Raw genomic sequence first — 288,358 nt, 5'->3', positions numbered from 1 at the left:
AGGCTGAACTCTTCGCAGCACTATCTACACTCACCAGAAACACCAGCCCAGGCAAGGATCGCATTATCAACAAGCATCTTCGGAACCTTCCGCAGCAGGCCAGCGAAGCCCTACTCCAGTATTTCAACAAATGCTGGGAAAGCGGAGAAATACCGGCTACGTGGAAACACTCGGAGATCACCATGATCCCCAAACCCAACAAGCCCTTCAGCATCGAGAACCTGCGACCAATTTCCCTTACCTCGTGCGTAGGGAAACTATTCGAGCACATGGTACACAACCGGCTAACTCCGTACCTCGAAGACAAGGGATATTTTCCGAACACAATGTTCGGATTCAGGCAACACCTATCAACGCAAGACATCTTCCTTCTGCTCAAGGAAGACCTTATCGATCATCTGAGCACCAAAAGCAAATCTTCAATTGTAGCCATCGATATAAAGGGAGCTTTTGACAACGTCAGTCACGACGCTATTCTCTGCAATCTCGAACACCTGGACTGCGGGTCACGGATATACAACTACGTGAGGAATTTTCTCACGCATCGCACGGCCACAGTGGGCATATACAACCTCCGCAGTGACACTTTCCGACTACCGAGCAGAGGTACTCCGCAGGGTTCGGTCATTTCGCCGTTGCTCTTCAACGTTGCCTTGATCAAACTACCCAGCCTCCTCGACGCTATACCAGACCTACGACATGCTTTTTATGCAGACGACATCACGTTATGGACAAGGGCCTCAAATACCGGAACGCAAGAAATGCGCCTACAAGAAGCCATAGATACCGTCGAGAGGTATTTACAAAAAAGCGGCCTCCGATGCGCTCCCGAAAAGTCGGAACATCTCATCCTGAAGTCTAGAACGAGAGGACGGCCAGCCGCCTACAATGAACCCGATCCCAGCGTCACCCTAAACGGACAGCCCATCCCAAAAGTGGAAACTTTACGCGTGCTGGGGCTCCACATCCACAAAGATGGGTCCGGGGCGGCCACACTCCCTCGACTACAGCGCACGCTATCGCAGCTAACGCATCTAGTCAGGAGAATTGCGAACCATAGACGCGGCCTTAAAGAACAAGACACGCTACGTGTGATGCAAGCTCTCCTCAGCAGTCGAATAACCTATGGCACTCCCTATCTCGCGCTGAAGAATGCAGAGGTGGAGAAGCTCAACATCCTAATACGTAAGGCCACCAAAATCGCTTTGGGGCTCCCATTCACGGCTTCCACTACGAAACTTCTCAAGATGGGCGTGCACAACACCTGGCAGGAACTAGCCGAAGCGCACAAGGCTAGTCAACTAGAACGGCTAAAGCTATCGCCTACTGGAAGATCAGTGCTTCAACGGCTGAACTACGGCGAAACTTTTGTAGCCGACACAGCCACGGACCGAAAAGAAAGAATTCCGCCAAACATGCGCGAATCTCTCTGCATTGCACGAATCCCGCGCAACATGCACCCTACGCATCACAAGCAAAGAAGACAGGCCCGAGTGAATGTTCTACGGCGAAATCACAGCCATGATCCGGACGCCAGATATACAGACGCGGCCAAATATCACGACAGAAACGCCTACGCTTTGAGCGTCGTAGATTCTCGGGGCGTAGAGCTCGCATCTGCCACAATTCACGCCCGAAACCCAGAAACTGCAGAAGAGGCGGCAATCGCATTGGCAACCACCACGTGCTTGGATGCAGCTGTCGTCTTCACAGATTCGCAAGCAGCAATACGAAACTACACCAAAGGTCGTGTGTCTGTACAAGCACTGAAGATATTGAAGCGCCGAAGCACTCCGATGCCGTACACCTGTGTGACATGGGTTCCTGGGCACGAGGGGCTGGAGGGGAACGAGGCGGCACACGCCGCAGCCCGCGATCACGTCTACCGGGCTATCCCCTCCCACTCTCCAGACGCCGGGACTGCGTCCGCGGAGGCTGAGCCCGTACCCATCACATACTCTGCAATACTGCAACATCAAAGGCTAGAACGCAGAGAGTACCCCCCACCACATTCAAAGCTCAACAAAGAGGACAGCACCATACTCAGAAGACTGCAGAGCAACACTTACACCCACGGTATACTGATGCACAGAGTGTACCCAACGTTGCATGACTACCTCTGCCCAATTTGCGGCGTACCTGACACCTTGGCCCACATGATCCTCGCGTGCCCGTGCAGCATACAGACAGATGCAACGCCTTCGCCGAATGCCAGTAACGCCGCTCAAGAAAACGAGGACCTTCTCGAAACGTGGGAGGCCAAGCTCGCCTCAGAGGACCTGGACCAACAACAACGTCTCGTCGCCAGGGCCAAAGAGGCAGCGAAGGCCAGAGGGTTCCTGGAATGAGGAGACCTCCCACCTAGGGTAGACGCGGGACTAGCACCGCGACACCGTTTCGTACAATAAACGTTTATTCCTCCTCCTCCTCTTTCCTTCATTCATAGCGAGGGCCTCGTTATGGCAGACTTGATGCCTTGAGGTAGTATGCAAGACATTATTGGTCAGCGGCCAGCTGGTAAAAAGATCACGTCCTTCGTGACGTCCAAAGGCAGAAAAGGAGTTGTGGTGAACTCTAAGTGCGCCGCGGTGCAGCCGTGGCGCTGCCAGCGTAAGGGAGAACGAGATTCTCTTTCCTCCCTCTGCGCCGTAACAAAGGCACGAAGGAGGCGCGGAGAGGGAGAGAAGAAAAACCAGTTCGCTGACAAATAAAGCCAGTTGGTACTGAGACTCTCAACAACACGCCTCGTCTCTGCGTCGCTCACGCGTACCAACAATTGGTGACCCGCAGTCCCGAACATGGAACACCACAACGCCGTCGCCAGCCCGACAGTAGCTGTGTTAGACGTGAGGCTTCCTCCCTTTTGGACCAGCGACCCGGCACTTTGGTTCGCCCAAGTAGAATCGCAGTTCGCCGCCCGCCGCATCACCGCCGACCACACCAGGTACCACCACGTGGTCGCCAACATTCCACCTGCCACAGCGAGCGAGGTGCGCGACATTCTGCTCGCCCCACCAGCCGAAGATGCCTATCGAGTGCTCAAAGAGACGCTGATACGCCGTCTAACCCCTTCAGAGCCGGAGCGCCTGCAGCAGCTGCTACGCGAGACCGAACTGGGCGACCGCCGACCCAGCCAACTGTTGCGCCACATGCATCAACTAGCGGGCTGCACAGCAGGTCTCGACAGTCGCCTGGTGCAGGAGCTTTTCCTTCAAAGACTGCCCGCAACCGTGCGGATAGGCGTCACGGCCTCCGGAGAGACGGACGTGTCCAAGATCGCCGAAATGGCTGACCGACTCATGGCCGTCAACACGGTGCTCGCCGAAGCCTCGCCCTCTCCCACCTTGTTGGAGATTCGTGCGGAAATTTCTCGCCTCGCCGACACCGTCGCGGCACTACAGTCAAGCGGAAGCCAAAGCACACGGCGGAGTGCTACACAACAACAGCGGCAGCTGTGCTGGTACCACCGTAAGTTCGGTGATGCTGCACGGAAATGCGTGCCGCCGTGCGAGAAATCGGGAAACGCGCCGAGCCAGCACTGACGGCGACAAGTGCCACCGGCTCAATGGATAGTCGCCCGTCGGTCTTCTTCCTGACTGATCGCGAGAAAGGCACCCGTTTCCTGGTCGACACTGGGGCAGAAGTGAGCGTTGTGCCGGCGTCGCCAGCCGATCGCAAAGGCCAGTGTTCGTCACCGTTGCAAGCGGTAAATAACACGACGATACCGACGTACGGGCACCGCTCACTCTCGCTAGACATGGGCTTCAAGAGGACATTTCGGTGGATATTCGTGGTAGCTGACGTAAAATTTGCTATCCTGGGAGCGGACTTCTTGCGTCACTTTGGACTGCTTGTTGATGTACGCAACCGGCGTATACAGGATCCCCTCTCACAAGCAGAAGTGTGCGGAAAGCCGTCTAAGCATCCGCCCCTCAACCCTACGCTCGTGATACCACCGGGCACCGCCCGTTTTACGGCTATCCTACGCGAGTTCCCCGAGCTGACGCGGCCGCCACAGACCGGCGGGGTCGTCACACACAATGTATTTCACCACATTTCCACCACAGGGCCCCCGGTTTACGCACGCCCACGCCGCCTCTCCCCCCAGAAGCTTCAAGTAGCGCGACAGGAGTTCGACCACGTGCTCGAGCTCGGCATAATCCGCCCATCCGCTAGCCCTTGGGCATCTCCACTACACATGGTGCCAAAGTCTACACCAGGAGACTGGCGGCCCTGCGGGGATTATCGAGCCCTCAACCGAGCAACCGTGCGCGACCGTTATCCGCTACCTCATATTCACGACGTCACGGCCAACCTGCATGGTGCGACACTTTTTTCCAAGATCGACCTCGTATGTGCCTACCACCAAATTCCCATGGCCCCAGAAGACATCCCGAAGACGGCGATAACAACGCCATTCGGCCTGTTCGAGTTCCTCGAACAGGCCGAATGCCTTTCGGCTTGAGAAACTCCGGACAGACATTCCAGCGCTTAATTAACGGCGTTTTGCACGGCCTCGACTTCTGTCATGCGTGCCTCGACGATCTACTCATCGCAAGCAGCTCACCAGATGAACATGAGGTGCATCTGCGATCCGTGTTTCAGCGCCTGGCAGAGCATGGAATACTGGTGAACACGGACAAGTCTGAGTTTGGTGTGCACAAGCTGACGTTTCTTGGTCACGTCATCTCAAACTCCGGAATTAAACCTCATCCAGACAAGGTTAAAGCTGTCGAGCAGTTCCCACTACCCAACACTAAACGTCAGCTCCGTGAGTTCCTTGGTCTCGTGAACTACTACCGCCGTTTCATCCCCCAGTGTGCCACTATTCTACAGCCTCTCCACCTCCTGCTGTCGACACACGAAGGTGCCGCTAAGGATACCAAGGATGCCGCTAAGGAGCTCTACTGGACGGAGGGCGCCCAAGCGGCCTTCCAAGAGATCAAGAGACGTCTTGCCGACGCCGCGCTTCTCACTTATCCGCAACCGGGAGTTCCGCAGTGCGTCATGGTCGACGCATCGAACGTAGCTGTGGGTGCCGCACTTCAACAACTCATCAAAGGAGTGTGGCGAGCAATCGCTTTCTTTTCCCGGAAACTGACATCCACCGAACAGCGGTACAGCACCTACGGGCGCGAACTGCTGGCCGTCTACGCAACAATCCGGCACTTCCGGCATTACCTAGAAGGTACCGAATTCTTTGTCTTGACGGACCACAAGCCTCTCATGTATGCCTTGCGTTCACTGAATGCTGAGGGGGGCGCCCATACAGCCCGCGAGCTGCGGCAGATGTCATACATATCTGAATTTACCACGAACATCCGCCACATCAAAGGAGTCGACAACGCTGTCGCCGATGCCCTTTCGCGCAGCCCGGTCAGCGCCATAACCTGTCCCACAGGAATAGATCTCAACAAAATGGCGGCTGCTCAACGGGATGACGACGAATTGCGCCGCCTACAAGAAACGTCGACGTCACTAAACCTGCAGTGGTCAGGTACAGAAGGGCTTTGCTGCGACACGTCTACTAGCAAGCCACGACCAATTGTGCCCGTGCACTTCCGTCGCGAGGTATTCGTATCGCTACACGAGATGTCACACCCGGGAATCCGAGCTACGCAAAAGCTCCTAACGGAACGTTTCGTATGGCTCGGCATCAACCGCGATTCCCGACAATGGACTCGTGAGTGTCTCGCATGCCAGCGCTCCAAGGTACAGCGTCACACCGTGACACCGTTGGAGACGTTTCCCGGGCCAGATGCTCGATTCGACCACATACACGTGGACATCGTCGGGCCGTTGCCGCCCTGTCAGGGCCAAATGTACCTGCTAACTTGTGTTGACCGTTTCACGCGTTGGGCAGAGGCTGTTCCCATGCCAGACATCACAGACGAAACTGTTGCCCGTGCTTTCGTCAGTCACTGGCTCTGTCGCTTTTGCGTGCCATCATCCGTTACAACCGACAGAGGCAGCCAATTCGAGTCCGCATTATTCGCCAGTCTAACAAAGCTCATCGGTGCTTCGCGCATAAGAACGACTGCCTACCATCCGATGAGTAATGGAATGGTTGAGCGATTCCACCGACAGTTGAAAGCCGCACTCATGGCAAGCGAAGAACACTCCTGGGTCGAAGCACTGCCCATTGTACTCTGGGGCATACGCACTGCGTTCAAGGCGGACGTCGGCTGCAGCGCTGCAGAACTTGTCTACGGCACAACCCCGCGTCTGCCTGGCGAGTTCTTTGTGCCTGACCAACAACAAAACCACATTCCTGCTGGCGACTACGCATCTCGCCTACGTCACATCATGACAAAACTTCGACCGACACCTCCACGACAGCCCACAGAAAGAAGCATATATGTGAGCAGCGAACTCGAGTCGTGTAGCCACATCTTTCTGCGCAACGATGTAGTACGAAGATCACTACAAGCACCGTACGACGGACCCTTCAGAGTTCTCCGCCACGGGAGAAAAACGATTACCATCGAAAGGCATGGCCGCCAGGAAGTGGTGTCATTGGACAGAGTTAAGCCGGCACACATGGAGACCAATCAGTCCACGACAGCAACATCCGCCCTTCCACCTGAAACCTGCCGAACAGCGCCACATCCCACACCAGCGACGTACACCCAAGTGACTGAAAAATATCACACACGCAGTGGAAGACGGACAGGTGCGCCAAATCGCCTCAACCTGTAGCCGCGTTTCATTTCGCTCGTGCTCTCACTGGGGGGGGGGAGTACTGTGGTGAACTCTAAATGCGCCGCGGTGCAGCCGTGGCGCTGCCAGCGTAAGGGAGAACGAGATTCTCTTTCCTCCCTCTGCGCCGGTAACAAAGGCACGAAGGAGGCGCGGAGAGGGAGAGAAGAAAAACCAGTTCGCTGACAAATAAAGCCAGTTGGTACTGAGACTCTCAACAACACGCCTCGTCTCTGCGTCGCTCACGCGTACCAACAGAGCGTTCCACACTTGTCGCCATGGCTGCCATCGGCGCTGACTAACAATCCTAGGTTTAAATGCACATATACGCCATATAAAGTGGACGGGGTCATGACCGCCGCCGTAGCTCAGTGGTAGAGCAGCGTACGCGTTATTCGAAGGTCGTAGGTTCGGTCCCTGCCGGCGGCAAGTTATTTTTCGTCCACTTAACTTTCTTCAGATTTATATTCCAATTATAACAAATAACATCTCCTATACTTTCCTTGGTAATATTGTCTGTTAGTTCTCATTAATATTGCGTCTAACAAAGAAAAACGAGCCCTTAAAAGTAATCTTCTTTCCTTCATTCGAAGCTCACTTCGCTAGCTGCATTGGCTGCGTTTGCGAAAGGAGCGCCCTGTTCAAACAGATAGAAGTAGCATCTGTGACAGGTGTTAGTTCGCGCTCGTCTTGTGCATACCGGTGCGTTCATTTCGTGCGTTCTTCTTTATCTTTGAGCAGCGCGCTTTAAGTGTCGAGCTGTGACACTTGACTATTCGCGCGTATCGTGTGTGTGTTCTGTTTGTGCTTTCTTCGCGCTTGAGCGACGCGCTGGAAATTTCGAGCTGCTTTCCGTTCTTCGCGTTACATGCCAAATTGTTGCTATGTCATTCATTGCTTCGCCGTTGCCGCGAAACTGTGACTTTTTTGTTTTTTGCATTCGAAGTTGCAGAGAAGGAAGGAACGACGAGTTGTTTTGATTACGAACTTCCTGTGGCGGTTGTTAGTGCAATCGAGACATCTGCAACGTATGTACAGCCAAGTCACTTTTCTGGTCCCTCAAAAGGTACCGGTGGTCCTGTGCAGATGGTGTCAGACGACGACAGCGGTGACGAACACATCGATGTGTTTTTAGGTGTCCTGTGAGTTCTTCTTTTTCATTAGTGTGAACATTTATAACCTTTAACACCATCTGTGATGAGGTTGACGACAACCGCAGCACTGAAGCCTGCAGTATTCTAATTACACTGTTTGGAGGACTATTTTATATGTTTTTTCAGCTCTCATAGTTTTGGGGAGCTTTTAAGAATGACAAAGGTTTATATCGTACGAAATTTCACTGTTTTTTCAAACAAAATAGGCATTAGCGGGAAATTTAACGGATATGTTTTAGAATATAGCGGAATCTGCGGATTTATTATTTATTTTTAGCGGATGTCTGACGCCCAGCGATGACACCACTGATACACACTGGAAGGACACAAATCACGCATACTTTTGATCGGTAGGGTGTGTGTGTGTGTGTGTGTGTGTGTGTGTGTGTGTGTGTGTGTGTGTGTGTGTGTGTGTGTGTGTGTGTGTGTGTGTGCGCGCGCGCTATGGTACGCCAGAGATACTTCTCGAAAATTTGCATCAATAATGCTGTTTGCTTTTACAACGGGAGTGCCACAGAATGCTTGGAATGGGCATGATAGTAGCAGGCTGGTCACAGATCACCTTTCCTGAAACGAAAAATCCGAAGGGGCCTCGCGATGTTACTTTTCGGAGTCAGCAAAAGCGATTACGCGTGGTGCTAAAAAAGAAAAAGGATACGCCAAGAATGGAAGTCCAGGCAAGTCCCTGGCACATTACATACGCTGAGAGCAGTGAGAATGGGTAAAGGCCGCCTGCGGCGAACGGAGAAAATGGGATCTTGGTGGAGACGCTGGCGCTATAAATTCCCGGTGGTCGGCCACTCCAGCCGAGAGCTGGAAGCATTCGCGCTGCCATACAACCGGCCACGTATATCCACTGCCTCGAGTGATCACCTCCAGGCAGTAAAGAACTCTCAGGTTATTCATCTTCCTGTCCCGGAAGTGTAGATTGCTCACTTCTTTGATTCCTTTTTTTTTTTTGCGAGCGTCTACTGACTTCGATCACGGAGACTCTCTGAAACCTATTAGTGTGTAGAAAAAAGAGCGCGAGAAAGCCAGGGGCCCTTTCCTGTATTCGTCATTTACAAAAAACGTTTGAGGACTGGCCGAGCCGTTTGCGTTGCCTTTTCACTTGGTTAGCTTACCAAACGTTTCGTGAAAGGGTTCGAAGCTATGGTCACTACCCTGGGGCTGATTATTGCCCGCAAATATCCCTGTGAAATACAGGAGCGCATTTTGGCGACGTTCAACTGGCGCCATGCGAAACATGAAGGTAGTACCAACGTTCTGGGATCGATTCAGTTCCTTACTTAGGGGAACACTGAAGTGCTCGAGGGAATGGTGTCTTTTGCACGTTGCTGCGTCTTCCTCCTCTCCATCATATCCCGTAGGAGAAACACCGCTTTAAGCTTTCACTGGCGCCAGTTCAGCCTCGATGATCTTGTACACTGCAAGACAGATTTCTGTCGGAGTCTACAGTTGATTTTCTTTATTGACAATAGTCTTGCAGACCTAGTTCCTCTCTCTCCTCTACCGCCGCCCTTCCCTTACGAAAGGTTTTTATAATTGTGATGTTCCTAACACAAAACTTGTGGGTCCGTTTCAAGTGCTGAAATTGACTACAAAGGAAGGAGTACTTAAGACCATCGGCTACACAACGGAAAATGTCATTGAAAAAGTTACACCAACCAACGAATTATAAAAGTAAAAAAACTTCTTTTACTTTAAAAAACCAGACGTTTCGGGTCCAACTCGGACCCTTCATCAGGGGTGACTGTGGGGCGCCAGAGAGCAACAGAGTTTAAAAAGGAAGGAAAGAACCTTCCTCTCTTTAGGTCGGGGGGTCACACTTGGTTTGATTGACGTGCCGTAGTCCATTGAAATACACACTCGGCAGTGCACCTGCAGACCGGTTCACATTGCCGGGTGTCGCCTGAATGTGCCAGAATTCCACGAAAAGTCGTTTGAGGTAATTTGCCTCGAAGTCGACGACGCGGGAGTTGTCGAAGGCGATGCGGTGGTCGTTCACCTCGCTATGCTCAGCTAGTGCACTCCTTTGTCTAATCAGAATAAATCACTCCTTGCGCTTTTTCCTTGGGCGGTCTGTCTTTTGGGCGCGAGAAGAAGCGGCCGAGTGTGGAAGTTGGCTTGTGCGCAACTTTTATGCCCTGCTCCGACAGAACGCGTGTGAGCGCTTCGCGGGTGCCCTTAACGTAGGGAATCCAGACGCGGACAGGCCTGGGAAGCGACGAGTCAGTGTCCTCTTGAAGGGGTCTGCGGGGGCGGGCGTGGCGGCGTGCAATAAACCCTCTCAATGAAAGCTTTGGAGTAGCCGTTCTTTAGAAGAACGGAAGATCAGAATCTTCCGCTCTTCATCCGTCCGCTTATCATCCGACGAACAAACCCTCCGTGCACGTGTGAGTAGTGATGATACCACCGTTGATTTATGGTCGAAAGGGTGGTTGGAGCCAGCGTCGAGGTAGCGACCGGTGTGGGTTGGCTTTCGGTACACCGAGAATTGCAGCAAACCACCCATCTTTTTCACGAGGACATCGAGGAATGGCAAGCAGTTGTTTTTTTCCCGTTCCACGGTGAACTAGATGGCCGGCTCAATAGAGTTCAGATGGGCTGTGAAGGCGTCTACGGCAGAAGTTTTTAGGATACAGAAACAGTCGTCGACATACCGCAAAAATATTTTTGGGGTGATGCCGGCCGTCTGAAATGCTCTTTCCTCCATTGCCTCCATCACGAGGTTTGCTGCCGTTACAGAAACAGATGCTCCCATTGCAGTACCAGTTAGCTGTTTGTAGTATTCTCCGTTGACGGAGAAGTACGTGCTGCTGAGACAAAAGTTCAAAAGGCGGCTCAGCTCGTCGACGCTCAGGCCTGTTCTTGCCTCGAGGTTTTCGTCACACTCCAGCACTTCATGCGCTGTGGTCACTGCTAATTGGACAGGTATGCTTGTGAAGAGGGAGACCACGTCGAATGAGACGAGGCATTTATCTTCGCAAATCGGTATCGGGGAAAGAAGCTCAGCAAAATGGCTGCTGTTTTTTACGTGCGTCGGCGTGTTTCCCGCGAGAGGTGCCAGAATCATGTGTAAGAAGCTCGACAGGGCTCGAAGTGGCGAAGATGTGAAATCCACAATCGGCCTCAAGGAAACACCGGGCTTGTGGGTCTTGGGAAGCCCGTAGAATCTAGCACTACCGTTTCTGGACATCAAACGAAGGTGCAGAGCTCTGGCATCCGGGTGTTTCACGAATATGTCTCCTAGGAGCTTGTTGAGGTCTCTCTGTACCTGTGCTGTAGGGTTCTTCTTAAGTTTGCTGTAAGTGCCACTTACAGGGTGGCCTTGGACCTTGCGGTCCTAGTCTCGCCGGTCAAGGACGACAGTAGCGTTCCCTTTGTCCGCAGGCAAGTTGACAATTGTGGGGTCCTCGCGCAGCTCTCGTAGGGATCGGTTTTCCTCCGGGGACAGATTGGACGGCAGTTTCTTCATTAGGCCATGTGCCAGGATACCAATCGCTTTCAGCCTCACTGATTCCCGGACGTTGGGGTCCCGGCGATGGAAATAGCAGCCATTTCCAGCGTTACCCCTTATTTGCAGCCGAGGGATGAAACAAAGCCCGGGAGAGTGTATTAAGCCGTGATGACGAAGGACCGATCTAGTGGGAACAGGGCGAACACGAAGAAGAAGAATATACAGATCGTGCTTTCGGTCTATGAATGCATGTCATGGAATGTTACAATAATTCTTTTGACGTTTTTTTAGTTGACTCTTTTTTTTTTCAGTAGACTTTCTGCCGACATGCACCTGCATAGCATTCGCGATTTTTCGTGACGGAATTACCTCGCAGCAAATATATCTATTTTTTATCCCGGACGTGAAGCTTGAAAATTTGTAGCGTGCATTACATGTAGTAATTTGCCAGTCTTTCTTTGTTCTGTTTCTTTTTAGAGAATGAGAACTTTTCTAGTTTGACAACTGCAGAAAAAAAAACTTTCTTTCACAGCTACCTGCTTAAACTACCTTGATGGCTCAGATAATACAGGGTGCGCCAGATAAATTTTGCCATAGTTTAAAAATTTACCGACGCACTCTTCGACGACGCGACCAAATGCATGTTGATGACAATTGTATGGAATAAGTCACACTATATTTGTGTTTTGGGGAATTGCTTAATTAGGCAAAACTACTTGACCAAATAATGAAGCATCTAATCTGGGAAAATATTGTAATTAAGAAGTCGTAGGCCATTTTGCTAAACATTGAAACCTTGAAACCTAGTTGCCCAATAAGTTCGGCTCAATTCAGTACAATTCCTTTGTATCTCCCCCACCTTTCTTAAGCTGATCTATCTATCTATCTATCTATCTATCTATCTATCTATCTATCTATCTATCTATCTATCTATCTATCTATCTATCTATCTATCTATCTATCTATCTATCTATCTATCTATCTATCTATCTATCTATCTATCTATCTATCTATCTATCTATCTATCTATCTATCTATCTATCTATCTATCTATCTATCTATCTATCTATCTATCTATCTATCTATAGACGCCGACGAAAGCCCTTCCTCCACGGCGGCCTCAGTGTCACTGCAGCATTCTTGAAGTTTGGTTTCACACATGTTTATGAAATTTTCAGCCTCTTTGCCAGTACTGTAGGCTCCTTTGAGCAAATGTAGCTCCTTCCGTTTTAAGTAGGGCTGTTCGAATAGTGAAATTTCACCTCGAATCGAATTCGAATCGAATAGTGCCGAATAGTGGCCAGAAAAATCGAATATAGAATCGAATATCGAATAGTACGTATACTTACACGAAACTTGTACCGCCATTTACAACAAGACAAAGGAAAAATCAGGGACGCTGCGGCTTGGTGGCAGCATTATTACGCGCTTCTTCGGAAGGGTATTTTTCTTCTGCTTTTATGAGCGCGTAGGCACGCATGTTCATAGAAGTGCCGTCACCCCTTACAAAAATGCTTATAGAGGTTTAATTAAGGCTAAATTGACTGTTCTCTATAGGATGTATTTTGTTTAAATTGAGGGCCAATTGACTTTTTCTATTGAGTTACACAAGGATATTGGCCACCGTATTTCTATTGAAAATCATATTTTGCGTGTCAATTTAGCGTCTTTTGTGCGAGTCAAAAGGAGCTACTGTGCGTATAGAGGTTTAATTAAGGCTGAATTGACTTTTCTCTATAGGATGTATTGTGTTTAAATTGAGCGCCCATTGACTTTTTCTATTGAGTTACACGAGGATATTGGCCACCGTGTTTCTATTGAAAATCATATTTTGCGTGTCAATTTAGAGTCTTTTGTGCGAGTCAAAAGGAGCTGTTGACCAGCTATTGACTGTGTGTACTCAGTTTCAATTGAAACAGTTTAGGAGAGTGTATATTCAACCCTTATTGTGTTCAGTAAAAAGCATCTGGTATGCAAGCGCGTTACGCAATTGTCAAAATGGTGGCTGAGTTCCTCCGCGTTTAGGAACGTAGGCTATTTGCGACATTTCTTGAAAACTAGCCACTTAAATGTTGTGTTTTAGAAGTGGTACCCAATTATATACATTAAATGCTATCAGTGTATTTTTTAAGCATTTGCTAGCCATGAGGCTGATCATTCGAATTTACTGTGCCGAACATGAAAGAAATTCTGCATGCCGCCTTCAATGCTTTGCCCTAGCGAGAGTTTTTCCTGGCGTGCGCTGATGTTTCAATGGTTCAATCCTACGAACAAGGTAAAAACTGGGAGAGAAGTCGGAAATCAGTACACGGGCCCACTATTCACATGAACGACACCATACACGCACATGTGCAGTGATGCCGATGTTGTGATTTCTTCATTGTGTAAGCTGCAGCTGACCTTCGGTGTTCTGTAAAGTGTTCAAGCCAAAATGGAAAACACAGGTCTGTTAACATCTATATTTATTTTTATGAAAACTCCAATAGAGACGAATGCCATCATTTAGTTGGCGTTGCGCCTGTTTCCGAATAACCAGGGCGAAGCCTGCCTGTAAGAAATACAAAAAAGAAAGAGAGAAAATCTTGTCATAAAAAATAAAATAGGTAGAAGAGGACGGTTTAATAACGTAAACCACGATAGTTACGTAGAAGCATACTGATAAAACATCTAACGCGCAATACTTTTTTTCAGTTTTCATAACTTTCGAATAGAACGTACGAAGGCAGTGAAAATGATAAGCTTACCTTCAAAGATAATCAACAGAGGCACGTGGTTTGGAGATCCAGCAAATACAGAAAATGTTGATCGCACATCAAGGTGACGGTGTGTTTCTGCAGCTTTGTAGAAAGGACGCTGCGATGGTGCCTTGCATGTAGGCTGAGGTGTCCATTTTGCCGCAGGAAAGTTGCAATGCTGGGTCTGATGAACAACCGTTTCGCCGAAACAAACTTCCATGTACGGCCACAATTGCAGCACATGAGCGAAGTAGCTTCTTCACACTTTCGCTGATAGCCTGTGTATATCGCGGTACTCGCTGTCCACGAAATCAGAGCAAGAGAGATCGCAAGTGACGAACACGAACCGCATTCGTGACGCCGGTGAGCAATTCTGAAGAAGAAAGTGCGGCGCGGAGGGATACACAAGAGCTAAAGAGACCTTCAAAAATTTACACGTGTGTAACTCCCAATAAATTCTGCGAAGCTTATTTGTGAACTAAATTTCAAGTATTCATGGCGCAATATTAGCACCGTATAAAATACAGATTGATCTTTTCCCGCGCTATTTTCTTGATCGCAACAGTAGACGGGCCTCCTTGCACATGTGCAGTGAAAGCTTGCGACACGTGTTCCCCGAATTCTTCACCCCTCATGGTCCCCGCCACGTGCAAAGAATACCGCCCGCGACTTACCAGACAGGCGAGTTTCGGAGCAATAGGGCGCGCCTTTTCCCACCACGGGGGCGAGCAGCTTAAAAATGCACGACCATTGAAGGATGCGTTCATCCCTAGATTTTTCCCTGCTCTTTTAAGTCTAGGGACTTTATTTTCGCGTAAAAGCCGGCTACCACGACGTGTACGATCCGCATTTTTATCGTACTTCTCATGAATAAATAGTAATAAAATATTAATAATAAAGACACTGCTTGTCAAAGCATTGAATACACATTCCGATAAACATTGAATCAACCGTATTTTTTCTAATCTCGGAAGGCAAAATTTTAGCGCATAATTGAAGCAAATGCAAGTGTCGCACTTGACCGCGACACGATCCGTCACAGCGGGTCATATGGCTATGCATGTTTTTTGACATTTCATGGTGAGAAAAACCTTTGATCTTGCATTCAAAGAACTGTCAACTTCCCCTTTACCCCGTCGACAGCCGCGGGGTCGATGCTGCTGCACCAGCATCGATCTTGCGACCTTCGATCAAAGCACCTAGCTCGCTTAATTTTCGTTTTTCCGTTGCTTTTTTTTAGTACTCAACAACGAAAGAGAAAGGGGGGCGGCCGGGAGGTAGGCCCTGCGGTGAAGCATGGCACTATACCTAAGGAGGTACCCTGCACATGCGTGCTTCCTGGTGCTTCTTTAGCTATATAGAACATTATTATATATAAACAAGAAAACTAATTCCAGGTACATTATGACATTACACTTCTGTGATGCAAAAAAAAAAGTGAAATGTCATATCGCAAGCTAGAGAAGCATCAAACATAAAAGACTTAAGGTAGCACTGCATGCTATATTGAGAGGGCTCAGTAGCCGGTCAATAATGCATACGTTGAGTTCGAGTCAATTGGCACTTAGTTTTTTGAAAGACAATTTAATGCGTATAGAGTGTGAGTAAATTGGCGCTTAGATTTTTTAAAGTCAATTAAATGCGTTAAGAGTGTGAGCCAATTGGCACTTAGTTTTTTGAAAGTCAATTGAATGCATATACAGTGCGGGTCAATTGACACTTAGTTCATTGAAAGTCAATTTAACGCGTATACAGTGTGGCTCAATTGACACTTAGTTTTTTGAAAGTCAATTTAATGCGTATAGAGTGTGAGTAAATTGGCGCTTTTTTACCTCTAGTAAATTAAATCTGTACCGAGCTGACCCAATAGACAATGCGGTTGAATTGACCTGCAATTGACTCAATACATGCTCGGTTCCAGGTCAATTAAAACTCAATCTGCATTTTTGTAAGGGACTCCAGTTGGCAGGGGCCCTCCTAACCTCCTAACGGCTAAAAGAAAGGGGTATGGTAGCTAGATTTTTTTCCCCCTATGGTCGCGGAATACGGCTTCAATTGTGCTCCATCTATGGTCACGCAATTGTGATTTACCTCCATGGATACTCGGGGCATAACAATCTTCGGGCGCCCGCTCACAGCAGCGTTTTAACTGCGCGCCGGAACGATGGGCGTTTTTGAACGTGTGGTGCGGTGCGGCACTGACGACTGCACAGCGTGAACAAATTTTCATATGTGAATCCAATCACCGAGGCTTCCGCGGGCAGAAGTCGGGTTCTATTACGGCGCACCTGCGGCGTACGCGACAGAACTAGGCAAGAAAAGTCCGTGCTTTTGTTTCAGGAGCGAAGCTGTGAAGATCTTGACAGCTTTCTCATGTTTTTCTTTTTACGTGTGGCAATTACATAATCGCCTTCAAAATAAACATGCGCTCCCATTTGTAGCAAGATATCGGTGAAAGTTTTAAAGAAAGGCCTACTATACCGATGTTAGCGTTAGTTCTAGCCACCCCACCCTAGCCAAGTGGCATCATTGGACTTTGTCGCTTTTTAGATATTTGTCCAGTCGAATTATTCGAAACTTCGAATACTAGCTACTCGAAATTCGAATCAAATTATTCGGTCAGGTATTATTCGATTCGAATTCGCAACTCGAATATTCGCACACCGCTAGTTTTACGTTCTTCGATTAAAATTACCTGAACTTAAGGCCGAGCCATAAAAACGATTCTAACTTTTGCAAGGCCCGTAAGTCCTCTTGTTATTATGGTGCCCACGGTTAACTAAAATCTGCAGAGCGTGAAAACAGTACAAGCATGAGTACAAACAACAACACATTGTCAACCATACAAATGGAGGAAGAATACGTGGTTTCAGTATGCCGATAGCACGACGTCGTTATCAGAAATACATCGCAGTAGGGGCCACAGATTAGGTTGGAAACACTCATAGTAGGCGACTGGTCCTGTATATAGATAGATCGATCAGACAATATAAGCACATAGGCAAAAAATAATAAAAAAATTCGGCAGATCCCACATAACGTGGGAGTCGACGTTATGCGAAGCATGCGGTGGGTAGGTGACTGTGGCGTAACATTTTTTACTTGGCGACACGTTACAAAATGACGCTAAAGATTTGTATAAATTTTATACGCACAGATATATATGTGGAAGAGACGCATATGTGTTATATAAGCAGTTGTTTACAGTTGGGTAACGCTGCCAATGGCAACGTGGGTATTACCAACACCAGAAGCGGTAAGCTGTTATGTAGTGCTTATACGTGTCCCGAGAACGCACGCACGTTTCACGAACCCGTGTGCATGTGTGCAAGATGTTCTTGAACAAGGGCATCATCACCGTGATCAGTGAGCACCAGCAGCTGGTCATGACTTGTTATAGGATTCGGTCGTGATCGTGGTGACGAGGGGTCCATGGGTAGTGAAGTAGGTGGTATAGTAGAGCTGCTGGAATTCGTGGATGCCTCGGGTATTTCGTCGACAAATTGTCTGTCGACAGAGCCGGCGACATGTCGGAACCTGAAGCCACCCTTCGCGTTGGTGAGGTATAGGCGTCGAGGCTGGTAGGCCTGGATAGTGCAACGTAGACCAACATCAGTGGATGGTGTTTGTCGTATTCGTAGACTACCTGGGCGTCTGTGGCCTACGTAGCCTAGTCTACAAAGCGGCTGTCAATCAATCTCGCATCATCCTCGGTCAGCATGAGGCCATCGCGCAGCCTCGTAAGAAATGAAGAGGACACTGCGTCGTTCTGGTGGACGAAGTGCACTTTACGGTGCGTGATGTGGATATCATATGTAAGTTTCGTTAATGTATTTCTCCGGGGTCGAGCAATGCTTCAATATAGCTTGCTGAATCATAGGAATACAAACGTCATGTTTATTAGACTGCTATAAAAGCGGAGCCAACACTGAAACTACAGACGTTTTTCTGATATGACGGCTGTATCGTAGGAGTACACATCGTAGGAGTATCATCTAGTGTTTATTGCTTTCTTGTAAAATTAGATAGCCAGCACCACAACCACAATTGACGTTGCACCGATAATACGCCTGCGTAGGCTGTTTTTCCAAACCAGTTTATAGACCTGGCGTGGCTCGGCGGTAGAATACCCGATTGCCACGCAGAATGCTTGGGTTCGATTCCTGCTGGGATCCTAATTTTCATTCTTTCCATTCGTTGAGTCAACGCTGCCGATGTTGGTTTTCCTTAACGCTCTAGCATTTAAGTTACCAGTGTCTGTTCTTGCCGCTCCTGGGTAGATATAAACTGTCAATCACCTGTGGCGCATACCCGTACACCGCGGCCCGTGGTAAACGGGTATGTGCCACACGTGTCTAGTGGAAAGGGTTTGACAACGTACGCGACAGGATTTTAACGTTATTCATGTCATGACCCAGCAATCATATTCGTCAAATCCTCTTACCCTCCCATGCAAATTTTGGTGTACACCAAGTTAAGGAGGCGATCATGAAAGCATCCAGACGTAGGCGGCTAGATAGATAGATAGATAGATAGATAGATAGATACGTAGATAGAAACGCTCAAAGTGCCAGAGGTTCGCTAAGAAATGCTTCGCATTTAATAATAGAATAATAATAACAATATTTATTGAATAAATACAATACATAAATATTAAAGAATATTAAGTGACACACACACACACACACACACACACACACATATATATATATATATATATATATATATAGAGAGAGAGAGAGAGAGAGAGAGAGAGAGAAAGGGGGGGGCTGCAACACACCAAATTATTGGGCTGGTTAAATGAAACAGAAGGGGCCAACATAGGTCCAATTCTTCTTTATTCTAAGAATATCTTTCTTGCTGTATTTCATTCAAGAATGGAATGCCCACGCGCTTATATGTATATAGGGAACAGCGCTTGCATCGACGCTTGTCGAGAAATCCAGCAGATATATAGAAGGCACTTGTTTACGCTCCAGCCCATTAGTGCGGGGCTTCTGTGAAGAGATAGAAGCGGTCAGAATGGCCTACCACTTAGGCTTCTCACCAGTTTTCTTCCCACACCCGGTAAAAGAGTCCACGTATTTATCCAAGAAGGTCACGTCCACATTTTCCGACCCTTTCAACCTCCCTTATTTTCGAACATCCGCTGCGGTCCCTCTGCATTATTCCAACGACAGCCTTTTGCGACGACAATTTTTCGCTTTGTAAACACCTTAGTTCCGATCATTGCGGAGAGGAAAAACACTTGTACCAACATGGACGCTTGGAGAGGGCAAGCGCTTTTTTTTTTGGCACGCTAAATCGTCTAGAGTCTCCTTGTTTTTAGCAACACGGCGTTTCAAAAGGTTCTATTGAGTGAAGGGATAACTCCAAAGGAAATCAAAACGAACTGCTCGAAATGCTCTCGTAGAACCTGAAGGCAGCAACACCAAGCGGTTCTTATTTTTTTTATCAATCATTGAGACATTTTTCTGCAGCGGCAACATATAAGGAGACGGACTTGTACATTATTTGTCGCCGGAACGGGAGCGGAGCTTCCATGTAACGGTAGAATGCAACTTCTTCATTTGTAGCATCTTGTAATGTAAGGCTAAGTGCGCCCAATTTGACCCGCGAAATACCCAGAATATGGTAGCAGAAGCTGCAAGAAAAAGAAAAGGCAGTGCCGCTTCTTGTACCATATTCGTAATGTTTACGCGTTGCTAGAAGTGGTACGAGAGGCAAGACGGCGGAGAGGTCGGCCTCATCTAGTAAACTCTGGCTTGCTACCCTGGGCAAGAAAAAAAAAAGGAAAGTGGGAAGTATGCAATGGAGGAAGTAAGCAAACTCCTTTCGGTCTTGAGAGACTTCGTCGTGCTCAGCTTTTTGTCGCACACAGGTGATATGGGAACGCGACGTGATTGAGTATTCCACGTAATCGGGTGGCAGATGGCTTGGCGGCAGACGCCCTGCGTCTGCCACGCAGGGCAAGCAATTTCACGTTACGAAAGCCCGACAGGCAGATAGAGGTGTCAGGCACCATGTTCACTAGCAAGACCTACCTACCCGCCTGTCTCCTCGGGCCATGCGCTTGGTTCCGGTGACACTGCCGGATTTTGCAAGAGAAAGGCACGTCTATTGCGCCGAGTCAGGGCCGATTCCGGTTTCCATCAATCCAGCCTGCAGCTCATAAACAGAGCCGTGGCCCCCCTGCTCCTTTCACTGCTATTATGACAGAGGGGCAAGAAAGTACAGCAATGCGCGTCATCTCCTTGAGCACTTTCTCTTGTTTTATCTTTTTTTCTTTGAACGTGCAGGCTGGCTGTCGGCAACTACAGAGCGCGCCACATGTACGTGGCAGCACACCATAGCGGCGCCACATAAATAACTAAAATAATTTAGTTATTTACGGCTAGGGCTCCGTGTTTTCAGAGTTTATTTTCCTTGAAGTTCGGAGGGTGTTTTGCGGAGTTCATTTTTCCGGCGGAAATTCGGCGTTTATCGGAGTTTACTTTTCCTGAATACCAAGTTCTCCGAAATTCGGAGTTTAATTTCGCATTATTTGCAATACTCGAATATCTTACGTGAAATGATATCTGAACACAAAAATATTAGAACACACTTCTCTGGAAGGTTCGAACGTAATAACGCATATACACGTATCCACAAAAGCACAAATACCGCACTACCAAAACATACGTCTGTGCGTATTAGAACCTTAAAGCTCGTTGTAATGATGCAAGCGTACATTACGAGGGCCGCTAATTGGATGTCGTCTGCCGCGACCCGTTGCCGCCAGGGTACCGTATATCAAGTTGTCATTGACGTCTGTCGCTGAGTGCTCGATAAGCCGTTTGTCCGTTTGTTAAATGTGCGATGGGCCTGGTCTACGAGACTGTTGACGTGAGGTAATGTTTATATCCGCCAAACTGGCCAATGCATCGATGACCGCTTAAAACGTGCCCTTTCGATAAAGAACGGAACAGGGCCATATTGGCTTCTAATATCGGAGTTTATCGGATAAGTACGAATTGTCAAACATTTTACCGGCGCGTGTTTAACGGATTTTTTCGGATTTACCCGAAAACACGGAGCCCTATTTATGGTACTCTAGAAGAAGTTGCTACAGGGTGAGTTGGTGCCTAAGTTTTCTAAAGATTCCCTGAGTTGCTAAACTTCCCCTGTGTTTAGTAACCTTCCCCTGAGTTGGGGCAAGTCCTGCATAGGACAAACGGGACGGTGTATTAACGACCGCCTGAGCGAGCAACAGCATTGGAAAAAAAAATGCTCCCACCTCCCCGAAGGGAATCATGAGGAAATGCGAATGCATTTCTTGCGCCGAGAGTACACGGCGCAGTAATTTTAATGGCATAAATTAATGACGAGACGAGGATTTGTACCGTAACCATTTAATTACACATTCATCAGCACCTGCTTGTGTGGTTATTGTACCTGACGGCCATAATCTCAGCCTTGTGGTCGCTAAAGTGCAGAGTCAAAGGGTCTTTGAGAGGCGAACACTGCCGTTGCTGTCGCAGTTCTTCGCTGAAGGGCAGGTATCGCTTGAGGAACACGTCCACACCGCCCGCTAGGCGAGTGGCAACGGCGCGCGCGCACGCAGCAGCTTCGTACCTCCGAGCTCCCGCGATGCGAGCGCCCTCACACGCCAGAGCGCGCTCCTCCACTCCACTCACTCTCCGCTACTCCGCCCGCACCACCTGCTCCGGTTGCTAGGGGCGAGGATAAGCGCGCGCGCCCGCAGCTGTTGCTATGTGAGAGGGAGTGAGAGCGGAGAGATAACACCTGCCGGCGCGCGGACACCGACAGACGCCGGACATGCCCCGACTAAGAAATGCATTCGCCTTTAAAAGTGACTATGCGCATCTTCTGGTGCACGTTAAATCATGCTCATGTGTGCCACGTTTCGCGCAAGCTAAGATTATTTGCGAGAGCAAGGTCGAAACGGCGAGGGAACTATTAGATGCGTTTAACATTAGGAGGAAGGTGTTCCGCCGGTGTCATTGACACATCAATTGTGCTATATGCACCTGAGCTATCCTTTTTTAATAGACAGCTTTTGTGAGGACATGTCTGACGTAACTCTTTCATGCATCTGCGCATGCTCGGAAGCTTTCTTGGTTTGCGGCCTTTTGCTGTCAATAAACAGTTGGTAGTTTTGCGTTCGTCTGTCTCTTTCTCTGTGCCATCTTCATGTTTGAAGCATCGCGCCAGAAATAACACGTTTAGCAAACCTATTTATGGCCTTCCGCTGCTCCCAGCTCGGCAGCACAAAGCTCTGTGGCCGCTTCCCGAATTACGTCACCTATGGGCTATATATCGCTTATTATTTCAGCGCAAACTAAGGCACGGAAAAGAAGGGGGTTGGACACCAGCGTTTACTACAAACTGAAAGCTTTGTTGAGTCAGAAAGGACATATACCCGAAGAGGGCACGTCTATCGGCCACACCATGCGCCTCGCACTTAAGTGCTAGCACTGGCCAATACCATAGAGAAGTCAGCACGGTCCTCTAAAATGTCGGAGCGTCACGCTCCGTGCTTCGTGGGTGACATCTACAGATAACAGATGGTTTGAGACCGGCAACAGGTGAGCATGTGCAACCCCAATGACGCGTCGGTCATGCATTTTCTTTCCTTGCTTATCGCTGCCGCTACAACGACAGTTTTGGCCTTCACAACAGCTTTGACGAAGGGCCGCCTAAAATAATAAATAGATAAAAAATAAAAATAAATAAATAAATAAATCAACAGAAAACGCACAATATATGTGCGACGGAGGACCGAAATGATGACACCGCTAACTGAAAATAAACTTGCCGCACCTCTCGCCGCGGGCGCCGAGCCGGGCGACTACAAACGTTTTATTAGATTTTTTTTTAAAGGCGCAGGCGTTAGATGCTTCAACAAACGCGAAAATTGACGGTTAGCGTCAGCAGGTTTGATGCAAAAAATCGTCAAGTAATGACGTCACGATATGAGGCCATCATGACATCACAAATCGACTGAAATCTGCCACGTCACTGTGACATTCATGATGACGTCATCGCATGAGTTCGCCACTCGGTCAGACGTGGGCCGATCACGGAGGTAATGCGAAACCAGGTAATGCAAAGGTGAGGTGCAGGAAGCTTGCAATGCCTCCCATCCTGCAGGAAGTGCAATACCACCACTTTGGGTGTAGAAAGCTTTCGGAAGGAAGTGAATGGAGGATCAATACATCGATTGAGAAGAGAAAGAACAAAGACGATGGCTTTCGCCTTCGAGTCGTCTTAGGCGAATGCGTAGGAAACCCTGTGAGGGTTTCTCTTTCTCTTTTTTTCTTTCTTTTTTTTGCGCTACACCACGACAGCGCTTCTGACGGCCAAAAATAGTTGTATCCACGGCGATAAACAAAGAAACAAAATAGAAGGCAGGCGCGTCGTTGGCTACCGCGCATGCTCAGATGTGACCTATCTCAAAGCACGTGCCATCTGTAGATGTCGCCCGTGCAGTCCCGAGCGCGACACGCCGCCGTTCTAGACAAGCGTATTCACATCTGTACAAGGCATATTTTAGATGCGAAGTATCTTACGGCGGAGTTCAATCTGGTGGTGGTGGTGGTGGTGGTGGTGGTGTGCGGCGTGACCTCCCTTACTGCGCATGAGCATACCCTCCCCACTCTCCCCTACCCCCTCTCCACTTCCCCTCTCCCCGCCCCCTCTTCACTTTACCCATTTCCACTTTCCCTCTCTCCTTTCCCCCTCTCCGCTTTCCCTATCCCCTCCCCATTTCCACTCTTCCTCTGAAACGCTGGCTAGACATGCCGAAATTCTCTCCTGCGCAACGTCGCGATGAGCACCAGCGCATGCGCGTCCCCTCCCCCTCTCTCTCCTCTCCTACGCTGCCCCCCTCTCGCATGCCTGCCGACTGCGTTCCCCGCTCGCCCTGTGACAATTAACGGCCAGGCTAGAGGGAAGACAAGACGCGCGTAGCGTTCCTCTTCGCGTTCCACGACGCGAGGCCGGTAGCATGCCGAAAGAACGCCAACGGAACGCGACCGTGCGAGTGCTCCGCCTTCGCATCGCCTCATAATCCCCTTTAGCGGGAAATGGTGTAACTTTTTACCTAGCCCCTTTTTAAGGAGTGGCGCTTCTTTGCCGGAAATGTTTAATGACGGGCGACCGATGCAGTTGGGTTGCCTCATCTGTATATGAAATGCTTTGGCAGGTTCACGTGTGATGCGATCGAGAGAAGAGAACCACCGGGTCTGAAAAGCACGCTTCACAACTGCACTCGGCACAGTGCAGACCCAAATGAGGAAGTAGCCTTCCTTTCAAGGATGACTGGCGCCTCCTTGCGCGTATATTAGTAGAGCGACCTGTCTGCCCTCCATATATTCGCCCACATGACAATGTTCGACCTGTCTGCCCTCCATATATTCGCCCACATGACAACGTTCGTCTTTCAAGGAACCAACTTAACCCTTCAGCGAACGGTACAACCACGCGCGGCAAGTGCGCCAGCAGCGTCGAACCGACGATCGAACATAAACATCCCACGCCAATGCCTTGGCACTAAAATTAAGGCAGCCATCTCGAAAAGAGGATAACTTAATTCAAATTATGTTAAATAACCTGCGCAAAACCACTTGCAGCAAAAGGGAGAGTTGGGCTAGTTGGTTTGCGTTCATATTGAAACAGCGCAAAAGACGTAGGACACAGATAGACTAGACAAAACAAGCGCTGAACTGACAACTGAATGCTTTATTCAAGCGAACATAGAAAGGGAGAAGAAGAAAGAACAAAAAATGCGCACGCAACCTATGCACATGACAAAGGACTACTCTAGTACCATCATTATGTCTTCTCCAAGTACGTTAACTCGCAATCAAGTAAAGAAATCGACGGTGCGCTGACACACGTGTCACCGTTTTTGCAGATAGCGAAAACTTCAGCTGCCCACTGTGCCGCGTGTGGTTGCACCCCAGAATTCTGCCGCACGACCACCATTTTTAGACACACGGATTCTCGCATAAGAGAGATAGCTGAAGCCTTCGCTATCTGCAAAAACGGTGACACGTGTGTCAACGCACCGTCGATTTCTTTACTTGATTGCGAGTTAACGTACTTGGAGAAGACATAATAATGGTACTAGAGTAGTCCTTTGTCATGTGCATAGGTTGCGTGCGCATTTTTTGTTCTTTCTTCTTCTCCCTTTCTATGTTCGCTTGAATAAAGCATTCAGTTGTCAGTTCAGCGCTTGTTTTGTCTAGTCTATCTGTGTCCTACGTCTTTTGCGCTGTTTCAATATGAACGCAAAACCACTTGCAACATTGATAGTTGTGTGTTTTTTGGCAAATCTTCAATAGCATTATTACTTATACGTCGAAGTATAAATTTACACATCCCCCAAGTTCTGCACTTTTTCTTGTACAGCCTTGGTTATAATGGTCACAGCTTTTTGGAGGAGAATGTCAAATATTACAGACTATATGCTGGGCGTTCGAAGTTGTTACTTCAGCAAGAACCAGGTAGCGTTCATGCGACAAGTATTACTATATCGTCATATGCTTTAGAATGAATAAGCATGCGTTTCCATACAACCAGCAGTGTCATACGCACGGTAATCATTTTTCCTCGTCAAGTATTTGAAACATCAATTGTTCTTACTGCCATAGCGGTAGCGAAAAGACACATATGAGCATAGCACCTAACAGTTTTCAGACGAGTATACTCTAAACTTCAATTGCACCAGGTAAACCAATTAAAGCTAAAATATTGACTTCGAGTCTGGGTTATGCCACGAACGTGGCCTTTATACCTTAGCAAAGTGCCTTTCGTGAGCAAGGTTGTTTTCGCGTCATTACAGATGTCGATGGCGTGCGAAGCAGATACAGATATAAAGAGATTCACCGTTGTTGCAGTATACATATATAGAATAGTGGCTCGTACGACGCTGGCCAGACTTGCCAGCAAACTGACGCTTTCATGACGGGGTTGAAAGCTCCCTTCTCTTCAACCTTCCTTAGGTTTGCAGCATTATTGCCGTACACGTGTACCATAATTTCGTGTCATTCCCTTACGAATAAAAAAACGCACCCATAAAAGTGCCATCTACATTGTAATAATCTGGTAAAATAATTCAATCTTCTTTCGAGAGTAAGAAACCATGAGTGTGTCGCGATTCTCGCACGTGCTATAGTGGTTTCGATTCTCTCAGTCTTTCGGCGGATAAGTCTATTTCAATATAGCAGTATTTGTCAGTTCTAGACATGGCAAACAAAGCCTTATTTAGATGTGAAATTCTAATGCGAATTTGACGGATCTGGTCCGTTCTCTGCGGCAGTGGGCTCAGGAACTCAATATTTAAATAGACTGCGACGCATAAGGCTTATGGTATTACCATCGAACGCACGATGGAGCCACGTTAAATTAGTGCACAAGCTGAAGTGCTGTGTTCTTTGACTCGGACGCTAAATTACTGTTCCTCAATCCAAACATTCTTTCATGTTTTTCAATGAAAGAAAGAGTGCAGAAAACATTTCACTCTTTCCACGAATAAAAATTGAACGCGTCACTAATGAGCTTTCTCGTCTAGGAAACATTGTTATGGCCATTCGTCGTTTATTTTTTGCTCTAAATTTGATTCCTCGACGAGGCACGTGTGCGAAGTGTGAGGGTTTGAAGTGCTGACATAGGGCTTTAAATATTTTCACACGCCTAATGAACGTAGAGTTAGTGCTCGGCTACAGACCGGTAAACATAGTGAAGGGTTCTACATATTCCCCATATATTCCAGTGGCCGAAATTGCAAATTTTGCTATTTCGCAAACGCCCTTTGACACTGGTTGGCAGCCTTCGCTAATAATACTTCCAGTATCAGGATTGGTCAAATTTTGTCTTACGGAACGATTCCGGCGCAACAGTCATGTTTTTCTCAACACAGACCTGTATCTCCGACCTCCTCTATTTGAAAAATAAGTCACGATGGAAGCTGTCAAGTTTTGCTCTTGTCCACAGTTGCTTCTCTGGCGTATATAGTAACGGGTGATAGTGTTGGTACTGTGTACGCCAGTAAAAATACAAACTGTTTCGCTCTTCAAGATTTTATATATATATATATATGCCTATGTGTAGCGTTCAACGGCGAGGCATACAATTGTGCCAATCAGCTTTATTAGCTTGTCACAGCACCGCGTGTTACTTCAGTCGGTTTGAAACATGATGCACACATCTGTACACGCTTCCTGAGTGGGTTACTAGAGCTGATTTAACTTTTTACTGCACTGCGTATTGTTGTAGAGGTTTATTTTGGTGAAGACACTGACGTGCTCGACGAGTCACTCAACCTTCCTCGTCCCTGCGGCCACGCCAAAACTATAATTTTATTGCGTTATCATTTATACGGACCCTTTCGACGGGTTTGTGCCGTCGCCGTCATGTTCCTTACAATGTCAGTCCAAATCCATGGCATTGTCGCGCGCATCGTGCATTCTACCCGCGAGCAAAAACGCGCGAGCGCTGACGCCGAACGCGGCTGAAGCAGATGAAACAAGCTGGCCATCTCCGTTGCACGGAGGTTGCACGGGATCACATTAGCCCGCGTGCGAGGCCTGCCGTAAATTGCTCCTCAAGCGAAAGGAAATGCCCCACCCGACATGAAGGGACGCTTGGGGAGGGGAAAGGAAGTGTTGCTTGAGCAGCAACTGCGCACTTTGATCATACGGGCGCGGTCGCGAGTGCTATCTCGGCAGACGTCAGCAAACAGCTCGTACATTCTTGTACGTGCTGTGCTCTCAGCGTTTCGCAATGAGACAACAGACTACACGAAAACAGCTTCTCTCACTGCAGCGGCCGTATTGTCTTTCAGCATCGTTTAACAGCGAAGCCGTTAAGCCGAACTCAAAAGGGCGAAGTATCGTCCACAGCCTAACGAAGGAGGGTGAGGAGGAAGTGGAAAGGGAAGTGAGGGTGAGAAGAGAACGCAAGTGAGATGAGGGTAAATCATATCATGACCATGTATAGCATAATACATTATTGGAAGGGCTGGGAAAGGGACGTGAGTGTGAGGAGAGCGAAAAGAGGCAGGAGGGTATGGCATAGTATAGCGGAGAAGAGTGGAGGAGGGTGAAGGTGGTCATGGGAAAGGAGGTTCCTTCAGTGCTAAACCGTGCCCATGTTTGCCTAGCTTTGCATCACAACTCGCTGTGGCTTCCCCTCAGCTCATCTGTACATTGGCCTTTACGACGAGAGATCGGGTCCAAAAGAGTTCGTTGCTGGCCTTACTTCGTATAAAATTCAATTTGTAGCTGTCGCTTTCACCGCTTCACCCTTGCGGTGAAATTCCGATTAGTTCTTTTTTTATGCTTATCCGGAATGGGTATAACCGATAACAAGTTGCCTGTGTATTTCGATCCTGTGAGTTGAATATTTTTGTCCATACTAGAACGTGACTGACTTCACAGTGAAATAGCTATTGAATAGCACATTAAGTAAGCATAATTACACTAAATGCCAGATGGTTATTCATTACCGTCACTCCACATTCGGCATCCGAGACGTACCACCCGAGGCGGTATAAACGTTGTTGGCGGAGACATGGTATTGCCACTACACGTAGTGGCTACGGGATCGCCAACGTCCACTCTTGGTTGACGAGAGAGAACAGCAGGTTAACAGGTTAACAACCACAGGTTAACATACCACAAAGCAATGTACATTTACACTGTTTTAAACAGAAAGGTTACAGAGTTGCATACAAAACGAAACACATGGAACAGAACCATCTATAGGGTAACCCTATGGGATTCGGTGGAGCCGAAGGTGCCTAACACCTTAAGCTCAGTTCACAACTCCAGACGGAACACCGGGGCCGCTTCTTATTACCCTTGATGCTCGGCCTTAACACCACTGCCCGAGAAGCGTCGCTTGTCTGCCCTGTAATTGGACAGTGCATAGAGCAAATCATAGAACTCATGGGTCTCGCCCCAAACAACACACTAACATGACGCAAAACAATGTCAACGATGGACGTAGTGGCGAGGGCAAGCTCACCTGGCGCAACAAGTATCTAGTGCTAAATGTACGCGTGTTGTGAAATATTGGCATGCTATGAGAAAAACGCCCCTGGTGACTAGTCAAGCCGATTGCCGAAGGGAGAGGAGACCGCCTGTCTTTTGGGCGCTCCGATCATCTCTGGGCTTCCGCTACTCCCCCAATGCGCAAAACATTACACATGGCGGTACTTACAACTCACGCTGCAGCGGTTCTTTCGAAACAAACCGGAAAGAATAGCGCGGTAATAGTTGCCACACTGAAAGAAAGCTAGCGCGTAAGCAATCATCAAAGGCGCCGCCCAGGCGCCTGCGGGTCCGCGACATGGGCCCGCTTCTAGCCATCTACGCATTCGGGTGTCGAGGACTCGCCCGCTGTCGAGAGCTACGACATATATGTCACACAGTGACGAACGCCTCGGGCAACTGCGCGGCACAAAAAGCCGGTCGCTTTGCCTTATTTTTTCCTGCGTGGCGAGTGCAAAGCGCGCATACAGAAAATGGCAGGGCCGGAACCGATGCGAAACCTCGCCACAGCCTCTGCGGGGCCTGCAAAAGGCCTATTCATGCGCGGCTGGAGGGCGCCGGGTGGCAATCAGGGGGTCCATCACTTCCTGCGGTTGTGGCGGGTTCCTCTGTCCTGTGCGCGACAAGACACCAGATGTGCTCCGCCACCTCCGGCGCGCAAGGACATCGTGGGACCACGCGCAGGCGCCTCAGGGCCTGCAGTAAGGGCCCATCCGGCAGCATTCGCATTGCCAAATGCCGCAAAAACCGCGCCGCGCGCCGGAGAGAACAGAGCGCAACAACCGGAATGGCCTCCAGATTTACCGCGCAGAGTTACAAATTAGCGCAGCTTGCACTAATTCGCACAAGGCCGGGTCACAGCAGTTAGCTGGTGGGCACGTTTCAGCTTCTTTTGCTAACCATCTGTACTGAATGCTTGGGCAGTCTCTGAGCGCATGCCGGTTCATGATGATGACAATTTTCTATCTACGACACACGGCAAACCTCGACCTTAACTGCTGTGCTATAAAAAACAACAGTGCGCCCGGTTCTGACGGCGGTCCGACTATTACTCAAAACGCATACATCAGCAGGTTACCACCTCCTTCTTCATGCAATAGAACAGTGGTTCTCACATGACGTTTTTGGGAAGCCATTTTCGAGGGCCCGCGAAATCCATCCTCAAAAAAAAAGTCACAGTTTCGCCGCAACGGCGAAGCAATGAATGCGATAGCAATAAACTGGAATGTAACACGAAGAACGGAAAGGAGCTCGGAATTGCCAGCGCGTCGCTCGAGCCCGAAGGACGCACGTAAAGAAAGCTCACAGGACGAGCGCCAACTATCATGCGTCACAGCTCGACACTTGAAGCGCACTGCTCAAACAGGACGCTCGAAACGAACGAACAGGTACACATAAGACGAGCGCTAACTGTCACAGTGGTTATTATTTCTGTTTGAACAGCGCGCTCCTTTCGCAAACGCGGCCGCTGCAGCGAGAGATGTGGCCTTCGTACGCTCTGTGACTTCAGCGCGGACATCGCGGGGAAAGCACAAGACATACAACCCCTCGCTCTACCCCCCCGGCCGCCCCCATTTTTCCTCGAGATAAGCGCACGAAGGCGACCGCGCCCTGTAGGGCGAAGAGCAACGGCGTTCCCAGGAGCGGGGCGACGATTTTTAAAGCGCGCCACGCGTGCATATCGCGCCATCTATGTGGTGACTAAGAAAGCATGCTGAATTAAATGGTGTACATAAATAGCTCACCGCTAGCAGGCTGAAAGACGGTACTGTTGGTGGCCTAACCGTCTAACGCCGCGCGCTGCAAAGCGAGAGGTCGCGCGTTCGATTCCGCGCGTCGGAAAGCTTTTCTGAATTATTTTTCTTTGTGACTTTTATATATATGTATATATATATATATATATACGGTGCATGACGGCGGCGATGGCAAACATCAGCCGATACTGTCCATATAATTGCTATCGCAATAACAAAAAGAAAACTTCCCGTTTTTGGATGTCCCGTCACAAAGCCCCTTTCGATTTTTGGTATGCTTCGCCGCGCAACACTTCTGCATTGCCACGGAGCTTGCTTATGTTTCTCCTTGTTCATGAGATGGCTGTAAAGCTTTTGTTGCAGTTTTCCACGACATAGGCACGCCAGCATACTTCTCGTAGGCGTGCATATTTGAAGAGCAAGCATAACAGGAAACACATTGAATGTGGCTGCACACCGTACAACTTATTGCCAAGCTGTTGAGATCGAATTGACGTGACACGTTAGTTTGATCATTATTTGGCACGGACAACAAATGGCACTATATTGACGCTGCGTGTTGTGTTAATTTACGCCTAACCCCCTCTCCCCCCATTTCTCTTAATCAAGGGGGTCGCTCATCATTTCCACCGGTCTACAAGCGATCTCCGAAGTATCCATGGATCAGAACCACTGCAATAGAATATGGAGTGCTTTCGAATACAGTTGTGTAAATGTAGCACAACTGCGAACAGTTCACCACACTTTGTGGCCGAAGGGGTTATGTTCGCAACCCCGTGAAACTACGAACAAACTGATTTCGATCTCTACTGGTTCAGCAGAACCATTAACGAGTTGATATAGGTAACGAGCGTCGGAATTGCGAATAAGGACTCCTAAACGATTCTTGTTCACTTCTGTATTTGACATTGTAGAAGTCGTAGTAAAGCTTACACGTATGCAACGTGCGTTCCTAGGAAAAAAATGGATGGCGATTACGATACAACGTGATGCTTAAAAAGTCGGCACATCTGCGAGCTCGGTTTCAATTGGTGATGTCTTGAGACAAAGACTTTGAGAGATATGTATATACCGCTACAGATTGCACTATATTTATGAATTTTAGTTTTTAATCTTTATTTTAAGTTTAGTTATTTATTTAAATTTGAAATTTCATTTTTTCCCTTTTATTTCCTTTTTGGGTTGCACAAACGGCAGTTACAGACGAGCCTTAATATTTATTGTTGTCGGCTTATTCATCGTGTTTCTCGTTTCATATTTTGCACCATTATTCATTGTTTATTTATTGATACTTTTTCTTTGCTGTTCATTTTCTTTCTTATTTTCCGAGTAATCCGGTCGGCCTCGGCAAAAGAAGGGCGTGGCGTGGCTCGAGGGACCGAGCCAGCGCCCGTATTGACAAGAACGTCTTACGCAAGATATTTGCGCAAGCGAATATTTCAGCGAACCACGATGCGGGACAAATGATTGGTGAAGCCGGCTGACCAGTGGGAAGGCGCCCTTATGAAAGAGAAGTTGTGTGAATTCGGCCCCAGATCTTTCGCTGTGCTCGCTCTCTCGGTCCCAGGGACGGCCGCGTAAGAGCAGCGCTCCAAAAACAATGCTTCAATTTTCTGAAATAGATCAGATCACTGCATTTTCAGAACGCATCAATGTGTTGCGGAGCTTCACACAAGAGCCTGACTGTCGTGGTGCCTCTATGTCTTTATTTATTTCATTTTTTACTGTGAAGCTGTCTAGTCCTATAGGATCAAGGAGTGCATTTAGCTTGGTAGCAACTCCGACAGAGCCGGTGAAGCAGGGCGTTCAAGGGGCGCTGCAGATGCACAAGCATTGGTTTTCTTGGAGGCACGTCGGCGCCGATTTCATCGCTTTCTGACTGTTTCGGCAGCCTCGCGATGCGATGTATGGTTCCTTGCCATTTGTTTCAATACAGGAATTTCTCTTTTCATTTTCGGGCACTGTTTTGAGGAAGCTTCGTGAGGTTCATTACAATTTGAACACTTGAGGACATTGACTGCACAAGTGTCCGCAGAATGTCCCTTGTCACCCGGACCCTTCGCGGCCGGCACGAAACGAACTGCAGCAGAACGCACAGTTTCTGGAGATTCCACTTGACCTCCATTGCCGAAGCCACAGTCACAGAGATCGTCGACGGCCGGTGCAAAGCAGAACAACCACGAAGGCATGGACACAACTAATGCAGCTTGGCCTACGTTGCCGAAGTCGCAGCAACAGTGCGCACTGAATCTCCGACTGACCAGTTGCCTGAAGAAGACAAACCAACCATCATAGTGCTTCAGTCACTGTTGGACACACTTCGCGTGTTCGTCGGCAAGCTGAAATCGCCCTACGCTCAATCCGTACAACAAGTACTGGATGTTCTATGTCCAGTACTTGGAAGCCTTTAGTAGGCACCATGGCACGACTCTCTACAGCGGAACGTATGTTCCTGAGATCCTGAGTGCAGTGCTATGGAACGCAGCTGTGTTCTTTAAGCTCGCGTGTATTGTTTCTTTTTTAAATGCGAATGCATTTCTTAGTCGGGCTATGTCAGGCGTCCGGCGTTGTCTGCGCGCCTCTCCGCTCTCACTCCCTCTCCCATAGCAACAGCTGCGGTCGCGCGCGCTTATCCTCGCCCCTAGCAACCGGAGCAGGTGGTGCGGGTGGAGTAGCGGAGAGTGAGTGGAAAGGAGGAGCGCGCTCTGGCGTGTGAGGGCGCTCGCATCCGAGCTCCCGCGTGTGTGGAGAGTGTGTAGGACAGGGCAGGTGCAGTGCTTCGCCGTTCGCTCTCTCTCCTCCCTGCGCCACCGCCTCAATGCAGTGCGTTTGAAACGTGTTTGTAGCGTTTGTGCTGCCTTGGCACAGCCTGAAAACAACGCGTTCTAAACGCGTTTGTGCTGCATTGAAGGCGGTGGCAACATCCCTGAGGTGATTACGAACGTGCGCAGGAAGCGTTCGTTGAAAGAGGCGCCCAAAAGGGAGACACTTGAGCGCGTCGATGTGTCGAGCTTTACGCCATTAAAATTACTACGCCGTGTACTCTCGGCGCAAGAAATGCATTCGCATTTACTCACGATTCCCTTCGGGAAGGTGGGGGCATTTTTCTATGCTCCCTTCTTTCTATCTCCCTTCTTTCTCTCCCTTAATCCCCTTCCCCCAGCGTAGGATAGCAAACCGGACGTGCGTCTGGTTAATCTTCCTGCCTCTCCTTCTTTTTCTCCTCCTTCTCCTCCGACAGAGCCGCGATGTTATTCCGGAGCATGCAGACGCGCGCTGTGGCAGATGTTGAATATAATGTCCGAATTCGTTTTATTTCTACAGTTTCACGCACGTGCCTGTCATTATGTTTGCACGTCACCTTAAGAAGAGGCGGCGTCCGCGTCAACGACTTCGGCTCAATATGGCGCTCACATCGACAAAGGGTGTCACCACCCTGCTGCTGGTGGAGGCGGCACTGATTTCGACGCAGCCTCATTCATAGAGTTTCCTAAAATGACCTAGAGGGAACTCTGGCGCTGCGATCGTTCAGCCACCATGGGAATGATGGGTAGTACACGGATTTGCCTAGTCTTCGTGCTTGTGGGCTTCGAACGCACTTGTGGCTTTGTTTATTGCTATGTTTTGGCTTTCTTTCGGATAAAAGAATGGATCGTTGTGAACTTCGTGACCAGTGTTGAATCGGTGAGCCTAAAGAAGTTAAAGTGGTGAAGTGAAACTGCTGACTTTTGCTCAACTTCGTTTTGTGACAAAGCGGATGCAGACCACGCGGAGCCAAACGGAGCCCAAAGAACGAAGTTTAGACAAATCCGTGTACTACCCATGATTCCCATGCTGGCTGAAGCGCGATGCATTGCAGCTCCCATAGACACTAGCGCCAGAGTTCCCTCTAGTAAGTATTGTAGGAAACTCTATGGCCTCATTGAGACAAACACGTCTCTCCATGACGTGGCGCACTATGAAACGCCGGGCTGGCGGCGTTTTCAAACTGAGGATTGAATGTACGGTGCTTTACACTGCACTTTTCGCAGGACCCTGGGTTTTGCTTCGTCATTACGTAAGCTAGCTCACACTGGCAGCCACGGGAGCACGTCCGCTCCAGTACGCGCGCTGCGATTGGCGTAAAGACATCACAGCCTTTCCCCGGTACGTTTTGTCAACCAACCACGTTTGTCCGTTGTGCCGTGATGCACGAGATGGGCTAGCGAAGTGTTCACTTGCTCTTTGGACTGAGACGTGTCGTACGTTCTAAAAAGGAGCAGTGACAGTACCAGGAACGTCGGTGAGCGAAGAAGCGCGAGTGTGTGCGTCTCCGTCGAGTCAGTGCCACCGACGACGATCGGGCAAATGAAGCCAAACGCATGCGCGACGCCACGCTGTAGGAGCGCTCGTCTTTCCTCTTTACAGATGGTTGGAAGGCCTGTAAACTTTTTTTTTCACCTGCATACATCTTCACAGTTTCCGAGACCTTTTATAAAGCAGTTAAAGCCGCTTTCTTTGCTTCTATGTCCTTCTTCTCGGCACCAAAATGGTTAGGTATTAGGAATTTACGTCTGCAAGGAGATTCTTAGTTTATCGCAGTCTAAAAGCGTACATATTAAGGGTTTCTTTTTTCGAGGCTGTGAAACTGTCTGACGCACTATTGATGTCTTGATGATCTTTTTTCGCTATCAGGCTTTCTGAACGTAGGCTGCGTAAGCTGGGAGACTCATTAGCAATCATCGGCGAACAGAGGCCCAAACACGATGAACGCTCGTCGTAAACACAATTGCTGAATTTAAGTCTCCAAAAACTGTGCCGGACGAAAAGTGCTCGCATTATCTTCGTTGATTTATGAGACGAGAGGGCCTGGTAAATTTTCTTGTATGACGCATCCGTGTTTACCGTTATGTGCGCGTAGCTTAACTTACGCATAGCTGACAGAGAAACAACATCCTATAGCGCTGACATAATGAAAGAACTCTCATCGACATGCTCTTAAAACGTGTAGCTTTCTTAACTGAAACCCGAATTCAGAAAAACTTCTCACACTGAAGTTATTCGAAAGGTAAATTTTCAGATAATCGTAGATACTGGGAATATCGTTAGTGAAGCCTGTTGGCCAATAACACGGAACAGAAATTCGAAAAGCAAAGCTTTGCGAATTCAGGCCCATGCACTTGGCTCACGCTAAGTCCTTCAAGCACATTAGTTACCTACTACGACTTATTCAAAAATCTTTTTGCGGTTTGTTTTTAAATGATAAGTGTGCGTCAATCGAGTTCGAAGTCTGTTGTATCGATGCTACCATTTGAAATTTGTGCATTGATGCGAAGCCACGAAGAAGCCAAGCGCAGCATCCGAAACGTGTATACCGCTAAGAAACACGAAACATGAAATGTATTAACAGAACACGTGATCGCTTCATCAACATCGATTGCTCTACAGTGAATATCTATATGGATAGGCGACCTACAGATAGTCAGACAAGGAACTTCATAATTTGTTCGTCCTATGTGCGCAAAAACTCCTAGCGCGTACGTGCCACGGGAATTCGGTCTATCCCTATAACTCACCACTGGTCTACTAAAAATGAATAGTAAGTGCCAGAGAAATGAAGCAAAAACCGTAAGCGCCACAGAAATGGAGCGAATCCCGCTACTCACCACTGATCCACTAATATAAAGAAGGAAACACACGAGCGGCGAGCGTCAACTGAATTTTCATGACAGACGTCATGAAACGACCACTGCAAGGCAAAGGCCTCTGTGGTAAAGGGGACGTCGCCGAGACGTGCATTTCGACGAGACGCTTGTCTTCGTCAGGGCAGCAGCCGCCTTTCTTGCAGTCCGCTGCCCTGACGAAGACAAGTCGTCCCGCCGAAGCGTTGGCTCCAGCGACATTGCCTGTTCAACAGTTTCTCGCTGGTGTGTATGCCTGTGGCCTGCAATATATATTGAAGCTAACGCTCACTACACAATAGAGAATGAAAACATTTACCGCTAAAGCATTCTGTACAGATGCCAGTGTACAGCTGTACAGCGCAGAGCGAAGCTTAAACGTTCGGCCCCGGTGTGTCCGGCTGAGGATGCTGATAGTGATATCGAGAGCGACCTTGCCTGAGCAGCATAGGGCTTTGGGCGATTGTTAAGCCACTTGTGGAAAATGTCACCTTTTCATACAGTACACAGATCTGCACTGCACCCGCGTGCGATATTCACCCGCTTTTCGAAATGTGAACAAAGGAATGCTTTCGGCTACGTAAAATTGACAAATTAATCTTTCTGCAACTGCCCGTGAGTTCAGTTAAAGCTTAATTAACGTGAGCAATAAACCAACAGCGGGACGACGTAAATATGTAGGAGAGGCATGGAGCAGTATGGCAAAAAAAAGGAAGTGGGATCGTGCCGACAAAAACGTCAGGCTGTGATAAAAGACGTCTCGACGAGGCCAATAACAAGTGTGAGGGGTCGACGAGCGGTGACGTAAATGAAGACGAATCACCTTTGCGCCAGAGCAGGCTCCCTCTGAGTTCGGGCTTTGGCTATTACTGAACATGTGGCCATACGCTGAGGCCGAACGGGATCTCACAGCCAACGAAAAACTAATGTGCGGTTGTGCCCACAAGCAGCCCTTTTTAATTGGCAGGGGCTGAAATTAATACGATCCTAATTACGTTGTCAGTGTCTCGTGGGTGTAGCGAGCAATTTTTAGCAGCATGATACTACGTCGTGTCGATTCCACCGATGTAGACGGCAATCTAGATGAAGCGCTTTTAAAAGTGCTCGGTTTCTTTCTGTCTGACCGTATAACCCAAAGGAAAAGATGTACGGGGCCCGAAACGTCGATGCTTTTTTTTTCAGTTTTCTTCATTCTTCACCTTGGGGAGTGTATCTTTCCTTGTATCAGTATGTTCCCTCGCCAGGTGAGTGTTCGTCAAACACGTGATGCAATTTATATTACTCTGCATAAAAGGAACTGACATACAAAAGATTTGCAATCATTAAATAGCGTGTCGTATGTATTCCTGCGTTTCTTCAGTCTTGTAGCCTTTCCTGGCCACAAAATATTACTCCTGTCAGTTTCCTTATGCGTGAAACTCATGTATTCTGCTTTCCTTCGATTCTACAGTGGAGCGATTATAAGTTAGTTCAATTCATTGAAGCTTATTCACCACCCTCTTCATCATTATAATTAACACGCTCTGTGTATGTTTCTTTTTGGTCTCCGTACATGTAGTACCGTCTTTAACGATGAGTAAACGCAACGTTTATTCATATCGAGCTGATAGCCTATAGTTTTGCTACCACAAGATATATATATATATATATATATATATATATATATATATATATATATATATATATATTGTAGTGGGAATAATGGGTAGTGGGGATCTGGCTTGGAAGGAGAAGACGACGACGAGATTATTCATAAAAGCTACGTTTCGGTGTTGACCCGATTGTCATCCAGCTCAATTTGAAGAAGTGTCGCTTTGCAGCTCGGCAGCTAGTCATTCTCGGCCATGTCGTGTCAAAAGATGGGGTGCTCCCTGATCCGTCCAAACTTCAAGCTGTCGCTGAGTTCCCGCGGCCAAAGACCTTGAAAGAACTTCGCAGCTTCATCGGGTTAAGCTCGTACTTTCGCCGCTTCATCCGCAACTTCGCGACCATCATAGACCCTTTGACAAAGCTTCTTCGTGCGGACCACAACCTTTGAACCTGGTCACCAAGTTGCGAGGCCGCGTTTAATACGCTGCGTCATCTCCTGACCTCTCCTCCGATCCTACGGGATTTCGACCCCAGCGCTCCGACAGAAGTTCACACGGACGCCAGCGGTGTCGGCCTTGGCGCCGTTCTTGCCCAACGAAAGGCTGGCTTCGATGAGTATGTCGTTGCTTTCGCCAGTCGCGCACTCACGAAGGCTGAATCCAACTATTCTGTAACAGAAAAAGAATGCTTGGCTATAATTTGGGCCATAACTAAATTCCGACCTTATGTCTACGGCCGCCCATTTGACGTGATAACCGACCACCATTCCCTGTGCTGGCTTTCTTCTTTAAAGGAACCTTCCGGTCGTCTAGCTCGATGGGCGCTTCGACTCCAAGAGTACAACATTCGAGTACTCTACCGTTCCGGCCGAAAACACTCCGACGCAGATGCCTTGTCTCGCTCTCCTCTACATAGCGAGACTAATTCCCCTAACGTGCCGTTATCGGCGTCGTCCATATCTGCAACGAACATGCCTTTGGAGCAGAAGAAGGACCCATGGATTGTTTCTCTGCTAAACTTCCTGCAACACCAATCGGCACCCCCCGTCAGCCGTGCATTACGTCGCCAAGCACACCACTTTTCCGTTCGCGATGGGCTGTTATACCGCCGTAACTACCTCCAGGACGGTCGCAAATGGTTACTTGTGGCCCCTCGGCATCTCCGTTCGGATCTCTGTGCGGCGTTTCACGATGATCCACAGTGCGCGCATGCAGGGGTACTCAAAACTTACACACGCCTCCGCCTTCGTTATTATTGGCGCGGGATGTACAGATTCGTCCGTCATTATGTACACTCATGCCTCGCGTGCCAACGCCGCAAGGATCCTCCTCGTCGTTCAGCTGCCCCGCTGCAACCTCTGCCTTGCCCAGGACGTGCATTTGATCGCGTAGGCGTCGATCTCTATGGCCCTCTACCAAGCACTTCAGACGGCAACCGCTGGGTTATCGTGGCCATCGACCATCTTACGCGTTACGCGGAAACTTCACCTTTGCCCAGCGCCTCTGCGCGTGATGTTGCCTCGTTTCTTCTGCGCCACATCATACTTCGCCATGGAGACCCAAGAGAATTACTCAGTGATAGAGGGCGTGTATTTCTATCCGACGTCATAGAAGCTCTTCTGAAAGAATGCCGTATCATTCACCGTACAACAACTGCGTATCACCCGCAGACTAATGGGATGGCTGAGCGCTTCAATCGCACTCTTGGTGACATGATGGCCATGTACGTCGCATCTGACCATAGTAATTGGGACCATGTTCTCCCATTTGTCACATATGCTTATAATACCGCCACGCAGGCCACCACAGGATTTTCCCCCTTCTTCCTGCTTTATGGGCACGAACCATCCTCCACCATGGATACAATTCTTCCGTATCGCACTGATGCCTCGGAATCTACCACCCTGTCCCAGGCTGCTGCACACGCAGAAGAGTGTCGAAAGCTCTCCCGTATGTTGACGTCAGAGGACCAGCAGCGCCAGAAGCACCACCGTGATGCCGCGGTCGCGCCTGCATCCTATTCTCCTGGCTCGCTTGTGTGGCTTTGGGTGCCTGCCTCGACCCCTGGGTTGTCCCCGAAACTCATGTCAAACTACCAGGGTCCCTACCGTGTAGTGAACCAAACATCTCCCGTGAACTATATCGTGGAACCTCTTGAACCACCTTCGGATAAGCGTCGTCGCAACCGCGAAATTGTGCATGTAGAACGTTTAAAGCGTTACTATGATCCCCCTGTGCTATCGTACCCCTAGGTAGCCGGGACGGCTTCTTTTCCCCGGGGGAGATAACTGTACTGGGAATAATGGGTAGTGGGGATCTGGCTTGGAAGGAGAAGACGACGACGAGATTATTCATAAAAGCTACGTTTCGGTGTTGTCCCGATTGTCATCTCTCGCTGCTCGGCTCTACCATCTGAGGGCTTGGTCACCCAGAACGCCTCGTGACAATATATATACTTAGTGGCATCGGACGCATAAAATTCAGCCAATACACAAACGTTGTCTCTGTAGTACAATATTATGTCCATAGAGTCTTCAAATGGAGGAATTCCTCCCTTTTCACTGGAGAAACCGTTCCTCTTCCGTCAAAATCAAGATGGCTGACGCCAAGCCAGTGAAGCGAGCAATAGATTTAGGCCTAACGAGTGCATCGATTCTCGACTGATAAAGAGTATGCGGCACTGGCAATCACAAAAGACGGTCCCGCTGAGCTTAATGCCGAACAATATGACAATAAAATCAAGCAGACAAACCTGTAATTATGAAAACCTGGCGAAACGGAACGACGGAACTCGTACGTCTCGCTCGGCCAGCGAGACGGCGTTCACTTTACAAAAGACGGATACTGCAAAGCGGCTCTCACCTGGAGACTGTACGTTAGGCTTGCTCTCTTTATTTGTCGAAGCATCACACGGTGTAGCGACGTTATCCACGCGTTTGTGCCTCCAAAATGTACATTCTGTAGCATCAAAACAATCCCGGCGCAGCAGAGCATACTTTCGATAGATAGATGTTGAACTTCATATAAGTAGGTGGAGCTGTGAGAGCGCCACAGCCGTGAAGTAGGTGGTAGATGGCGCCATCTAGAGGGATTAAACAATACTAAAAAAAGTTGCTTCTGTCTGAGGCGGCGTACGTCGATACTACGCTATGGCAATTAGGCAAGGTAGCCCCATTCATAGATTACTCAAGAACACCGGAAAGTTGACCCAGATTTTAGTAATACGCACACGTTAATTAGGCAGACACATAGTGCACACAATGAATTCTATACATACACAATTCATTCGCATGTATAAAACCTATGACATCAACAATTCACTACAGACGCATACGTACAGACGTTTACACATACCGCTCTATGAAACGCTGGCCCTTATATAGTCACTGAATTACAGTGAACCATGGTGGCACAAGCGATGCGTCATTTTTCTTGAACTCTTTACCATTTCATGGCTGCATCACAATATACGCAGACGTTATTATATTGTGGCTATGGCTTAGCCAAGCGCACCAGTTAATCTAAAGCCGCATAATAGTGGACGATATAATTACAGAGTTGATTGAGTTAGTGCGAAAATGACCATTACGAGAACCGTTCATACCATTTCGATGACATTTTGAACTGCCGCCATCTTTCGACAGCGGCCACAGATAAAATTCCTCTCTCTGATTTCTTTATTTTCCATAGTTACTGTGGGAGGGCGCCACATCGGTAACATGAAATTCAGATAGTTCAGATTCTGTCACCTTCGTCGCGTCGACTTCGTTGAGTGGTTTGGCGTTGACATCTGTTCACATTCTATTTAAGCTGAACACAAGTATGACGATGAGCCCTGGGTTCGCTCAACCGCTAGCCCTTCAATGACAATGCTTCTGATGCGGTACGGCCCTCTTATTTGTGCATACGTACGTTACAACGCGGGTCGTGCGAAGAAACAAGACAAGATGGCCTCGCACTGGACCATGGTCTTTCGAGAGCGATGTCAGGGGCTCTTGGCGTCGCGGCAGCTCGATTACTTAAGTAGAGAAACTAGCGCTACACCGCGCGAATTATGGAAAAGAACGCTACCCACACTATGTGCTCTGTAATATTTAAGTACGCTGTACCTGCATGCTACTCTGCTACTGTTACGTCACGGTATTCGCCTCGCGTGTGAAATTGCGGTCATTGTGCGACAACTGTGTAGTTGTCGTTGTGGCGGTGGTTAGTCTTGCGTTGGATTTGGAATACTCTTTTAGGTGAGTGAGAGTGTTAGTGATTACCTACTATGCACAGCTGTCATTAGAAGCGCGTTTTGGTTTGAGTTTCGCACGCCAAAGCAAAATCCTGAGAACGAGAGATACATACTGCACGCGTGCATAAGTCCGTCCTAATTCTCAGTGATGGCATTCGTAATGCAAAACAGGTGATTGAGAATTTTGGCTTAATTGACAGAAGTCTTTGACTTATTTTTCAGATATGTGCAATTATGATGCAGGTTAACGTTAAAATGCCGCCACGGCGGCCGCATTTAGACGGGGGCGAAAGGCAAAGAACACCCATGTGCTTATGTTCGGGTGCACGTTAAAGAACCCCAGTTGATCGAAATTAATCCGTAGTCCCGCACTACGGCATGCCCAATTATCATACGGTGGTTTCGACACGTAAAACTCCAGCAATTTTATGTTATCGTACTTTGACGCATGCACTGTCCAGTGGTATCACGTTTGCTAAAATGTTGAGAAAATTAACTTTCATGCTTCTTTATATTGCTTGCTGTATTGATAAGTGCTATAAGTGCTGTGTAAAACTAAAAACGCGTGCTCTTCCCAAGTGTGTTAACGGCGAAAAAAAATTAAATTATTGGTGTACAGTCTAAGGTGTTCATTAAAATAACACTGTTTTGTGAAGCGGGACTTAATGTATTTACGACAAGCAGATCGTGCGCAAACGTATACAAACAACACGAGACACACGAAAGTATGCGGAGCATCGCACACACGCCGAGCGATTAAAAAAAGAAACAAAAAAAAAAAACGCTACACACGTTACTCAACACATAGAACAAAAACAATGGACGTCACTCGTGTATTGCTCGCATCAATGCTAGGTACAAGTGATTGCACGCGGCTGGCCGAGATCGGTAGCACTGGATAGTCTGGTCTGAGGCTGTCGAGTGAGCGCGAAAGGGCGGCCGCTCTCCGCAGCACGGAATCACGATGCAACTCGGCGTGCGCATGCGCGTGCGCGCAAGTCACGTGGTTGGACAGAAAAGTTTCTCTATTGGCACTTGCCGCAAGAGAGCGCGACGAGTAAGTCATCCGCAAAGGAGAAAGTCGCTGCTCCGAGGGAGGAACGGAGCCTGTTGCTCCATTCTCGCTCCCTTTTTTTTTAGAGTGTGCAATCACAATTGCTACGACGAGATTGTCACACACGTCTTCCTCAAAGTTTAGTCATCCGGAATCCCTACAGTTTCTAATTTTGGAGGCACCAATGTACTGACGATCAGTTTACATATACCCCGGGCCAGCTTGCCGCAGTCTTATAATGTCATCGGCATAGCATCGAGAAAAAAAATTAAAGAAACTAAAGCTCCCTGTGACGCAGACATATTTATTTCGGGTGTCGTGTACTATGGGAGATGAAATAACACAAGTACACTCTCTTCAAATGACTTACCGACATTCATGCTCTGTAAAACTCAGGCGTTCAAAGACTGAACCCGCATTCTCGGCGAGTAGAGCCTCGTAAAGCATTACAATTGTGCTTTCTGAAGAACAAGAAAGTAAAGAAAAGAAGAAGCGAAGGCGACAACCTTCTCTCCCTTTGCTCTTCATTACAACTCTTACGCTTCTGCGAGGCGACCTTGAGTCGACTTCACTTTGATGGACAAACGTTGTGCTTTTCTAAGACAGCGCGTCATCGTGTATAAATATATCTTCTTTCAAGAGAAAACAAACTTCGGGTCGTTTACGCAATGAAATCTTCCACCACCCACTTTGCGAAGATGACTCTATCTGCGCGTGGCCTTCGCTCGGCCGATCTCGTATGAGCCGAGCGTTGTCGCTGGCAAAGATTTATGCCCGCTATATAGGCTACGGAAAATGAAGCCCTTCAAGGGTCTTTGCCGGTGCTTAAGCCTGAGACGACGTCTTTGTCGGGTCTACGAAGCGCGGGATGCGTGTTTACGGCTGATGCTCGCGGCGTGCCTGCCTGCTTTATTAGCCGTCGTTTCGTGGCTTACTTGTATATTTACGTGCAACGACGAGCTGAATCAACAATCAGAATTATACAGCGGTAAACACAAACTGCTGTGCAGAGCACAATATTTAAATAATATATGGCGGACGTGTATCGTTTGCCTTAAACAAGAAAAAGTTGCAACGGGGCGGGGGGGGGGGGGGGGAGAGCTGGGAGATTGCGTTGTATTTTAACGCGTTGTAGTATCATCAGTTTCATTTTAAGCAACGTCTATTCTAGAAGCGCCATTCAAGCAAGATCAAATTACCCAAGCGCATAACAAAAGTGATCAGGCAGGACAAACAACAGGAAACGCGGTGGCCATACTAATATATTAATAATTGCTCTGGTTTCGCGTCCCAAAACCACGATATAATTACGAGAGACGCCGTATAGTGGAGGGCTCCGGAGAATTTTCGACCGCCTGGGGTTCCTTAACGGACGCCTAAATCGAAGTACACGGCTTCTACCTTATCGCCTCTAGCGAAATGCGGTCACCGCGGCCGGGATTCAATCCCGCGACCTTCGGGTCAGCAGTATAGCACCACAGCACCATAACGACTTGACCACTGTGGCGGGTACGGCAGCCATACGTGTCGTGTCACTGCGTCCTTCTTTTGCAAGGGAACTGAAGCACAATGGGATATATCTCCTCCGGTTAACAACCCTGCCTTCCTCACAACATTGATCTTTCTCTCTTTTTCTTTCTCTTTGAGAGTATATTGCAGTAACGGTGGGTGAACTGGCTCTGACAAAACGATTGCTGTAAAAATAAGGCTTTTTTTTTTACGGTGTAAAGTTGTCGATGGAAAAGTTATTATAGTGCTGATATTATCCTGACGCCAATCTCCTTTTCATCTATAAGACAGACTGAAATCAGCTTTAGGGCAATATAAATGTAAATATTTTTGCACGAATCAGTATTGCCCACTCGGGTCACCTTAGGTATATCACGGGCATTGTGGATGCCCACGGTTGCCGCAATGTTGACGGTATCGATAAGTTTTTGAGAAGAAATAAATAATATTAAACGAAGTTTTCTGAATATCTTACACACTCAAATTGAAATAGTCTGCACGTTCAGGTACCTGGCAAAAGTTGTAGTAATTCACAGAATGGCCGTGCTGTAAAAAAACAAACTCGTCCGCCTATAAAAGGGTTCATGGCTTCTATTGCCTGAAAAAGGGTCCAGGGGTCCTGAAATTGCTCACGAGGTAATTCAATCGTAGTACACTTTGCTGTCATTTGAGCATACAAACGAGCTTGGTCGCAATTTTTTTATTGTTCTTGATACCTTCACATCGGATGGTTATTCAGTATGCTCTATCACCGTGCACTGTCATGCATGACCATTCCAATTAGTAATAAGTAGTCATCAATAAGATCCAAATGATACATGACGCACGAAAGTTTCGCAAGGCCATTGGAAGCAGTGTCCTGTAGTTCGAAATCAAGACAACAAAATAGTATGTTTGTGAAATTTGCCAGTGATAGTGTGCTAGTAACCAGCGGCTACAGCATCGTGGTTTCGAATAACGCAGGTAGAAGTACACGAATTTCATTCGTAGTTTCCAAAACACAGTCATTCGTAGTTTCCAAAACACTGTCATGCATGACCATTCCAATTAGTAATAAGTAGGCATCAATAAGACCCAAATGATACATGATGCACGAAAGTTTCGCAAGGCCATTGGAAGAGGTGTCCTGTAGTTCGAAATCAAGAGAACAAAATAGTATGTTTGTGAAATTTGCCAGTGATAGTGTGCTAGTAACCAGCGGCTACAGCATCGTGGTTTCGAATAACGCAGGTAGAAGTACACGAATTTCATTCGTAGTTTCCAAAACACATAGCCCGACGAAAAACGTAAGACCAAGCCGTATGAGGCTTTACCAATCATATCGAACTATACGGCTACCTTTTTCGTGCTCGCCGTATTTTATGTAACTTACGGATACAGCTACCGCATCTGTGTCATCCTTATACGTGGTTCACTGCATTGGTGAGGACAAAGTTCAATCACTGACAAATCCTCATTAATATGGGTATAGCGTCTTCTATTATGTCGTCTTCACAATGAGAAAGTTCTCCTTCCGTCTTTCTCTTCCTCCTCCTTATAACAATAGTGTGGATGTAACGGCCCGCTCCCTTAGGGTGGACACCATAGGCGTGCGCAGGGAGTCAGGGGGAGCGTCCGCCCCCTACTCACCAGAAGGGGGCGCCATATCTGCCCTATAACTTTACATAGTCGGACCGTTCCCGTTATTCCTAAGTGCGTAGCACTTTAGGAGCCCGCGCTGCCGTCTGAAGTCGCCGTTTGGCGTCACGCTGAAAGTACCAAAATAGGTCAAAAGAGGGCGATACAGGTGAAGTAAATGCCAAAATAGGTCAAGAGAGGGAGCTACTGCATCACAAATTAAGGTTCCCTTTCCCGCCATGGGGGCCAAGCAGTCATCACGTTTGTAACGCCAGCGCTTGCTTTCCCGTGAACGCCAGCGACGCCGAAGTGATAATTCGTATGTCCGAACCGGCGAAGCTATAGCGAAACGCCAGCGCCGGGAGTTATACGCGGATCTACGCAAATGAGAAGCGGAAGTGAAACGCCAGCGGATGTCAGGTAACCTTTAGCTATGCCTCTAGCCACCATACGTCAGCTACGGGAGACTCAGACGCAAGGCGGGCGCGAACAAAGACGGGCGAACCCAACAAACACAACCCAAGCGTCAGCAGAGGCAGGCGAATCCACAGCTCTGCTCGGCAGTTTGTAGTTTTCAAGGTGTGGAATCGGCGCGATTTCTTTAGTGGGCATGGTTATGTTCATGCAGGTTTTTGACAACAATGGCGACCGAGGACAACTATGTTGCATTCCTATACTCGCGGACAACTTTTCTTGGCTACGGGGGTGGAGGGTCTGCGCATGTACTGCTACGCGAAGTAGTCCGGTTTGGCGCGCGTCTTGTAACGCCGTGGAAAGTGATGGCTAGCGTTGCATTTCGACGCAAACGCTGCTTAGCGTCTAAGGTACGGGTAAAAGGCGCGACTCTTTCACGCACGTAAAAACGCAAAGTCACAACGTATAAAGTAAAAGAAGTACAAATATTTCGCTTGTGTGCGCTGCGTTCCGTCTCAAAAGCTACATGTAAAAAACAAAGGAGTATTTTATATATCTCACGCAGAAAAAAACGGACGCAATTGTAGGACTACCTTCATAAGCGGTAGGATACGTGCAATGTGCCTCTGTAGCCTTGGCTTCATTGCCAAGAAAAGTTGTCCGCGAGTATAGAACTGTTTACATCAAGGAGGTTAAAGAAAAAATCACAGCATATCCACGGAGTGAATGATGATGAGTGGGCGAAGCTGCGGAGGTTCATCGGTAAACCGTGAATCTTCCGTGAATTCTGCCCAGTACATCATCACCGACGTGAGATCGGGCGCGTTTATACTAATGGTTCGATGAGTTATGACGACTTGCAGCTCACTTTAATTTTACATGTACGCTGTGAATTTTCATTGTTTAGAAAACCATTGCTTTAGAAAAATCTGGCGTCTTTCGTTAAGCAGCTGGCGTCTTTTCGTTTTGCTTTAGAAACATCTGGCGTTCTTTCGTTTTGCTTTTACAAAACATCTGGCGTCTTTCGTTGGTTTATTTCATCAATCAACGGCGTTTTGAACAAAATTTTTATTGTTTAATCACGCACAGGAGAAATCTCACCAGGCACTACCTTGGAGGTAAACAATCCCTTATGAAAATGACTGTTGATTTTCCATTGCCGGAGTATGATCGAATTATTGATTTTATTGATTATCAATGATTCGGCAATACTCATTGACTTGCTTCAATACTTCGTCAACAACATTTCTGTTGAGCAGTTCGCAATAAAAATATCATTGACTCATTTCTATTGAAATACCGTTGAGGGAATATTTCGTCGACAATAATTCTGTTGAGCACTTGGCAATAAATATTTCATTGACTCATTTCAATCGAAATACCATTGAGGGAATATTTCCTCAACAATAATTTTGTTGACCATTTTGCAATAAAAATTTCATTGACTCATTTTTATCGAAATACCATTGAGGACATGATTCGTAAACAATATTTCTGTTGACCATTTTGCAATAAAAATTTTATTGACTCATTTCTATCGAAATACTATTGAGGACATAATTCGTAAACAATATTTCTGTTGAACACTTTGCAATAAAAATTTCATTGACGCAATTATTTTGAAATACAATTGAGGAAATATTTCACCAACAGTATTTCTGTTGAGTATAGTTTGGAATAAAAATGTCATTGACGCAATTATGTTGAAATACCATCGAGGCATTATTCACTGCCAGTGGAACTTGGTGCAATCAATACCTCATAAATTTTGATACTGTAGGTCAGTCCAAAACGCACACACACACACACACACACACACGCGCACACACACACACACACACACACACACACACACACACACACACACACACACACACACACACACACACACACACACACACACACACACACACACACACACGCGCGCGCGCGCGCGCGCGCGCAAATACACACACGGACGCGCAACACATGCGCGTGCGCACTGGTCAAAGTTCTGACTCACGAAGCCTGTGCCACGGCCAAAACGTTCACAAACCAGTAAAACGCACGCAATTTTCGTAAGTACGCCCTTTCATTTCTCTAACCATATGTGTACCGGACCTACAGAACTTCCTCGTACCCTTATAACGGACCTACAGGACTTCCTCGTACCCTTACCATTGAAACTCCACGTTTCTTTTGTGAACACTCTTCGCAGTGCACTCTCTTCTCGACCGATCCTTTTTTGTAAAACCACGGCCGGTCTGGAGGCGCGCGCTCTCTCCGCCCCGCCCGCCCCCCTCAATCCGCCCCCCACATGGTTACACCTGTGATGTGCGTGTCGTTCATTCTCATCGTTATTTACCACTAATGTCCTATTTACCCACCCGAGAAGGTTTTTTTTTTTTTTTTTTTTTTTGCACGGGTTCTTTGACTCTAACCCTCCTGGGATCAAGGATGCTATAAAAACGCATCAGAAACTTGTAAATTCTGTCTTGTATACATATATATACGCACGCACGCGCACACACACACACACACACACACACGCACACGCACACACACACACACACACACACACACACACACACACACACAAACGCGCGTGCGCGCTGGTCGAAGTCTTCACGAAGGCTGTGCCACGGCCAAAACGTTCACAAACCAGTATAATGCACGCAGTTTTCGTAAGTTTACGCCCTTTCATTTCTCCAACCATATGTGCACCGGACCTACAGAACTTCCTCGCAACCTTACCTTTGAAACTCCACGTTTCTTTTGTGAATATTCGTCGCAGTCCGCTCTTCTCGACCGATCCTTTATTGTAAAACCACGGCCGGTCTGGAGGCGCGCGCTCGCTCCGCCCCCCCCCCCCCCGCCCCGCCCCTCCCTCCTGGTTTCGCCGGTCGTTCTCATCGTTATTTACCACTAATGTCTTATTTAACCATCTGAGAACAGTTTTTGTGTATGCACGGGTTCTTTGACTCTAACCCTCCTGGGATCAATGATGCCATAAAAACGCATCGAAACTTGTAAATTTTGTCTTGTATTTATAGATCGCACTTTTAACGAACACAGTAACTCACAAAAGAAACTAATATAACTGCAAGGACCGTATGGTCTTTCCGCCTTCGTTAGTCCATTGCTAAGGACAACGTATTTCATGGAATACTCCAAAGCGCAATGTCGAAGCGGTATAACGGTCACGCTGAACACAGGAAAACAGCCTCTTTAAAGACATAAATAGCAGAATTCAGTGCAGTATTGCTGTTTCTGTTACTATTCAGTATACACAGTACGTTGGCTTTCTTTTCGAATATAAACGAACTTGCCCAGAAACGAAGTTTGTTAAACTACTATTTTGTCGATTAGCTGTCGCCTTTCAACAAATAAGTATTTTCTCCTGCTTTTATTACGACGACGTGCAACGTACTTTTGAATAGTGTTTAAATGGGCAATTTCAAATTGATAGTAACTTGCTTACATGCCCAACTTAGAATATATCAATTAAGGCTAACAAAGTACATCAATAAGAAAGAAGCTGCAGCTGAATCACACTAAGGGCGAGGCATTGATGGTGCCATTGGTTCGTTGCTCAATACGAAGAGGCAGGCTTGCCTACGTGCCTGCGAAGAGGTATTAAGGAGCACAGTGAACACTTGTTGTCAAAAGGCCCCGGTTTTCGACGTGCTTTTGTTTTGCACACGCACGGACGTGCACACTTAGCCAGCCGTAAAGACAGCAGCTGTTACTCTTAGCAGTAATTAAGACGTACCACTCGTGTACAGATGCTGTATATTTTTAAACAGCAAAAGCGCAGTAGTAGTAGTAGTATTAACAACCGATCAGACGCGGTTGACGCGTTGCGGCCGCCCGATTGTACACTGAAGTACAGGCGCGCGTCCGAGAAAGAAGTGGTGAACAAGCTATGGCCTCCAAGATTGCGCGCCGGCGTATCAGAGGCCATGAACAGGGAGATGCAGTCGACGGAAGTGGAAGGGAGAGAGAGTTGCCGCAACTCAGTTCAAGGATTCAAATCGCCCGCTGAGCGAGAGAGCCAATCAGTTCAAACCGAAGAACGCGCACGCGCAGAGACGTCAGTGAACACGTGACGTTTTCAAACGGGTTCCGTTGAAAGGCTCCCTGCGCTCGCTGCGAACGAAGTGATGTTTCGCGCATCTATTTTTACCGTGTTTATCAATATTACGTGCGGTTATCGTTGTTGAATGAACACGTACTACTTACATCGCGTGTCGGGACGTTCGGGTCGTTGTTTGACATGGAATCGACGGTGGCGATGCGTCGTCGTGGCACCAACCAACGGACGCGAGCTTTGAACAAGAGCGCAAGCGCGGACCGTTTGACGAGACAGTCGCCGCAGCGGATACAACACCTCGGTGAGTTCAAGAATGTTACCAAATTGCGTTACTGAGTTACCTTAGTGTATGAAAACTTTTATACAGGTAAGAGTGCCTGGGCGGGCGGCCAGTTACCACAGAAGGGATGCTGCGCAAGAGCAAGGGCCTGCTAAAAAAGTATGCATTGTGCTAGTATCGCTGCTTTCTGTGCTCTTCGTTATACCTTTCTATGGAGCGGTTGCCGTGTGCGTTGATTACAGTTGAAAACAAGCTGAAGAATGCGCGTTCCATTACGGGATTCTGTGCTCCTGCCACGCACGCCTTGTGTTGTTGAGCCGTTATAACTTGGCTGCACGAGATCGTCGCTTGGAGCGACTTGCACATTGCCTTGTCGCCGTAAAAGTGGGTCCGCTTTTAAACATACTGGTCGTTCCACACCCTTTCTGTGGTGTAAATGCAATTGAAGTTATAGTTCCATAAGCATAGGTATAATGAATTAACTTGCAAAGGTAGACGGGGACGCAGGTAGGAAGACACAATGCTGTCATGCACACGCTATACTGCTCAGAGCATATGTCTCTGGTTGCGTCGGCGTCTATCGTGCTGCGTCGTTTTTGCAAGTAATTAGCGCAGTTGCCTTCTGGCTACGCAAGGTCGCGGCTCGTAGCACCTAGATGTGTGCTGGATGCCCATTGAAGCAATGCATTTGTCTGAATCACGCTATGGATACTGGTAGTAACAGGAAGTACACACATCAAGTCGCACAGCATGCATGTAGTGTGTGTGTTTTCTTTTTGGACATTACATATTTTTTATAAACGTTGTGTGACAGTCACGCTCCTGTCATTTTCGCTCATGAACTTGAAGTCGAGGCGGAAATACTTTGCCGCAAGCAAAATTACATTTACGCTATTAATTAACAACTCGTTCATCCACTTTTTAATTATTGAGGGAGGTATTTTATATTAAAAAGATATAGTGTGTGCCAAGTTGTGGCATGCCGTTTTTTTTTTTTTTGAAATCGCGTGAGTTGTACGTTATCCGAGATATTCAACTTCCAATTTTAAGGTTGATATCGAAACTGGGCGCGGGACACGCGGCGTGTCTGAACTGCACGTGACAAGGAAGGGACGACATTTCAAGCAAAACTTGGTATGCGCTAAATTGTCATGCACCACAACTTTCTAATATAAACAACTGCACTCAAGTCAGCAATTAAAAAGTAGGTAATGAGTGCTTGATATTTAGTGTCAGTTCAATTAAGCTTATTAAGCAAGTACATGCTCTTTTTGTTGCTGTGTTTGTGTGATAAAAATTGGGTCAGATATCTGACATGCCATTTCATATTTTCTTTGATGAACCATACACGTTCTACTACAAATTCTTGTAACAGGGAATGGCACCATTGCAAAAGCTTCTTATCCCAAATGGTAAATGGTTTAGGCTGTGCTGGTGCATTGAAACACTACTTGATTGTGTTGTACTGTATAGTCCTTGTTTTCCTTGGTGCTTTGCTAAAGAAAGAGGAAATTGAAAGGGGGTTCTTATTTGCAGGATGTACAACTAAGATCTAGCATTCAGTGAAACTGGTGACAATGCTGCTTTAGTTTATGAAGTAGTTAATTAGAGAATGCAATTTCTGATATCTGTATATGTGTTTGCAGATCACAGTGAGGTTACTGGTTCTCAGGCGTGATTACAGCACTGAGAAATTGAACAAACTAAAAAAGAATGGAATAGATCAAGGGGCTCAGTTTTTTTGTTCGACAAAACCTGATGAAGCCAAGGGAGTTATAGGGGAGATTATTCGTAGTTTTTAAAAGTAGTGTAGTAATTATGACATAAAGAGGAATAAATGTAGACAAAAATACAAACATTCTGCTGCCAGGGCCTGAACCTACAACAAAGTGTTGCATCTCATACTCCACCACTCTAGCTACGACATAGTCGTTCTCTCATCCACCCCACTGGGCACTTCTGTGTGTGTAATCCCGGCAGTGCCACACCAGCATTCGTAGTCATGCTGGTGTCGCATAGCCCGTGAAATCTACGAGCTGGTAGCTGATCAATAAACTGTCATGAGCTACCTGAGGGCATAAAGTTTGCTGGCACGAGGCCCTCGCTATTAAAGAACAAAAGAACGGGAGTGGATCAAGGGCTCATTAAATTGAACAGGCACTTCTAGTGTAAAGGACCAGGTCTGCACATGAATGAACTTTAGTACAGCAAGGATAGTTGTTTCAGAGAGAGGAAAATTGGGCATGTTGCTAAAGCACTGCCCAAGATTTAATGAAAGTAAGAACAGCAGAGGACAGAAAAACTGACACAGTGCTCAATCTTTTCTGTCCCGTCTGGCATTCTTGCTCTTTTACTGAATCTTAAGCTTTTTTGAAATCTCCACATTCATGATGTCATACAATAAATGGGCTCATTGTCATCCATTCTGCAAATTGAGCACACGTATATTTATTTAATATTTTGATGGGAGTGCTCCTCGAGTTTTCTTGTGTTCAAATTACCTATATGGCAAGCTGTATATCTCACCCTTTTGTAATACACAATTGTAGCAAAATTTGACAACTAATGCAAATTACAATTATTTGCAGTGACCCACTGCTACTCTAATACTTGTTCTTAATGCATCCTGGGCCTATTTTCGAGGACAATTTTGGTATATAATGATATGCCTGTGTTAAGCCATCATGCTTAATATTACTACTTGTGTACTGTAAGGACTCTTTGTGCACAAGTTGACGGAACTTTTTGCGGTATCTGTTATGCATGTATCCAGCAGCTCAAGAGACTGAAGTGGTGGACAGCTTGCTGTGAAAGATGGAAGCGTTCTTCCTGCAAGTCTGGACAAGGCCATATTAAATGGTATTTATTTGTTTCCATCAATACAAATTGACCGTTTAGACCCTTTCAATTGAGAGACCTATTGCTCCTATATTGTGAGCAACTCCAAGACAGGAAACAATATGTAATAGCAAGTGCATGTCATATACATGTTCCACTTGGCCATTCATGCTTGTGGCCACCTGCTTCTGGTAGGATGTGCTGAAAAAATATGTTGTCAGCTACCTGCACAGCGCCATAGCAGGATATCTCACTGTTTGAGGAAACTTGGGACATCTATGCGAGGCAGAATTAACAAATTGATTTTCAGAGTTTCATGATAAAGTAAAACTTGGTAAAACAAGTTGTAAGGTATGCATGCTTGTGTGTTAGAGTGCCGTCTTTGGCATTGTATTTGCCCTAACAAAGTTGTGCCAATGAACTGGCAGCGGACTATGGCATTCAAGTATTATTCTTTACGTTTATGTGCAAAACAGCAACAACGAAGAGCAAGACTGGTAGAGCACAGCCAGAGTGCTGACTACGAACTGAATGTTATTAGTAAAATCCAGCCATATATTGCAGTTTCAAAAAGTAATTTTCACAGAGGAAAGGAAGAAAGGGACACATCAGGTGTCTTATCATTGAGTGATGTTAATTCCGCTGCCATATCTATTAATGGCGTGCTGACTATCTTGTCACCAGATGAAGCAAATTTTTGCATGCACGCTCCTTGTACTGTAATGCTCAGTGACTTCCATATTCTTTTTTACATTGTTTGGCCCCTGCCACGGTGGTCTAGTGGTTATGGCGCCCGAAGTTTGCGGGATCGAATCCCGGTCGCGGCGGCTGCATTTTTGATGGAGGCGAAAATGTTTGAGGCCCGTGTACTTAGATTTAGGTGCACGTTAAAGAACCCCAGGTGTTCGAAATTTCCGGAGTCCTCCACTATGGCATCTCTCATAATCATATCGTGGTTTTGGGTCATAAAACCCCTGATATTATTACATTGTTTGCGCATTCCATAGCTTGGTCGTTAACATTGTCCCGTCTGCTGTTTAAGACTTCACTACAAGCTAATAGGATATTGTATTCCAGATGAGTTATTCGATGTCTTGTGTGATTGGTGGTCCCCTTATATTTGCATGTGATGTTTGGTGCTTGTTTGCCGGTAAGCACCTAGCCCATTTATAACACGCCGTCAATCAACTTCGCCGCTAAGTTAGGGAAAACGTGTTTAACTTTTTTCTTCATGCTGACTAAATCAAACAGCTCTGAACAGGCGTTTGATGTCTGCTATTTTTCGGTTCTTACAAACTGTGACATGTACCTTGGAATACCACTGTGAAACTGTTCAACTCTTTCGTGATTTCTTACTTCAAAAGGAGCATTTGGTTGTCGCAGACTGCTTGTCAGTAAGTGTGGGTTTATAGTTATAAAAAAATATTCTTACAAGTATATCCCACAGTGAGTATGCCACTTTTGAAACAGAACATTTCTTATAGCTGTTGTGTTCTGCAGGCTTTAGTCTAACCAGCTTGCATAACTGCAGTAAAGCCAAAGTAAAATGGTGTTCTGAAGTTTGAAAACACACTTCATTGTCAGCCGTGTTATTAGGTTTGTTTGTAGAGAAGCCTATGAAGAGTAATTATGACATACAAAATGCACTTAACAGCATATCAGCTTGTACGATGCAAATTAAATTGAAGCTACTCTTAATTCTTGTGGCGTGGTGGAATTTTGTTTAGGAGCAATGAAAATATGCTACACGATACGAACTTCCAAAAGCTGTTTGCATCTCACTTGGGTAAACAGACAAAATTACTTCAAAATGTCTCGTAGTTTTTGTAAGTTTTCTTAGTAAACATATTGTTACTCAGTAGGCAAAGTTAAATAAGAGAGTTGGGCTAGTTTGTGTGATTGCTTTAGCTGTGACATATCTCCTAACGCCTATGCGGAACAGGAAAATGAAGAGTGAAGGGGCAGAGGCAGCTCAATCTTTTTGGCAGCTCAACTGCCAGAGAGCACTAGGCTTCAGCTGACGAAATTGAAACAATCAGACATGCAAGGAAGTCACTTTACGTGTAAGCAAATCCACTGAGCAATGCACTCTATTTATTTGACTGTTAAAACTAAAAACGTAACTCGTGTTTTTAACTAGATAAGTGGGCTCTGACTGCTCTCTAGACAGACAGGCAGTAAGACTGCTGCATTTTCATGGCTGGTGATAAATATGTAAGCGTGCCATTTTTGAACTCGCTGGGCAAGAAGTGGCATATCTTAAGAAGCTTAGCAACAGTGACTTCTGTCGCCAGTGAAACTTTTTTTGCTGGCCTGCTTAAATGATATTCTGGCACACTTGTTGGATCATTTGTTTGTCCATTGGGGATACTCTGGGTTTGCGAATGAATTTAAGCAGTTGAAGGCAAGAGCTCTGCCCTGTCTCTCCTCTTATGTTTGTTATATGTCTAGCTGAAAATTATGTTGCAGCCAAAGTGGTAAAGTATGGCTCACACCTTTGACATAGAAGGTATTCATAAAGCTCTGGCACAGCGTGCTTTTCGTTCTTGCCCTCTTTTGCATTTTTACTGGGGAACGCAATGTGCTGGTCATGCACTGCAGTCATACCCATACAGAACTAATCAAATAATTTCATCGTGACGTGTGCAAAGATTGTTATATTTTTCTAGTGGAACTTTTAGTTATAAGTGCCCTGTCCTTCTGTCGCAGGCTTCATCTGTCACAAATCGCTGGCCACGAATGTAAAGAATACCTTGGCCCCACTTCTGTCGAGGGAACCGAAGTTGCCTGAACAGATGAAGAGGGGTGGTGCTACCAATAGTGAACGACTGTGATTTTATAATGTGCAAGTGTATGAAAAATCTCGTTACACTAATTTAACGTTAATTGCATTCACTAGTCAAGTGTCAATATTGTAATGTGTAAGTTTATGCACAGTTGCATTAAGTGAGCGCTCATTCAAGCTTCAAGTTCGCAATCATATATTTTGGTGGTATTCATAGGGCACACATTCCACTTTAAATTGTGATCTGCTCCTTTACTGAGGGTGCATGCAGGTCCTTGAAACGATTGAAAACCCTTGAAAAAGTAAAAGTACATTTTTAAAGCCCTGAAACCCTTGGAATTTCTTAGCATATAGTGTCCAATATTGACAATACTAATTTCTTTCGGTGTTCTGTAAACATTTGTCTAGCAAACTGAGGGAACATGTCATGCTCAGTGATGATTCGGCTACTGTGTTTACCTTGCTTGCATCACTGCTTTACCGATCATTCATTTCGTTTCCGCAACTGTCGGTCCGCCTTCTCCCCCTTTCTCTTGATTTGGCTTCTTGGGACTCGACTTCACTGGAAACTTCCAGCGCTTATGCTAGTTTCTCTTCTTCTATAGCCAGCTCACTACTTGTGATAGATCTTCTAGCTCAACAAACATCCACTGTCCTATAATGCAGGCAAAATGTGAAAAAAAAGTTGATGCTTTGTGCTAGAAACCAAGTACTTCTGACTAAAGCTGATGGCACTGCTGCTCAGGCTTAGTGATTGACTCCCATGTAGTGATTGTTATTGATCTTTTTTGTAGGCAAGAACCTTGACTTTGTATGTAGAGGATATTTGCTAAGTTGATTGCTCTGCTGGCATACATCCAATTCGCACTTGACTCAATTGTTATCAAAGCCCAAAAACAGGAGAAGCATGATGACTGCATGGAGTCAAAAATGTATTCAACGATCGAATTGTAAAAATTGGGGATAAAATTTTGAAGCGGTCATTACTATTTTGTTGTTTAGCAGGTCAGTACTCGGAAAAAGTAGAAGTGTCGTACATCACCGTCATAAAACCAAACAGTTTCTCAATGCCTGAAAAAGTGAGACGGGGGAACTGAACAAGATTATTTATCTAATATAAAAGATGTCCCAGCAGCTTCATTAATGCTGTGAATTTTGTGCACAGTAGGAAGCTAATATGATCAGGTAGAGTATCGGACGCATTATCTCAAGGTTGTAGATTTGGTCCCTATCAGCAGCAAGTTGATTTTTCATCCTGTTTCATTCCTTGCCATTTATGTCATAATTACTACTCTACAGTTAAAACCTACAAATTATGTCCTTTATACTTTCCTTGGCTTCATTGTCTCTCGGTTCTGACTTGGCTAAATCCCATTTTTTACTTCAAATGCATAAAGCTCCCCGTATTGTTTTGGAAACTTTGTTAGAGCAGAAAATTGATACTTGTGATGCTGCCTTCCATCCTCCAAGAACCTTCTATAGGAATCCTTGAAGATCCTTGAATTTGGGCTTTGAAACCAGTGTGAGCCCTGTTCACTCCTTCTGCACATTTCTTCCCGTAGTGTGTGTGCCTTGTCAGCAGTGTTTATGCGCTTTTTTACCTTCTGATACTTGTAGTTGTCTAAAATTTATTTATTAAAGTGGTGCTTTACATAGTGTTTAACTTATTTTGTCAACTTGGATGCGGTTTGCACATTACAGTGGGAAGTTCTTGCTATGTCAAACCACAAATACTTAGAAACTTGAACAAAAGTTGTTGCTTAAAAATAAATATTTTACTTAGAAAACTGTTCTCTTCTTTTTTCCCAAGTTACACAGAAACTCGGCTAGTGTCCATTAAAACAAGCTAATAGAGAAGAATAGAAGTTCATGGCAGTGTTAATGTGTTGCTGCTTGGCATGTGCCTTGGTGTTGCCAATCTCGGGTGCAAGTATAAGTGTCGTTTACTCACAGGTGTTTGCACCCTGCAAACACTACCTGAATGGACAAAGGGAGCCATGTACACTGCTAAAATATGACCTGTGTGAATATCTGTTGGTAGAGGAAATACAGATTTGAGTAAGTTTTAAACATTACCTCCTTTGCTGCACCTTACAGCGTGTGAAAAACAAGCAGTGTATTCATAAACGATGATGCTAAAGGTTTTATTCCAGCTGGCAGCAATCTGAATGTATGTTGCGTAATTGAGATTATTGTTGTTTTGAAAGAATGGGCAAATGAAAATGTAGGTACTTATGTACTGCAGGCCAAAGGTGACCTAGCTAGGCCTGCAGTACACATGTACTTACATATACATTTGGCAGTTTTCCCAAATCAAGAATGATCTCAGTCAGGCTATGAGCGTCACCCATGTTTCATTGACCTTTCAGTGTTGAATGTGAAAACCCTATCAACAATGCTTCAATTTGACGTTCACCGTTCTTTCAACGATAAATCAATATTGATTTCCTTAATGGTCGTTCAATTGAAAGTCATGGGCCAAATTTCAATACTGGTCAACAGCTAGCGCAGCGAAATTTCACTTGAACCACAACGTATTTTCAGTTGACATTTCTTTTCCTCTCAATGATAAATCAATGTTGATTTGCATAATGGTCTTTCAATTGAAAGTCGCGGGCCAATTTTCAATACTGGTCAACAGCTACCGCAACGAAATTTCACTTGAACCACAACGTATTTTCAATTGACGTTTCTTTTCCTCTCAATGATAAATCAATGTTGATTTGCGTAATGGTCTTTCAATTGAAAGTCGCGGGCCAATTTTCAATACTGGTCAATAGCTTGCTCAACGGTTTTTCTATTGATCCACAATGCATTTTCAATTGACGTTTCTTTTCCTCTCAACGATATATCGATGTTGATTTACAACATGGTCTTTCAATTGAAAGTCGCGGGCCAATTTTCAATACTGGTCAACAGTTTTCTCAACAGTTTTTCTATTGAACCACAATGTATTTTCAGTGCCATCTGTTGACATTGCTCAATAACTTCTCAATGGTTTTTCAATGAGAATTTTTGTAAGGGATGGCTGCTAATGGGAATGAGAGACAGAAGAAGTCGGCTTTTAGCTAACACTTCTACTTCTACTAACGTTTCCTACTGGATCATGCCAATGGCTGCTAATGGGAAATGAGAGACAGAAGAATTCGGCTTTTAGTTAACGCGCACGCTGCGAATTTTTTATTGTTCAACAACGCACAGGAAAAATCTCCCACCGGCACCACCTTGGAGGTCAAAGCGTAAGACTTGTTACGGACTACGACTACTACCACTACGACTACTACGACGACGACGACTACGAGGGACGAACGGGTGCCGCCTTAAGGAGCTTCGCCCCTAAAAAATTGCTGGAGTGGCCATTATTGCGCAAGAGTGAAGCCGTGCCCACCAAAAGATGGCGGCTGCACCCGCCATCTTAGTAGGGGCACGATACACCATCGCCGTTTGGCGAAGGAAAGCGAGCGTTTTCCCCGCTCGCCAGACGAGTTTATTATGGCAACTTTCACGGGTAAGATACTGCTCCAAGTGTGTCTTTGTGTTACTAGTTTTCGTAAATAAGCCCCAAAGTCATGGCAAATTTTATTGGAGATCAATCGCCAATACTCCTCTCGACGGGTTGCTTTTGTCGGCAACAACGATCTTTTATTTTGCAATTAACGCAGTAATTACACTAACAGATAAAAGCCAATTGTTCTCTAAGTAGGCACCACCAGAAAAGAGCATGTTTACGAGCCCTTTGGTGGGCAAAAGCTGGCTTCACTTTCGCTGGCAAGGCATTGCGAGACCTTCCACTCCAGAATTCTTTTTTAAACCTCCTTGGTTTACATCCCACATTGCGCCCCGGAAAGCCGGGGACCACGGTGTAAGAAAAATAATTTAGGTGTGGACACTCCGCCCGACGGCGCGTCCACATAATGTTCGCCTCTTTCCTCCTCTCGGCCCCCATGTCGCAGCGCCTCCCACGCAACCGCGGCCGGCGCATGTACTATAGAAGACGCTGCGTGCGTAGCGTCCGTAACGGCGTTGCGCACGTGAGAAGTCAGCGAGCAGAAAGACTGCTCACGCGCTCTGAGGAAGACGCCGCGCTTTTACGTACTCAACGCTCTTAGGGACGCGTTCGCCGCACGTCGCATTTTTCGGTCGCGAGCACGGTCGCGAGAAACGCGGTATGCGTTCCTTGCTCTAGTTGCTAGCGTGCACGGTTGAAAAAGAATGCAATGAGGTGAAAAAAAAATGAAGAAAAACGCGCGTTCGCCTGGTCGCAATAGGTTTCTTAAGCCCCCATGTCGCAGCGCCCCCCACGAAACTGCGGCCGGCGCATGTATTAAAGGCGAACATTATCTGGACGCGCTCTCCTTCGCAGCGGGCGGAGAGTGTCCACACCTAAATTATTTTTCTTACACCGTGCCGGGGACTAAACGCAGGTCGCTGTGAGAAGCACGTCATTGCTTCATTTTCACTTTTGCGTCCTGTGTGAAGCCTGTTTTCTTTCCGCTCCGCTTTAAGAGTTAAAGGTTCGTCGTTACTGACCAAAATCTTATAATTATCTTAGCAGCGGTGTCACAATCCCCGGTGAAATTTGCCTAGGCGCTCAAGTTTCTTGTCTAAAACCAGCGAGAGAAACAGTTTAATGAAAAGCTGGAGATGTTTGCCTGGATATTCGGCTGGCATGCTACTCTAGGTGCTTGGTGGCGATTATGATATGTACACATACATTATGATATAACACATACCGCCAAACACACGTGGAATACACCGTTTACAAAGTTTCGTCAGGCTCATGGCCCGCAAGAAAGTCAACAGCGCTTTTGTGGTGCGTAGCACACAGGCTTTGCCATGGGCCCAGAATATATAGCAACTCTAAGCACAAGCCCCGTTGAAAATGTAAGGCCGCCTTCCGAGTCTGTCTCTCTAATGCCTCGAGAGAAATCGTCGAGATACCTTTCTCGGGAAAAGATGCGGCGACACTCGTATCGGTACACACTTGGCGCCTCCAGCGATCCCTGTGGACAGATGCTAGTCACCATTATGGACTACTTTACGAGATCGATACATCGTGTGACTTCGATATGCCGCGAGACCTAAACACGCAATAGGAAACATGCATGCACCGCATCAGACTAAACATCGCATACAGCAGCTACTTTAGGAGCAAGATTAAGCTGTCGGACTCACCAATGTGCGTCCAATGTAACGTCCCAGAAGATCTGAATCATGTTCTTTGTGAATGTAACACCACAGACGCAAACGTGCATCTCTACGGTAAAGTTCTTTATAGGAAACACCACTTCTTGAAACATATCTGCAAAGTCATGGTGCGTTAGTGGACCGGTGGCGAGTAAAGCAGCAAGGAGTAAAAAAAAAATTGCTGTGGGAGACACCGGCGAACACTGCATGCTCCGCCCCTCCTCAGGTTTCACGTTAGTGGAGCTGAAACACCCTTCCCTACATGTCCCTTCGCCACATTTTCTTTTTCTTCTCAATCATGTGTAAAAGCGTGTCGATGCTAGGCATTTCACGTTCTTCTGGATTCAAAAGATAGTTCAACCCAACTCTCTTTCTTTTATTTACTCCCAGTAGATGGCAAGAATATGGCGGTTTCTATCTCTCTCTTTCTCTTTTTTTTTTTTTTTTCGTTGTGTGGACTCTTTGCCCAGGCATCTCTGAAGAGCACGTGGCCAGAAAGTATTCTTGGGGGTCACATAAGAAGATAAAATACCGTGAACAGGAAGTGCAACCATTTCTTGCGGTGCTGCTTCCGCCTGTGTGGCCAAAAAGACAGATTGTACCGGAAAGCGTTTCCCATCGCGCTACTTCTTGTGATACCTTTTTTTCCGGAAGAGGCTACGAGTCTGCTTCACGGCAGCATTGATTTTTCTCGCCGACGGGCAATGAAGTGTAAATGTCCTTTTTTTACTGCTACGGCTTCCCATGGGATACCTAAATTGGCATTTCCTGTTAAAGTAGAAAATAAGTGCTGCAGTGAACAAAAGAGACCAGAATGATAAAAGTACAATGCACCAAGGTAACCGAAAGATGACAAGAGGGCGTGAAATGTTCACATGTGGCTGAAAAGATTGACAACACATGCTGTCATTTTTTACTTAGGGCGGACCACGGCACTTTTCGATGCTGCAGTAAGTCATCTATACGCAGGCCAAGAGACGGTTGTAAATTTCGTTTTTATCGCCCCGAAGGAAGGAAACTGAAAGGCAGAAGGCAGGGAGGTTAACCAGGAAAGCACCTGCTTGTCTACCCTACTTTAGAGGATTGAAAAAAGGGAGTAGAAAAAGGGGAAAGGGAGGAGTGAAGGAAAGAAGGAAATTAGCAATAAATGCGCATACGCGTGCGGGTTTGGACCACTAGTCAAAGGCGTGCGCACAAGCCTGCCATCCAAAGCTTCACTGACTTGTAGGCCGACGATCGATGGTGCCGTTGTGCCAGCAGCGCCTTCCCGGAAAGTGGCCAGCTGTGCAGTCGTTACAGAGCGTTGGAAAGAGTTCTGTCCTCGGCAAATGGCAGAGAGTGTCAGCAATTGTTCAGTGTGTTTTTCGGTGTCGCAGACATCGCACGCCGTACTGTCGGTCATTGCAATTAATTTAGCGTATGCATTCGTGAAGGTAAGTCCCAAGGAAATGCCACAGAGAAGTGAAGCTTTGAGGAAATGAAGAATCGTTTGAGGTCGAAGTTTCGGTGAATGGTTCATTTGATGCTCTGAGCTCAGAAAAATACTACAAAAGCGGAGGCAGCGGCTAATATTTGTGCGCACGGTACAGTCATCAGCAAGTTTAACACTAACGCTCCGCAGCGTGGCTTGGACTGGTTTGGCTGATGTCAGCCGCGGAGCGCTGGGCGCTATTGCCGAGGTAATACCTTGCTTGGATAGTATGTCGGCATGTATTGGGAAAGTATCAGCAACAGAACCCAAAGCTACGCGGCGCAGGCGTCAAGAAACCATTCCAGGACACGCTGCGGAGCGTTCGAGTTAAGCTTGCTGACGACTGTATATCTAAGTTCTTTGAACACAGATGTCTTTAAATTGAAGGACCCCTGACACCAAAACTGAAACCTCGAGATGGTTGAGTTGTTTGATTAGTCTGTATACTGGGGCGCTTCTGACCGATTATTAGCGGCGAACGTCGCGTTTAACATATTTTAATTTTGTTTTAACGTGAGCGTGAGTGCTCATCTGAGTTGGCAGCACTTAGCGACATCGCCGCTGGTATGACGTAGGTAGGGGCCTTTTGTGACGTTTCACGAGTAAAGCGAATGCTGTGAACGTCACAGAAGATTCGCAGTGGGCACACAATACCACGAAAGGCACCCGGCGAGGGCTATTGTCCCTCACTCCTCTCACTCTGTTGTCGGGGTGCTCTCAAAGTAGGCTTCTTAGGCCCGGAATGGTATTCTTTTTTCGTGAGGGTATCCTCGCTTAACAGGCTCAACTCATACCGAAGCACCCACATCGCTTTAATCTTTACCGCGCATGGGGCCCCGATTTGAAAATTGCACTTACAACGTCACCACATCTTGAGTGCACGTGATCTTAGGCGAACCCCTCCCCCCCCCCCCCCACTCCCCAGTGGGGAGCTAGTTTCTTAAAATTTTATAGGCGGGCGTTTCGAAGTGACGATGAAATGGTCACAATTAAATGCGGTAGCAATTATTATACTATACGTTACAGCATTTACGATTCCATTTCGAGATTACCGGACACGAAGTTACAAATACAGTACAAATTCACAAACAAAACTTTCGGTGTTAGGGTTCTCTAAGCAAACAGTGAATTATAGTCAAGCAAGATGACAACTAGTATCCTCTGTAGTGACTTTCTCCCCAAGCACCCGACAGTACAGCATAACATTTCACTCAACATCGCACTCATAGTCATATTGCAATAATCAGGCAAACAGTATGATTTATGGTTATTTAGTACGCCACACAAATGTGTTTAAAAGAAATACTAAACGTATTATTCAAAATGATTTTGAGTTACCATGTACAATGTACAAACAGCATGACTTAGATGTACAGGCTGTTTCACACTTAGCGGAAAACTCGGAGCGCTTTGTAACGTGCTCTGACTTTTCCCCTAAGTGTGAAACGACCTGTACGTATACACTAAAACCCACAAAAGAAGTACACTACTGAGACAAAGACATTTTGTAGTTTAGGTACAGAGTCGCAGATATCTGCGGTATAGCTGATGACGGTGGCAGCTTAACATAAGGCAGTGGACTAGTGTGAATGCTGAGCGGCGTTACCACGTGCCAGATACCGCACAGGATCTTTTGCACTGTTGATTCAGGTTAGTTGAAACCAGCATCGCGCGCTACAAAATATGATCCTTCACGGCTAAAAAATATCATTTATGTTCATTTCTGCATAAACAGGCTGTTTTTTGTTCTTAGAACGCTGTTTTACACGAGTGAGTTGGCATGTTCCGCTCAAATTTCAATGTGTATCATCGATGCTTTATTGTGTGTGTTATTTTTGCTATAACGAATGACTTTTCAATGAGTTGGGACGTCCAGCCCCAGATATTATTAGACTTTTCAACGAGTGGTTACTTTAAATTTTAATATTTTGCTGTCTGTAGGTGTTTGTTCCTCTCATCTTATCTCATCTATAAACTATAAACTACCGTTTCATTTACATACTTACAGCGCCCAGCGTAGGATGCGAATGCTTTTACTGGCTAAATATCGTGTTTAGTTGGCCTTAGTAAAAAGCGGAAAGGTTTGTGGGATTGACCACTACACACACTAAGGTATCGCTACGAAACCCTTCGGGTAATGAACAAGCCAGCTATGCCTGTTCTTCGGATGTCACAACGAAAACCCTGCCCCAAGAAGTTCGTCGAAACTTTTACGGTTCACAGAATGTTCGGGCCAGTCGTTAGCGTACAAGCTGTCTGTGCACCCTTGAAACGAAACGAAGCGCCCTCTCCAACACGTTGCCGAAAGCCTCGCGCTTACCCCTCTACATTCCCCTATTTATGGAAAAGCCGTTCAATCATTCCTCTTTCAAATCGGGAAGGACAGGCACTCTTCTTCTCATTGTGGTGTCTCTTGGACTCTTGTCAAGAGACACCACAATGGACTCTTGGACTCTTGTCAAGAGACACCGATCCATCTGTGGCCACTGTCTGACTTCGTGAAAGGCGCGAAGGCGGCAAATGTGTCAGCTAAAAAAGACAGTGATGGACAACCATCGAAAGTCGTGCGCGACATTAGGTAAAGTGGCTAACATGTGCGCAACGTTTCGGAAAACGTCGCGGCGGTACTCAGAGCGCAATCACATCGCTTATGGAATAGTGCGTAACGTACACAGATATCGAATCACAAATGAAAGAACGCTGTCTTTATTCTGAACGCACATTCAATGAAGACCATAAACGCTTGCTGTGTCGTATGGCTTGAGGCCTTTTAGAGTTGTAGTAGTAAAAATGACTTAACGGTATTGTATTGTGGTTTAATGGCAGGTTTGCAAAATAATATCCCTAGCCAACAATGCGTCTCAAAAAGGATCTTATTATACGGCAGCCGGAACACGTCTCGTGTCGCAATGCGTCATGATCTTTGTTTTGCTCGCCCATGTAGGGCCCGAAGAAGACTTCACGACGTGTGCCACGAATGTAGCTCTCTTTGAGACAGATATTATAGTGCAGGGAATCTAGCGCTCTTCCGCAATTTGCCCCCAGTCCTTAGTCGGAAAAATCCATGCGATTGCGAAGGCTTCTACTTTTGAAGCTGGCGCCTATAGATGCCACGACACATAGCACCTTCTGCTGGATTTGTTTCTGCCTTTTGCTGAAATGTACCCAAATCATTTGAATGTTTGTAAACTGCTGTAGATTTCCTTTATCGACATATTTTTCTTACTCAGTCCAGTACCCTCTACCTTTAGCACCTTGTTGACCTGCTGAGCAAGAGCCCGTGGGTTCGCGGCCCATGGCAGCCGCATTTTAATGAGGAAGAAGGGCGGAAACACCCGCACACATAAATTCCGGTGCACGTGAAGGAAGCTTATTGCAATGGGAATTTCTCTATTTGGTTTAGCTCGCCATATGATTCTTTACTTACGTATTTAGTTATGTGTTTGTGTATGCTGCCATGATGCTGGTATTACTTGCTACCACTCTGTATGTTTTGAATGTTCCCCCCCCTCCTAATGCCATGAGGCGCTGTGGGTGTGGCATAAATAAATAAATAAATTTATGTGCGTGTAAGCTTCTTTTTTTTCTGCACAACATAGCTGGAGTAGCCGCGGTGCTACACCAATCAGTTTTTAAGAGAAGAAGGCACAACCCCAGAAAGTCAAACTGAATCCTCAGTCCACAACAACATAATTCTTCATCATCATGTCCTGTTTTTGGCATTTTCGAATGCAGAACCACAAAACTTCGTTTTCGCCTTTTCCTGTAGTTGTTTTTCCTGGCTTTTCTTTTCTTTTTTTTTTTTGACGTCGGAGAGAAATGTACAATCGACATGAAATCCAGCACGAAGACTATGATATTTTAACGTGATAGCGTTAAAGTGCTCGTTTCGCAGAAATGCCGGTGTCGGCGTCAATGTTGGTGTCGGCGTCGTTGGTTGTCTGCAAAAAATCAGCGTTGTCAGTGAGCGAAAACTTGAGAAAGTTGCAAATGAAATAAAATTCTTAGGTTCGAGTGAGAATGGAACGCAGGACTTCTGCGTGGCAGGCAGGAGTTCTGCTACTTAGCTACGTCACTGCTTGAAACTGCTTAGGAAAAAAACACTACATGAATGTCATGTAGTGGGAGCAGTCTCCCTTCCACATGTAATATTGCGTGACAGAAGCGGAGAATCACGCCAGGCGTCAAAACATACGAAGTGCACAACGAGTGGGTGTTTCAAGGGCTCACTCATTACAAAGCGCTCACACATATGTAATTATCAGCATCAGCAAAAGCATCAACAAAACTAGCAGCTTTGTAGGTTCACGTGTTGCCTTACGGACGCGTAGTGGGCCTTTCGTTGCTTCGCAAAACGAAGAATTATGGCGTTGTGGGCATTTCGCAATTCTACTTGCAGTGGGCATTATGGCATAGTTTGGAACAGCCATTGTTACGCGCACAAATGGACCTTTCCTCACGGCACGGTTGAGGAATCCACCGAGAACCGAAGCCTAGCAATTGACTAGCAATTGAGAACGTGATGCGCACGGGCCCCGAACACGCTAGCGTGTTCTACTCTTGAAGGCGAAGCTCAAGCGTGCTCCAAGTTTTTCTCATTCCTTTCTGTCAAAAAATCTATGAGCTGTTAGCCACACAGTATGGGCCAAATCACCCTCATCCGAAGTTGATGCTTCTCGTGTTGTATGCAGACGTTGCGATGGGCTACATCGTTAGCCTGGTCCGTGGTAACTGGGCGCCCAGACATATTTTTTAATAACCGCATTGTTCACTGAAAGATCGAAGTCCGCCATAGAGTAACGCATCATCATTTATTTATTTTGTTGCGTAGATGCGTTCGGCGTTGGTAATGATGCCAAAACACACACTGAATGTGGTTGAAAACAAACAAGGAAATTTTATTGGGACGACGCCCCAAACAGCGCATATATAATCTCTCGAACAGTGATACACTTCAGTACATAGATTTTATACTCGCCTTTCCTTGAAACAGCCGTATTGTGAGCAAGTTTCAGACATAAATATATATGTGTACTCTCTCATGCAGCAACATGGTATTTACAGGAGTATGCAAATGTCGAACAGGAATGGTAAATATTTCACTTTTTATTTCCGCGTCACTCGTTTTTGGGTACATATTTAGGTTATTGTGCGTTGACAGAGAGATAGAGAGCTGTTAAATAAACTAGACTACAAGAGGAACGGGTAATGCTAAGTAGACACAGTTCATATACTTTACAATATAGAAATTGCCAAGTGCATTGCTCTTTAAAACCCCACATAATATCGGCATCGTGAATTCTTACACAACAATACACGAAATAGTGAGATAGTGTCATACAAGAGGAAATATGGTTCAATATGTTCCCGTTTACTGAACAGAACTCAGATCTGGGAAATGTTGTTACAAAAATTTTCTTTGAGTTACCTTGCAGAAAAGATGTTTACAGCATTAAACTTGTAAGCAGAGGAAAGGAAAAGCTCCACTTCAAATGCAAAGTTGTTAAAGGTGCTCTATTTCCTACAGCATTATATCCGGCTGCTAAAAACGCGTATCACATCACCATGCACTTTACAACGCACCCGTTTACTTCTGTAGAGACTGAATACTTTGCAAAACAATAGCAATAGTGAATAATGTGGTTTAATTTCATCGAACACGCGATTTCGCACCCTGCATGGCAACTGTAGCCGTAATGCGCCGCTTCATTTTTGAGCCCTTAATCTATTTAGTGTCACATGAAACGTCACAACATACAAGCAGTAATTCGGATGTAATAGTACAAAGCAAGCTTTGCGCATCCATCTGAAGTCAGTGCCAATATGCTATGCGACTTGCGCTCTCGGAAATGAGTTTGTTTTTACTGTGTTTTGCAGTATAAACATGGAAATAAAATCTCCTGAAACCAACATAACAAATGGTTAGCGGCGATAGAATACATTCAAGACAGCTTTCAGCTGGTCACAAAATGCTGAGCATTGTAACCTCTAAACACAAACGCGAAACCACTATACTAATCACTATAGTAATCGTTCATGTTAGAAAGGGAAGGTGACAGAATATGTACATCACAGTAGGCGTACTCAAAGAACGTTTTTTTTAGTAAGTGCTCTCTAATATCGACTGGTCACCATCGCTAATTTTATGTCCATGATCCATTTGGAACGAAATATGCTATCCGAGTGGTTCTAGAGTATGAGAGGTGCTTGTTGAAAAATACGGGGGCCTTCTTTCTGGCCAGATTCAATATTCACACGTACACATGAATAAATACTAATCAACGCTTCTGTATCACACGAGGGTGTCTATCTTTGTGCGTCCGCCTTAACTGCCGATGCTTGAAGAACACACGCACGACCAGAGAGCACCGGGGATAGGAGCACCATTCACTCCGTTGTACATTATATGAGCGCTCTTCATTTATACTACGAAACTACAGGCTGCGATTCAGCAGCGTCACACAACTTAATGTGCAATGTAGAGAAACGACACTTTACAACACTGAAATACATCAACACCGACTCAGAACAACGTCACGCTTCTGGTGGCAAAGGTGATATTCTGGACGTCGAGCAGACAAATTTCCCTTTGCCACGTTAAACCGTTCCTGCATGCCTTTTTACAGTCCGTGCTCATGAGAATGAGAAAAGTTCTGTCAGTTGACAATGCGTGCCTACACTACCTAGAATACCCTGTTTCTATAAATAGTCGTCGCTCTCAGAAATATTGACGCGCTCTGCTATTACAACAAAACTAAATTCGTGCACCAGCGACACCACATCTTATAAATATGCAATGCGTATTTATCTAATCATTGCATTCGCTGTCATGTACAATCGCTGCGGTGATGACTTTCGGGACGCTAACTATGTTCATCACTGCTCGAAACGAGCACCGACGCCATTATATCAACACTGAAACTCGCAATAAATAAGTGCCTCATCTCCATGCCACACTCCAATTGGAAGATTGTTTATATCTTAACGTTCCAACACTCGGAACTGTTGGTCAAATATTACGCACTTCTATACATGTGGATATCAAAAGAACATAAGCCTTCTCCTTTTCATTACGCAATGAAAAGTTGTCGCTTGTTACTTCATTAGGAGAGGAGCTTTACACTAACGCGCTTCACAGCAACGGTTGTGGAAGCGCAACAGACCATTGTAGATAACTTCCGTGATTCGTGATATGTCTCTTAATCCTAGCGTGTTCCTGCATTCCTTTTTGGAGCGTAAGTACACAAGCATATCAACGCACAAAAAATAAGCAGCCTTGTCATGAAGGGGGAGGAAGGTTGGAGGAGGAGGCGGCTTGAGAGCAAGACAACCACTCGAGGTTGGCCACGTCTAATAACTTTCTCGCGCATTTTCCTCTCAAAATTGTACATATGACAATACTGTATACTTCAAGGGCTCCCGTCTTCGCCAAGGTTGATGCCAAAAGTTTGACGGTGTTTCCGAGCGGATTACCCATACGAGTGTGCAGCTCTGCTAGTCATGCATGCACTGAAAAAATCGCGCTATCGACAAACGCTTAGCTAATGCTTACGCTACAAAAGTTACGCCACGTAATTTGGCAATGCCTGGGCGATCCCACCTCCACAGGACTTGACGGTATAGCTGGTCGCGGGGACTTGGGAAGCACTGCTGCTTGTCTCTGACCCGGAGATACAACTCTGCGCACTCAGGCGGGCCTAGGCGGTCGGCGTGAGAAGCGAGCTCGCGACCACGTGGATTGGTCGGCGCAACCTGAAGGCTTGTAGACCTCTGCTGACCATGATAAAGCTCTGCCCCTCTCGCCTAAAGTGAGCGAACAAAACTTGCCATCGGAGCCTCTTATCGACCAACTCATCATACCTTCAACCGCTTTTCATTTGGCGAATTTCACGCGTACCTTATGTCAAGAGAGGGCAAAATATTACCAAACCAGCAGCTTGTTGTGGCTGCTTCTTCAGGGAACGCTCAGGCTTCAATAGATTTTAAACGTAAACTTGAATTTTAGATAAGGGCTCCTTCATTGCTTTTCTTTTCCATTTTTCTCATCATTCCCTCTAAGCACTCACGTAAACACAATAAAGCTGATCGTAAGAACTGATCCAAGCCCTCATCTCTCTCAAATACTTACAAAATGAAAAGTTAATCAGACAGCGGCATCGCCTTGTCTGTTTCACCGGCCCTGTGGTTCGCATCATTTTGTCACAACGAATACAAACCAACTAGCGCAGATAAGCTCCTCCGAGAATTTGGCAACAGCAGCGAGTCAGAATCCTCCATGCCGCTTAAACAGGGTTATCGGTGAAGGGTAGCTGCGCGTAAGAGCCGTTGCTGGGTCGCTTGTTCTGCTGCGACGGGAAGCGGCTGCCCGTCGACGGCAGGCACGATGTGGTCGTGCTGGTGGTGAAACTGACGCAGCTTCCCCGCTGCGTGGCCAGCGGCTTGTGCGCGCGGCCGTAGCCCAGTGCCTGGCGGCAGCGGTCGCTCCCGCGACGAAGGGCCCGCATCGTTTTCCACCGCTCCAGGTGGTGACGCACAGAGTTGCGGACCTGCGGGCGAGGTGATTGGTGCCTTGCTGCTTAAAGGGGTCCTGCAACACTTTTTCAACATGGTCAGAAAAACGCTGCCGATCGGTAGTCGAGGCTACTGAGAACACGCGAGCCAAACAATATAGCGCGGTCCCACATTATAGCGCGACCCCAAACATTATAGCGCAGTTCACAAAGTCAGCTAGAAATCGTTCCCTCTTCTATCCACAAATGATGCCATATACACAAATGACCGCGCCATATACCTAATTTCCTCGCCATTGGCTGATTTGACCATCGCGAGCTGCATAGGTAACGCGACCACCGCGGGAGGCCGCCACTTGTATGCACGCGCGCTCGCGATCACACTGAAAGTGAGCCGCGCGTTCTAAAAAATATGAATTGCGCTAAGGTCCTGTTGCGCGCGTGATGTAACTTCTTTCTCCCGTGCCATACCTCCCTGTTTAGCCTTCAGCGCGCTCGTCGGGGAGAGCGAAAGGAGAAAGCAATTACATCGTGCGAGAAATCTTTGTAACTCCGCTCGTACTGGACGGATTCTAAACATTTTTGTGGAGGTCGGTTCGTGAGGCAATAAACTCCGTTCATAAAGCCATTCGATGGTTACTTGGAAAATTGTTGCAGGGCCCCTTTGTGACGCACAGTGCGCTCTACGTTCGTGGACAGTTCATATTCGTAACCCCTGGACGCTGCGTACTTTTAAGCCAGATCCAGGATTGTGTGGTGCTGGTACATACATTTTTTCATCATATTCTGTCTTTATCGTAGACAGCGAATATGCTATAGTGGCGAATGTTTTAACAGACCTATGAACAGCCTTATGCACAACTTCAATCGCAACTACAACCGCACCTTCAATCGCACGTATGAGCAATGTATTTCAGAGTACTTCAGTATTTCGAGCCGCATCGCAGAGTACCTACATAATATGCACATCTCGAAGGAATCGAGATGGGCACATTATGTAGGTACATCGCAGGAATAAAATCATTGAGTGGAAGAATATCGTAGTATAATAAGCAGGCAGAAACCACCATTTACAACAGAGTAGACTCCCTCTCATTCGACTTCAGGTAAGGCCACCATGTTCGTTCAGCTGAATTAAATGTCCGGGCGGCAAACTATAGTGCTCTGGGAGCAACACTCAATCTGTTCGAAAATGAAGGCATGCGAAATATGTCGCTCAAGGCACAAAAACAACTCGCAGACGGTGCACCTGCTTTTTGTAAGTCAGTTCTGCGGAATCCCGCAAGGTGGCGGAATGGTTAAGAAAGGGAAATTAGACAACCACCCGTTTGTAGCACGAAGCCACAAGGAATTCTCAGAAATCCGTATGGATTTTTTTGTGGCTTCGTGCTACACACGGGTGGTTGTCTAATTTCCCGCACCTGCTTTTTGCTTTATTGGCCAGTACTCATTGCAACCTTGACGCCAACAATATCCACATCTTGATTCTCGTTTCACGCTGTCGACGCGCCTTAACCATGCCGCTGAGCTGTGCTACGTTTGGGGCCGCTATAATAAAGAACTATCATATTTTCTTTCTATTTCGCATCCGCCACTAGCTCTCAAGGAGTGCTCAAACTTTTCTTGGGCATGGCCACCGCGGTTTTGCGTCACGCAGAGCAAAACACGAACCGCCATCCCATGATGACTGCTAATGTACGATTGCGTAGTGCTTAATTAAGAAAATGAAGTATTTTTGATGCTGTGCCTTATTCACCATGTAGTCCCTGACTAATGTTCAGAAATATTGGTCTTTGATGAAACCGCCTGGGCGTCCCGCGACGTCACAAAACCGCGAAAATATTGGCGTGCATGCGGTAAACATTGCATTCTTACGCCGCACCGAAACTACCTTTAAGGAATAGACAGAAAGCGCAGCGCTCGTTTCCAACGAAATAGAAGATGGCTGCCCGCCAAACATTTTAGCCGCGGCTGTTCGTAGCTGCTGGCGGAAAATGATTTATTCGAGTATATAGCTAATACTTTGATTGTTGGCACAAGGCTGCGGAGCCTTCTCGGCGATTTAACGACATCGCCCTCCATTGTCTTCTTTCGTGAGGGTGTGTTTTTATAGTCTTATGACAAGCTGCTGCGATGTTTGCAAGCCACCGCATGATGAGTGTGACTCCGTGTTTTGGCAGTTTATTTTTCTTGAAATTCGGAGGGTGTTTTCCGGAGTTCATTTTTTTTTGGCGGAATTTCGGCGCTTGTCTGTGTTTATTTCTCGTAAATACCCAATTCTCCAAAATTCGAAGTTTAATTTTGCATTATTTTCTATATTCCTGACTAAAATCATAAATCTGTACACGACACGTATGTTAGTGGTCTCGAAGGTTTGAACGCACACACACATATACACACAAGCACAAACACTTGAATACAAAACACCTACACTTCTCCCTATTATAACCTTCAAGCTTGTTGTAATAGACGCAAGCACACTTTAGTAGCTTAGAGGAAACCCTAGACGCCTAAGCACCACCACCGGCCGAAACAAGCACAAGAAAAAAGTGGGGTGCTTAGACGTCCTCGTTTTTCTCGGTTATGTGCCAACTAGCCCAGCAACAAAGTCTGCTAAGATATTTTACGAGGTTGCTGTCACTGATTGAAGCGCGCTCCTTTCGAGTGATCATTCTCAGCTTTGAGTCTTAGCAGAACACGGCTAACGCCTTTCCAACCTTTTGGAAAGCGGTTTGTACCAACAAGCCAGCTGATACTGTATTACACTGCATTGCAGACTTGCAAGTCTATCATGACGGTCCTCATGAAGCTCGTATTCGTACAAGGTTACAGGCGCCACAAGTGCTGGACGTCCGCGTCGTTCTGGCGAATCGTCGGTGGCGATGGAAATGGGGCGTCTTTCATGGAAGACCTTACTGTCGCAATGTCTATCGCACTGAGCTCGTGTAGCTATTTCCGAAATAGTTTATCACTACCTGGCATCGTGCGTGCCACCGGACATTTGCTTCGAAAGAGCCCATACCAAGAGGTCCACAGCCTCGTGCAGTGGAACCCCAGCATGAAGCAGTGCACGCCAAAACTGGTGCGTGAGGTAAATTTATATCGGCCAAACCGGCCGATGCATCAATAATCGCTTAGAACATGTCCTTTAAATAAAGAACCGAGAAGGCCGTTAAAGTCGGCCGTTAAAGTCGAAGTTTATCGAATAAATCCGAATTGTTAAAAATTTTACCGGCAAGTGTTCATCGCATTTTTTGGGATTTATCAGAAAACACAGAGCCCTAATGATAAGCAAGATGAAGCGGACAAACCTGAGACGAAGGAGGTACCCTTATCCCCCGGTGTTGCTTTTTATCTCTGCATGCTGAGTTCGGCCGATCTAAGCTTTCTCCGCCTGCCCGCGCTCATCGACCCGTCTCAACTAGGGAGATAAAGAAATCGTGTCGGAGGAAGAAGCTCTTTTTTAAAATAATTTTTGTGAATAGAAAGTGGGTTTGATTCGGCTCTCCAGAAAGGTTTGCCGGTTCCCGCCTGTGCTTGCATCAGTGGTGACGTAACCTTGACGTCGTGCAGAAAAATATTCAAACAACACAGAACAACTGTACGTAATACGTTAGTTAAGTTCCGCGTCAAGAAAAGAACGCAAACGAGCCTTAAGAAGCATCCTAGGCAACGAAAAATTGCATTTTTCTATTTCCCACGGTTTTTTTTGTTCCTTGGCATAACTCAGCCAAATATAGTGGTACCTAGAAGATGTCATAGTGGAAGTTTAAAGCATACAAATATATTCAGTCTCATCTAGTAGCTTTAAGATGACCCGAATAGGAAAGAAATATATGGTAAATACACGAAGGGCGAAGCGTATTTGGCAGGCACTGTGAACTGACGATCTACAAATATTTAATATTATGAATACGAAAGATTGCAATCCCCTCATTTTGTCTGTACTGTGGAATATACGGAATGTAAGCTGCCTTGGGCAAATGCGCAAAAAAATTCATTAAAGTAGAACGGTGAAGCAAGGAGTTCACCGAGAGACCTGGGTTAAGGAGATAGTTTGTCTTAGATCTAGTGCATATTATTAAGGCGAAAAACTCAGATGCACCATCGAACACTAAAATTGACTATTGGCATCGGCGTCCCGTGTTGGCGGCGTCAACCCGAGTGATGCAAAAAATGAGCACGTGGTAAGGTCACCATGATATCACAGATTGCCAGAATTTCTGACGTCATCGCATGACAATGTAGCTTGGTCATAGGTCGACTGACCACGGAGGCACTGTAAAAGCAGGTGACGTGCACAAAGCTTGCAATGCCTCCAATCCGGGAGGCAGCGCAAAACCACGTTAGGGGCAGGAAGCTTTCGGAGGGGCACGGAGGAGGACCAATACTTGTTAGCGTGTGAATGCGTGTGAATGCAATCCATTGGGACTGCGAAGATGAAGAAGACGGCTTTCGCCTTCGAGACGTCTTAGGCGAGTGCATAAGGGACCCTGCTTTTTTATGCATTTTATAAAGCTTCACTGCACCAAAACACCTAACAAGCCCCTACTTAACGCATAGTGCTAGTAAACGAGAATAATTTCAGTCTTCAGAACAGTATACTCACCTCGCCATTCAGGAAGCAGTACAGCACGGCGACTGTGAAACCCTGTAGAATATAAAGGAATTTTTTTTTAGATGAGAATAGTTAAGTATATTAACAAGAAAGCTGCCTAAGGCCTAAGAACGAAAGGCCGGAAACGCAGCCTAAGGCCGCAAACGCAACAAAATCTGAATATCGTAAGGACTTCTTTCACATCGTATTCTGCTATATTTATTATCTCTGCACTCCTGTGCTTCAATATCGAAATGCCTGCCATACCCTCGCCTTATATTTCATATCATTTAACAGAGAAAAATGTACCAATGCTCTTTTTTCAGTAAAAGTTTCCTCCTTCAGATGAAAGGTGCAAGACGAACATCTATGCCAAATCTCCGAGGAGTCCGATCGACCCTGTATGGATTGCTCTTGCTCAAATGCATCTGCTAAGCGAAAATCAATGCTCGGCTGCAATAACACGCTCACCGTTCAACAGACACTTATTTTTCTTCCAGGCCCAACAAACGCTTCCCCGCGACTTTGCCAAGTGTCTGCAATCTCAAACACGGCTACACCATTTTCGCATCTCGTTCACGTCGTCACGTTTTCGGGTGATAAATGGAATTCCATCGTATCAGCACTTTTTGACTGCATTATCTCTTTCTTTTCAGTATTTTGACTGCTTCTTCTCTGTGAATACTTGAGCATGGGAACTTGCACGTCCTTATTACCGGGCCGGCAGAACAACTGCCTTGAGTGGGAGACGCAATGTGCGCGCGAATATATTATTTTTGCCATATTAATGTCATGTAGTTATGCCTCAGACGTATTATCAAATAGCTAATGCACTCGTAGTGCAAGTTTTTGCGACGCGGTAACTACACGTGCAGGATTACCAGACATGACTAACATTGTCGGTTGGTCTTCCTTGAACAATGGATATATTGTTAACGGATCTTCATTCTCGTGGAGAAAGCATATCTCAGCGCATGATAATGACTCGTGCCTTATTTAGGACTCTTAGGTACGCGTTGCACTTGAGTTGCAAGAATGAGCAGTCGTTTCACTGAAAGTTAACACCATCCGAAAGTCACAATGTAATCTGGCCACCTTGCTATTTTTCAACACAGTACGCTTGCGTAGCGTGACTAAAAAATACAAGTCTAACAATCGAAAAATTGAAGTTCAGTGTTCAAATAATATATGCATTAATAATTTCCCTCATAGTTTTTGTGACTTGCAGCCTTTCTTATCCAGTCTAAGTTACACATTACAGCGTTAGCTGGGATATCTGTCTTCTCGATGGCATTGTTCGCTGGTCATTTTAGAAAATATTATACTTTGTCCTAACTTTTATTGATATTTCGATTTTTCCTTTGCTTAATAGTGGTTTTTAAACGAAGAGTTTTTTTAGCGAATGCTGACCTATGCACTTTGAATTTTAGATGAATTTTTGTTCACTAAAAGAGGCTCCCCGTTGATCATTATTGTTTAGTAGGTTGCTAGATTGGAGAAAGTTATATGCAGTTTTTTAGATTTCTCATTTGAAATATAACAGGCTTCCGTGTGATTACAGCACCATGCAGTAATAGTGTCTACATTGATGTAAAAAAAGCACGTTACGAGCAATTTGCTTTGCCAGCTTAGAAATTATTTTATATTGTGGAAGTATCTACTCTACCTCCACAATGTACAAAAAAAACCGCATTTCCCCGAAGGGGAGTATGAGGAAGTGCGAAGCAAGGGGTGATGCTATGAGGGGGCGCGCGCGACTAAACTGCAGAGCCGAGCGAAGGAGACGGCAGCGAGAGAGCACGCGCCAGCCGACACACGGAGGTCTGGCCGTTTTTAAGTGCAAAGCACTTTTACTGATGATGATGATTAAGTGTAATTAATGATTTAAAGTGTTGTTGTCATGATGCATTTGTACACACACACACACATTTATATATGAAGTATTATTTATTTATTTTACACTTCACGCTTTTCGTATGATGCATTAATGCAGCTCGCGAGTGCGTCACACACACACACACACACACATACACACACTACACACGTCACTACAGATCAGCACCTATTCGTGTTATCGTTGTAGCTCACGGTTAGTACCATCGCTTTGTGATCCGAGAAATGGACGGTGAGCGGATCCGGCAAGACGGCGCGGACCGTACAGTTCCTACTGAACGCCAAGTCTATGAAGCCACCGTTGATCGTGGTCGGAAACTCGAGAGACAGACACGTCATCGAGAAGCCGGCGCGGCGCGCGCAGCCACGGCGCGGAGGCGCCAGCTGCACAACGCGCCGTGACGTCACGGCGCGGAGAGCGGTGCGGAGCCGGTGCGGAGCCGGCGCGGGGCGCGCGCAGCCACGGAGCGGAGGGCGGAGCGCGCGCAGTCACGTGGGGCGTGACGTCGCTGCGCCGTTGCTACAGACGCTCCTCTCCGCTCCTCGCGCCGTTGCTAGGGGAGAGGAGGAGGAGCACGGATGCCGGCGGAGTTTTCGGGGTCGCTTAAGAAGTGCATTCGCACTTAAAACTGCTAAAGCTGGTCTTTTTTTTCACATCTCTGGCTTGCAAGGAACAGGAGTTTTACATAAAAATGACATATTCAGACTAGAAGAAATAAATTTTAGCCCTCCGTTTTTTTGACATATCACTTGCAGTACACCTGACAAACGATATATAGACATACTACATATGCCCGACGTATTTTACGCAATTGTTGGCGCGTGGTAGGTTTACTTGTTTTTACGCCGTTAAACCCTACACAATTAACCTACTGCACAGAAACAGAGAATAAATCATGCACTTCAATTCGTTACCATTGATGACAGCACTTACCTGCGTGGAGAGCAGTGTTATTTGGAGGTAGGTGAAGATGACCCTGGCAGTCTTGTGCTGGGGCGTCCACATCACCAGAATGTAGCTGACGCCCAGCAGGGGGATCAACACAAGCAGTGCCTTAGCCGCTTTCCTGCAGACACAAAGTTCGAGCCGCAGGCTGTGTCAACTACTTCATCCCGCAGAAGGAACATGTGCAATGCCGGAGGCTCACGCATTTAACGCTTAACGGCCGGTAGAGAGTGCACTTACGGGAAGAGTAGCGTGCATTATATCTGAACGTCCCCCTAATATTAATTATTTCCGTGGAAATATGCAGCATAGAAGAGAATGATGAAACAAGAAAACTGTCATCCATTGTACAACTGCACTGAGACGAGAGGAAGTATAGAGGTTCTGCAAGGAAGCTCCACACTTGTAGGAATGTCTATGCTCCTCCGAAGTCCAGCAGGAAATGACAAGCGCTGGCTAAAGTGTTTGTTCGTTTGTTTTTTGTTTGTTCGTAATTATACGTTGTTTAGATGATGTTGGCGTTTTACCGAGAGCCGGGTTCTCCTTTTCACAGATAAACTGATTTTGTGAAAATTACAACCATTAGGTCACTCCTCAAGTCCAATTACTCATATTTTGGCGCCTCTTCTTTGTTTTTGCTTTTTTCTTGCTTTAACTACGTTGTTTCCTATCCGAGAACTGTGCACGCAGAATGGTCTCACCGGTACTGCTGTGATTCGACCGATGTTGCAGCGCGGAGCTTGGTGATCAGCACCCACATGATGTGGCTCAGGAAGAATATATTTGTCTGGAAGTAGAAAATACAAAACAAAAACAAAGAAGGCTGTTTCATTCTATTGGCGCCGTCACTTTCATCGACTTAACCGCTTATACGTAGTAAAACGCTAATTAATAAGTAAAATACATAATATCATTGGGCATAAAAAAACGCTAATATTAAGGCAGCAAAATGGGCGAGTTGGTATATGCTCATCATGGCCAGTGCAAACAAGACACACGACTAGATGAATGATGACGACAGATTTTATTGCGATAGCAATTATATGGACTGTCTCGGCTGGATTTTGCCGTCGCCGTCGCCGCCGTCATGCACCGTATATGTATAAATATGTATATATATATATAAAAGCCCCAAAGAAAAATAATTCAGAAAAATGGTTCCGAAGCGCGGAATCGAACCAGGGGCCTCTTACTCCGCAGCGAGTGGCGCTAACCACTACGCCACGAAACGCAGATCCTCCTCGTAGCTAACGGCGAGCGTTATATACACACCCTTTACCGGTGGACGGACTCGGAGACGGCTGCGCTTATAAGCGTTTCTTCATTACCAGCGAGATGGCGATAGGAGCGCAACGGGCGCATTTAAAAGTCGTCGGCGAGCTCGCTCGCTTCTTCTTATACTTGCGCAGGCAGAACCTTGCCCTTCCGCTGTCTGCTCGCGCGGTTTTATCGTGTTGAGGGGAAGAGGGATGTTTCACGCATTCACCGTAATGATGTTACGGAGCGTACGAAAGCCACTCGAGCTCAACGGACGCCGCTAAACGAACAAACAGAAGATGAGTGCGAACTATCAAGTGTCTCAGCTCGACACTTGAAGTACGCTAGTTTCGTTCGCTGCTTCGGCCGCCATTGCAACAGGAGCGCTGTTCAAACTGAAAGTATGCATTGGCAAACCTCACTTCATATAGCATTAGTTTCTTGCTATCGCATTCATTGCTTCGGCCTTGCGGCGAAACTGTGACTTTTTTGTTTTAATACTAGCGCCATTCCTGACCCCATACAGTTAAGGCGGTCACAGAAACCGCCATACAAACCGCCGACTTTAATACATACAGACTCTGCCCAAAGGAAACAGCCTTCTAGCACAAATAAAACCATAACATTTCTAGGAACCTCTCAACCAGAATACCAACACTGTCTCTGAAAGCGCCTTCATCATTTTCTTCAACGATAGTACCTTTCACGCAATTCATCAGCTATTAATGTAGAAATGAATAGAACAAGTCCTGTATGTCGACGCTGAACCGGGATTACTCTGTAGGGTTGCTCTCAGCAATGAGTTGCAAAACGTAACTCATGGTAGCACGTTGCGTCAGGCTTTTTCAGATGTATCTGGGAATCTTTGCGAGTGGTTGATCCTAGCACGTAACTCTGAGAAGGTGGTGACGGTGTTGGCTGAGCGCAACCCTACAAGGTGTTACGCGTTCAGCGTCGACACAGAGGAACTGATCAATTAATTGTGGCACGATTACCTCCCGAGTTGCGTGATTGGGATTGTGGTTGAGGACGGTGACGAAGTTTCGTTCAGAAACAATGTCGGTTACGGTTGAAAGCTTCCTTGAGTTTTTATGGATTTATTCATGCTCGACGGTTGTCTCTTTCGGGCAGAGTCAGTATGTGCAGAAGACGGGGTTAGTATCGGTTCAAGGGTGGCGCCAGTACTGAAAAAAATATGTATTAAAAATTGGGGCAAGCCTTTCTCTTTCATCAGGTTGATTGATCGAAATAACTTTAATGAGGTTTAACCAGAAACCATAATGAATTATATAGGTGTCATTAATGCTCAACAGTGGCGCAATAAACCTCCAGGTGCCATGCGGGATGACTATCACGTTCCATTAGCTGGGCTATGTACGCCGAAGCGCCACCATTTTATTTGGTAATGGTGTAAAAAGCTGCCAGTTGTACATTAACAGCATCAAGCGAGGTTGAGCTTACGAGTAGGACCAGGATCACGGGTCCGATGAATATGAGGTCGTAGATGTCCTTGAGCTGCCATATGCACCTGCGCCAAGGATGTGTTGTGTCGTGGTTTTCCAGCCGCAGATATTTCACTTCATCTTCAATAGTAACACCTTGTTAGCGCGCACTAACACACTGAGCCTTTCCTAATTTAACAATATTCTCTAAATATGTACTAGTTCAAATCATCGACCTATGATCATACACTAAGGGCGTTGGTAAACATGGAACTGAAAATCCAGGAATCTGTCAGTGCAACAGTATGTGCAGAAATAAGATTGACCGAAAGTCTCCAGGTTGTCTTTTTTTTTTTCAATCAATGAGAACACACCACTGTGTTCAAGCTCCGCTTCAAAGATAAGAAAGTGCTACGTATATGTAAACGCAAGTTCGTGGGTAAATGTATCCGATTTTCCCTACAGGGATTCTGATTAGTCATAAAGATTAGTACTTTCATTGAAAACAGTCGTTTGGGAAAAAAAATTGCTCATCGCGGCGTAGAGATGATCGTGGCGTATATGCCAAGTGTGATTTAGCTTGAGATAACAATTGCTTTTACAGTTTTGTCATAACACAGTTCGCTTGCACTTAAATCGCAATCGATGCAAAATATTATGAGTTGCCTCACCGTCGCCTCAACGAGTACTCGGTCATTAGAAAGTCTCGATTACATGCTCTTTTATACAGTAAGGCGTGTAGCTTTATAAATATAGATTGTTCCAAACTTCCGATTAAGCGAGCCAGACGTGAACTACCACTTATTATGGTTTTTCTTGTCACTTCACCGTTCATGAAATTTCGTCTCGCTTCTCCTATCTAAATAAGAAAACTGCTGATACATGTTGAGCTCTGCCTCTTTCTCAAAATACTAATACGCGATAAAGAGACGAGGCACACGAACAACATTACATAATTTTGAAAAAAATACGGTACCCAATTTTTCAAGTTCATGTAATTAATCACATAACATCTGTACTGGCTCTTTGTGGTATATGCAGTGGCTAACAGTTTGCTACGTTTGGCTAGTATTGCTTAAAGCCAGTGCCGTTGGCAAACGTTAGATTATGTTAATCATCTACTCGTTTAAAATTATATTGCAATAATCCGCCTTACTCAATTGAATGCGTCGCTCGCTACGACAGCTGTCTTCGAAAAAATTCACCACAATTTTCCCATTTTTAAATGTTGCCACTGCTTTTTATGGATAGTATGTTTGTGTAGCACGCTGACTCTCTGAACAGTGTCCAATGGTCCTGCACGGGCCTCAAAATCAGTACTTACATCCCTCCAGACAAGTTTGGATCATTGTGGTTGGGGCTGAGGTATGCCTTGGTGATCGCCCACACTGACACGACGACTAGAGGTATTCCTGCGAAAGAAAATCATTTGCCGAAACGTAAGAACATGGTGGTAAAACAATCCGCCAATAAAACAACAACACTTGAAAGCGATAGCCTGTGGCACACTTGGTAATGAATCACGTTGTATAATAGGGCACGACACCTCTTGAAAGACATAACGAGCCGCAGCATGATATTCACATACCCGTTAAGTTACCTTGGCGATCGCAGTCGATTGCATTGTTTTTTAGGGGCGAAGCTTCTTAGGGTCAAGGCTTAATTGTCCGTTGTTGCGCCGTTGTAGCCACGCTAGTACTAGAAGCGCTTGCCCTCGCGCTCGCGCCAAAGAGAAGTCTTCTTCCTCTTGTTCTTCGAGCGCCTTGATGATGATCATAGCCACATATAAAACCACGTATAAAAATTGACAAAGAGGAAGCAACTGAGAAATAGAGAGAAAGAAATAAAAAAATAGGAACAAAAATAGAAGTAAAGATAAATAAAGAGCAAACAAACGAAAAGAGAAAAACAGAGGAGGAAAGAAAGAGAAAACGGAAGAGAAACAAAGAAGGCTACCCAGCTCCGCACTTCCTTCAGGCTCGATCAGAGGGACATGCATTGTCTTCGTCTTCTCAAATTTTAGGTTGGATCCCAAAGAAGAACCTTTGGCTTTACAATTCACCGATCATGAGGCGGTCATAATGAAAAGAAAACGCCGCCCACATCTCAACACCCTATACGCAGTGTGATTAAGAAACGACTTTGTGTATACTGTACACACGTGTTGTCACGTCTTTGCATGATGAAGTGGGCAATGTACGGGGGATTCACGGTTAATGATCTCCCGGAGCTTCGCTCTCTATTCATCATTCACTTCGTGGATATGTTGTGATTTTTTTTCCACCTCTGAAGCTTTCTGGCCCTCACGAGCTGCGCGATCGGCCTACAATCGACCTATGGACGATGAAAGAGGCCACGTCTGTGACGTCACAGCATAACGTTATGAGTGATGTAGCTCACGTGGATTTTTGCACCACTTCATTCGCCTGCCCAGCTTCGCTCAAGGGTCCATTTAACGAGACATTGGAGGCTTTTGTCTCAAAATATGTACATTTGCGTCGTGGCATTGATTGTCATAGCAATATTTTTCTCGTTATGCGGAATTCGATTGAGCAGTAACGTGAAAGATAAACCTTTTCCAAATTGTCAGCTGTGTTGTTAGATGAATGGTAGACCAGTTCTATGAGTGGGACAAATGCTCACTTAGTGGAAAATAGTCACGTGACCTACTTCATTTGCGCACTTCGAAGTCTCTCGTAGAGCGGTCGGACTACACATAATGTATTACCTGGGTAAATCTATTTTTTATATTTATCATTATAATTTATCATCACGTAATCCTCCAACGTCTTGTGCACTGTATTAACATCCTTACCTAAGAAATTTTTCAAGTATATGAGTCAAGATTGCAGTACAACATGAATGCTAAAGGAAATAGAAAAGACACAATACGCCAATCATGAGGCGCATTCAATTACTGCGCGTTCTTTCTTTAGTTACATTTGTGTTTTTGCGAGCTTTAGCTTTCACAGTTAAGTGGGACGTGGCGTTATTCGTTCTTCAGAACGCATAGATACAGAGCAAGATTCAGGAAGCAAGACGATAAATGTAGTTGCTATGGGAAAGCCGAGGAAAACGCATAGTGTGTTCAATGTTTTATTTGGTTGTGAACACATCCACCAAGGTCAGGCCCGTAGCCAGGAATTTTTTTTCTTTTTTTTTTTGGGGGGGGGGGGGGGGCATTTGCTCAAAACCTTGACTATTGAGAAAAACACCGATTTTGATTTTTTTATTTTTGGTAAAAACGCCTACTTCAAAATTTCGGGGAGGGGGGCTAGGGGCCTGGCCCCCCTCCCCGAAATTTTGAAATAGCCCCCCCCCCTCCTCGCTACGGGCCTTACCCAGGTGTATCTGTCGGCACCAGCCTAAATGAACCCCTGGGTTCTACTAAGGACAGCGCTGGAGAGGTAAGCATATCCAGGATCATCATCAGTCTGACTGCGCCCACTGCAGGGCAAGGGAATCTCCCACGTTCCGCCAACCAACCCCGACCGGTGCTTGCTGCTGCCACGTTATACCAGCAAACTTCCTAATCGCATCTGCCCACCTAACTCTCTGTCTCCCCCTCGCGCGTCTGCGTTCTCTTCGAATCCATTAAGTTACTCTTAATTACCAGCGGTTTTCTTGCCTACACGTTATATGCCCTGCCAATGTCAATTCCTTCTTTATTTTGACTAAGATGTCCCTAACACCCGTTTGTTCCCTGACCCATTCTGCTCTCTTCTTGTCCCTTAAGGTTACACCTATCATTTTCCTTTCCATTTCCATATCCAGGATAGTGCTGAGTAAAAGACGGATGTATGATATGTTGCGGAAGAGGAGGCAGGAAGGATAAAAAATAAAAAGTACGAACACCTTGGTTACTCTTCTGTAAAGTGCAGAGCAGGCAATTAAGCTAGGAATCCAGAAACTTTTTCTATGGGTAGAAAAATGTGGGTCAGCTAGATGGGGCATTAGGCCGAAAAATACGTTCGTTTCGTACTGGTAGTTACAGCTCACGGCTTCGCTATGGGAGAGACGCTCACAGAATCCATCGTTCCATTTAAAAAAAAAGAAAGGCTTTTCTGTGTACATATATCTGTCGCAAAACAGCCGGATACTATCGACTTGCCGAAAGGTTTCCAATAGCCTGTTTAGCATACCTTGCTATCAAAAGTCCCGGAAATCACTGCTAAAGGACAAAACGGCAGATAATAACCAGTAGTTTCGGCAAATTATACCTTCATTTTTGCTTGCTTTTGTCGAAGCAGCATTGAAAATTTTGAGGCAACCACACCGTAGTATCCTTTGCTTTTTTTACTTTGCAAGCCTTAGTCGGAGAAGCAGCTGTCGTTTCTCACACTGTCGGATACCATGAGTTTATGGTGGGACTATTATACGTGAATTATTTGCATTATCTCGTACAGGAGATCCATCGGTGCTTCCATAAAACCAGATAAAATGTGCTACCGAGGGTAGTATTTCCCATTTTGTTATCAGTGACTAAAATATATACTGTCAGGGGGTTCTTCAGAACTGTTTCAACAAGCGCGAAAACAGTGGGTTTGGTTCGTGAAGTATAGGTGCAGAGTAATATGCTCGACATATCCTAATTGGTAAGCGTAAGCACGTATCTACTATGAAGAGACCGGTATTACGATCGTTTGTTCGCTGAATTCAATGTTGGTTTATTTATGGGGTTTAACTTCCGAAAAGCGACTCAGGCCTTCCGAGACGCCGTAGTGGTAATGTCCCCGTAGTTTAGACCATCTGGGGTTCTTTAACGTGCACGGTTATCGCACATTCCACGGCCTTCTTGCATTTCGCCTCCATCGAAATCCCACCGGCATGGCCGGGATGGAACCTGCGCCTTTAGGGCCAGCAGCCGAGCACTGCAACCACTCAGCCGTGGCGGTTGTTCCACATTCAACGTCATAGGCTATCTTTTGCACACCTAACTCGATATTGCAATTGTAAAGCCGCACAGTGTTTATTATGGCGCTAACACCTAACGACATAATGTTTTTCATCACTTCACCCAGTGTAGGGTACCGAACCGGACGCGCATCAGGTTGACCTCCTTGCTTTTCCTCTTCCTCCTACTCCTCAAGTACGACGCCGGAATTTGGTCCAGCCAAACGAAAGTTGAGTGTTGGCTTGACTGTTACGAAACTCCAATAAAAAATAATAAAGCTCATATAAAAAGGAGGTATTGGTTCAAGTCGGGAGTTGTACTGGATACATTGCCCCTTATTTACCTAACCATAAAGTTACTTCAAATAAGGGGCGATTACCTGTTAGTGTAAATAATTAAAATTAGTTGACTGAATTCATTGACTGAGCAGACTGGTTTATTGAAACGCAGTTAGACTGCAAAGTGAGAGTGGGAATCGGGGAGCCCTAGATCCCAGTCTACTCCTCTTTCCAGCAGGCAGTATTTTTTTGCGAACAGCTGTGATCGCCGCGACACCTGTCGGAGTATGTGTGAGCCATACGCTTCTTTCTACGTGGCCTCTGTGATCTGCTTCGACAGCGCGACTGTGCGCGGCCGGTGTTGATTGCGGAGGCCACGCAGATGAACGCGGAGCACAACTAGTCGAGTGCGCTTAAATTAATCGAATGAGTCCTTTGAAAGAACATACTGTCTACTTGTGGGTACGGGCCGTCAAGACGGCCCATGCCCATTACAGAACAGTCTTCCGTCACTATAAAAACTACCCAAGTGAACCAAAAATTCAACAAACCCTACGGGTAGCCCCATTAAAGACACCTAAATTGAACATTAGGGTCGCCTAAGGTTTATTCATTTTTTATGCATTTAGTTAGCCAGTTTTATAGGATTCCCTGTTTTAAGCAGGGATGTCTGAAAAACAGACAAATATCTACCACGAAAAAACTTACACCAGCTCCCGCTAAAGAGGACCATCAGGCGACGCGAAGACGGAGCACTTGCACGATCGCGTGTCCGTTGGCATTCGCTGGGCATGCTACCGACCTCGTGCCGTGGAACGCGAAGAGGAACACTACGCGCGTCGTGTCTTCCCTCTAGCCTGGCCGTTCATTCCCACAAGGCGTGCGGGGAACGCGGTCGAGAGGCGCGCGAGAGAGAGGCAGCGTATGAGAGGAGAGAGAGGGGGAGGGGACGCGCATGCGCTGGCCCTCATCGCGGCGCTGCTCAGGAGAGAATTTCGGCATGTCAAGCCCGCATTTCAGAGGAGCCAACCGAGGCAAGCGCTGGACTGAACGCGCGCAGCGCTCTACCACTTGAAGGAGAGGAGACTAGAGGAGGAGAGTAGCGCATGCGCCGCGAGAGCAGAAGCGAGAACGCAGGAGAAGCGCAAGCAGGTGCTGGTAGAGAAGTGAAGAGAGTAAGGCGCAGCTGTTGGAGAGAGGGAAGGAGGTGAGTCGCGCATGCGTATGTGAGTGCGGACTACTACGCCGCGTGCGGATTACCACGCCGCGTTACATACCCCCGAGCAAGAGATACTTCGCATCTAAAAAACGAACGGCAGCGTGCACTTTGTACTCACCCCAACCAATTGCTGCGTAGACGTGAGCACGAACCATCTCCACGGAGAAAGTCTTGACGACCAAGATAAACAGGTAGAGGCCCTCAACGAACATCCAGAAGAAGTTGGTTCCCATGAGGTATGTGAGCACCACGTACATGAAACAGGCACTCTGCATGTACAAGAATAAATACCTCAATGGTATTCTATATCAAAAACGGCAGCGCCCTGTTCTTGACGTGCGCGGAATCAAACTAAATTACTGATTCAAACCTTAAAAGGAGTGACGATGCATAATCGGTTGGTTAATAGTTGTAGTAATTAATATATCCTCTCACTTTATTATCGCGTCATCATATTGCGTAACTGTCGTAAAAATTTGAACCACTCTTTATAGATTTTGTAACAGAGAAGCTGTTTAAGCTAGCCGTAATCTGTTCAACCCTATCTCCAAAAATAAACGGGTATGTGCCACAGAAATTTGTGCCCCGCCGAAGCGCCAGTACGCCCAATGCTAATGCACTCCAGTTTAACGAAATATAGTGCAGAGCGCATTTGAGTTCTATGAACACATTTTGTGACTTCATCCACTGCTTCCCACGTAGTACTGATCACAAGTACAACTGCACTTCTTGTAGCATAGCTTTAGTGTGGCCTCCGCGATAAGCTCCGCCAACGGCGCGCCACCAGCGCCCCTCGCGGAGGCCATTATTTTACGCTGATAACGGCGCTTCATACGACGTGACGAGCAGTCTGCCCCCTTCGGCTTTGAACTGGAATGGTTGGCTACGTATTTGGCTACGCTGAGACATGCGTCCTACCTCAAGGAGAAGAGGAGTACGGGGAATAAGTAACCCTTGCAGAGGAAGCACCAAGAATTGTATCTACAGAAGCACTGATGTACTTGGAGAAAGTGAAATATTTCGCTGCCCAGCAAAGTGTTGTGCCGGAGAAGGTTTAAGAGCTTCGACACGGTGACTCAATTCATGACCACTGCTGTCTTAAGTGCACAAGTTCAGGAAATAATTACTGTATTCTTCAAACCATGCTAAGTAAGCAGATATTCACATTCAAATAAGCATCATTGCAAACAAAAGGGTTCCATTTTCATACCAACTCCTGTTTTCTTTAGCTCTTGATTAAAAGTTGCAACATAGGTTCTTCCGTTCAGCGAACTTTCACCTTAACGAACTTTTTCCTACGGTCCCTTGAAGCTCGTTCAAGTGAAGTTTCACTGTATTAACCACAAAAAATTCTGATACACTTCCCTTTCAGCCACGAAAGGGAAATGACACTCCAAGTAATGGCAGCTAGTCAATGTTTGGTGAACTTTAAAAAAAAATATTGCTTGAAAGCCACGTGGAGCTGTAATATCATTTGGCATTTGGACGGTGTTTGAAACATTATCCCTAGCTCTAGCAGCCAAGGCTCGAAACATAGGAAAAGGTTTTCTGGTGAAAGACGTTATGCAGGCACTGTACACATTTCTAAAGACGCATAAGGCTGAAGTGCACCTCGAGCCTGATACCTGCATACAGACATTCCTTTCTATATTACTTAAAGCAGCCTGGACGAGTTCTTCAGGTAGAGAGAGAGAGAGTAATCTTTATTTTACAACCAGGCCGCTTATATTACTGCGAGATCGTTCGTCAGCAATGAACGTAAAAGGCATCCCGTTTCCAAAAATTAGGCTAGCTTGGTTTTTTGAAATATTGATATGCAAACTGACGCTTTCAAAATATTGAGACCAATTATGAGCCCGACTTCTGAGCAGGAACAGCCGCAATACTACGAGGGCGCGTTAGAAGGCAGTCAACCTTCGTTGCTCAGTTATATCTTTTGACAAGAAAAAGAAGCTAGCAGTTAAAATGCAGAAAGTAGAGTAAGTTCGTAAGGGTTCATCATGAGAGAAATTGAGGCCTGGAAACACGCACACAAGAAAAGGAAACAAGTTGGCGTTTGTGTTGTTTCGCTAATGGAGATTATGGCAGAACAACACGAAATACGGAACGGTGAAACACACAGGACACATCGCTGTTCATGAATGTTCATGAACCAACTAGCCCAGGTAAGAACCCTTGTATAATAATAAAATATTTGCGAGTAGCATAAGAGATCATCATGGTGTCAATGTTTTTTTTTCCTGACTATAATATCTTTCACCACTGCATTTTTCGTATTATGTCAGGAGTGTCAACATTCGATTTGCACAAAATAAGAACGTGCTTGGCGGACAACAACTCGTCTAGATTTATTTAGTGCCTCACAATAAAAGCGTCGAAGTGGGATGAATTCATTACTGAATCCTGACATGCAAATACTTTTGTGAGAAAAGGAACCGCGGCGCGCATATTGGTATGTTTACGCTGCCTGTCTCCTGCACGTTTGCATCCAGTGGGGAAGCAGAAAGTAATACGGTCTTTCTGGAGCCTTGAAGTCAGCGACACTTTGTTCGCGCCTGTCTCAGCGCTTCTTCTGTTTGTGCTGTTCCTTAAGCACTTCTTCCGTCTGCCTCACAAGTCGGCTGCGACTTTGCCTGAGGGGTTGGACAAGCCGGTCAGGGAGTTGGGTTTCAGAGCCACCGACGTTATTAAACTGAGCATCATAGTATATGCTCAAGAGAAAACTTGCCGAGAACAGTCGACCGTCTGACAAGAAGAAAGAAACCTCATTTTGCCTTGCCACGAGTTCTTTTACTTTTACCCGCGTCTTCCGCGAGACACTGACTATTTGTTCACCACGCAAGCACGCGGCATACCTCGGGTGCTTCCGGGCTTGTTCGGACAGTGGGATTGCGGTGAAGCTTAGCTTATTCTCGACGACACTGGGACAACAAGAGACGTGCCACGTACAACACTGTCGTTTAAGTTGACCGTAACAATTTGATTTTGTTCTCCGTATTCTTTACATTCTTCTTGCCAGGAAATACATTCAGAGCTGCGGGACTCGGGACAAATAAGGGAAGGCAATGTTCCCGGAATGCCGCGGATTACCGGACACATATACAGAATCCTTTCGCTTTAACTTTTTCACTCGCGTCGCTCTTCCAAATCAGTTAATATTAATTGCCAGTTCTCCTGTTCTGTTTCTTCCGACTTCTTCGCCCTGTCGCTGTAATAAGCGTACTTCAGTATTTTTCGCACAGGTCGCAGGCCATTATTGATTTTTGCGCAAATTGAACTTGAGACGGTTTGCATATTCGCGTTTTAAAACATCAATGGAATTTCAATATCATAGGTGTAGTAAGCTGTACGCACTCTGCACCGGCAGGTTCTGCCGAAGTAGCGCACCGCCTTTGATCTTACGTCTGCAGATAGGCAGTTAAATGTAGTGGCAATTCTCGGTGTGGCATGTGGACCTGTTTTTAGTTGTCTTGCGTGCGTTAGTAGTCCGCAGAAACAACCTTTCTGCATTGAATCAAGGTTTTCCAAAGCTATCACCTCGCCACTCCTGGAATCGTTTCTATCGCTTGCTCAGTGCGTTCAAGCCACTCTGAGGCCATATAAAAGGGACGCCAGCATTATACCCGGTCCGGCATCTGCTCTTATTGCGATCTGTTTTTCAAATCACTAGCAATTATCGTCTCATGGCTGGAAATGTGAGAAGTTTAAAGGTAGTAGTCCTTGTCAGCTTTCAACAGAGTAGAGCGTAATTCTAGGTATTCCTTTTACAAGCATAAACACATTGGCGAAAAGCCTGCGCAACGCCTCAGTTAGTTTGTCAGACAGCAACGCAGTACTATTTGAACAGGATGCACTGTTGAGGAACAGTCTTAATTTCGAGGGTTCTGTAAGTGGGCGGCTGTCACTTGTCCCGTTAATGGGGATGGCAATCGCCGGAAGGATTCGAAGGGCGAACGTATCGGGCCCCCCGAAACGCACCTCGAAAGCGCGGACAGTTTAGAGTTGGTCCTTTTAGTGCGCCAGCGAACGCCGGTTGTGGTCCAAAGACCGACTCAGAGCCGAGAGTCGACAAAACAGACAAAATATATTCTTAGCTAGGGCAGTACAAACATCGCACAAACATGCAGACTCGGCTGGTACCAGTTACAACTTCACAGTATAACTCAGATGGTGTTAACACAACGGAACTAAACAAAGAGATTACGGGCTACAAATGCAATATCATGCATTACAACCTATTAACGAACAATTAAAGTTCCGAATATTCAACCGCGTATCCAGTCCACAATTCTTGGACGGTACTTGAATGCTTCTCTTCCAGGAAACACTCACGCAAACTCCAGCGCTGATCGTCGTTCTGTTCCTCCTTCCGTCGTCGGCCCCGAATGTTTCTCTTGCAGGAAACACTCGGGTAACTTGTCACTGCTCACACGGTGTCCTCATCCGATTCTTCCAGATCGACGATCGACTGACCGCACAACATCATAAACACGCCTTCTTTGGCTGGCGGAGCCACACTCTACATAAGTTCACCATCTCCGGACCGACTGACTCCTTCCGTCGTTGGTGCACGCTTTTATCTCCTCTCCCCCGGGTTCCAGAAGCGTCGGGAGGGTTCTCCGGCGTGCAGCACAGCCAAGGCTAGGGATAGGGCGAGACCTTTCTGGACGGTTCCAATCGCGGCGGCGTCGCTCGGCGTTGCATCATGCTTTCCTTCGCGATCTTTCGAGACTTTGCCGGGCGTTTGATCGTAGACTATCGGTTGGGGTGAGTAGGTGTGCGGCGCGTCGGCGTCTTTTGATAGTTGTTTTTTTTTTTTGGTTTCGCGCGCTTGGTTTACGAGCGGCTAGCGCCGTGAATTCCCGCTGTCGTCTGAAAGTGGCCGCGTTTGTGACGGCGGCACTGATATAAGGACCACAGTTGCGATTATTGCTGAGATTTAATTCGCGTTTAAGGCATGCGGCTAAGCAGCTGTCAAAGTAAGTTCTCTTTTCTTGGTTTGATTCTATATGACTTCAGTTACAAAATGTGAGCACGAAAACGTAACAAGCAAGATGTAGATAGCCAGGATGGCTTCTCACTCAGAGGTTATAACTGTGTATTCTGTGCACGGGGAAATAGAGGAACTTAATATAGACTTTCACAGTTAGACAATCCGAGATCCAACGGTGAGCTGTGATCACACTTGCGGTTCAATGTGCTCACCAAATGAAAGTTTCACTATTGGACAGCTTGAAGAATGGCAGAGTTACGCGGACAATTTTGTTATGAAATAAGAGTGACAAGAAAAAAAAGAAACAACATACGCATTTTGAAAGCTGTCCGTACTACTGTGCGTCTGCAAGAGTGTACTTTTTTTTTGCAGAGAACAAATAATACATATAGGCTGGACATTTTCATAACGGCAAACAGAAATTAAAAGAAAATGAAAGGCTGCAGAAGAGGCTCAATTGCGTAATTACATGTACGCGTAAGAATAAAATAGGAAATGCGCATTGAATGCAAATAGCATCGTTGACCGCCTGATGAAAAGCTATGGATGAGAGAACGCGAACAGGCGAAATGAAACGTATATGGAAACAGCAGTAATGTTAAACAGAGTACCAAAAGGAGCTTGCATTTGATCAAGTCAATTATAAACAAATTGCATGTACCGCGGAGAAACATCCAGGTACCACAGGGGTAGATTATAAGCCTTCCCCAAAACATTCCGAGAAGAATGCTTAGCCTATATATATGACCCTGAGTACCAGAGCCAACCTTGCTTCAGTCATGTGTTACTGTTGGAAGACGATCTTCAATATGGGAAGCGCCCTACACCATGGACCTCACCACACTCCAAAATGTCCGACCTTGGTGTAGAAGCATAATTAGGGACTCAGCGAGCAGGCTGACGACATCATCTCTGCCGCCCGATGTCGTCTGCACCATGGCCCCTTTGCTAAAGCGCGTCTAAGACTTTAGGAGATATGTGACCTCGGATTAGGCCGTAGCCTCCAAGAAATACAAATAGCAGTTTTCGTAGCAGCCGACTCAAGGTTCCCTAGAATCTAACTGGGCTGGTAGTGGAAGTGGACCGTGGTCGTTAGGGCCTGCTTGCGGAAATATGCTTGTATTTGATTGCGTAACGTAAAAATATCTTTTGTTCGCTAAATACCTGCGGGTGCGCAACAAAATGGAATCCTCAGTGCCCTGTCTCTATTGCAGTCAATGCTAAAAAATTCACAATAATTCGGTGAGGAACCCACCGATAGTGTCCCTATGACTACTATCGCATTAAAAGGAATGACCACTGCAAACGAACAAAGAAGTACGTTCCAAATAATTTTGTCTATTCAGTGTTCCAGATTCGACTTAGGAATTAACTGAAACTCATACCGCTAGCACTGCTAAGCTAATATTATAACTTACTGAAAATCAGTTCTGCGGAATCCCGCATGGTGGCGGAAGGGTTAAGAAAGGGAAAATAGACAACCACCCATTCGTAGCACGAAGCCACAAGAAAATCCATACGGATTTCTCAGAAATAAAGCCTCGTTAGTCGCCGAAAAATTCGTCCTGGTTCGGGAAGAGTAAAGGTGACGTTACAAGGGTAGTTGTCTATTTTCCCTCTGTTAATATTATAACTGTGGTAGATAGCACAAGAATAGGCACACATAGTTCTTACGTAAAAGAGCTTCCTTGCTCCTCTGCATTTTGTAACGGCTTCCATCTCGTGTTTGGAAGTACTCTTGCGCTCTTATAAACGTTCGGAGTTGGTTTCTATATTCGTCTTCTTAAAGGCCTATGCAGATGAATCACATACGTAGACACCTTGTATATTTTCCAGTACTATTCTGCGTATTGATGAGAGAGTGGCTGCATTCTGTCGTCTCATTAAATATACGCCTTCCATCACGCGTGGACGCGTGGGCTGCGCATTATCCGTCATAATTTTAACGCTACATAGCCAACGTTTATGCCTTTAGTTCGTTGAGCTGAAACACTGAGACTGCTAACGCGCTGCGGTTAGTTTTGAAGCGTGCACTGCATTTTTTCTTTGATAAACCGCGAATTGGCATAGGTTTTTAGCTACTATGAAAAAAGGCAAGACGTGGAAACACGGACATAAGAGAAAAGAACTCCTTCATGCATGTTTGGATGAAGCACAAATAAAGGCGATTATGTATCTCAGTGCTAAATGCTGTCGCTTCATGGATAAACACACAAGAGAAGATGATTTAGAAGATGAAATTAAGATACCCTCCTTCATGCTAAATTGCACGATAAAGTGAACGTCCAAACGGGCGCACACAAACAAACATGCAAAGCAACGACGATTTGAACTGCTTCAAAGGGCCCCTCACCAGTTCTGGCCATTTTGGGCAGTCAAGCGCAATGCTGACATTGCGTGCTCACGATCGTGTCTGCCAAGAGCTACATCGCTACGCACCGGGGAAAAACCTCAGATTTCAAGCTGAACGTCGTCTGCTCTTCTCCTAGCGGGCGCTGTGCTCCAAGATGGGGCGGTGACGTAGGTAAAGGTGCTGTGCTGCGCCGTGCACCAAAAAGAACGTCCGCGTCCTTCTCACCAGTCGTCCTCCTCACCTCACCAGCGGCGGGCAAGAAGGATATTGATGGTGAATTCCATTGGCGGATTCGGAGTGACAGACGAACTCTGCGCAGAAGCACTCCACTCCGGCGGAGAGCAAGCAAAGGAAACCTGCCAGTGGAACACAAGCGCCCTCGCCAGAGCAAATGGAACACAAGCGCCCACATCTCCTTCGCAAGCGCCCAGCATTCCTCGCGTTTCGCGTTGTTTTCGCCTACACAGGCGCGAGCGGAGAGAACGGGCGCGGTCGGGTAGCGCATTGCATCGCGCAGGCAACACGCCACGCTTCGCGCACTCGCAGGGAGCTTGCGACTTCTGCTTTTCGCGGAGTAGAGAGAGCTGCTCCGTTAAGTGAATCTGGCGGCGGAGCTGCTCCATATCTGCCAATGGAACATGCAGGGAGCACTCTCAATTTGCCAATGAACAGACTTGCTCTGAATGGAGCAGAAAAACTGCTACCGGAAATGTTCCGACTCTGCAAATGGTATTCGCCTTGAGGCACTCTAGCGCAGCTAAACGTCAGAGAAAAAAGGAGGGTGCATCTCGCCCGCGCATCCTGACGTGTGCATCACGTGATCTTCCGGCTCTGGAACGGAGAACACAAGGAAGGAGTTAGGCTTGAGAGGGCTAGACAGAGCAAGTGGCAAGGCTGCGAAGCTCGCCTCCTGACATCATGGTTGTGCGCCACTTCAAAATATTTTTTTCAAGACGATAGTCTTTCTTGGGGAACTTAAACGCAGAAATTTTGGTCTGTCTGTTTGTCTGTCACCCGCTTCAGCCACCCGGAAAAAGTTGAACCGCTTGCCCAAGGGCCAGCCATCTTGAACTGGTTTGTAGGTTCATACTTGTGTACATTGTCGATCAAAAAGCAAACATTACGCATAACTGAGGCGCAACACCACTATGTAAGCATTAGGTAGTTTGTTCCTTTACCAGAAAATACATAGATACGTAATTCTAAAGACCCTAGTTTCTTAAGCTGCGCTTAAAATGGCGGCTGCGTTGAAAGTGCGGCGTTGAAAATACAAGACGGCGACGAATGCCCTCTGCCACAGAAGAAGGAAACCCTCTGTACAAGCTCATGTTTCCCGACATATGCCAAATGGCGCTGATATCTCATGCAGCGCTCGTCTATCGTCGTTCGGCGGGATTTGCAGCGTAGCACGCAGATACGCGGCCAATTTTTTTTTTATATTTCTGCTTGTAATGAACCAATCTGAAAAATTCCTGCGGTAGAATGCTCTCTATTGGGCACGTAACGTCTACTGAATAACTGAAATTTTCTTCGTGGCCTGGTGAGGGGCTCTTTAAAAACTGCAGAAGTTCCCAGGAAAGGTAAAGGTAAAAAAGACTGAGTCAAACACTGAGCAATTTTAATTAACTTAGCGTCATCTCCGACTGTGGGAGTCATTCAAACAGCGTAATTATGCAGCACGAGACAACACGGACTTCAGCATGGTTCGTGTGTTTTTATGGAATACACGTACGCCAGTAGTCCCAAACAAAAATGTCTAGACCATTTTGTTATCTCTGTCGCTTATCATAACCCTTCACGGAGTTTTAGCCCTCATTCGCATTCTTTGAGAGCTTCGTTCATTGTACTGTATTCATATATTTCCTTCACATCACTACTAGGCAACCTCCGTTGTACACTACTGCTCGCGCTATTGATTAAGTGCTGGCCATTGCTTTGCCCAACATAAAACATGAGCAGCATGGCATTTTCCCGAATGTGCAACTCGATTTAGGCTTCTATTTACCATAATAGGCAACTAGGGTCGCTTGTTACGTGCCCGAGATGTTAGTATTTAGGCAAACCCCAAGAGTAAGTATACGTTGATGTCTGCAGAAAAAGTAGTTTCAACAGTTTAAAAGGGACAGCCCCACAAACACGAGCAACACCGCCGTGTTAAAAGCGGCCGCCTAATGTACAGTAACGGCGACGAAGCTGTAGCCGGGATACTGACGGTGGTAATGGGTTGCTGAGTGGTTTGGGCTGACATACAATTAGTGCACTTCGCTCCCGTTGAGTGTATTCTGATTCCTCCAAGACTTTCCGTGGTTAACTCAAGTTTCTGAGGCATACGGCACTTCGTGACACGCGTTAATAACGACGTTCGCTACTGCTGCACGGTGTGCGCGGTTACCTTGTTGCCGCTTGTGACATTTTCTTCTCTACACCCTCCTCCTCTCCTTACACCTCATCCTTTCTTTCTGCTAACCGGAACTATGTACGAGTTGTTAATCGGAACTACGTACGCCTTCTTAGGCACTCGGCCAATTTATGAATGAAAACTGTCTCGCTCCCTCCCCCTGCCGAAAAGATATGCATCACTTTAACACAATGAATATATTCTAAAGCAGTGGCGTGTGCGCTCTACGTACTTAGTGGTCATTTGTGGTCGACTCACTTCACAAAGCGCCGCGCAAGGTGCACTTCCTGTCCTGACCCCCCGACTCAATTTGCGGTTCGATTCTGCCCCCTAGTCCACTTCCCAACAAAAACAGATATTATATTCTGTACGCTCCCTTCATTCTCGATAATAATTTACTTCTGATATCCAACATCGGAAGAATGTGAAACAGGCAACGGTTATCTTCTGCCGCGAATGGGTGAGCGATGTGCTAAACTGGGAATGGAAGGAAGAAAGGAAGGAAGGCAGCAAAGAAGGAAGGAGGGAAGGATGGAAGGAAGGAAGGAAGGAAGGAAGGAAGGAAGGAAGGAAGGAAGGAAGGAAGGAAGGAAGGAAGGAAGAAAAGAAGGAAGGAAGGAAGCAAAAAAAAGAAAAGAGGGAGGTTAACCAGGCACATGTCCGGTTGGCTACTCTACGCTAGGTGATTGGGAAAGGGGAGTGGAAAGATAAGAAGGAGAGAGGGGGAACTGGGGATTTACTGATAACCGGATATAATGCTTTCAGCTGGTTGCTCCTGCACCATGTGCACATATTTACGATTCACTGCTTCGGAAAGAGAGGGAGACGTGTTTTGCAGCTTTGTGCGTACAAAATAATAAACACACTTTTGATAAATGAAATTCTTACTCAAGAAATTGACGATTTCTTTTCTGACGTAATAAAAACGCATGGCACCCAGCAAAAAAAATATATATATAAATATATATATATATAGCAGGGTGTATATATATATATATATATATATATATATATATATATATATATATATATATATATATATATATATATATATATATATATATAGCAGGGTGTTTCAAGCAGGGTGTTTCGTCTGACAAACACCGGGCCCACGGCCGAAATATCAAATAAAGCTTCTTTAAGCATATCGATACTGTTGTCCAGAATGGTCTGAAGTGTAGAGTTTTTGCTGGACGATCATGTTTCAACACGTAGTGTCCGCATGGGGTACCTCACGAAAAAAAAAAAAAACGCCAGGCCTGCGCTGGAACCGCAGCGCAGTCACAGTGAAAGCTGGAAGAGCGGCTTTTCTAGAGCCCGTTGTAAGCTCTCTTGGGGCTACTAATACAAGTACACTAGCGAGGTACCCACTACGCCATAAATCACAATTTTTGTGAAGTTTGGAAGCACCTACTAAGCCATTATTGCGAAGTACCGACTATGCCACTATTCGTCATTTTGCGGAGAAGCGAGGTACCAGCTACACGTCTGTAAGGCATTATGTGCACTTTGTTGACGCGACGGCTGATGACGATGAAGAATTGTGGCTCAGCCCTTTGTAATGGGTTGGAAGCTTTAAACGGCCCACCAGTTATGTAATTTGCATTGGGTGGCGCCCGGTTGTTATTTCCCTCTCCCGTCATGCTGTATAACATACGTTGAAGTGGGAGAGGGGGGGGAGAACTTTACTGAGACCCCGGGGAAATGAATCATGCGCTTATGGGCTTCCTTGGCAACCAATACAAGTGCACTTGCGAGGAACCGACTACGCTATAAATCACTGTAATTTTTTATAAGTAGGGAAGCAGGCAATATGCCATTTTTCGTCATTCTACGGAGAGCGTTGGTACCTGCTATACGCATGTAAGGCATTATGCGCTCTTTGTTGATGCTGTGCCTGATAACGATGAAGAATTATGGCGGAGCCCTTTGTAATGGATTGGAAGCATTCAACAACCTACTCGTTGCGCCATTCGGATTGTGTGACGCATGGTTACAGAATTCGCGATGTGCGACGTTTGGTGTTTATTTTACTCTTCTACCACGCTATATTGCATATGCTAATGTGGTTCCTTCCCGACATGAAGCCTGCATAGGACCTTTATGAAAGCAGTTTCAAGCACCGGCATGGCTCTGAGGTTGAATACTGGGCTCCCACGCAGAGGGCCCAGGTTCGAACCTCGTTCCATCCTGGAATTTTTTTCTTATTTCGTTTTTTTTTTATTTCGAGCGATAGTGGTCATGGACACCGGCGGCGGCGGACAACTACGGCGCCAAAAACGGCCGCTGAAATGATCTCATAACAGCTTTCGCTGTAAAAGAAAGAAAGCTTGAGACCAGTCACGGCTGTGTAGCTGATGAGCATACTTATCAAGAGAATTAAACATATATATATTGGAGGAAGACGGTCGTGTGCTGGGCAGGCCGTGTGTTTGAAGGCTCTACTCTAACGTACTTACATTTGTCTCGGATGAAACTGTTCCTATACGAGCATCCGTGCTATTTATATACTTTAGCACAAAGGTAACCGGAAAATCAATGTCGCACTTTCAAACCGGCTATATTGAAACTGCTGTGATACTGAAATTTGTTCGAATCGTTTGACATATCACCAGTGTAAAGTGGTAAATTGCATTATGCACGGGAATGTGAAGCTGATTATACTGTACATAAGGCATTTCAATTCTCGTGCAAGAAATGTCCGCCTAGCTCACTAGGTAACCAAGCATTAGAAAGACAGTTAGGCTAACACAGACTGCTTTTTCTAAATTTGCTCAAATAAGAAAAGAAACCCTAAGCACATGTGCCTGCTGCGTGAAAATTCTGCCTTAAATATCACAGTATTCATATATGTGAAATTTCGGACCATACATTCCATCGGGAAAGATATAGCGTATAGGGAGAAGGTAGAGCACAAGTCATACATTTTCATCAAGAGAACATACATCAAAATGAGTCGATGAATATCGTACACAGAAAGAAGCGTAAATCACACAGGAGCAGTCGTCTGCGAGCTCGAAACGCGCGGCACGTATTTTTAAACTCTGTTTCGAGAATAGGGACTTCAACGCCTGAAGTAAGCCCTCACAGGCTCCTCCATCATCCAACACTTCGGTAAGGCGAGATGCGAGCGAAAAGCGAATCAGCAGTCTTTTGATCATCTCTTTCACGTGTAACTGGCGCCAACACTAACCAAAACTAGTGCGTTAGGAACAGCACCACTACGAGGCGCCCAGTTCACGTTACGGATGCAAGCCACTCACGTACGCCTCCGTGCACGCGATGAATGCTTAGAGAGGCTCCTGTGAGGTAGCGGGACAGGGCATTGACTGCACCTACTGCACAGAACTTCCAAGAAGGTTTTGCTAATACGGACCTAAATTTCGAAGTAGGATAGCGCGCAGATATATTCTTCATTGTCAGCCATATTTCATTTCAAAAAGAGAAAAATAATCTAGAGATGTTACACCCCTGTAACGCAAGGAAGCGAAACCCTGAGCTCAGGAGAATCCAGGAGAGTGTCGAGGACAATGTTCGGAGTGCTAGTGCTCCGAAATGCAATACTTAATGTCATCGCTGATACAGGTCGACATAAGATTTGTAAAGGTCATATATTACATTTTTTGAAGGTTATTTACCCTTCATAACAGGAAGCCGGCGCTTGAAGACTAGAAATACGCACACATCAATTATATGAGTTCAATTATACGGACGTGACGCAGCTGGCTAGAAAATACGCAGGTGCACCGTTTCCGCCTTTTATATCATGAATTGGATCCTCACATGCTGCATGTAGCCAATGTACTTCCCTTGACAAGTACTGTTGAACTATGGAGCCAATTGTCTGCTTCAGTGTCACACATTGCATTCGCGGAAATATAAAAATGTGCTCGGATAGTAACCCACCTTATGGTACGCAGGTGAAGGAACAGACTGCAGCGTTGCTGTCGTCATCCAAGTAATGGAAATGAGGAAGTAGGTGACCATGAGGTTGACATGGATAGTGTTCCGTAGGCACCGGAGCTCCCTGTGAATATCGTAAAAAATAGCCATATAGAATATTAATTCTAGTAGTCGTGATTGGCAGTTCTGTTGATATATGTATATATATAACGCGAAATAAATGTTTACATTAGGCTAAATGTCTATGTGCAGGATGTTTCAACGAATACATTATTTTCACAAATATGGCCGTTTTTAAACGAAAAGGGCTGCTGGGTGAGGAGGTCGGGCGATGACAGATGATTTGCGGCTAATTTTCGAAAATACCTTTAGTTACCTTTAGATTATCAAGTTCAGCAGGCTGGGTGCAAATGAGAAATGAAAGGAACTTCTCTGTACAGGTTACAGTAATACCATAAGGATCTGAGGTAAATACTAATGTCCGTAGAGCTGCGGCACACCGAGATCTCGCTTTCAGTGTGCGTGAAACCAAAACTGGGATGCTTAAGCGTTCTCGTTACCAGGCCCTTCCAGTTGGCTTTACTGCTTGCGTCACCGAAGAGTGACTAATCACCGCTCTTCAGAGGCGGGGCGGCGCTGAGGTCAATTTTAAACACTCTCGAGGGGTTTTTGCCGTCGCCGTCATGCTCCGTATAAAGCTCAAATGTATAACATCAACCCGCGCAGCGTATGTTCTACCCACGGTTAAAAGCGCGCGCGGGGGCGACGAACGCGGCTGAAGTAGAGATATAAATCCAGCCGACCCATCTCCGTCGCACGGGGGCGCGTGCGATAATATCATCCCGCGTGCGAGGGCTGCCGTCGATTTCTGTTCAAGCCGAGAGGAAACGCCCCGCCCGTCTTGAACGATTTAAACAGCTCTGATGTAGCTCGAAACGACACGCACACACACGAGAAGACACTTATGGACACCAGACAACGTTATGTTGTGTCCATGTGTGCCTTTTCGTGTCCGTGTGTCGTTTCGCGCTGCATCAAAGCTGTTAAAATGAGTCACCAACAAGTCCACATTGCAACCCTCGTCTTGAAGGAGCCTGAAGGGACGCGAGGGGGAGGGGGATGTGTCGCTCGAGCAGCAACTGTGAACGTTGATTATAAGGGCGTGGTCGTGATCGCTGGCGCGCGGGCTATCTCGGCAGGCATCAGCAGACGGCTCGTTTACCATTCAACGTGCTGAGCTGTAAAGGCGAAGACACTGTGAAAACCGCTTCTCTCCCTGGTGCGGCCGTATTCTCTTAGACCAGCGTTCTGTAGAGTTACGCGATACCGGATCTGAAATGGTGAACTGCCAGTTTTGCTTCGTATAACATTACAATTTGTTGCGATCTCATTCATTGCTTCGCCCGTGCGGTGAAACTGGGATTTTATGCAATCATCCCTGCGACAATCGCGCAACCGCAGTTGACACTACGTGCACGAGTGTACACCGAGAAAGCGTCTTTACACAGCGCCCGGTAACGAGTGGATACGCACAATTTCCAGCTTGTGTGCCGTTAATCATAGGTTATGTAAGACTGATACGCGAGGGAATGACTTGAAAGCATGTAATACTGCGTTAAACCACTTGCACGCAACGTAATTCTCTTTACTGTGTTCACACGGTCGCATGTATTTACGGAAAGAGGCAAGCCAATACCGCGATCGCTGGCGCTCGCGTAATCTCGGCAGGCATCAGCAGACGGCTTGTGTGCCCTTCTACGAGATGTGCTCTCAACGCGAAGAGAGTGCACGAAAACCGCTTCTCTCCCATTCTCTCCCAGGTGCGGCCGTGTTCTCTTACACCAGCGCTTTGTAGAGTTACGCAAGATCTGGTCCAAAAGAGTTAGCTGCCAGCCTTACTTCGTATAATATTACAATTTGTTGCAATCGCATTCATTGCTTCGCCCTTGCGATGAGACTATGAATTTTTTTCTATTTTGCAATTTCCCTTTAATCTTTTAATTCGGATACTCCCCTTTATTGCAGATACTGTAAAAGAATAGTATTACAAAAATAAGGTGGCATCTTGCTACTTTGCTTAAAACAATGTGCCAAAAAGCGCCTTTGAGAATGGCGTCCCTCGGAAAATACATTATAATCAGCAGATCAGAAAAGGAAATCGCGTTTTCACAAGAGTATCAATGTCCGCCTGTTGGTTATCCTTAAGGGTGTATGTCTGTGTGTTCATTCTTTATCAATGGGACTAGAAGCTGCCCTTATCTCTTAGCGCCGCAAGTTCATAAATGTTATTGCTAAGCCAAAGGATAGGTGATAAAGAACAAATTCAAATTAGCTGTAATATGTTTGTTGACCTCCTACTTCGCAAAATGTGTCGCGTTATTTTTTAATATCTAGTTTGCGGTCTAACGTAATCGTCTATATCTGTAAAGTTGCGAGTACTTACTGAAACTTAGAATTGTAGTTTCTGAAAACGCATGTAGCGAAGTATGTGTAAAATACATAAACGGAGAGAATACGAACGCAGCAGGTGCATCTCACCACACTCATTGCTGCTGACGATGTAAACCTGTTGACTAGCTTAACACTAAGGCCAATCACATCATTATTTTTATTGAACACATAAATGAATCATTTTCTTTACTTGAGTGTACTTGTTTCCTGTGTCCAACAAAGTTGCGTTAAAGCTTCACGAAGGTGTATATATATATAATATATACTCACTTGTAGTAGAGGAAGATCCACAAGGCGATGCTGAGGGCACACAGGGACATTCCATATCCTATGTAGTAGAGAGTAGTTCCATCTATCTGCAGTGAAGAGGACAGTTGAGGTATCGGTCTATGGCATCAGTTTCTCGAAGTACGTTGATGTAAAACAGTTTAGAGTATCCGAGCGTTTAGGCGTAAACATTATATGCATGATCCCCATATAAACAGTACTGTTTTCTAAAATTTAGCCCTGTCATATATATTCCTCGTTTTTTGCTACGTTCTAGCCACAGATACGGTACTGGGTAGAAATGCTAAAGGCATAGACTACTCTAGTTTACATAGGCCCTGTCAACTGTCCATTGCTCAACACCTAAATAACACATATTTCATACATACATACATACATACATACATACATACATACATACATACATACATACATACATACATACATACATACATACATACATACATACATACATACATACATACATACATACATACATACATACATACATACATACATACATACATGCGTGGGTGCGTGCATTAGTGATGCAGAACTATCGGTAAATTGACTATCGATAGTATCGATAGTTTCTTTGAAACTATGGATAGTGTAAACAAACTATCGATAGTCAATCGGTAGTACCATCAGTAATATTACTAGCGATATTACTGCCACGCGTGTTTATTGCTTTGTTTTGATGTATTCGGGTTTCACCCACAGACTGTTAAGCTGTGTTTGACGCAGACCGCGCCGCAATGTTTGAGAAGCTTCGAGATTGTTTGACATTTTAAGATTACGCGCCGGACGCGAATATTCAAGTTTATCCGAGAGCTTACGCGAGCACCAGCGATAACGCTGGAAGGTTTGATGACTGATGTATAAAAGACGAAGCGTTCCACCGGTTATCATATTACTCTACGGCCGGCGACTGTTCTCGCCGCAATCAGTGTGCAGCGTGTATCGCTTGTATTCTGAGTTTTGATTTTCTGGGCACAAGTTCAACCAAAAAAAGAGCTTCGTATTTCTCAGTCTTGCTGCAGAATTCTTCACTGTCAAAACCACGTAACAGACTATTCATAGTGGTGCGAATAACGATGATGATGCTGGCTGGCCAAATTGCCAAAATATTCGCGATAGCCTACTATCAGCTTCGCTTAATTTATGAGGAAATTTTTATAGAGAGAAATTATTTGCGCAGTGAAAATGGCGGCATATGTCCATCAATAAGTTAATATTTAAAAGCAACCAGTTACATCTTACAGTTAACAAACTTAGTTCTTGATAATGTTTTTATTTTGAAATTATCAAATGCAATATAAAACTCAAGCCGCGCAGTTCTACCCCATGTAACGGCTTCCTTTTCCGCTACAACCTGCTCCTGCGGCTCCACTATGTACCACGCGCGCGGGGAACCAAATTTATTAGATGCGAAGCAGCTTTTTCTCGGGGCTACGTCCGTAGGTCCGTAGTTCCATTGGCGACCATCCACTTTCTACCACCAAGCATAGCCATCTGAGCGCGCGCTCGCGCCAAGGAGAAGTCTTCCTCCTCTTGTTCTTCGACCGCCTTGACGATGATACGTGCAAAGCACTTTAGGGGCCCGGGTTGCCGTAGGCTGTCCTAGCTTGGCGTAACGCAGACAAAACCATGTGTGCTGGCACATGCTAGCGCGTTCGGGCCTGTGTAAGGGGCTATGTAAGACGCTGTGGCCTCTCCCCCTTTCACTTTCTCAGCAATCATGTGATGACGTCGGGGAACGAGATTCTGCGATGAAGCCGCGTGGCGTGCTCCAACAAGAGTTCGGGACGAGTAACAGCCACAGCAACTACAGTGAATTCATGGTGTGCTGCACTTGCAAGGACGCGTTAACATCGGGCAAGGTGCCCGTGATGAACGGAACTTTAAGTCGACCCATGCGCTGCTTCGCATCCCCACATGGTTCCCTTTAGTGGGAGATGGTGAACTTTTTTTCTGCAATGAGTTCGCGCTGTTGATTTTGAACTATCGATAGTACTTACTATCGAAAGCACTATCGATAGTATCTTTAACTATCGATAGTTCGATAGTGACTCAACTATCGATACTATCGATAGTACCATCGGTAGTTCTGCATCACTAGCGTGCATGCATTCATGCTCGAATGAAGGTAAGATAGAAGGGTGGACGGATGCGCCTGTTTGTAGTTAAATCTAACTGCTGAATAGAAACCCAGCAGATAAAGCATATACATTGCTGTCGTAGTATTTATTCAAATCGTAGTAATTATGAAATTAGAGGAAGTAAAAGTCGATCAAAAACTCCTTGTCGTCTTGGCGACCACACCCCCACTTCAGCATAACGCGCGCAATGTTTTAACGCGATAGCGTTAAAGAGCTCGTATCGCAGAAATTCCGCCGTCGGCGTCGGCACCGTTGGTTGTGAGCGAAAAATCATCATCTTGTCCGTGACCGAAAAATCGAAAAAGCTGCAAATAAAATAAATAATAAAAATTTGGGTCCGAGTGAGAATCGAACCCAGGCCGTCTGGGTGGCAAGCAGGTGTTCTACCACACAGCCACGCCTCTGCTTGGAGCTGCACTGAAAGTAACTTTGATGCTTCCAAAAAATACGCGTCCTGCATACAGGTGTCACAGTACGAGATGTAATATGGCAGTAATATTGCGTGTTACAAGCGAACATTGCCATCGGGCGTCACACCACGTCAATATCATAATGACTTCTTGGTTTAAAGAGAGCCACCCTTTACAAAAGGCACACACATTACTACGCGTATTCCCTTAAGACCACGTAGTGGGTGCATCACAGCTTCGAAAAAGGTTCTCGCGCATAATTACTCCTGGTTTAAAGCATGCTACCCATTACATAAGGCACACACCTTATTGCGCGCATTCTGTTAAACACTCGTAGTGTTCGAAGTGCGCACTAGGGGCAGGATATTGCTATCGCGTTCAACCCTTAAAGGCGAAGCTTAAGCGTCCCCCAATTTTTATCAACTGAGCTGCCGCCGGGAAAAAAGAAAGCCGGGAAGGCTAGGCGCTCATATGGCCCTTTACGTCCTTATATATTATGTTGATTTGCGTGAAGTGGCCATAGTGTTTATGGACCGTAATACGACGTGATTGCGAACTCGCAGCCTCAAACGCGATCCCTCTCGCTGGGATCGACATAGGTGCCGCCCAGCCAGCCCTGTACGGCACTAAATATAGACAAAGTTGCGTAGTTCACAGCGCTACAGCGGTGCCATCTGTGCGCAGTTCCTTCCAAACAACGTCACCAACGCAATATGCCTGATGATTCTGTCAGCATAGTAAACCGCACGTGCTTAGCTTATACGAGGGACCTGACACGCGGCCCGCGAACTTTTCCCTGATGGTCCACCCCACATGAGTGTTGGCGTGCCATATATATATATATATATATATATATATATATATATATATATATATATATATATATATATATATATATATATATATATATATATATAAATGAAGGAAAGAAGTGTTAATTTCAAGGGCTCGTTTTCTTTGTTATACACAATATTAATGAGAACTAACAGACAATAATGCCAAGGAAAGTATAGGGGATGTTTTTAGTAATAATTGTAAGGTAATTGTGAAGAAAGAAAAGTGGACGAAAAGATAGCTTGCCGCGGGCAGGGACCGAACCTGCGACCTTCGAATAACGCGTCCGATGCTCTACCAATATATATATATATATATATATATATATATATATATATATATATATATATATATATATATATATATATATATATATATATATATATTAGTAAGTATGTTCATGCTCATGGTGACTTTTCATGAGGCAAGCCTTGTGGTCACCCCGTGTGAAACATACCCGTGTGACCAGAACTCGATTATTTAGGAATCGGCGTCCCTACTTAAGCCATTCTAGAGATCGGTATCGGTATATGTTCGAATCCTGACATCGCAACCCCTTCAGAAATGACCCATATATGAGATACGAGAAAGGCCGCCTTTGAAATAGCAACGTCAGCTGACATTTTGTACAAATTAGTCCCCCCCCCCCCTTCCTGCTCCCTCCCTCTCCTACCATCTTCACTGTCCCGGCGCTTGCGACACTGAATTTTGTGACTGCGGCCCGATAACTGAGGTGAATTTGAGTCCCTTTGCTTACACTATAGCTAGTGGGATCGCACCTGTAGAGAATTTACAGAGTTTGAGTTATTCGAGGCTTTGGTGTTCGAGAGGGGGACATCCCAGAAAGGCGAAGGTATACACTGCGCTATCGGCGCATTTCTAGTCGCATAGACTCTCAGCTGGCCCACGTCTTCGTCTGTATGTCCACACTTAGAGCGAAGCTATGGCGATGAGGGGAGGAGCGATAACGCAGCATTGTGGTTTTACTGCGCGATGTTTAGACGACAAAGCTCGCCGCAAGCGTTTAAAGTGCCGCGTGTCGACCATATTTTCATAAGTGCGTGTCGTACCCGGTTGTTCCATCGACGAAGCCCCTCCACAAAACGAAAACGCTCAAACACTTGCCGACCGGTTGGCTTAGCACAACAGCATCAGGGCGAACTGGGGAAAGGGGGGCTTTAGCAGTGCAACTCGTCAAATAACATAAATGCCGAATCCGGTACCAACGTCTTGTGCACCACTCCGTCACCGTTTTCTCGGAATGAAAGCTGATGTTCCGAGAACCCCTAGTTCAGCTGCCGCTCGCCCGGATCGAAGCGATCACTCGCCCAACTGACATTTCTACAAACTACATACTGAGGCAAGGTGTGTGACCGGGCTAGTTGGTATTCCATATTGACGTGAACAGCGCGTGTAATACACAAGGACGAAGAAACGACGAGGACTAGCGCTGACTTCCAACTGAAATTTATTAACACAAACATAGAAAAACGAGAACAAGTAGGCAAGTACGTACGTTGAACAAGTAGGCAAGTACGTCTTGCAAACGTACGAGAACAAGTACGTTTGCAAGAGCATAACCAAAAGGTACGCAGAGGGACAGAAGGTTTTCTTGCAATGCACTGTTCACAATGCGGGTGCGCTCCAGCATTTGATAACACACAGATTTTAGCTAGGCATCGCCAGGATAGCACGCGCATAATCATTGAAGCTGCTGCCATTGCTAAAGGCAATTGTATCAGCAAACCTTCAATCGCCCTCACTGAAAAAGAAATAGATTACCTAAGTTCATCCGGCCAGATAACCTAGACATACTCTGGTTGCTTCTCCTGACGTCTTTCCGCGGTTTCGTGGTTTTTGCTTAATAATTCTTCTTGGCTCTTGGTTCCCTCTCCATGCCTGCCGTCATGCGCAATTCAAATGAGCGTTGATCACGTGTGCCTACTTGTTCTCGTTTTTCTATGTTTGTGTTAATAAATTTCAGTTGGAAGTCAGCGCTAGTCCTCGTCGTTTCTTCGTCCTTGTGTATTACACGCGCTGTTCACGTCAATACATACTGAGGTCGTTGAGCTGTTCGCGCGATTAATATGAAGATACCCTCGTGGAACTTGCAGTATCAGTGTCACAGCGACCTTCATTGAACGTTCTTTTGTCTCCAAAAGATGGAAGAGCGCATCTTTTCTTCGGCTAATGCACCGAACGCAACAGCTTGCGACAGTTCTCGCTTCTTATGCCCCTTTCACATGAAAATTGAGAAATCGGAGTAATTTGATTGTTATAGGCGATATATCGTTACACCTGCTATTGTTATAAATGGATTCTATTGTATTGAGCCCAACGCTTTTAGCAAAGGAAACCTCTCAGTACCTTCTTTAATTTGATGTACCTGCTCAGCTGGTCTCGATAGTCAAGTGAAGCTTAGTTTAAACCATGCCTTCGATCGGACACCTCCCCCGGTCACCTTCAGCCGCCGCTCCGCGGCCACGATGAACGTTTCCTTACATACGCCACCACACATTGTCACCTTAAACGATGGTACAAATGCCTCGAACGACTCTGCCGCATTCTGATTTCCGCGCAAACATGGTTACCTCCTAGGAGATATTTGTAGGTCAGCTTGTTTGCGCATGACCAGGAGCGCAAACTGTGATACGGACAAAGAACTACGAGGCAGCACTCATCCCGTCCTATTTCTTTCTCCGTATTCAAGTTCACGCTCATCTGCTTTACTGGTTACAGTTCCTTCTAAGGAGCCGCATGCGTATACTGCTGCACAAACACCGACAGTGTGAAAAGAATAGTACATCCACCTTAAATATATCTGATTCATTATTTCAGCACGGCCACTCGGCTTCATTTGGGCAGTGACAAATGTCGGCAGTTATCCTTCGTCATACTACGCACAAATGAGATGCGACGCAGCTGATGTCCCTGTTCGAAATGGCATTCGTAACCTCGTCACACTAGTGACGCACTTGCTGTGTGCAAACATTTGCGGTAGAGCGGTTCTTACTAGATGTTCACTACACCGCGCGGGATCAAGGACACGGAATAGCGAACTTCAAGTTACCGGGCGTGTTTCATTCAGTCTCATCTCGGCCATCATCGTGGCGCGACACCACTGACGGTGCACACCATCGTTTGCGTATGCCTGGTAAGTGGCGGTACACTGATTGTAGTGCGAAAGAGCATTTGCATCTTCTGCTGCTTCGCGTTTACCTGTCCCCTTCTCGTACCCTTATAACAGTGACAAAGCGAATAATAGGTTCTAATGAGGCTTATATACTGCTATCTATGGTGATGGTAAAATAGAAGTTTGTGGCAGTGTTTACGATGTTACCTTTTTTTTTGTTCTGCTTTAAAGGTGGTTATTGAATGGATGCTACAAATCAATAAACACCAATTTCTGTTTAGTTGACAACAGTGAGGACAAAAAAAAGTAAGGGGAAATTACAATTTTCCAAATCAATCCGAAAGTATCGCTGAATATTTTAAATTTTACTTGTATACTCAGATCCAGATAAGGGCGAGTATGCAATACCCTGCCCCTTCGGTTTGTGGAGCTGGAACTTTCCACGATTTTCTCAGGAAGACAGGAATACGAACGTGAAACATCACGCTGACTCTTTACGAGAGTTCAGTAATCACGTAGTGCTTGTGGGGCACGACTTCAGTCTTCATTTAGTACAGCGAATCATTTGCAGCAAGCTTTGATAGAGGAGGGGTAATAACGCAGGGCAGCTTTAAGCTTCGCGAACTGTGCACGAAAAACAGTCACATCACTCACACACGAAACAGGCCATTCGAAAATACCGCTGTTTCATACTCACTGGCCTTTCAACTTCGAAGAGTGGAACACAATGGGAGTAATCCGATTTGCTGGCCCAGACGCCCGCGGTCGAGCAGAAGCGTGACGCGTTTTCTGCGTGGTCAAATAAGAGGACAGCCTGAGAGATGGGAGTCGCCAGACCACGCCGGCCATAACAAGATATTTGGAGCAAAGGCCATCAGACAGAGCTGCATAGTTATATTTAGAAGGCTGACAGAATTTCTTTTGTTGTAGAAGATAACTTGCTTGGATGAAAGTTTGCACTTATGACAGGCCTGTACTCACCAAACTGTTAGCCGTTTCTGATGCTAGACTAACATTCACCGCGCTGGCTGGCAAACGGCAAGAACTTAAGCACAAAAATATGTATGAGCGGAGCTTCCAATTTTCTTCCCTCTTTCCGCCACACCAACTTGAAGATATTTTTACGTTCGATTGTATGAGTGAGTGAGTGAGTGAGTGAGTGAGTGAGTGAGTGAGTGAGTGAGTGAGTGAGTGAGTGAGTGAGTGAGTGAGTGAGTGAGTGAGTGAGTGAGTGAGTGAGTGAGTGAGTGAGTGAGTGAGTGAGTGAGTGAGTGAGTGAGTGAGTGAGTGAGTGAGTGAGTGAGTGAGTGAGTGAGTGAGGCAACTTTATTCGGTCCACAACAGACGCGAGTAACTTCAACGTCACCTGGCTAGGCCCACTTGGGGACTATCAGGTAAACCTGTGTGAGGATCACAAATGACTTTCGATTTTTTTTTTTGTGACAGCATGTCAGATTCTGTAACGCCAATCGGCGCCTGAAAGACCTTCGGTCAGGCAGTAGTATTAGCCTTCGAGAACGAATGACGCTTTGAAAATATTAAGCCGGCGTACCGATTACTACTGCATGTACTCAAGTATGCCGTTACACGGCAGGCTTCGAGATTCTGTCATTCAAAAAGTTCACTAATTCTGCAACATCTTTTTTCATGCTTGTGAATGACACAGCGCAGTAGCCGGTCATTACAAAAGACCTCATGTCGTATGGTCGTACTTACGTGTTGTGTCGTAGTGGACTCCATTGAGAGTAGCGAAGCACGGAATGGAAGATGTGTGCGCGGCTGGCGTCCGAGGCCAGCACGACAGCCCGTCCCAGGTTGGCAGGCAGCTTAGCACAGTATCCACTTTCACCTCTGGGACGGCGTGCAAGAGATAAAGGTCGATAACAAAAAGAGCAAAAGAAAATTAGCACACTATGGAATGTACCTGGTGTCTGTACATATGCTGGAGGCAGGGACTCACTCATGGGAATGAGATTCATTGTAAGAGATGCTGCCGTTATAATATCCGATGACCCCTCACAGACTGGAATGACTGATGCATTTTTTTAAAGTTCTTGAAAAAAATTAGACGTGGCTTTCTGCGAACTTCCCAACACGGCTAAACTAAAGTTATGTGCACTGTCCTGGCTCATAAGCATTTCGTGCGTTACTTAGAGTGTGAAAGCAGTGAGATAAAGACACACAAAAGAGTAACAAAACTGATAAGTGGCAGGCTCACACATACAACAGGGTCAGTACTGAAAGAGTGAATTGACGCATAATCCGTTAACAAAATATTCCCTTGAACAAATCATGCTTCTGTGCACAAAGGCCTTTGGAGATATGCACGAGTCGGCATTGGATGACGAGTTCGTTTGAAGACTCGACGTTTTTTCCTTCTCAAAAAATTTAAGTGTGCTTATCACACAACAGTTTAATTCAGCAGAGCAGAAGTCGCAGTGCTTTGTACTTTTTTTTATTTTTACGTTTATCTTTTTGTTTCGAATGATGGTGTATTTGCATATTCTGTGGAATGTATAGCGTGCGCATACAAGCAGAAACGAATAACATAAGGCGCACACTTACAATCTTATTTAAAATATATCGTGATACTTTTAAATGCGAAGCATTTCTTAGCGAAACCAAAACACTTAGGGCGTTTCTATTTACGTATCTATTTATCTATCTAACTATCCGCTTGCATGTGGGTGCTCTCGTGATCGTCTCCTTAGCTTGGTGTAGACGAAAATTAACATGGAAGGGTAATAGGATTTGACGAATACGACTGTGTAGTCATGACATGAATAACGTGAAAATCCTGTCGCGTACGTCGTCAAACACTTTCCTACAGACACGTGTGGCACATACCCGTATGCCACGAGCCACGGTAAGTGCGTATGCGCCACATGTGATTGACAGTTTATATCTCCCCAGGAACGGCGAGAACAAACATTGGTCATTTAAATGCGAGAGCGCAAAGAAAGACCGACATCGGCAGCGTTGACACGAAGAATGAAAAGATTAAAATATCAGGGTTCCAACAGGAATCGAATCAAAGTAGTCTGCGTGGCAGTCAGGTATTCTACCACAAAGCCACGCCACCCTTGAAACTGCTTTGGAAAAAGACTTTATGCAGGCATAATGTCCGTGCTGCGTCAATTCTGGTTGCAGTGCTGGCTATCTAATTTTAATACAAAGCAATAAATATTAGATATGCTCTCCTATGATACAGAGGTCATGTCATGTTAATATCAACTGTGGTTCCAATGTTGGCTCCGCTTTTATAGTTTAATAAACATTACATTTGTGCTCCTATGATTCAGCAAGCTATATTGAAGCGTTGCTCGACCCCGGAGGAATACGCTAACGAAAGTTACGTATGATATTCGCATCATCGCACAGTAAAGTGCACTTCGTTTCGATAATACTCACGTCTGTGCTCTAAAGTGAGTGTTGACGTTACGTCAGGCCAAAAGTTGCCCTTTAGGCGCCAGTGTAGCCGACGTGCCTTGTAAGGCCACGATGTGCACACAACTGCTATACTTACAAAACACATCGATCAAACTCGCAACGCTTGTCTAAAAGCCAAAAGATGCGGCATAGACAAACTACTCGCTGATTGCTTCGCATGAAACCGATTCTCACGGAGCGTGGGATCTGCCGAATGCTTTTGAACCTGCTGTAAAACAAAGCGCATGTTCCGAAAAAATGCTTCACGCACGTGTGCATCCACTCAAAAAAGAAAAAAAGAATTGCCTCTTCTGTTGGCAGTAGCATTGATGCCTGATTAATGCGCCTGATATTAAGGTTAGAAATATTTTGATGTCAGATCTTTCATCAAACGCATGATAGCTACATCAGTGAGGCATCAATGCCTCACTGAAGCCCTACGGCGAATATATCGTGACAACAGTGAAGAATGCTGTTGTTTTTATTGCTTGCTTGAGTGTATGCACAAGTGTCAGTGACTGTGGCAACATACAGAAAAAAGAGGCACGTCAAACAAGTAGACCACGCTTCCGCATGTTTCCTAACACGAGATTCCGCATGGGAACAAATATCCTCAACAATGAAAAATCCTCATGTAGGCCGCCTTCTATAGAGTAGAAGAAAACGCAAGAAAGACTGCGACTTCTTTCGAAAACAACCTTGAACAATCAAAAGGACTAAGCGGCTCTACTTCCAAGAGCTATCTCAAGTCGAGACATTTCATCGCGTAAAAAGGGAGGAGTTGAACAAAGCAATCAAAGGCGCTAAATTTGTCATGGCTACAAGACCTCACGAATTACGAAGGCGGGATGTTCGGCAAAAAAAAACCTAAACAACTGCATTACGGTGAATCAACGAAGGAAATTACAAAAAAACGAAGTCATTCAGGTCGAAAGAGAGAATTAATAGGCTGCTACAAAGCATTCAGATGCCCCTGCATAGTTATGGTGTTCTGTCGTGCGTTTTGCGATGTTTGTATATACGCAGATGCCTTTGACATGCAATATAAAAGACGGTGGAAGTACGAAGCATGCCCTCAGCACCCAGCCTTTTCTAATCACATAGCATGCGCACAGACAGGCGCAACTCGTAGAGACAGCCCGTGTCAAATGACATCCTGTTTAGGCGCTGCTACACATTTGGATCGCTGCTTTCGATTAGCGGATGCACAACGGTTGAGCGAATATGGCATTGTGCCAGTGCGACAGTCCCGTTATTTTCTTCCTCCTCCGTCTGGCATGCTTCGGCTTCAAGCACAGTGTAAGGAACAAGATGTGACTGGCACAAAACTTTTCGTACTGCTTTCCGAAGGCTAACCTAACTTCTTGGAGTGGTTTGTTGTCGAGTCACTTCCAGCAGCATCAGTTGTATACAGACTACACAACAGGCCGCCATCTTGTGTGTTTTCTATTTCTTTACTAATGAGATTCGCGCAATGTTCAGAGTATGGGCAGTAACAGCGTGTTTTGTTGCTTTGTTTTAACCCTTTGCCTACCACGAAAAAAAGAAGAAAGCTGCACCAAATTTGCCTGAAATTTTTTTTGCGCTGAAATTGTAGAGCTTTTTTTCTTTTTCTGAACAAAACGGCACCATTATTTCAATTCAATGGGGTTCCTTTATTTCACTATTTGCGTAGAAAAAATTGCTCCAAGATGGCTTCACCACATCGCAATACAATGAGAGATGGTAATACAATGAAAACCGAGACACACATGGCACAGCATGGATAAGCGTGGCTGTCTAGCGTCAACACAACTATGACGAGTATAGGCGCCATTGGTTCCTTGACCAATGGCGTCTATATTGACCAGTTCTTGTTGATGACGAGTGCACTCGTCATCGGTAATTTTGGTGCAAAACTCACGATGACTACAATCTTCAACGGGAGGGAAAGCGTTAAATGCCAACGATATTTTTGGGTGAGCACGATGTCAATTATAAATGGCTACCCGGTCCACGTTGAAGTTTAGTGCGCCTTAGCAATAGTGAAGGAATATCGTCGAGCCGCCGTTAAGCTATTCGCATTGATAACCATAATTGGCTCCGTTGTATTTTTTTTCTGTTCTAAAATTAGAGGAGCGGGTCATATTAGGGGCAAGTACAACGCAGAACTTGAAACGAAGTTTGCACGGCGAGCCTAACATTTCCAAATCAGTTCACGAATTGCATAAGCGCCGTTTAAAAATTTAGTATCAACGAATCACTTTAAAGGGCTGGGTAGGACATGTTCAGCTTGGAGGCCTGCTTACGTTACGTCAACCACTCACATTTTCCACCAAATTAAGGATGTATCACTTCATTTGTACCAGACACAGGGCTGTTCCATGAATGCTTCAATATCAGTGAATATAACTAGCTTCGCATTAGCGTGTCGGTGTGATCACAATAGCCTGAGGACTTATTCACTATATTTACGAATTATCTTCATTTACTTTGGATTTTACAGGCGTGTAAACGCGCGCTCACTTGCTGCCTTTATAAGTAAAAAGAAAAGACAAACTTAAGCCGGTCTTAATGTTCCGTTCAAATGCATTTAATGACTCTAGCCCCTAGCGTTTGGTGAACTTCTGGCTCACTTCGGCAGAACTTAGATTACATTTTAGTCGTGGACTTGCGTAGCTTCTGTTTGCACATATAATCCATTAGGATCGGCTGCTTCGCCGTCGTCCACTTGAATGAGCAAGCTGATGAGTGAAGGAAGACCGTTCTATAGTGGTTATGTGCCACCTTGATGGCACATGCCCATTATCTGCTCTATCAATGAACTCATTAAATTAACAATAATTAATTGTCGTGATAGTTATTTGGCCCGAGTCTTTGGCCCCTAACTTACGCTGCGATATCATATGTACCCTAAAGATGTCTTACCTTGAAGCATTATTTGGCTTTCATAACGTTCGAGCCAATGCTAAATTTCCGGTAGGCTGGGGGCGGATTCTGGTGTGCTCCTTGAGAAACATATTGGCGCTCGGTGCTAGCGTCATAAAATGCCGAATTAATGAAGGCGTTTGCTGCGCCTAGGCTCTTTGTAGTCATAGACAAGTACAAGAGAAAGTTTTCTGTTTTCCTTTTCTTTTTATGCACTAGCGCAATAAATAAACTAAAAGGAAAATAATTCTATGGCTTTACATGCTGAAACCGAGACATTATTATAAGGCGTGCTGCACTGTGTGACTCGAGATTACTCTTCGTTACTTGGTATTATTTAACTGATGTTATTTACCATGCCTCTCGGTCCAAGTAGACGGGTGTTCTTAAAGGGCCCCTCACCAGGTTTGACAATTTTGAGCTAACGAGCGCAATGCATACACTGAGCGTTCACGATCACGTCTGCCAAAATTTGCAACGCTACGCGCCGCGGAAATGGGTCAAATTTCAAGGTGAACGCTGCTTGCCCTTCCTCTCGCGGGCGCGCGCTTTAGAGAATGAGGGGATGACGTACATGAGAAAATGGCCCTACGTAGATGGTAGTGCTGTGACGCCGCTCCTCTACGTAGACGACTGCGCTCTGACGTCGTCAACAGTAGCACGTGACACTGCGATAATTATTTGACACGACATGTGTAGTTTCTGTAATTTGTTGCTTGAACAGATTAATAAAACTTGAGAGAAAAAATTGGCCGCGTATCTGCGTGCTTCGCTGCAAATGTCGTCTAAAGACGATAGAAGAGGCGCTGCGTGAGATATGGACGCCATCTGGCAATACGTCGGGAAACACGAGTGCTGTGTTGCGGGCTGGTAGTCCCGGCGCAGCGGCAGGCGAAGACCGGCGGTGACCAACGCGACCGGTGGGGACGCCGGCCAGCCCGAACACGCTGTTTGGCGCGATGCGCCGAAGGAGAAGAAACGTCCGCACTCAACGAGTATTCTCCACAAACTCTCTTACTTACACGTCGCCTGGGTAAAACAGGAATGCCAGAGCGGCGCCCCCTGTCATTCGTACAATGCATAGAGTTTCATACAATACCCTAGAGAGGAAACTGGCGCTGCGATCGTTCAACCACCATGGGAATGATGGGAAGTACAGGCTTCGGATTGGATAGCGTTAACTAGCGAACTGTCTACGGATCTTTTTCTACAGTTTCAGTTTCGTTCTTCGCGAGGCGTGGGTAGTGGGGTGCGTTTCAAAGCATTCAAGCAGCGCCTTTGTTGTTCAAAGAGGCTGAAGACCGCTAGATCTCTTGGTTTGCTGCGACGCTGCAGCTTTACAGGTTGTATTTCACAGTTTTAGCAAAGCGTCGTGCACTCACCGCTTCGCACAGATGTAGCGTCCCATGTCAGTGCAGCAAACTGCATCGAGTTCACGTTTGTTTGATGAGCGCGTCTTACCAAAAGTCGTTCAAATCAGCTGCAAAACGACGGCGAAGCTAAGTAGACGCACCGTCGCGCTCCTCTGACTCGACTTCACAACAAAACGAGAGATGCGTTGGACGCAGACCACTTGAACAGACGCACCTGGCATCGCAGCAGACGATTCGTTAAGTGTTTCTCACTCAATACAGTACTGTTATTTCCATAAATAGATAATGCGTACTTTCGAGGGAAAAACAAGCGTGTTTCTTTTCAAGTGTTGTACAAAAATTATTTATTATTTGGTGATGCCAAATCTGGAACACAATTGCAGAGCAATGCATACCCTGGTGGTTGAATTTGTCCAGGTTTCAGTTCTATCTCACGGTCACGCAAACTTTTTGCAATAAGTTTTGCATACAAAAGAATGAAGCAAGTTTTAATTGGAAATAACTTCACATCGCTTTGTTTTACACTCGGCAAACAAGCGTCGCGAATCTCAAGAACCTAATCCATCTCAAGCAAATCCGAAGCCTGTACTTCCCATCATTCCCATGGTGGTTGAAGTGCGTCTCAAGGAGCCCGCGTAGACACTAGCGCCAGATTCCCCTCTAGGTATTATTGTAAGAAACTCTATGGTACAATGCAATACTGAACCGAAACCGAAACACAACATGAGCTTGTGCAGAGGGCACGGAGGAAGACAAGTTTCAGCGCAGTCGCATTTTCAGCGCACCTTAAGAAACTAGGGTTGTAACATTGTAGGGCGAGTAGGGCCAGAAGGACCGTCACGACGAAAACCTGCCTCCTCAGTCGTATTCGCCTGTAACGTTGGTGTGGCTTCGCGTTCCCTCCTCCGCTCCTGGCCTTTCCACAAAGCTACTGCCTAAGTACGAAGGCCCCTACCGCGTCCTACGTCAAGCATCCCCAGTTAACTATATGATTGAGCCTGTTCAATCATCTACGGACCGCCGTCGTCGCGGCCGCGAGACTGTTCACGTCGATCGACTGAAGCCGCATTATGACCCACCAGTTGTACCTGTTCCTTAGGTCGTCAGGAGGCCAGGATGGCTCCTTTTCCGCGGGGGAGTGATTCGTAACATGGTAGGGCGCAGACAAGGAGGTTAAAAAAAGAATGCTGGATTGGCGATTATTGCGTAAGAGTGAAGCCGTGCCCACCAAAAGATGGCGGCTGCGGCCGCCATCTTAGTAGGGGCACGATAAATCATCGGCGTTTGCCGAAGGAAAGCGAGCGTTCTCCACGCACGCCAGACGAGTTTAATACGGCAACTTTTACGGGTCAGATACTGCTCCAAGCGTGTCTTTGTGTTACTAGTTTTTATCAGTAAGCCTCAAAGTCATGGCAAATTTTATTGAAGATCAATCGCCAATACTCCACTCGACGGGTCACTTTTGTCGGCAACAACTATCTTTTATTTTATAATTAACGTAGTATTTATACTAACAGATCAAAGCCATTTGATCTCTTAGTAGGCACCACCAGAAGAGAGCATGCTTCCGAGCTCTTTGGTGGGCGAAAGCTGGCTGCACTTGTGCTGGCAAGGCGTTGCGAGAGCTTCCACTCCAGAATTTTTTTTAAACCTCCTTGGGCGCAGACAAGAACGCCTGCGAAAGAAGACGACGAAGACGGTTGTTGTTGGCGCTCGCGCTTGCTCGGCTTGGACCGCTGATCGCTTCAGCTGTGGCAATCTTTTAATGAATGCGTTACTGTCTCAACGTTAAACGCATACCAACAAGGTCTTTAAAATTGCGTATCTATGTATTTTCTGTTAAAGGAACACACCGCCTAATACTTACCTAGTGATGTTGCGCCTCAGATATGAGTAATGTTTGCTTTTTGATCAACAATGTACACAAGTATGAACCTATTCAGCCGTTCACGATGGCTGGCCCTTGGGCAAGTGGTTAAACTTTGGCCGAGTGGCTGAATCGAGGGACGTGCCGACAAACAGAAAGACAGACAGAAGGACAGACAGAAAGACAGACCAAAATTTCTGCGTTTAACTTCCCCAAGAAAGACTATCGTCTTTAATAATGAGACACACAAAGGGAATTTGTGCGTCTTTTTCATTTTCTTTTTCGTGAACTGCAGCGAGATGCGGGGCTAATGTGCCTCCCTTTCCCATGCATTCGTGCACCCGCGGTTAGCGCATCGAGCAGACGCCAGCCCTGGAAACGAAAGTAATGTTCTGGCGCGTTCGAGCACTCATTATGCTCATTTATTCTACCGCGTCTCAGTAAACGTTAATGCGGCACTGGCTCATAATACCACCAGGGAACAGCACCTATGGCGCCGTCTGCAAACGCGGACTTTACCTACCCCCTCCCTCCTCTCCCACTACCGACCCACCCCACCTTCCTGCCCTCTGTGCAATGCACCGAGGGCAAACCTAACCCACATTCTCCTGGCCTGTCCGTCTTCTCCTCCTCCCGGCGGGTCGGTGCCACTCAAGACCTGGGAGGACTGGGAGACCTCGCTACGCTCCACGGACCCGGCAAGGCAGAAGATCGCCGCCCGCCGGGCTGCCAACGTCATGGACTTATTAGACATGAACGTTTGAGTGTGGTGGGGCCGCGCGGGGACCCAGGGGGCCTGGGCGGTCCTGAATTCCCTTGCAATAAAGTTTTTTCGACTCGACTCGACTCTCGTGCCCGTAAAAATGTCTCAACTTTCATGCTCGTCCCGCAGAAACAGGCAGTGCACCACAGAGAACGCCGACAAAACGCCCACGGCCGCTACATAAAAACAATGGTAGCGGCCGTGCAACGCCGCTCGCGTGCTCGGGCTGGCTCGGGCACGTCATGCGCACGTGACCATGCATGCGCATGACGTGTTAATGCGTATGTGTCAAGTGAAGAGGGCAGGGAAGGGATTTGGCTTGCGAAGGCTACACGGGGCGAGTGGCAAGGGTTTGAAACTCGCCTCCTCGCATCATGGTTTCGTGCCGCTACAAATTATTGTTTTTCTCAGCTCGTGATGAACCGATTTGAAAAATTCTTGCGGCATACTGCTCTTCATTCGGCACACAACAACTTCCAGGGTCTAACTAAAATTTGCTATGTGGCCTGGTGAGGGGCCCTTTAAATTTTAACCCCATGGAAATGCGACCGCCATGGAGTGGTATAGAGCCTACAGTCGCGTCCAGAGCCAGCATTCCAGTCCGCAGTAGCGCTCCTAACGGCTAACAGAGAAGGGGGTACGGTATCTATTCCTTCCCTCTATGATCACGGCTCATCTGACAACGGTACTGTGGTGCTTCATCGTCATCTGTGCTCCGGGCCCAAAAATATTCGGGCGCCCGTTCACAGCAGCGTTTTAAATGCGCGCCCGAACGATGAGAGTTTCTGAATGAGTGATGCGGTGCGGCACTGGCTACTGCACAGCGTGAACAAATTTTCACTAGTGAAGCCAATCAGAGGGTTTCGCGGGGCAAAGTTGGGACGTTTTTACGGCGCTTGCGGCATACCCGACTGTACTACGCAAGAAGTCCGTGCCTTCGTTTCGGAAGCGAAGTTGTGAAGGTCTTGACAGTTCTCTCAAAACAGCTGTTAAAGGGCCTCTAAACCGCCCAGCGGTCGAAATTTAGTTGAGGTGAGAAAGTTGTGCTCGAGTTTACAACGAACACGTAGCCCTGAGAATTTTTCGAAACGGTGCCGTAATAGCGGAGTTACACGCGTGTGATGATCGAAACGCGACGATCGCTTCTTTCCCTCTTTCCTACGCTACCCTCTTCCAAAACCGCTTTGCCCTCCTCGCTGCTGAGTGCCCCTCTTTATCTTGCGTGGCATACGTCACCGCTGACGTGCTGTTCGAGACAGCGTCTACTTCCGGTTGCCGCGACTCCGGCGACTCCGACGCTCCAGCTCGCCGTCAACTCTGTGTGGTATCTGGGTGCACTGTTCGTTGACTAACCGCTGTTGCTGCCGTGCCGGACCGTGCCCCTACGAATCGTGCCGGTATGGACCCTGTGTTGCGCGCACGCCTTCAAAGGATCGCCAACGTGATGGACCCGTACGGGGACACGCCGTGCCAGACCACCTCGGCTCGAGATGAGGAGCCGAGCTCGAGTTCACGGAGCTCATGAAACCGCAAGGCGTGGATGTGCAATTATAGCGACTTCGCGGTTGCGTTACGGGCCGCAGATGTCGATTCGCAAGCGGCAACACGACCAAGAACAACAAGGTGCGCGCGAACAGCTGTTTGCAGAGTAACCGGAAGTCGTCGGTTGTCTTTCGGCCAATCGCAAACATCGAAAGTGATAACGTCATCGAGTTTCACAGCTGATGTCACACATGTCAGTGGCGGGAATGGCGGGGACCGGAAAGGAGAAGCTATGGTTTTTTTCGAAATTGTGGCGCGCCCTCGACCTGTAGCGCTGCGGCGTGTGACATCGTTTGTCGCGACGGCATTCTGCACGCGATGCGCTTCTTTACTTGAAATGTTTTGGAAAATGTCGGAGGGGGTTTAGGGGCTCTTTAAGGCAGCCGTAATTTGTGCGGCCTATCCTGTGTGGTCTGCCATGTGTGACCTGTCAGGTATGTGCCACAGGAATTGTGTAAATCCCAATACTCACCGCTGGACCACTAAAAATGAAGAAGGCAACAGTTAGCACAACACGAGCGAACGGGAAAGGCAACGATGGCTACAAGAAGACTCGAAGCGATGGAAGGCCTACGCCAACGACGAAATGCCGGTACATCTGTGAGAGCTGGGAACGTTTGGTTTCAGCACGAGTTTCTGTCTCTGCAGTTTGGACATCCGTGTCGTGTCAGTGACTGTGTGTGGTTCAAATCGAACCTCTCTACGCGGAGAATCAACGTAGAAACAACCTACCATCAGCTAGTTAAAGCCTCGGAACGACCTAGAAGCAACCTAGAAAGAGCCCTCATCACCTAGCTAAGGCCTAGAAACATCCTAGAATCACTCAGATTAGTTTGCAGAATTGTCCAGTTTTGGTGTTTCAAGGTTTTCGCGGCTTAATGCAAGTTTCGCCAACTCTTTTTTCCGTGCGGAAATGAAATAATCTCCCATAAGATAAACATAGACTCAGCTTTGAACCAGGATATCGGTGAAAATTTTAAAAAGGCCTACTGTAACGATGTTAGCGTTACTTTCGCCCCACCCCACCCTAATAAAGTTGCACCACTGGCCTTTGTGGCGTTTTAGATATATCGTCCTGTCGAATTCTTCGAAACATCGACTACTGGCTATTCGAAGGTAGATTTGAACTATTAGATTATGTATTATTCGATTGTAATGAGACACTCGAATATTCGCACACCCCTATTCAAAAGCTAGTGTCACATCACCAATTGAACTGGTGAAGGACTGACGAATACTGTATGTGCAGATAAAACCTGCCTTTTGGTTGCACCTCGATGTTCAAATGTTTGGCATAAAGTTGAACGAATACGCGATGTCAGCCACTTTGAACGCCTTTTAACAACGGAAGGCGTTGCAAAATTGTTTTTACGCGTTGAGCAGCCGTTCTTTTTTGTTGCAGGTCATAAATACTTCAGAAGACGCTCTAAATATTTGAAGTATGAAGTCACTGCGTGTTCAGTAAATGGAGAAGCGAAAAATTATATTCCTGCCACCGATTTGCTAAATTGGGTTTGAGAAAACTGCATGCAGTTGACATTTTACGGAACGCGACTTGGAGTTATAAAAGCTCTACGACTCCGTTGCATATCATTCAGCTTTTAACGTCTGTCCTACAAAAACCAGTTGAGGTTATCCTCTCAAGGCCATGCTCCAAAAATTATCGAATGTAGATCGCGCTTCATATATGATTAAATTGCTTTGATATCATTGTTCAAGTTTTTTTGTATATTAGATTAGTTTTTCTTTCTTTCTAACAAGCCTTTAGAGCGAGGCCTGATTGACGCGGATACTGTCACTGCGTGTACTGTAGTCGTCGGCGCAGAACGCCAACCGCTTCATACAGACATGCCCGTGGTTTCAGCTGCCATTACTGAACTGGTTGTTTTGCGTCTTTCCTGGTGCGGATTCTTTCGAGCGGTAATATAAGAGCAATGCCCGAACACTCGATAGCCCATAAATTGTAGTAACGATGGCAATGTAAGAGACATCATCGCCGCCGTTATCATGAAGCGCCGTCCTTTAAGTCCACATTACAACGAAGACATTTCCAGAGATCCTAATGACGCACGTTTTTTACGAGCCAATCTGAATCATATAACTAGGAAAGCTCGCAGTAGTTATGCCCACGTGTTTAGCTCTTGCGCGCTTTGGGTGTACCTTAAATGAGGCAATCACCGAAGTTATGCTTGGACTCGTCTCCCGAGTAGTACCGATCGCGTTTGAGCAGCCTTCTTCGCCCCTTCCACGTCCGTAAGAGAACGTCCGCAAGAAAAACGGCAACGCGAATTATGTGCGCCCAAGTCCTGGGAAAACAGAAGCGTGGCATCATAGTCAGTCGGGTGTTGAAAACTCCGACATAACTTGAGAGGCGTTAGGATGAACCGATATTATTCTGGTCTATTTTGTCACGTATAGGCTACTTCTTTTACCAACTCTACGAGGAAAAATAGATGAAAGAAAGCTAGAGCGCTGGACATAATTGAACATTTCACCACGCCAAAGTTGAGCACTTACCGCAGAAGTGCGGACGAAGGAGCGAGGACGTAACCTGCGAGTCGATATAAACGGCGCAAGAAATGGCAGTAACGCAAAATGCATCCGCGCAGTTTGGAAGCATCGGGCAGTAGACGATCACCGTTGGGGAAACGCACCACGAAGCAGACCCGTAATGTAAGCTTGTAGCAAAGCGAGAAAATAAAAATTCAGCTCATGTGGCCGATACGTCTTTAGATCCAACGGTAGCAACATTTCCGAAAGCGGGCGAAGCAGAACGAAGGCGCGTGGCTATATAAGATTTGTAAAAGTTTCACGCAAAGAACGTGTGCAGTGAGCAATATGTGGAGCCCATGGGAAAAAGGTCTTAAGAAATGTTGAAAAAAAAACAGTGCAGAAGCGCAAAATGTTGGCGAAGCTGAAGGAAAGTGCGGACACTGAACGCTTCTTGTGCGGATTTTTTTGTTATCACGGGCACTACATTTCTCACTTCTTCTTGCAACCATTGGGTGCAAGCACTGAAATGAATCTTTTACGCGTGAAAATTTTAATGTTTCTTTTTTTATCGGAAGATAGCAAGTTTCTATTACTACCGATCATATCAGCCTTTTCGCAAAAACGCTCGGTTGATTCTCAGTATTAATTTTACGCCAATATGGACGCTATATTGTTTAAGAAATGCTTATGACACAATATAAGGCAAGAGACAGAACGGCTTGTAAGTGACAAAACAAGAACAGTGGCGGCGACTATAAATAATAATGTGAGAATTACTGCGAACGCGACGAATAGCAGAGCACGATAGTCTCTCAGCTGCATATTTCATTTCTACTGGCTTGATCTAACCGCATTCGCTGCAAGCGCTGACATTGTTTTATGCACCACCTTTTGTGCATCGGGGCTTCGATATGTATTTCAGCAATATAAATATAATGGGTGCGTTGCCCTCCGCCTTCGGAGCACAGTGCATCGTTAATCGTGCAGTTGAATAATACAGACGAACCGCCGTATTAGACTGTCAGGCACATTGGATTTCCATGCTAATAAGGTTTTCATAACTCATTGTCAGGACAGAAACGATACCTTCTAAAGCAAACACTGTGCGCCTTTTTTTGTAGTATAAATATGCGATGTTCGATGGCTGTTTTAAAATTTCTGCAAATATGATATCTATTGATAAAATCTTGGTAGAATTTCGGTATGGATGTAATCGATTGCCCAAGCAATCTGAACAATACGTTCATGTCGTGTATTTGCACGAACACATACGTCGCAATTCTAACTTATCGCATACAAAGTTGACACTGGGTGTACAGGCTACAACTAGTAGGTATATGTAACAATTATATTATTATATGCAATTCACTTTGAAATTCTATGAATTAATCATTAACAATTTGGAGTTCCTGAAATCAGTCGTTACTTATGGATTATGAGGTGTTCGTGTTTTATAACTTGCAGTGAAGATTTAACGCAGTTATAAAAGCAGGATAATGTCATCGAGAATGTGGAGCCTCACTGTGTGCGTCTACAATGTTAGTCAAGGATTACGATGCTCTGTGTGCTAAAGCCCCGGATCGGAGCCAGCGAACTCATAAGAAAGTGCAGCGACGTGTGGCAAAATAGAGTCTATCTGTATATTAACCTTTATGGGGTGTCCAAGTGCTGCTCGATGAAGACAGCTCCTTGGAAAAGTTGGAACGGCGTACTGGTAATGTTCCGCTCTCAAAGACCTGGACAAATGACCATATTAAATCTCTTGCTACAGCACTTGCGCTTGTTGATTTTATGTGCCTGACTTTACCAGTATGCACGAAAGAATGCTATGATGTCGTGTGACCGCCACGCGGTCATTTCGGCAATCTATTCGCACTGTAAGTAGAAGTCAACTTCGTGCGATTGTCGAATGCAAGTGTAAGACGAAATAGCACGCCAGCTGCCATATAATAGCTGTTAATTTCTGCGACAGCGTGAGACCACTGCTAGAGGGCGCAGCGGCGAGGTCACGTGCCACCAAACTAGCGAGTAAGTACGATTAGGTTTGCATTATTGTGTTACGTTTAAATTATTAGCGCGTACGCAACTTCGACAGCACTATTGAGCATTCATAGGTGCGCACATGGGACGACGACACGAAAACATTCGTTTGTTTTCCAATGACTGGCATGGCAGAGTTTTCTGGGAAAAAATAGTAAAGCTTAATTCAATCTGTTTGATGCATTGTGCTTGGACATTTATGCCATTAATCTTTGGACGTGGCATATTGTGCCGCATTCGGTTCCACAGGTCCTGTATTGTTGCCAAGTTTAATAACTCACAACGAGCAGGCGCGACGACGGTTACAACATGTACGGTAAATCATAAAGGTGGTGGTATACGTAATGGAAGGAAAGTTGGTTAAGTTGCGTTTTCTACCATACCTTTACTTCGTTACTTCATAACGTTACTTATACTTCATAAAGAACTGCGACGCCCATTTTTGTGGACGAATATTCAAGTTAGAATACATATCAAATAATTTATTTGCCCAGTCTGCATTGGGTGCAGGGATTAGTTAGAATGAAAAATGTCTGTCTTGGGTCCTACGAGAGGGGACAGAAATATTTCATTCGCTGACACTATATAACCGCCAGACGCGTCGCACAGCATAGTGAGGGTAAGCTCAAGAACACTGGGCGCTGAAAGATTAATGGCAGTTAAGCTTGGTGCATAGCAAGAACGCTGAGTACGCAGCATTTCTATAGCTGGGGAGGTTATTCGTTGCCCACTTCTACCCCAGAATTCTTTTCTACGCCTTATTTGCGGCGCTAGCGACTCAGCGTGCATGCCTTCGGAGTATGCTTGCTCTGTATGAAAAATATGTCCAGAATTACCTGCTATGTCGCGGATGAAAGATTATTTGTGCACAGCCTGCCTACCAAGTTGCACGGCAAGGAGTGAAGGGAAGTATTCTCATTAGTTATCCGAATAACTTATGATATGCTACCTTCCGGCGTGGGTGCCATTATGCCCACATTAACCAAAGTATCCACGTGAAATGCGGTGCACTGGTTGACAGCCGCGTTTTCATCACAGTCTGCGTCGCAGTCTGTTTTAGCTTGTTCCTGTCCCTTCTCTGTACTGCAAGCTACTTCGCGAGATTAGGGATTCTGCTGCAGTTCTATAGTGCTACGGTTTGTATGCGCAGAGGTCAAGCACGCTTACTCTACATAATAAAGAAAAACAACTACAGAATCTCAAAAGCACTGCCTTCAAATAAAGGCAAAGCTTATGGTATCCGCTAAGTGCGGGTCTCAAGGCCCTTTTCCTTCAGTTCTCGTATGCATGATTAACCTCATATACTCTCAGCTAGTGCGTGATTCGAAATGAAGTTAACTTTTTCAAACTTAGTTATGCAGAGCTTTCCAAGGCGAAAATGCAACAGGTGTTAGGGGTTCAGTTTTAAGGCTTGCACCGTATTTATTTCCGTAATTATGCTGGTATCCGGAAAGACCAAAGCAATAGCCCGCAGTACCGCCGTCGTTCACTCAGGTGGTGGGCCCTTTGCATCAGCGCACGTGTCGTCCTTCTTCCGTGCCTATATTCTGTGTCCGCGTCCATAACCCCGTTGTCCAATCGAAAATCATGTACAACAAGTTAGCCCGCGGTTTCAAGCTTTCGACAGTGCCCCAGAAAATGTAATACAAATTGCGATACATATATCTGCTCTTGAGTTAATTATTTTTTTGTGTGATCTCGCCTTCATGCTGAATGTAAACAGAATAATATCAAGAATACAATGCAGGACCAATGGATATTCTATGGTCAAGATATCTTAAGAGTTTTTCATACAACATAGCATAGACCGAATCATGCAATAGAAACTAGAAATAGCTATCCGTGAATGATAATGGAGGCCTGCAGTCACAGTAAAAATAGAGATGTGCATTCAAAAAAAGCATACACGAATGAACAAGCAATAAATATAACATAGAAAGGATTAAAGAAAAAGAGCTGTTGATCAAACAAAAATGACTTGGCCTGTTGTGCCAAGAAGCAAGTAAATTCAAAGCTTTAGATATTAGCCAACAAAATAAAGATATGAAATGATTAAAGCGAGATTGGTTTTAATATGTCGATTTCCCTTTTGGCTAGCATACAAAATTTTACGTCTGGGAAAGCTTACTACCGTTCGAATATGAGTGTAAAAGTAATCTCCAAAGAAGCCAAAAGTAAGTAGAGAGTAAAAAACTATAAAAGTCTATAGACTACCACCTTACGGATGTAGTTTGTGAGTAGGGAGAAGCTCTCGCCTAGAAGCAAATGTGAAAAATTTAGATGGGCGCGGGACAACAAGTGAGGAACATATGTCGTCTTCTGCATGCGTAGATTATCCTGGTGTGAAAACTTTCGACAAGTTCTTCATGTTGCTGTGTAATAGCTTAGGTGACTGCAGAAGTGTGAAGAGACAAGTAGGACGAAGAGCGAAATCAAGAAGAGTGAAAGCAAGAAATACATGTGTCTATAGGGTATAGTAGTGCAGTTAATATGCAAGTTCAGAATTACTGTTCTTAGCAACATCCGCTGTTAAGCGTTGTCGTCAATTTCCCCCCGCAAATGCCACCAGCCGATATTCCGAGAGCGTAGCAACATTGCAATGTACTTCGGAATAATCTTCGTAAATAAAGCATTTTCTCGTATATTTGAGTGCAGTAGCAGGTATTGTGTGCCCACCATGGTGTATAGGACACGGACATTTCTTTCAGAGTACTGAACGGACCAGCAAATACCTGTAAAACTCCTGTGAACGAGCCTGAGCTATGTTTTAATTATCGTATATAATTCATAAAAAGCTTATCATGCTGACCGAACATAGGTAGAGGGCCCTTACAGTAGCGTCAAAAAACCAGAAAGATTTAATATTCGAAATGAATTTTAGATTATTTAATCTGCGCCATTTGTACTCAAGACTGTGCTGCTTTTTATGCTACACCTATGTTGTTTTGATTACATAGCGAAATGACCGTCAAAAGATGAAGTTTCAGACGCTGAAAAATGTGACTTAAATAGTATGAAGTGTCAATACAGAGAGTATCGATTGCTTGAGTTGCACACTATAATTTAAAACAGTAGTCTCATTAGACATTTTGAAACATGGAAATTCAAACGAGATTTGTTAGTCAGAAAAAAAAGAGGAGGGGGGGGCACACATACAAAAATTGTTTCAATTAAAACGCAAAATTACAGTATAATTCTTTGAAAAGATATGATAAAAAGAAATTTTTGTTGCCTATTCGAATGGGCTTCGAGAAGCGCGGCCATTCATATATATAAGCGTTTCACCGCAGTTCGAAAAGCCTCACAAATGGCAATTGTTCTCTAAAAGAACTTGTTTTTGGGCGAGTTGGTGCCTTAGTTTGCTGAACATATCGTAAGTGGCGCGAAGCTAGGAACATGAAAAAGGGCCGGAGGAAAGAGACAGAAGAGCGCCAAACTACCAACTGTTTATTGCCAGCGCAGGCTGAAAAACAGGTAAACTTCCACACATGCGCAGTGGAGTGGGAGAGTTACCCCAAACATGACATCACGTGAGCAGTTCATTGAAGAAGGACAACTCAGACTGAAAGAGAACAATGGATGTGTCACTGACACAAGCGGACCCTTTACTTCTAATATGATACGCCTCTAGTAATTCCCTTGCTGTCTGATCTCTGCTTTTGCCGATAATCCTAGCTTGCGCAAAACGTGGCACACACGAGCATGACCTGACATGCGCGGGAAGGTGCGCACCATCACTCTTACCTATGCTGTTGGCATGCTCCCTGAGGCGGTCGTTGATACACCGACCCGTTTGACCGATGTAGGTCTTGCCACAGCTCAGGGGAATTTCATATACAACCCCTTCGGCACAACGCCTGAATGGTTTTACGTGCCTCTTTTGGCACCCTTGCTCCTTAGCACGAGAGATTCGTCGGCACAAGTGCGCCAGTTTATTCGGAGCGGAAAACACAACAGGGATTGCGAACCTGGCGGCCACCTTCTTGAGGTTGTGGCTCAACTTGTGCAAGTACGGCACCACCTGTGGTTTGACGCGCTCCTGTTCTCTCGAGTGCTCTTCCTGAGTGCTGAAGTTCAGCTTCCGTAGCAGAGATTCGGCAACGGCATACAAGACCGCCCGAGGAAAGCCAGCCTTTTTCCAGTCTGCCAATCTGATTACACAGGCTGGTCTGCATCATGTGCGGACACGATCTGCGCAGCGCGGATTGAAGGCAATGCTGAGCAATACTACGTTTTACAGTCTTAGAATGCGCGGAATCAAATGGCCGTGAAAAGCGATCATGTTTGCTGTGCTTACATGCCTCGCAGTAAAAAAGAGCTTTTGCTCTTCAATGAACTGCTCACGTGATGTCATGTTTGGGGTAACTCTCCCACTCCACTGCGCATGTGTGGAAGTTTACCTGTTTTTCAGCCTGCGCTGGCAATAAACAGTTGGTAGTTTGGCGCTCTTCTGTCTCTTTCCTCCGGCCCTTTTTCATGTTCCTAGCTTCGCGCCACTTACGATATGTTCGGCAATTGTTCTGTGGTGCCAATCGAGTAATGCAGACGCTAGATAACTATTGCATGCATAACATCATATCACGTGCTGGGGTTGGGAATCACAGCTCTTCGCGACATTGAGAAACTTAAGTTACCGCACCTGCCCGTTTCAGTAGGTGTCTAGTCGATTTGGCGCAGTTGACAGTGATCCCTCTAATAGTTAAGGCAATAAACGCATTCTCTATGACTCATGAAGGGCGTACTGCCTGCTCGTGACCTAACACTAAGTGACCAAGGCACTCACGCAAGAGCTTACTTAGTATAATGTGATCACACCGACAGTTTACCCTGACACTCGTTTGTGTAATGAACACAGATTGGTATATTACGTGTGCCCTGAACGGTCTAGCGGAGATCGTTGCTACGCAATTCGTGTGGGCAATGTTACGCTCGCCAATATGTACACCTCTTCGGGTGGCAGAACAGCTCGGGCTCTGAGCATCGCAAAGGACTGGAAAGCTGGGGCACGCATAATGTGATTGCACAGGACCCTGCATAGCTTTCCCGCCGGCGTTGTGAGATAAGCACTGTAGGAATGGGCTACTTTCAGGCCATAAGGAAGCTGCAAGGCAGACGACAAAAGCGATATTGCAATCCTTGCACTCCACAAGGATTGGATGACATAGAAACCATCGCAAGCGGCGCAACCAGACAGGACACACAGCAAGGAACAGACGAGCACAGGCGCACTGGACTGGACGAGTTGCCTGAATTGAGAAACTACCTAATGTATTAAAGCGTCCTATCCTTCTATTATGCTAAGACACCATGCTGAGCGTGACCTCTCCCCCTCCCCTGTATGAAAATCAGGAGCCCTGCCACTACCGGGAAAATGGGCGCAAACGAGCATTGGCGTCTGCGTGCCCGACCTACTACTGATTTTCTTTCTTTCTTTCTTTCTTTCTTTCTTTTCTTTCTTTCTTTCGTTTCTTTCTTCTTTCTTTCTTTCTTTCTTTCTTTCTTTCTTCTTTCTTTCTTCTTTCTTTCTTTCTTTCTTTCTTTCTTTCTTTCTTTCTTTCTTTCTTTCTGTCGGATTGCGCAATGCTCCCTCCCTAACTGTTCCCTTCCTCCAGGCCAGGAACTGGCCCTTCATTCCTGTGCTTAGTAACGCAACACTTTAGTTGCTACAGGCAACAACGACAGTCATGCGTTCATACCACGCAACAATGAAAATGTGTCAACGAGAAATGACGAGCCACCTCGGTAAAAGATCACATTGCCATACCAGAAATGGTTGATATCCGAGAAGTTCACATTATGGAGCATCAATTACTGAAAAACGGCGCGTACAGATACGCATGGGACAGCCGCACCTCCGAGGGCCGCATTTCTATACGCTCGCCGGCGCCTGGATTTTCACATATGATGCCACCACTGAAATCTACTAGTTATAAACGTTTCGCCTAATATGTCTTTGTCTTTCTATGCTCTAAGAAAGGAAAACTGGCAACGACCCGATTGTAGCAAGAAGCCCCAAGAAAATGCATACGAAGTTACATACATATAGTATTTCACGCGGTTCAGCTACTGCACTTATTTGTCATGACCGCATGCTCTATAGTGTGTTCTCTGTGCGATCCCCTACTTTTGAACCCTTTCCCACTAACGCAAATTTAAGGAGTTATGTACGTAGAAAAAGCACCTCTGCAGAAACGCCTGTATAGGTCAGAGTGCTACATTGACAGCAGCAGTGAAGTATGAAGAGAACAGGAATTACTGTCTGAAACGGTAATGGATTGCATGGAAGAGTGAATCCATACAATATCATTAAAATCCATGGACTGATAGTTATTGAGGCAACAACAATAACGACCCCCCACTTCCTCGTGCACTCGCGCCAAGGAGATTTGGATAAAGTCAAGCTTTCATCAAATAGGGTGTGAAAAGGACTGAAAAAAGTTCGCCAGCATGCCACGCTCCATAACACTTCAAGGCGAAAGGCTACTGCGCATGTTGCAATGCGTTAGGTTATATAATTGGGGACCAGACTTCCTTCGATACAAAAACAAGCTCATTGTGAGAGACACGCACTAAAGGGGCCCTGCAACCCTTTTCGAAGTAATTATCGAATGGTTTCACAAAAGTAGTTTATTCCCTCACGAATCGACTGCCGCAAAATATTTAGGATCCTTTAAGTACGACCGGAGTTACAGCGATTTGTCGCAATCTGCCAGAGCTTTGTCTCTCTTTTCGTAACAGCGAGCGCGCTGAAAGCTGCGAAGGTTGGACGAGGGGGATGGGGGAGAAGGGGGATGACAAGGGTGCAAGAAGCTACGTCCGTTCGTCCACGCGCGTCATGACCATGAGCTTTTGTTTTCTTCAGAGATGATTGCGAGCGAGCGCGCGGGGACGTCGCCGCGGCATCCCGCGTCGGCTGCGGTAACCGTGCAGATCACAATGCTCAAATCAGCCAGTGACCGTAGACTTTGGGTTATGGCGCTTTATTCGTGATTATGGCATCCTTTGTAGAGAGAAGAGCAAGCAATTTGTAGCTGACTTGGAGAATTCATTGTAAATTTCAGGCCGCGTACTACGCTTAAATGTTTGGCTCACATGTTCTCAGGAGCCTCGACTACCGTTCGGCGGCGCTTTCTGATCATGCTGACAAATTGTTGCAGGGCCACATTAAACTACCTCGATGTCCGCAGTCGATTGCATTGATCTTCGCCAGCTGAAGCTTTCTGCTCGTCACATGGTGTCGCACGACCCCCGGTATCGGCGCGCCTGTGACCAAGCAACAATGCATGCGATGACGCCATCAGGAAACGTCACGTGAAGTTATGATAAAACACAGTGTCGTCACAATTGTAAGTAATCTGTGACGTTAATATGAATTCTTACGATGACGTCACAACGTCACCCCATCGCCGACGTAGTTCACGTAGGTTTTTGTATGACTTCATCGCCCTCCATATATCGCTCAAGGGGCCACTCAACGAGACACATTATCCTTGTGCCTAAATTAAAGTAAATGGTGTATTAAACCTGCAGTATCCCCTCTCCCGTGATCACAGCGATGTGATTAGAGAACGGTTCGTTTGCAGGCGCATCATGTAGAATGCAATCACAGATACGTTTCTGCGTTCCAAGTTGTCGCTGCACTGTCACAACCTCTTATTTAATCAGTCCGTCTTTCGAATTCAATCCTTCCTTCACGTGAAAAACGTCCGAAAATTGCTAACCATTGTAAATCTGTCTCGCGATCCTATACGTCACGATGAAAGCAAAGTCAGAGCGTTTCTTCTCTTTGCCTCTCACCCTCTTATGTTGTAGGCGTTATTAGGTCTTTTTTTTTTGGGAAAAAATCCGCCAAGTTTCTCAGCTAACTCTTTTACTACTGTCTCTAACACAATTCTTTCCTGTTACTTGTATACTTTAAAGAAGGAAAGGCGATTACTTTTAAGGGCTTGTTTTTTAGTCAGACACAATATAATGAGAACAGACAGACAATAATGCCCAAGAAAGTACAGGGGATGTTATTCGTTGTAATTAGGATATAGTGTGAAGAAAGTAAAGTGGACGAAAAGATAACCGGCCGCCGGCAGGGAGCGAACCTGCGACCTTCGAATAACGCGTCCGACGCTCTACCACTGAGCTACGGCGGCGGTCATCCTCCCGTCCACTTTATGGGGTATATATGTTCATTTAAACCTAGGAGTGTTAGTTAGCGCCAGTCGAAGCCATGGCGGCGAGTCTGGAATACTCTTTTTTCTGCCTGTTGGCGTCACGTAGCACGTGATCTTTTTACGAGCTGGCAGCTGACCAATAATCCCTCGCATACTACCCGAAGACATCAAGTCTGCTAGAACGAGACCCTCGCTATGAATGAATAAAGACGATGCCTTTTAAGGGCTCGTTTCTTAGTCAGACGCAATTATTATGAGAACACACAATAAATGAACAGGTTTAAATGAACATATATACCCCATAAAGTGGACGGGAGGATGACTGCCGCCGTTGCTCAGTGGTAGAGCATCGGACGCGTTATTCGAAGGTTGCAGGTTCCGTCCCTGCTGGCGGCAAGTTATCTTTTCTTCCACTTTACTTTCTTCGCACTTTATCCTAACTACAACGAATAACATCCCCTATACTTTCTTTGGCATTATTGTCTGTTAGTTCTCATTAATATTGTATACTTTAAAATATACATGCATTTGACGCAGTAATTTTGATGCAGTACTTTCAGAAACGAGGATGAGAGCTAAGAACATTCCTGGCAATCCGATGTCAATGCCACGCGTCGTATGCAGTTCTCAAAATCAATGCACATTTCTTTGTTAAGCGCTAGGTAATCCAAACACAGTTCTTATTGAGCACGCTCAGGAATCTTTATGCAAATAATTCGGTCAATGAACAAACTGTCTGTTTTGTACTACCAAAACGCCTTAAAGGTCGAATAATGACGGCGTTCAAGTTTCTCAACGTTTTAGGATATTGTAATCAAGTATAATGACAACGACATAATAGAAATGACGTGGCCTGTATCACGCGACATAACGGACTTCTCGATATAACCTCCTTGACATATTTCAAGGAATAACGTTTGTTTTCCGAATTAGCAAGGAAGTGGGAGAATATCCGCTAACGAGGCTTAAAGTACTCAACATTGCACTTGCACGGGTGGGCGACGGGGAACACTAGGAACAAATATATAGGAATTCGTACCAGCGCCTTGTCGTAATAACGATTCGCCCCTAGTGCACTTCCCGAGACGTGGAAGCAAAGCGCAGCGCTGATCAGGTTTACCCCATCGATCGAGCGCGGCGTGAAGTTTCGTGTAATTATTCGGGAAAGCACATTTATCCAATTTTGAGAAACCGCCTGAAATGGCTGTTACTCGAATTTTTCGCAAATGTCAAATGAAGTGAAGTCCTGATAAGATTATGAACTATAAGAGCAATCTATAGCCATCTAGATGTAAAACTTAGTAGTAAAGTCGTTCTCTTGATGCAGCGTCTATTCGTTTACATTAGAGTCCCACAGGTATCCCTTATTTATCTAAAGTGCCATCAGCGACCTTAACTGTGGCAGCAACCTCAGGAACTGTTTAGCCGAAACTGAGGATGCCGCAGGAGTTCATCAACGCACGTTCACAGGCATGGCACTCAATAACCGTGGCCATTCAAACGATAATGTTGTGGTAAAAAAAGTGTAAAAAAGGTACTAAATGTATTCCAGTATATTTAAGGGCGGACAAGCAGTCCCTTGGCCAAAATGCAACCGACCACGACAGCGTCAGATCGTCGTCTTTTCAACAGAACTTTTCGTAATTGTTGGTAGTGCTCCGCAGCACATGCGAGAAAATGTTTCTATAGAAACGCCTGAATGTATTCGAACATATTCAGGAACGCCAGGTTATACTGCGCTGTAATTTGCTGCAGCTTATTTATACGGTTACATTCATTTGTAAGATTACGCAGCAGGGAAAAACACAGGAGAAAGTCAGCGTTTTATACTTGGCCTGCTCAATGAAATATTAGATCATGAATCTGCTAACTAATGGTCGACTGTAAGTACGTGACATACTCAGTCCTCAGCCCAACACTAAGCGAATCAAAAGCATAATTTCAGCAAGGGGTGTCAAAACGCTTTTATTTAAACTACATACAATTGCTCTAGATGTCGAGACTTATATATTAGAAAACATTTTTTTTAATGCGAAGCATTTCTCAGCGGACCCAAGGCCCTTCGAGCGTTTCTATCTATCTATCTATCTATCTATCTATCTATCTATCTATCTATCTATCTATCTATCTATCTATCTATCTATCTATCTATCTATCTATCTATCTATCTATCTATCTATCTATCTATCTATCTATCTATCTATCTATCTATCTATCTATCTATCTATCTATCTATCTATCTATCTATCTATCTATCTATCTATCTATCTTCAAGCATTGCTCGACCCCGGAAAAATACGCCAACGAATGTTACGTATAATGTTCACATCACCACACCGTAAAGTGCACTTCATTTCGATAATACTGACGTCTGTGCTCTAACGTGAGTTCAGAGACCATAAGTCACCCGTTACATGCTAGTGTTGTCTATGTACCTGGTAAGCCCACGATGTGCAGCGCAGCCACTACACTTACAAAAATACGTTCGATTCACCTCCTAACGCTTGACACGAAGCCAAAAAGTATCCAGCATAGAACTACTCGCTGACTGCTTCGCATAAAACCGATTCCCACAAGGCGTGCGATCTGCCGATTTTTTATTCTACCTTAAGCGGCTCCCTATTTATTTGCTGGAAGCTAGAAACAATAAAATGTGTTTTCTGGATTGCTGCAAAGCTCTTTTCTTTTGCCCATAATGCAGTGTACTTATTTTCAAGGAAAACCAGCTTATCAATGCTTTCGGTATTAGTTTTTTAGTAGTGGGAATTGAAGATTGCTATATTTGAAATGAAGTAACGTTGTGTACTGGGCGAGCTGGTATAGGTTCCTAGGAAGAAATATAGCGAAAAAAAACTGGTCTCGGAGAATAACACACAGAACGGACGCTGACATTTCACTTCACATAATTGTGATGCTGGGCCCTCATAGTATTTAGAAGTTTAGTATTTCAGTTAGTAACGCGAGCATAAACGTAAAAGTGATAAGACTATATGTTAAGAAAAACGGAAGCGACATTTCAGCTTTATTTCAATATAAAAGACACAGAAATTGAGCGCTCATTAGAATTGAAACATCGTTAAATATGCGCGAATTTCACTCAAGTATTTCAGAACCAGCTCATAGGGACCGGTATGCCCAACATGCTATTTTTGTTAGCGTACTGCTCAATGTCTAGTTTTTCGATGTATAAAAGGTGTATCGTTCATTGACAATGTCGTTGAAATGTTTCTTCTTTTCACGTTCTTTTTTTTCTTCCTTTTTTCTCCTTCTTGCTGTCTTGCTGTCGTAGTGAGCCTGGGGATTGGGGCTAGCCAAGGTGTTTTTAATACACCTTTTTGTCCCGTTCCAACCACTTTTTGTAAATCTGCACGCATGTGGTAAATAACCGCAAACTCAATAAAAATTAACAAAGCCTCGCTTCATCTGGAAGCTTGTTTCGTCGCCATGATTACATGTTAGGAGAGAACAAGATTAGCGGCAAATCCCACGCAGTGCCGCAGCGAGGGACGAAACGAAGGTGACGCCGGACACTGACTTTCTCTTGCGAGGGAGGCTCCACCGCAATCTGGTTGATCATTCGCTCTCACGATGGCTTCGCAATCGTGCGTCAGCCAATCTATGTTCCAGTAATTGAGGTGGGATAACAGGAGGCTTCGGAAGGCTCTCCGTAAGCAGTGGTTGTCATTGCATTGGTGCTCTGTGGTGGACACGTGGGCATCTGAGCCGATGCATCCGGGCAGGGAGACACGGGACTCTGGGCCTTCTTTTGTGGTGGCATGATGAACGGAGCCGAAGATACGGTTGACGACACCTATCGGCGTGTGACAGGAACCAACTGAATATGAGCCATGCCAAGTTACTAGCATATCTGGCAGGACCCTTCTTTCGTGTTTGCCGTTGAAGCACGTCTGCAGCTTTTGCCGGGACAACTACCGACAAGGTAGCCTACAGAAGAAAGGGCTAAGTCTGTTGCGCTTTGAAGTCAATCATGCTACAGTAAAAGAAAGATACTCTGTAATAACACCAGTGCGTTATACATGGACGATGTTTCGTTTCCACGAGAAAGTAGAGAAAGTAAGGTCGTGGAGTGTAAGCCGCAAGCTTACACTGCATGACCTGGCACCTGACAGTGAAAACAAACAAAAGAAACGTTGCAGCTGGTATGACCACCTTCGTTTTTTAAAGAAAATTCCATTTTGCAGGGCCTTGCGTATTATTTTAGCCGAGCAGCGAAGATCGGAAATATCTGTAGCCATTTTTATTTCAGCAAATGCTGAAGCTGTAAAATATGAATGACCCGTGCTTAGAGGAGGCATCCGCACACGAGACACAATTTTTTATGGTCCATTCTAGTCTGTTCATAAAATTGTTCTCGACCTTTGCTCCGTCCTGTCGAATCTACCCTTGTCCCTGCTTCTACTGTTCATTTTAGCATGTCACATCGACATACGCACTGACAAACTACGTCTTCTCTAGTGGACTTAGTGAGTCCGATTACAATATGTTTGCATACATAGCTGCAAATTTTGGAAATATCGGCGTCAACGAAAACGTTGCCCTGAAATTGGACAATCAAAGCACCAGCGCATCATTCAAGACCTTGTAACAAAAGCGATAAGCTGCAAAAACGCGACGAAGCTGTTTTTGTTGCACATTTGAGTGAGTAAGGTAGTAAATCTGACCTTTCTAAGCAAGAGTTCGCACGACGAAACGGAATTCGAATAGGTATTTTGTCTACCGGTCGGATGGATGGATGGATGCTATGAGCGTCCCCTTTAAAACGGGGCGGTGACATGTCTGCCACCAGGCTCGAAAAAAAAAAAAAACTTCCTTGTTTCATGTTGGCCTAATACCTTATCTACATTGATTAAATCTATGTTATTATACCAAAAAAATATAAATTCACGGTCCATCTCTTTGCCTCTTAAGGCAGAATGACCTTATTTTTCCCCTATTATTTATTTTTGTTCTTTATCTCTACTTTTCTGCCACCAATACTCTAACCGTCTCTTACTTATTTCTATCGCGTACGTGTGCAGCTTTCCATTGTTGTCCCTAAAACCCAAGGCTTCATGTAGACTCGTGCCCACACGTATACCTGGGTGAATATCACCACATTCAATCAGTACATGTTCCATCGTTTCCTTAATTCTCCCGCAGCATGTACATTGTTCTTCTTCGTTACTGAATCTTTTATAACTACGCGTTCTAAGGCAGCCCGACCTTGCTTCAAACAGTAAAACGCTTCTCCTTGAATTATCATAAAACCTTTCCCTCCTTATTTCGTTTTTTCGCTTTCGGTAGTTACTCAGAGCCGGCTTCTTTTCCATCGCTGCCATCCAATAAGTCCTCTCCGCCTCTCTGACCTTCCGCTTAATGCTCCTTGTTGCCATATCGCCCGCACTGCTAGCCGTATATTTACTGGTGAGCCTCCTAGTTCTTTTTCTCCACTGCGTGTCAACGCTTTTTCTAAACAAATACCTGAAAACCTTCTCTGCCCATCTACTGTTCTTCATTTTCCTCAGCCTCTCTTCAAATCTCATTTTGCTCTGAGCTTCCCTCACTTCAAAGCCTGTCCATCCCATATCACCCTTTACAGCCTCATTTGTCGTCTTCCCGTGAGCGCCCAACGCGAGGCGGCCCACCGTCCTTTGATTTACATCCATTCCTGATTGTACCTCTGACTTCATGCACACTACTGAGTTCCCAAATGTAAGCTCCGGGACCATCACACCCTTCCACAGCCCTCGAAGCACCTCGTACCTATTGTATCCCCATAAAGCTCTGTGCTTCACAATTGCAGCATTCCTCTTTCCCTTTGCTACCGATGCTTTCTCTTGTACCTCCATATATCTATCCCCCTCATTTACCCATACTCCGAGGTACTTGTACTCGCTTACCCTCGGTATTTTTTGGCCCTGTATAAAAACCACATGGCCTTCGTGATCATTGAATACCATCAATCCACATTTTGTTGCTCTAAATCCTAGTCCTAGAGCCTCACATTCCCTTCCGCATATACCTGCCAGTCGCTGTATATCATCTTGACTGTCCGCAAATAAGACAATATCATCAGCATAAAATAGACCTGGAAGCTTCTGCTCAACCATCGTGCCGACCTGCTTGTGTGACAAATTAAATCCAATGTTGCTACCTTCTAGCGCTTTTCCATCCTCACCATGTACAGCATGAATAACAGCGGGGACAAAGGACATCCCTGTCTCAGCCCCTTGCTAATTTCAACGCTGTCCTTGCTACTTATTCCTTCCCATTCTATACAAACTGTATTTTCTCGGTATATTTCCCTCAAAAGCTGTATACAGTCCGTCACCCTATGCCCCACGTTCCCTTTCAGTATATCCCACAAATTTCCTGATTAACGTTGTCATACGCACCGGTAATATCTAGATACGCTACGTATAAGGGCCTGTTTTCTATTTCGATATTTCTATACACTGGGTAAGAACAAACAGATTATCGTCTAACCGCCTGTCAATTCGAAATCCATTCTGAAGTTTTCCCAAAATATCAAAAAAGCTTTTAGACACCACCTACGAGCGCACTGCTTGAATTAGGCTCTGTGAAATTCTATGCACAATATATAAGTTTAAATGAAGTTGAGGAATAGGAGCTTAGTGATTCGATTCAGTTCAAACAAAGCGAGAATCTTAACGTTCGCGGCTATTGGAATCAGTGCATTGAATTGAAAAAAAAAAGAACTCACCTGCGCTTCGGTTCACGTCCGACATGTGACACTGTATCTCGGCTGCGGATGGCCTCGGTAGAAAAACTGAAGAGTCATTGAAGAGCGGCAGTAGACCCCAGGGTAACGAAGAGGGAAGACGCGTTCACGCTGTGCGACTCTTCCCCGGAAGCGTATGACAGCACAGCGACTTCCGGTTGTGGAAGCGCCATGTTCTCGGAGCCGACGCTCACGTTGTTCGCTTCAGGAACGGACACATTTCCGACCGACTGCTGAACATAGCCGGTCGTAATTGCTCCTTCAGCCATTTTCTGCGTCAGAGCAAGAAGGACAAGGCATACGACCAATCAGAAAACTTCTTTGTACATAAATAACAACCGCCACGTCCGTGTGCACTATAAAGGTAATGTCAAACGTAGTATCGAGCGTCCTGCATGTTTAGAGTCATCGCCCCAGGTATCGATAGAGCCGCGCTCAAAGGCGAATACTTAACCAAGCATGAATTTTAGGAAAACCAAACGGGACATATGCCATGGCGTGAAAAGGATAAACTATTGCGGAAATTAACGAACAGTAGTTTGAATATTACAAACGCAGAATGTAAAGAATGGAATCGATGGCTGCTTAACATGAATGCCAGAATTTTATGAATCTCTAACTGATGCGACGTGAGAGCTGGCTAATAAACACAGTTAACGTCGGTGAGTTTCACTGGATTGGCAAAGGTGAGAGAGTGAACAGACCTGTAGCGTGAGAAGAAATACTTTCATCCCGCCGCACCGGGGCGCCAGCTTCGAGTCATAAATAAAGCCGGGAATGTGGCTGATAGGCATTGATAGCAGACACCTCCCTTCATGGGTGACTATATGCTTAATAACTTTTTCAACCATTCCTCCTCCTCCTCTCTACTACTACTACTACTACTACTACTACTACTACTACTACTACTACTACTACTACTACTACTACTACTACTACTACTACTACTACTACTACTTCTGGTACTCAGTTGGCAAGGATACCATAGATATGATTTGAGGTGCTGAGAAATTCATCTGCGTCGAAGCGAATCTGTACGCAAAATGTTCGTTCCAATCATTGATTCTTATCTCAGTGCATTTTATCTCATTTTGAGCTCACTTTCCAGCAATTTTCTGGGTTGTCTGTAGCTGTTCACTGCTGCTGTTTACTCTTGAGCTGCAAGAAATCTTTCCTTTTTCTCAATCTGCACGATGTTTTATTCAAAAAAATAATAAATGGAGGAGTTGTGTCTTCGTTCTTTTTTTTTTAATGCTTCTGACCATTTCACATTGTGTCCTGACGCCATTATCACCTGATGCAGAAAGATGTTCAAGTGACGGCTATAATCATACCTTTGTAAGAAAATATATCAAAAGTACGCTAGTGTCTATTATCGTTGTTAATGCAGTTTGCATAATGTGGTCTCGACAAACCTCCGTCAGATTTGTTACAGCGCACCACGTGTCCCAAAAGGTTGACTTGAAAGAAGGAAATTCTAGGAAATTCTACTGTAGGGGCTGCGAAGGATTTTTTCCTCCGGAACTATTCTGCCAGCTCCTGCGACTGTGGGAGGAGCTCATTATAACTCCCATTAAGGAGAAACACTTAGCCACAGCTGCCTTGGCCGAAAGGGTCGTGGCCCACGTTGAGCTACCCTGAGAACCGCGCCATCTGATGCTATCGATAACAAAGAAGTTCATTCCTCCCGCCTTCATAAAACCCTATGCAATGCGGCAACGTGCCAAGCGTCTGAACACGCTCGCTTGCGCGCGGCACATTCTATGACGTCTATTACGCCTTATGAGGTATGAGTTTATTGCATAGTCGTTAGAGGGTCGGGTTATGCCACTAGAGGCCCAGAATTGAAATTCAGCCGTTGGAATCTTCTTTATGCTTAAGGTCTATGTCAGGCTCTGGTCTAGAGGTATAAGGAGCGTTGACGTCATTCATCCTTCTGTGGCTAATCAGTTTTGTGGAGCCTCGGAAGGTGGGGGACTGGCTATAAAAGTGATAATCACCATCCCACCGTGTGTAGCACAAAGCTCCAAGAAAATCCATGCGCGTTTCTCAGAAGAAAACCTTCTTTGTTGACGAAAAACTCGTGTTGGTCTTGGGTTCCAAACAACTTTCAGCACCAACAACTTTCTATGGCGGTCGTTTCATCAAATGGGCTATCCAGAAGGCCAGCAATTCGCAGCGCCAGGTCGAATCCACAACTCAAAGCACATGGACACAGAATAGTGCAAATCAGTTCTGTGGATTCTGCAAGGCGGAGGAACTGTTAGGAGAGGGAACATTCCATGCGCCCATTCGTAAAAAAAATGGTGTATGGCAGGTTTTTTTTGTTTCTTGTTTGTATGGCATCTCTCGTGGCTAGATAACATCATTGGCCCGTGTGTGGGCGAAAGTGGTGACATCATACCGGAAGCTGAATCTTTCTCCCATCCGTAATCCTTCATTATAGCCAAAAAATTTTATTTACATTTAAAAAGCCTACGCCTCTATTTTTATGCAGAACTTGCTTCATCTATATGTGTGAGAAAACTTCCCAGCACCTGCACTGTCCGTCTCTGTCGATACAACGGCCATGGGCTCGCTCGTACTATCGACTCTAATCGGCTAGGCTGAGAACCATTCTCCAGCTTGATACTCCGGACACAGCTGGCACAAAAGTTAAATTCACGAATTATAGAAGCTCCTAAGCGCGCCGACGCAGTTTAGCGTTTAAATTCCTTCGGTGGATTCTTCCGTGTGTAAACACAACGTCCCCTTTACCAATTTTTTCCCCACTTTCTAGACCCTATTATGTTAGTGTAGGATATCAAATTAGATGTCCAACCTTATTTTTCCGTGTTTGATTTGTTGCTGTATAAGGCTAGGTGTCAGATGTTCTCAAACAACTGCGAAAATTTCGAAGAAACAAAGATGGTGTTAGGCTTTTCGTCAACGGGAAATAAGACTACGAAAAAGAGGCCTATTGTGCAAATATCTTTTTTTCGTATGATGCGTTTGATTAACAGTAACCGCTTTTTCAACAGAATTTTTGAGACAATACAATATTGTTATTAAAATTTTATGAAAGTCGGCTACCTGTCTTCTTCGCACACGAAGTATGCGGCGAGGCGGAAGTACTTTGCCTCACCTAAAGCTACATTGAAATGAATGATTTACAAAAACTTCCAGTTTACTTTTTGATTAATAATATTAACACAGTACCTTACATTTAAGCAATTGTTTATTAGTATACGCAATTCCAGATATTAATAATTGAAATTGAAGGCCCCAATCCAGGTGATGACGCCACTGAGAGCACCGGACTTTGTGATGTGGCGGACGGGACGGACTTTGTGAAGTGGCGCGTCGCAGCCGAATCAGGTCAGGAAAAACGACAAGTATAGTCTGCAGTACACCAGCGCACCGCTTATTTTTTGCGTGTGATGTCCCGTGCTTATCTCATCTCTTGGTGCTGTACTTAAGAAGACTGCAATTACATTTTTTTTGCTTGCTGCACAGCGTTTTTTGCTGGGCAGTCACTGTGGCACTTCTTCTCAGAGACAAGCGAAAGATTTCTTTGCTCTTACTTAGAGGTCAAGAAAGAGAGAGATGAACACTACACACTAATAAATTGCGAAGTATTTTTTAGCGAACCAAAGGCCCTTTGACCGTTTTTATCTATCTATCTATCTATCTATCTATCTATCTATCTATCTATCTATCTATCTATCTATCTATCTATCTATCTATCTATCTATCTATCTATCTATCTATCTATCTATCTATCTATCTATCTATCTATCTATCTATCTATCTATCTATCTATCTATCTATCTATCTATCTACCTATCTATCTATCTATCTATCTATCTATCTATCTATCTATCTATCTATCTATCTATCTATCTATCTATCTATCTATCTATCTATCTATCTATCTATCTATCTATCTATCTATCTATCTATCTATCTATCTATCTATCTATCTATCTATCTATCTATCTATCTATCTATCTATCTAGAATTGGCGCGTACCAAAAATTTGCATGGGAGGGCGTAAGCGTATGACGAACACTATGAACATGAATAGCGCCGGATTCTTGTCGCGTACGTCATGAAACCCTTTCCTTCAGTCACGTGTGGCACATAGCCGTATACCACAGCCCACGGAATGGGGGTATGAGCCACAGGTGATTCAATAGGTTGTACCAACCCAGCCCTCTTGCTCTTCTCAGGACCAAATAAATATAAGAGGGATGGAATGACTGAAAATCACGCTTAGAGCCGCAATCAAACCCCAGGCATTCTGCGACGCAGTCCAAAATTCATCCAAAGAGCTACGCCAGTGCTTGATTTGCTTGCGGTATACACACTATAATGACGTCATATCACGGCAACGTCAACTGTGGCTGCACTGTTAGCATTTTTTTAAAAACCTCCATGACTGTTAGCTGTCGGTGTTTCTAACAATGTAATAAACATTACGTATTAGCTCCTATGACACGCCAAGCTATGGTCAACCATTGATCAACCAGCAGGAATAATACAGCAAAAACCGCTTCTTGTGGTGTTCACATCATCGCGCAGTAGCGTACAGTTCATTTCGATAAAACTGACATATGTGCTGTAACGCGAGTACCCACATAGACTCATAGAATGAGTGGTATTTGCCTAATTTTTACGTATATTTTGGTGGATTTCTAAAAGGTGGGTACGCCATAAATTAACACTCGCTACAACTTTTCTCTACTAACAACAACCCTAAAATAATAACTAAAAAGTGAATTAGCGAGTTCTTGTTAAACAATCTTTTCAATGTAACTTTAGTTCCAGAAAAGCATTTCCACCTCGACGTAGAGTTTGTTTGCCAAAACGACAGGTGTCTGACTTTCATAGCATTCCAATAAAGACCTATATTGCCTAAAACAAAACCTGCATTTTTTTTTTCAAGAGAAGCCCGTGCATTTTCACTAGACGCAACAGTACGACATACGACTTGATTACCTAACAGGCCGTCGCGTATGCTTAAATGATTGCACTATACTATGTTTAACCCTCTAAGTTTGTTTAATTGAATTTTATAGCAAAAGATCGGATTTTTTAGGCCAATGTAAAATAAAGCGTTTTAGCGTTTTCGCCTTTTTTTGTTTGCCCTGCGGCACTGTTACGGTTGAGCCCCTTATTAAGTCCTTCTGTCAAATAGAGCAAACGTTCCAAACTGTTTGTGGCGGCAGACTTTAGCACACATTTTTTCTTAAGTTCTGGATCGTTCCTGTGTTAGAACGCGTCACGCAATCTGTTCTCAAAATGGCAACTGATCCGACAATTCCTGAAAGCCTTCTCAAGTTGGCACTGCGCACAGCAAAAAAGTATTGTAAAAAAAAGGACCACCTACATTCTCGCACTAGTAACCTAAGCGCCTTATACATTGCCATGTCTAAAGCTCGCTTTCCCGAAAACACGAATTGCCGACATATGGCATGGACCGTGCAAGCACTTCAAATTTATCGTTTTCAGAAAAGATCGGAGTCACGCAATCGCCATTACCGAACACCCGTCTACACGATAGACCTCTTGCATACCAAAGAGACCATAAAGCTCGTGTTCAGCAGTACGCGACGGCGGTGTGAAAACTACCGATATTGAGGTTGAAATGCCGCATATTGCTTTATTTCCCGTGAATTCAGTGGTTTGCGTAGGCGCGCACGAACCGCGTCATAAATTACGACCGACTATAAACAGGACCTGTCGGAATTTCGCGGACGCAGCAAGCGTTAGCAAGTGCCGCATATGCAAACTATGCTGCTTTGATTCGTAAAGCGCTGTCATGTAAAAAAGTGGGAGCCAGTTAACAGCTAGAACCCGTGGAGGACAGAGCCGATTCGCAGACATATCTGTGCTCACGAGTTTTAAATAGTCGTTCTTTTAAGTTCAGCGGTGCGATACTGGCAGGCAAACTAAATGTGGTATATCTAGCGACAGCGGCGAACTTTTTTTTCGGAGTGACTAACTAATGAAAGTTGAACTACTTTTTTTATCATGAACAACTTAGATTACGAATACCATAACTTGTCACTGACGCGCGCATTTGTTCGTTCTTTCTCCGGGACAAATTCGGAGCCGGGACGAGGCCGGAGCTTCTTCGCAGCACTGCGTGTTTCCATTCTTATAATTACCTGTCATTTCATACGTAGGGGTACACAGCACATCGCGTCGACGTGATGCGCGCTTACAATTTCCATGCACCTTGACGCTACAAATGTCCGTAAGTTAAGCGACCTTATTTAGAAGCCCAAAATTCTACAGGCTTAGTTATTCGATGACTGAGACGAAACGGCTGCCTGAGGCAGAGCGATATCATGCGTGCTCCTAATAACTTTCGTGACGTCTAAAGCAGATGGCGAGCAAAACAATTGCCAGTGTTAGGCGTTTTTTTTTTCTTCGCTCATTTGAGAGGTCGAAACCACCAACAACGGGCCACACGTTCCACATGAAATGACGTGTGACGTCAGCGGCGTTGCGCAAGCAGTGCACTTTACAGCAATATATGTGTAGGCAGAGTTGGGTATATTAAACAAATATGCAGGCTGTCGCAATCATTTGTACTCATTCACACCATCGATGGCGCACTTCACTCAGACCATAAGCTAAGGTTCCTTTGAATTTAATATTTCGGCTATCCAATATTTGACCGTCTGTATATCTTCCATTGCACACTGCCGCCCATTCACATAGCTCAAAGCATGCCATATTAACAGGGCGGCTTATGCAGTAATATCGTTCGGGTTGCGCAATTGTTCTAAAGTTTTCTTATTACTACGCATTGCATGAAGAGTGCGTTTCGCAAGCCTTTCTTCGCTATTGGTAGTTGCAGACCTTTCTTCATAATAACAGCGCTCGTGTTTGTGACATGTGAAATATAAGTCACAAAAGGAGGTTAGTGTATAGTATTTTAATATATGAAGTACCAAACCGCATCGGCGGAATCGAGCCTTGAATGAAACAGGTAATTAGACTTTAAGCTCTAAATGGACTAGCCACAAAAGGAGCTTTGTCTTTGGGTAGAATAGATTTTAGCTCGCAGGCTACGCCAACGGATAAGAGGTCTTTCAGAATAGCGCCCGGAGGCACGAAAGGACTAATTAGTTTGCAGGCGAATGGCCGGCACATAGTTGTTCGGTACTAGTTCCTTGCACAAAACCGGCAGATGTAAGCTCGCTCCTCCCACTCTGACGCAACGATCCACTCCACTGCATACGCGGTTCGACGCGAACAATGCGGTCTCTTAAATTAGGCACATTACAGAAGCCACAAGGGACGGGTGAAGTTCTGTTCTCCTTCGATATGTGTGCCATATGGTACACGTCGTGCGGTGTTGTGTTATATTGTGTATAATGCGTCAACTTCAGACTGATGGAAGCAAAGTCGGGACAAGCAATGCGAGAGGCACTCGCCCGGTCGCCTGTGTTCTCTTCGTGTCTGTACGCGTTAACCTCCTCGTGAGTCACCCTTCAAAAATTACACGCTTGAGAGATAAACCTGCGGTGCGTAGATCAGGCGGCGACGATCGGTTTACATACCAAAAAGTGCCAAGTTTTTTAAAGAAATGCGATGGGGATTTCCTAACAACATTCAAAGTATTATAAATAAGATCACTCAGAATTTTCGTTACCGCGATGGTACGCTTTTAGTAAGACTCAGTGTAGTAATTAGAATAGTACTTACGTAACGTAGAAAAAATAACTTTAAACCTAAAGAGTCATGCAACTTATCTCCATGGCAGAATTTCAGCGCCTCGACTAAGAAGCTTACAACCATTATGACAAAGGAAGTTGAGGCTCGTGTTGTTTTACAGGACTCAGGTTCAGTTTCGTTCGTCATAATGAACATGGAAACTCAAGTGGGAGCCTCACTGTCATGCCCTTAGGTGACGCTCGCGAGGGAAGTGATTAGCTCGAAATCGCACTCGGGCGAGCAGGCTCTAATTAAGCGAGATCCCTTATATAAAGCCGCGTATCTCGCTCACTTTATGGTTGCCCAACAGTGACGCGTAAGGTTAACGTAAGTTACGGGCGTCAGCTAAGCCCGCCGCAGTTGTACTCTCTGTCAGTTTAATTTTCCTCGCTGGCACTGGCTCGAATTCACTACGGCGTAAAATTTAGAAGCGTAAGAGTTTTGTGATGTGTGTGGTTAAACTCAGAAATACGTGATTTGAGTATTTATTTCAACGTGGTCAGCCGTTTGGCTGATTTTAGAAGCTCATGCAGTTTAGTTCGCGTGAACGGTCGTCTAATTAAATTGTTGTGTTATATTCAAGCCTGTGCGGTCGCTGTAATAGCAATCCAGAAAAAAAAGAGAATTATCATTCAGTCTCTATTTTTGTGAGAAATTTCTTACGCGTTTGTTCATAAGTTTGGAATGAAGTAACCGAACGTTTAAGCGAAGATGCGCGCGCTCTTCGGCTGGCAAGAGTCACTCGATTCATGAGCGCGTTGATATCAAGGGTCCGATGCCAGCGTGTGGCGGGCTTGACGGCAGCCGCGCACCAACGGCCAGCAGTAGGCACACTCGAGGAACCATTCAGCGAGCAGAGCGCGCTGAACCACCTCTGAAAATGTGTCACGCGGGAGAGAGAGAGAGAGAGAGAGAAATAACTTTATTTATCCCATCTTAAGGAAAAGGGGCTGCGAGATGAAGGCGAGGGATCCTACTCGCGGTAGGCCTCCTCTACCACCTCAGCCCACCTCAGGATAGCCTCCTGAAGTGCGGGGTTGTAGCTGCGCATGGCAGCCTCCCACAGCTCACGTGGGAAGACATATGAAACAAGGACAAAAAAAAGGGGGGGGGTGAGAACGGTGGGAGAGATATTAAAGAAAACTTCGAAGGGAACGCAGCGCAACCACAATAACGCCGTCCTTACCCTGTGTAAGGAAAATCAAGAAAGTGGAACCATTTAGTGAACCCTGAGTGCACCATTACAGTGCAGCAGCACAGAATGCACGAAAAGCGGTGTGCTGCACTGATGGTCGCGACCTCGAAAAATTAAGAGGACGTGTGACTCCGGCCACAATAGCTGGGTAGGTAAAAAGGAGGAATGTTCCTTGCGAGCACCAGTCAAACCAAGCAACTGGTAGGTGAACTTGTTATTGGTAAAAAATAATAACATAGGCAGCGCTAACTCATTTAGCCATTAAGAGAACATGGTTCCGTGCAACCAGGAAAGGAGAAATAAAAGTAACATATTACAGAGGAGCTAGGAATATGAACCAACGTCCGGCCGTTAGCGACCTTCACTGACCAAACGAACAAGTTCAAGCGGATAAAGCATTGCTCTGCTGGGAACGTCAGCTTTCCTCTTCTGACCTCTGTTTTGTCTTTTCTTTTTTTGCTTCTCTTGAAAAAAATACCAAGGCGGTTTTTTTTAGATTTATATTTTTTACAAGACTCCGAAGGTTTCTCGAGAACCGCCAATTAGAAGCCATCTACTCCGGCAATCGGTGCGTGCTAAGCGGCCCAGCATATAGTTTTGTTAAAACGTGCATATATGTTCAGACAGCCATTTTTCTCTATTAGCTTCACCTTTCATCCTTTCTGTGCTCCATGACAATGCTGGCATTCACTGACTTGCCGTATTTTAAGAGAATACAATATTTTTATTAAAATGTTATGCAATACGAAGCTCTGAATACAATGATAAGTATAGAGAAATATCTTGGTTTGATGCAATCTTATCAGTGTCTATGGCCTTACGCCAGTGTACAACATGGCCTATAGCAGCGAATGGATGAACTGGCGACTAAAACAAGAATGTTTTCTAGAAAGTGAGCGAACAGCGGAGTGCCGTAAGCGAAAGCGAGCAGGTCGCTCAGATACATTTCCAGGTCATCTCACTTTGTCGTCCTAAATGTTTCTGCCATCATCACCAATACCATAATCGAAGACTCGTTCAGATATGAGTAAACTCTATTCGTGCCTTTCACTAAAACTGAAAGCATAGCGTGAATGTCACGATGAGACATATTTATCGTGGTGAGTGTTTTCGGGAGGTTATCGAAGGACAGGAGAGGCTCAGTAGCGTGGTGCTTTCCTGGGCAATGACCCTAAACGGCAGGGCTAGATGGCCTGCGTGCTTAACGCAACTAAAGTAATTGTCTGTTCTTGATCGCTTTTTATTTTAGATTACAAAACCGACAACAAACACAATGTTATTCATCCGTACGGTACATCTCATCTCTCGTTTACGCTGCCCCAGCCGACATACGGGCGTTATGCTGCCGGCGATTGTGATTATCGTTAAGCAGCCTTAACCGCAATAGAGTGCGTATTTGGACCGTTTTGTAGATGTCCAAAAAAACGAGTACTATCGATAACCACAGGACAACAGGACAAAGACGGACTGAGCGCTCTGTCCGTGTCGGTCGTCTTCTCCTGTGGTTCGCGCTGTTTCTCGTTTTGTATATAGTCTTAACCGCGTTGAAAGTGTCGTTATCGTCATTTTTACTTCGTCGTTTAAATAAGCTTTTCGGCCTTCGCAGGTGGCATGACGTAAACCAGGTTGTGCTGAGAGCATTTATCGACAACATTTCGGGCCTTAAAGTTTGCAAAGTGTCACAAGACTGTCGGAACGAGTGCACACCATCTTACAATGAAGGTTGAAAAAAAAAAAAAAACTGGGAAGCGACCGTTATAGTAATTGAAGGGACATCCTTTTATCAACCAGAATCGTAACCATATACCTGGCTGTCATAGTTTTTCAATCGCTTTTTTCATAACTAAGCACTGTTAACTCGAAACTGTCATTTCTACGTGTGCGCAGAACTCCAACCAACACCTGTGCAACATTTCGAAATTGGGACACATATCATCTGGAGCTGCCAAACTCATTTTACCTGTTAACCTATGCCATACGGATCGGCAGAAATTTCAGTTTTTGAAATGCGAAGCGGGCTCAATTCCAGAAGGATTATGGCGCCAGCGCCTCGGCGAAATATCCAGGAACGTCGTCGCCAGATGTTCCACGTGGAGTGGCAGTCGCAAATTAAAATCTTGCGAGCGAGTGTGCAAATATGTGCAGCATGTGAAGAGAACCGCGGCAACATGCTTGACGTGCCTCTTCAAACCGGGTCCATTCACGGAGAGTTTAGAGAGGCCTCAAACTCATTCAGTGCTTTGAACGTGCAAGTTCATCGAAAAAAGAAGGAAGAAAAGAAAATCTGCTAGCGTTTTTGCGTGGTACTCCTTTTTTATTTTTCTTTATTTGAAGCGATATCTTTCACGTGCGTCATTTGCTATTTCGGTGACTCGCGAAATTTTTTGCTCGAGGACCTTGGTGCATCTTGAGGCACCTGCTTGAGGATGCAAAACCAATTTCTTTTGGAGAGAACTAGAGGGTAAACGAAGCCCAGCGAAGCGTGTGCTTAGAGCTGAAAGAGAGGCCGTCTTATAAAGCGTTCCCCCGCGGCAACCGCGATTGTGTTAGTGTTTGCGTTCCATAAGATTCCCCGCCTGCAAAGACTGAAGAATTCCGACCGCAAGTTCCTTTTTGAAACGCTCAGAGACGCAAAACACTTCACGTTGTTGGAGTGCTTGACAGAAGGCAAACTCGGTGCGATAAAGTTCGCGAGGATGATAACTGAATTCTAGGGCTCAAGAAGCAAGAGCAACAAACTGCACACTACTGCAGTCAAGTTAACACAGTTTCAATGAGCATAACCCAAATAAAACCGCTTGAATACCGACGACTGCTAATCATGTATGTTCACCTGGTAAACACATCTGGCCCAAAACTAGAAGGTTAGTTAAAGGGAAGAAGAAGAAGAAAGAAAGACGAGCGCGTGTATACGTCTAGCAATATTCTTAGCAGACACTAACTTGCCTAAGAAGTTATCCTGAAGTTCGCCTGCTTTGCAAACACGTTTCATATTCTGACTATACGACGAGCGCAGGCGCTTCTAACGTATACCAATACTATTACCATGCGGCAATGCGTGACATAAATTTGCCACTGTGCTATCGGCAATGATGTCTACAGATACCTCTTTTAAACCTATAAAACCTTAAAGTTCGCGGTCATAAAACACGCCGGTCGCGTTGGCAAGGTAACTTTAGGTGTTGCCATAAGCTACTTACGCATAAAAGAAAATATACGATACGTATGGAAAGAAAATAAAGGCGGCGCAGACATATAGCCGCACATAACTTTAGAAGTCCGCAGCATTTTTCTCCTCAAAGGCGGATGCTTACAGGCCTGCACCAATGGGCGTTCGCTCCACACTGACGTCACGAGCTGGACGGCCGGTGACTCCGCCTTCGGGGAACATTGCCGAGTGCATGAGCGGGACTCTTTCCTTAGCCGCGGAGGTCATCGGCTGCCGCTTTTCAGTCATCTCTGCGGGGCCTCTCCCGACTTCTTAAGTTGTATGATATCCGACTATAGTAAAGTCATAGCCGATGTGGTTTCTTGACCACAGATTGGACCTTTGTGCACCCTGTCAATCCTTACGTAATCTTAGAAAGCGCCAACCGGATCCGCACGAAACAGAGGAGCAGTGTGTGTGTGTGTGTGTGTGTGTGTGTGTGTGTGTGTGTGTGTGTGTGTGTGTGTGTGTGTGTGTGTGTGTGTGTGTGTGTGTGTGTGTGTGTGTGTGTGTGTGTGTGTGTGTGTGTGTGTGTGTGTGTGTGTGTGTGTTTCTCACCAGTGTCTGGTCTGATTCGGGCTTTCGAAGCGCGCTTCGTAAGAGCACCAATCGAACGGATGTGGAGTATCATCTGATCAGTGGTTGATAAACCCGGCCGGTAACGAGACACTTAGGAGTTAAAAAATGTAGGAATCCAAGCTAATAAATAGTGCCACGCGAGACGCATAAAAGTTACAGTTCCTCGAACTTACTTCTTGTAACCCAATTTCACGTTACCTTTTTTAATTGTTTTTAGTAAACCCTTCGCAAAGAAATCTCTGCTGCGTGAACTTTTTTTTTTTGTTTCCTACGAACGCAATTTTTAGCTCTCTTTCGAAGCTTTCTTTAGATGTGGACGCAAATGATCAGCTGTGTTGTTCAGTATTAGCAATCTGCCGACCGCAGAAATTTCGTTTTGTTGAGAGTTAGTAATAATAACTGATGGGCTTTAACGCCCCAAAACCACGATATGATCCTGAGAGACGCCGTAGCGGAGGGCTCGGGAAATTTCGACCACCCGGGGTCCTTTAACGTGCACCTAAGTCTAAGCACACGGACCTCGGGCATTTTCGCCTCCATCGAAAATGAGGCCGCCGCAACCGCATTTTCAATCTTGCGACTTGCGGTCCAGCATTCGAGCACCATAACCATGACCACCGTGGCGGGTTAGTTGAGAGGCGGTGTATTTGCCGTGACGGCCATTTGATGGCTTATTATTATTATTATTATTATTATTATTATTATTATTATTATTATTATTATTATTATTATTATTATTATTATTTACTCTTGTGCTTTATTTATAGCACTCAAAGTGTACTAGTTATTCGAGCACAAGTAAACAACGCAGTGTGAAGGTTAAAAAAACGCGCATAATCCCCTCCGGCATGTGTCTAAGTGATGCGTAAGCGTTAGGAAAATCTAACGGAAGGACAACCATAGGAAGGCGCATCCCGTGACCACCGGAACGCGTGTTTGACACCAAATTTTCGCAGTCAGAATTTACCACACCCGAAAGATCCTCCATGTCGGCTCTACATGTCGTTCTAAGGGAGGGAGGGGGGATCCACCACTACGAAGTACTTCCATGAAGCCTGCATATAAAGCGCTCCCCGTTTACATTTGTTTTGTAATGCCAGTACAACGCATTCATATCTCTCAGATGTAATCATATCCATATTCTTCAAACCTATTGTTAGCTCCGCGCAAGGACCGCATAATAATTTATTTGGTTCTTTTTTATATTTATTTCTTTATTGCAATTCGTTTTACATCAAAGAGAGATGGTAGGACACACAACTTTATCATTGGGTCGGCTTCGAAATGCTTAGGCATTTAAAACTTACTGTGTTACCTGTCATCATTCGCAAAATTATTCACTATTAATCATGTCTAGCGCAAACTGCTAGATATAGGCGGTACACGAGAACTTCTAATCTATTTTACCGGCTATAGTTATAGCACTTTATCTGGTACTTGACTAAGAGTGTAGGTTTCTTTGGACAAAACGTCCTTCCCAGCGATAAGCCTAAACTTTTCTTCCTATCGCGTTCCCATGAAAGCGCATAACCTCAGCCGATGACGACAGCACGAATAATGTATAAGTATACCAGGGAACATAACGGGCCCTCTTGTAAATTACAGGGGACACTTAAAATAATGCAGTACGGGCTGGTATTGTCTTTATAGCTAGGCGACACCTCTTGTCGTACATGTATATACATATCAAATAAACTAAATAGATAAAGCTACGCAAACGTACCTTCAGCGGTAATACTCCCATGCTCCTTCTCATAACGCTGACAGGTTCGTTTTTCACCCTGCATAAAACGCGATACGCCCGCAGCTTCCGCTTTGCTGATGGTGCTCAACGCCTGTCGACGTCGAGAAGCGATATCCGTTGCTTGACGACGCCTCTACAGCGAACGAAGTAGCTGTGTCATAAACGCCTTTCGACATACTCAAGGCATCTGTTTTATTATCATTATTTTTTGCAAAGCAGCAAGAAAAACACATAAACGATTCTGCGCAACCCCAAGGACACGACGGTACGCGCCTTTCCGGTGTTATGCTGCTCGTAGTCGGGATCGATAGACATTAGCCATACTGAAGCGGTTAAATTACGCATCTTATCTCTTCCGTTATTTGCACTTTACTGCGGCGTCTTTGTGGCATCATAGTGCACTTAACGTTGTTATACCGGTAGTTCTGACGCGGGAAAATCGATGTCATGTCTGTTCATTATTCGTGCCTTAAGAGATCCTGCTTCTTTTGTTCATCTCAGCAATCAAAATTGAAGTGCGCTGTATAACTTGGGAAAAAGAAATACATATCTTTGGAAAAAAAGCAAGAAATTGAGCTTCTTTGCTGCAACCAGAAAAACGGAATAAACGTCGGACTGCGTACGCGGTATGAGACCAAATGGCCGCCGCGCAGGCCTGCGCAAGTCTCGAGGGCACCCCTTTTCCCGGGTTTTGGCTGGTGCGCCGGCCAATAAAACCTAGCGCGAATAATCACAATACATAAATACATCACAATTCCTTCCGTAATTTATTTGAGCTGACTTTGAAGCTCCAAGATTGCCGTAGACGTCAGAGAAAACTCGAGACCATTCCACTCTGTTAAGGTAGGTGACCAGAGGAGAATAGACGGGCGCACTCCCGTTTTTGCTCTCGTCGACTTTCTTCATAAGCGCGTTCATTTGCAGCGATTCTCGCAATATGCGGCCGCCATATTCTTGCTAAGGGTGACCGTTCCAGCACAGCACCTAGACATTATGTCGAAACGCTTACCGACTGGTTATTACCAACCTAATGCACTAAATGCATTAGAGGGCACCAGGGGTTTTATCAGTTGAATATGCAAAGCACACGTCTGAGACATTCCACTGATATATAGTTCCTGTATATGATACATTTAGGTAGCAGAGTTGCGCGTCTGTTTTCCAAACTCCACTAGCAATTATGCGTTGCGGAGAAGCTAACGCTAGGGGCTATTTTTGTATTTCTCAACGAAACCGCTGCAGCGAACTGGATTAACACAAGTCATCGACAGTCAGGTGATGACCATATCTTCAACACGCCAAACGCAGGCATGTCGCCTGCAAAAACGGAGTGCGGATTCGCCGCATAGCTGTGGGTGCTAGCCAGACCTACGCGCAACTTCACTGCCCAAAGGTAGCATATTCAGTAACTCTACACTGATAAAACCCTTAGTGCCCTCCAGTGAGCTGTAGAACTAATGTAGTAAAGTTAGTTGTTCAACTTCTTCCTACATGACATTGGGGATTTTGCATACGGAAAGAGACACGAAAAAATCAAGGAGGTGTGCCATATACACCTTCGCTCTAAGGAAATTAAGTTTCATGCAAAGCTGACAAACGGAACTGTGAGTTTGCTAAGGTAAACAAACTTGTGAGGTACTATTTATGTGTTCGCATCGTTATTTCTGTTTACACTTGGCTTCCAAAAGCGTATTTCTGTCAATTTTTGAAGAGCAAAGTTTGATGAAAGGAGAGGCAAAACATCCACAAAAATGATTTGCTTTCTCACTGAAAATTAGCCGCCCACTTACGGTATTACAGTTATCTGTGCCACGCATATTGTTGTAGGTGAGAAGGAAGCATTCGTTACTTCTCTAGTGTTTTTGACCTCAACATAAGCAAAGAAAAAAGAATATTTAGGTTCACTGTAAAATAATTCACTCTAAAATAATAATTATGTCTCGGGTCTTAAGTGCCAAAACCAGGATATGATTATTTTGAGGCACGCCGTAGAGAAGGGATTCGGAAATTTCGACCGTGTGGTGCTCTTTCACGTGCACTGATATCGCACAGTACACGGGCCTCTAGCATTTAGCCTCTATTGAAATGTGACTGCCACTGCCGGGATCAAACCCGCGACTTTTGGGTCAGCAGTCGAGCACCGTAACTATACTGTGGAGGCCGATTGTACTGTAAAATCGCTGTGTGTAAATGTCGCTGGAGCCAGCGAAATTCTCTGTTAAACGATTTCTCATCATTTCAAGGTGACATCTTCCCCAGAGTTACATATACAGTAAAAAAGTCCGCCCTATTTTTAGGGGCGAAGCACCTTAAGGTAGAAGCTTGTCCGTTGTGCGTATGTCCGCGCTTACACTTACTCGACCGCTTGTCATGATTCACTTCGCGGAGATACGTGGTTTTAACAATAGTTTTAACAATAGACTAATATAAATCATAATTGTGACAGAACAATGTAAAACACCTGTAAGCACAAACCCTTTATACTAGTCGGCGACTTTAACGTACACCTTATGGAGCTTACGACCTAGCTTTCTCGTCGACTCTCACTGTCGGATGTCACGGTATATAGAAAACCGTTGCTATAGTCGAAACGTATATGCGTGTATGTGAATTAAAAAAGGTTTACAATAGATGAAGATCTATCGTGATTGTGACAGAACAATATAAAACACCTACAAGCACAAACTCTTTATACCAGTTGGCGACTTCAACGTAGACATTATGGACCTTAGGACCTAGCTTTGTGGTCGACACTTCATGTCACTTCATGGTACTTTCTGTCACTCAATTTGCATTATATGGGGCAACGTTCGGGTAAAGTACGCTTACTCACCCATACGATAACCTGAGCTTCGCCCACTCGTCATTATTCACCTCGTGGAGATGCGTGATTTTTTAGATGCGAAACTGCTTTTGCGCTGGGCTTTGTCCGTAGTTCCATTGGCGACCGTCAGCTTTCTAAAAGCTACCATAGCCATCTGTAAAATATTGAGCGCGCGCTCGCGCCAAGGCGAAGTCTTCTTCGTCCTGTTCTTCGAGCGCATTAATGATGATACGTGGAGAGCGCGCGCTCGCGCCAAGGAGAAGCCGTCTTCGTCTTTTTTTTTCGACCGCCTTAATGATGACAGGAGCAGAGCACTTTAGGGGCTCAGGCTGCCGCATGCTGTCCTAGCTTGGCGTAACGTAGACAAAACCACGTGTGCTGGCACGCGCTAGCGCGTTCGGGCATGTGTGAGGGGCTGGGTAAGACGCTGTGGCCTCTCCCCTTACACTCTCTCAGCAATCACGTGATGGCGTCGGGGAACGAGATTCTGCAGACGCGCGACGAACCCACGTGGCGTGCTCCAACAAGAGTTCGGGACGAGCAACATCAACAGCAACTACAGTGAATTCATGGTGTGCTCCACATGCAAGGACGCGTTAACATCGGGCAAGGTGCCCGTGATGAACGGAACTTTAAGTCGACCCATGCTCTCCTTCGCATCCCCACATGGTTCCCTTTAGTGGGAGATGGTGAAATATTGCCACGCCCGCTTCTTCTTTTATTTTGATGCGTTCGAGTTTGACCAGCAAGGACGGTTATCAGCGCTCGACGCTGGCCGCGAAGCAGTGTTCGAGAAGCTTCACGATTTTAGTAGATCGTTTTGTTAAGATTGCGCGCCGCACGCGAATGTTCCAGCTTTGTCGAGAGATAACGCCGCCACCAGCGATATTGCTGGAAAGTTCCATAGCGCCTGTATAAAAGCCGACGCGCTTGACCGCTTGTCAGTTGATCGACGGACGACGCCCTGTTCGCCGCTATGATTGTACAGCGTGTATTGCTGTAGTTCTAGTTCTCATTTTCCGGCCACAAGTTCGGCCAAATAAAGAGTTTCATCCTGCAAACGCCGACTGCTGTCTTCGTCGACGTCACGACCACGTGACATCTGGTGGAGGTGCTGCTTCTTCCATGATCCGGACGCCCCCGCGAAGCGCTGACCCAAGCCCAAGCCGCGAGGAGGACGACGGCAAAGAAAACCCGGATCGTCGAACAAGCCGCAGGCAGAAAGGACTGCAGCCAGAGTACGGGCTCCTTCCCGAAAACACCAGGCAGCCACAGGTCCCAACACCGACCGCAGCGACGATGACCGACCCCGTGCAGCCTGCGCCGATACTTCTCCGGCAGCCCAAGGAGCCGCCAACTTTCCGCGGGTCGTCATTCGAAGACCCGGAAAGCTGGCTCGAAGCCTACGACCGAGTCGCCCATTTCAATGGCTGGACAAGCGAAGACAAGCTATGACATGCGTACTTTGCCTTGGAAGACGCCGCTCGTACCTGGTTCGAGAACCAAGAGCGAACCCTGACAACGTGGGCCATCTTTCGCACCAGGTTCCTCGCGACATTCACTAGCGTCGTCCGGAAAGAGCGTGCTGAGGCTCTGCTCGAGACCCGCGTGCAGATGCCGAACGAAAACGTCGCGCTCTTCACGGAAGAGATGACAAGGCTGTTCCGTCATGCAGACCCTGCCATGCCCGAAGACAAGAAGGTCCGCTTTCTTATGCGAGGAGTCAAACAGGAGCTCTTCGCCGGGTTGATGCGGAACCCCCCATCGACAGTTCAAGAATTCGTCTCGGAAGCAACGGCCATCGAGAAGACGCTCGAGATGCGCACCCGGCAGTACAATCGCCGCGCATTTCAAGACAGCGCAGCTGTTCATGCGCTCGGCTCCGACGACTTGCGCGAAACGATCCGAGCCATCGTGCGAGAGGAGCTGCGAAAGCTCGCACCTTTTGCACAGCCCGAAGTGACGTCAATTGCGCACGTTGTACGCGAGGAAATCCAACAGTCACTGGGTGTTCCTCAGCCGGCACCGCCGCAGCTGCAAGCAATGAGCTATGCTGCTCTCACGGATCGCCGAGCCACTGACGCAACTGACGAAGGCCGACGTCGAATTCAAGTGGGAAACGTCACAAGTTCAAGCATTTCAAGAACTGAAACGACGCCTGCAGACGCCTCCCATACTTGCGCATTTCGACGAATACGCCGATACGGAAATCCACACCGACGCAAGCAGCGTAGGACTCGGCGCCGTCCTTGTGCAAAAGACCGACGGATTCGAAAGGGTCATCAGTTATGCTAGCCGGTCGCTATCAAAGGCAGAAATCAACTACTCCACAACAGAAAAGGAGTGCCTGGCCATCATCTGGGCTACATCGAAGTTTCGCCCCTACCTCTACGGCCGGCCCTTCAAAGTTGTGAGCGACCACCACACCTTGTGTTGGCTAGCTAACTTGAAGGACCCTTCAGGTCGCCTCGCACGGTGGAGCCTACGACTTCAAGAATTTGACATAACCGTCGTTTACAAGTCCGGAAGAAAACACTCCGACGCTGACTGCCTGTCCCGCGCCCCCGTCGACCCACCGCCGCAGGACGACATGGAGGATGACTGCTTCTTGGGAACCATAAGTGCCGAAGACTTCGCCGAACGACAGCGAGCGGACCCAGAACTCAGATGCCTTGTGGAATACCTCGAGGGCAGGACCACCGTTGTTCCCAAGGTATTCACGCGAGGAATGACGTCGTTTTTCTTGCGCAACGGTGTTCTCCTTAAGAAGAACTTCTCGCCGCTTCGAGCCGATTCCCTTCTCGTAGTGCCCTCGACATTGCGACCAGAGGTCCTCCAGGCTCTGCATGACGACCCGACGTCTGGACACCTGGGTGTTTCTCGCACGCTCGCAAGAATACAGGAAAAGTACTACTGGCCGCGCCTTGTCGCCGACGTAACTCGCTACGTCAAGACCTGCCGGGACTGTCAGCGACGCAAGACACCGCCGACTAGGCCAGCCGGACTTCTGCAGCCTATCGAGCCACCTCGACGGCCGTTCCAGCAAATTGGGATGGACTTACTGGGGCCGTTCCCGACGTCCCATACCGGAAACAAATGGATCGTCGTAGCTACCGACTACCTCACCCGCTACGCCGAGACAAGGGCCCTACCCAGAGGCAGTGCCGCCGAGGTAGCGAAGTTCTTCGTTGAGAACATCCTCCTGCGTCATGGCGCACCAGAGGTCCTCATCACCGACAGAGGTACGGCGTTTACTGCTGACCTAACTCAGGCAATACTGAGGTACAGCCAAACAAGCCACCGCCGATCCACAGCGTACCACCCACAGACCAATGGCCTCACCGAGCGGCTAAACAAGACCATCGCCGACATGCTGGCCATGTATGTCGACGTCGAACACAAGACGTGGGATGCCATCCTTCCGTATGTGACCTTCGCATACAACACGGCCATGCAAGAAACGACGCAAATGACACCGTACAAGCTGGTCTACGGAAGGAGCCCGGCAACGACGCTCGACGCAATACTACCAACCGCCACTGATGAAGACGACCTCGACGTTGCCGCCTATTTGCAACGCGCCGAAGAAGCTCGACAGCTCGCCCGCCTGCGCATCAAGAACCAGCAGAGGGCCGACAGCCGTCACTATAATCTTCGACGACGCCACATGGAGTACCAACCCGGTGACCGTGTGTGGGTCTGGACGCCGATACGTCGACGTGGGCTCAGCGAAAAACTTCTTCGGCGATACTTCGGCCCATACAAGGTGCTTCGACGTCACGGCACTCTTGACTACGAGGTCGTACCGGACGGCATTACGAACTCCCAGCGACGCCGCGCACGACCTGAAGTCGTCCATGTCGTGCGCCTTAAGCCGTTTTTTGCGCGTTAGCGAACCTGCGGACAGTACTTTTTCCTTTGTTATTATAATTTATTTGTGTATGCACTTGTTTTTTTCCTTTCCATGTTGTGTTGCAAGCATCGGAACGATGCTTTTTCAGAGGGGGGCAATGCCACGCCCGCTTCTTCTTTTATTTTGATGCGTTCGAGTTTGACCAGCAAGGACGGTTATCAACGCTCGACGCTGGCCGCGAAGCAGTGTTCGAGAAGCTTCACGATTTTAGTAGATCGTATTGTTAAGATTGCGCGCCGCACGCGAATGTTCCAGCTTTGTCGAGAGATAACGCCGCCACCAGCGATATTGCTGGAAAGTTCCATAGCGCCTGTATAAAAGCCGACGCGCTTGACCGCTTGTCAGTTGATCGACGGACGACGCCCTGTTCGCCGCTATCATTGTACAGCGTGTATTGCTGTAGTTCTAGTTCTCATTTTCCGGCCACAAGTTCGGCCAAATAAACAGTTTCATCCTGCAAACGCCGACTGCTGTCTTCGTCGACGTCACGACCACGTGACAATATTTTCATTTGTTGGAATAAAGGTATGAATTGCAATATTATTTGGAAACTTACACCCAAGAGAGAGGGAGAAGAGGAACGTACGGAGGTTAACCAGATGGTAGTATACGGTCTTCTGCCCTGCACTAGAAAACTTTATTCGCCATCCTATCCAAACAAAGCAATCAAAAGTTCACTCAAAACTTCACTTACGTCAGTAGTATCCCTCATTTACGTCAGTAGTAGCCCTCCACGCAAAATCCGAAACCGCGAAGAGCCTTGCAATGTGCGCTAAGACACAGGCCTTTCTATAGCTGGCTACACGTGTGAGCGAATTTGAATGTGGAAGAAGACCGAGTGGATCGGTAAACACATGCAATGCAAACACTCATGGTGAAGAGTCACGCGCAGGCGGTAGAAGAGCATAAAACGTGACGTGTTTTACGTCGTCATGTGACGTCATTGTTAAAGAGAATATAGCAGTGTCTTCACATCATAGTTCAAAGATGATCTTTTTTTTTTGCCTGTGAATCGAACGAAAATGGCAAAACCGCGCAGCCGCGAATCCCACGCTGTCTGGCGAAATCCGCCCGCACGGCACACTCTGAGTGTGCGTGGGAATCAAATTATACAACGCATTCGTGAAAGTTCGAGCCTGCCAAGGAGACGAACATAAATTTGGTGCGGAAGCAATCGGAGACGCCGCGCCAATGCGGCTGATAAAATCGTGACGTATATCGGGAATATTAGGACACGGCGCAAAATATAATGATGTTGGTTTCTTTTTTGTGCGAAGCATTCTTACAGGAAGTAAATGAGTAATCTTAGTCGGACACGTTTTCGGCAACGACCTAAACGAAACCAATAAGAGAATGAGTATTAAAAAAAAAAGATTGTGGTGAAGTTGGTCATAAATAATATCACGTGAAATATATCAAAAGTGAAGTATAAATTAGTAGACTCAAGTTTTAAAGAGCAGCTCTATTCAGGCATGATTTCGAACTTTATATGACGGGTGAAAAGCTCCAAGATACACCACTGCTTGTAAATGTACTAAATGATGTTATAGCAACCCTGTTACCTAATGATGCATAACCTTGGCTGTGCTCGCTTGTAAATACAGAATAAGATATTAAACGCGTACCAGTACGCCTCTGCCTCAGTTCGTTATATGAGAAGTCCTCTATATACGTTCATACGACATTTACCAATGCGGAACTTCACCGCAAATCAATATTTGAAGCTGGAGATTACAGCGGGAATCTCGTATTGAATACCAAATTCATCGTGGCGTGCGGAAACGCAACTGCGTCCCAGGAGAAAAATGACTGCGCTATACACGCCATATTTCATTCCCAGACACCAAAGGCTTTGGAGCCATGAAGATGCCGCATAATCACACATATTTGCGCTAAGGCAAATAAGCACGACCCAGATTAGGTGCCGCATTCAGGGTGCTCTTGCAAGGGATCCACCCAAACAGTCATTACTCCCGGTGCATATCCGAGGGTTGTTTTTTTTTATTTATCTATTGTAAATGTGACCATACCGTTCAGGTAAAGACGACATTCCCTCAGAGGCGGTCTACACGCCTGTGGAGTATTGTGGCTGAAGATGACAGCTAGGCTGAGCATTCTTTTCTGTTAAAGGGAATCAGACGGTCATGTTAGCTGAATTCTTCATTTTGGGAGAACTCCGGCATAAACGATAACCATATTTGAAAACTAAATCTGCATAGTAGAAAGCGAGCCTTCCTCATTAATGTTCAATGTTGCCGCCATCTGAACTCAATATTTTTCAGAACAACGGGTAGAGAGGACAAAGCCGCATTTTGTCATTTATAACGTGATAACAGAATGTGTTCTGATTTATTATGTGAATAAAGCGTTCACAGATTACCAGTCTACATGTTCCTTTTTTTTTAGGGGGGCTTGGGGGCGAGGGGTTACGTGCCATTACCACGATATGAACCGGACTACATGTTTTTTCAAAGTTTGCTACGTAGGTGACCCAAGAAGTAATCAATTTTTGAACTGCGTTTAGGGTCAGCTGTTCTTTTAGCATAATTTTTAGCAATGAAGCCTCGTGCCATTGTGACATGAAAGTCCGCCAGGTATCATGGGTGCAGCATACTAAGCTGCAGAAGTACAGGTAGCCGCGAGCTCGCTTTCATGGTATAAGTCTTACAAATAGCTCGAAAGTAAAGCTGACATTCAAAATTGCTGTCATGGAGAAGGTATTGGCAAAGTATGGACGCAAGAAAATACAATATGTACTGGGCAGCTATGATACAAATCGTGCTCAAAATAGTCTTACGCCGTAAGTGAAATGTTGAACTATGTGCTAAGCGCTGTATGGTCTATTGTAAGCACAGCACGAAAACCGGCAGGTAAGGGCGTGAACAAGAGCTGATATCAAACTGAGTATTTAATCGGAAAGAAACAAGACTAAGTGCAGAGAAGGTCCAATCCGTACAACGCATGCGCTAAGTGCACTGTGCTGTAAGTTTAGTAAGGTGGGCAAGTTGGATTAATTCCCAGATTACTACATTTCTGCTGTGTGGTCAACGTTCACCAAACCAAACACCCACGCACGTCTGGATAAAATCTATTTGAATACAAGACAATCTTCCTACTCTGCGCAGTCACACACACAAGCTCCACCATGACACCATTGCCTATCGTAAAGTTTGATTATCTGGCGCCCTAGTCCTGCCAAAGATAGCACCTAGAAAAAGTTTGAGCTTGCAATAGACGTCTACTAGACCGATTTCTCGCATCTGGATTGTAGTAGTGAGCGATTTTCGTGTAGGTGCCCGCGTCGAAGCAAACAGAATGAAGATCGCACAGGCAATGGCGCCGCTTGTCACGCACAGATCGTTATATTAATCGGTGCACTAATCGAGGCAGTTTGCTTAACTATACACTTCGCAAAGTCGTGCCATAAAGTTTGCGCCTCCACGCAAGCGACATGTGCCGAGTAGACGGGCGTTTCTGGTTGGCTGAAGTTGTTCACCCGTTGGGACATTCCACGAGAGCGCAGGAAAAGGCTTCCGACCGTTCGTCAGCGTCAAGCGTAGTCGTTACCATGGCATCGGGGCGTGCTCTGCTGTCCGAGAAACATAATGTGCAATATAAGCTATTTAGGTTTGGCTGCAACGTGTGCAGTGCGCGTCTTTACGCTCTGAACCCTATTACGCTGTCGAAGGCTGTCTCTCAAATGACACCACCGTTTGTTATATCTAAATGCCTAAAGCACTTATGGCCTGCAGCGCAGTACAGTGTATCCTGTCTTTCTTTTTTTTTTTTTGCTGAAATCAGTGAATGTGACCTACCATCCCATTGGTTTATTCAACGTTTTCTGGTTTATTTTTCTTACCTGTCATGCGCAAACAGCACGCGTTGAATATGCATGCAACGCACGTTTTAGGGCAGTCTTCTTTTTTATTTAAGATATCGGCTACATCAAATTAATGCCGTGGCGGAACATGAAAAATATAAATGAAGTCGTAGCTTCCCTAGGCAAGAAAAACACACTTAGAAAGGTCTATATGCAATCCTACGTTTTTATGCGCCTAAGATGCAGCGAATCCTTTACCGTAATTAAAAAAAATATACCTTATGATATTTATTCTCAATAACAACAAAGGTAAATAGCATTTCCATAGAAACCAACACGTCTTCACCGTAATTACTTTCCCGTGTTCTCTTCGTACATTAATATATAAACACACATTTCTTTAAATCGCTCACGTCGTAACTCGTCAAATCTCATCAGATGTCCTCCCCGAAAAAAAAAATGATAACGCTTAACTACTCCGCGACTGCTCTGCACTTTAGGATATCGTAAACGTGATTTGACTTTGCCATGCATAATACCGTATACAATAGTGGCTGCGCATAAATGTAAGACTAGCAAGAGAAAAACTCGCACAGAATAAGATAAATTTTATTTTAATAAGTGTTATACGCTATGTCAGTTGACCTCTCAGCGCCAAAAAAGAAGCTTTTACCACCTTCGTCTACAGTATCCTGCTTTTATTTCCAAAGAGTAGGCGGACGACAGAGGTACCCTGCATAAAGCTGACACCTCATTATTTAAATTACTCCTGGTCTGCGAGTTCCGAGCGATTTCCGGCACACGAACGCGGAATGCCTTATCTATATACCGGACTTCTCAAATAGAACTTTAAGGAGACGACCGTTTCCGGGGTCATGGTTACTATACGCAAGAAGCGCTGTAGAAACATCTCGTATCCCGCTCACGTTAAACTAAGCAAAATACCAAGCAATATTTTATAAACTATCTTCACAGATAAATGGAAAACATACTTGCGAAAAGTTGTTTCTTTCATCGTAGAAATAGGATTGTACCCCTTGCTTTTCACGGATGTCCCCCAATTTTGACGCACGTGCCTAAGTTACAGAGCGGGGATGGCACATTCATGCATCGGTGCGTACGTGTGAGTTGAAAGTAATTCCCCAAGTCTGTATAGGAGATCCCCGAAGTCCAGTCTATTTCAATGAAAAAAAAAAAACAACTGCGCTGACCGAACGGAGCCTACCGTGTTTCTAAAAAAACATAAAAAGGTCCAGTGAGACACAATAGAGTGTCGATCGAAAGTTTTCCTTTTACTGGAAACGAGTTCGAAAGACGTTTTCTGAATCACAATGCCGAGCTTCTATTGGATTTAATACCGCGCGATAGCGCGAAGAAACTAATGACTCACGTCGTTAGTGCATTTGCGGAGTTGTGAAGATTTGGAAAGTATTTGGCATTTTAGCGCTATATCTGTAAAGAGCCAGTGTCGCTGAAAATGCGGTGTGGATTTCGGCGACGGCGTTTTCCTTGAGCGAAAAATCCCAGTGGATGGAAAGAAAAAAAAATCGGCAGATCCCACGTACCGTGGGAATCGATGTACCTAATTGCGAAGCATGCGGTGGGTAGGTGACTGAGCGTAATTTTTTTTTTGCATTGAGTGAGACGTTACGAAATTACGCTAAAGATAGGCACAAATGGTATACACACGCATATATATGTTGAAGAGTCGCACATGTGCTATATAACCAGTTGTTTACAGTTGCGTAGCGATGCCAATAGCAACATGGGTATTAACAACACCATACGCGGTAAGCCGATACGCAGTGCGTATACTTGCCCTTGCGAAGTGGAATGCGGCCTTGAAGTTGCGCGGTTGCGCATTCGTCATGTTCTTATATGTGGTCGCGCTGCCGCACCTGCAATGAAGCCGCTTGCTGCGGCCGACGCATTGGAAACCTGTGATTGCAGCTGGCTCATCGCTCCATGTTTCAGAACGTACTAACACGCAAATTTCTGCGAACAGAGCATCTTTTTCGAGGTCCTGCACGAGCGCGTGCACATACTGCACGTACTAAGAGACGAGGGTGGATTGCTGTGGTTGTGGCACCGAATGAAGGTGGTAGCCCGGTCCGAGACAATGCCTAGAGGCCTCTTTGCTGGTCGGATCATATCGTCGACAGACTGTGTCGATAGAGCGGGTGATATGTCGGAAGCTGAAGTCACTTTTTGCGTTGGTGAGGTACAGGCCATCGAGGCTTGTAGCCCTTGACAGTGCTACGTAGACCAACTTCAGGGGATGCCGGTTATTGTATCCGAAGACTACCTGGGCGTATGTGGCCCTTTGTGACTTATATATTGTTACGGCGTTTGCTTGCGCAAGGGGAAACTGTGCCCTCTTACACGAGATGTTTTTCTTGCGTAATAAAACCATTAAAAACACGAGAACGTCTAATTACGTTTCGCTGAATTATGCTTGTCAAAAGGAAGCACCACTTGACAATGGTAAATTTACGCGTATAGGCACGGTTAGAATTTCTTAGAAGAAGGGATTAATTCTAATTAATTTTCATTGTGTATGCGCGATATCGAATGTGTTCAAGAGCCCCCTTTCTAACGTTTATACTCGCTGGCTGGAGCGTAATAAACTTGTGGATAACGTATGATTTCTTATATTTTTTGTCTCTCAGGGACCGGAAGCTTGACTGAAGCATGTAAAGTTTAAGATCATCGAAGTTTTGACCTGCTACATTAAAGTTCTGTGCCACTGTTCTCGGTAATTTCTTCGCGTGTTCGTGTGATGCCCGTTTAATGTAACATTAACACGCTGTCCCGTTAGGCCAATGTACTGTTTGTGACAATATGAACGTTCGGTCATGTAGATAAGGTTTGAACTAGTGGTGCAGGTAAAACTACATTTATAGAATGAGCGTAATCACTTCCGGTGCTTTTAATCGTAACCTCATTTTGAAGGTGTTTGCAAGTCTTACATATTGGACGGAGTTACAAGGAATTACGTGGGCAGTAGAATGGGTGTTTACTTTTGCGTGCACTAACATGTCTTTAAAGTTCCTATCGCGGCGATACACGACCTTTGGTACTTCGGGAAACGCTTTTCTAAGGCGCTCGTTGCTTGCAAATATTGGATATTAATTATTGTTAACATGCATAAATAAATGTAATTATTCGTCGCATTCGCCCCAATGGCTCATTCTGTCAATGTCGGCGTCTATGGTCGCCACATAAGACTGCGTTGATGCAGGATCACATCAATGGGCTGATGGTTACGGCATCACACAGTCTCATTGCCTGATGGATGGGTGCCCGGGGCCCTTATTAACAAAAACGACCTACGCTACAAAGAACATTGGAGTCAATCACGATGCGGGACATATCATGAGCAAAGCCGTCTGGCCAGTGGGAAAAATGCAATTATGGAAGAGAAATTTTGTGAATTCGGCATATATACAGTGTGCAGGAGTAACACATGACGGAACTTTCTGACTCGGTCAATCTTCTTGAGGGTGTACAGATCACTATCTCATCAAGAAAACATTCATGCCCTCTGAAGTGTTGCACGTGGGTGCTACAGGAAAGCGCGCTGGCATTAATTCAGAGGTTTCGGAGGAGCGCTATAAAAAAGTAATGGTGGGCATAATGTTAGCGCTTCAGAAGATATCCTGTTAGCGCGAACAGCGCGTGTTTCCGTTTATGCGTTAAGCATCGTTAGTCATCGATCACCTAAAGGCGCGCTTGCTTAACGGGACGTGCCTTTCAGTCGTTGTAAGCGATTTCCGGCATATATGCACAATAATCTCTAAGCGTTGCAGGCTGTGCAAGACATAAACGACGGCTCGTTCGCACGAATTCCACTGAATACCCAACAAAGAGCCATTGAAATTTCTGGTTAACGTTTATATGTTTATTATGTTTACAGTTTCACTAAACGTATAGTGATGGGATTAACTGCGAACTTGTTAAATAAAAATTTTTAAAATATGTGTTGTCCTTTTTTAGGTTGATGCTGTCCTTTTTTAGGTTGATTTTGCGCCTACTTACCGAGGTTGGTGATCATTTTATGAAAGTCCACTAGGAACCAACGTCAGCACATATTCCAAATGTTTTTTGCAGATGGTGTCGCTAACGCAATTTGCAGCAGCCATAACTTGCGCAGATGATGGCACAATTCAAAATCAGTAAATAAAAAACAATCACTGCTAAACATATCGCTGTTCAATACAATGTCTAAAAGAACATCAATCATCAGGTATATGCTTGCTGCAGGTCTGGCATGAATATTACACTTAATTCGATACTACGGCTACCATTGTGACCAGTTTGATACATGTAGTGACGCACTCCGCTTGTTTGTATATATACCATATAAATAAAAAATGACACACCTCCGTTGGTTTATCTTAAAAATAACGCGTCGGCTTGCTTGTGACCGTTATGTCCATGTGCAGGATTTTAGTGTGACCCACCTATTGGTAATAAGCATGGGGCATTTAAAATTTACATTTAAAATAATATATACCTGATAAAAGGGTAAATAGGAACACCGACCATAATGTAATACAAAAAGGATGTTTCGGCTCCCCTGACGGAAGCCTTGTTCACAATAACAGCTATGGCAGGGGAGCCGAAACATCTTTTTTGTATTCTATTATGGTCGGTGTTCTTATTTTACTTCTTGTCAAAATGCATCCAGAGAAGACGTGCTTCCGTGAAAATCTCGATTTCAAGATTATGTGGCTATAAAGATGATCTAAAATTGTGTGATGCCACATAAACGTCAACAGCCATAAGTGCAGGGGACCGTGATAAGTCGTTTTTTGAGGCAATCAAGTAAACATATATGCGCATATATTAGAAAAAGAAGAGAGTTATAAACAGAGCCACTAAACGGAAATAAACACGACTGTCTATCCCATTATTTTATGGCTGTGCGAGAATTCGTTAACTTTGAAGAACCTTGCACACTGCGCCGGCCAGCGTGCCGTCACTGTGATTACGCCCATAGATATGGCGTGAGAGTGAACTCAAAGCGCGGTCACCGCAAGGTTTCGTGGCATGAAGGAGTTATCTGAAAAAGTGCGTATTAACTACGGAAAAGAGAAAAATACCGAAGTCATCTGAAATGGCTGCAATAAAGTGTGCAAATTTTACAGTCAGCCGCGTTGTTAACCTTTCTAACGTGCTTTTTAACTTGGTACTTTGGTGCTGACGTTGTTCTCTATAACATCCTCCATAACGGCCACAGTTCCGTACACACGAAGAGTCATTAGGCAGTTCCGCTTGTAAGCGTACAGTAAGTGTTGCGCATACACATTTTTTCCCTTAAATACTGCGTCGTAAACACGGCCTTTTCCCTACTGCCGTCGTAAAAGAACGGACGAGCAGCATAAAGCACGAGCGTTAAGCTTCAATTACTGGCATCTTGGCACGCCCACGCATTTCATACACAGAGACTGGTTTTATAAAGATTTAAGTGCCGTGTTTTAGCATCATACTTTACGGCATCGAAGTAAGCGTATAGCGAATTTTTTAAAGCCCGGGCCGTCTCGTCGTTCATCCAGTGTCTCATGTAGCGTGATAACGCAGTGGTCAATACAGGCCTAAAGCAAGGGTTACAATGCTGAGAACCAGTGCAGAATAAACTAACAAGATCTAGAATATTATAAGCTACAGAAATAACCGTGAATATAATCGAAATAAATTACCTAAAATCGCGAAAAACGCTTCTGAATCATTCGGCTTATACCCACGCCGCGCAAGAGAGGGCGCCACCGCCTCGGCAAGCACGTGTTTGCCAAGGCAACCGCTGGGTTGCCCGTGCTACGCACTTCCTCAGGTTTCACGGCAGTGGAGCTGCATTAAGTGCAGGATTTAGAATAATATACAGCAGGGCCTACACAAGAATGACATTAGCGCAGGATTTAGCGCGGGATTTTGAACTGCACCAGGAGCTACACAAGAAAGATATTTTTTTCGCATTGCCTTCATCGATCTATAACTCATGGCAGAACTGTTGCAAAAGGACTTTTGTTCAAATGGAATTGGCTTGGACAGCGAAGTGGCGTCACAAAAGCCGAAGCTTATTTCGAAGGCGAGAAAAAGCGACCCGAGATCCGTATAACTCGAGAAAGAAATTGAACTGAGGACGGCAGCTGTATGAAGGAAGTGCTCGACGCAATCGCGGCGTTCTAGTTTGCTTCTATTGTTTTGTTGTTTTGCTTTGCCTTCCTTTTCGCGCCCTAGCACTCAAAACAGACTGTCCCTCGGGAATTCTTATTGAGTTTGAACACAGCTGAAACTTGCGATGGCTATGTGAGGAGCTCGGCGCCGCTGGCTAACTCGCTGATTAGAAAGTGAGTGCGTCGTCGAAAAGGCGATTGCCGCGGGTCGTGTGGTCGAGAAGAGTGATTTTCCGAGAATGGTCCGAGAAATAAAAAAAAAAGAATTGTATCTTCGAGAGAACAAAAAAAAACATAAAATTCATTGAATTTCTCCTGATGCCCCACCAAGTGCAGCGCTTCATGACACGCCAGCGTTGAAAGTGGCAAATTCTTATTTCCAATTCTTCAGTGAAAAGTAGTGAGAGCATTGTGAGTTAGTACTATTGCAAGACTAAAAATTAGCGCAGCTTACACAAAGTCGCGCGAGACTAGGTCACAGTAGAGCTGGTGGGCGCCCGGCTGCTCCTGGCTTGGCTTGGCTAGGCTTCTACCCTCCCACCACTCTCTTTCCCACCCCTTGCTATATTATACAACATATGACTATGTTTGCTCTCGATAAGAAATCTTTTTCGCCATGAATTTCTCTCTCTCTATCTTTATTTCTCTTTCTTTCTCTCTCCTTTCCTCTCGTTCTCTCGCCCATCAGACTTATTGCATCTCACGCCGGAGAAATGGGCGAACTTGTTTTGACAGCGAAGCAGAAGACGACAATGAAGAAGAGAGCACGTTCCGGTTCATGATGATGATAATTTTTCATCTATGACACATGGCCAAGCTCTACCCTAACAGCTCTGCTTAAAAGGAGAAACAAACGGATGTCAACATAGATTGTGTACGTTATACTGTGACTACGGCGAAAGAAGGCCTAATTCACTAGGAGACCACTAAGAAGATTTTTTGAATGACCAATAGTTGAGCGTATTCGTCCAATGTTCTTGTAAACTCTCCTTTCCTAATAGCGCATTATTATCATGAAAACAGTTATTTTTAAATTTTAAATGTCAAATTAAAATTAAGTCTAAACGTCATTGCGCCAATCTGACCTACGGTAGCACGTCTATGGTAGACGCAGCACAGGAGCTGTTGATCTAAGCTATTGGGGAGAGGTGTTCGCTCCACGACACCGAGGTTACAAATACAGGGAATCACTAATTAATAAAGATTACTAAATTTGCCTCAACAATCTAGATTACCGCTAGATATATAATAACAGGCGCAGATATGCCTCGTATGTGTTAGTTTTTTAGTACACTCCTGAAACAATATCCTTATATTAAACAATAATGATATCTGTAACTAGTAATTTCTTAGTAGAAGTATAGTGTGTTGGATTCCTTAAGCCAGATTTATATTTAACTTTGCATTTTTAACTCCACATTTGTAGCAGGCAAATAAGATGGCATTAATAATATGATGACTTCAACGTATGAATGATTATGAACGATCACAAAGAAATCTGGTACTGAATTCACGAAGATTTATTTCGTATATAGGCGCTGTTTCCCATTGATCAGCCGGCTTCTGTAGTGATATGCGTAACAGCAAGGTCGAGTTAGATCTCTCTTTTTCTTTTTCTTTTGCAGCTTGTTTAAACATAGGTTCTGAAATGTATACATATATTGAAAGTGCATATGTAATGTGAGAATCGACAAATAGCCGAATGACGCAAGTGCGATAAAAGACGCGCCGACATGCAAGCGCATTTGCATGCCGGTAAGGTAGTATGGTGTTACGCTCGAGCTTGCACTCAACTGATAGTCGTAGCTGAGGCAAAAAAAAGAAAAGGAAAAAAAGTTGCTCATAGAACGATCTACTGACGTTCGACTTCACCGATTACCCATGACTTCCGCCATCTTAAAGCACGGGCACGTGGTAGGTCTTGCATAAGTTGAATATCGAAGCCAGTTCTGCTGCCAAAAACTTCGGTTGCAGTACGCGCATGCGCTGCATTTCAATGCGGACGCAGTGATTGGGGAGCTCGGTTTCGCAACGCAAGGCTGTTTTATTGTCTTGTCAAGAATATGCGGGAGCAACTACCCAGTTAATCAGAGCGATAAGCAGGAGGCCGAAGCCCAAGTTAGATAGTTCAAATGAAGCCGTATATTTCCTCAAAGTCCTGGGCCTCTTGAAATGTCAGCCGAAGATAAACAGGAATAATAAAAAGCCGGTTATCGCGGCTTCGTTTCAATATAGCGCGACCTTACGTTTCGCTGTTTCTTAATCGCTGGACGATGAAGACCATCTTTGCACTTGAGCATCGTACTACGCAGCCGCCCGGCGACGATCGCCTATAGCTTCTTGATAGCTAGCGTAAAATCGCCCGCGGAACTACCCCACAAAATATATCACTGTCGCATTCGCTGCTTCCTAACCACTAGGTAATCAGAAAAGCCTTTGTTGCACTGTTCTTTATTACACATTTATAAATCTTTGAAACAACGTAGTTTAATTTAGCTTTAAAAAAAGATAAAAATGGGCCTCGTTTTCGATGTTCAATTATGGGCCCGGAAGAGGTGCTTTCCGCGTCATTAATTAAGGCTCCATTGATTGCCCCGCACTGCGAGGACACATTTTTCTTCAGATTTCGGTTTTATTCCATTCGTACCATAGCAGAAAAACCCTAAGATGAGCACCGTTAAAACTGAAAATTGAAAAAGAAATTCTAATTATAGAAAGATGGCAGTAATAATGCCGTCGTACTACATGTTTTAAAGGGACACTAAAGAGAAAACCGATTTTTTTTTCGTAATAATAAATTACTCTTTCACAATACAAAAATCAACACACTTGCCGCGAGAAGACGTGCGGTAAGCGAGAAAACGCACGAAAAGAATATGCTTGTGGCGACGCCACCTTGTAATTCTCGCACTAATCGTCATGACGTCATAGATTTGCGTGGCGTCTAGTAAGGCCTACGTAGTTGCTAATCGATACAATTTATGCAGATTATCCTCTGAAGGCGCCAGAAAAGTAGCATACCAAGTGGCAGGAAATTTCGTTGGACTAATATCGCCAAACTACTACAAATACATTTTCAAATCGTTGTCGTCACGCGTTGAGATTTTGGCGCGAAATTGAAATATGAAACTTTGGCCTTCATTTTCTCTGTAATCAAAGATATGATGGTAAAATTAACCCCGTTAGAGTTTTCAGAGTACAATTTTTCAAACTAAAGCGATTCGCTCATTGTTTCACTTAAGTGTCCCTTTAAAACATATAACGTAACGGGGTTCCTAATGCATGCTTACTTAAAGGGGCCCTGCAACACCTTTCTTTGTTATATTGGAATAGTCCCATTATTGACGTATGACTCTTCACGAGCCATATGCCGCAAAAATTTTTCGAATCCGTCAAGTCTAAGTGGTGTTACCAAATTATAGAGATCACGTTCCGCAGCTTTCTCTCTCAACTCAACGCAGCGAGCGCGCGGAAAGCTGCGCGCGGCGTGAGGGGAGGGAAGGAGGTCGGAGGTGCGAGGAGGCGACGTCAGCGCCGGCGGCATTTTTTTCATTTTTTTCTCTCTGGCGTCTCGGCGCAACCACGTGGTCTGTGCCGCCACTTCCGGTCGGCTTGCGTCGTTCTCGTCGAGCGGAGTCGATCGCGCTGTGTATCGCGCGTGCTTGAAAACTGCGCGTCGGTTTGGTAATGTTGGGTGTGCACCTCGAACGCCGTAGTGTTTTCATCGCTCTGCCAACCATGGAAGCAAACGTGCGCGCTCGTTTGGAACGAATGACAGCTGAGATCGGTTTCGGCCCATACTCCGATACACCGCCTCGTAGGACGGCACTGGCAGACGACCCGAAGCGCCGCCATTACCGGACGCCAGCATTGTTATCGGAGACACGCTGCGCCCGTGCCTCGGTCGGTCGTGAGAACGTGCCGACGATGCAGTTCTCAGCTGACGAGGCAACACTCGAACGGCTGCCACTCTCAACGGCAACCGGCGATGGTCAAAAGCACAGAAATATTCACGTTTTCGGCACTGCGCATGGCGAAGAAAACGGAACCACGCAACTACGAGCAGACGAGCTGTCGGTGAGACCGGAAGTGCTAATATTAATGTTTGTTCGGTGTTTTTAACGCGATAACATAATATAAACATACATATTATCTACTTATTGAACTAAAAATTAACAACGAAAGTAAAAATGAGGGTGCTATCGTGATTATAACATCAGCCAATGGTGGAAACGGCCGACAATCGCGTCATATTTTGCGGACTAATACATCATTTGTCGAGAGAAGAGGGAGCGATTTTCAGCTGACTTTGAGAATTTATTGTAAATTCCAGGCCGTGCGCATCGCTATAATATTTGGCTCGCGTGTTCTCGGGAGCCTCGACTACCGATCGGCAGCGCTTTTTGAGCATGCTCGAAAAGTGTTGCAGGGCCCCTTTAACTATAAAAGCTTGATATGGTCATGCATCCGTTTGCAGCCCGATGGCGAAATGAAAATTCGTATGGATTTCCCAGGGTAAAGAAAGCGACTAGTCAGCGAAAAATGTTCCTTTTCCGGGATTTGAAGCTGGGATCCATGCATTTTCAGGTTAATCTCTACCATCTTAGTTAACCAGCAGGCTAGCAGATTATAGCACGACGGCGTATTAATGAGCAACTCGAGGCACACAGATAATGCAACCTTTCGTTAACCAGGAGCCTTCATTTCTCTAAAGATCGTGTGCATATCGTATGCATATTCGTCCAAAAAATGGGTGCATAGTTTATTTTTTTTTTGGGGGGGGAGGGGGGAGAGTCTGCATTCCCTTCCGCAGAAATGATTCTCCACATACTTGTATATTTTTATCACACGGGACAAGTTTTGAGGGACTCATCTAGAATCTTCTAGTCGGAAAAGAAAAGCTACAAATATCTTCATTACTAAAGATCACACGAGGAAGTGGAATCTGAATCATTTGCCTTCTACATCAATGTGGAAGGTAACTCTATTTCTGGATGGAACAGCGTACGAAGGCACGACTGTGCTTCTCGCATCTAGACGACTGGCCATTTTCGGAATTCCGGCATATAAATCATCGTACCGGAAGTAGACCAGCGCATTATTAAACTATTCATGCAGTGACTTTCTTATTACAGAGATTATGGAGACTCCCACGTTGATCCGTTGCTTCTTTTTTTTCTTCTGCGCTTTGGCTTATTTTATGCGCGCTATTTCTTTTGTCTTTTCCCTCATTTTCATTGTGCTTTGGTGTAGGGTAGCAAACCAAAGCTCCTCCTCAGCTTCACCTTCCTGCCTTTTGCCTCATTTGCCAGTTTAACCGTTAAAGTGGGAATGTCGCTGGCGCCGAAGTTTCGGGAAGGGGTCTTCCTTAGGGCTGCCCTGAAAAGACAACTCCCCCTTCTAGAAAGGCTGGTTCCAGCGACATTTCTTGTTCAGCGGATTTTCACCACTTCGAGCTTTCGTCCTCCTCTGAACTTGTGCCTTGTTTGGCTCTTTGTCGTCCTACCGTGCTCACGGCAGGCAAGCTTTACTGCCAGTGTTGACGGTGTCTTCATATTTCTAGGCCAGCGTTAGCAAGCAACGTGCCTTCCTTGCATCATCCCGCGTTAGTCGAGAGGGCGGGTCCCGTTTTCGCAGCAAGTACCGCCTCAACTTATTTTTTTCACAGTGAAGTTTTAGTCTACCTTGAGCCGTCATCGCCGTCGTCGTAGTCTTAGTCGTGGTAGTAGTAACCACGCGATTGAATAAAGAAATAATGAAAATAACAATATGATGATGATGATGATGATGCTTTAAATGGTGCTGTGATGATCACGATGATGCTCGAGATGATTTACGCCGAATTTACGACACCACGCAATCTCGATAGCCAATTGCATACACTAGAGCGCTTACAGCATTGCTCTGCGAGGTTACTCGCGGCGTGAAAGTGGCAGATGTTTTTTTTTCTTTTCATCTGTCTCTCTTTGCCGGACGTGACACTATCAAAGGCAGTATTATGCGTCCTACATCGGATGATACACCGAGGCCCCGCACTTTTAATGTTGTCTTTGCAGGCAGGGCAGCTTGCGTAGAAGCGGGTGACCTTGACATTGTGGCTGGAAACGGGGCTGTCACGATGAGGAAAAGGACGCACGGGCTTGCTCCTTTAAAGCTCAGCCCCTGCTTTCTCGCAGGAAAACCGCTTGACAATTCACAGGCGCGACTGTCACCGCGTGATCTATGCGCCGCTCTCGTCTGTTTGCAGTGCCCGAACCTTGTGAAGGGCCTAAGGGCCTTTTATAGACTGACATCCAGCAGGAAGACGGGCTTGAATACTCATACAGCGCTGCCTTTGCGGCCATGTATATGTGCGTATGCTTGTTTGTTTAAGATTAACAATGCACATCACAGATAAAAAATGGTATTATCTGATATCATTGCATTTCTCTAGAAGACACGTGTTTAAATATGTTTGGCCGGGCAGCACCCTTTTTCTCAAGCTGGCAAGCAGTCCGCTTAAAAACAGCCGTTCAAAAGAGCGATAGCTGTACGATCTTTTTTTTTCTCTCTCTCTCTCGGCTGAGAAAGTGATAATAAGAATCGCATTACATAACATGTGAGCATATATTACATTACCTGGATCTTAAATAATTGATTTATGCGCTAAAGTTCAGTGCTGCATTTTAGAACTGAACGCGAGAGGCGTTGATTCATGAGAACGTAACAAAGGAATGCCAAGGAAACCACAAACACGGGTGTATAACCTTGAAAGCGTACACTTAATGTCCTATTCAGTCACGATGTCAAGTTTTGGAAATTTCGGCTATAAGCAGGCCGAAGGTGTCAGGCAGAAGACTCTACCAAGATAGACCTCCCAAAAGCGACGGATGAAACGAGAAACATCGAGCAGTTTTTCACCACCTGCATCAGCGTAGTCGTCCTTTACAATCTTAGCTGCAGGAGTACCCACGGTGGGCAAACTGGACACTGTCTCATTGATCGCGTCTTAGAGAATCGTAACAACATTAAAGTACGACAGCAAGCTCACTCTGTAACGGCAGCCCGATTTTGAATTAAGACACATTTATCAAGAGGAATGCAGATCAGTGCACGCGCGAGATCGTCGAAGTCATTGTCATTTTGCCGCGTGGGCAGCCACACGTGAGCTAATTATTTGACAAGAAATCATCATACCAGCAGCATTAACACCACGCGCCTTCACGCACGTGTACGCGTTGTCATTAACATTTTCTTATTTGTCACATTTTTTTTTGTTCCTTTGTCATCTTTCGCTGGATGTTTTGAATTTAGAGTAGAAAGGCGCTAACAAAGGAGCCAAGCTAACTCCGAACAAGGAACAGAAAACCAAATGCGTGCCTGTCAAAGTGTTGGCCAATATTTTTTACCCATTTTCTTGTAACCGGTCCGGGAACAGTACTTCCGCGACATTCAAGTCCATTCTCCCATTGTGCACAGCAAAGTGCCTCCTTCTGCGTTTACATATAAGCAAGAAACTAAGCTGACCATTCTCTGCAGATTACACATGTTATTTCGTTTGGCCAAATCTGCATACTTGAAAAAAATGAGATAGTTTCAAACAGCGCAAAGCGAGGTCCCGAAGAAAAAAAAAAAGAAACGTTAGCGTTAGTGTTGTGAAGGTGCAGCAGACGCAGTACGCCGTTGGTCCATGACAGTATACTATTAAGATGATCAAGTTTCATATATTCCTACTTAAGTTCACACGCAGGAACTTTAGCTATATGTTAGGACTACAAATTGAGTTTCTGTCGTCAGTTTCGTCTTTTGATTTGTGTCTGCGATATGCTGTAATTTTTGCGGCGAAGTTTACTTAAAAGAAATTATTAACATTTGCTTCTTCATAGACCAACGCAACATTCTAAAGGCGCGCTCACGCAGCGCATAGTTTCATTCGAGAAGCTACTGCAATTCAACCACTGATGAAGGTATATTTCTATGCATATAAATACGCCCTAAGACTACGTCAGCTAGTTTTCTTTTTAACTTTGTTTTCTGGAGCCTCAATATCTGGCACTCCCCGCTGGGTGCCGAGACAGAAAAATTCGGGCGTGATCGAGTTTTTTAAAACAGTGACTCCGACGTTTCGCCCGATGAGAAGTCGTCCTCGTATAGGCAAAGCAAGTAGTTCCCGCTTAGTTCCTTAAGGTTTCAAGCAAACCTGACTTCACAAGTTTCAAAAACATGTTTGCTCATTCTTTCATATTGCACGGAGATGTTTATCAACGAAAGATGGAGATGCCCTGGGCGACTGGAAGCAATCACAAGAAGTTTTTAATCCGCAGTTCTCGTTTTACGTTTCTTAGCTGAGGAGACAAAAATAAGTGAAATTTTCATCTGGAATTCACGTCGTTTCATACTAGCTGAGTTTTTTGCTTTGTCCATACCCACAGGGCACTTCCTACGTTTAGTAATCCACAAAGACTGGAACTATTAGCAAAAACTTAACGAGAAATAGTCCTCGCGAATGTTTTCATGAAGTTTGAAGAATGTTTAATTTCAACTCATCAGAGCAGCATACAAGATTGCTATATTTAATCTCTAGTGCGGCTGAGAGGCTGCGCAGGTGCATTGGTGAATTCTCCATCTCTAGTTTTCTTTTTTCTTTAGGATGGCAAGCCCAGTCGTCAATTATTAAAAAGCCTATTCCATGTTTCCAAGAGGAAGAAAATACGAACAAAACAAAGGCACACACGGTGCCATGTCTCATCCTAGTACTTCTACTTGCGAAACATCCAATATGCAGCAACCTCTACAGCCCAAATATAAACTTTAATAAAAACGACGTACACGGCAGGAGCCTTTCTGCCTGAGAGAAGTTGTCCGACAGAGTTACATTTTGGAATCTTATTTCTCATGATATTTCAATGCTTAAGTTGTTTAATGACTTGCTGGCTAACGTCTTAGCCGTTACTAATACGCGCAGTAACACTGGAAGGAAACAATTAACACATGTTAAATTGATAGATGTAAAAGATTTTAAAATAGTTTGTTTTTCAATTTTCATTTTTGTTAAACAATTTTATTATGTCTATGTAGGAAGATTTCAGCTTCATAGGATTTAGGTTTCACATTAAAAATTGTATCCAAACATGCGTTTGTATTATGCCACTGTGACGATTAACGTGTGTTGGTCGCTTTTATTTTTCCATTCCCCTCGGCTATAGCGCTACTTCTACGAATAGAAGGAACGCGAAAAAGTTACTTCGCAACAAAATCCTTTGACCGATTTCAGTGAAACCTGCTGGATCTGAAAGTGAACTTCGCATTTTAATCTCAGAATCGAGCATAATTACTAGGCATGCTCGATCTCCACTCAAGGGCTAAGGAGTAGCCGGCGCCTTATTTATGCGCCAACATCTCCTTTCACATTATGTTAATGAAAAAAAAGAAGTATCACTATTCTTGATTACTTAGTGCCGTTCATTTAATAACATTTATAAAAAAGCACTTGCAAAAAAAAAAATCTTGCTAAGCAAAGTAATTTTGGCCTAATAAACGTCTGCTTGATACGCTTTATAATATCTGAAATTTTGATTTTAAATTTACCAAACCAGATAAAAGTTGGAGCATTAGGTTGCCAGAGGTAAACGATCGCGCCCATTCGTCAGGTCTGTACGCTTTAGGTATACGCCAGTGAACTGTTTTGATATGTACAGGCATTGTGTCTTTACTTATTATTCTTACTTCGCAGGACTAATGCCGGTTATTATAGCATTGCAGGTGGTTTACGTGGTTTGCCACGTAAACGACCTGCAATGCTATAATAGCTGCAATACCACGTGGTTTACGCATCTGACGGTCAAGAAGTTGAAAAAGAACGCCAGGCCTGTATGTTTGCAGAATATGTGCTATTTTTCATTCTTACGATTAAATATCTAAGTAGGTTGAAGGCTTCTTTACACAGCTTACTCTGTATTCTTATTCCTGGAGTTCGGCGAACGTTCCACTCTGTACCTGACTGTTTTTACGCTCTTCACGACGTCCATCGTATCGCATTATCTAGCGCACGTTATGTTCACTTATATTGCTGGCCCAGTAACTGCACTGTTAAGCAGTGGCAGTACTCCATTCACACCGAAAAAGCAAGTGAGCAGATCTGCAATCCACTGAATGGAACTGTGCTTCGCCATTTTTACTACGATATACACGCTACTGGATTCGTTTTAACGCATGTGCAGCGCACAGACGGAAAACACGTCGCATCGATTAAGTTAAAAAAACAGTGGTACAATTACAAAACTATCAAATACGTCCTATCGACAATTGGCTGCCCTTGCCTACAGGCCCTTACTAAATGCTTCTCGTTCGATTTGAAGAAATTGCGACATTCCTTCCGGTTATGGGTGAAACATTTCCCAACGCGGTGCTGCTGTGAATAGAGCCACTCAGTAGCACAGTAACGGAAAAATGAAATAGAGTCAGCCGTCGATGAGGCGTAAGGAATTGATGTGGGTGTTATATGTGCAAACGCTCCTCATATTAAAACAAAATGGGAAGAAGTGGTGTTCGTCACAATTATATAAACGAGAGAACTACGAATAAGATCATTGTTGAAAACAAACCGCATCGAAGCTAAAATTACGTAAATTTCTAGGCATTGCTGGCGCTATCTCTGTTCTTGCGCGTATAGCCATAAAATAAAAATGGCAACGACTACAGTAAGCACCAAAAAACGATGCCCATCATAGTACGTGCAGTCGCGTTTGCTACTTGGAGGTTGAAAACATCGTAGCTTTATACTGAACGCGTGGCGCTAACCCGAATACCTATATACGAGTAAGTTTGATTGTGTTGTGGCAAGGGTTCTCACACCCTGTTTTAGATGCGAAGCAGCTTTTGCGCTGGGCTTTGTCCGTAGTTCCATTGGCGACCGTCCGCTTTCTAGAACCTACCATAGCCATTTGTAACATATTGAGCGCGCGCTCCCGTCTTCTTCGTCTTGTTCTTCGACCGCCTTGATGATGATACGTGCAGAGCGCGCGTTCGCGCCAAGGAGAAGTCTTCTTCGTCTTGTTCTTCGACTGCCTCGATGATGATACGTGCAGAGCGCGCGTTCGCGCCAAGGAGAAGAAGTCTTCTTCGTCTAGTTCTTCGACCGCCTCGATGATGATACGTGCAGAGCACTTTAGGGGCCCTGGCTGCCGCATGATGTCCTAGTTTGGCGTAACGCGGACAAAGCCACGTGTGTGGCACGCGCTAGCGCGTTCGGGCCTGTGTAAGGGGCTAGGTAAGACGCTGTGGCCTCTCCCCCTTACACTCTCTCAGCAATCATGTTATAGCGTCGGCGAACGAGATTCTGCAGACGCGCGATGAACCCGCGTGGCTTGCTCGAACAAGAGTTCGGGACGAGTAACAGCAACAGCAACTATAGTGAATTCATGGTGTGCTCCACATGCAAGGACGCGTTAACAACGGACAAGGTACCCGTGATGAAGGGAACTTTAAGTCGACCCAAGAGCTCCTTCGCATCCCCACATGGTTCCCTTTAGTGGGAGATGGTGAAATTTTTTAGTCTTTGAAAACATAACCGAGAATATTATCGCAAGCCGTAATTCCAAATGTGTATAAACCTTGTAACAATATTGTTTCCATACGTTTTTCCATAGTACCGGTCTTTCTTTTTTTTTTTTTTTGTCAACTGACACCTGATAAATGGCGCCTAGGCGGAACAATAGGCCTTATCATTGGCAAGCCTTAGCAGCTCCGCCTACTGTTGTTACCTAGTAATTCTGGTCATCCGAAACGCGCCGTATGATAGGAAAAACGAATTAGTTCTTAACCAGTTCCCTCTTGAACGGCACCTTTTGAGATGGCAGTGAAAAAAACCGCTAGGACATAAAGAAAAGAAATCGTCTGCACGCACGATCTGATAACAAAGATGATGAGCTGTACGTCACTGTATTTAGCCTTCTTTATTTCACAGATGCCCCCAAGGGCCGTCACAGAAGGTATTAAACAGGCAGTGGTTCCAATGCAATACAGCAATGTTGCAATAATTAGTAAATATATTAAACTGAAATAGTAACGATCACATAAAGAGTACAACGAGCAATAAAAGAAAATGAAACATGCAAAGAAGCGTACTGCATGCGTGAAAGCAAAAAGGAAACAGCGCTATACATGCGCACTAAAATAAAGTTATAATATGTAGAGAAACTGCATACCTATGACATGTGTTTACAACAGAGGGCGAATTGATTTGAGGGCTCGTTTCCTTTAACCGCAGAGCGGTTGAATCTCGAAGAAACTCCGTTAGTGGCAAACAAAAATGATCATCGTCATGAACCTTCACGTGCTCTCTTCGTCCTGCTCCTCATCTTCTTTATCTTCCGCTTCGCTCTCAGAACACGTGCGCGGATTTCTGCGGCGTGGGATGCAACAATTCTGATAGGGGAAAGAGCGAGTACAGAGAGACAGAGAAAGAAGAGAGACAGAAAGAAAAAAAAAGAGAGAAATAAACAGAAATAGAGAGAAGACAGTGAAAGAGATAGAAAGAAACTGACAGAAAAAGAGACAGAAAAAAACAGAGAGCAACAAAGAGGAAGAGATAAAGAGAGAGAGAGAGAGAGAGAGGAAGAATTAGAGATAGTCAGATAGAGAAAGAAAGGAAGAGAAAGAGAAAGAAATAGGGAGAGAAAGATAGAAATATAAATAAACGGAGACAAAAAGAGATAGAAAAAATACAGAGAAGAGAGAAAGAGGACAAAAGAAAGGAAATAAAGACAAAAAAAATAAAGGCAAACAACAAAAGGCTGCCCAGCTCCGCACTTCCTTCAGGCTTGGCGAAATTAGTGAGGAGCTGCCTGAGCTTTTTTTTTAGACACAACATAATAAAACCATCAGGAAGCTAAGGAAGGTATAGGGTACTTAACTTGTAGGTTTCAAGCGTAGTATAATAATTATGACATAAATGGAAAGGAATTAAAGTGGATGAGATATTCCCCCCTCTTTCGTTCATTCATAGCGAGGGTCTCGTTGCGCCAGACTTGATGCCTTAGGTAATAATACGAGGCTTTACTGGTCAGCTTCCAGCTCGGAATAAGATCACGTACTAGGATTACAGAACACCACCATGAATACAGAAACATATATACATAATCAAGTGTATGGGAAAGCAACCGCTTCAATAGCTCAACTGGTAGAACATCGGACGGGTTATCCGATGGTTGTGGGTTCGGTTGCTACCTGCAGCAAGTTAGTTTTTCATCGACTTTTTTCCCTTTTAAATTATGTCATAATGACAATACTCTGTTAAGGCATACAAGTAATGTCCCCTAGGTCTTCCTTAGCGTCCTCGTCCGTTGGTTTTATTGGGATATGTGTTTACAAGGATCGCATATCGGACGAAGCAGAAAAAGAAACACAACAGTATATTTGCACAAAGCGGGATGAAAGCGAAGTTTGGCGCCAATCTGGGTGCTCAGCGTCAAGAAGCTCTTGGAACTTGCTTAAGTAAGTTAAATAAACGGTGTGCGTTATAAGCCTTCTGTGGGGTTAAATCTCTCTACACCGCAAGAGCCTTATTGAAGCCTATTTCTGCCAGTTGAATGTTTACGCGTCTGCTGGGTTCAAGGAACCCAGGATACTCTTTTCGACTCCAGTGCAGACTGTCTCAATTTTTTTCCCAAGAAGCGCTATTTTATGGCGACCTCTGTCTCATGAGAGGCCGAGAGCCACTTTCCTGAAAAAGCGCTTCGAAATCCTAAAACGTCGAATCGGAGTATAGAGGGGGGGCAAGCATGCTCGGATGCTGCACGGGGTGCGTTAACGAAGAGACAGCGTCTGCACGTGACCCGCCAGCAAAGTACCAGTGCGCGCGAATGGACGATATTTGTGCAACGGCCGGACCGCTGCTAATCAAGACTCATGCCCGGAGCGTGCCTTGCGCGAATGGGCGACGACGAACCAAATCGCCGACTGCTATTTTCAGTTCGACGGGTGTCGCATTCAGTGAACGGCTCATCCGACTACTGTAGCGTGCCGTAACGGCCTCTTTGGTAACCCGGGAAAATAAGGTAGGCAACTAAATCATAGGATTGAGGTCCAATTGTTACAGTAGCAGTTGGTCAAGATGAGCCGACATTACCGAGCACTCGTCAACATTTACCATGGCTTAGCCAACGCCAGTAATCATTTAGTAACAGTAGACGACATTTTGCAATATTTCGCCAATACATTATCAACGATTCTTTGACACGTCAGTTGTCATTAGTGGGCACTAGGAATCATTAGCACTAAGAATCATCTGACAGGCCAAGGGCTCCTGAATTTTTTGCGCCGATTGTCAAAATAAATAAATAAATAAATAAATAAATAAATAAATAAATAAATAAATAAATAAATAAATATGGCCCTCAGCCGGCGAGATGTCGGCCACGTATATACTGTCGAATGCCACACACACGGGAACATGGCGTCGCGATCGAGCAGCAACCAAAAAGAACTCTGTCCATTTTTCTTGTCTACAGTCTTTGTAAAAAGGGGCGCAACTTATTCACACTGTGTATTCGTACCAACTCACCTGAATATTTTCTCTAATGAACGAAAGTTCATGCTCGCATAGAAAAAAAAAGATACACGCATTGTTTTGCTAGAAACGCTCAAAGTAGGGAAAACTCAACGTGAAAGTGAAACTTCTCTGCTCAGCGCAACTTTCCTTGCTGGAAGGCATGCCACGCGAGCCCGTACGCAGAGCTTGACCACCTAGCCCCGTCGCAAGAGCGATTAGGCAACGTGTCACTTGCAGATGGTCAGGTCATTTAGAAATGTGGCTTACGCGTACGCTAAAGTTCTCTCTACACTCAGCTATTCCCAGTGTTTCTTTAAGACCACTGAATTCTTTAATACAAGCGCTTAAACGCTGAAGTACTTAAAGCCGCGCACGGAGCAATCATACTGAACAAAAAAAACAAACAAAGAAGAACTGTCCAAATCTTGTAAGTAATTAGGCCGAGAAACAATCTGCCTACGTGACATTGTGCTTTTAGGCGTTTTCCAACTCAGTTTAAAGAAAGAAAACGAGATAGAAATTTTGTGTTCTGCAGTCCTGCTCGATAACATAATCACCACTATCATCATCGTTAATAATAATTGTGGGGCTTTACGTCTCAAAACCGCTATATGATTATGAGGGACGCTGCATAGTGAAGGGCTTTGGAAATTTCGACCACCTGAGGTTCTTAAACGGGCGCACAAATCTAAGTACACGGGCATCTATAGATACAATTCTCAGCATCGTTGTCATAATCGAAAACAGCAACAAAAACAATCTAGTAATAACAAAGTAACTTTTCGGATATCCTCATACATGTACACGATGTATTCGAATTATGTTTCACTCTGTCGTGGAATTTATTGTGAATTCACAAGTTGTACTTACGTGTTTTGGTGCCGTGCTCCAGTCTGACCTCGAATAAACTCGCTGAGGTGCGCACTTACGTCTAAACATCCATGTTGATTTTGTTTTCTGCCACGCACGAAAGAACTTCACGACTTAAGCTTCACCGGCTCGCTTTCGTTATCTATGCGGGTTGTATTCCGCAAATGTGCGGGCCTTGATGCGCATGCGCGGGTGTGTTATGAGGACTCTTCTGACAGCTGGCTTGTCGAACAGCTGCGTGAATTCCATGTCAGAGTGGAACGCGCCCAGAGCGCGATGCCCGAGGAAATAGAGCGATTTCCCCAAGCTCTAGCGCACACTCGTGACTCATTAAACCGTTTATTATTGTTACGCTCATTAGGACACTCATTAGATGTAAAGAAATCACACGAAGCTAAATATAAGTAAAATACTGCTACCGCGACAGCGATTTCCTGTAGAGTTTTCATGTTCTAAAGAATGATGGCTACAGGGAAAGGCGCGTGCGGCCGCAGAACTTGACAGCAGCTGACGTGATGTGCGACGATGCTGTAGTTCTGCAGTTGCGCAACTATGCTGAAGACCCGCCACGGTGGTCTAGTAGTTAAGGTGCTCCACTGCTGAACAACAGGACGCGGGATCGAATCCCGGCCGCGGCGGCCACATTTTCGGTGGAGGCGAAAATGCTAGAGGCCCGTGTACGTAGATTAAGGTGCACGTTAAAGAACCCCAGGTGGTGAAAACTTCCGAAGCCCTCCACTACGGCGTCTCTCATAATCATATCGCGGTTTTGGGACGTTAAACCCCAATAATTATTATTAACTGTGCTGAACATGGTGGGAGGACCTAACGCAAAAAAAAAAATAAAAGTTGTGGAAGGGTATTTCATCTTACGCAATATTTATGATCATAGTATCACAAGCATATAAATGCGACGCCGATCAAAAAGTCCTTCGAAATGGTGAACTCCAGTCTGCAGACTTCGAACACGTGCAGGACACAGAAGTGCGCACACAGCACAGGACAAGCGCCAACGGTGACTTGGCGCTTTTCCCGTACTGTGTGTGTACACCTCTGCCCCCTACGTATTTTTCCGCTCTCTAGCTTACTATTGTGAACCAAGTAGCACATCAACGAGTTCCTTCAAGGTGCTTCGAAGGAACATCATGCCCTACTTTTCCTACTACCACCCCAGCCCATTATAGTATCAATGATTAGGTACAAGCGTTCTTACATATTTCTTGTAATGAAAAATACATATCGAGATTAACTTTGCAAAAGACGTCAATACTCAGGCGCCAGCTCAAGATCAATCCGTAAAGATAAATAAACGACGTTCCCCACTCAGGAGAGCGTCTCGATTTCCCGCGATGGCGCGTGCGCCTAATGAGCAATTTGCGAGCATGTTCGGCACATCCGCTAGAATAGTGCTTGCCAAGCAATGATGTTTACATGGAGTTATCGCCTTTTTCTTGCAGCCGAAAGTTTCCTCAGAGATTGGCGTTAACAAACTTGTTTGTTTCCTTGTGTCAATTTGTTTTGCCTCAATAGAGCACTAGCGACTGACCAGTGATGAAGAACGCGCTTTGTAGGCCCCGTTATCTCTGTCTCTTAAAATACAATTTAATGAGCACAACTCAGATGGCCGTAAAGCGGTCACCGGTATGTCTTGTCTCGAAACCAATTTTTTTTTTAGTTCCACTGCTGCGTCGAGGCCAACGCTGGCTATCTAACCCTTTCAGACGCCATTTATGAAGAACTGTCCGTAAATGCCTTAAATCGATACAACCACCCGATGTTCTATTGCAGCAAACATAATGTCAGAATACGCTCATTGACGTGTTATAGTAATTATCCCCAATTATTTTTTTTTCACACGCCTCCCGAAATTTCTAGATTGTGTACGTGTATGTATACGCGCGTACATACAGAGAGACCCGAAAACATTCATTGAAGAATGCCGCCCATCCCCCTTCACCCCCCCCCCTACCCGCCCCCCGCCTCCCAAAAAAGAAATAATTCTCGCGACGCCCCTCATTACGGGAACTTTCTGACTACCGCTGGTACATATACCTGCAACCATACAACAGCTGCACGAAACTACTTTGGCAACATATGCCGGCCATATACATTATGGACGACACGAGTAGTCTGAGAGCACCCTCTCGCGGCGCTTTCTTCTTGAAACCTGAGCACACAGAGAGGCGTTAAGCTGCAACAGAGCGGCGTTGAATGAGGGCGGCCGGTCGTAGACCCTTGGCTGCGATCATGTTTCTGATGCCTCGCAACGTGTACGCTTGAAGTGAGGCTTATATTGTTAGCCTCTTCACGGAGTCCGCGCATCAAAATAGCCCGGAGGCGTACATAGGCGCGTATCTCGTTGCCTAAGCCTAGACTCTAAGGAAAAAGTCTCGTTGATCAGAAGGGACAAAAAGTAAACGCCGGCTTTCAATACGTTAACGACGTGCACAGGCAGCAGTAAGGTGAGACGAAACAGTTGCTAGCTGGAGCTTATGTTAGGCCATGTTGTAAGCTGGAGCTATAAGGGTGCGCGGGCATTTTGTTTCACGCGTTACGCAACTCTGGCGCGTAAGACGGAACCTTGCGTCTCGCCTTATTACTACATGACACTAGTTATGCATGGCAAATGCAACAACAAAGTCAGAAAGGGCGGCATTTACGATTCTAGCCTACGCGGAAACGCCATATGCGAAACAGCCTAGTTTGTAATTTACTCCGTGAATTGACCCTCATCCATCTGTTCAGTAAAGTTGAAATATCAATAATTAAGAGAGTATTCAGGCTTCTCATCTTTTCTGGTAGCACCTTGAAATGGCGTTACTGGAGTAAAACTCGTAATGTCTAGACACAGTTTCGGCTGTATGTGAGATCTGAGTGCTTATAAGAAGTACACTTTTGTAATCGGTGATTGGTATCAACGCGCTGACGCTCCACGGAAATCTCATGCGGCGTTAACACCTGAAGCTAATATACCATCGCCTGCGGCTGGATTATTCGAAACCTATTTGGACAGGATCACTCAAATTTTCATGAATATTCGTGAATATACGCCAAACCATACCATGGCTACATTGAAAGACTTTCTGAAGAAATGGTTCTCTCGAAGAAGTATCGCGCAGAATCTTTATTTCCATATTGATGAGATAGAGAAATAAGCGAGTGATCGCGGGGAGTAAGCAAAAAAAAAAAAATAGCGCAGCTTGCACCAAGCCTTGATGACCACCTAGCTGTTTCTGACTTGCCTAGGCTTTTACCCTCTCACGTCTCTGTTTCCCACTCCTTACTAAACTATTGTAGACATGGCTATGCTTGCTGTCTTTTTTTCATATTTGTTTTATGTATGTTTCTTTCTATCTCTTTGTCTATTTGTTTCTCTATCTTTCTATCTTATTGGCTGTTCCCTTTTTTTCTCTCTATTTCTCTCTTTTTTCTATATCTTTCATTCTGTGGTCGTCCCCCCTCCTCACCCTCACTTTCCTTTCCCACCCCTTTGCTATACTATACCAAGTAGTTACCAAGTACCAGGTACCAAGTAGTTACCAAATACCAAGGAGTTACGACGCTCGCCTTCGGATCGCGGGTAGTCGCGTTAGAGTCTCGCCTCGCTAAGGAATAGTTTTCGCCAATAATTTGTCTCTTTCTCTATCTTTCTCTCTCTCTCTCTGCACGCGTTGTCTCATCCATCAGAGTTATTGCATCCCACGCCGGACAAATCGGCGCACGTGTTCTGGCAGCGAAGCAGAAGAGGAATAAGGGCACGAAGAGAGCGCGTGCCGGTTCATGACGATAATTTTCTATCTACGACACACGGAAAACCTCGAACATAATGCTGTAACAGCTGCTAATCTATCAAGAGTTAACGCCTCATTCGGGCGTCGTATCCGCTGCAGTGGTAGACTGGTTACCGTGCTCGGCTGCTGACCCGAAGGTCACGGGTTCGATCACGGCTGCAGCGGTCGCATTTCGATGGAGGCGAAATGCCAGAGGCCCGTGTACTGTGCGATGTCAGTGTTAATTAAAGAACACCAGATGGTTGACATTTCCCGAGCCCTCCACTACGGCGTGCCCCATAATCATATCGTGGCTTCGCCATGTAAAACCCCAGATGTTACTATTATTATTGTTATTCCGGCGCCATTTCGAATGCGGGTTGCCCCAACTACAAGGTAGCGAGCCTTTGGAACGAAGCCACGGTATTATCTATCTAAAAAAATAAAAAAAGAAAGCTAGATTTATTTGCGCTGGTTTGAGCAGCCACGGTAAATATTCTTGAGTGCGACATTTGACTGCATATGTAATGGCCGAATAACCGAATAAAAGTTTCTAGAAATGCTCTGTATTCGACAAGCATAATGCTCGCACAATGCTCACACAGCAAGTAATCACTTGCTTGTTTATATAGCATAAAATATACCACTTGACTGCGCACTTAACAGCAATAGTAATCACCATTATATATACAGTCAAGTACGAATAAACTCAGACACAGATTTACTGTTTTTATGTTTCTTTTAGAATGCATATTTGTCTTGGAACTATTTCTTATTACGTTGCAGAAACAAACGCGCGAAGCGCTCAATGTATCATACGCTTCCAGCTAACTTCTTCCAAGCGAATATACAAAGCTCATTGAGGCTATGCTACGTTTATGGGGCGATAAATTAGCTATCCGAGTGGCATTGTCAGGTGATAAGGTTAATTCATGGACTACCGTTATCAAGGCATAAGAGGCAGCATTAGGAAAACGCAGAACCCATTCATATCACGCAATACTCTTGCAAAGTATAAGAGGATACCAACATGGCGCCACCGTTTCTTTCTGTTGTTATTTTTTCTAGCCTGTGAGTGCGCCGGAACATTTAAGGCTACGAGAAACAAAGCATAGTACATTAAAAATAACAACCATCATTATTTTAGGTCATGTGACAGCCTCAGATGGCGAAATATCCGGACGTCTGCCAGCCATCAATAAAGCGTGAAGATGAGCGTGAACAAAAGAAATGTTATATCAGAAATATTTCACTCTGTGGAAACACACAGAAAGGTGAAAATTGTCGAAGAATGCCATTTGTGCGAAGTGCGGCTCGCATCTTTTCAATTGCCATTCCATCAGTACAAGTGAAAGCGAATGCCGGAATTTCATCATTTCCGCGTCGTTTTTAGTTCCCAGTATATAAAAATTCCTAACGAATGCAGGCAAGTGCAGGCAAGTGTTGCGCGACCGAACTCTGTCGCAATTTTCAGGAGGTAAATGTGGGCGGAGGTAAACTGAAGCCAAGCTTCTGCACAAAAGTATCGCATTCCTCGTTTAAATCGCTCACCAATGGTGTCGAGCAAAGAGGCGCCTTACGCATTGTTCTCTTATACGGAGATGTCCATAGTGTGGCCAAAGAGACTGCAATTGTATTGAAGTATTTTTCGAATAATAGTGCTTATAACTCCCGATAACGTTTACTCTTTTTACATTTAGAAACAACCATTATTTGAAGGTTAAAAAGGCAGAACTCGCAACAGTTTTTCAACTTGGAGAGAGAGAGAGAGAAAACGCACAGGGCTCCTTATGAATACTCTTAAGACTACTGGAATGCGAAAGCCATCTTATTTTTTTTTCTCAGTCGAAGTTATGACCCTGCCCCGTCACCCTTCGAACGTTTTCTGCACCTAACGTCATTTTGCACTGCCCCCAGGTTTAGAATCACCTCACCTGGCTTTTCATTGCCTCCGTGATCGGGCCACCTTTGACTAAGCTACGATGTCATGTGGTTATGTCATCATATGACCCCACAGTGACGTCACGATGACCTCGTAATATCATCACAATTTTTGCGATCTGTGACGTCGTATGGTTAGGCCGTCACGTGGTGTTTTTTTTTTTGCATCACTCGTCCCCGACGCCCGCGGAACGCCGGCGCTGGCGGTCAAATCTCACGTTGGATGAGGCATGTAAGGCTTTCGCCTTAATACTTTTACTTTGGTTGCGGGCAGATTGGTGGGGCGGCCAACCCCGCCTAGATGGTGGGCAACAGCCCTTGGGCTCTGGCGGCATCCTCGGCATGGTGGACGGCCATGAGCTGGAGCGCATTATTCTTGCACACTTCTTTTCTATCCGAAGGCGTATATGTAGTTGTAGGCTGGCCCTGAACAAAGCCGGTTGGTTACTTTTTGTCCCACGAATTTCTCAAACGCTTACCTATAAACATGATTGGAGCGCAGAAAAATTAACCGCGCAGGCAATGTGCAGATAATAAAACATAAAGAAAATGGAAATAAAGAACAACTCGATGCCGATTTTGCTTTTCAGCCCGATTTTATTGCGCATACAAATTTGAGGGCCACAATCAGCGATACAAAGCACGCGTTAGAATCGTGCAAATAGGGTATCTTCATATACCGGCGCCAGGGCGACACACCTCGTAAATATGTTTTACACCTTCACCACTGTGAAAATGAGCGTTTGGTGTACTCCGGCGACGCTTATCGTTCTATAAGTTCTCTGATTGGTCTAGGCGGAAGCATATTTGCTCAGCTTTACATCCCATATCCTAAATGAACGCTAAGCACACACTTCTGTTTAGAGGGTCTTGCTCTTATTTTATTGATTTTTTTACAATATTAACTCCAAAATGAACACGAATTTTCATTATCGTGGTTTAATTTAATGAAGATATCACATTTATCAACGGGGAAGTTGTCCTGGTAATTGTACTTAGTTAATAGTAAATACGTAATGTTGACTACTTCTTTGCGTTAAAAAGCGTTCATCTTTGTCGTTTTAATTACTGCCCGTAGAAGAAAGCAATAGACCACGTCAAGTATTGCTGGCTTTTGGTCCACAGTCCTCAACATCAGCTGTCTTTGAAACAATTTTGATTGAATCTGATTAGCTGCAGCCATGAACGATCTTTCATCCTGGTGTTTAGTTAGTTCAACGAGGAGAAGCTGTAAACACAGGCTCATAGTATTTACATATTTAATTTTATATTGCATGGGACCATCCGTGTCAGCTTAATTAGCACGCGTGAGCTTCTCGTCGTAAGCGACAGGGCACACAACGCAATATACAAAACGAGTGATCAAAAACACGTACAGACGGGAGTCCCTGTTACAAACAAAGCACAAACAATAGAAGCCAGATATGTTGTTGTTCAGTTTAAGCACATACTTCCGGAACACTTTATGGCGGTCGTTACATTTTGAAAGACTTTCTGAAAAACCCAAACTCGTGTAGATAGGGACTAATGACCCTCCGGTGATTAGGGGCTAACGACCACACCTGTAGTGCTATGCAAGGTGCTGCAGGAAGTGTAAGAAGCGTAACAGGGATGGTCATGATGAGTGGAAGCACGCCCCTGAGACGAACTATGCATTAACGAGAGATGAGTTTCTCTTCCACGCTTCATGCCTGTGGCTCTTGCCTGAGCGTCAAAATGCGTGTCCAGATTTTTCTTTTTTTTATATAAACGCTTAAAAGCTACATGGGAAAAAAGAACGTTTAAGCTCGATGTGGTTAGTTGTTTTAGAAACAGATGTGATAACGCTTGTGTGTAAGATGCTTGAAAGATAACGAAAATTTTGATTTGGGTAAAGCGTAGTGCTAGTTTTTTTTTTTTTTTAATTTAGTATGTTCAAGGAGAGAGTGGTGCCTTGGTGTGGCTCCGGCTACTCCTTTTCTCTTAGATTATAATTTGCATCTTGAAGTTGTCAATGTAAAACGGTGCAAAGCAAAATTTACACATTAATGGACCTTCCCATTCCAGATGCCGATACTACAATATCTTTGTCCACGCAACAGCAATTTGCATACCTCATAAAACTTCACAAACTTTAAACACCTACGATTTTCAGAGGAGTTTATCAAGGTTATCGCACAACATTCACTGGACGCTTGCCCGCACTTTAAACACAGCTGTCATGAAACAAACCAAACACTGATAGGTACCAAAAAATACGAGAAATACATGAAAATACGGGAAACATGGGATCAGAAGTATCTGTTAATAATTTGCAATGCGAACAAAAACTTGTTCATCTCGTTTAGTACCTTTCTGTAGCGTTGTTGTGAGTGAGCGCGTATCATCACAATCTCATCAGTGAGAGCGCACTTGACTACTTCTGTCGACTTTCTGCATTGCTAAGGGCAAAGGGTAAAGTCGCACATCCTCTTGTTGAAAAGCGATTGTGAATGTATGCACAGTGCCACTGAATATTTCACTTGCTTTTTCCTGTTCGTGATTTCTATATCACTTTCAATATGTTGGATAGCCGGCTCCAACGCAGCCAGCATTTCCATGCATTCAGACCTACAGATAAGAAAAGACTGCACTTCTTATCTTCATCTCCCATTTTTGTTCTCTCCTCCCAAAGGAAAACGCAGACGTAGCGCCCCTCAGTAGTAGCTGTGAGCGCGCTCATATTTCCTTTTTGTACCTTGTGTATGCGGATGATTGCGTATAATCAAGAACAATAAATAAAAATTCAGGAGCACTTCCTAGTGGGAAAATAAGGGCAAGCGAAGTTAGGTGTGCGCGTGCGTGACGTACTACCTTTCTTTCTTTCTTTCTTTCTTTCTTTCTTTCTTTCTTTCTTTCTTTCTTTCTTTCTTTCTTTCTTTCTTTCTTTCTTTCTTTCTTTCTTTCTTTCTTTCTTTCTTTCTTTCTTTCTTTCTTTCTTTCTTTTCGATGGAGGCGAAAATGTTTGAGGCCCGTGTACTTAGATTTAGGTGCACGTTAAAGAATCCCTGGCGGTCGAAATTTCCGGAGCCCTCCACTACGGCGTCTCTCATAATCATGTCGTGGTTTTGGGACGTTATACCCCATATATTATTAATATTCTTTCCTTCTTTCTGTCTTTCTTTCTTTCTTTCTTTCTTTCTTTCTCATTGAGCGATGCACCCACCTGTTTCCTTCCTCCATGCCCGGAATGAGACCTTCATGCCCGTACTGAACAGCGCCACAGTTCAGTTGCTGCAGGCAACAACGACGGTAGCGCGTTCATATCCAGGCAAGAGTGAAATTTGGCAGCGCGAAATGACCATTCGGCTCGATAAAAAAAAAATCAGATTGTCATCTTAGAAACGGCTGATCGCCCACAAGCTCACTTTCGAGAGAGCCTCAATTCTTGAAAAACAACCCATACGCATGTTACTGGCGCACCCTCGAGGACCGCATTTCGTTGCGCTAACAGGCGCCGGGTTTTCCGCGTAGGACACAGTCACCGAAATCTGCGAGTCGTAAAAACAAGCTTCGCTAGAATTCATCGGTGTCACATGCGGAAGCGACGCAGCTTCCACACGTGTATCATCGTTTAGTTCTCCACAGGTAATCTACGTTTCCACTCCCCTTCTGAACTGCAATGTGTGCTAATCGAAGCGTTACGGATATTTGGACCTTAGCTCGCCGCTTCGCATTTGTGGTTTTATGTCGGTGCCGTCTGAGGGTTACTAAACACACAGCACTTATCTGGCGACCTTTTAAATGCCTTACCCGTTTTCGAACGCTAATTGAGCTTGCTCGCGCGTGGTATTCCGCAATCGTAAGCCTGTTATAACTTCCTGATCCTTATCTTCCAGCGGAAATCGTATAAATGCGCATTTAAAGAACGTGTGGTCGAGTGCTGTCATTACGTTTAGCGTACAAATAGGAATAATTGGACAGCCCGTTGATGCTAGATAACCATGTCTGATTTCGAAAAATGAAAACACACAGAAATGAACCTGTCTTGCGTATCTTGAGAGGTGCGTATGCATAAAAAATCATTTCATTACCGCAGGTGCTGTCCTTCGGTGTAGTTACCTAATGTTGAAGGACCAATGCAGTCACATGTTGTGTTACGTTGCGAAAACATTTACGTACCTCAACTAAAAGATGCACGCACTAGTATAATCTCTGTGCTATATCGGGTGATTTCAGAGCACGAAAAAAGTGGATGTTGATGAGAAATGTTCAGTCTCAAACAAGCCATTTATAGGGAATAATAATAATTGTGGCGGTTTGAGTTTCGAAAACCACGGTATGATTATGAGGGACGCCGTGGTGGAGGGTTCCCGAAATTTCTACAACCTGGGGTTCTTTAACGTGCACCTAAATCTAAATACATGTGCCTCCAGCACTTGACCTTCATCGAAATGCAGCCGTCGTGGCCGCGATTTGATCCAGCGGCCCTCGGGTCAATAGTAAAGCACTATACCATGAGCCCACCGCCACGGGGTACAGTTTAAGGGAAAGTCTAAAAAAAAGAGAAATATCATCTTTATGGAATTAACTAATCGGAAGGAATCATAATGTGTATTCGTTAGTTTCTGTTTATTAGGTGGATGTCATAGTGTTCTTTTTTTTTTTGATAGATACAGCCTCATTGATTTATACACAGATTTTCATGTCATAATTACACATGAAGACAGCTAGTTCAGGCGTGTAGTGGAGACAATGTCGACGAAGTCGCCATATCATATCGCCGCATTTAGTTGTCACCGTAAATGACAACGCCGATTAAAGCTCATCTTAGTGACCACCTAACGCATAATTTTGTCGCCTGTAATATGCTGGAATGCAACTCGTGCCGCTTGAAAATGCACGACGTTTCCCTATAAACTAGGGCCGGTATTAAAAAAAAACATCTCACGCTAGAATTGTTCGTACGAGAAAATATCAAACAGTCGTGATACCGGACATATAATTAGTGGAGCCGGCGGATCATTAAGAATGAGCACTTAGAACGAATAGTTTTGTGGATTCGGCCACGGTTTTTTCTTTGTTTGAAATCTCGCACCGATGTTTAAAGTAAGCGTGCGTAATTTTCTCACCATTTATCACCTGTCCGCGCGACCAGCACAGGGAGTACGGTTTTGTTGACGTCACAGCTGTTGGCAAGCCAACACTCTCGGAAGAAATGCAATAAGGACAGGCCGGACGCCACAGTGGTTGTTCGAGCCACCCGACACTTAGCTTATGGCACAGGATGGCACCACAAGAGACGAAAACTGTGGTCAGTAGTTAAAGCAGCAGGAAAACTAGCCTGCATATTTTTTCTAAAACACTAGTAAAAAAAACAACGCACGCATACTGAAGCTTCAGAACGTCGAGCAAAAAAAAAAAAAAACACACACACACACATACAGCAAGTCAAACTCACCTGCGATGACGTCACAGAACAGGGCGCATAGAACAGGAACAGCAGGTGGAAACAGTGCAGCAGAAGGCGCGGACTTGCTCTGAGGCCTTGGCCAGGTGACACCGTATCGCACATGTGCCTCAAGAGACGCACAAAGTTTCCAGCTCGAATTTTTAAGCTGGCGGAATTTGTTCCACACAAATGCAGAAAGAACCAATGTGTGAATTTTTTTCTCGCCAATATGTGCAGAAATACACTGGGGTGTACGAGGCGGATTAGGAACGCATACGGCGGCAAACTGAAACGATCCAACAAGCGAGGTGCCTCCCGGGCTTACCAAAAGTCAGCCGGCTTCGCACACCGTGAACACTTCATCGTCGTACAGTCCTGGTATATTACACTCCGGGACAGACAGTTTTACCGCATGTAGCCGGTAAGTGAAAGCTCATAGCAGTTTGGTTCGATTAGTTCCCCAACGCCGAGTTAGTTCTGAACTTGCTCGTTGCGACACGCGAACTAAAACTTCAGGCTCTCTGCCAACGCACAATGACAACTCTTGTGTATTCACGCTTCGGTGCGCGATTCGCTTACATATGGAAACACATGTGTCATTTGCAATTCTACTTCGTTTTGAGCAGATGCGCTCGGCTTTCAGTTGCGTCTTGCGTCCGGCAGCGTGTTCATCCTCGAGAAGCTGGTTGTAAAAAACGCGGCTGCGGGTAAATATTCCGAAGCGCTCGCGAACGTACAAGTGTTGCTCCAATTATCTCCAAAACTGAGGAACTCTTTCGCGGGATGTGGGAGATTGCACTGTTTATAATCTTCTTCAGGCTTTGTAAACGTGTATCTCACTTGATGAACGGCATGTCCGGGGCTTCATAATTACAGATCACCGCAACGGTGGTTCTCACACCCCGTTCTTCCGAAGCGAGCGTGACGGGTCAAATCTTTAAAAGTAATCGACAGCGTTCTTTCCTCTAGGTATGGAGCAGCAGTAACAGCATGGACACATCAGACGATGGGACTTGCGGTTAGTCTCTCTCTCTATTTTTTTTTCTGCCGGGAAAATTGCCACGAATAATGCGGATGTTCACGATGACGTGCACTTCGAGTCGGCGCTTTACACCTCACTGTCTTGGAGACTCGCGATCGTCGTGAAGATGAAGAGGGTGAAGAAGCTGACGCTGTCGTCCTCCCACGGGCGCCAGTCGGAAAAAGAGCGGTCGAGACTGAGCGGTTGCCTCCGCACCGGATGACCGCAGCTTCCACTCTGACCCGCGCCGCGATCGCGCGCCGACTATTGCGCCCGATCCGGGATCTCCGGAGGAACACCCCTCCTCCTTTGCCCTTCGCAACGCCGTGTACAACAACGAACAACTGCTGCGCGCGCGTAGTTGGGAGTTCGCGCTGGCGTCGTGGGTATCTAGCGCGCGGCGCACCTCACGTGGAGTGCCGTGGGAGGGCAGCACTTTGAGAGAGAGAGAGAAAGAAAGAACACGACGGGCACCGGGTCCCGCGCACTGGCGCCAGAGCCGTGGCGCCATCTGTGCGGTGATTTCGCGCCGGGCCGGAGAACACGCTTGCTAGGGTATTTCTTCTTTTTTTTTTTCCACGCTTCAGCGGGAAGTCTCGGGAACAGGAGATGCTTCGGTTTATTACGAGGTGCAGTGTTCACCTCTCTTTCCGTCGTCGACCGTCTCATTTCAAGCATACAGTGGCGGTTCTAGATACGGAAGGTAGTGCAGGAAATAGGGCCTTCTTCAGCTAGAACAACCTCCACATGCTTGAAATAAGGTGGTTGAAGACGGAAAGAAAGCGTGAACATTTCACCTCGTAACAAACCTAGGAACTTTTGTCCCGTACCACGCAAGAGTGCGGACTGTGACTGAGTGTGTGTACTGTGTTATGTGCTCTATTTCTCTGTTTGCTCTCCATCTTTCAATCTCCCTCATCCTGTTCTTATGTGTAGGGTAGCAAACTGTTTCTCCTAAACTGGTAGCCTCCCTGCCTTTCCTTCTCTACTGTTTCTTCTTGTCCGGTGTTCGCGTTGATGATGGGGCACCCACATTTCCATGTGTTGTATTAGCGTTAAAGATGAGGAATTTGCTGTGAATGCAACCAGTGTATGTCACCAGTGCGTAGCTTCCCTGCGGCTTGGATGTTCCCTCTTCCGGGAAGGTATACCACTACGAGCTTCTTGATTGGATGGAATGGTTTACACAAAAGATTGATCGCGGACAAGCGGTGTGCGCACTGCGTCAGATAATTGGTATGAATGCATACACATCCTTTCGTTTCCCTTTCAGAAGTACTACCGCATTTTAGGGCCGTGTGAATATTCGAAAAGTTCGAATCACAAATCTAATAGCGCTCTATTTGATTCGGTGCTCGAACCACGGAATATTTTTTTAATAATTTTCGAATAATCAGCACCGACGGGAAAACCCCAAATGAACAACACGTTGGAAGAGCAAAGGGCCATTTGTGTTGTTTTTTTTAATTAATGTATTACCAACATGCATGATGGACAAGCTTTTACGGGACTATCGAAGCTTCACTCATCAGCGGGTGACGAAATTTTAGCTTTAAACTCCAGTGTCGCCAAAGCTAATGTTTCCTCAATCCACTATCATTATTAGTAGATTCGCGCTGTTGATTTATGAAATAATATTCAAATTTAAGTCTTAGTGTTATTTCGAAGCTGGTGACAAAGTACCACCTCGGATACTGAAGTAACTGTTGTATTCACGCTACAGTTAAAAAGATACCTCGAATGCTAGATCTAGTTGTTACTGTATATGAGCTTACTGCAGTTTACAAAATATTGGTATCTTTTAATGACTAAATGTAACAGTAATGTTACTTTGTTAAATTTGGACAATATTTGTTTGAAGTGAAAAGTTGTAGACTTCTAGGCCTGCCTGGAAAATGGTTGCCTTACTATTCAAAAAATAGCCGAATGGTACTCGATAAGTATTTGTATTCGATTCGGTATGATCACTATACGAGTCGTATTGGATTCGCTTCTAAATTTCAATGTTCGCACACCCCTACCACATTTTCTTTATCCGCTAGTGGTAAAATAAAAATCACCGATCCCTACAAACTCGGAAATAGTTATGGCTGCCGTACACTCTTCGACCAGATACTTTTAGGATAATATATTTGCACGGAATTGTGGGCCGCGGAATTTGATAAGGTCTAGGTAGTAGAAGTGGTGACAAAGTTCAATAATATACGATAGCAAACTTTTACATTAACGACGCCTGTAGTAGCATTGCCCGGAAAAGTTGGTACATACGATTCGATCAGGTAGCACTAATTTATGAAAATGAGATTGGACGTGCTATAACAGAATAGTTGGTTCATGCGTTGGAAAAATATAGCTGACGTTGATAGGGGCATTTATACCACTTAGGTACCTACATGTTTTAAATAATGGGACCCTTGATCACAGTTCACGCATGGCATATTTTTCCACTGTCAAGTTGGTCGGTGTGCATACCCGCTTTGTGTGCCAGATTGTACTATAAAATGATGCAATAACGTATTTCCGGCTTGTACCTGGTGCCCCAAGGTTTTCGTAGGTCTAGCCGTACAGTCGCTTAGAGTGACATCAAAGGTGTAGCACTTTCTCGAATGTAGGGCCGGCTCTACTATTGCTCCAGCGGAAAAATATATCGTCCATACAGGAGGAAAAACAGGGGGAGCTAGAGGGGACTTATTGCTAACGTCATACATACACGGTATAAATTTCACGTTGGCTTACATAATCTATGGATGAGGAAGACACGGCCTGCAATGCTTCGTGTTATGCCTTCCTTATACTGCCCATTTAGGCAATGGTAGTGTCAATACACGTCGTGGTAATGAGACTAAGAAACATTTGTTTAATGCTGATGCTACATTGAATGAGGACAAATTCACGAAACTCGGCCGTTAATATTTCTTTCACGTCAGGCCTCTGTGCGTGCGTGCGTGTGTGTGCGTGCGTGCGTGCGTGTGTGTGTGTGTGTGTGTGTGTTTGTGCGCGTGCGTGCGTGCGTGCGTGCGTGTGTGTGTGTGTGTGTGTGTGTGTGTGTGTGTGTGTGTGTGTGTGTGTGTGTGTGTGTGTGTGTGTGTTTTAATGCCCTAAAATGTAACTTGAACGAATTATCAAAGGCTGCTCCGCGCACAAAGGTCGATTGAACAGGGTATCGGTGACTGTGGCATGGACGTTAATTCGCGAAAGGGGCGTATCATTTTAAGAAAAAAAAATTATTCAGCGAGAAAGCAGCAGCCACGGGCAAATGCCATACGAGACCGTAGGAAGCATTTTACGAAGCGTAGACAACTTGTTTTTCTTTTCTTTTCGTACGAATAAAGAAACACTTTGGAGGGGGTGAGTGTGACAGTGTGATGAAAGACCGAGATAAAAAGGTTCACTAGCTTGTGGCAACCGCTTTTTCGTCGAATATTTTTTTAGACGATACGTCCCTACCATCACTTCACGTGCATCACAGTCGCAGATAGCCTATTCAATCAACCTCTGTGCGCGGAGCAGTCTTTGATAATTCATTCAACTTAAATTTGAGGGCACCAAAAGCGCCACGCGTTAGGCGGCAGTCACGGGGTATCTTTTGAAAGTCGCGCGTTTTAAAGAAAAGCTGGAAAAAAATTTATCGGGGGAGTTATCTTAACATAGATTAAGAAATACGATGTTTCTCAGCAAGCGCTACAACTTTTTTTATTGAAGATTTTTCGCTAGAGTTACTGGTTAAAAAGGTCATTAAGGAATCTGTTATTTACTGCGCTTCACGGACTGGAAAAAATATCCTGACGCGCTGTACATGGTTCAGAACTATACTGCGTCATATCGAGACACGCATCGCCTATGTTTTTTTTAATACTTGGCGCTAGTTAGCTGCAACACACTGTGCATATATATATATATATATATATATATATATATATATATATATATATATATATATATATATATATATATATATATAGAGAGAGAGAGAGAGAGAGAATATGCTTTCTGTTTTTTTTTTGCTTGAGCGATGTGAAACATGGTGGCGTTATTTATTACATAGGTGCCACTTCGGTATATTTCGTACATGTTTACTGAGAAAAGCATTGTCAAAGTTTAATAAAGAAGATTCCAGCACAATTTGGACGCAATCGATCAAACAGAAATGAAGAAATAGAAAATTTACTATATGTAAGAGATCGTACACATTAACAGCGCTTTATCCGTTTTTGTGTGGTCTCCCATCGCTTGCGTTGCTTTTTTTCGCAAGGGTCTCATGCCAACAGATGTTATCATTATTTTAAAAGATAATATTGAATGGATTCTCCGTTATGCACAACAGATTCATTTTTACTCGAAGTAGGCTTTTTGTAAAAGCGAAACGTGATATTTTGAATATGGGAACAATAGAGTATTCGAAATTTCTTGCGCGAACAGCATATTCCGCGCCGTTCCTAACTTCACATTATATTCGGTTCCAGATAGGTAAAACTATTCGGAGCACGACCACTGCGGCGTCCATCATAAGGATATATCGATTCGGAAGGTTATCTATGATTGTTTAGTTTAACTAACTTAGAAAATAATTTTGCTAGCTTGTCCATACATTCAATACCCTTAAAACAATCTGAACTGACGTAGCATCGGAACTCACGCTCAAGAAATGATACAATGTACGTGTACGGTGAGTGACTGTTTCGTTATTTTATAACTCTAATGATTATGAGAGTTTCCTTGCTCAGAACAGATGAGCTATCTATAAGATCCCAACTGTGTGCGCAGTTTCGAGCGACAATACTTGCAAATTATGAATAATAAATGCATCTATTTATGTTTTATTTTTATGTTTCGTCGTATGGAGTCAAAGCAAGAACTTCGATTTCACGTTTCATCAAAAAAGCGAACATTCGATTCGGCAAGTCCAATAATAAAATTGACGTAACTGGCAAGCTGTCTGAAAAGGAAATCTACAAACAAATTGTGCGTTAGCAGTCAGCCTTTGTGTATACAGCTATATAGGAAGCTTTACCACAGCCTATGTCTTTATTAGTTCTGTGCGGTAAGGCAAGCAAAAGGAAAAGCTTGGAGGACGCTTGAGCTTTTCTTCAAGAGTGGAAAGCGATAGCGTAATCGGGCCCCGTTGGTAATGCGTTCTTATTCGCTTTTCACGCTTCGCTTCCCTGTGGACACTTCAACCGCGCCGTAAGGAAAATAACGCCAATGCGCATAACATAGGCCGCTTTAAACTCTCCTGGGGTGCTTATTGCAAGTACAGTTCCCAAGGGCCCACTCCGCCACATTTCATCCATTTCTGTTTTTAACGAAGTACCCATAATCACGGTAGGTGTTCGTAATGCTTACCGAGCTGCATACTTTGTTGGTCAGGCCCGTAGCCAGCCCCCCCCCCCCCCCCCCACTCCGAAACTTTGATGTTACATGGTGTTTTATCGAAAATATATCATGAAAATAGGCGTTTTTTCTCAAATAGTCAAGGCTGTCAGCAAGTGCCCCCCCCCCCCTCTGAAAAAAAATCCTGGCTACAGGTCTGTTGTTGATGCTGTGGCTCACCATGATGCTCGATTACCCCTTAGCGCTTTGCAATAGGTGGGCCTATAAACCACTCACTCGTTGTGAAATTCGCATGATGCGACACCTGTTTCGATTCTACGCTTCCGCCACGCCATATGACACTTTATAACGCGACGCCTCGCACTATATGACGCCTATATAGGGCTTTTCTCTCCTTTTTTTCTTTTTTCTATTGGGTGGCGGGGGGAGGGAGGGGCTTTTTGGTAGAACACCTATCTACACACTCAGGAGACCTGGGTTCGGTTCCACCTCGAACCCTTGATTGTATACTTTGCACAAATTGCGATATTTCACTAACAGTTAACGCAGATTTTTTTCTCACAACCAGAGCCGCAGACACCGACAACGGAGTTTCGGCGACACGGGCTGCTTAGCGCTATCGCGGTAATAAGATTATGATTAAGAATAATAGTTCTACCCTCCGCCTCGTGGCAGGCTATGCAGAGCTCAAGCGGTTGCCTGGAGACAGTTGCAAACTAACACTTACCCTAATGCACTGCTATATCACCGAATATACCCCGAGATCTATAACACCAGCGTCTGTAAGGTCTGCCAGACAGGCACAGCTACGCTTAAGCATATGCTACGGGAATGCGAGGCTAAAGCCAAACGTATTAGTCCCGATGCTCTCTCGGCGAGCTTCCCACCTCGCCGACCAACTCTGGGCAGTCCAGCAGGCCCGTGAAGCGGCGGTGAGGCAAGGCCTTGACGTCCCGACATGGGAGACCTGAGCCCGGGCCGTTAATCTGCCGGACAAACAATAAAGTTCATCCATCCATCTATATACCCAAAGTAGCAGAGTTAGCAAAGTGCAGGCACGCTTACTCCGTGTTAAAGTGTTTAGAAGGTACGGCATGGTAACGAGCAGGCAAATCACAGACGATCAAAACGTTCCACGGGGAAACTACGCACGTTCCGGTATTGCATAGGTATTTTATAGCTCTCGTTAACGTAATGCAGGTAATCTCACTTAAGCTTTCCTTCTACCGCGAAAGCTCCACAGAACTGCGATCAATCCAAGCGCAGCGAGGCAGTGTCCAGCAAGGCTGAGTTTCCTTAATGCTGTTCGTTGCTGTTATGGTACGTATGTGTCATCTAGTAGTGTCCATTGGTTCTCTATATTGCTAAAGGGAGGAAACAGTTAACGCAGTGTCTGACAAAGCCCAACGCGTGTCTCCTGCTGGTAGATAAGAATGCAGTGCTTTCTTTTTCGCTTTTTCGCGCTTTCCCTTTCTACTGCACTAATGTTTTTACAGGCTCAGCGCAGGTATGTGCCAGAGTAATTGGACAAGCCCCACAACTCATGCCCCACCAAAAATGAACAAGTGCCTGGGGACAAAAGCGCATGTGCCACAGAAATTGGGCGAACCCCCTTACTCACTACTGGTTCACCATAAAATGCCGCGACGTGGAGAATACGGCAAAAATACGCGTGCTGCTCAAATGGCTCCTCAAGATTGTGCACGAAACGCCAAACGCATGCCAGCCAGGCAAGGCGACGCATGTCGCCTCGAAAATACGCATGCTGCCCAACTGCAAAATTTGCAAGGAACGCATACGCTACATTCAAAGGGGACTTTACATCTGTACCTTTCGTGAAAACGGTGTGCCTTTCTGTACTCTTTGCTACAGAAAGGCACAGCGCGATATGACCCATGACATCAATTTGGATTACGGCCATTGGCTTATTTGAGCATGATCAGCTGCAAAGCTATCGTGGCCACCGTGAGGTGCCGCGACGAGTGCGCGCTCGGCTCTATGGTGCTGGAATTACACACGATATAGAATTACACCGGCGCGCGCTCGTGGTCCCACTGAAGGCAACCCGCGCGTTCAAAGACGGAAAAGGAAGTGCTCAAGGTTTTTACTTGCGCTGTCGTACGGACGAAGCTTCCGCTCCCTTGTCGTTACTTCTGCGTAGCGTTCAGCAAGCTCGCTGAGACGGGAGGATAGAGAAAGCGCTTACAGCGTGCGACAAACGCCTTTAACACCGCTCGCACTTGACTGATTCTAAAAGCTTTTGGCGGCTGTCGATTAGTGAGGCAGTAGACTCAGCTAGTGATTTCATTCGACGGTTACTCAGAAAGGTGTTGAAGGTCCCCTTTAAGCTTGACTAAAGTTGTCTGGGACTGCCCGCATTCTCTTTACAATTATTTGTTTTGATAGCTGCTTGATTGCACGCGTGACTGTCTTGTACCAGCTTCAATTTGTTGGAAGCTTATATACGTTTTTTTTATCATTAAGCATTTCATTATGGGTCCTCCTACGGTCTTTCGACTGTGGGACCCTAGTTTATAAAAAAAGATTTTGTTGCCCTTTTAATGTATCGTTGTGCATATGCTAATAATAAAAGCGAAATGAAACCTATCAATGACGGTACACAAGTGCGTGATCATGGTAGTAGGGTGAAAATATATCCCAGAATACTTCCTTCAAAAATTTACATGTTATACACTGTAGATTAACTCGTGTATTTTCACCATTTTACCAGCAGATAGCAAAATTGTATATGCAATGAATACCTGTAAAGTCCTGTACAAATTGTCTTCCTGACTTCTGGTGCTGTGCAGTTCTTTTATTATTTTATAGATTTTGCGCTTCAGTGGAACAATCTTCTCACGGCTTTGTACAGGGTGGGTATCGGTGAACTTGGATTAGGACGGCCGTTAAGTAATGTTAGGCGGTCACAATAATTTCGCAGTCCCAAACTATACGGTCGACCTCATAAGTGCGTCATTGTTCGGAAGCGCAAACACCAGAGTATAAGTTTTAAGGGCTAGCAACCGTAAAATGTAACACTTACGCCCTGCTCTCACTTTGTCAGCGGTGTTAATGCGACTACAGACTCAAGCTAAGCCTATTAGCTTCAAAGGCAGACACAAAGAATCCACTGCTATACAAAAAGCAGATCGTATGGTGCGTAGTTGGGCAATTATACACGTGTCGTACAGGAAAATTCCACCTGCTCTTCGTTCACGCGTTCCCATTAATAATGCTCGATCCCAATCTACGTCGCATGTTCCGCTCCAAGCCAGGCGCGCTGCATTTTTGAGAATGTTACGTATGTTATGTTAAGTAAGTATGTTATATAGGAAATTGTTAGGTGTTGCCAACATTTCTTTTTTCTGTCTTCCGGCTTCGAGGCCTGCAGATATCTTCAGCACCGTGATTTTCCTTCTTATTTCAGTAATATTATTTTATCAAATCCATAATATTCAGCAATATGCATTAGTTAAATGAGGTACGTTTCCTTCCTTTGTGTAGAGCGATTGTTTCGATACACAGATTTATCTATGTTCGAAATATGTGTCCGAAATCTGTGTTGAAATCTGTGTTCCAATACACGGAACACAGATTTCTTTCGATACTTTACATCAATCTTCAAAGTGTTAGAACGAAGTGCAAATGATTCAGTGCCTATTTGGTTGCATTTCATGTGCACAGATTCTGGTACATTTCATTTTTAGAAGACTAAACACTAGCATTTGTCAACCCTCTGATCCGATCGTTCACAAATGGAACTAATATGTCCATTGAGGTTTAGTTAATAATTTAATAACTTACTTATTAATCCATCCACCGATCATTCGATTCTATCCAGGTGACACATCGCATCAGACACCTTGTGGAAAACTTCTGTGTGCATCAATGATTTCGATACGCATTTCATGCTGTAGGCTCGGGGCAGGTACCATACATGACTCCAACTGATGTGAAGCGAAGTAAGAATAAAGCGCTAATAAATGTTGGTGTAAATGGTACTTGTAAGAGTGTAATAGACATTACGAAAGAATGATCTAGGGAATAACTTCTTAAGAGGGCTACACTGCTGCACTGACATAATTTACCACAGTTAAATACGGCCTTCTAAACATTCTATCAAACAAGAGTCACGGCTTAGTCAAAGAGCGGCGTGAATTCCCATGATGTACTCATAAAATTTATTTTAAGTCAGCTTAATTTTCTTCTTATATAACAGCGATTTGTAATGGACGCGCAAATATTCCATGTGACTTCATCTTGTACGGTTTACGCAGCAACGTCTGCTGTCAACCTTCTAAGATAACTTTTACCATCGTATTGTGACTATCATATACTCTCTATTATTATTTTCCTTGGGCATGGAGTGAAGGCATACCTTTACAGTAAACCTGCCTTATTGGGAACTGTCTAAGGTGTGCAAGCTTAAAATGGCGGTCGGATTGGTGGCTGCATTGCTGCTGCAGCAAAGATAACCGCCGCATGCCTATGCATCCTCATTTACGTCTGTTGCGTTGTTAACAATCCACGCATGAATCTGCTTTGTTGTCCCTTTCCTCTGTCGCCGCTATGGTCCAGGGGAGTAGTGTAGCAAGAATATTTGTTCGAGGGGGGTTCAGCCATACTTTATGTGTGTTTGTTGGTGCGTTTGTATGTCCGTGTGTACAATACACGCGTGAAACTGAAAAATTCCGTGGAGAGGGGGTTCCCCACCCCCTCGCTACACAGGTTTAGTGGCTGCTGACCCGACAGACGCGTTTTCGATCCCGAACGCGCCATATCCGGAGCCTTCCACAATGACGTCTCCGATAGTTTTGATTGCTTGGGGACGTTAAACCCAACAAACAAACGAACAAAAACCAACAAAAACAAACAAACAACCTTCCCTTTTCTACTCACGAGTACCCTTTGTTACGGTTCCACAGCTGTTCCTCTTGTTTGAAAAAGTCGAAGTTGGCTTCAAATGGCGACTCTCCAAACAACGCTACGAAAAACAATGGTCTGTATGCAACCGAAAAGTGATTTGCTCCCCTCTAAATTCATTGCCTTGGTTGGCGCTGGTAATATAGCTTAGATGGACTAAAAAACACGATCTCTGACGGCGGACGTTATAAAAGAGAATATTTTTTTTCACGACTGCACGCTGTATGATTCTAGACAGCGAACAATATCCCATTATGAGAAGTGACTGCTTTTCGGCAAGCTGCATTTTTTTTTTCAGAGCAGGTGCATTACCCTTCAAAACAATGTGAGAATGAAAGTAAAATCGCACAGGCGAAGTCAACGCGCTCAGTAGAGCTCAATGAACTTGTTTTAAACACGACGCCGTTATCTGTTTTTCAACAGCGCGTCGGCCTTCCTCCGCGTTGCGCCAGTCGTTGACGCCGTATCCCATGGGTGCGCTTCAGATGTTAAATCGCGATAGCTATGCGCGGGGACGAGGGCACGAGCGAGAATGCACAATTCCCAAGGTGTATGCTTATGGCTTTGTTATGTCGTCCTTTTCCTGTTGCATTATCCTTTTTTAGGGAGCGCCGCCTAGGTGAAACTTCTATTCCCACGTGGGTTTATTGCCAAACGGCGCTCTTTTGACATTAAAGCAATAATAACGCATATTTCTGAAAAATAAATTGTCTCATATGCGATGCAAGGCGCCAAGGATATAATATGATAAAACGCTATTTTTTTACGCTTGTTTTGTTACGGTCGAATGCGCATATAGAATTATCTTTCCTGCAGTAATGCAGGCATGAAACTTTTAATTTCATGCTGGTTTTTCTGTCTAGTCAGCTTCAGCTATGTCACAAGTTTAAAGGGACACTAAAGAGCAAAACGATTTTTCTCGCATTAGTAAAGTAGTCTTCCACGATACCAAAAACACCACGCTTGCTGCGAGAAGACGCTTAGCAAGCGAGAAAACGCGCAAAAAGAAAATACAGGTGGTGACGCCATTTTGGAATTTCCGCACCATTTGCCGTGATGTCACATATTCTTGACGGCGCCTGCTTGGGCCTACATAGTTCCTAATCGGTTAAATCGAAGCACATTGTCCTCTGAGGGGGCCAGAGACTTGACATAACGAGTTTGTAGAAATTTCGTCGAGCCAGTTGAGCCAAAATACGTTAAATGCTCTTTGAAACCTTTTACGTCAGGAATTACAAAGTTCGGCGCGAAATTTAAAAATGAAACTTTGAACTTGGTTTTCTCCTCTAATAATAAACCTATGGTGGTGAAATAAACAACACAAGAGTTCTCCGAGCACACTTTATCAACCTAAACCAATTCATTGTTTCTCTTTAGTGTCCCTTTAAAACAATTATTTATGTGCTGCCAGAAGATCGCCTTTGGAGGAAGCTCGACAGAACATCGACAGTAGATCAAATTGAAAATTCCAAATATTGAGAAAAAAAATGAATGTACGCGGTATCTGAAGAAAAGGGAAAAAGAAAAATTCGGCAGATCCCACGTACCGTGGGAGTCGATGTTATGCGAAGCATGCGGCGGGAAGGTGACTGTGGCGTAACTTTTTTTACTGAGCGACACGTTACAAAATGACGCTAAAGATTTGTATATATTTTATACGCACACATATATAGGTTGAAGAGCCGCATATGTGTTATATAACCAGTTGTTTACGGTTGGGTAACGCTGCCAATGGCAACGTGGGTATTACCAACACTACAAGCGGTAAGCTGATATGTAGTGCTTATACGTGCCCCGAGAACGCACGCACGTTTCACGAACCCGTGTGCACGTGTGCAAGAAGTTCTTGACAGTTCTTGAACAAGGGCATCATCACCGTGATCAGTGAGCACCAGCAGCTGGTCATGACTTGTTATAGGATACGGTCGTGATCGTGGTGACGAGGGGTCCATTTGTAGTGAAGTATGTGGTATAATAGAGCTGTTGGAAGTCGTGGATGCCTCGGTCATTTCGTGGACAAATTGCCTGTCGACAGAGCCGGCGACATGTCGGAAGCTGAAGCCACCCTTCGCGTTGGTGAGGCATAGGCCGTCGAGGCTGGTAGGCCTGGATAGTGCTACGTAGACCAACATCAGTTGATGGTGTTTGTCGTATTCGTAGACTACCTGGGCCTATGTGGCCTACGTAGCCTAGTTTACAAAGCGGCTGTCAATCAATCTGGCATCATCCTCGGTCAGCATGAGGCCATCGCCCAGCCTCGTAAGAAATGAAGAGGACACTGCGTCGTTCTGGGGGACGAAGTGCACTTTACGGTGCGGTGATGTGGATATCATATGTAACTTTCGTTAATGTATTCCTCCGGGGTCGAGCAATGCTTCAATATAGCTTGCTGAATCATAGGAAAACAAACGTAATGTTTATTAGACTGCTATAAAAGCGGAGCCAACACTGGAACTAGAAACGTTAATCTGATATGACGCCTGTATCGTAGGAGTACACATCGTAGGAGTACCATGTAGTGTTTATTGCTTTCTTGTAAGAGTAGAGAGCCAGCACCACAACCACAATTCACGTTGCACCGCTATTACGCCTGCGTAGGCTGTTTTTCCAAACCACTTTATAGACCTGGCGTGGCTCAGTGGTAGAATACCTGATAGCCACGCAGAATGCTTGGGTTTGATTCCTGCTGGGACCCTAATTTTCATTCTTTCCATTCGTTGAGTCAACGCTGCTGATGTTGGGTTTCCTTACCGCTCTAGCATTTAAGCTACCAATGTCGGTTCGCGCCGTTCCTGGGTAGATATAAACTGCCAATCACCTGTGGCGCATACCCGTACACCGCGGCCCGTGGTAAACGGGTATGTGCCACACGTGTCTAGTGGAAAGGGTTTGACGACGTACGCGACAGGATTTTGGCGTTATTCATGTCAAGACCCGGCAACCATATTCGTCAAATCCTCTTACCCTCCCATGCAAATGTTGGTCTACACCAAGTTAAGGAGGCCATCATGAGAGCACCCAGACGTAGGCGGCTAGATAGATAGATAGATAGATAGATAGATAGATAGATAGATAGATAGATAGATAGATAGATAGATAGATAGATAGATAGATAGATAGATAGATAGATAGATAGATAGATAGATAGATAGATAGATAGATAGATAGATAGATAGATAGATAGATAGATAGATAGATAGATAGATAGATAGATAGATAGATAGATAGATAGATAGATAGATAGATACGTAGATAGAAACGCTCAAAGTGCCAGAGGTTCGCTAAGAAATGCTTCGCATTTAAAAGCTTCGTAAATATATGGTATTGTACATACCTAATAATAGCTGTGTGCTCGTCAGGGTCTACTTTGCAGACTCATCAAAGTGGCCTTTCAGTGCCTTCTATCAATTACAAACGCGGAGTTTTATACTACCTGTGACCTGTTTTGTGCACCCAATGCACCCATTAAGCTTTCTGTTAGCTTCTACCGAAGTGGGTGCAGTCCGAATAAAATGACATGAAAATGTGTCAACAAAAGAAGGGGCATGGATCATGGTCTCCTTTCTTCGCTAGACACCAGCTAATGAATTCAACATACCAAATGCGCGAAATAATGGTGGGATTTAACCACCGTGCCTCTGCTCCTAAGTTTATACTCTAAACATTAAGCCTCCACCAGAAGCGTGCTTCTGTCAAGCCAAGGTAGGTCGTTCACACATGTAAGCACGTATCATTATCTCGAATTCTTGTTCCGTTCGGCTGCACAGCCTTCGGGATAGGCCTATAGTTTCGGTCAGATTTGCAATGTGTTTGTTTCATGGGCGTGCATGAGGAAACGTTACATAAATGTCAACGCTTGGCGACATTTTGCAGACTAACGTTATAGAGTACACAAATACAAAAGTTGAAGAGAATTAGAAGGCAATCAAAGCCATAACAAAAGTTGTGAAAATTATGCAGCTGATAAAGAATATTGAGGCCTTTTGTCATTTTCTTTGTGTTGTTTGACTAACTAACAGATATCAAGATTCTACAAGGCACTGTATTCTGTATGTTATTTGAACAGGCGTAAAGGTAGAGTGGACGTCTTTGTGTTTAAGGCACATTGTTAGAATACAATTATTGCTGCCAATTTGATTAAACTGAAATTGTACCTATTATGCCATTGTTATACTCTCGCATCAGTACTATTTTGATAATAGTTATAATGACATTCTGGGAAAATTTTGCTATTGTTTACATGACGTCGTGATGTTCCGCATGAAGTTCAAGTGATTTATATATCACAATGCACCGTGTGCTCTTCGTGCGAGATAAATTGTGCGATTTCACATGAGCCCAGAATAATTGCGGTTGGATGCGCACTAATTTACTACGCGTCAGAAACAAAACGTGCCACTTCAAGTTGCCCAGAGGCAGCTTATCAGTTAAAACTTTCATGGAACCATGCGGATTTGTCTTTTTTTTTCTTGCGGTACTCAAATGCTTCAATTGCGAAGAAAAAACTGAATTGTTTGATCACGTTTTCAAAAACTGCTGGGAGGGAAGGTGTTTTTGTGGCGCCCTCGAGAGTGTCTGAAAATATGAACCTCTCATAATGGCGCATACATTTAGCAAGCGGGAATTTGGCAGTAAGCAGCAGTCGCGGCCTCCCTTATGATCTATTTGTGTTTTCTGGCTTCCTCTGTTCAGAACTCTCAAAATCGCGTTATACCATTGAAACTTGGATGCCCAACATGGAATCTCAACATCCTACATAGCCATACTTTAGACAATGTATGAGGCGGTTCACTGAGCAAGCGCCAAAAAGAAGAAATCCTCATTAGCTAAACATTGTTGAACCTCTCGTTGTATATTGCGATAACATTAAATTACCTATGACCAATGCGCCGGCCTAGCCCAGTATTAGCACGTAAGTCATTATTTTAATGCCTTGCGTTTTAAAAGACTGGCAATAAGCTCATACGTAGACTAATGTGGCAATGCCTTCCGTTTTAAAAGACTGGCAATAAGCTCATACGTAGAATAATGTGGCCCAGTAGTTGCAGTATTCGAGTGATGTCCTCGATGGGCGAAGTCCGATGGCCGGTAATGTAATCTTTCGTTACATATGCACGAATATGCTGTGACGCCGGGACAACCTATACTTACCTCCCACAAATCATTTCAAACAAGGCAAAGGAAAAAAAACGTCACTTCCGAAAATAGGCATTCTGGTGGCAGTTGTGAGCCTGTTCCCTCCCTATTTTCTCTGGGTCTTCGTGTTTCCTATGTATTCAAACCAAATAAAATAAATAAATACATAAATATACCTCAGAAATGACTCAGGTTTCAGGGCCTGCGTTATATCTGAACACCAAATGGCTATTTGCGTGAATCTGTATACGGAGACATCTGAAAATAGTTTGATCACGATTATTCCGCTATATAAAGAAAGATGTTCGATTTATTTGGCGGCGAGTCATATGCGAAATTCGCGGCACAAAATATATGACAACAAAGGACGAAATAAAGACGGGTACCAATGTTTATACTCTTTGTCGTCGTATATAGTTTACGCCACGAACTTAGAATACGTCTTCTTGGTTGTTTGACACCGCGGAACGACAGGAAAGATCTAGAGCCAATTTAAGAGTATTGCAGTGAAGTGGAAGTAATGTAGGCGAAGAGATAACCCTAGAGAGCGGAAAAATACGTTACAACGCCTGCGTTTGTGTGCACATGGGATGTGCTTTCTGAAACAGCTCTGCGTTTTCACGGCTTCACGGAATCTTACGCAGCCTCACGACTGTCCGATTATTGTGGACTTTAGTTCGTCAAGTGCCCTATGTGGACCGTTCGTAACCGACAAACACTACTGCAACCGACGAACAAGTGTCATTTGATCTGCAGGCAGGCGGGAAACATTAGGAAGGAACATCAAACAGCTTTCAGGACTGAAGCGTAATGAACCGTAATACATAGTAAGACGAGCGGATGTATCACGGCAAAGCGCGGTCGATCATGAATAGGGCCATCAACAACTTTGCCAGTTTAGAATTTAAGTAGCTACTGGAGACGGTATGCTTACACAAAAATGGCAGCTCGTTCGTGTAGCGACGAACTGAGAATGTAGATAGACCCCGTTGCAAGATGATCAATGATCGGCCTTATCCGCACGCTCCAAAGTTTTTACTACTGAGGGCTACTCGGCAGTTCAATAAAAGCGGGGAGTATACAATGTTTCCATCTGCGTGGTGCGGCAATAGGAAGATGATGTGTTCAATTTTCGACAGTTTGTTTTCTCAAACAGTAAGTACCTCTGTTCAGGGTCGTCATTGTTGCTTTCATACCCTGAAATTTTCCTCCGGAGTTCTGGCACAAATGGTTCGTCTTCCAGTCCTAGTGCACTGTAGTCACCGAACACCGGACTTGGCACTGTGTAGTTGCACACAACGCTTTTCCATCCGAATGCGCAGTAAACAGCTCAATATATAGCCTCGCTCGACTGCCGCCGAATGGCTCAGTTCCTAAGACAGAGAACGTAGTGCCGCAGTTCTGTGCACTTTGTGCAGATCACGCTTCCAGAACGCGTGGATAACGCGAGAAACTGTTAGATGTCATTAATTATGGAGTTCTTTTTATTGACGTAAGCAAGAGCAACCGTATTTTATAGTACGAAATTATAGTGTGGGTAGTATGGAAGCAGAGCTCTCTCTCTCCCTTTTTCTCTATCTCTATCTTTAAAGCTCCCCCGTCCCTTTCCCCAGTGTAGGGTAGCATACCGGTCCTTCTAGACTGGTTAACATCCCTGCATTTCCTTCCTCTCCTGATCCCTCCTTCCTTCATGTCGTTTCTCTGCACTCGCGCCATTTTATATTCTGACAGAATAATGAGACTTGAGTCATTTGAGTCACTTGAGTCACTACTTGAGTCATTTGAGCAAGACGCCACCGATGACTACAGGATGTCACTACATACATACATACATACATACATACATACATACATACATACATACATACATACATACATACATACATACATACATACATACATACATACATACATACATACATACATACATACATACATACATACATACATACATACATACATACATACATACCTGCGTGCACGTCATCGCCTGCGTTGGTAAGCCTCGCGATGCCATCACATAAACCCAGATGTCTATTGTAACTTGCGCTACTCTTGTTGCATGTAACCCATCCAAATCTGCAGCTATTTGGACAGCAGTCACAAATGTATAGTGCTCAACATTGGAGAGACTGAGTCGCTCATCCTGGCGCCAATTCAGTGGAAGCTGCACCAAAACTATGTGCCTATCATTCATCACAAACACACACAATCAATAACGGATCAGCGCAATCACAAAGTACCAAGTTGACTGCAACTTGCGATTTAGACACCATAATGCCCTAACGAAAACTAACACAAGTAAAAAAAAAAGGACAAAATTAGTTACTTTCTCGGAAGCACCCCTGGGGTGGCGTTTAGATATGCATGAAAAAAATTACGTTTTTTTATCTCTTCCCAATTTTGACATTCCCGGGAGACCGCGTTGAGAAGGAAGAAAGGAACGAACAAAAGATACAAGAGGCAGGGATGCTAACGAGTTTAGAATAATCGTTATGCTACCCAAAAAGGGAAAAGGAATGAATCAAGGGCCCGTTTCTTTGTGTACATGACCTAGTCAAGTCAACGGAAAATGAAGGCAATAAAGGCATAGGGGACACAATTGGTAGTTTTCAGCTGTAGGGTAGCAACTGCGATATAATTAAAAAGGAATTAGAGTGGATGAAAAAGGGATGCAACCTACAACCTTTAGATAACGAATCGGGGTATGCTACCTAAAAGCTACACCACATTATAGCCTCGACGAATGGTTTTTCTTTGACCGGGCCCATCATTAACGTCACCCGATGTGACTGCGCCTTTGAAATAATTGACATATTCACGTATGTAGGTGCATTGGCACACAAATATTACACTAGATTATGCTTAAGTACTACACTAGAATGCGAATGCGTATACTCCTAATGTACATGAGTTCAATAATAAAGAACAGAGTTTTATTTTATTTTCCTTGGCTCTCACTCTCACGCGTCTCTTGATTATACTGTGGATTCCTGTTTTGTGCATGATCACACGCAAAATAAACGCCCTGTACTTTTTCATTGTGGGTAATCTCAAACAGGCTTAATATTGCCTGCGTGTCGTGTATAAACATAACACATGTTCTCTACGACAGCCATCTAGCCTTTGAACTTTCTTTTCTCATATGCACTCATTTAATTCGCAACGTTACCTAAAAATTACTAGCAGGAGCATCTGCTAATAATCTCCATCTTTTCGATAATGCCGTGCAAGGCTATGCATGCTACTAGCGAGTTAGCTATAAGGCGATTCAAAACAAATACCGCATGCTACAATAAAGCGTTGCCTAAATGTTCTCACAAGAATGCTTTATTATTCCATTTGTTCAGTGCATTATTAAGCGTCATCAAAAATGCCAACAGCGCTATGCCAGATAAGGTAATAGTATATCAATGAGAATTCAGTTCCTGTAAATTGCTTTCTAGCTTTTTACTTATTTAAGCACAAGTGTGCGCCGAAAACAAAGATTATGGCACCTCAAAATAGGTACAAATACAGAGCATACTGCCGTCTCGAAATTGGAACCTTTAGCTGACCTCGTTCGCTACTCTTTTAGAAAAATCCTTCAAAATATCGCCTACCACTACAGAATTAAACATGTCATTTGGGTCCTACAGCAGTCCCGCACTCAAGCCCACTGCCGAGGCGCCGGAAATGCCTTTTTTAGGTTCTATCTGTTGTATCAAGTGTCGTACACACGAATTCCATAAGCACTGGACGCACTTAACAAACCTATGATGAAAAGCGACCTATACCGGTCAATACCTAATACAAATAAACCAAATACAACTCAAACCTCTTCGAAGCTCAAATAAAGCCTAATACAAACAAAGTTTGTAACACACACACAATCACCTCACCGCGCTTGCACCCAGCGGAGATGATGGCCCAGCGAAGCTGAAAGCGGCGGCCCCAATGTTTATCACTGGGGCCGCCCCATTATAGCCCTTCTAGCTGTTTATCACTGGGTTCATCACAGAGTCATGCCACTTGGTGTATGTGTATGAACAGCGAAGCTGTTCAGCGCACCGCACAGAGGTGACACAGAATTTTGATGAAAGTTGCAGGAAAGCAGGGAATTTCCATGAAAGGCACAGAAAGATACAGCAAGCCCATTTTGAATGTAGCGTATCCTCCTTTCAAGTTTCCATTTCAGCAGCATCTGTCTTTATTGCCGCAACATGCATCGTCTCCTGGTTGGCCGCATGCGCTTGGCCTTTCGTGCACGCTTTTTTGGGCGCCATTTCAGCAACGTGCCCATTTTTGCCGTACTCGCTATGCGCTCATGAGAAGCGTCGTCACTTGAGTAGAGAAACGTCACTTGAGTAGAGAAACGGACAAACGGAGTAGAGAAACGCTGTGTTAGTGTATGCTGATGCATACACTACCACACAGCGCTTCAGGAACGCGAGAGGCAGAGCTCGTCGCTTGAGCCGTGAACGCCATGAACGCAAATAACAGTAAGTTCATGGATGCAATTATTTTAAAACGACACAAACTTGTAGTAATGTACTTAATATTACTCTTATGTCATATACGTTGACGATGTTTTATTGCCTGAGCATTGTCGACCCTTTACTTAATGCTATTGAATATTGCTTACATCGCACTTGCACCTCTAACAGCGCTTGCATGCAACCTAGCGTCCTAGGTGGACAAGCAATTAATCATTCTTGCAGGCAAGTTGTTTCATAGCGAAAAGCTGGAGGTCTGCGCTCTCTCCTGTCTCTCTCTCTTTTTCCCTTGTTCGTGCTCGCCCAGTAAGCCCCCTGGTAGGGAAGCATGCCGTTGCACAAGACGTCTGATAAGCGGGTGAGAAAATTTTCGGGGTTACGCTTATGAAACAATTCTTGAGCAGTCAGCAGTTTCACTTTAAAGGCGCGCTCGTCAGATCTGTCTGTCGCGAATTTCCGTTCGGCTCATTAACGCAGCAGGGCAAGGAATTTGCAGTTTCAGACACTGATGCGACAAACAAAAATGCTACGCAATGCTAGAGGGCGCTAATTATCGTGCGCTCATGTTGAGCGTGTCGACGGCTCATTGAGCAACCAGAGCCGAGGATCAAAGTCCTAAGGGGCCAAGCGTGTGTAATTATTCAATTAGTCCGGTCATTCACCGGTATTATTGGTAAAAAAAAGCGCATCCATCCTAGGTCACGTCATCATCCACCAAAAACAAGGTGAATAGTGCTACGAGCACAAACTTAAACAGAGGCAAATAAGCAAGTTCAGGCCGCTAGCTACAACATTTGTTTTTGTGTTTGTGTGCTCTATTTCATTGGGTATGTATATCGCTACACTGGTACAGATGGCTACTTCATGTACGTGAGCGCTGTTGTTGCTTCGCAGTGACTCCGCTTTCATTCCTAAGCTTAAGAAAGCCTTACTTAAATGAAATATTCTTCATTCGTCATGCTAGCAAAATATTGAAGGTAACGGCATGGATTTTATTGGGTGAATGGCGTGACGATTTCAGCAGTGCCAACGCAATAACGACGATATCACTTGTTTGTGGACCGTCTGTTCCGTCTGAAGAATCGCAGACAATATTCTAATATGCTGCACCGGTGCAATAAAGCTTGTAAAGAGTATCCGCTTTATAGCATTTCAGGCATGCATAACACCTACAGACGATGCAGAATAAATGGCGATATATGCTCTGAGAGAAATTTGCTAGTTACGTCGGACAAATTTTTTATTCATAAGGGAATCCTTAGCTTTCTTTGCTTAAGGAACATTTCCGTAAGCATTGATATTTGCTTAAGCGTTGGCTGCACAGATTCTTGTATAGCAACTAGTATCAAATTTACAAATAACGTTCCAAAAATAAAGAGTGCGTTCGTGCTATAGATACATCAAAATCAATATTTCTTTACTTTTTATTTCCGGTTTTTCTTATCTAAAATTCATCACCACTTCGGTCAGGACCTGTCTGTCTTTGCCTTTTCCTTTCACCCTTCTTTAATGTTAAAATTTTTGAGTGAATGCTCAATGTCCGCTTTGTATACAAGAGTTTTTCTCTTTTCACCTAAGCTTAAAGCTAGCGAGCTTGAATGCCTTCTCTGTATTTAAATTGCGTGAAAAGAAGCCGGTAATACTTTTAACAATAAATAAAACGATGTTTTTCGGCCTCTCAAAGTACGGAGCGCTCCTACTACCGAGAGAAATGGAAATCCGCCGTCATTGTCCTATCCTATTCGGAATTTCTTCACAAACATCGCAACTCTTGCTATGGGCATTGGCGTGTCGCTCAACTTTTGTTTTACGCCTAATATGAAACAGGTTGATGAACACCGTGTCGCCAATCCACGCATGCTAACCTCTCTTTCTACGTTTGATTTGTTACATGGCTAATAGTCGACAGCTGCTGAGTACGAGGTGGCGAATCCGATTCTGCTCGCGACGACGGCGATTTGATGGGGATGAAATAAAAGAAGTAATATTAGGCGAAGGATCATATAGCACGCGTATATAATACAACTGCCGCTATACAGCAAGCACCAACGAGGTCATTGAAAAGTTCTGCTGTAGGCATACATCAGCTGCGCTTGAGAGAACTCCGGTTGATCAAATTGCAGGGAAGCCCTCTATGAGAACGTACATTATAGTCCATGCTCAAGAATCGGTGCATTGAACTAACGTATTGTTAAGGATATTCAACAGATTAAAATGTGAGCGAAGCATTCGACTGCCTTCCTCAATAGGCGAGTGATGGGATGCCTCGATGAGTAAGTTGAAACACTGTGAAGTCCAACACACGCGGCGCATAAAAGTGCGAGGTTATTGCAGATAGCGTTAATTTTATCATACGAGAGTCTTCTGGTTTGGCACACATTAGGGCAGTTCACAAGACACATACAGCCACCACAAGGAGGAGGGACGGAAGTAAATGCGGGGGTTTAGCCAGTCTTTGACCTTCTGGCCATACTGAAGCGTGACCACTTTTACTTACAGAGAACCAAACTAAACCTAACCTAAGGCGCTAGACGCATTGCCCTCAGCCCCGGCCGCCCGAGGGCCTTAGGAGACCGGCCTAAACCCTTTCACTCACCTTTTGCCATGGGGCATACTCTCGCAAATAAAAATAAATTAAAATAATGCCGTTCCTCGCAAACTGTCCATTTTGTTGGTGCCATCACTGGTTTTCTTGCACGAAGCTGAAAATAAAAAGTGCCACCGTTCCCCGAACCATAAGGTGCAACTCGAACTTCCTTTTGTGTTTTCTCTTGGGAGCCCAAGAAAGTGCATTCTAAGCAGACACACCAGCCCGTCGACTCTGCTTGTTCTGCCGGCGCTCAATATCAGTCCTCGGCAACATATCGTGAGAAAGCCGCTCTATATCGACCAGAAGGCTAGCACCTTCGATGGGACCTCCCTACTGGAGACTCACTTGGTTGGCGTTCGAGAATTTGTCGTTTGTGATCTTATTATAAGGTAGGTTGTTCTTTGAAAGCACACGCTTGCTTTGGTGCGCATCATTTTCGCAGTTGTGCAAAAAAGACATACAACTTCGCGGCTTTACGCAAGCACCGAGTGCCGTCAAGATCAGATCTCGAGGCGCGAAGAAGTCGTCGTCTATATCACTGGACGCACCAGCTCTTCGCGTCACTGTATGAATTTTGCTTGTCAGCGATATTGACATCAGCAGAAAGAAAGTCTTGGCACAAATTTTGTAGCGTTTGCTCATATTTCATGGGGCTTTGGGAGAGAGAGAGAGAAAAAAAGAAAAGATATGAAAGGCGGAAAGGTTAAGCACAAGGCAAAAAAATACGGTATCCCCGTCCACACAGACAGAGAGGTTAGGAGGAGGCTGAAAAACGATAAGGAGTATAGAGAAAGAGAGCGAGCGCAGGCACAGCATCCGAATCGGTCACCATCGCAGCTAGATTTCACGGCCCCATATAACTTGTATATCTCAGAAAACAGCACCGCCAAATAGAGAGAACATAAGAAAAGAATGCAAAGGGCGATCGCGACCGGACCCCTCTCACGAATGTTGTGCAGTGACCTTGTCCTCCCAGTAAGTGTAAATTGAACGGGGGTAACATGTCACAACTTTCACAAAATCTTCAAACGCAACCCCACCGCGAGTGTTACCTTTGGCGCAATAGTGTCACCTCTTAAATGCCACCTGTGGCGCAATAACGGGCCCAAGTAGCGACCTCAGTGCCGGCGTCGTTTCTGTTTCTTCTTTTTATTTCCTAGAAGTTGAGGGCCGTGGGTTGACATTTTAGCGGGGCGTGGCATCATTCTTTAGCATCGTTCTAGCGCGCAAAATGATATGCACACGAGAAAGAAACGTGCTATGACACACAGCGCAAACTTGCAACAAAACATGCGACGCATAGCGCCAACTTGTTGTGTGTCGTTGTACGTTCCTTTCTGGTTCCCATGTCCTCTGCAGCGCTAAAGCTTAAGAAATGACCCACTACCAACAAGCCCAAGTAGTATGGACAACCTAGCGACACTTAAAAGTCATTTCCTCAGCTTACTCATGCCTATATATATATATATATATATATATATTGATGAGACACGTAGAGTTGTGTCTTTCCACCCAGGCGACGAAGTGCTCCTCTGGACACCTGTTCCTCTGGACAGTGCTCCTCTGGACACCAGCGACACGTAAGTCATTTCCTCAGCTTACTCATGCCTCTATATATATATATATATATATATATATATATATATATTTATTTATTTATTTATTTATTTATATATATATATATATATTGATGAGACACGTAGAGTTGTGTCTTTCCACCCAGGCGACGAAGTGCTCCTCTGGACACCTGTTCGCACACCGGGGCTCTGTGAAAAATTCGTTCACAGATACCTGGGCCCTTACACCGTGCTTGAACGAACGTCTGCGGTGAATTACCGCGTCGCTCCTGTTAGTTCGGCTTCGGACCGCCGCCGTCGCGGTACCGAGATCACTCGCCCCCATGGCTGCGAACACGGGAGGATGACCGCCGCCGTAGCTCAGTGGCAGAGCATCGGACGCGTTATTCGAAGGTCGCAGGTTCGGTCCCTGCCGGCGGCAAGTCATCTTTTCGTCCACTTTACTTTCTTCACATTTATATTCTAAATACTACAGATAACACCCCCTGTACTTTCCTTGGCGTTATTGTCTGTTAGTTCTCATTAATATCGTGTCTAACAAAGATAAGCGAGCCCTTGAAAAATCATCTGCTTTCCTTCATTCATAGCGAGGGTCTCGTCCTGGCAAACTTAATGCCTTCAGGTAGTATGCGAGGGATTATTGGTCAGCTGCCAACTCGTAAAAAGATCACGTGCTACGTGACGCCAACAGGCAAAAAAGAGTGTTCCACACTCGCCGCCATGGCTGCGATTGGCGCTGACTAACACTCCTAGGTTTAAATCATCATATATACCCCAGAAAGTGGACGGGAGGATGACCGCCGCCGTAGCTCAGTGGTAGAGCATCGGACGCGTTATTCGAAGGTCGCAGGTTCGGTCCCTGCCGGCGGCAAGTCATCTTTTCGTCCACTTTACTTTCTTCACATTTATATTCTAAATACTACAGATAACACCCCCTGTACTTGGCGTTATTGTCTGTTAGTTCTCCTTAATATTGTACTTGCAGTAGGCATTCTAGGATACTTCGAAACGGCCAATGTTACGCGCATAGACGTTCCTTTCCTTGCGGCACGCTTGAGGTATGCACCGAGAACCAAAGCCAGGCTAGTAGTTAAGAAGGCGATATGCACGGGGCCTGATTACGCTATCGCGTTCTACTCTTGAAGGCGAAGCTCAAGCGTCGTCCAAGTTTATGTCCATATACATACCGCCACAGCCACAGCTTTTTGTCGCGCCAGCGAATACATACCCTGAAATGGAAAACTTAAAATGTCCGATCCGCATTTAAAATCAGTGAAACAGAACGTTTAGTGAGCACTTTATGGAATATGGGCCGTAAAATTGTAGAAGGTCGCATCAAAAACGTCGGTTGTGCCTCAGTCCTTTCGCCGTGGCCTTCTTACACACCCTGCAACACCGACTTCCCTTTATTATTACACCTATATTATCAAGCTATCCTTATTACAGTATCACTGAGGAGGCTCTCGAGTGGCCGCCATTGAAATAGATGCAAAGTGCTACGCTACACGCACCTACGGTAATCCATCACACCTTACTAATAAAAGAAACGGTTAAAAGTATCGCTCAACGAAAAAAAGTGTGCGAAATGGGATGAGCTGTAATTTCGTGGTCGTAATAGCTAGAGTGAAAAGCTTTCCTGCCTTTAAGAACCCGTCATTGAAGTTGTGACAGCGCCCAAGGCCTCCGCAGCGTATTTCTTGGCAACGATAAAAAGCAATTTGATGTGTTCATTGTTTCTTCCGAGATCCTGTTAGTGCCGATGGCCTGCCTAGCGTAATCACTTAGGCGATGGATAGTTTATTTTTATTTGAACTATGTGTCATCAGATGCAGTAATACGATTCTTCAGGAAGTCATATATGCAACGGCGTTTTCATTCGGACATGTGGATGTCTGATATCAGTTATCTCAAAATGGTGCACATAATCAGAGTTTGTGCCAAAAAAGCTCAACAAATGTAAAATGTTTTGTTTCATCTAAAGCTTCAGCAAACAAGAAATGATATTTTTTTTCTAGTTATTCTTAATGTATAGAATACCCACAAACACACGTTGTAACCGAAATGCCAAGAGTAAAATTAGCTATCATCGCTGCGTCGCAAAGTTAAATTCGGGGACAATGTTGATGAAAGAAAAATTTTACGTTCAGAGAACAGAAATGTAATTTGCACTACTCCGGTGAATTTTTACAATAGAGCAACATTTCGTGTACAGTTTCAAACAAAGGCACGTTCAACGTCTCCATCATATTTATAGCACGCAATAATAACGAGCCATAACAAAGAATGATACGAGAAGCTATCGTAACGACGCAGTTCGCATTATGCACTATCATTTCCTTCAATTATGAAACGTTAGAAGCCTACTACAGTTTATCCATTCGCACATATAGACATTGACTTGTGCGTGCGAACTTTAATGAAAAATATAGGAGAAACCGCCAATTTCGTAATCTCGCCCGATGGACAGAACACTGTGGCGATATGGTGTAGTTTTTTTTCTGCACTTTACCCTTTAAAATAGCGTTTAAACCACACGCACGTAAGACGGCGTGTGAAAACTCTGACATGTGTGACTTGTACTATTGAATTTTCGACAATTGTCTCATTTTGTTGGAGTATAAAATTTGCTCTTGCATTAAACAAAAGGAAATAGTCAGATCCATCGAAAAATAAAATTATTCGCAGCCTCGAGTGACTTAACGTCGCGAATGCTTATTAAACACCGGAGCTGGTGGTATCAGCGCGCCTTTACACCGCTTTCCCCAACCGTTCGGCGCAGCCTTCCTCCTCTGTCAGCAACACCACCTGTGCTCGAGCCACTGTGCTCTACTATTTGTCCACTCCTTTCGCCGGCACAGCTAATCGCGCTCCTGTTCGCTCCTCCTCTTCACACTACCTGCTCCGATCGCGCCATAGCTTCGCCTTTGCTCTCCTCCTCTCTGCCCAGCTTCGGTCTCTGCACGTCGCTACCCTTTCTCTACCAGGCTCAACTCGCTGCCCTAGGCTTCCCTCTTACCTTATTAGCTTTACCCATGCTCTCCCTCTCGTCAGGCTTCGATCTCGTAGCTGCGTTAGTGCGGACGACGGATTCCGAGGGATTTACTTCGGCTTTAAGGGCACGTGGTACGGGAAAATTAAAAAGAAAGTCATTTTTTTTCTTTAGAATTTGGCATGTGTATCCCTTTGTGCGTGTTTTCCATGTTCTTGTTTTTCTTAGGAAGTGTTTTGTTTTTTTTGGGACTGAAAAACAGCTTTTCCGAAAGCGAGTAGTGAATGAACACGGACCCCAGGACAAGCCCCTCGTATGCACTCCGTGCTTACGGTCCATTTTTCTTTAAAAAAAAAAAACCAAAACACTAACGGTACGAAAGCCAGAATGCCTCCTGCAGTCACCTGTATATAAGAAATTGTCGGCAACTTCTGAGGAAATCAGAAGACGTGGGGCGCCCTGTTATTCGGATCTGTTCATCAGAGGGCGTCTGTTCGAACATGTTTAACTCTTAGCTTCATTACACCTTGTGTATGCCGTGCCTGTCGGCAAGTTGAGATTCAGCGAGCAAACAAGGGCTCCGGCAAACGTAAATTTCGCGGCAACCGATACAGTTCTGTTAATGCAAATAACTGCTGGTGACGTACTGAGGTGCCGAACGCTGAACCAGCAAGCTCTTCGTCGTCGAACCTCTCAGCCTTTTCAGCGTCCTTCGACGGGAATCACGTGAAAGTGGACAACGGGTATGCTCTGATGGACATGAACATGTGAGACAGAATTACTCGTGCAAACTGTACCTGGAAGTCTTGGGGGAATCCGAATTCCATCGTAGAGCCTTTGTTGTCTTTGTTGGGGCATCAGTGTCTTAAGGATTGCAGAACTGGATGCTGTTCTTTCGTTTAATGATGGCAGTATCGGATATGCCAAAACTCTGAAATCATTGGAATTGAAGCCCGGCCAAAACACAGTCAGTTTGCTGAAAGAAGTTGACAATTCACAACACAATGCGGATGAGCTGCACGACACCTCACGAAAGAAGCAAGCCAAGCAAGACGACAGGCTCGAAAGTAAAGAAATGAGTTAGGCAGTGATTACCAAACTCGTAGCTACAAAATAAAATAGTTGAACCGTGTTTTTGGCAAAAGATGTTTGCTTTTCAGCTGTTTTTTTTTTAATATTAAACTCGGTTACTTAAAAACTATGTTTATTATTACTTAGGCACGATTATTTCCTATTAATTCCAACATTACCAGTTCATTAATTTTTCTTGTTGCCGGCACAATGAGAAAGTTGCTTCAGTTTTGTGGAGACATTGCGTGCTGCTAGGGATACAACAATTCTACCGCAAGTGAAATTAAGCACTTCAAAGCTTTTGTCACAAATTTTAAGAGAGAGAGAAATGTTTTAATGAAAGGCTGGAGATGTTGGCCTGGCTATTCGCCTGACATGCTACTCCACGTGCTCCAGGGTGATGATTATGATATATACACTGATAACCACACACACATACATAGACTACACTGTTTACAAAGCTTCGGTCAGGCTTGTGGCCCGCAAGAAAGTCAGCAGCGCTTTCGTTGCGCGTAACGCACAGGTGCTGCTTTGCCATGGGCCCAGAATGTGCCGCAGTACTAAACACGAGTCCTGTTGAAGGTGCAAAGCCGCCTTCAGAGATCGTCTTTCTGTTGCGTATCCCCTGCATTCGCAGAAAATGTGTTTCAGGTCTTCTAGGACGTTACATTGAAAGCACAACGGTGAGTCCGACAACTTGATTTTGTTCTTGAAGTAATGAATGTAGGCGACATTTAGTCCGATGCGGTGCAAGCATGTTTCCTCTTGTCTGTTGAGGTCTCGCGGCATATCGAAGGCACACGATAGATCCAGCGATCCCTCTGGACAGATGCCAGTCACCAGTATGTGCCTCTACAAATTTTGAAAGATTAAAATTAGGTCCTAGTGTTAAATAATTCCCCAAAATAGTAATATTAGGCAGATTCTAATGAATCTGGTAGAGTTAAGAAACCGCTAAATTTGGTAGACAATGATATATGTATCGTGTAGATATACCTTTTAGTTACTGAGAAAACGTTTCCTCAGCATAATCAAAAAGGCATGGGACGTTTAGCGCTTACTATGCGTCCTTAAATAACACGAAGATGGAGCAGATAGGTGTTTTTATTGACATCTGCGAACCACAAATGGCTCAAACTGACGTCGTGTCCACGTAACGACATAAAGCCATTTGACACTGTGACATTAGGCCGACACAATATTTATGACAAAATGGCAATGCTTTTTTTTAAATGATGGAGCACTATCCCTATCTCCGTTTTTCGTGACACAAAATTTATGCAGCTGCTGCGGGCCAGCCACCCCCACGGGGTTCCTGTGCAAGTTAGAGAAGTTTTAGTAATATATAGATAAAGGTGCCATTTTTTCATAATATTAACTGTCGGGGTTTTACGTCCCAAAACCACGATATGATTATGAGGGACGCCGTAGTGGAGGGCACGGGAAAGTTTGACCATCTCGTGTTCTTTAACGTGCACCTACATCCAAGTAAACAGGCCTCTAGCATTTCGCCTCCATCCAAATGCGGCCGCCGCGGCCGGGATTTGATCCCGCAAGTTTCTGGTGAGCAGTCGAGCACCATAACCGCTAGACCACCGTGGCGGGTGTGTCATTTTTATGCACATTAAGAGCAAGCCAGCAATCCATGCGAATACGATTAAGAAACGTGTATGATTCCGCAAATTGGGCGTGTTTTTGTCTGTTCCCACAACAGCGTTCTTCACATCAATAATGTTGTTAACGTATACTTCCAGCCTTGTGATTACCCGCGTGAAATTTACTTTCATAATCCCCGCAGGGAAAGCTGTTTATAATAAAAGCTTTCTGTATGCTTACAGTCTAACCCTAACCCAAAAACCACACACAGACATACTCTACAGGGCAGCGACGACGAAGCAAGAAATATTCTTGCGCACATGTGGCCGTGGCAGAGGGTTTGGGTACGCTTGTGTTGTTTCACGTGGTATCATACAAAATTAGTATACTGTTACACAGGAAGTTCGGTGTCGTGCGCTCGGGAGTGGGGCGAAGGCTCTTAGAGTATATGAAGGCTCTCAGTGTGCTTAAAGTAATAAGTATTGCGTACGTGAGGGCTGCCATCTTCGATGGCCACTTAATTCATTTTTTTTCCTGTGCATCAATTACTATTGTTTTCTTTAAAAGCACTTCTGCATGAGACCTATTCTTGCAATGTAACGCGGTTTTCATCTCATGCACGCCATTCGGCGCTATCTTTCATCGCTATTCGAGAAATCATGAGAATAGCCTGGTAGTCAACAGTTACTCTTAAGGCAGAACCACGCGCATGCGATTTTCGAGCTATGGCGAGAACAACAACAATTGTTAGGACTTTACCTCCCAAAATCAGGATATGACCATCAGCGCACCCCGCGTCATCTTTGAAATCGCTATGTGGCATTCTAATGTACTTATTCGACAGTATAATCTTGTGGCTGCCTCATTTATTTTTAAATGCGAAGCATTTCTTAGCGAACTTCTGCGACTTTGAGCGTATCTATCTATCTATCTATCTATCTATCTATCTATCTATCTATCTATCTATCTATCTATCTATCTATCTATCTATCTATCTATCTATCTATCTATCTATCTATCTATCTATCTATCTAGCCGCCTACGACTTTGTGCTCTCCTGGTCGCATGGTTAATCGAATGTGCACCAAAATTGGTATGGCGCAACATGACTGTATGACGAACATAAATGACAAGTCATAACATGAAAATCATGACACGCATGTCATGTACAGCATGATTCACATGCCACGCTCATGGGGCGCTGGTGGCCGTTTCGCTAGCTTTATATACACCAAAATTGGTATCTTGCGATGTGACTGTGTAACGAACATAAATAACACGAGTTAACATGAAAATCATGACACGCATGTCATGTACAGCATGACTTACATGCCACGCTCATGGGGCGCTGGCAGCCGTTTCGCTGGATTTATATACACCAAAATTGGTATCTTGTGACGTGACTGTATAACGAACATTAATTACACGAGTTAACATGAAAATCATGACACGCATGTCATGTACAGCATGACTTACGTTCCACACTCATGGGGCGCTGGCGGCCGTTTCGCTAGCTTTATATACACAAAAATTGGTATCTTGTGACGTGACTGTGTAACGAACATAAATAACACGAGTTAACATGAAAATCATGACACGCATGTCATGTACAGCATGACTTACGTGCGACGCTCATGGAGCGCTGGCGGCCGTTTCGCTAGCTTGATCTACCCCGAAATTGGTATTGCGCGACGTGACTGTGTGACGTACATAAAAACACGAGTTAACATGAAAATCATGGCACGCATGTCATGTACAGCATGAATTACGTGCCACGCTCATGGGGCGCTGGCGGCCGTTTCGCTAGCTTGATATACACCATAATTGGTATCTTGGGACGTGACTGTGTGACGAACATAAATAACACGAGTTAACATGAAAATCATGACACGCATGTCATGTACAGCATGATTTACGTGCCACGCTCATGGAGCGCTGGCGGCCGTTTCGCTAGCTTGATCTACCACGAAATTGGTATTGCGCGACGTGACTGTGTGACGAACATAAATACCAGGAGTTAACATGAAAATCATGACACGCATATCATGTACAGCATGACTTACTGCCACGCTCATGGAGCGCTGGCGGCCGTTTTGCTAGCTTGATCTACCCCGAAATTGGTATTGCGTGACGTGACTGTGTGACGTACATAAAAACAAGAGTTAACATGAAAATCATGACACGCATGTCATGTACAGCATGACTTAGTGCCACGCTCATGGGGCGCTGGCGGCCGTTTCGCTTGCTTGATATACACCAAAATTGGTATCTTGGGACGTGACTGTGTGACGAACATAAATAACAGGTGTTAACATGAAAATCATGACACGCATATCATGTACAGCATGACTTACGTGCCACGCTCATGGTACGCAGGCGGCCGTTTCTCTAGCTTGATCTACCCCGAAGTTGGTGTTGCGCGACGTTACTGTGTGACGAACATAAATAATAGGAGTTAACATGAAAACCATGACACGCATTTTCCTCAATGACATACAAGACGGTGTATGCAGCTCTTTGCTGGCTGCTTCGCATTACATCGATTCCCACAATGCGTGGGATCTGCCGGCTTTTTTTCTTTTTTTTTGTGTGTGATTTGGGTGAGCTCCACGGAACACTTTGGGGTACAATTATAGCGAAGTAGAGATATATGTAATGTTGACTGTGGTGTACATCCGTCAACCCTACGAGTTGGCTTTATTATACAATGGCGATTTCAGCATGCCTCCTTGATCGCATCTCGACATTGATAATTGCATACGTGTCCCAGGTATGTAGTGAGCGTTGTAAAATACCCTAAGACTCAACTTACAAGGAATTTAAACCGGCGCAATTACGTAAGAGGATGTAGTTAAGCAATTCACCGACAAGTCTGCTCGTGGAGGCGGTTTCATCATAACCAGGTTGCTGATATTGAGCAATTTAGTTATGTAAAGAAGTTGCACACTCTCTTTACATAAGTAAATTGCGGGTCTCTGACGCACGCTAAAATTTCAGTATTACGCAGGAACAAAGGTGATCGTATCAATTATTATAAAAGGAAAATGGTTCGCTGTTTGCAAAAGAATATCGACTTACAGAACAGAAAAGTTGGCCGAACGAGTGCACGTCCGCGGAGCACCAAGTCCAAACCTGTGTCTGTTTCGCCATAAGTGCGTTTCCGGACGAGGATCCTTCGCAAGAAGTATGTTGAATGCGCGTTTGTATTTTCTTTCAAGCCATATCTGTCTCCACTGTAACGACAAATCGACTGACATCCACCTCATTAGTACAGTTGTTATGGTGCTCGGCTGCTGATCCGAAAATCGCGGGTTCGATCACGGCCGCGGCGGTCGCATTCCGAGGGAGACGAAATGCTAGAGGCCCGTGTGCTGTGCGATGCCAGTGCACGTTTAAGAAGACCAGATGATAAAAATTTACAGAGCCCTCCAATACGGCATGTCTCGTATTCATGTCGCGGTCTTGGCACGTGAAACCCCTGATATCATTATTATTATTAAATCGACAAACACGTTCATCGCTACGTTTAGTGCAACACATGCAGAAATATGCATAATTAAAGACGTGGCCAATCACGGCTAAATAGTTACCTCCCCCAATATAGCCATGTTCCTATTGGCGTTACTGATCTTGAGCACATTTGTATAATTTTGATAGCTTCATTTAATATGGCCCGCCGATTTAAAAACTCTCTGAATGCTAACATTGACTCGTTGATGAACCAGCACGCAAATGTTGATTGAAGTTAATACACACAAAAAGATCTAGTGTTTCCGAAAGCTTCGACGACATGATAATGGAGGGAAAAGGACCAACGGACAGAAAAAGATCTTGGGAGAGCCTCCACAAAATCTTATGATTCACGAACTGAACAATACTGAAAAATACAAACACGCGGCTTCGCACGGAATAAAGTTTTCAGACTTTGCTAAATAGTACTCAGTTACCCAGTCAGTCAAGAACTTTATTGATAGGTCCTGCGGAGCTTAAGCCGCCGGGGGATCCAGCGGGGACACCCTAGCAGCCGCTACCGTAGGCGACGCCCGAGTCGGGGCAGGAACGTGGTGGCGTTCCGCCAGTTCTTGGGCCCTCTGGACTGCCTCGAGTTGGTGGTGGAGCTCGGAGCTCCTGAGTGCCTGTTTCCAGTCGGACCCATTAGTGAGAGGTTCCTGAGGTAACGCGGGACATTGCCAGAGCATGTGCGAGAGTGAATAAAGTTCTCTGCAATCTGGGCATTGTGGAGTGATGTCTGAGTTGTAATGTATCAGTCGGCCCCGTGATGGGTACCAGGGGCGTAGCCAAGGGGGGGGGGGGTTGGGGGGGGGTTCAAACTCCCCCCCTGAAATTTTTCAATTTTGCTTGCGTATATAGGCACGGACACATACAAACGCACGCACGAACATACATAAAGTATGGTTGAACCCCCCCCGAAAAAAATTTCTGGCTACGCCCCTGATGGGTACGATCTCGTTTGTAGCATGCGAAAGGCTACCGCTTGCGCGCGTTCGCGCTTTGTGTGTGGCAAGGGGTATTGGCTTCTGTTGTTGCGGTACTGAGAGGTGATTTTGTGGAAGATGAGTAAGGGGTCGTTAAACTGTATGTCTGGGCCCAGCTCTTCGGTGATTCCCGCTAAACAGTACTAGCATTATTTTCGCGCCTATTACAATTAATGGCGCTTTGTTCAGGTAAGCTACAGCGACGCAACTGGGTCTCAACTTTCATGAGACCCGGAATTTTTTTTCGTGAGGCACCCCATGCAGTCACAATGGGTTGAAACATCATCGCGGAACAAAAACTATTTTTAAGAATCAGTGTCCAGATTTTAGTCATTTTGGAAATCAGCATCGTTAAGTTTTTCGAAACTGGACGTCAAATCCCCTTCAGAAATCACCCATATAGGGCATATGAAAAAGGCACTCTTTCACTTGGCAATGGTAAGTGACGTTTTGTTCAATCTCCCCGCTCTCACCACCTTCACTGTCCCGGCCCTTGCGGGACTAAATTTCGTGACTGTGGCCCGCTATAGCTGAGGAGAGTTTGAGACCCCAGTCTTAGGTGAAAGTATAACGGGTCCGTGTGACTTCTACCCCTACGATGCCACGCATCGGTGATGTTGCGTGAAGGAGCGTGCAGCCGCAGTCGCTGCGAATTCGAGTTGCTAACCGCTTTGCCAGGGACAGGAGTTTATTGAGGGACACAAGTATAGACTCTGCCCGGCTCTCTTAGTGATGTGTGGGATTGGGCTAGTTGATATTCCATTATTAAACTGCTCAGCGCTGGTCTTCGCTATGTGTACTGTATATAATTTTTTGCGCTACTTACATCCATATTGCGCAGCGCGAACTTAACCAATGAGCGGCAGTTACAAAAAAGAAAATTAAGTGGGAATTCCTCTCCAGTGTGTACTGAGGAAACATTGTTTATTTTTTTTAAGTTGTTAGAAAAAAAAGCAGCAAAAAACTGAAAATCTATAGCGTACGTCTTCGGCATAATTGTATCATAACGTTCTTTATTAGGATCGGAAAAGTAAAAATAGGAAACCTCTTTTGATCAGGCGTTTCTTTTCTTACGTTTTAAGTGTGGTGTAAGTGAGCGCCGGTACCTCAGCGAAACAAAGTCAACAAGCCTCTCTTCAGTCTGCGTTCATACCGTTTCAATATTATAATGAGAATTCTGGCAGCTAATTCTTGGTCCGGGGACATTGCTATAAAGTGCTACCAGGGGCGTAGCGAGAAATTTTTTTCGGGGGGGGGGGGGGGGTTCAACCATACTTTATGTATGTTCGTGCGTGTGTTTGTATGTGTGCGTGTATATATACGCAAGCAAAACTGAAAAATTTCGCAAGGGGGTTTGAACCCCCCCCCCCCCTTGGATACGCCCCTGAGCGCTACATTTTATAGAGCCAAGAATATACGTAGCGCCGCTCTCAATGCTTGTGCTGTGTTGAATAAAGCCCTTTTAAACTGATGGCACCCTGTGAGAAATTAGCCGAAGACGAGAGATACCTTCACCTAAGCCCTTTCTGTTATTTCGGCTCTACGTAACCCTTTGCGACACGGCGTCCTCGTTTGGGGACGCGAACTTCGGAGGCGCGTCCCACACCGCGTGTTTCTTCAAATGGCTTGAAAGTCAGTGTGCACATTTCTGCACGCTTCCTGATTCGACAACTAGCGGTCGTTTACCTTCATTGCCCTGCGTATTGCTGCAGAGGATCACTTTGCTGGAGACACTACCATGTTAGACGATCGTTCGACGTGCCGCGCTCCAGGACCAACGTCAAAAGTATTTTTTTTCGCCGCTCTAAACGAATACAACCAAGAAAGCAAGTGTGCATGCTTTTCGGGCCTAATATTGGATTCTTTTTATGCAAGTATTGAAGTTGACTAGTGGCAGAATAATTAGATAATTAGTTACACGCTATTTAACATTAGTTACTGAAACTCACACAAAACAACACATTCCATCGTTTTCTTTCTTGGAATGTAATAGTGAAGGTCTTGAAATCATGCCATGCGAATTTGACGCATTTGCAGACAGTGCATCATAATTCGTGTCTGAAGGGGGTAAGCTTACCGAGAGCGACGCAAACACGAAATTCCCGCACAAAGCCGGCTCTTACGTGATCAGAATTTGTCCTCATGCATTATACGCCGTGAAATTCATCCACGCGTGACGCCGTTCGCGATGTTTCATGCATAGCTGGTCAGAATATTTATTTAGAAACGAATAAACTAAAGAGACGAAAAATTGCGTTTGAAGGCTTCAGGACTGTAATACAGATCATTCATCTTAGACCAGCATTCCCAATATTTTTAACAGCTTTCCCCAATGGGGTGTTATTTTTTAAAAATTGTAATTAAAACTGTTAATTCACATAGGAAAGTCACCTTTATCTTTATCGATTGTCAATGCAAAATGCTTCTTTATGACCGCTCACTCTTCTGTTCTGTGCCAGACTAGAAGCACCATTCATATTAAATGCGAAGCATTTCTTAGCGAACCTTTGGCACTTTGAGCGTTTCTATCTACGTATCTATCTATCTATCTACCTACGTATCTATATATCTATCTATCTATCTATCTAGCCGCCTACGTCTGGGTGCTCTCCTGATCGCCTCCTTAACTTTGTGTAGACCAAAATTGGCATGGGAGGGTAAGAGGATTTCACGAATATGATTGTCGGGTCATGACATGAATAACGTGAAAATCCTGTCGCGTACGTCGTCAAACCCTTTCCACTTGACACGTGCGGCACATACCTGTTTACCACGGGCCGCGGTGTACGGGTATGCGCCACAGGTGATTGACAGTTTATAGCTACCCAGTAACGGCGAGAACAGACAATGGTAACTTAAATGCTAGAGCGTTAAGGAAAACCAACATCGGCAGCGTTGACTCGACGAATGGAAAGAATGAAAATTAGGATCCCAGCAGGAATCGAACCCAAGCATTCTGCGTGGCAATCAGGTATTCTACCACTGAGCCACGCCAGGTCTATAAACTGGTTTCGAAAAACACCCTACGCAGGCGTAATAGCGGTGCGACGTCAATTGTGGTTGTGGTGCATGCTATCCAGTTTTACAAGAAAGCAATAAACACTACATGGTACTCCTACGATGTGTACTCCTACGATACAGGCGTCATATCAGATTAACGTCTGTGGTTCCAGTGTTGGCTCCGCTTTTATAGCAGTCTAAAAACATTACGTTTGTATTCTTATGAGTCAGCAAGCTCTATTGAAGCACTAATTACCCCGGAGAAATACACTAAAGAAAGTTGCATATGATATCCACATCACCCTACCGTAAAGTGCACTTGTTCCGCCAGAACGACGCAGTGTCCTCTTCATTTCTTACGAGGCTGGGCGATGGCCTCATGATGACCGAGGATGATGTCAGATTGATTGACAGCCGCTTTGTAAACTAGGCTACGTAGGCCACATACGCCCAGGTAGTCTACGAATACGACAAACACCATCCACTGATGTTGGTCTACGTAGCACTATCCAGGCCTACCAGCCTCGACGGCCTATAACTCACCAACGCGAAGGGTAGCTTCAGGTGCCAACATGTCGCCGGCTCTATCGAGAGACAATTTGTCAACCAAATGACCGAGGCATCCTCGAATTCCAACAGCTCTACTATACCACATACTTCACTACACATGGACCCCTCGTCACCACGATCAGGACCGGATCCTATAACAAGTCACGACCAGCTGCTGGTGCTAACTGATCACGGTGACGATGCCCTTCTTCAAGAACTATCAAGAACTTCTTCCACACATGCTCACGGGTTCGTGAAGCGTGCGTGCGTTCCCGGGACAAGTATAAGCACTACATATCAGCTTACCGCTTCTGGTGTTGGTAATACCCACGTGGCCATTGGCAGCGCTACCCAACCGTAAACAACTGGTTATATGACACATATGCGGCTCTTCAACGTATAATGTTTATACAAATATTTAGCTTCAATTTGTAACGTGTCACTTCGTAAAAAAGATTACACCACAGTCAACTTCCCGCCGCGTGCTTCGCATAACATCGACTCCCACGGTACGTGGGATCTGCCGAATTTTTTTTTTGTTTATTTTTCTCTAGTCGACTAAGAGATAATCAGATTGTCGACACTGACGCGCCTTCATTACGCATGCCTGTATCGGCACCTACAAGGGATGTTTATAGGTTTTAAATTAACACTACAACGGGTTCGGATATCAAGAGGAAAGACCGTTGGTAACTTGATTAGAGTCTGCATAAACGTTAAAGTACCACGCAGTATGTTCAACGGTTGTTCGCCTGCCAGCAAGCAATAAAGCCTTCCCCCTTTCAACACTTTATGGCCATTATACATTGGTCCACCGAACTGAAGCCGTCTTTCACAACGATGTCATAAGCTAGGTCAGTGCAACCGTACACCATAAGTGTCCGGCCTTAATCTATTAGTCATTCGTTCTCCTGGCATCCAGAAACCGGATCACTGATCTTCGGTCAAACGTATTTTAAGTGCGAATGCACTTTATAAGCGACCCTGAATCCGCCGTCCCATAGCAACGGTGCGAGGAGCGGAGAGGAGCGTCTGTAGCAACGGCGAAGCGACGTCACGCCCCACGTGACTGCGCGCGCTCCGCCCTCCGCTCCGTGGCTGCGCGCGCCCCGCGCATTGCCTGTGGTGATGAAGGCCGGCGGCGAGACGCCGAACGAAAGCGTGCGAAGCGAGCCGAGCACCCCGAAGCCGATCTGGCGCGGGGACGCGCGATGCGTGAGCGAGCGCGGGCCCTCGAATTCTATCGGCCGGACGCGCTTCAAGCGAGACTTCCTGGACCGCAGCTTCGGATATAGCTGCGCGGTGTGCGATCGACTGTGGTTCGACAACAACCTGAGCCCCATCTCGGGCGTGCGCAACGCCGCCAACAAGTTGAACGCGTTGCGAGTTCTTTGGAACGAGTTCGGAAGACAGATCATCATCATCAGTAAAAGTGCTTTGCACTTAAAACGGCCAGACCTCCGTGGGTCGGCTGGCGCGTGCTCTCTCGCTGCCGTCTCCTTCGCTCGGCTCTGCAGTTTAGTAGCGCGCGCCCCCTCATAGCATCACCCCGTGCTTCGCACTTCCTCATACTCCCCTTCGGGGAAATGCGGGTTTTTTATGGACCGTGTGATTTTTGTTTTGATATTTTCTACGTGCTATACATAAAATTATTTTTTATCATTGAAACTTGAGCAACGTGTGCCCCTTTCGATACCTGTCATGCACTCCTACTCTCTCAAGTTTATGACGTCTATAAAAGTCTATGAGCGACCCTTGTACGTCATGGATGAGATGTCAGGATGAAAGTGAGAGACTTGAGAGGTATAGGGTATACGTTTTCTAAAAAATGCCATGATGAACGAAATTGTTTGTTATTTACCCTCCAAGTCGAATGCTTCAGCAGTCAGACATTTCAGTGGTTGAACTTTTATGATTCCGAGCAATTACTGTTCTGTTACAATTGTACTTGAGGAGGAGAAAGAAGAAGATGAAGAAGCACTTTATTATGATGATTATCGAGAAAAAGAAGAAAAACTAGCAGCATGACGACGACGATGATGATAATGAAGCAGACGAAGAAGTATTTCTTCTTGTCGCCTTAGGGGAATGCATAAGAATCCTTGCAAGTTTTTCTCTCGTCAGTGTCCTGTTTTAGACGTAAAAAGACCATTCCATGAATGCATCAGTCTCGCGTATTATAAGTAATAAGTATGCGTGCGCATAACTGTGGAGACATGAGGTGTAATAAATGCAAATAATATCTTGGCGAAATCCAGAGGTTGGGCCTAGTTGGTTTTTATATTGTTAAGGTTGTACGGCGCCAGACGCGACAGATGAACACGAGGTCCTATTTGCTGTGTCATAGGCTCCCATGACTAAGGAATATACCCATGCAAAAACTCACAGAGACGATATCAGTAATTAGTCCTCCCTATTATGCTTTTATCTTCCCGAAGAATCTGATTATTTCTAATCCGTAAAGCATTCTAAACACGTCGCCCTTCGTGAATTGATTGCTCACTTAGTGGATCGCGTGGAAAAGAAGAAAGTAAAATTACAACATCTCAAATTCACGCATGGTTGTGGCGGCGTTTCCCTAGGCGTTCCTTAATCGGGTATAACGCATGCATTTTTCTTAAGATCTGGAAAAAAATAAGCCATACATATATTTTTCCTAACAGTTGCTTATTTTTGATGAATATAGTGTTGTCTCGATGATAGTACGAATAATTTGCGTTTATTATTGGCCATTTTTTTTTTCGCTTCCTTACGTCTGTCAAGAGCTACCGCGGCAATCGAAAAGTTTTCATTGTACGAAGTTGCATTGAGCGAGCGTGGATGTGCCGTTTCGGTCTATCAGTTCGGGTCAGCAGTCTCTGTCGGATTTTGCCAAGCGGAAACGATGATACGCTTGAAAGCATTGCGATCATTTCAGTAAGCTGCCCAGAATTTGAAGGCTTGCTTTACATTTGTGTTCTTGATCTCCCAGTTATGACACATTTCCACTCGGGAAGAAAGGCGCCTACGGGCCAGGATCAGTAATGTTCAAAAATACAATTCAGAGCTTCCAGCACTATATTACCACCATGCTTCCAAAGTGGGAGGATCTTTCTGTTTATTCATAAACCGGTGAAGTTTTTCTACATTGCGAGCAATAGACATTTTTTAAGGTAAGGACACGCTTGGAACGTCGCTGTGCGATCCAAATGTTAGACTACATGGAATGGCTGAATAACGCACATGATATCGAAGTGTCGTTCGGCGTTGTTGCCACGTAGGTGTACTAAATGACACTGGCGGAATTGTTACCTTCAGAAAAAGGCAAGTTCTGACGTCAGCGCGGCAACGGTCTCCCTGCAAAGTGTGGCAATAGAAAACTTACAACGCGACGAAAAAAAACTGAAAAAAAATAAAACAATGGAGCATTTTTGACATGAATTGTACGAATGAAGTGAATGCGCAACGTGAAAGTAATAACAATAGTTTCAGTTCAGCTCTAAAGAACGCTTTCCTCGAGATATTTTAACTATATCTTAGTTATTACAAAACTCACCAAGGTTTCGGTTCAGGCGTTTGCACTATACAGCTATGTAATACCAAATTTATATTTCACAGGGCTTCGCATTGCCACAGATTCCACTCGTATAATCCACATTACTATCATTCCTTTCGAAGGGTGCAACCTTCTCTGAGATTTCTGCGTCTTCTACAATAACTACAATGCAGTTGTGCACCTCGTTTTTGGAGAGTGCAGTTATGTGTTGACAAGTGTTTATGCTGGACCTGGCATATATGTAGATATGACTGTGAATGCCACCGTGATAGCACTTTGAGAACTGTTACACCATATGCAGTAAACAATGTACGTAATGCAGCATCTTCTGTCGAAATTATATGTTATACATATATGAAAATTACGCTTTATATTTCCTATTTTGATGAAACTTTAATTTTTAATTCAGTTACGCAAGAGTCACTGCAATCACTAGATCTTCAAAATGCTGCGAAGTGACTGCTGATGAAAACCTTCCTTTATTTCACTGAAATAATATAAAAATAGGGCCGAGGAATACCATCTTAGTTTTCTCTAACGCACCTATTGTTTCTAAGGGAACAAACAGATGACCCAGTAAGCCGACGGCTGACTCTATATAAAGTTAAAATCTCGAAACCTTGACTTGGAGGTAATGAACCATGCTACTTGGCAATTTCGTGAAGCGCTGTATTTACTTGAGCATAGATTGACAAAGGTTGAATTTTTAAAAGTTGAAAATGACTATAGCTCAACACGGCACAAAATGTTTCGTTTGAAAACGCAGTCGAGTGAGAACGTCGAAGGAACATAATTAGTGTCGCGTGAAAGCATATGCGTTTGCTACGCCTTATCCACAGAGTTGCCTAAAAAGATTGCGATTTTTCTTAAACGCAAAAACCTCACGTGCCTCGCCAGACGCTGACCGTGGAAAACGCGGCATGTGGTGCAGAAACGCATGTGACCTCATACAAATCAAGCCGAAACCTAACCAGAGCATTCTGCGCGGCCGTCAAGCCCTCTACTAGAGAAACGTGCCAGCGGAGAAAAAAACTCCTCGGAAGATAGCACTATACAGTCATGCTGGGCAAGGAGTCACGTTAGCAAATGTAACGTTCTGTTGAATTGAACTAAATCTTTATTTTCATGCGCTGTACATGAAGGACGTAGCATAAGCTTATCAACGCACCAAGCGTCACGCTATGTGAGTTGAGTAACGAGTTGCAACTCATTACAAAGGGCTAACGATAATGTGTTATCATCTTGATCAACCGCATTATCAACAAAGGAGCTGGCCTAGAAATCGCGGCATGTCGTTAAAAAGCCACGTGACCTTTCAGGCTCTGATCATGACAATGTTTTTTTATAGCGGTTCGTATTATGTAACAGAGTAATGGACGGAGGAACACGTAGTTGTCTCGTTTAGTTGTCATAAAAATGCTTACGCATTTAAAAGTTCCTATGGCTTACAGCTTAATCTTTCTTGAAAAGTAATATCTCAGAGCGCCTCAAGCTCCGTGAGATGCACGTTTGGCACATATGCTACCGCTGAGATGATGATGATGAACAAACTTTATTTAATTAGCAGAAAGATTCCCCTCCCTTTTTCGGGGTGGGGGGGGGGACCAACTTAGACGTCGGCCATGATTCCGTGGGCAGTGGCGGCGTCTTCGGCCTGCCGTTAAGCGTGCTTGTAATTGCGAGTCGGAGCTGAGGAGCGCGGTCTTCCACCCACGCCCGTCTGGGAATTCGCCCATCATGGGAGCCTCCGAGCACGCCCAGAGCATCTGACTCAAGTCTGCCCTGTTATTGCAAAATATACACTTGTCCGAATAAAGTTCCGGTGCGCAGTAGCTCATCGTTACCGAACTCGGGAACGTGTGTCTGAAGTAGACGCACCGCCACCGCCTGTGCTTTGTTCAATGACGCGTGGGCTGTAGGATGTTTTCCTGCTTAGTCTATAACCCTGCGTGATTTCTCTGTAAGTGGTCATTCTTTCAAATCACTCATCCTCCTTGCAGCTCGAACACGGCAATCCAGAAGCTCGGCCTTTGAGTCCTCGAGCTGTCTGGTGTGCAGCCTCATTGCCGGGCAAGAAGCAACCCTCAAGTAAAACGAAGGTGTCGTGTTGGTTCACTAGGATCATTGTTATACCTAATAGTCCGGTATCGGAAATTTTCACTAAAAGCAAGGGTCGAGTAAAACAGACGCTTCAATCATCAATACGTGTAGAATAGTGCTATAGCGTTGTCTCCCGTATTATTGACCATAATAATTTAATTGGCATGTTCAAAAAACATTGCAGACAAACCTTTTCATACATGGCACCTTAACTAAAATGCCTTCTTTGTGGTAGGAAATAGAACGCGCGAGAATGTGCTCTGTAATTCGTCATTCTCTTCACGGCACAAAAGAGCCGGTTGATTGGTTCGATGATTGGGTCCTGGCGGGATGGCTCGGCTAGCTTTCAGTTTTGGTCTCTTTGTTTTCTTTACTTCTCCTCCTTCATCTCTCTTTTGTTTTGCAACTGCACCATGAACAGCTTGATTACGTGAGCGGATATAAAAAGTCTTCGTAGAATGAAGATGAGGGCAGGGCTCCTCGGAACAGTTTAAGCAGCAGCATTGCACTCCAAGGAACGGCGATAGCGAAAGTTTACTTTAGCCCTGAAGCGGTGATGCATGTTACAGAGAGAAAACATGCGCCCGGTTTGCAGCCTAGGCGGTTCAGAATTCCTTAACGAAACGCCGTTGCCCGGCTGCACAAATAGCAACGTATAGCCCCGGCAACGACTAGAAGAGCCTCAAGAGGCCAGGGAGGACGGTCCCCATAGAAAGAGCCTAAGCGTATAAACTTGGCACGTTAGGGCCTTCTTTGCGCTTCACCCTTCGGGTAATTCACATATGATTCATGCGAGCAGCTTACGGAGATCATATCGAACACAATGATTTACTCAGTGCGCTTGAACGGCTACAGCTTAGAGAATGAAAGAAAGAGAGAACGAAACCTTATTAAACGGAGATTGGTCGGCCTGAGCTATAAGGCTTTGGTGTTGTACTTCGCGCAGGAGAAAAGGGGCAAGGGAACATAAAGTTGAAGAATGGGGATAATATAATGCAGCCACGTAACATCGTCGTTTGCCGAAAAACGTGATTCGAGTCAGGGCAATCAATCAAATACTACTTAGCCGCCGTTGTAGTTGTTTTTGATACAAGGGAAGTCCCACAGTGCGGACTAAATAGGCATCTCGGTAAGTGCTTGCATTCCGGTGCTTGCCATCGTGGAAGCGCGTTCCTTCCACAATTACACGCATAAAAAGAGCAGTTTTGAAACTTTTGTACTGCACCAATTGCGAAGGGGTGCTTTGTGGGGTCACTTCCCGCTTTATGATAATTGATGCCTTCTCTCTCGATCGCGAGCTTGTCGGTGATCAGCCGTTTATGATATGGTAATCTCATCTTTTATCGATGACACTTGTCATTTCAAGTTGCCACATTTCATTGCTGCAGTTCTTAAGTTTGACGCGCGAACTTCGTCCTTGCATCTAACAACAGAAGTATTGCGATACTAAGCACGTGAGTCAACGCCGAATTCCAGGCATGGAGGAAGGAAGAAGTAAGGACGGAACATTGCGCAATGCAAGGGAGAGAAAGGAATTTTCGAGCATCAATTCTGAGCACCAATTTCTGAGCATCAGTTCCTCAACCCGAAGACTCCGTCACACTACCAAACGGAGTCCGGGTACGAAGCAACCGTTACGTCGCAACAAATGGTATCAGCGGTGGTATGGAGCTGATCCGGGGCCACAACAGCTCAATCAGACGTACGTGGCATCACCCGTTCAGCGCCAGTGGACCCATGCCCGACTTCTAGTTCACTGTGCGAGGGCACGCCCAGAAGAGCCACTGGTGACGTAAGCATGTGGACTGACGCTCTCGGAGAAGTAGAAGCAGCGCGCACGAACGTCGTTCCCACATCTATACACTGAACTGTACCATGGCACACCAAGCGGAGCAACTGGTGACAACACTAGTAACGTAACCAAGAGCATATGGGGTAGCAAAGGAAGGAGCGTGCGGAACGTGACACATCGCGAGTGTTGGAGCTGGTACACTCTGCTCAAGCTGATGACTTTCTACGAAAGCTTTGTAGGAATATTTCGTGACGGTGGAATAAAAGCTCTCGCTAGCTGACAAGATGAATGAGAAGGAGGAGGGAGTGAAGGAAATGCAAGGAGGTGTTCCAGACCCGCACCCGCTTCTTTACCCCACTTTGGAGAAGGGCTCAGGGCAGTAAAAGAAAGAAAGAACAGGGAGGAAGGTGCTGTGAGGGCGGAACAAGTCTGTCCTTCCATCACAGGCCTACAACCGATCACTCAATATGTTGAATTGACCTGGAGCATTGTAAATAACGTGGAAATCCCGACTTGGAGAAAATGTAACGCCGAAAACGCGTTTGGGTGATCGCAAGATCGGTCTTTCGTTGGGTCGCTGCAGGTGATCACGAAATATAGAAACAGGAAGAAGCACACTGTGCCGATGCCACCCGAAGACCGAGTTAAGCGAAGGCCGCAACAATAGACGTCCTTACGGTAGAAATCAACGCTTGTTTAGCATATATTAAACTTCCAAAGATTCTCCGTGGACTTTTGTCTTAGGTAGTAGCCGCCTGCAGTACACAGTGTTCATTGTAGTACTGGCGCGAAAACAAACGGGGACGAAGAAAGAAGACACACGGACAAGCGCAATCTAACAGCTGATTTATTTTTGAAAAAAGCGTTTGCTTAAAAGCCCAACGTGATCTGCGCGCTTCCGCCAGAGAGCACACACCATCCGCGCATACAACAATCAATAGACCACAATTCCCGAGATCATCGCGTCCACACAAAATGAAAAGGGCACGTCATTAAAGATACGCGGACAGCAGCGAAATCTCCTTATCTAATAAAGCAACAGACGGATGGCTGATGCACTTGTCTTCTAGTCTATTAATCCAAAGCGCCTCAACTATTTCCCTCGCAGTCTTGTTCCGGTGTTTGAAAAGAATGCCAGTGCCTCCAGGCTGAGGTATGCAGCCACATTCTTTACAGTGCATGGCCATATGCGTACTAGGGCGACCTTTGAGGCTGGACAAATGCTCCCTTAGTCTAGTGTTGCAGCAACGTCCAGTCTGCCCCACGTACGCATGACCACACGTCAAAGGAATGTTATACACCGCATTAGTCGCGCATTCCACAAACTGGTTCTTGCTCGGATGTTTGATATTGCATTCTTTTTTTGTTCGTTCCTTGCATTCGAACATCTTTTTCACCTTGGCACACACCTTTCCTAATTTGTTATGAGCCGAAAACACCACTTTCACTCCGTAGTTTTCGGCTACCTTTTTAAGTCGGTGTGACACGCCGTGTAGATACGGAATAACTGAAACCTTAGAAAATGGTTCATTTTTTCTGGGGTTAGCACCGCTTAAGTCATCTTCCTGTTTTAATTTCTTCATTAGCCTAGTGCATGAAGCCTGCAGAATGGTGTTTGGATACCCGGATTCCCGCAAGCGATCAACTTGCTGTAAAAACACGGTGTTCACAGTATGAAAACATGACTTTCTTAATGCTGATATGAAACAAGACATTACAATACCATTCTTAACAATTCTGGAATGATTAGATGCATAATTCAAAAGCGGCTTCCCCGCTCTAGGCGAGAACTGCCAGCACACATGCCCTGGTTCAAATTCTAACTTGTTGTCAAGAAACTGCAATTTGCTGCCTACAGGTACTTCAGACGTAAATGTCAAGCCTTTTCCCCGAGAATTGAAGGCATCAACCACCCTATTCTTGAACCCTTCCTTGTCCTCTTGTCTGCCCAATATCAAATAGTCGTCAACATACCTGCATATCTTGTATGTTATACCTTCTAAATCATTTTTGAGATCTCTGTCAATACTTCCCAGAAAAATGCTGCTGAGGATAGGAGCCACCTTAGAACCAATGCACACCCCCTTGGCCTGTATGTAAGTTCCATCACAGAATCCTACGTGCGTGTTCTGTAAATAAAAAAGCAAAAGTTCTAGGAAGGATTCAACCGTCATCCCACACGTGTTGCGGAAAGCAACTTCATCGTTGTCCTTTGTGATGCAGTCTTTAACTGAGCTCATGAGGGGTCCTTGCGGTAAGGAATAAAAGAGGTCCTGCACGTCTATGCTAAATCCCCAGTTGCAACCGCTTATACTGTCTGATGCCAAAAACTTAACAAGCCCGTCAGAGTTGTCCAACAAGAACGGGTCTTGTACTACCAAGGAATCCAGCTTTTTCTGCAGGAATCCCGCGATAAGTACCTGCCAAGACCCCCTCTCCGACACAATTGGCCTGAACGGAATTCCTTCCTTGTGTGTTTTAGCGGAAAAAAATATGTCCAATTTCATTCCTTTCGAGTTCTTTACTTCTAGCGCGAGCTTTTCTTGGTTGCATCGTTTTAGTAGCTCAACCGCCTTCTTTTTCGCATCTTCTACCTTTACGTCACTTTTTTTGAAGCACTTGTGAACTGCTTGGACAGCTTTATCTAAATAACACTCATTTGGTAAAACCACAAAAAAATCCTCTTTGTCCGCCTGCACAACACGTAGTCTTTCATCAACCAAATACTTAGCAGTCCTCTCAACATCCGCCGTAGATCTACTGCTCACCTCAACCTTGGCAACCACGTCCACACATTCCACCACGCACCGTTCCTTTTCTTTCTCCGGGACACTCCTGGCGATGTCTCTTGTGAGCGCCAACTTGTCGACGATGCTGAGCCTTGGTTCCAGGCAGTACTTTGGCCCACACTTGAGAACCTCCTGATGTCTTTTCTCCACCTTCGCACCTTCTAGTATCAGAAGGCGTCCTTCGGGTACGTCTGTCTTCTTCTTCTTCGGCGGCAAGCCTCGACGCACGTCGTTCCACAGAACCTCAGTCAAGATATTTGCCTGTCGGTGCCACTCGCGGAAGGCCTTCACATTGAGATGACCCTCGGAAGCAGACGAGCAGGCCACCATCAGACAATCCTTGAAATGTCTGACCTGTCTTCGGCTCTCAGATCTCAAAATCTTAACAATTCTTCTTCCATGTCCTGCAACTGGGGATTTAGCATAGACGTGCAGGACCTCTTTTATTCCTTACCGCAAGGACCCCTCATGAGCTCAGTTAAATACTGCATCACAAAGGACAACGATGAAGTTGCTTTCCGCAACACGTGTGGGATGACGGTTGAATCCTTCCTAGAACTTTTGCTTTTTTATTTACAGAACACGCACGTAGGATTCTGTGATGGAACTTACATACAGGCCAAGGGGGTGTGCATTGGTTCTAAGGTGGCTCCTATCCTCAGCAGCATTTTTCTGGGAAGTATTGACAGAGATCTCAAAAATGATTTAGAAGGTATAACATACAAGATATACAGGTATGTTGACGACTATTTGATATTGGGCAGACAAGAGGACAAGGAAGAGTTCAAGAATAGGGTGGTTGATGCCTTCAATTCTCGGGAAAAAGGCTTGACATTTACGTCTGAAGTACCTGTAGGCAGCAAATTGCAGTTTCTTGACATCAAGTTAGAATTTGAACCAGGGCATGTGTGCTGGCAGTTCTCGCCTAGAGCGGGGAAGCCGCTTTTGAACTATGCATCTAATCATTCCAGAATTGTTAAGAATGGTATTGTAATGTCTTGTTTCATATCAGCATTAAGAAAGTCATGTTTTCATACTGTGAACACCGTGTTTTTACAGCAAGTTGATCGCTTGCGGGAATCCGGGTATCCAAACACCATTCTGCAGGCTTCATGCACTAGGCTAATGAAGAAATTAAAACAGGAAGATGACTTAAGCGGTGCTAACCCCAGAAAAAATGAACCATTTTCTAAGGTTTCAGTTATTCCGTATGTACACGGCGTGTCACACCGACTTAAAAAGGTAGCCGAAAACTACGGAGTGAAAGTGGTGTTTTCGGCTCATAACAAATTAGGAAAGGTGTGTGCCAAGGTGAAAAAGATGTTCGAATGCAAGGAACGAACAAAAAAAAATAATGCAATATCAAACATCCGAGCAAGAACCAGTTTGTGGAATGCGCGACTAATGCGGTGTATAACATTCCTTTGACGTGTGGTCATGCGTACGTGGGGCAGACTGGACGTTGCTGCAACACTAGACTAAGGGAGCATTTGTCCAGCCTCAAAGGTCGCCCTAGTACGCATATGGCCATGCACTGTAAAGAATGTGGCTGCATACCTCAGCCGGGAGGCACTGGCATTCTGTTCAAACACCGGAACAAGACTGCGAGGGAAATAGTTGAGGCGCTTTGGATTAAGAGACTAGAAGACAAGTGCATGTTGCTTTATTAGATAAGGAGATTTCGCTGCTGTCCGCGTATCTTTAATGACGTGCCCTTTTCATTTTGTGTGGACGCGATGATCTCGGGAATTGTGGTCTATTGATTGTTGTATGCGCGGATGGTCTGTGCTCTCTGGCGGAAGCGCGCAGATCACGTTGGGCTTTTAAGCAAACGCTTTTTTCAAAAATAAATCAGTTGTTAGATTGCGCTTGTCCGTGTGTCTTCTTTCTTCGTCCCCGTTTGTTTTCGCGCAAGTACTACAATGAATTCGTTCCAACTAGGCCGGCTAGCAGTTTTGACACAGTGTTCACAGTAAACCGGAGAAGTCGCTCGTAACATTTCGGAAATCGCATTTAGGTAGCTATTTACAAGAAATATTGCAGCCCAAGAAGTAATGTGCTGATCTGCAGATCATTCGCAGATTCCCTGGGAAGGCTGCTCTTTAATTATTCTAACGCGTCTCTAGCGCTTCTAACAGTAATACCATTAGGGTAGAATTGTTTCATTCTTCAAAACGAGTTTCTCTTGATTGTCATAAAAACCACAACAATATTATTCCTATTGAAAAGGAACGCGTACGTAATTTTCACGGATTGCATCTAGCTTGTGCTCAAGGAAGACCTCACATTATATTACAATAATAAAAATAACTTTTTATTAGAACGATGAAAACAGAAGTTACGCTGTAAATGTGGTTCGCAGTACTCAAACTATGTAAGACTTACCAGTTTCTTTTGCTGTTTTGTACCTCGTAAGCCCTGAGAATCCTACGAACGTTAGTGTTGTCCTTCGTAAAGCACTTAGAATGTTAGTTATTTTGTTAACAACGCAGTAGACTACATTATAGGTGGTCGGGTGGGCTTATGATTATACCTAAGGCATTTAAAAGGCAAACAAGTTGTTGCAAGATTGCGCGAATGAAGATGAAAGTTGTGTTATGAAAAGTGTTGTGCAATACATTATGACATGAGAGAAAAACCATTGAAGGTTTAAACGAAACAGGTGAGTAAAATATTCTAAGCTTGCCCAGCCCATTGCGTTGCTTCTCCGGCTGTAAATGTAGCGCTGAGAGAGTATCATTGCAAATTTTCTGAAGCTCAAATAGTAGTTTAAAGAGTTGAGGTCCCTTTTTGTTGGAAGGCAAGAAACATTTCGTTGTGAGCAGAGGTCAAATGACGAAGGACTAAGGACAGCTCACAGGACGACCCCGTCATACGTTCTTTCGTTTTTCCCGGTCAGGTCGCGTGTTGCTCACCATAAAGTTGGTTAAGAAACATATTGAATGCAGCTTACACTCCAAGACGTTTCTTTGAACTCTTCCCTGCTCCTTCCACGTAGCAGGCCCATCAAGATGACCGCATTACACGCATCACTATGTTCAGTTATTTTCTACCGTGCTACGTGTCATGACGAACAACAGCGTCCGCGATCGCGGAATCAGTGAATTTAATAACATAAGTTCCTGGGCATTTCAGTGCGTGCATACTGGCGCGCACCTTGGTTGTAGCGCTCAAACCTAAATAAAGGGCACTATGACGACACTGCACGCCTATTCATAAGGTATTCTCAAAGTGAGATAAGGAGAGGGTGAGCGCATACAAGGCTGGTTCATTGTCCTGTCTCACAAAGAAAGTAAGTGAGTATGTGTGTGTATTTTGTGACCGCATGCTTGCGTGTTGCGCCATATAGGCAAAATGTATTATTGCGCAGTATTCTACTTCGTTACTTTTCTTAGTATCTTGGTATCTGTATATATCAGATCAAAAAGCGTATTACACTTTAGGGTTATATAATTACATGAAGAGAAACTGCATGCCTGGAATACCGGCGCTGCGTCTCCGCAAACCGCTGTACACAAACAATAGCCCCGCGGATGGCCTCTACTCGTTTACGTTCAACACGCGCCCTTTTCTATGCCTGCAGAGCTTGCATATCTGAAGAATGTGTCACTGTAGCAAAACCTTGTAAGCACGCGAACCAGTCTCTAATAAAATGTGTTTACGCACAAGCAAGTTTAATATTATCTAGAAATGTCATAGCCTGACAAGAGCTTTGACATTTTCTTACACTCCTAATAAATGTCAAAATAAAATAGAGAGAGCCACTACAAAAAGCACCACGTACATAGCAGACGCACTAAACACCCGTTACAATAATATGGGGAAATAAGGCAGCAACAATTCCCAGGTACAAAACAAAAAAGGAAAGGTAGCTGCGGGAGCGTGTAGCACCAAAATGGTTACTATGTAAAACCTTCCATTGTGGCACAATAGCGTTCTCCATATCATTTAACGGTGCTCGTGGCACATTACGGACCCGTAGTGTGTACTTCGCCAATTTGCAAAAGAAAATAATTATGGCGTAGTGGGCACTTATCAACTGTGCATCCAGTAGACATTCTACAAGACAGTTTGAAACGGCCAATGTTACGCGAACACACGTCCCTCTTCGTGCGGCACGGTTAAAGGCGCTGCGCACAAACCCCATTACCCTATGGCGTTCAACTCTTGAAGGCGAAGTTCAAGCATTCTCTAATTTTTAAATGCGAAGCATTTGTTAGCGAACCTCTGGCACTTTGAGCGTTTCTATCTACGTATCTATATATCTATCTATCTATCTATCTATCTATCCATCTAGCCGCCTACGTCTGGGTGCTCTCATGATCGCGTCCTTAACTTAGTGTAGACCAAAATTGGCATGGGAGGGTAAGAGGATTTGACGAATGTGACTGTCGGGTCGTGACAGGAATAACGTGAAAATCCTGTCGCGTACGTCGTCAAACCCTTTCCACTAGACACGTGTGGCACATACCCGTTTACCACGGGCTGAGGTGAACGGGTATGCGCCACAGGTGATTGACAGTTTATATCTACGCAGGAACGGCGAGAACAGACAATGGTAACTTAAATGCCAGAATTAAGAAAAACCAACATCGGCAGCGTTGACTCGACGAATGGAAAGAAAGAAAATTAGGATCCCAGCAGGAATCGAACCCGAGCATTCTTCGTGGAAATCAGGTATTCTACCACTGAGCCACGCCACGTCTATAAACTGGTTTGGAAAAACAGTCTACGCAGGCGTAATATCGGTGCAACGTCAATTGTGGTTGTGGTGCTTGCTATCTAATTTTACAAGAAAGCAATAAACACTGCATGATACTCCTATCATGTGTACTACTACGATACAGGCGTCATATCAGACTAACGTCTCTGGTTCCAGTGTTGGCTCCACTTTTATAGCAGTCTAATAAACATAATGTTTGTATTCCTGATTCAGCAAGCTATATTGAAGCATTGCTCGACCCCGGAGGAATATATTAACGATAGTTGCATATGATATCCACATCACCGCACCGTAAAGTGCACTTCGTCCGCCAGAACGACGCAGTGTCCTCTTCATTTCTTACGAGGCTGGGCGATGGCCTCATGCTGACCGAGCATGATGCCAGATTGATTGACAGCCGCTTTGGAGGCTAGGCTATGTAGGACACGTACGCTCAGGTAGTCTACGAATACGAGAAGCGCCATCCACTGATGTTGGTCTACGTAGCACTATCCCGGCCTACCAGCCTCGACGGCCTATAACTCACCAACGCGAAGGGTGGCTTCAGGTTCCTACATGTCGCCGGCTCTATCGACAGGCAATTTGTCGACGAAATGACCGAGGCATCCACGAATTCCAACAGCTCTACTATACCACATACTTCACTACACATGGACCCCTCGTCACCATGATCACGACCGGATCCTATAACAAGTCATGACCATGTTCTGGTGCTCACTGATCACGGTGATGATGCCCTTGTTCAAGAATTTTCAATAACTTCTTGCACATATGCTCACGGCTTTGTGAAACGTGCGTGCGTTCTCGGGACAAGTATAAGCACTACATATCAGCGTACCGCTTCTGGTGTTGGTAATACCCACGTTGCCATTGGCAGCGTTACCAAACCGTAAACAACTGGTTATATAACACATATGCGGCTCTTCAACATATATGAGTGTGTATAACATTTATGCAAAACTTTAGTGTCATTTTGTAACGTGTCACTTAGTAAAAAAAAATTACGCCACAGTCAACTTGCCGCCGCATGCTTCGCATAACATCGACTCCCACGGTACGTGGGACCTGCCGAATTTTTTTATTGTTGTTGCTGTTTTTGTATTAGTGCATGTCGGAATTTATTTTTTCTGCTTACTTTTGCGTTCGCTTACCCGATCAATAATCTGATTTCCGAAAATTTCTTTTATTGTAAATGAGCCCGTTCTACTAGCCTGCATTATCGATCGTACTCGTTACCTTGGTTAATAATCAATCAATCAATCAATCAATCAATCAATCAATCAATCAATCAATCAATCAATCAATCAATCAATCAATCAATCAATCAATCAATCAATCATTTATTTAACGTGCCCAGGAACAACCGTGAGGTCTTTGTGCAGGCGCACGCAAAAAAAAATCAATAAAAATAAACAATACAATAGAGACAGTCTTCAGAAATAAAAAGAGCAAAAACACGTAGACAAAGAGAAATGAACACAAAAGGGGAGGAGTAAAATAAGACAATATGAGAAATATTGAAGGGGAATAAAAAATTAGATTGCACATATACAACTATGCGGAAAGACGGAGAAGGGAAGACTTTGTACATTGTGCCATACTATGTCAAAACAGTGCAAAGCTCGGATAAAAACAATGACTGTGGACTATGAAAAACGTCAAGATCAAGAAAATTAATATTATAGAGACTTTGTATTCTGTGAACGGTAGAGTGTTGGAAGAAGCAGGCGGGTACATGAAACGGTCTGTTCTCTCTGGTTAACTTACGCGGAATTCGAAAATTAACACAATTGAGAAGTACAGGGCAGGATATGATACCGTGGACTAGCTTGTAGAGAAATAAGAGATCAGAACGATTTCGTCGGCAGTGAAGTGATGGCAGTGATAATGATTCAGTAGTATTTGAACGAGATCCAGAGTAATTTTTAGCAAAGCGATGGTTATATATGCTGAGGAATTTTTTCTGGACTCGTTCAATGGTGTTACCGCTGGATTGAGCAATGCCATTCCATATCACGGACGCATACTCAAGTTGCGGAAGACATATTGCCGTGTACAATTTGTGTAGGGCCATGGGAGACCTGAATTCTCGAGATATTCTACAAACACATCCGAGAGAACGAAGGCCCCGCATAGCAGCACGCTTAACGTGAGAAGAAAAGTTTAACGCGCTGTCAACAACAACACCAAGATCGCTGATTTCATAAACCTTGCATGACGGCACTGAATTGACAAAGTATTGAAATGACACGCTAGATGTTTTGCGAGTGATAGACATGAATTTTGTCGTTGAGGTATTTAGAGAAAGGCTATTGCCGTTGCACCATTCGGAAAAAGAACACAAATCTGACTGCAGCAAGTGACAGTCGTTAACTGAATGAATTTCCTTAAATATCTTGATGTCATCGGCATACAAGAGGAAAGAAGAATTACGAACAGCAAAAGAAACATTATTAACGTAAATTAAAAATAGGAGTGGGCCTAATACCGACCCTTGAGGGACCCCACCAGTCACTTTATACAAAGAAGAGATTTGGCCATTTACGGCAACATAACAAGATCTATTGAGCAGATAGCTGTGCAAGAGATTCACAATCGACAAGTCAACGTCAAAGGTCGCAAGTTTAACCATAATCAGTGTGTGGCTGACTACGTCAAAAGCCTTGCTCAGGTCACTGTAGGTTACGTCAACCTGTCCTCTCTGAGAAATAGGTGTGGAGATCTGCGTCATGAAACTAGCAAGATTTGTGGTAGTTGAGCGGCCAGCAAGAAAACCATGTTGATTTGGAATCAATGAGTTTTTCACACTAAAAGACAATATTTTGTGAAGAGCCAGTTCGAAGATCTTTGATGTGGCACATAGTAGAGAAATCGGGCGATAATTAGAAACATCTGTCTTCGAGCCCGACTTAAATACTGGGAAAACACGAGCAGTTTTCCACATGCTAGGAAATGTGGAAGTGTCCAGGCAGTTATTAAATATTGTAGTCAGTACTGGGACAAATATAGTACCATATGCTTTTAGTATGACGGAGGGGATGCCATCTGGGCCACATGATAAGGATGGTTTTAAGCGCTTAATGCATTCGCTGATAAGATTTTCATCCAGCGACAAAGCACGGGATGAGCTAACTGCCTTGGGCTGTTGTCTGATATCAGTGCTGGAGTCTGAGGCCTTATAAACGGATGAGAAATGTGTGGCAAAACAGTCAGCGACGGCATGCACCTCTACCCCATTTGAGTCTAGTAGTCTGAAGGACTCTCCGCTTTTGCTAGACCGTTTACGTACATACTTCCAAAACTCAGCCGGCCTGTCAGAGACGCTTTTTTCTAAGAATTCAATGTACGAACTATGATCCCGTTTATATAGGCGTTTAGAGAGAGTTCGAAAAAAGCTTCCTTCCACTCTTCCTTCCACTCGCTGGATGGAGAACATTTAGATTTCCTGTGTGCGTGACCTTTATGCTTCAGTGCACTGATAAGTTCAGATGAGAACCAGAGGGCATATTTACGCTGTTTAGGTGTATACTGGGGAATAAAATTAAGCATGCTGCTCAGTACAAGCTCCGTAAACCGATCAACCTGGTCATCAACATTAGGTTTGTCAGTAACCTGTGACCACTCAACGGTGGACAAGTGATGATAGAGGCCCGTGTAATCACATCGCTTGAACGCAAATCTTGGAGATTTGTTTACGTAACTGCTGTAGCTCGTTGTTTCGGCTGATGCAGATAATCTTACGTTAAGTGGTGGGTGGAATTTGTCCGGACGTACAAGAGAGATGTTGGAGCGGGAAACTTCAAGGGGTTGATCGTTTGACACACACAGGTCTAAGACGTTGCCACTGGAATTGACGACTGAATTATGTTGCAGTAGGGAATTAAACGCCAGAAAGTGCAAGAGCAGGCTGCACTTTTTCTCTGTGAAATGATTGTAATGAGAAAAGGTAAGCGTGCTCCAGTCAATTCCAGGTGCATTGAAATCCCCAAGAACAATAATTCTGTGCCCACTATGAGAAGATATCACAAGTTCAATAGAAGACATGACATCGTGAAACGAGGCAGGGGAAATGCTGGGCGGTAAATAGAAGCATCCAATCAACAATTTTTCACGGCGCTCAAGGTTCATTTCTAGCCAGATCGATTCTTCGATAGTTTCTAGGTCTTTCCGTCTAACGGATTTCAGTGAATTGTCAATGGCAATCAGCACGCCACCGCCTTTCTGTTTGGTTTCACTGAAATCTCAGTCACGGCGGAAGGTGGTGTAGGTCGGGGGAAAAAAGTCCGATGAGGGAATTTCAGTGCCGAGCCAGGTTTCAGAAATAGCGATAATAGGAAAAGAAGACGAAAGAACATTAGAGAAAAACTCGAGTGTCTTGGTACGCAGACCCCGAGCATTTTGGTAGAATATGTCTACGTTACACGGCACTTTCGATTCCAGGCACTAGCTCAGAGGGATGAAACATGTCATTGCGCAGCTCCCCACGAAATGGCTTGAAGAGGCATCCGAGGGGCCACATCGAAGGGTCATTCAGGCGTTGTAGCGTGTCCTCGTCAACTTTGATATAGAATGAAGAATATGACTGGAATCTTGTTTGAAGTCGCCGGCAGGAAATGGGAGACATATCGAATGAAGCAATATGTTTTTTGATGTCAGCAGCAGTGGTGTCCGGGCTCAGCTTCGTAACAAAAATGGCCTTTGGCCGTTGTGGCCGTTGTGGCCGCTGAGCTACAGATATAGTGGATGTCTTCAATGCTCCAAACGAGGCGGGTTTCTTCTTTCTTACACCCTTAGTTACCGCTGCAGAAGAGGCTGTCGCAGGCATCACACTGACACGCTCGGACGTGTCTACGTCACCTGGCGGCGAATTCGAAGATAATAATAATAATAATAATAATCGAAGATACTAATAATAATAATAAGAAGAAGAAGAAGAAGAAGAAGAAGAAAAAGAAGAAGGAGGAGGAGGAGGAGAAGAAGAGTAACAAATGCAGCCTTGCACTACACTCTTAAAAAAAATGGAGTGACCCTCTCTCCTTTAAGGGAGAAACGGCGATGTCCCCAATGTTCGTCTTCAAATGGAGAAACCGTTCCTCCCTTTTCAATGGAGAAACCGTCAATATCAAGATGGCTGACGCCAAGCCAGTGAAGCGAGCAATAGATTTAGGCCTAGCGAGCGCATCGATTCTCGACTGATAAAGAGTATGCGGCACTGGCAGTCACAAAAAACGGTCCCGCTGAGCTTAATATCGAACGCTATGACAATAAAATCAAGCAGACAAACCTGTAGTGATGAAAACCTCGCGAAACGGAACGACGGAACTCGTACGTTTCGCTCGGCCAGCGAGACGGCGTTCACTTTAAAAGAGACGGATACTGCAAAGGGGCTCTCACCCGGAGACTGTACGTTACGCTTGCTGTCTTTATTTGTCGAAGCGTCACACGGTGTAGCGACGTTATCCACGCGTTTGTGCCTCCAAAATGTACATTATGTTGCATCAAAACAATCCCGGCGCAGCAGAGCATAGTTTCGATAGATAGATGTTCAACTTCATATAAGTAGGTGGAGCTATGAGAGCGCCTCGGCCGCGAAGTAGGTGGTAGCTGGCGCCATCTAGAGGGATTAAACAATACAAAAAAAAAAGCTGTTTCTGACTGAGGCGGCGTACGTCGATACTGCACACGGGATTTCGGGGAGGTGGGCCCATTCATGGATTACTCAAGGACACCGGAAAGTTGATACGCACATGTTCACTAGGCAGACACATAGTACGCACATTCAATTCAATACATACACAATTCATTCGCATGTATAAAACCTACAACACAAACAATTCACTACAGACGCATACGTATAGACGTTTACACATACCCCTCTAAGAAGCGCTGGCCCTTATATAGCCACTAAATTACAGTGGACCATAGTGGCACAACGATGCGTCATTTTTCTTCAACTCTTTACGATTTCATGGCTGCGTCACAATATACGCGGACATTATTAAATGTTAGCTATGGCTTAGCCAAGCACGCCAGTTAATCTAAAGCCGCACGATAATGAACAATATAATTACAGTGAGTTGATTAGTTAGTGCGAAAACGACCATATTGTGAACCGTTCATACCATTCCGGCGACATTTTGAAGTAGCGCCATCTTCCGACAGCGGCCACAGATGAAATTTCTCTTCTTATTTCTTTATTTTCAATAGTTACTGTGTGAGGGCGCAACATCGGCAACATAGTTCAGATTCCGTCGCCCTCGTCGCGTCGACTTCGTTGAGTGGTTTGGCGTTAACATCTGTTCACATTCTGTTCATGCGTTGACCACAAGTATGACGATGGGCCATGAATTCTTTCAACTGCTAGCCCTTCAGTGACAATGCTTCTGATGCGGTACGGCCGTCTCATTTGTGTATACGTACGTTACAACGCGGGTCGTGCGAAGAAACAAGACAAGATGGCCTCGCACCGGACGGTGGTCTTTCGAGAGCGATGTCAGTGGCTCTTGGCGTCGCGGCAGCTCGATTACTTGAGTAGAGAAACTGGCGCTACACCGCGCGAATTATGGAAAAGAACGCTACCCACACTACGTGTTCTGTAATATTTCAGTACGCTGTACCTACATGCTGCTCTGCTACTGTTACGTCACGGTATTCGCCTGGCGTGTGAAATTGTGGTCATTGTGCGACAACTGTGTAGTTGTTGTGGCGGTGGTTTGTCTTGCGTTAGATTTGGAATATTCTTTTCACAAAGGTGAGTGAGAGTGTTAGCGATTACCCACTGTGCACAGCTGTCATTAGAAGCGCATTTTGTGTTGAGTTTCGCACGCCAAAGCAAAATCCTGAGAACGAGAGATACATACTGCACGCGTGCATAAGTCGGTCCTAATTCTCAGTGATGGCATGCGTATTCCAAAACGCATGTGATTGAGAATTTTGGCTTAATTGACAGAATCATTGACTTATTTTTCAGATATGTGCAATTATGATGGAGGTTAACGTTAAAATGCAGCCACGGCGGCCACATTTCAATGGGGGCGAAAGGCAAAGAACACCCATGTGCTTATGTTCGGGTGCACGTTAAAGAACCCCAGTTGATCGAAATTAATCCGTAGTCCCACACTACGGCGTGCCTCATAATCATACGGTGGTTTCGACACGTCAAACTCCAGCAATTATATGTTATCGTACTTTCACGCATGCACTGTCCAGTGGTATCACGTTTGCTAAAATGTTGTAAAAATTAACCTTCATGCTTCTTTATATTGCTTGTTGCATTGATAAGTGCTATAAGTGCTGTGTAAAACTAAAAACGCGTGCTCTAGCCAAGTATGTTAACGCCGAAAAAAGTTGAATTATTGGTGTACCGTCGAAGGTGTTCATTAAAACAAGACTGTTTTGTGAAGCGGGACTTACTGTATTTATGACAAGCAGATCGTGCGCAAGCGTATACAAACAACACGAGACACACGAAAGTATGCGGCGCATCGCGCACACGCCGAGCCTATATAAAAAAAGAAAGAACTCCACACACGTTACTCAACACATAGAACAAAAACAATGAACGTTACTCGTGTGTTGCTCGCATCAATCCTAGGCACAAGTAATTGCACGCGACTGGCCGAGATCGGTAGCACTGGATAGTCCGGTCTGAGGCTGCCGAGTGACCGCGAAAGGGCAGCCGCTCTCCGCAGCACGGAATCACGATTGAACTCGGCGTGCGCATGCGCGCGCGCCCAAGTCACGTGGTTGAGGAGAAAAGGAGAAAAGTTTCTCCCTTGGCGCTTGCCGCAAGACGCGCGACGAGTAAATCGTCCGCAAAGGAGAAAGTCGCGGCTCCGAAGGAGGAACGGAGCCCGTTGCTCCATTCTCGCTCCCCTTTTTTTTAGAGTGTAGCGGTGCCAAACCTGAAGGAAGTGCGGAGCCGGGCGGCCTTCTTTGTGTTTCTTTAGTTTTCACTTTCTTTCTTCCATGTTGTCGTTCGCCCGTTATTCTTCCACGTAACCCTCTTTCTGGGCCGCTGTATTGATGGAGGTGAAAATGTTTGAGGCCCGTGTACTTAGATTTAGGTGCGCGTTAAAGAACCCCAGGTGGTCGAAATATCCGGAGCCCGCCACTACGGCGTCGCTCACAATCATATCGTGGTTTTTGGACGTTAAACCCCAGATATTATTATTATCTTTTTGGGCTGCATGGCCACGACATGGTGCACCGATGTCCGGGCGACTCTCATGCGCAAGGGTATATTGGTGAAAAGAACCATGGCCGGGCATTTTATCTTGCTGTTGGGCTAGGTGGTAACTTATCATATTGAAGCGAATTTGGCGCAACTTGGTATTCCGTCAATCACGCACACATTCGCACGGTGTGTTCTTGCGTATAAGCATGTGTGAGTTTGTGGGGCGTGTTCTTGCGTATAGGCGTGTGTGAATATGTGTGTGAATGGGGGAGTGCCAAGTTTCTTCAATATGATGGCCTCGTAACTTTTGGTTGTCGCTACGTACCACTTTGAGATTTCGAATGGCCGAAAAATTTCTTTCTCGATTTTGCGAACTTTCAGATTTAACTAAATAATTTGAGCGTCCTCATCACTTCGTTAAATCGAGTTTCAACTGTATAACTCTTTTTGCTTAGGAAGAACCTAATGCACTGTACTGGTTAATTTCTCTCCACGTTCACCGCAAGGTCGCTACAGCAAAGCAAAATGTTACAAAAAATACTGGAGATTTTCTATTTAGGAAGCTTGCGAAACTGGCCAAATATAGCCTTAAACGGGTACTGACGCAATATTTCGCGGCCGAGATAGCCTGCGGGATTGATTCCGGTGAACATGCTTATATCATCTGCAAAATGCGTATATTATCTGCGTGAGCGATCGAGATCCTCGCGGTACTGACACCCTCAAAGGGGACCTTTGAGGACCCCCTACTTCACTCACGTGACCACGCTGCAACAAGTTATGATGACGTCTAAGCCGCCATGTTTTTTTGCAGTGTTCACTCCAGCAGCCTACTTCTCAGCGGCTCCTCGCGAACCGCGCGGAAGTGCGTCACAGTTCTGTGCTGACGTGATCGAGCGCTGCACCCGCTAGGTGGTGATAGTTGCACCCGGAGGCTTGTCATTTTTGAAACCGAAATTGACACTGGTCGGTAATGAGGAGCCTGTAATTAATTATCTGTCGCGCGCTGCAGCAAACGATGTGCCGTGTTATGACTAAGAGGCCCCTAGCAACACACTGCAAAAAAAAAACAAAAAACGCGAGGGCAAAATTTTTGTGCCAGTACCCCTTTGAAGACCAACTCCGGCGTTTTGACCATGTCGTGGTGCTGGTGCCTCCATGTTCCTGAGGCGCCCTTATAACATACCTGATAGAAGAAATGCTCCGCGAATTTGGGAATGATTTTCAATATGCGAAAAGGAGCAAAGCTGTAACCAAAACCCAACCGAGAAGCAGTATTCGCGCGAAGTATGAAGGGGTACAAATCCGAAGGCGCGCAAGACATGTCGGCCCGACCGGCGCCCATGACGAAAGCCTTAAAGAGCAAACGCTGAGCGACATCGTGCCCACATTGCACCACTCTTGTCATGTCTTTCGTTGACAGTATCGTTTTTCAGCAGTTCAGACCTAGCAAACGCAAAGTACGGTAATACCGTAGCGCCTGTTGAGTGCGCATGCGGTTGCAAACTTCCACCATGCGAAGCAGCGTTTCGGCATGTAGAGCCCGCGTTTCAGAGGGGGAGTGGAGAGGGGAGAGGAGAGAGGGGGATGGGTAAATGGAAGATGGAAAGTGGCGAGGGAAGGTGGAGATGGTGAGGAGGTGTGTGGAGAGGGCTTGCGCATGCGCAGTAAGGGTGGTCACGCCGCACACCACCATCACCGGATTGAACTCCGCTATAAGATGCTTCGCATCTAAAACCGAGGTAAATCCCTGGGATTATCGTCCGTACTTTCTAGCCCAGCTGCAGGAGCGAAGCCTGAAGGAAAGGACACTCACAGAAAAGATCGAGTAAAAAAGGCTTCTTTTTGTCCCACCACAATAATCGTCATTGATTTTGCCTTCCTTTCCTTGCATTATCGCCGCGCGCCCGGTACTCTCTGGTCCCGAACGGCATGTGCGCTTTCAGCATGGCATAGCATTCTTGATAGGAAAGTGGCGAGGGGTGCAATGCAGGATGGCCCGAGTTTGGCGAAACTCGGGATCTTTCCGAGCTCTGGCGACACCCCCTTTTGAACGAGCTAACAGTACGAGAAGGTGAAATCCAGGGACGTAGCCAGGGGGGGGGGGGGGGTTTGGGGGTTCGAACCCCCCCCCGAAATTTTTCAGTTTTGCTTGCGTATATATACACGCGCACATACAAACGCACGCACGAACATACATAAAGTGTGGTTGAACCCCCCCCGAAAAAAATTTCTGGCTACGGCCCTGGTGAAATCCATCCCTCAGCGCACGCGGCGTTTCATTGGTTACGATGGAATGCGGCGTCACGTCAAGGGCTTTCGAGAAGTTTGGGTGATGTCTTCAAACTAGAGGCACCTTCTTTCATTTGTTTGTCGTTCCACTGAGTGAAGAAGTGCACCCATGCAAGAAAAGTGGCAGAAAGCTCTAGTAACTATATTTTTTATGTGTGTGCGGGCCGTTTCAATTCATTTTCAAGCGTTTAATGTCTGCACTAAGTAGCCTTTAGAATAATCAGCACCTTGGCCTCTGAGATTAGTTCCGACCGAGCGCCTTACAACACCGAGGCTGGAGCTAATTGCCGAGGCCACGTGTATAATCCCCATGGTCGGCCTGTACATTCTAGCGCGTTGCTCGGCCGGCGCGCGCCCTCTTCTTCATCGCCTACTCTCTCCCCGAGCACGTGCGCCCGGCTGATTAGCTAATTGGCAGGCGGTATACCTAGCTAAGTCAGAACACGCTATGACGATGCTGATTAAGCCAAATCATGCTAAGGCTGATATAATTAAGCCACGTCTTACTAAGACCATGCTAATAAAGCCGTGTAAAGCTAATAACAAGCTAATTAAGATCACGATAATTAACACGACGCTAATTAGGAGCGTGCAAATGAAACCACGATAATCAAGACCTTGCTCACCGAGACTGTGTTAATTAGGATCGTGCTAATTAGGATTATGCCAATAACCTCTGTACTGTTCAGGACCTTGCTAATTAAACATCAGCAATTAATATCGTGGTAATTCAAAACTTAACATTAACCGCGGGCGTCTGTCAATCAAATTGATTGACAGACGCCGGCGGCGAAGATCGGGTCCGCCCACCGCGTTTGCTCTTGCCGAGGAGCAGTGCTAACGCCGCAACGCCAGCGAGCGGCACGATTCATCTATGAGCTTAATCCCACAGACTATGCACACACGCACGACGAACTAAAGATCATATCATCACGTGGCTAGGATGTTACGCATTCAGTTTCACCGCCATCACGACGTACCACTGACAGCCATGATGCAAGCACCCCTGGTGTGATCTGCGGCGAGCAATGTCAACATTTACTTCTTTGTGGAGACATTCTTACTACCGATTCGTTACGACAGAAAAATCTTCTCACGTGCAATGTAAGTACAGCAGTAACCTGTCCACTTATTTATCTGTAATATTCCAGAGAAGCGAAACGAGCTGCACCAGAGTGCTGCGTGTGCGCCCTTGTTACCTTGGAGAGTGGAAATTTCCATGCTGCAGTTGGAACGAAAGAACATTCCAAAAGAGGACAAACCCTTACGAGCACGCCCGTGGGAGGCGCGATGATCAGTTGGCAAAAAGATAGCGCGATAATCGCGCTGACGTCGCTTCATTGTCAAAAAGTTGACTGAGTGGCGGCACTGACGCGTACGCACGCGGTGATCCTTTGAAAACCACCGCAAGTGCCGCACATGCGTTTGTGACGCCATGTTCGTTCTTGTCGCCGTTTTTATCAGTTAAATGGACAGTAAACGCAAATAACAATTGATGTCAGAGTGAGAGCTCAATGATGACAACGTCTAAAACGGCAGTATTATCAACAGCAGTGCCCTACTTACCGAGAAATTAAGCTAAATGTATCACACGATGAGCGCCACGAGTGGGACATTTTGGAAGTGATCCCGATGACGTGAAAGAGTCTGAATACAATTAATCACTAGTCATCAAAGTAGCTGCAATACAAAAAGAACCTTCTGTGCATCAAGACACGTAATAAAATGCTGCTTGTTCGTTTCTGTTTCATTCATGGAAAAAAGAACCTCTTTGGCGTGGCCATGGGGAACGGCGCGCGTGGTTAAAAAGTTCTGTTTTCGCCGAACTGCGCTTCACCCGGCGCCCTGCTTCGCTCACGCGGTCGCGTCTCAGTGGTAGTTTCGGTGTCGCGTACTGCCACGTGTGTTTTGCACACTCGTGAAAGTCGCTCTGACAGAAAGTTCGACAAAATACCGCATGCATGTGATGTTGCCGGATGCCCGAATGGTGCACGCCGCCAGTTCAAGCCGCCGCGCAGTAAAGGCGAGCAACGTTGGCCAACGCAACAGTCACCTGCGAAATACTGCTTTCAGGCGGGTGATTTGAAGTGCGCCAACGCGATGCGGACCACTAAAACGTGATTTTATTCAAAATAAGCACTTCCTTGGCACAAAAGTAGCACTACGAGGTTTCTGAAACACGATTTCAACAATCAACTTCAACCTAATATTTGCTGTTAGTGTCCCTTTATAGCTAAGCATAATTTTTTTTAGTTTACTTGGTCTATCCGTATACGGTAAACTGTGCACAGTGTAAACATGCGTTGGTTGTGAGCGGAAAATCATAGATGCAAAGAATAAACACCAATGTTCAGACGAAATTGAATCGCGGTTTTCCGCGTGTCAGTAAGGCATTCTATCAAAGAGCCACGCCAGTGCTTGAAAGTGCTTCAGAACAAGACCGTATACAGTCGTGATGTCAGGCAAGTGGTCACATTAACAGAACAACTTTCGTTCTTTTCAAGAACGACTAATCACGTCAACCTTCAGAATAGCGGCGGTAACATGATGAAATTGTTACTTCGAGAGGTCCATCCAAATTTCGTGAGCAATTGCAAGTTTATATGTTCCCTTGATTTTGTATAAACATGTTTTTTCTTCAGTTTGTATTGTACTGCATTTGCTTATATTGTTTGTTCTTTTCCCTTACATTGTACAATTTGCTTTCCTCTTTGATATTGTTTCTTTTTATGGTTTATTTGCTGTCATTTTTTTTGTAAAATCCCCCCCCCCCTTGCTCAATGCTCCTCTGGGGCCTGTAGGGTAACATGACTAAATAAATAAATAAATAAATAAAGACCATGCGGCGGAACATGAAGGGCAGATAACAAACCAGTATCACATTATGTATAAGAGTTACAGGGCGCCAAGCGCAACGATGTCGCATTTTGCCCCATGTCGCGTTTTGCCCCGCTGTCCCCTAAATATGTCAATCACCAACCGATTTCATTGTGATATTAGAAAGTTTGAGAATTAGGGCCCCAAGGAGCTTGGGGACCCAAGAAATTTGCGAGCCGCCAGGGCGCATGCGCAGAACCCAAGCCACTCTTGGGCTCTTGCGCTCGCGCTGTCCCAAGGCCCAAAAACCGAAAAATAGCGTGGGTCGCCAAGGCCTCTTGAGTCGCCGGCGAGACGAAGTAGACGTAGCGCGGGTCATGACGCAGTATGGCCCGCGTCTCGAATAATTTTAATTTCGCCAAGTGTGGCGCCCCGAGCGTTTGTCCCAACGCAGCCTGCGTTTGACTCAATTCTCAAACTCTGCTGATCCTGCGAACGAAAGTGGAGCCTACCCAACGCAGCTTGAGGACCCAGTGCCTTGGGTGCCCAAATCTCAAACTCTCTATTGCGGAAGGGGAAAAAGAAGCCCTGAAAGCAGACGTGCGACACGAATATTCTATTACTTTTCTCGAACAATTCAGTCGGAACGTTAAATATGTTGCTGGATTTTGGTACAATGTCTTGTTGATGCCAATGTGATTCCTTGAAATCTGGTTCAGCAAAAATAGACGGGAGTAAGTGCGACATTGTGTAAGGTATCCCTTCAGAAAAAATGTTTCAGAGCAGTAACACTGGTGACATGCCGGTAAATATTGATTGCTTTGCGAGTAGCTACGTTTTGAAAGCTTTTCTGTAAGTATTCGCTCTCCATAAGCCACAAAATAGCTTCTTACACATCGAGCGTAGGCCTCACTTTAGTTCTATACAAAGGTTTTCTGACGTCAAGCGAAGCACCTTGAAAGTTTATTTTTAGAAACTCCGTGACTCTCTGCCAGCATTTACATTAATGTGTTCAACGTGACTGCACTCAAAGAAATGCTCCCTCGTGCACGCCCTTGGTAATAAGGTTTTACTCCTCTGTTGAACAATCCAGCAGTTGCAAGCGGATGACAGATAACCAAGTACACAAACGGAGAAATTGCAGAAGGCGCGCAGTTTTTTTTTTTTTTTGCTACGGACAGTTACATTTATTGAGTAATAATAAAAAAAGAAGATATCGGGGAATAAGATCTCTGTGTAATCTATAAACAACAGTGGAACTAGGATGAATGAAATGCACTATTTCCTAGAATTCTTGTTTTGGTTTCGCGCTCGTATGCATATCACACCGGCTTAGATCTGTTTGTAGATCTTATAATCGATCGTCGTTCTGAGAACACTCATACAAGTGCCAAGGAAATTCGTTGCGGATGACATAACATGTGTATTTGCACTGCGCGAAGACGTAAAACAATTGTTCTTCCAATAAGACATTTGTGCAGAGAGAGTTTATTGGTGCTGCATTAGGGGGCGCCGTCGCTATATTCATTTTGATTTATCGGCGCTAAGTAAGTATTCACAGCTCAGAATTGCTGGAGTGTTGTTACGAATGGCATGTGCTATTTTTTTTACAGCGAAAGCTGTTATGAGATCACAACAAGGCCGTTTTTGGTGCTGTTGTCCGCCGCCGCCGCCGCCGCCGCTGGTATCCGTAACCACTATCGCTCGAAATAAGAAAAAAAAATCAAATAAGAAAAATTTCCGGGTTGGAACGAGGTTCGAACCTGGGCCCTCTGCGTGGAAGCCCAGTGTTCTACCGCAGAGCCATGCCGTTTTTTTTTTAATTGCCTGTAATCAGCAGTACATGAGAGCATCAACATAAACAACATATGCACACAAAAATAGAATGCTTATTCATTACAAATAAATAATGAACTGCCACCTGTCAAATTGGAACAGGCGTTGTTTAGAATTCCTTAAGATTGGCCAGGGGTTCTATTCTGGCCAGCCATGGTGGCGAACACTCTTGTGCAGCCATCACATCAAGAAAACGGGTTATTTGTTCTCGAAAATACACATGGACTGGTCTTCTATAGGGATCACAATAGAAGCCGGCCGTGCGTGAGCGCCATATACAGTAGAGGCCAGTTACCATTATGTGATCGAAAGGTGTTCCGTCCTCATCTCCTATTGGCAAATATCTGATGCCGTGGGGGTCAATTGTCCCGAGATGAAGCCTGTATAGGGTCTCTTTGCAAAGCAGTTTCAAGCACCGGCATGGCTCTGCCTTTACTGGACATTTTACAGCGAACAGTAAAGGCAGAGCCATGCCGGTGCTTGAAACTGCTTTGCAAAGAGACCCTATACAGGCTTCATCTCGGGACAAAACCACATTAACATATGTAATGTAGTGTGTTAGAATAGTAAACTAACAGCCAGGCGTCACACAAAACCGCATTCTGTAACCAGGCGTCATACAATGCTAATCGCGCAACGTGTGGGCTGTTGAATGCTTCCAACCCATTACAAAGGGCTATGCCATATCTCTTCATCGTCGTCAGCCACAGCATCAGCAAAGTGCACGTAATTACTTACAGGTATTTAGCGGGTACCACGGTTCTCCACAGAATGACGAAAAATTGCATAGTGGCTGCTTCCCTAGTTCACAAAAATTACAATTTATAGCGTAGTGGGTTCCTGGCACGTGCACTTCTATTGGTTGCCAAGGAAGCCCATAAGGCTCCCATGGTCCATTTCCTCAGGGTCTCAATAAAGTTAATCTTCTCCCTCTTTGTCTCTCTCTCTTTGTCGCGTTAACGTGCGTTATAAAGCACGATGGCAGAGTTAAATAACGACCGGGCGTCACACAATGCGAATTACGTAACTAGGGGGTCGCTTAAAGCTTCCAAAAGGGTCACTGATAATTCTTCATCGTCATCAACCGTCACTTTAACAAAGTGCACATAACGCCTTACAGATGGTGCCTCGCTTCTCCGCAGAATGACGAATAATGCCGGGGTGGGCGCTTCCCAGCTTCACAAAAATTTTGATTTGTGGCGTAGTGGGTACGTTGCTAGTGTACTTGTATTAGTAGCCACAACAGAGTTTATAACGGGCTCTAGAAATGCCGCTCTTCCAGCTTTCGCTGTGACTGTGCTACGCTTTCTCCGCAGGCCTGGCGTGTTTTTTTCATGCGTATGCTCTTAGCTATAATGTAGAACGATTTGTACTGACAAACTTTCAATGCCCAGAACAAGGTAGAAAGTTTTATGACGGGGTTCAACTGACGGCCACGGCGGTATCACGTGAACGCAATGTAAAATCATCCATACACGTATATTTAGGTGAACGCCAAGGAACCCTAGGTGGTGAAAATTGATCCGGAGACGCACATCCAGCGTGCCTCATTATGACATGATGATTTCGGCAAGTGGAGCCCCAAAACCATTATTGTTTCTAGATGGCGGAAAATGCCTTCGCTTTTAACCAACGTCTCGTTAAATGCCTGCTATGCAACCATAATTAACATTTGTAAGTATTGTCTGCGACGTGCAAGAATTAACTACCTTTTGGTCCGCGGATGTTTTCAGCATCGATGTTGCGTACGATGTTCTAGCAGTGTTCAAAATGTGCCGCTGTTCGACGTTGTGGCGTCGATGTTCTAGCAGTGTTCAAAATGTGCCGCTGTTCGACGTTGTGGCGTCGATGTTCTAGCAGTGTTCAAAATGTGCCGCTGTTCGACGTTGTGGCGACCTAACCTTGGTATTACGTCATGCGCGGAATTAACACACTCGCGCGTTCAGATACACCCAGCTTAAGTTAAGTGTGGTGGCTAATTTGGGGCTATAAAAATGGTAAATTATCTACAGGCTACTTGCAGATCCGGGACCCTGTGGCCCTTCGTTGCTCGCATGCGCCTACGCGGAGTTACAAGTGTATTTCCGCGGTGAAGTAGGTGCTTGTGAAATGCGGCTTATGGAGAACGGGTAACGCATGTTTGTATTTTCCTTATACTGGTAAAGCTCACTCCTACAAATAAAGCTGGTGCAACGCAAAACGAGTTTTCTCAGAAACAGCGTTCTCGTTAGTGACAACGCTTTCTTTCGCCGCTGCAGGCTCCGCTGCGTCGAAGAGTACGTGGAAAATAACTCTCTCCATGATATGTCAGAGTAAGAACAACGCGCTTCTTGGGCAAAAATCAGCACACAGTCGTTCTGAGCTATATGCGTAACAATCCACAAGAAATTACTGGCATGCTGTGCTAGTGTAGCGAGAATTGCGGGTCGGTATTACGCAAAGCAAGAGCCTAACGTGGCGGCGTGTATTAACCAATCAAGGCCTCTTTACTGCTGTCTAGCAATCCCAGTTAAAATAGCTGCTTTCAAAACACCCGTGCCGCAGCCGGTCGCAAACGTTTCTGACTTGATCTGTGAAATGCGTTTAGGATTTCAAAGATCACTTAGTTATCGAATGCTATAAATAGTTGTTTCGGAGAAGGTTATTTTCTTTCGGTCGTAGCAACATGTAGTCCTTTGTGGAAATACTGAATGGTTTCTCAGAAAAAAAGAGGCTTATAATTTTTCCCTAGCCATTAGGAAGACTGGGAAGCCAGACAGCTCAACGCATTCGGTATACTTGTTCGAATCCACGAAAAAGAAAAAGAAAGACCAGCGCGAACGTATACAGGTACATCCGATTATTTTAATGATGTATAGCCCGTTCGGAAGTGCGTAACCGAAGGCATGCGAGTTTCACAAGAGGAGATCATTAAGCGAGAGAGTTTGAGAAAAAGAAACAACGAACACGACAATCCGGTGAAGTCTCAGTGCTTGAAGTTTCGTACCAGAGTTTGGAGACAGCCACCCAGCTTACGTGACCTGGAGATAAACATGTGAAAACATCCCCATGCAAGCAGTGACGCTTCGGTTTTTGGTTGCTGAAGAATGATGTTATTGTTTTTCACCCTAACGACAAGGTAACAGCATGGTGTTACGGCCGTAATGGCAAGAATAAGGCTCAGCTCAATAGAAGGGAAGTATATCTACGGGACACGAAAATAAACTTTATCCGTGTAACTTCGGGAGCAGCTAAAGTTGGGTAGCAACAACTTTAGAAGGCAGTGGAATTTCCACCTCAGAGGCGGATGGACGCAAGCCTGCACCAATGGGCGCGCATTCTGGACAGACGTTATAAGCCGGACACTCGGTGACACCGCCGAGCGTCCTTAATTGTTTGATGTTTATTAATATGTGTGATAATGTGAAATTCAAATAGGAACTCTATAGTATGAATTTGAACAAAAGTCGGTCTCCCCATTTTATGTCTTGTATCGCCTAGAGCAATAGCTCGTTTTACTTTGTTTTATTAATTGTAATATCTTACTGCCTTTCGTAATAAGACGATTTCTCACACTTACTGCAAGTCACGTCGCATGGATAGCCTCCATGCGACGTGGATGTGTGGTGGGATATATAGGGTGTCCCAGCTAACTCTAGCCAGATTTGAAGAATACGCCTACGCACTTAATGACGACGCAACCAAATGAATGTTGCTGACTCTTGCATGGAGTGAGTCACACTACTTTGTTGTGTTCTGGATAACTTCTTAATCAGACACGACTAATTAATTATCCTATAAAACAAAGAAGCGGGACAAACGATTCCAATTAGATAGTTGTATATCGGTTTGCGAAACGTCCGATCAGACACTTTCTAACTTTCTGTGTATTAAGTACTAGTGTTTTTCTGCTTCCTACGGATGCCCGCGCAATACAGAAAACAGGCATTGTTCTATTATTTTTTAAGCGCAGTAATGTGCTGTTGTTTAGTGTGCAGACGCCATTTTCGCGGCGCAAGCTTTCGCAGATTTGTAGTAAAGACCTGGACTTTGTTGCATTTGGCAGAAGCACCGAAGAAATTTGTGTAGCGATTGGTGTAGTTCCAAATCTTGCGCTAGATGCAGCTCCACTGTGAAACCTGAAAAAGTGCGTAGCACGGGCACCCAGCGATTCCCGTTCGTAGAATTCCCACTGCTCCGTTTACAAAACCGCCGATGACGTCAATGGCTGAGGTAAGCGTGTAAGTTTTCCCCGGCATGAGTAGAATCTTGTTAGGGAGAATCGTAAACTTGGTGTTCGACGTGCGCGGTACTTTCTGCTGCACTTTATTGACTTCCTGCTTCCTACGGCAGTTAAGATACGTGTCGTCTGTAGCGAGTTCCGTCAGATTGTTTCCCCCTTCAGGTGTAGCGAAGAAGACACCGGTGGAAGGAGGAAGCGCACTCTTGGCCAAGGCGGCAGAGCCCTCTCTTGTGCGGCGCGGCTGTCAGCTGTATCTTTCCGAAGCGTTTTTAGGTGCGAAGCAGCTTTTGCTCGAGGCTGTGTCCGTTGTCGGTGGTGGCGTCCGCGCTCCACTGCGCATGCACCTACTCTCTTTCCCACTTTCTTCCTTTACGCAGGTGTTCGGTCGCCTTCTCTCCTCTCCTCCCCCGCGCTGCAGCCGCGGCGCAGCGTCTCCTCCCAAGCGATGCAGCTGTGCCGCAGCCAAATACAGCCTGTAACCCACACTCTCCTCTCCATCCCCCATTTCATGTGTATATAAGCGCGTGCGCTCGATCGGCTTCCGCCATTCCCGCTTCGCTCCCGTTCAGATGCGTTGTAACGTCAACGTCGGCGCCACTCGTTGACTCGGCGCTAACGGAAAGCGACGCACAAGCACAACGTAATGATAACACAAACACTAAATACAAACCTCACACACTAACGGAAACGCCGAGTGAACGTAACGGAAACTTGGTGTGTGCCCCCAATGCTGCTTCGCATCCCCTCATGGTTCCCTTGGGTGGGAGATGGTGTAATTTTTGGCATTGCGAAGTGATAAGATGCGCTGCATAGGTGAACTGAGACGAATGACACAAGAACATGAAACGGACAAGGACCCTCCCCCTTGTGTCATTCGTCTCAGTTAACCTATGCAGCGCATCGTATCACTTCGCAATGCCATACGAACTAGCCCCAGTGGAAGCACTACCATACGTTTTTAGCCAGGTTAAGTTTATTATTGCGATTAATTCAAGGGTATTTCAGTTATTTATATTATTTTAGACATCGTACGTTTATTGTAACCCGGTTTTGAGCATTGCGAGCCTTGTTTTAGGCCTGTATTGACCATTTGAATTTGAGCATGATCACGCCACATGAGATCTACGGATGGACGACAAGCCGGGCTCCTAAAGTGCTACGCACATAACAAAAAAAGTATCACTTGACATGACCGCTAGCGCACCGTAATTGCTGTGCTCCGTAATGTTCCACATGCAAACGACCGCAGCATTCAGCCACGTGTACTGCCGCTTAAAAGGCGATAAGACAACGGCGGCTGTGGTGGCTGTGCGATGACGAACCTGTTGCGTGCGGCTGCACAAGCGATAACCGCTGCGTCTGCTTATCGCTGTCAAGAAACGCCTCGAGAGAAGTATATCGTTCGTACGTGGAGCGTTAGGGGGCTCTGCAATTACGGCCCTCAAGCGTACAGCCGCGGCCACGTCTGTGCAGAGTGCGCGAGCAGCCTGTTTTAGTAGGTTTTCGCTCTGCGGGGCGACACCACGAGGCAGTTTCGGGCTCTGACGTGGTGTGTGAGGAGCATGCGCGGCCTAGTAGTCAGGCTGACCACGTCGGCGCCCGAACCTGCCTCAAGGTGCCGCTCCGCAGAGCAAAAAGCGGCTGCTCACGTGATCTACACAGGCGTGGCCACGGCTGTACATGTCGCGCGGAATTTTGTTAAAATTTTGCTGCAACCGGCAGTAGACAGAAAATCTTAATGCTGAATAGACAGAAACTTCGAAACAGTCTAAGCGGAGGTTTTACAAACTGATATCCAACATTCTAATCCGAATTTTACGCCCTGCTTCGTTGCTTTAGAAGTTAGCTAAGCTTGCCTAATTAAGCAATTAAGGATAACACAAAATAGTGTGTCTTAATCCGTGCAACACTTAGCAACATGCTTTTGGTCGCGTCGTCATAAAGTGGATTGGCATATTTTTATACTCTTGCTAGAATAAGTTGGGCATGCTGTATTATTTTCTGCTTGCATATAATATATTGGTTAAATGGTAAGTATGTGTTCTGTATTGCTAACAATAGCAATAGCAAGATAAATATTATATGCGAGTAGAATAAATAATACGCGATACCTCTCTGTGTTCTAAGGCAGTATTTCGCGAAGCAATGCTTGAAAGTGGCTGACGTGAAATCGTTTACTAGGCTCGCAACCAAACATCGTGATTCAGGCAATGAAAAAAGAATGTTCGTGCTTCATCGTGGCACTTACCTGCACCGAAGCGTTTGTTGACGAGCTAGTAGATACACGGCTAGAAGCAGTTATAGGCATCGCTATCTGCAGGAACACACGAACTACAGGAACGGCGCGGATTATTTTGTGCCTACAAAGCTGTTCTTCGTGACGTCACGCCCTTTCCGACACAAGCGGCGTCAATTTCGTCACCCCTTGCCTTTTCCTGGCACACACGTACGCCACTATATGCTAAGCAACATGGGTAGTATGCTGACTGACTATATACATGGCAGCCGTGAATGCAACATGTACTAACGATACACATAATAATATCTGTAGTTTTCACATGAAAGAACTACGATGGGATTATGAGGCACGCCGTAATGGAGTGCTCTCGGAAATTTCGACCATCTGGTGTCCTTTAACGTGCACTGACATCGCACAGTACACGGGCCTCTAGTATGTCGCCTGCATCGCAATGCGACCACCGCGGCCGGGATCAAACCCGCTACTTGAGCGTCAGCAGCCGAGCACCGTAACCATATACCACTGGGGCGGAGTGTGTTTACAATTCAAAGTAACCTATTGCTTCACAAAGGACGCATATATTACATGTGCTACAGCCCGGAGACAACTATTGCCACAGAAAGACCCGGCTGAGCTCCTAGCATCCATCAAATGCCTCTTCGGTACTAATTACAGCTTAACTTGGCGCACATATGAATGATAGTTTTTCTCGGAAATCAAAGGTGGCCATTTTTGATTGTGTAAAGGCAAGGATCGTATCCGTTCAACTCTTGTGGCGGAAATGCAGTGAAACACATGGCTAGGGCTCTATTAAAGAGTTCGCTGAGCAATATTTAGACCCTGGTGAAATCCCGTTGTGGATCCAATCATGACCTCTTAGCCCGACGTTTTGTTGCGATTTCATTGGAAGATTGCGTGTCCAAACTGCCCAACTTGTTGTCCTCGTCTGAAGACTCCCATGGTCTCAGTCGACTGCTTATTTCAGCTTCCCGTGTTGCGAAGCATTCCAACATTGGTAGTAGAAACACCGACAGATGATGCACATTTGGTGAAGCCTTCAATTTCAAGCGTGATGCTCTGAACAAAACGTCCGCTGCGCAAGTATCCGCGATTGCAAGTACTTGCAGCCTCAATAGAAAGCGTTGTCAAGCCTGGTACAACGCATTATTGTACAAAACGCTCCTCTTATCCGCAGAGGTCATCAAAGGGAGTGCAGGCAATAACGAAGCTTTCTTAGCAAATTTTAAGCGGGACGTTTCCTAGCGACGTGATTCCCGGAGAGAAATCATTTGCTTCCACGCTGCAGAACTTCTCATCGTGAAGAAAGGTCAGCGCTGTGGGAAGATTGCATTCCCACGCAGTCTTGTCTCGTGCTGAAGACTTGAGCGCGCGTGCTCCAAATAAGATTTGAAAAGCTTTACCGTTTCTTCACATATGTATAGGGTAATAGCCGTTTCTGATACATCACAACTTTCGTTAATTGCGGCATTCTACGCACTGCATAGTTATGGGATGTAAACAAACAGTGAACATAACAGCCCCAAAATATTAAGAAATGTTACCGTCCTCCCTGTTCACGAGCATTAAGGCTGTTGATTTTGAGATATGCGATCGAGCTAGGTTATCCAACGTGAAAAACATTGCAGGGCGCTTGGCCAGAGCATGTATTTGAATGCTGGAGGTACAATAATGTTCCAGACACCTTCCCTAGAGGCAGGTAGTCGGCGACGCTCACAAGTATAAAGGGAACAAACACAGCTAACTAAAGGCTATCCATCCAGTGCGGTGTTCCTTGTGTTATCGCCTCGAAATACGATGCATCAAGAACCTAAGAGTGTGGACGGAGAAAGTCACTATAGCGAATACTACCCGCCATTGCCACAACAAATGTTATTGTGACCTCAGTAGAGATCACACACAACAGTGAAGCGAGGTCTATAGGCGAAAAAGAATCAATAAATGATACCCTAAAATGGCACAACGAATTATTAGCGACAGAAACGCATGGCGATAGCCGCCTTGATAGCCGCCATGACGATGTTTGCAACTCTTTTTACCAAGCACAGCACCTTTTTTCACTCTCGTGCGTCGTTCTTATTTTTGTATCGTGGTTAGTCATTTCTTACATCTAATGCACGTGACTGCAATTCTAAAAGCGCGAATTCGTCTGGGAATAGTTTTTCCGCAAGCTAGCGTCCTGTAAGACTATCCTACTCCCTTATCTTTTCCACAGGCTTTGATACTTAAATAGGTTTTCGTAAGCTGTATTACGTGCACAAGCAGTCCAAGCAATACAGGCGTTCAGAAGCTTGGGATGATGAAAAAGTCCTTGAAGAGGGAATGTCCCTGGAGCCAACGTTTCAAGTGAACCTGTCTTCGCCAAGGCAACAAATGGGCGCATGAAGCGTCACTGGTAATGAGTTTTTAGAGTACACAAGCAGGAACGTTCCCAATACTGAAGCGTGTGCCAATCCGAGGCCATCGCAGAAACCTAATTTATCCGTATATGACATAAAGGCACAGAAAAGCCCAAGGAGTGCTACACAAAGCAGCCATAAGGCGACCTTTCAGCAAAACTTCCTGTTTGTGAACGCCACGGGTTTGGATTGCCCACACACGTGGAAGGCGCTGTTTTCATAGTTATCCCAGTGGTCCGGGAAAAAGGCCTTTGAAAGTTTCTGCTTGCGTTCTCAATTTATGCTGGAAGGTAAACACGATAGCCACTACCGCTGAGCTCGAAAAACAAACATTCGTGTTGCAGACACGTGTCCGTAAATTCAGAAGTGAGCTTCCAATATTTGTTATTCTGCACATCACAGAAAAATAGCAATCAGGGCAATGTTTGTGTTGGCTTGTAGAGATATATAATACTCTGCCCTGTGAAATAGCGCCGGAAGTTTAAGCTGCGGTTGAGGATAGTATATAGAATGGGCTCACAGCTTTGCATGGACCCCCATCCTATCACTAACTGATCGACGACGATGTTGAAAAGCGCCATATGCAAGATAATACTTGAAGCGAACGTGTTACATCTGCTCGACATATTAACACCCGCCGAGGCTTTTCTGCATATCGCAAGCCTGCGCTCCCAGCCCAGTGGAGTGAAATATTGAGAATTAGTTATGCTTCGTATGCATGATATTCAGAAAACTAACGTGAGGTCTAAATGCTGGCGTAGTTGTCTTGTTTACTGACAAATAGAGTTCCTCCTAACACGTTGGAACAGGGATTAATATTTTGTTAGCCTACCGATCGTTTTAACACGACTAGTGCATTTTCAATGTACACCACGCTATGTGCGTGAAAAATTTAACGGTGTTCTCTGACGATCAAATAATGCGGTGTGCATACAAGCTCTTCTGGAAAATTACATCGCCTCACTCAAGGAATAAGTCTTGCGAATCTAATCGCGTAGCAGCTCGCACAACGCACCGCACAACGAGTTTCCGCATAAGTGACTGTTCCGGAAACCTTAAATACAGATGGGAACTGACGAATCGAAACGCATTGCGATATGTAGTGGAGGGCTTGACGGAACACCATCTGACGAGGGACACACATCTCTACTTGACGATAAAGAAACACTCGACAAAGTTTCAACAAAAATACTTTTATGGCGTTTCTAGACCACTACGGGTCTTTTACTCAAATGAAAGGCAAACAAGTTGCATTTGCCTCATATACATAGAACATGGCGCGACGATCTGGTGTATATATATGATAGCTTTCCACGTGTCCAGTTGTGTGTAAGAGATGTCGACTGGATTGACAATGATTCCAAAATTTTGAGGACGCTTAAGCTTTGCCTTTGACAGTACAACGCAAAAACGTTATCGGGCCCCGTTCACATCGCATTCTCATTCGCTGGCCAGGTTTCACTTCTCGGTGGATACACCCAACGTGCTAGGACGGAAGTACGTCAGCGCGCTTGAATGGCCGTTGTGAACACTACTAGGCCGCCTAGTGCAGTTACACTTGCGAAGTGCGCACTACGGATCTGTTAGGCAGTGCGCGCACCTACATAGATGCTCGCTTTGTTGATGTTGTGCCTGATGAGGATGCTGATGAATGATACCGCAGCCAATTAGGCTGGCAGCTTTCAAACAGCCATTTTTTGCGCTATTCACATGTCGTGACGCCTGGTGCAATTCCATGCTTCCGCCACGCAATATGGCATCTCTGAGCGTTATCTAATCGCCCGACACGCCCCATGTATAGGGTCTCTTTCCGAAGCAGTTTCAAGCACTGGCGTGGCTCTGTGGTAGAATAATTGACCGCGGAATGCCTGTGTTCGATTCCGGCTCGAATCCTTCTCATTATTATTTGAGGCCATCGGGACGTTTTGCTCATGGATAACGCTGCCGACGCGGATATCACATTTTCCATGACTCGGTATATTCAACGCTATCGCGTTAAAAGGAGCCGGGATGATACTGCTTTTCCCAATTCTAATCAATGTTGTGATACGTGTTAAGGTGAAGTTCAGCTAACGCGTTGGCGGTGGAGGGTCCGCTAGCTATATCGTTTTGGTGTTGCTTGATATGGCGTTCGAAGTTGCCCGTTTTTCCGATGTGCGATGCGCGTATCGATGTAATGTGCGATGAAATGGTATCTTTTATAAACCTCTCCTCCAGGAGTAGCGTCTACGTTTGAGTAACTTTTTACTCGGACCAGTTCACATGTGAATTTGTATGAGGGTGCGTGCACGACTTGCAAATCACGGTCGCTCAAAATTCCTGCAAACGTTTCTCTTATGCCGGTATCAAAGAGAATAGGTGTATAAAGAATGGGTGCAACACGCGGATCGGGCCAGTGCGTCCGCTTCGTCATTTCCCTATATGCCACAGTGACGACGCAGTTACTGGAATATTACTTCGTGCTTTTTTTTCTATTACGCCATGATAGACTTGCTTGATTTCCGCAACGAGCTGCTCACGGGAGCCGCGTTCATATAAGTGATATTGCAATAAACCAATGCATTCGGAATTACGATGCTGCAGAAAATATACACCAGCGGTAAAGTCAGATACACTTGGTTACCGCCGTAGTAGTTCGATGCGCACCTGGTTTATCTCTGAACAGCCACACCACACGATCTGTCCAGCCGCTCAAGTTTACGGCTGCCGTAACCCAGTATTAAGCTAACGCTAGCCTGGGTTACAGCAGCACTAACCATTACGACGCTACGCTATGGCTTTGCTCGGAGTCCAAGTTACCAACGATGTCAACGATGTTTGCTGAATAGCAAAATATTAGACTACCAATGTTCGAAAGCCAGTATGTAGTCAAGTAGTTGCCTTATGAAATATTGATACACGCTTGTGGCAACTCAAGTTGACTGCTATAGGAGTCTGATGGCAGAGTACCCGACCCTCAATTGCATAAAAATTCATTTGAGTGCATTCGACGCTCGTATTATGAATGCCGGACCAAGGCAACAATCTACATGTGTGTCTACACTTTCATCCAGCTTTAACTGCATTGCAATTTGGGCTAGGTAGTGTAAAATACGCTTATCAACTTTGGGTCATGCCTGCAATTGCTGAATCCGTACTTGTAGGAATTAGTAAGCGAAATTGCTGAATTGCTGAATCCGCACTTGTAGGAATTAGTAAGCGAAATTGCTGAATTGCTGAATCCGTACTTGTAGGAATTTTTCTGCTGCTGGACGAAACCAATGAATCAGGACACCTGAGGGCCTGTCCGCTTATTCTCGTCTGGTGCGATATCTGTTCTGGAACTGGCAACAAATATCGTGACTTGGCGCTTCGGTTATAAATGAAAGAGTGTATACCGTCATCGTTCCTGACAGCTCTGTTTTCCCGCGCAAAGTCACGTATGTGGTGGATCCTACTGATTACCTTCCAGGCACTTTAAGGAACTCATCCACGAGGCACAAGCCCTTGAACTCTTATTGGTGGAGATAGCTCTCGATCGGTAGTAGTGCACGTTTGTGTTTACAAAATAATAAAGAAAGACATAGAAATGTCTGAGCGCTGTGCACTCGCTGTAGTTTGGTTTGGAGAAAAGAAGTGAGTTCCTCACAAGTGGCTTCGTCGAGTGTAGCGAGAGCACTATTAGGGCTAGTTTTGGGTCACGTAGAGCGCCGAGAAGCCATCGCACCTTGTGTGAGATCAAGAAGCGTGAAGATGCTTCTCCCGATGAGACCGACGACAAACGAGAATCGAGAAGACGTGCAACGGAACAATATTGCTGCTCACTATTTATAAGAAACCTTGGAGGAGAACATCCCTGTAAGCTTCAGCAAACAAACAAAAAACAAACAAACAAACAAACAAACGAAAAATTGGAAGAATGGAAGCAATCTTCAGAGATGCGAATAACCTCGGACCAAAAGAAAGATAAGACACATAATGCGGATGCCAGTACTCAGTGGAGCTAGCTATTGCTTGATACGCACTAAACAAAAGGAGACGCCGCTTTTCAGGTGTTACCGAAATAAGTACCGTTTCTTTTTATCTCCTTGATACTATCGAGTAAGTCGCCAGTTGATCTCCAGTCATATGAAGACAAGAAAGAGAAAGTGGAATGAAAACGAACAGCTTAATTGTAACGCATTTAAGACTGCCATCTGCACTTTGTGAAAGAACCTCCTCGACGAAGCCGCTAATGGTTCTGTATAGAACCTATGTACTGATCATACATGCAATACTCGACGTTGTAAGTGTGTAATGCCGATCAGGGTTCGGCTCTTCTTGCAACACATTTGCGTGCACTTCGTTCTTGCTTTGCTTCTTTCTGTGCGGGCGTCTTTAGACTCCTGCACTTATGAAAGCGTTAGAGAGGCCAACTACGATTTCTCGATCGAAGTACACGCATCCAGGAGAAATTCTCTTATGTAGACGGATTTGAATGAAATTTGTCGCATTTAAAAGGGAAGTGTCAAGTGTAGTGAGTGCAGACAGTAATTTTGGTGTATTGGTTTGATTACTTTAAAAAAGTTTCCCAGTATTGGGAGGTTTAAGACGGTAAATACAGAAGCACAGCGTGTAGAAGTTCCTGCCCCTTTTCCGAAAAAATGTCAGATTTCTGTGTCGAAAGGATAAATCGAGCAGACTCTGTTACACATTAACAGCCTGCGAGCGTAATAGTCTTTATCATAGAAAAGGACAAAAATTATTCATGCATATAATAATACTTCAGTTTTGTCCGCTTTATTAGGGAATGTTTAGATATCTATGACCTTTTTTTACAGACGATTTCTGGAAATGTAAATGACAGTCCTTTTGTAGTTCACTTTTTAATAATTTTTATAAAAATAATATTATCATGACTAGAAAATTTTTTCTAGTAACTAGAATATATCACTTACTTTAAATAAAACGTACCTCGGTATACTAAATGAAGTGGTCAGACTTAAAAATTATTGAGTTATTTTCATAATAATCTGCTCGCAAATTTAAGCTTCCTCTCACAGCATAATATTTACGGCGTAATGCCCTTATCCAACACTGCAAGTTACATCTTTTCTTTTATTTCACGCTAAATACAACGAAAGTAGAAATTCAAAAGCACAATGTGCGTGATTGCAAGTGGATGTCAGTCAAGGCCAGTGGCTTTGAAGACTGCGATATGTTGCTACTCCACAAACCCTCTGCACTTGTGGGGAATGTGATTTTCGTTATCAAATTCCCCTCTGAGTTTACGATACGTTATTATCCTGTTATGAGATAACTTCTGCAGCCATAAAAAACTTTTTTAGGTGATCGAATTTAGTCCTAAAGTTATCTGCGCCACTGTGGTGACTATAACAGTAAATTGCATAATCCTACACGTTGTACAGTTAAACTCGATTTAACGATGTCATGACCGCGTTGAAATTACTTCGTTAACTCGGGAAGTTCGTAAAATCGAGAAGGCGATTTTTCGGCCCGTAGAAATCTAAAATTGTAATCTAAAACTGTAACCCAAAGGCTACCTCACTCCTACACTTGTGACAGGTCCGCGATGGTGGCCCAGACGTACAGCCTACCATGTCCGGGAATGCAGACCACACAGACGGTCACATTAAGCTGTGACAGGCTGCCGAAAAACGAAGCCAGTGAGAACAATACCGGTGATTCTGTCAGCAGGCCAACAACCAACACAGTTGCGAGGGGATGATCGGTGTCCTCTGTCGCCTAAACTGTGAAACAACGAAGGCATCCCCCGTGGTCTTCGATATGGAAATTTTGCGATATGTAAATAAACGTTGGTTTATTTATTCCCATCAACAACCGAAATCCCCTAGTATGTGGTGCAGCGACACAAATACTGTGCATGGAAAGCCAGGGATTTGGCTAGAACAGTACACATCCAGAAATATGCATAAGTATTTCGAAGCTAATCTCTGTTAACCTGCGCTAACGAGTATAGTTGCTCGCTGACACATAGCATCTATCCGTGTGTAAAGACAGGGAGGGCACCAGAAAGCGCTTTACTGCGAGATGTTGATTTTCTACGTTTATAAGCTATTGAAATATTACTTTTTCAGTGATGCTGAATGTACGATGGTGAAGGTATAGCGAAAGATATCAATGACATTTTGTCTATAGACGGCGCTAAAACGCTATAAGGCTTCACTTTCGATGTATTTTACTTCATCGTGTTTTCTTCCGCCTGCGTTTCTGTGTTCTTGTGAGTGCTTTTGAGTGAGATTTGTAACTTATTTTACCTAATTGGATCCCTTGGGATATAGTAGTGCCGAGGTAGCATGCTAATTATGTTCTGGATTGGCTTGCTCTCCCCGTAGTATTTCTACACAAAGGATAGTACTACTAATGAGGGCATGCATATCGTCCTTTACGTGGGAAATACAGAGCAGAAAAGCTAATGATGTCGAATTTCTTTACTTGCCTAACCTAACGGGCTGCAACTAACCTTTCTTTCTCATCAGTGCTCACGTACATTCATGTACAAGATTATGAGTAGGGTTTCATTGTAACGCAGTCTTGCAACTCAGGAATACATCGTATCATGTTTAAAAAACAAAGCAGCGTGAAATAGCAATGCAACATAGTCAAGCAAACGACAAACACAAGCGCTATGTGCACGATTGGTGGGATATGGGGTGAGAATGACATGTACAACGAGAGAGTGAGTGTCCAGTAAGAAGACGTTTACCGAAATTTAGTCGCGCATAATGCAGGGCCAAATTTTTGACTAGCTGCGCTCAGAAAGTTACTGCACCTATGCTTACTGTGTGACAACCACGTCTGTAAACTTTGTTGCCGCAGTGTCGTAACGATTGCAGTGTGGAGTCATGGTTACCATTTGTGTGACGTTTCACTGTAGTGTAAGGTCCGTGTATGCGCCTGCTCTTATCGCTATCTGTCTCTCTTTCTCTCTCTCTCTCTCTCTCTCTCTCTCTCTATATATATATATATATATATATATATATATATATATATATATATGTAGATATATATATGTATATATATATATATTTATTTATATATATATGTCTTTGTTCTATCACAGTTTAAAACAAATACATTGGCGACCACCATACAAAGCTTTTTGGCCCCTTTCGGTGGCCCACGTCTTTCAAATCTCTGTGAATAATTTCATTCGTAATTTTCAAACAAGTTATAAAAGTGTGCATGTTGAATCCAACTTGATTGCGCTGGTGAGGATTTTTCACACAAACAGGCGAAGAGTTCTTAAAATGTTCGCATCGCTATCATGAGGATCAGGGTCTATACGAACGACACATTTTGTTGCCCTTAGTACTCGTATACTTGACGCGCCCGCCGTTTCGCCGTTGACAGCAGCATAGCCAATATTGCCACATTTTACGTTTTGTCTCCACACTTCAAATAAGATAAGCCTTAAAAAAATATAAGCGTGTGCAGTTACAGAAGTATAGTTAGTTGGGTGTATTTCGGGGAAGCCAGAGGGCAGCGTAGTGGCAGAATGGGAAATATAGAAGACTGAAGGCACTTATACACAGGGAAGAACCCTTTCCTTCCGCTCAGCCATGATATTTTACACAAATTAACCGTGCTTCGCTGACTGCGACAGCTGGGAATCTTGGTCAGTGATGTAACGATGCTCTCTTTTATTCTCTAGCCTCGCAAATCATTGCGCGAATATTTCTTGTGAATATTGCTTGCTTTCTTGAGCCTCCATAGCATGTCCCTAAATCATCCCTGAATTTCAGGAATAAACAAAAGCTTAGACAGAAACAATATCACCTCGAAACTTCGTATTTCTGACGCACAAAAAAAAAAAATCAGGTGACAGCGGACGCTGTACTCGCGTCCTTTTTTGTTGGTTTCGTTCTGTCTTGTTGATGTTTCTGCTGTACAACAGGCTGAATACAAGCTATGCTCGCGAATTCGCATCAATCACTGCTTTGCCTGTCTTCGCTGTTGCGTGACACGTGCGCATTTTCCCACGCCTCGTTTTCGCTGCGGCTTACCGAGATATGCCGTGAAGCTGTCGCGTGCGCGCCGAAGATGAATTACCTGTTATCTTCACGTTTCTCGGAAGTCCGTCACATTTTGACAGGATACGAGGTTATAAAAAAAAGAGCTCTGTGTAGCTTGTCTCACAAGAGCTATGCGGGCTATATTTAAAATATTCTAAAGACATCGCCATTGTAGCGCATGCCGCCGAAGTTACTTCGTTTCATTACTCAGAGTTCTTGTGTTTACAACCATACTTCCTTTTCACTTTTGAATGTATGAAGGCAAGGAAACAAACTTGCAGACTGAACGCGCATGTTACTCGGGCTCCCGGATTAAATGCAGTGGGTGGTTAAGGCCAATGGAGCCCTTTTATCTAGCGCACCACCCATAAAGACTTTAAGACCACCATTCCTTCGTCTTTCCTTCAGCAAGGTTTCGATGATACATACATACATACATACATACATACATACATACATACATACATACATACATACATACATACATACATACATACATACATACATACATACATACACACACATACATACACGCATGCATGCATGCATACATACATACATACATACGCACATACATACATACATACATACATACATACATACATACATACATACATACATACATACATACATACATACATACATACATACATACATACATACATACATACATACATACATACATACATACATACATACATACATCATACATACATACATACATACATACATACATACATACATACATACATACATACATACATACATACATACATACATACATACATACATACATACATACATACATGCACGCATACATAACATCATTCAGCGATTTAGAACAATCAATTGCAAAGTTTATAAGGGAAAAATAGTAAGATGTACCGCCTAAACCACCTGCAAAGACGGCTCACTGTGTGCTGGCTGGTTGCTACCAAATCGAGGCGGTTTCACGTGATAGAAATTACTACTTCAAAACGACAGCAGCGACAGCGCTTCCCGTGGTAGCGCTCGCACTTGATATGAAGCCTCGCCACTTATTTCATCTGCGTTGCTCTTACGACAGCAGACAACTATGTCTAAATCTCTTGTAAGAAAACAACCCCCTTTTCTTCTGAATGAAGAACTAAAGGGGTTGGGAAAAGCAAGTGGCTGGGCCCCCTCCTCCAGGGCTCCACTAGCCTCAGCAGCCCGTCGTGTTTGGTCGAGGGGCGCCACTTGGTCCTGCTTTTCATCGCTGGAGAGTCAGATCTCTCACTGCTACGTTCTGAATCCTCGCGTGCGAATGTGAGGCGTAATAATTTCGGATGGCCTGACCTCACATGCCCACATAATGTGGGCGAGAGTCGGTAGCCCCCTACACAATGGGCAGAGAAAGTGCGAGCCACATGAGAGGTATCGCATGACTATGCACTTGCGCGCAACTGCACTGATGTCTTCAAGAAATTAAGGTACCAGCAAAAAGTTTTGCAGAAACTCCACTGAAGTCCTATAGGTATGCGTAAGCATTGAGCCATTTGCTCATCTCCGTTATCTTTCATGGTGCTGCTGCGCTTTACTGTGCTCGGTGAAACGAGGCTGTGTATACGTGATGATGAGCGAATGACCGAATGCTTACGAATACGTATATGCGCCTCTAGTTGTCTCCGTTTCCTCCGCAGCCAGCACTACCACTGCCGTTCAGCGTTTCCGGGATGCAGTTTTAGAGCGATGATCTTATGCGCCCGTTCCTGCGTTGAGCGGCGTTGCCGTCGGTGGCGTAACCGATAGATATGAAAATTAACCGATAGACATGAAAAATTGGAAAAAAAGATACGCAGGATCGACTAGGATTTGAAGCCGTGCTCACTGCGTGGCAGTCGAGCATTCGACTACAGAGCCACGCTGGTGCTTGAAGATCATTTGCAAAAAATTGGCTAAGCTTGCAATAAGCCGCACAAGGCTTGAAAAAGCGAAACTAGTCGATTGTGAATACTAATCTGGTTGCTTCTAGGTAGTTTCTAGGGCTTAGCTACGTCATGCAGGTTCATTCATTCATTCATTCAGTTTATTCAGACAAAGAGGAAAGTTTTCCTGGGTTGAAGGGACTAAAGGCAGATTACCTCCGCCTGACTAGGGTCCCTCCA

At 45.2% G+C, this 288,358-nt stretch overlaps 1 protein-coding gene and 1 long non-coding RNA gene across 5 annotated transcripts; one reads left to right on the top strand and one right to left on the bottom strand.

Annotated features, from left to right (window-relative positions):
• The first annotated feature begins 51,210 nt into the window (after positions 1-51,210).
• Positions 51,211-57,944, top strand: LOC119384994 (uncharacterized). 2 transcript variants are annotated; one of them, XR_007415359.1, is made up of 4 exons: positions 51,211-51,314; positions 51,381-51,452; positions 54,070-54,152; positions 56,841-57,944. It is a non-coding gene; the product is annotated as an uncharacterized LOC119384994 (long non-coding RNA). The 2 variants fall into 2 exon arrangements; XR_005182031.2 differs by having other exon boundaries at positions 54,067-54,152.
• A 13,231-nt stretch (positions 57,945-71,175) lies between these two features.
• On the bottom strand, positions 71,176-201,809 carry LOC119386797 (diuretic hormone receptor). 3 transcript variants are annotated; one of them, XM_037654070.2, is made up of 13 exons: positions 200,535-201,809; positions 142,818-143,107; positions 113,231-113,365; positions 112,212-112,303; positions 104,979-105,064; positions 102,261-102,381; positions 88,729-88,879; positions 83,544-83,631; positions 82,239-82,305; positions 80,222-80,307; positions 79,509-79,641; positions 76,694-76,735; positions 71,176-72,120 (listed from the first exon to the last, which is right to left on the bottom strand). In XM_037654070.2, exons 2-13 carry the CDS (start codon positions 142,840-142,842, stop codon positions 71,857-71,859), a joined length of 1,290 nt encoding a protein of 429 aa, XP_037509998.1. In that variant the 5' UTR covers positions 142,843-143,107; positions 200,535-201,809; the 3' UTR covers positions 71,176-71,856. The 3 variants fall into 3 exon arrangements, with proteins under 3 accessions (XP_037509998.1, XP_037509999.1, XP_049269202.1); XM_037654071.2 differs by having other exon boundaries at positions 113,231-113,356; XM_049413245.1 differs by lacking the exon at positions 200,535-201,809 and having other exon boundaries at positions 142,818-143,169.
• Positions 201,810-288,358: the final 86,549 nt, after the last annotated feature.

This window comes from Rhipicephalus sanguineus, chromosome 3 (assembly GCF_013339695.2).
Source record: "Rhipicephalus sanguineus isolate Rsan-2018 chromosome 3, BIME_Rsan_1.4, whole genome shotgun sequence".
In the NCBI taxonomy this organism is placed as follows: domain Eukaryota; kingdom Metazoa; phylum Arthropoda; class Arachnida; order Ixodida; family Ixodidae; genus Rhipicephalus; species Rhipicephalus sanguineus.
This window is presented reverse-complemented; position numbering and strand designations above follow the sequence as displayed.

Coding starts and splice junctions, on each gene's coding strand:
- LOC119386797 (XM_037654070.2), bottom strand. CDS start 142,842: ATGTCGGACGTGAACCGAAGCGCAG. Junction 113,366..142,817: donor GGACGTGAACCGAAGCGCAG/GTGAGTTCTTTT, acceptor ACGCCGTCCCAG/AGGTGAAAGTGGATACTGTG. Junction 79,642..80,221: donor GTCGAATCACAGCAGTACCG/GTGAGACCATTC, acceptor TTGTGTCTGCAG/GAAAGCGGCTAAGGCACTGC.